The 266,711-nt window shown below is 38.1% G+C and overlaps 9 protein-coding genes and 1 long non-coding RNA gene across 18 annotated transcripts; 3 read left to right on the top strand and 7 right to left on the bottom strand.

The window, feature by feature from the left end:
* The first annotated feature begins 29,100 nt into the window (after positions 1 to 29,100).
* Positions 29,101 to 35,275, top strand: LOC127439639 (protein adenylyltransferase FICD-like). The gene is made up of 3 exons (XM_051695863.1): positions 29,101 to 29,204; positions 29,544 to 29,880; positions 32,355 to 35,275. The coding sequence occupies exons 2-3, from the start codon at positions 29,610 to 29,612 to the stop codon at positions 33,431 to 33,433; spliced, it is 1,350 nt and encodes a 449-aa protein (XP_051551823.1). The 5' UTR covers positions 29,101 to 29,204; positions 29,544 to 29,609; the 3' UTR covers positions 33,434 to 35,275.
* Positions 35,276 to 35,440: 165 nt separating this feature from the next.
* Positions 35,441 to 62,303, bottom strand: LOC127439630 (squamous cell carcinoma antigen recognized by T-cells 3-like). 2 transcript variants are annotated; one of them, XM_051695850.1, is made up of 19 exons: positions 62,091 to 62,303; positions 57,838 to 57,964; positions 55,955 to 56,059; positions 54,958 to 55,142; positions 54,631 to 54,736; positions 52,738 to 52,862; positions 50,782 to 50,937; positions 48,071 to 48,209; positions 47,782 to 47,889; positions 47,531 to 47,608; positions 47,220 to 47,278; positions 46,996 to 47,105; positions 44,903 to 45,015; positions 44,742 to 44,818; positions 44,318 to 44,486; positions 40,605 to 41,071; positions 40,223 to 40,375; positions 39,784 to 39,971; positions 35,441 to 37,398 (listed from the first exon to the last, which is right to left on the bottom strand). In XM_051695850.1, the coding sequence occupies exons 1-19, from the start codon at positions 62,286 to 62,288 to the stop codon at positions 37,194 to 37,196; spliced, it is 2,868 nt and encodes a 955-aa protein (XP_051551810.1). In that variant the 5' UTR covers positions 62,289 to 62,303; the 3' UTR covers positions 35,441 to 37,193. The 2 variants fall into 2 exon arrangements, with proteins under 2 accessions (XP_051551810.1, XP_051551811.1); XM_051695851.1 differs by lacking the exons at positions 55,955 to 56,059; positions 57,838 to 57,964; positions 62,091 to 62,303 and adding an exon at positions 55,281 to 55,925 and having other exon boundaries at positions 54,958 to 55,165.
* Positions 62,304 to 62,782: 479 nt separating this feature from the next.
* Positions 62,783 to 65,005, top strand: LOC127439648 (iron-sulfur cluster assembly scaffold protein IscU-like). The gene is made up of 5 exons (XM_051695874.1): positions 62,783 to 62,941; positions 63,648 to 63,761; positions 63,894 to 64,004; positions 64,123 to 64,201; positions 64,349 to 65,005. The coding sequence occupies exons 1-5, from the start codon at positions 62,840 to 62,842 to the stop codon at positions 64,438 to 64,440; spliced, it is 498 nt and encodes a 165-aa protein (XP_051551834.1). The 5' UTR covers positions 62,783 to 62,839; the 3' UTR covers positions 64,441 to 65,005.
* Positions 65,006 to 68,525: 3,520 nt separating this feature from the next.
* On the bottom strand, positions 68,526 to 69,983 carry LOC127439770 (SLIT and NTRK-like protein 6). The gene has a single exon (XM_051695993.1). The coding sequence runs from the start codon at positions 69,981 to 69,983 to the stop codon at positions 68,526 to 68,528; it is 1,458 nt and encodes a 485-aa protein (XP_051551953.1).
* Positions 69,984 to 71,548: 1,565 nt separating this feature from the next.
* LOC127439647 (transmembrane protein 119-like) lies at positions 71,549 to 75,863 on the bottom strand. Its single transcript, XM_051695873.1, has 2 exons — positions 75,488 to 75,863; positions 71,549 to 73,322 (listed from the first exon to the last, which is right to left on the bottom strand). Exon 2 carries the CDS (start codon positions 73,305 to 73,307, stop codon positions 72,615 to 72,617), a length of 693 nt encoding a protein of 230 aa, XP_051551833.1. The 5' UTR covers positions 73,308 to 73,322; positions 75,488 to 75,863; the 3' UTR covers positions 71,549 to 72,614.
* A 119-nt stretch (positions 75,864 to 75,982) lies between these two features.
* LOC127439644 (P-selectin glycoprotein ligand 1-like) lies at positions 75,983 to 79,744 on the bottom strand. Its single transcript, XM_051695871.1, has 2 exons — positions 79,580 to 79,744; positions 75,983 to 79,001 (listed from the first exon to the last, which is right to left on the bottom strand). The coding sequence occupies exons 1-2, from the start codon at positions 79,580 to 79,582 to the stop codon at positions 78,060 to 78,062; spliced, it is 945 nt and encodes a 314-aa protein (XP_051551831.1). The 5' UTR covers positions 79,583 to 79,744; the 3' UTR covers positions 75,983 to 78,059.
* A 144-nt stretch (positions 79,745 to 79,888) lies between these two features.
* LOC127439628 (coronin-1C-A) lies at positions 79,889 to 160,352 on the bottom strand. Of its 6 annotated transcripts, XM_051695846.1 has the most exons (14): positions 157,574 to 157,721; positions 132,918 to 133,188; positions 132,721 to 132,823; positions 122,210 to 122,409; positions 120,397 to 120,435; positions 94,629 to 94,751; positions 93,790 to 93,919; positions 92,771 to 92,952; positions 91,895 to 92,014; positions 90,960 to 91,064; positions 90,379 to 90,524; positions 89,816 to 89,873; positions 84,961 to 85,203; positions 79,889 to 83,733 (listed from the first exon to the last, which is right to left on the bottom strand). In XM_051695846.1, the coding sequence occupies exons 4-14, from the start codon at positions 122,405 to 122,407 to the stop codon at positions 83,611 to 83,613; spliced, it is 1,467 nt and encodes a 488-aa protein (XP_051551806.1). In that variant the 5' UTR covers positions 122,408 to 122,409; positions 132,721 to 132,823; positions 132,918 to 133,188; positions 157,574 to 157,721; the 3' UTR covers positions 79,889 to 83,610. The 6 variants fall into 6 exon arrangements, with proteins under 6 accessions (XP_051551806.1, XP_051551801.1, XP_051551805.1 ...); XM_051695841.1 differs by lacking the exons at positions 132,721 to 132,823; positions 132,918 to 133,188; positions 157,574 to 157,721 and adding an exon at positions 158,405 to 160,352 and having other exon boundaries at positions 79,889 to 83,730; XM_051695845.1 differs by lacking the exons at positions 132,721 to 132,823; positions 132,918 to 133,188 and having other exon boundaries at positions 157,574 to 157,697.
* LOC127439654 (uncharacterized) lies at positions 100,445 to 105,557 on the top strand. The gene is made up of 2 exons (XR_007897004.1): positions 100,445 to 103,779; positions 104,849 to 105,557. It is a non-coding gene; the product is annotated as an uncharacterized LOC127439654 (long non-coding RNA).
* Position 160,353: 1 nt separating the features above from the next.
* On the bottom strand, positions 160,354 to 164,788 carry LOC127439771 (HIV Tat-specific factor 1 homolog). Its single transcript, XM_051695994.1, has 3 exons — positions 164,736 to 164,788; positions 160,406 to 161,159; positions 160,354 to 160,358 (listed from the first exon to the last, which is right to left on the bottom strand). The coding sequence occupies exons 2-3, from the start codon at positions 161,151 to 161,153 to the stop codon at positions 160,354 to 160,356; spliced, it is 753 nt and encodes a 250-aa protein (XP_051551954.1). The 5' UTR covers positions 161,154 to 161,159; positions 164,736 to 164,788.
* A 6,638-nt stretch (positions 164,789 to 171,426) lies between these two features.
* Positions 171,427 to 238,231, bottom strand: LOC127439629 (protein phosphatase Slingshot homolog 1-like). 3 transcript variants are annotated; one of them, XM_051695847.1, is made up of 16 exons: positions 237,861 to 238,231; positions 237,538 to 237,730; positions 225,161 to 225,198; positions 200,630 to 200,730; positions 187,905 to 187,969; positions 187,171 to 187,292; positions 184,390 to 184,458; positions 184,083 to 184,148; positions 182,252 to 182,446; positions 181,953 to 182,046; positions 180,698 to 180,826; positions 180,440 to 180,486; positions 179,967 to 180,113; positions 179,566 to 179,766; positions 177,076 to 177,757; positions 171,427 to 176,188 (listed from the first exon to the last, which is right to left on the bottom strand). In XM_051695847.1, exons 2-16 carry the CDS (start codon positions 237,619 to 237,621, stop codon positions 175,112 to 175,114), a joined length of 3,117 nt encoding a protein of 1,038 aa, XP_051551807.1. In that variant the 5' UTR covers positions 237,622 to 237,730; positions 237,861 to 238,231; the 3' UTR covers positions 171,427 to 175,111. The 3 variants fall into 3 exon arrangements, with proteins under 3 accessions (XP_051551807.1, XP_051551808.1, XP_051551809.1); XM_051695848.1 differs by lacking the exons at positions 225,161 to 225,198; positions 237,538 to 237,730; positions 237,861 to 238,231 and adding an exon at positions 208,020 to 208,852; XM_051695849.1 differs by lacking the exons at positions 200,630 to 200,730; positions 225,161 to 225,198; positions 237,538 to 237,730; positions 237,861 to 238,231 and adding an exon at positions 193,644 to 193,830.
* Between the last annotated feature and the right edge of the window lie 28,480 nt (positions 238,232 to 266,711).

A 266,711-nucleotide genomic window follows, 5' to 3' on the forward strand; every position in this document is an offset into this window, starting at 1 on the left:
GAGTGTCAACATTGGGCATTGTAGCCATAAACTGGTTTTTAAGAGTGACCGTTTATGCATGTCTTTCTGAATATACTCAGGCATGCTTCTAGAGATTTTCAATCAAACTTTTTCAGAAAGAAGGCTTGCATCACTCCCTTTAGACATGTGAGCGTTAGTAGTGAATCTAAAACAAGTGGATCTTGTTTTTTTTTTTTTAAATGAAGTAGACCACACATTAATATTACTTCTAACTATTGTGTTACATCTAGGTGTGTAAATGGAAGATGATAGTAAGCGGAAAAGATGATGTGCTAATGATATCTAGTGATTAATATTTGTATTAATTTTCAAAACTAAGAAAAACAAAACATATACAGGTGCATCAATAAATTAGAATGTCATGGAAAAGTTCATTTATTTCAGTAATTCAACTCAAATTGTGAAACTTGTGTATTAAATAAATTCAATGCACACAGACTGAAATAGTTTAAGTCTTTGGTTCTTTTAATTGTGATGATTTTGGCTCACATTTAACAAAAACCCACCAATTCACTATCTCAAAAAATTAGAATACATCATAAGACCAATAAAAAAAACATTTTTAGTGAATTGTTGGCCTTCTGGAAAGTATGTTCATTTACTGTATATGTACTCAATACTTGGTAGGGGCTCCTTTTGCTTTAATTACTGCCTCAATTCGGCGTGGCATGGAGGTGATCAGTTTGTGGCACTGCTGAGGTGGTATAGAAGCCCAGATTTCTTTGACAGTGGCCTTCAGCTCATCTGCATTTTTTTGGTCTCTTGTTTCTCATTTTCCTCTTGACAATACCCCATAGATTCTCTATGGGGTTCAGGTCTGGTGAGTTTGCTGGCCAGTCAGGCACACCAACACCTTGGTCATTTAACCAACTTTTGGTGCTTTTGGCAGTGTGGGCAGGTGCCAAATCCTGCAGGAAAATGAAATCAGCATCTTTAAAAATCTGGTCAGCAGAAGGAAGCATGAAGTGCTCCAAAATTTCTTGGTAAACGGGTGCAGTGACTTTGGTTTTCAAAAAACACAATGGACCAACACCAGCAGATGACATTGCACCCCAAATCATCACAGACTGTGGAAACTTAACACTGGACTTCAAGCAACTTGGGCTATGAGCTTCTCCACCCTTCCTCCAGACTCTAGGACCTTGGTTTCCATATGAAATACAAAACTTCCTCTCATCTGAAAAGAGGACTTTGGACCACTGGGCAACAGTCCAGTTCTTCTCCTTAGCCCAGGTAAGACGCCTCTGACGTTGTCTGTGGTTCAGGAGTGGCTTAACAAGAGGAATACAACAACTGTAGTCAAATTCCTTGACACGTCTGTGTGTGGTGGCTCTTCATGCCTTGACCCCAGCCTCAGTCCATTCCTTGTGAAGTTCATCCAAATTCTTGAATCGATTTTGCTTGACAATCCTCATAAGGCTGCGGTTCTCTCGGTTGGTTGTGCATCTTTTTCTTCCACACTTTTTCCTTCCACTCAAATTTCTGTTAACATGCTTGGATACAGCACTCTGTGAACAGCCAGCTTCTTTGGCAATGAATGTTTGTGGCTTACCCTCCTTGTGAAGGGTGTCAATGATTGGCTTCTGGACATCTGTCAGAGCAGCAGTCTTCCCCATGATTGTGTAGCCTAGTGAACCAAACTGAGAGACCATTTTGAAGGCTCAGGAAACCTTTGCAGGTGTTTTGAGTTGATTAGCTGATTGGCATGTCACCATATTCTAATTATTTGAGATAGTGAATTGGTGGGTTTTTGTTAAATGTGAGCCAAAATCATTACAATTAAAAGAACCAAAGACTTAAACTACTTCAGTCTGTGTGCATTGAATTTATTTAATACATGAGTTTCACAATTTGAGTTGAATTACTGAAATAAATGAACTTTTCCACGACATTCTAATTTATTGAGATGCACCTGTATATAATGATTTAACATTAACTCCCACTACTTCCCCTCCCAATCAAGAACCCCACCCGACCCCAAACGAACATCCCAGTGGTCTTACATAAGTACACACATTTACAGAGAATAAAATAATAAATAAATAAATAAATAAATAAACATTATATATATATATATATATATATATATATATATATATATATATATATATATATATATATATATATATACACATACACCTATAATAAACATACAACTCTAAACTATACCTCTCTCTCCACAGACCCACTGCGAGAGCCCCCCAAAATCGTCAAATATCTACCCCATTTCCCAATAAAAGCATCCCATATCCCCAGCCTTCTACATGTTACCTCCTCGAAGGCTGCCACCCTTCCCATCTCCTCGCACCACGCCCGAATTGAGGGTGCTCCCACCGACTTCCAACCCTTTAAAACAGTCTGCCTGCCTATCATCGCACTGGTGAGGACCCAATTTTTTATGTATTTATCACCTACGTCGATGACCGCCCCATCACCCAAAACACAGAGTCTGGGGCAAAATGAAAACCGAATGCCCAACACGTCACACAGAACACTCTGTACCTTCAACCAAAATTCATGAATCTCAGCGCACCACCAAAAAACATGGGCCATGTCTCCTTCCTCTGATTGGCATCGCCAGCAGGTGGGTGTGTCTTTAAGACCAAGCCTATACAATTTAGAGGGGGTCCAATAGAACCGATGTAAAATCTTGAATTGTATAAGGTGCACCCTTGCATCTCTCGATGCAGTTTTTATGTTTTTTAAAATCTTAGCCCATTCTCTCTCCTCCAATTCCAGGTTTAAATCTTTCTCCCATAATCTCTTGAGAGTGGTTGAGACTCCATCCCCCAGACTCTGAATTAATAAGGAGTAATACACTGATGCCTCATGGCCCTTTCCAAAAGCAGAAATCACCTCTCCTAGAGTATCTGCTGCTTTAGGGGGTGTATGCTACTCCCAAAAATAGTACAGAGCAATTGGCGTAACTGAAGATACCTAAAAAACTGAGATCTGGGGATCCCAAAATATTGAACCAGACTTTCAAAGGATCTCATCACACCGCTCTCGTAAAGTTCACAGAGTGTATTAACCCCCCTCGCAGTCCACTCTGACCAACAAAAAGGGGACTTATTAATGCATAGTTTGGGGTTTAGCCATAGGCTCGAGGCAACATTTAGATAAATATCTGAATTAAACACTCTGGACACTTTTGTCCATACTGAGTGCAAATGTGAAATAATGGGGTGTGATTTAACTTCTCTATTCAGTTTGATGGGAAGGCTGTGCAATGGCAAAATAGGGGCAAGAAGTTCTTGTTCAATGCAGAACCAGGGAGGGGCTCTTTCAGGTGGAAGCGACCAATGAGCCAAATGTCTGAGACCGAATGCATAATAATAAAACAGAATCTTGGGTAGGCCTAGCCCACCTTTGTCAATCGGCCTATGTAATTTATTGAAATGTAGTCTGGGGCACTTACCACACCAAATGAAGGACTTCACTATGCTATCAAATTGCTTGAAATAAGAGAGGGGGACATCTACCGGGAGAGACTGTAGCAAGTAGTTAAATTGTGGAATACAGTTCATTTTAATAACATTAACCTTCCCAATCATCGATAAATGTAATGAAGCCCACCTGACTACATCGCTAGAAAACCGTTTTATTAAAGGGTCAAAATTAACTCTAACTAAATCAGACAAATTTGATGGGATAAAATGCCCGAATACTTAATGCCCTGTTTGGGCCACTGGAAGGCGCCTGGCTGGAAGGCCATTACTGGACAGTACGTTGTCAAAGCCAAAGCTTCGGATTTAGACCAGTTGACTTTGTATCCTGAGAACTTGGAAAAGGAATTAATAATTCTGTGGAGGCAAGGCATAGATCTAGTGGGGTCAGAGACAAATAATAAAATATAATCTGCATAAAGCAGAAGCTTATGCACCACACCTCCCGCAATCACCCCTGGAAAATCATCATCTTTTCTTATCGCGGCTGCTAATGGTTCCAGGGCAAGACAGAACAATAATGGGGAAAGAGGGCAACCCTGACGGGTGCCCCTATCCAGAGTAAAATAATCTGAAATTAATCCATTTGTTTGTACCACAGCTACAGGGTGTCTATAAAGTAACTTGATCCAACCAATAAACGTACTCCCAAACCCATACAGGTGCATCTCAATAAATTAGAATGTCGTGGAAAAGTTCATTTATTTCAGTAATTCAACTCAAATTGTGAAACTCATGTATTAAATAAATTCAATGCACACAGACTGAAGTAGTTTAAGTCTTTGGTTCTTTTAATTGTGATGATTTTGGCTCACATTTAACAAAAACCCACCAATTCACTGTCTCAAAAAATTAGAATACATCATAAGACCAATAAAAAAAACATTTTTAGTGAATTGTTGGCCTTCTGGAAAGTATGTTCAGTTACTGTATATGTACTCAACACTTGGTAGGGGCTCCTTTTGCTTTAATTACTGCCTCAATTCGGCGTGGCATGGAGGTGATCAGTTTGTGGCACTGCTGAGGTGGTATGGAAGCCCAGGTTTCTTTGACAGTGGCCTTTAGCTCATCTGCATTTTTTGGTCTCTTGTTTCTCATTTTCCTCTTGACAATACCCCATAGATTCTCAATGGGGTTCAGGTCTGGTGTGTTTACTGGCCAGTCAAGCACACCAACACCATGGTCATTTAACCAACTTTTGGTGCTTTTGGCAGTGTGGGCAGGTGCCAAATCCTGCTGGAAAATGAAATCAGCATCTTTAAAAAGCTGGTCAGCAGAAGGAAGCATGAAGTGCTCCAAAATTTCTTGGTAAACGGGTGCAGTGACTTTGGTTTTCAAAAAACACAATGGACCAACACCAGCAGATGACATTGCACCCCAAATCATCACAGACTGTGGAAACTTAACACTGGACTTCAAGCAACTTGGGCTATGAGCTTCTCCACCCTTCCTCCAGACTCTAGGACCCTGGTTTCCAAATGAAATACAAAACTTGCTCTCATCTGAAAAGAGGACTTTGGACCACTGGGCAACAGTCCAGTTCTTCTTCTCCTTAGCCCAGGTAAGACACCTCTGATGTTGTCTGTGGTTCAGGAGTGACTTAACAAGAGGAATACGACAACTGTAGCCAAATTCCTTGACATGTCTGTGTGTGGTGGCTCTTGATGCCTTGACCCCAGCCTCAGTCCATTCCTTGTGAAGTTCACCCAAATTCTTGAATCGATTTTGCTTGACAATCATAAGGCTGCGGTTCTCTCGGTTGGTTGTGCATCTTTTTCTTCCACACTTTTTCCTTCCACTCAACTTTCTGTTAACATGCTTGGATACAGCACTCTGTGAACAGCCAGCTTCTTTGGCAATGAATGTTTGTGGCTTACCCTCCTTGTGAAGGGTGTCAGTGATTGTCTTCTGGACAACTGTCAGATCAGCAGTCTTCCCCATGATTGTGTAGCCTAGTGAACCAAACTGAGAGACCATTTTGAAGGCTCAGGAAACCTTTGCAGGTGTTTTGAGTTGATTAGCTGATTGGCATGTCACCATATTCAAATTTTTTGAGATAGTGAATTGGTGGGTTTTTGTTAAATGTGAGCCAAAATCATCACAATTAAAAGAACCAAAGACTTAAACTACTTCAGTCTGTGTGCATTGAATTTATTTAATACACGAGTTTCACAATTTGAGTTGAATTACTGAAATAAATGAACTTTTCCATGACATTCTAATTTATTGAGATGCACCCGTACATTTCCAAAATCTTAAAAAGATAATCCCATTCTACCATATCAAACGCCTTTTCGGCATCAAGTGAGATGGCAGTGACTGGAGACTGATCATTCGCTACTGACCACATGATATTGATGAAATGCCTGATGTTATCAGAAGAGCTGCGGCCCCAAATAAACCCCACCTGATCTATATGTATAAGAGATGTCATAACCTTACTTAATCATTTAGCCAAAATTTTAGCCAGAATTTTTAACATCTAGTTGGATCAGGGAGATTGGATGGTAACTTTTACACTCGCTTGGATCTTTGGCCTTTTTAAGAATCAGACTGATCCGGGCTTGTGTCATGATTGGAGGAAACTTTCCGTTCTTTAATGATTCTGTATAAACTTCTAACAAAAGTGGAGCCAGTTCTGTAGCATAAGATCTAAAAAATTCAGCGGCAAAACCATCTGGCCCCGGAGCCTTGCCTGTAGATAAGGCCTTGATTACCTCATCAAGTTCCTCCAAGGTTATTTCAGAATCAAGAGAGTTTTTTTGTTCATTCGTCAGTTTAGGGAGTTCTAATGGTTCCACAAAGATTCTAATATCTTCATCAGTAGACGAAGACGTGGAACTATAAAGATCAAGATAGAACTCTTTAAAAGCATTATTAATATCAATGGCTGAGGTAAATATTTCACCACCAGCAGATTTCACTGAGGGAATGGTAGAAAAAGACTCTCTCTGCTTTATATATCCAGCCAAAAGCTTCCCTGCTTTGTCCCCTGACTCAAAGTATGACTGTCTTGCCCTGAACAACCAAAACTCCACTTTCTGCGACAAAATAGTATTATACCTGTATTTCAATCGGGTCAATTCTCTGAGACCATCAGATGACATATGGCGCTTCAGCTCTGCCTCGGCATTTTTAATATTTCCTTCCAACTCCACAAGTTCTCGTGCTTTGGATTTTTTGATAAATGAGGCATACTGTATGATCCGACCCCTAAGAACCACCTTAAGTGCCTCCCAAGCCACGCCCACAGAGGATACTGAGGACCTGTTGGTCTCCATATAAACATTGATTTCAGTCTTTAACATTTGTTGGAAATCAGGATTTTGCAAAATGGATACATTAAAGCGCCAACTATATGATTTCCTTTTCTCTGTATGTGACAATATCTCTAAGTTCACCAGGGCATGATCTGAGACTAAGATGTTTCCAATAGAGCAATCAACAACAGATGAAATGAGGGACTTAGATATAAAAAATAAAAAAAAATCTATTCTAGAGTAACTCTTATGAACTGATCCAAAAAATGTATAATCCCTACCAGATGGGTTCAAAAGTCACCAGATATCTACAAGACCAAGATTTTTACAGATCTTGTGGAGTGTCAATGTTGCTCTAGGGGGTTTACACACTTTTGCTTCATTTACATTTATGCATTTGGCAGACGCTTTTATCCAAAGCAACTTACAGTGCCCTTATTACAGGGACAATCCTCCTGGAGCAACCTGGAGTTAAGTGCCTTGCTCAAGGACACAATGGTGGTGGCAGTGGGGATTGAACCAACAACCTTCTACTTACCAGTTCAATGCTTTAGTCCACTATGCCACCACCACTTCACAATGCTCAAGGACTGAATCCATCAAAAGATTAAAGTCTCCTCCCAATATTATATCATGAGGGGTGCCAGCAGCTTGCAACATCCCTTCAAGATCTATAAAAAAGCCCTGGTCATCAGCGTTAGGTGCGAAAATATTAGCCAAAAACAACCTTTGCCCCTGAAATTCTCCTAAAACAACAATGACTCTTCCTAATTAATCTTTAATCTGTTTGAGACATTTGAATTGTAGATGTTTATTAATCAATATAATGACTCCCTTGCTCTTACTTGAGCCAGCACTACAGAAAACATGTCCACCCCATATCTTACCAAATTTTTCAGCTTCCTGCGGGGAAAGACTGAAGAAACACTATTTCATACTTCTTGTGTTTAAGAACAGAAATAACCTTCCTTCTTTTTATGGGGTGCCCCAACCCATTCACATTCCATGTGGAGAGAGATAACCCATTCACATTAACATTTGACATATTGATATAATAAAAAATAAAAAAATGAGTGTGTCAAAAACAAGACACAAATTACACAGACCACATTCCCCATTAATGAAACAATCAAACCCCGAACTTCCCCCTGAACAAAACAAACAGAAAAAAGAAAATCATGTGCATTAATCCCACGCACGACAGCGCCAACCGGCGTCCATCCCTTAAAACTCAAAGAGTCCATGTACACATACGAGAACCCCCGCGACAACTTTGCCATCGGATTATTCAAGTCCAGTGTGTCTGCTCAAATTTTGTGAGGCACAATTACATAACAGAAAATACTTTGTAAAACAGACCCAAGCCAACAGGCAGAATAACAGAAAAAACATGTAGATTCATTAACAGAACTGTCTCGAAGGTGTGTTCCTCCACAAAATAAACTCCAGCTGATATAAAGCCGTTGTAATCATTCTACTAGGAGGCATAAGCACAAAGAACAAACATATTTAACCACAACTGTCCCGAAGTAGTGTACTTCCACAAAACAAGCTCCAGCCGTTAGGCAGAGCCAGCGCGAAAAACAAAACCGGTATCCCGGTTCCTCCGATGATCAAGAGCCAAACTAACTCGGAGGCCGTGCAAAAAAACAACAAAAATAAAAAAAAAAAAAAAAAAATTTATTTTGTGGTCATCCAAAGTGTCCATTTTCAATCTGGCCGGGAAAAAAACTCCAGCCGCTAGGTGGAGTCAACGCAAAAAGAAACAAAAATGGCACTCAGCTTCCTCAGATAATAGAGTGGCTGAACCAAGTCAGTCCACTAATATAAGAAACATCAAATGGCTTACTCCAATGTATTTATAAATGAGAGTGCCTGTTTTGGACAAGTAAATACTTTGCGACCATTCTTCGTTTCTATTCTCAGTTTGGCCGGAAACATCAATGCAAAGGCGATCTTCTGTTGGTGTAAGAGTTTCTTACATTCCTTGAACCGATCGCGTTTCTCTCTTGTGGAATTCGCAAAGTCCGGGAACAAGAAAATATTATGGTTCTTCCAAGAAAGCTTCCCTGTACTCCTTGCCTGGCGCAACACGAGATCTTTATCGGATGATTTCAGAAATCTGGCCAGAATCGATCGGGGCCTTTCTCCCTCAGCAGATCTGTGAGCTGGGACTCTGTGAGCTCGCTCGATTTCCAGCTTGTGGCCTGTTACATCGAGCAGACTCAGGAAAAGCTCGTCCAGGAATTTCACCATATTGCTGCCCTCTTCATTCTCAGGAATTCCAACAATTCGTATGTTATTCCTTCGGCTCATGTTTTCGAAATATTCCAGTTTTTCGTAAATTAATTCCAAATCTGTTTTGGATGCGGGCGGATTAGCGGATAATTCCCTTTCCGATGACTCAAGATAATCGATTCATTTTTCAACTTCTGTCACTCTTGTAAACAACTCAGAGAATTTTGTTTCCATCGCTGTAATCGATCGACGTATTACAGCGAGATCCTCCAAGTCAGCAAGAACCTTCGTCAACATCACCGACATGTTGGACAACTGACGCTGAATATCTTCTCCCGACGTGCCATCCAAATCGAGTCCCCGGCTCGCAGTCCTGTCAGAGGCCTCAGCTTGAACACATAAGTGTCTTTTAATGTCTCCAGAGTCTGAGAATTTTGACTTCTTTGCCATATTTACCTCAAAGAACAAGTATGTAACTGGGTGTATCGAATTACACTGGATCACAAAATGAAAATAATTAAAAAACTAGCAAAGTTCGCAGAGCTCGTGTCTCACACGTCTGTCTCTCGCATGGCGTCACGTGAACCCGTGCTAATGATATCTAAACTTTATTTTCAATGAGTGTTGGTAATTTTAAAGACCCACCATTGGGATTGCAACAAGTTTTATGCAAATGAGCAGCAATGCAATGTGGTGACTACCAATGAGAATGCAGGCTGTGGTCAGCTGCCTGATACAATTGGAAACAGCAGTCAAGTAGGAATGCCTACTTACAACTAACAGAACAGACACCATGCAACTTCCAGAATTTTAAACATTGTCAGTGTAAACAGGGCTTAAAACACCATGAAACTGCTTGATGAACCCAATGTCTTCCATGTGTTGATTATTGTATTTTACTATGTAATATGAAGTTTGGGCAGGACATGTCAAAAGACTTCTCCTGTGTTTAAAAAATAAATAAAAGAAAAAATAGTAGGGTTTTGTTTTTTGTTTTGTTTTTTTTTTGTGAGTTGCTAGTTGACAGGAAAAATGTCTGAAGGCGCTTTGGATAAAAGCGTCTGCTCAGTGACAAAATGTAAATGTACAGGGTGGGACAGTCTCATTCTAGAGAGCATATGATTGGATGAAAATCTGCAGTCAGAGAAATTATAGGATGAGACGGGTAACTCGTATGGACATGAATGGTAGAAATCGTACTGCTGAATATGTTGGCTGTAGGAATAAGAGTCTGCCTTACAATTTAAAGGGCCAATCACCATTTTGAATAAAACATTGCCAGTCTGTTTACTCGAGAATGCATATGCCCATTAGCAGTACCAGCCTGAAAATAGTGATTTATGAATTAAAAATAGTGGTTCCATGATTTGAGATAAAGAAGCACGTTTTATCATACTATTGTTGTGAGATTGGCTGATTTGAAATATGTTATTTGATCGTAATCTTGACCAAAGGTTTTGGAGATTTTGATCTTTCTCCATTCATGTAGACAGGAGCTGTACCTATAAGACTAGAAAATACAGAGTGATCTGACTTGCCCTAAATGGACTTTGGTGCAGTTCAAGATGTGTAATTTTTAGTCTGCTTTCCCAGTAGAGAATTTCTGTAAATATGAAATAAATATTTACGTTATATATAAATGATACACCTTTGCCACAATTCACAAAATTCCTCACCACACTGGTTTAACTTGTTAGTTCATGAGTTCATGTGTTCTATAAGAATGATATAAGAAGAGATCATGTATATCAGTTGGAGTACTCAATGATAAAAACTACTCAAGCCTAACGTTCCTCCTCTTGACCCAATTATGGGGCAAAGTTGGATTAGGGGTGACTGAGAAAGTGTCTGATAAAACTGTAAACAGGGGCGGACTGGCAATCGGGAGCACCGGGCATTTTCTCGGTGGGCCTCTGGGTAATTTGGGCCGGCCCATTGCTGACCAAGTACCGGCCCGCCCTACATAGGCGGCTGCCTTGGTCTCCAACATGCCCGCGTGGACCCCATTACAGGGTGAATATTCAATAAACTTTGTAAGGTAAACCCAATACAATAGCTTTTATTTAAAAAAACTGAAATTACTTTTATTTTGAATTTACATACACATCGTAGTGCATATCCATCTGTGTGCGATAACTCTTCTTCTTTTGGTTTGATTGGCGGTTGGCAAACCAGCTTGCAGGCCCATTACCGCCACCTACTGGACTGGAGTGTGGAACAGTAGATTGGCAGGAAAAGAAAGAGAGAAAAAAAATGAAATTCTTTCTATTAGCCCTGTTTCCTTCAGATACTCAATTAGGTGACTGTATATTCCCAATGATGCCTCTCTAAGGAGGTTTCTTATAATGACATTTAGCTTAGCTTTTTTAATACTGATATTAGTTACTTCCTTTCCTCCTCATATCCCCTACATTCCAGCAGCACATGCTGAACAGATTCAGAGTGACCACAGTGTGCACATCTACCATTTGGGTGTTTACCTATTTTATGAAGTGTCTGATTAAGTCCAGTATGTCCTATCCTGAGATGGGTAATGATGGCCTCTTCCTTTCGGTTCCTGCTCAGCCTCCTTCCAAAACCAACATGATTCTGGATATTATAAAGATGTCTGCCTGTATAGTTTATGTCCCAGTATTATTGCCATATTTTCTCCACTTGACTATTTATGATTGTTTTGCCCTCAGCTTTACTCAGCGGAATTTTCATGTTTACTATTTGCAGTTTGAGTGATTGCTTGGCTAGTTTGTCAACAAACTCACTTTCTTCTACTCCTGCATGAGCAGGAACCCAAGCAAAGCAAACCGTCAGACCCTTATTGTGTAGTTTGTATATTAAATGATGAATTTCAAATAGAAGATCTTGTCTGCATGATTTCACGGGTCTAATGCTTGTGATTGCAGCCCAACAATCAGATGCATTTAGAGCATTATTAATGTTTTTTCTTCTAGCCAATGCAAAGCTATTAAAATAGCTACAAGCTCAACTGCATATACTGATAGGTGATCTGTAGTTCTTTCCTTAATTGCTACCTCGTACTGTTGGATGAAAGCTGCAGCTCCTGTACGTCCAGTCTCTGGGTCTTTTGAGCCATCTGTAAATAATATCAACTTATCTTCAAAGTGATGTTCAATATAATTTTGTGTTACCCTCCCAGCAGGTACCTGTTTGGATTTATTCCTCAGTTGTTGCTGTATATTTAAATCTACTGATGGCATTACAAATAACCATGGAGCAATAACTGAAGATGGAACTGTTGGACTGTATTGAATGTTACATTACCTTCATGTTCTGCTTTTATATTTCCTATCCATCCAAAGCTTCTTAAATTGGTTTTACTGTGCTCCCAACAGTACTGCAGAATGTTCTTTGTAGGGTGTGAGCTATTATGCCCCTTCAGATTAATCCAGTATGCCAGCATAAGTTTCATTCTTTTTATCCGTAATGGCATTTCCCCCATTTCAACTTGTATGGCAGCTACTAAAGATGTTTTAAATGCTCCACTGCATATTCTTAGTCCTTGTGCCTGCTCCACATCCAGCTTATTAAAGTGACTCTCTGCTGCTGACATATAAGCTATACACCCATAGTCTAATGTAGCTCTCATAAGGGCCTGGTATATATTCAACATTGATGCTCTGGTTGCTCCCCAGTCGCGTCCTGACAGGCATCTTAATAGATTGTTGACCTTTTTACACTTGTCCTTTACTTTATCAATGTGGTGCTTCCAGGTCAGCTTTTCATCTAACAATACAAAGAGAAATCTGATCATGTTGACCTGCTCAAGTGTTTGGCCATATAATTTCAAGGATACTGCCTTATAGCGTCTAGAAAAACATATCACTTGGCGTCTTTGCTATAGATAACTTAAAAACCCATTTATTTGCCCACTGTTCCACCATCTCAATTGCAGCCTGAATTTTCTTCTCTATATATTTTAGATTCTGCCCCCTTATCCTTAAAGCCCCATCATCTGCATACAGCGATTTCCCTATACTTTTATCGACTTGCTAAAAAATATAATTATCATAATATAATAATCATGATATTAAATAGCACTGGACTGCAAACACTGCCCTGTAGGGTTCCATTCTCTACTTGGTATACTTTTGAGTATTCTGTACCTGCCCTTACCTCTTTTGTCCTGCCAAATAGGAAGTCCAGAACCCAGTTATATAACCTGTCGCCCACACCTAACTTACTTATTTTGATAAGCAGACCTTCCTTCCTTCCTGCTACCACTATTTCCTTATTTGTTTGGGCTTTCCTAATTTCTGACTCTAGGCTTAGGATAGGGTCCATTGTTTTTCCCCCTTTGCGAAACCACTTTGAAAAGGAGAAAAAAGTCTCTACTCTCTAGAAAATATGTTACTCTCTCAGTTACCATTCGCTCCATAGTCTCCCTAATTGTGATGTAAGTGCTATATCTTTACCAGGTTTCAAAATTGGCACTATGATTGACTGTTTCCATGCCACTGGAATTGTGTCCCAAACTTTATTAAACAACTTTAATACTGCAAGGAGTGCACTGTCTTCCATATGCGCTAACATACTGTAACAAATGTAATCTTTTCCTGGTGATGGTTGTCGTGGATTTAAAATGGCCCTCTTTAACTCAAACAAACCAAAAGGTAAGTCTAAGCTTTCTCTTGATGTAGTTTTTCTTACATTTATGCCTGGATTCTGCACTAGAGTGTTGTCCCTACACTGCCTTGCTCCTACTGATACATTTTCTGAACTGTAAATTTTCACAAAAGTTTCTGCTTACAGCTGATTTGTTGCTGCTTAGCAACACCGGTATTGTATTGTTTCTCTTGCTTCCACTCATTCTTTTGATCATTCCCCATATGTCAGACAGCTGTGTCTCTCTCCCTATCCTATTACAAGATTGCCTCCAGAATGCATGTTTAGCTGTTCTTATAGTCTTCAGAACTACTGCCTGTGATATTTTGTACTGAATTAATGTTTATAAAGAATGGTGTTTAAATGCAAATGCATTTTATAATCTTGTAAATGCTCTGTTCCTTCTTTTTACAGCTTGCCTACAATTTTCATCCCACCATGGTACACTCTTTTTACCTCTGTTCCCTGAACCCTTCGGTATTGTTTCCTCTGCTGACTGTATAATGACTGCAACCAATTTTCTATTGAATTCATTCCCATCTGATGTATCTTCTCTAAGTAAATGTTCACATCTGTCCTTACTCAGTGCTTAAAATTTTCCCAGCTGGCTTTGTTGAATTTCCATCTTGATATCATTAGCTCCTCTTTTTGTTGTACTTCTACTCCCACTGGTGATTACTAAACACCTCCCATGTTGTGATACCCATAAGTCCATTTGATACCAATGTTAAATCGATTGCACTTTCCGTAGTTTGAATACTGTTATGCCTAGTACCTCTCCCATCATTTGCACATACTAATCCCTTGTCCTTTATAAATTCATCTATGATTAATCCATTTGCATCCGTTCTCTTACTCCCCCACAGTACACTATGCGCATTGAAGTCTCCACACCATATCACTTTAACCTGTATTTGCCCACTGTATTCAGTGTATCGAGGCATATTCTATTACATGGATTATAATAATTTCTTATAGTTATTTCATCCTTTTCTGTCCAGATTTTGATTACTGTTGATTCATGTTCTTTTCCTAGATTTATCAGATTATACCTAGTACTATTCCACACAAATGTTGCCACACCACCACCTTTCCCGGTCATCCTGTCATTCCTAATTGCTGTATAACCCTGTATTATAAAATCCCACTTAGCTATGTTTCCCGTATGCATATTATATTAGGTTTATCCTGTAAGTTTGAGACAATTTTTTTAAATTCCTGACCATTGGTGATAAGACTTCTTGCATTCCATGTAGAATAATTTATACCATAATGTACCATCACCCCGTGACTGTGAGCTAGATGTCCCTTCACATAACATTTCCTCAACTGCTTCCCATCCTAAACCTTTGACTCCTAGATATTTTTTCATTTTCCTTTATACTACATCCCTCACATGGTCTCTTTTTGCTGCTCTCTGTACTTATTTTCTCAGCGTGTGATTTGCCTGGCTGCACAAATACTTTCTTAGCTGCTTCGGCATACGTTATCGTTTGAGAAATTTTCAGTCACTGAACTTCTGCTGCTCTCTTACTGGCCTCGCAACCCCGGTAAGCAGGGCTGTGTTCCCCTCCACAGTTGCAGCATTTAAGCTTAGCTCCTCTTTCACACTTTCCATATTCATGTTCACCATCACACCTTCCACATCTTTGTTTGCCCTTGCACACTGCCGCTACGTGACCGTACTTCTGGCATTTAAAGCACCTTAATGGCGGGGGAATATAGGGCCTGACCTCGTAGCTCATATATCCAATATATATTTTGGACGGTAATTTTTCCTCATTGAATTTCAACAAAATGGACAGGCTGTCAATTCTCTCGCCATACGAGTGGTTTTCAGGCATCTTGCTTCTGCCACTTTCCCTCCCATTATATTTTCTTTAATCTGATCTAGCGGCACACTTGTATGTATTCCCGAAATTACTCCTCATACCATCTTTTTATCATTAATCAGTGTTCCTTGCACTCTCTTCCCTTTGATCTTGTTTAATTTGATAGCATTCCCTTGTTGATTACTGTCCTTTCAAAGAATCAATAGTGATCCATTACGCAAAATTCTTGCACTCTTAACCTTTAGTTAGCTGAATTGGGTTTCACTCACCAAATGAGGTACCTTCTTGAACCAGCTGAATGATTACTTTGTATTCATTATTTCGTTCTGCTGTTGGTACTATGTTTTGCTTATTGTCAGTTTCTTCCGAGTGTGAACTTTCATTTTGCTGTCTCTGTTTTTTTGCTTTTGCCTACCGTTAATCTTCTGTACATTATTCCACTCTTCATCATTCCCGCCACCTACTTCCATTCCTCCCAGTTCACTTCCTGATCCATCACTTCCCTTTGCCATCTCCTGCCCATTCATAGCCTGGCCATTTGACACTGCCTCTTCCCCGACTCCGCTGTACATTCAACATAACTCATGAAAAGCATTGACGTGACGCTCCCACGATGAACTGCGCGCAAAAAGGACACCGGGAAATGTCTGCGCAATAACTCTCCATCTTGCGTGGACCTCATTATTACATTATTACATACCAATCACAATAATGGTGCTAACCAAAGACAACATATTAACTGTAAGATGAGCTCTGAATAATCACTAAATGACAAATAACTGCAAGTTACAACAAATACAGTAACAGAAGTATATATAAAATCTGCAAACAGTAAAGCTATGAGCAGTACATAGTCATTTGCATAATGTATTCATACCGAAGGGAGCTGAAGTGTGGCTTGCTGAATAATGCTCACGCCTGATACAAATGCAGAAAATAAGTCATGAAAAATATTACTTTGTGGCTATTTGAGTCTCTGAGGCTTACTTTGTTTAAAGGAAAGCAGAAACAGCACTTGCCAAAGCATTGAGCTTTTCACTTTTCCTCAAGAATAATCTGGGGTAGGAATTCAAACACTGCAGATATAAAGACACAACAAACTCGCTTAGAATGAAAATATGAGCAATTAATCTGCAAAATATCTGCCAAGATCTACACTTTAAGAAGTATGTTTATTTTGTTTTACATTTGCTTAGGTTTCTATTTATATATGTACATATTCTGGCCAACTTTGTTTTCACTGATTTATTTTTTTAAAATAAACATTTACATTTAGTTATGTGAGTAATTGACATGAAATGTTAAGCATTGTCATTAGTGTCCTGCTGTGTGACACTTTTTTCATCTAACTATTTTAAAGAACATTTTATGATCTTGTAAATATCTTGTACATATACATATGTAATATATTATTATTATACTTGTTGTTTACACAACATTATATTAACTAAGACATTTGTTTATTTGCACTTCTAGAAAAAAGTTGAAAGGTGATTAAGATCTTTAAAAACTTTGAAGAAATGCTGACTTGTCACAGCACCTAAATACACACTTTCCCTTGTACTTTCATGTACATTTTAACCTAACATCTGTATGTTGGGAAAAAAGTTTTTGGACATGTTATTTGTCTGAGCTATAATGTGTTTATTTTAGTGCTTTCTCAAAAAAATTTTGGTTTTATATGTTTTTAAATTGACAATTTGTGCACTGTGGTGCCCGTTGTCATGACTAGCATGAAATTTCAACACAAAAAATTGAAATTGAGCTGGAAAATCTAATCAGTGAGTCATTGTAGTATTGTGTGTTGCGGGCCGGGTTTGGTGGGCTGCTCTGGGCCAGAAAGTCCAGGGCCACTTTTTAGTCCAAGTCCGCCCCTGACTGTAAATAAGAACTTTTGAAAAGCACCATTGTTTGTTCTTGGCAGCTTGCGAATTTGGGTTGGCAGCACAAAAACACAAAGCTGGAAAGACATTTATTTACATATGGTGATGACTAACCCAAGAACCACTAGTGAGACCCACAGGCCAGATGAATGATGACCTCTCTTCTAGTAGGATGAATCCGAGAAAGAGGTATCAGTGATTTTTTTTTTTACCCCAAAAATCAAAAGAAAGAGAAAAAAGAAAGAATATTTTGCATTAAAGGAATAACGCAACCATTACTTTACGTTTTATTGTCATTTGTTTAATTTGATATTTAGTCCTTTCAGATGGAAAACATATATACATATAAATGATGCAATCCAAAGTGCATTTGAACAGCGGTGAAACACTTTCTTATGATGTGTTACATTCATACGAGCAGACAGAGAAGTAAGTTTGAAGTAAGTCTGGAGCAGAAGAAATAGAAATAAACCTTGTGTAAATTGTCATCTTTACACTAAGCTAAAATGCTATTTCTATCCATTTTACATGCACATGTTACCAGGCACGATCATATTTTTTTATCAAGCAAATTCACGTTAGAACATAATTTCTTTTTTTCTAGTAAGACCTTTGATATTAGGGCAAAAATTGTATTCTTGATAATAATTTTTGTATTGTTTTCCTGTAAAAATATCTAAAATCCTTAAAACATAATCAATTTGATTTATCGTGTTTTAGAAACAACACTGCATAAGATATTTAGGTTTTTCAGAGAATGTATTTTTAACATGTGTATTTTGTCTTACTGTACTGGCAGAGTTTTTATAGTCAAAACAAGTGAAAAAATCTACCAGTGCTGAAGAAGTAATCCAAAGTATTTAGAATATGTTACTGACCTTGAGTAATCTAACAGAATACATTACAAATTTCATTTTACAGCATGTATTCTGTAATCTGTAGTGGAATACGTACATTTCAAAAGTAATCCTCCCAACCCTGATAATGTGTTATGTTCATCCAGTGTTAATCAATGGGGTCAAAAACTTTTAAGCTTCAAAAAGGTCATAAAGGCAGTAATCCACTCATTCACACTTCCTCATGCTTGATGCATGAGGGTTTAAGACAGCATAAGGGTGAGTAAATTATTAAAATGATCATTTTTGGGTGAATTATTCCTTTAAAAATAAACTATGCTATGAGGTCTCCTTCGATTTATTTATTTATTTATTTTTGCAACGTGACATTAGACAGTTAAGACAATTAAGCTCATTTTACCTAGTTCTTATTACTGAGATACAAAATACTGACTCCCATTCTCATTACTGAGGACAATAACATAAAAATGTAATGACTTTATGTCATTGTCAAAAAACACAAATTCCACCCCAAAGATGTTACTGTAACCCCATATTTAACAAAACCAACTAATATTAATAACTGAAACACATTCTCCATCTCTTTGCGTAACTCTGCTTCTCTTATTGCATCATAAAAGATTTTCTCATGGATAGTCAGACCTTAGGCATTTCCCTTTAACAATGTGTCAAATGTCTGTCAGGGAACAGGTTCACCTAAAGTGCTGGTTTCATGTCATCCTCAGCTCTCTGAACCTGTTTGACAGATCTGTGGATATAATAATTATAACCCGAAATGACTTGGCTAAAAAATGGCCTAACAGTTGAACGGCACATTCAAAGGCATATAGGTCTGGGTGGATGTTCTTCCAGTTTCTGATTTTCTGCCTTCCTCTTTCTCAAAAATTACAAAAAATTAGGAGACTTAGATCCAGGGGTTAAATTGGGCTGGTATCCTTCGATTCCAAAAAGAAGAAGAAAAAAAATATGCTTGTTTGTCAATCCATCCCATTTATTATATTCTCCGATGCGGTTTTTGTTTGATCCCCTTGACACATTCCGTCTCTATTTAGCTAGTGTATTTGTTTAAAACTATTTCAAGTTCATTATGCTACGCTCTCAATTGCAGACATTGGCAGAGGCGGTATATTCGAGACCGCGCGTTCCGCTTCTGTACTGCGCCGTGGTCCAATCTCTGATTCATAGAAAACGCGTAATATTGAACCAACTGCTCACCCGTTTCTTAGATCCACTGATATGCAGTAGTGATTTGCTTAGTTTTGTTAAAAAGCTGAATACCCGAAGGGCTTTTGAATCAGGAATCAATCACATCCAAAGCGACATCCGAACAAAATATCATAGGCCTACAACTTGAGAACAAATGACCACTCAGCCAACACATTGTGGTATATTGATGTGTACTCCATTTTTGTTGATTCAGCATTTATTTATTTATTTATTTATTTATTATTATTATTATTATTATTATTATTATTATTTTGGAAAATTTTTCTAGCAAATATAGGCTACAGTGGCATTCACTATAGTGAAAATGCTTCTTCACGAGGCCGTGAAGAATTTTAAACACTTATAATTTAATGCAAATGTTTTCATTACCAATAATATTGTCAGAATAACAGTTTGAGTAAAAGGTAATCGTGCAGAAGGTGTTTGTTTCCCCCGTTAAGAACAATGTGCATTTATTTTAGATATAAATTTAGCCGGTTTTATAAATTGACTCCCAACGGGCAAGAAGGTAACTTGTCCCAGCTGTCATATAATGTTTATAAAATGCATAAAATACATGAGATATAATTCTTTCTTTTTTTTTTCTTTTTTCTTTTTTTTTTTTTTTTTTTTTTTGTCATCTACTAAACCAAATTTTCCATGTAATTATGTAGGGATGTGCCCGAAGCCGAATACCTTATTCGGAAAGGCACGAATAATGACTTCAAAACGAATGACGGATTCATCCGAATAATATCTAAAATATTTGTTTGACTGATTATCCAAAAGGCATAAGAATAAAAGCCACATTTTAAATAAACATATCCAAAATTACAAAGAATTTATGAATCTGTGCAGTCAATATTTCTAACGTGTAAACCTTATGAATGAAAATGCGCACGTTGTGTTTTCAAATCGGATGGGCGTGGTCTCGACTCCGTTTGCGGTCTCTGCTAATTGTGCGCGTCTGGAGCTTATCAAGTGTAACATTAAGATACAACATCATATGCACGTTCATGTATGTTAATGTATCACACGATTCACACGTGATTCTCATGTATTTATGTATTGCCTAAACCTGCGCGCGATGTTAAATTCCTGACCTGAAGTGATGATTTCACGTCGGAGCTCGTCTATACGTCTCTTAAAGTTGACCACATTTAGGCTATATTCACATCAGCGATTAAGGTAATTAACTGGTTAAGACTTTATTCCGAAAAAAAGTTAATATGCTCCATAAAAGTTTAAATGCTCCACAGAGTATTCATCTATTAGGAATATTCCTCCTTAATGAAACTCCGTCTTTTTTCTTTTTTTTTTCTTCCTTCTTCTTAATCTGTGCTAAATTTGAAAATGTTGTGTTCTTGAACTCTGGTAAGGCGCTATATAAATTTAACATTATTATTATTATTATTATTATTATTATTATTATTTAACTAGCTTTAATAATTGCTTGACACCTCCTGCCTCCAGTATAATGTTGTTATACATGCACAGAAAAACGTAAATTCTGTTTCATGCAGATATTAATATCAGAAATACCAGGAGAAACCACAACATATTCCACAGTTAATGTAGCCTACAAATTCAGCTTCATCTGGTAAGAATAAATAAATAAATAATTTAAATATTAAAAATAATAGAATAATAATAATAATAATAATAATATTTTTTTCATCCAATCACATGCTCTCTAGAATGAGACTGCCCCTACCTGTACATTTACATTTTGTCATTGAGCAGATGCTTTTATACAAAGCACCTTCAGACAGATATTTCTCCCATCAAATAGCAACACACACACACACACACACACACACACACACACACACACACACAAAAACTAAACCCTAACTATTAAAAAAACAAAACACACACACACACACACACACACACACACACAGGAGTAGTCTTTTGACATGTTCTGCCCAATTTACTGACAATATTTAAAATTCTGGAGGTTGCAGGGTGTCTGTTCTGTCAGTTGTAAGTAGGTGTTCCTACTTGACTGCTGTTTCCAATGGTATCAGGCAGCTGCAGCCTGCACTCTCATTGGAAGTCACCACATTGCATTGCTGCTCATTTGCATAACACCTGTTGCAATCCCAATGGTGGGTCTTTAAAATCATCAACACTCATTGAAAATTAACAAATTGTAGTTGCTTTATTTCTGCAAATTAATGTCAGTGTGAAAGAGTATTTTTGACTTGTGAGTTTAGATATCATTAACACATCATCTTTTCCACTTACTATCATCTTCCATTTACACACCCAGATGTTACACAATAGTTAGAAGTAGTATTAATGTGTGGTCTATTTTGTTCTCAAAAAAACAAGATCCACTTGTTTCAGATCCACTACTGATGTTCAAATGTCTAAAGGGAGTGATGCAGTCCTCCAGAATGTTTTCAGAAAAACATGCATAAATGGCCACTCCTAAAAAACAGTTTATGGTTACAGTGCCCAGTGTCACATGGGGTAACCTCCTCATGATCGCCATAATGTGGTTCGCTCTCGGTGGGGCGCGTGGTGAGTTGAGCGTGGATGCCAACGGTGGGTGACGAGCCTATGTCTCGTCGGTAACGCGCTCAAGCCACATAATAAGATGCGCGGGTTGACGGTCTCAGACGCAGAGGCAACTGGGATTCGTCCTCTGCCACCCGGATTGAGGCAAGTCACTACGCCGCCACGAGAACTTAAAGCACATTGGGAATTGGGCATTCAAAATTGGGAGAAAAAGGGGAGAAAATACAAAAAAAATCAAATATAAAAAAATACATTCTCTGAAAAACCTAAATATCTTATGCGGTGTTGTTTCTAAAACAAGATAAATCAAATTGATCTTGTTTTAAGGATTTTAAGATATTTTTACAAGAAAACAATACAAAAATGATCAAGAATACGATTTTTGCCCAAATATCAAAGGTCTTACTACAAAAAAAAAGAAATTATGATCCAACGTGAATTTTCTTGATAAAAAATAAAAAAATATGATCGTGCCTGGTAACATGTGCATGTAAAATGGCTAGAAATAGCATTTTAGCTTAGTGTAAAGATGACAATTTACACAAGGTTTATTTCTATTTTTTCTGCTCCAAACTTACTTCAAACTTATTTCTCTGTCTGCTCGTATGAATGTAAAACATCATAAGAAAGTGTTTCACCGCTGTTCAAATGCACTTTGGATCGCATCATTTATATGTATAAATGTTTTCCATCTGAAAGGACTAAATATGAAATGAAAAATATGACAATAAAATGCAAAGTAATCTCTTCAGTAATAAAAATACTTTTTGAATGTAACTGTATTCTAATTACCAATGATTACAATTGTAACTGTAGTGGAATACAGTTACTTATATTTTGTATTTTAAATACGTAATCCCGTTACATGTATTCCGTTACTCCCCAGTCCTGGCTGTTGACACCAACAAGATTCAAATAATGACCGGCACAGGGCATGTAGTGAATTAAAGGGTTTTGCATTTTCAGGTGCGCTTGAAGTTCATTATATTTACCGAACATATTGCTCACATTATCATAGCTTTGTCCACAGCAGTTTGACAAGTCCAACCCCAGGTCTCGCACCATTTTTAGTACACATTCTGCTAGACTTACACCTGTGTGGCTATGGAGGGGCTCAGATCCAAGGAATCTCTCAACTACTTGGCCCTCAGCACTGATGAATCTAAAAATACATGTCAGCTGGTCTATGTGCAATAGATCTGTTGTTGAATCTACAGTTACAGAGAAATAATTGGCCTGTTGGATTTCAGCTGCTATGATATTCTTAGTTTTATCACCCATTAATGAGATAAACTCTTCAAAGATTCCAGAGGACAAGTAAGAGGGCTTACCTTTACCCTTCTGTCCATGCTTTTTATATGTTCTTGTAAAAAGGGGTCAAACTTGGCAGTCAGTTCAAGCAAACCCAGGTAATTCACATTGTGTGGTGATCCCAGTATTTTGTCATACCCTTGGAATGGAAGCAAGCATGTGGTGTCATTGATCAGCACTCTTTTCGTGGTTGGATATCCTCTCGAATGTTTCCAGTCACAGAAGCTGATAATGAATGCATCACTTTGTGATGACAAAAGTTTGCATGCATAGTAATAAACTAAACCAGTTGACAGGGAGTAAAGTAGCCATTGCTTAGGCACAATTTAGTTGTTTTGGAGACACGAATGTAATAATTGTTCATTAGAGAACGTGTTCTTTCCTCGATTCCACAGTCTCGTACAGATGCTGGATATTTGGCAGCCCGGTTCTGATAGGCTGCAGGCCCATGTTGTATAGCCTCTTCCCTCACTTGCTCTGTAATGGGCCCCCATAAAGCTGGATCAGCAGGAACAATGTACTGATGCTCGGTTCCATCATCCTCCACCTGGGTGGAGCTCAAGTCTAGCCACTGGTTGACTGTCTCCTCTGGTTGCTGTTGCTAAGGCTCATCAGGTGCATTGCTGCTTCTCTGCTCAGAGGTGTCATCACTGTTGCAGCTTGACTGTTTAGCAGAGCTAACATTTGTGCCATCGTTAGTGCTGCTATCTATCTTGACTTTAGTGGATCCCCCTGGCTGCTCATGCTTGGTGATAGCACGATTAAAGAATTTTTCTGTAAATTAGCTAAATGTATTCTTTATCTTTTTTTAATTTTAGTTTGGCACTGCCACTTAGTTGCTTCCTGTGAAAGATCCAAGTTCGTGGGCAATGGAGGAGTCAGGAGACAGCATTTCACACTTCAGATCCAGGTCTCTGTTTTGCTGCTGGTCCTTCAGATACCACTGCTCTGAACCACTCTCTCTCCCCCTCTCTGACGCTCTGGCGAGCCTTATCAGGTCTCCCTCTGCCATCACTATAATGATTGACAGGTGTTAGAGTAATTACAGCCCAGGAGATGAGCATTACCACTCACCCTCTCCCGTAGACAGACACATGACCACGACCCCCCCATGCCACATACCGCCACCGCTGACTCAGGCTGGGGCAACATCCAGCCTGCCGACTGTACGACAGGGGCACTCGACTACGGGAATTCGCAAAGGGAGATAAAGTGCTTGTATTGCTGCCCACTACGAGCTTCAAATTACTCACCAAGTTGCAAGGACCCTTTGAGGTCACACAATGAGTTGGAGATCTCGATTGCCCATATGGTTAATCCGCCTATGCACATTACCTCCCATGATGACCCAGGGCTACCCATTCCATACTGGCAGAGTTTTTATAGTCAAAACAAGTGAAAAACATCTACCAGTGATGAAGAATTAATCCAAAGTATTTAGAATATGTTACTGACCTTGAGTAATCTAACAGAATACATTACAAATTACATTTTACAGCATGTATTCTGTAATCTGTAGTGGAATACATTTCAAAAGTAATCCTCCCAACCCTGAACCTAATACACAAAGACTAAAAGCCAAACACTCCAATTTTGATTTGATGGGGTCTTTAATATGTAATAGGCAACAAAAAAAAAAAAAAAAAAGAAAGAAAAGAAAAAGGAAATCTGCAAAGGAAAGAGATAAGAATTCAGGCAGTATAACTCACTATCCATTTCTGTTCTGTGAATAGCTAACAAAGAACCAAATAATGCATCAAGTCATTATTGCCTCCCTGCATGTGTACAGAAACAAAAACATCATCCTTTCGGTCCCGTGCATAGAAGGTAAGAAAGGTGAATTATGAAACTAGAGAGAGAGAGAGAGCTCACTTACCACACTGTTCCATCTCTGGCTCTCTATCATGGCCTGTCTAGGCACATTTATCTTCTCTGTATTTCCATGGTAATCCTTCATCTCATCTATCACGAAAAGCTAAAATTACACACTATAATGAACTATATGAAACATGCTTCTACAAGCAAATCACATAAACAAGTATCAACCAATTTCTGCGTAATTATAATGGGGAAAATAGAGAGACAGTTGTGCTGAGGTGTGAGAAAAAGGTAAAACATGATTTAATTCTGTTGGATCCATAATTATAAAATTTTATTTTTGATTCTTGTAAAGCTCTGAAACAGGCTATTGATGAGAAGGAAGACCAAGGAGACAGGACCAAGGAGTAACCAGTTTTAGTGTAGAATAAACAAAGAATGAAAAAATAACATTATTACAGTATAAGCGTAAAAGCATGCCCATTACTGCCCTGGGGCTTGTTGGTATATAAAGGAATGAGGCACACAGCTCTCATGATCCTGAGATGTATATGTATTTTAGTTCGGCAGTTGGGCTGCCTGACCTCGGGTATTCCTGAACTACTGGTGTGAAATCATGAACTAGATTTTATTCCAAATGGGATTTCAGTGAACAGAACATTGTCATACCCTCTAGATGCCTCTCTAAGGGTCATTTGATGCAAATATGTATACTATATTGTATTCTATGTTTAATAGGTTTACTGACTCTGTGAAGGGTCTGTCCAGATTTGATTGATAGGAATGTAGTCTGCCTCATTCTGCCATCCATTAGTGTGTATGAAAACGAGTTTCTGAATGGGTAGGCTACTTGTGTGCATGTATGCAGTAAGTGTCAATGAAGTAACATCTGTTGTAGTAACTAAATATGAGTCATAAATCACTTTGCACAATCTTTTCTCTGTAAACATAGACATATACAAGCTGGGTGGACATTTTCCTCAGAAGCTAATTCCTAAACTAAACCTCCCTTTGTGGACGACCACATCCTCAATTGAGAAAACGATTCTTAAAGAAATATATATATATATATATCTCTGTAATTTCCTCAGAAGCTAATTCTGACAAGTGACTAAACCTCCCTTTGTGGACGACCACATCCTCAATTGAGAAAACGATTCTTAAAGAAATATATATATTATAAAGACCTTTTTTAATTTATTGAATTTGTGTGCCATCATCTTGTGAACAGATGTCTTAGTACCGTAGATGTGTGTACAAAGTGAAAAAAATTATAATAAGCACAACGCTGACGTTTCTTGTACTGTAATTCTAAGACAATTCTGCCCTCTACTGTTGACATCAGCAAGATACATGCTAGAATTCCCTGTCTGATGTCTCACGATAATTTCATTAATATATTAATATTACAGTTTTTTTCAATTGCTAACAAGCATTGTTCAGTACTGAACCAACATTTTCAAAACTCTTCACACATTCAGCGAAACAGAAGTCTATGCGGACTAAACTGTGAATCATTTTTCATTGCTTTCAGACAAAATGCATTCAATGACCACATTTTTCAAAATCCACAAACACTTCTGTCATTCATGCTCCACAGCCTGCAAAACACTTTATATTTTCAGCTCATTTTTCAAATGCTAACACACTGCTTTCAAAACTGATAAAAACACATTCAAAACAGAATGATGGCAAATTTCAAGCGTTTCTGCAGTAATTATTTTGAAATATAGAAAACCTTAGCAGAAAATGAAATAATAATCATTCCAAGCTAATTGCAATTTCAACTGAAAGCTTACCCAGGTGTCCTGCTTTAGTCTCATTACCATGTTTTAGTAAAAGGGGATAGCTTGGAACTGATTTTGTTTGGAAATATGGATCAAAGAAGACAGGTTGGTGGGGGAAGTGGAGTGGTACAGAGAGTGAGAGTGCATGGAGGACAAAGGAGAGGAAGACCAAGAGCGGTGATCTCTGATGCGATAAGGGCCACAATTATTGACCATGTTGTAAACCATGGTCTCTCTTTGAGAGAGGCTGGTCTAAGGGTGCAACCAAATCTGCACCGTTCAACAGCTGCATCAACAGCACAAATATTCCGGCAAAACAACAGGTGACATGAGCATCCTTTGATGATAACTGAACTACATATTACAGTACAATACAATGTCTAAATTTTTACATGTGCTGACATTTTGAAACCTATTACAATACAGTAATTGTTGTGTTTTAGGATCCAAAGGTTTCCTCTGAGAGGAGGGAGAGGCAGAATCTTTTCAGATGTGCAGGAAATTGCCATTGTTGACATGGTAATTGTCAACAATGCAATAAAACTGCGGGAAATTCAGGACAGAGTGCTGGTAGAAAATTTCACTTTTGGAAATGTAAATATGGTCAGCACAACGACAATTGCCAGAGTCCTAGAGAAACATAAAATAAGAATGAAGCAATTGTACACTATACCCTTTGAGAGAAACAGTAAACGTGTAAAATAACTCCGGTATCAGTATGTCCAGGTAAGATGTCTATTCAGTAACCAAACAGGGTACATACACAGTTATGCATAATGTAAATTACTGTAAAACTGTCTGTAATTTAGAGGGTAATGGAGATTGAAGCCAGCCGAACTCCACATACTTTTATCTTTGTGGATGAAGCTGGATTCAACCTGGCAAAAACACGCAGCAGGGGAAGAAATGTGATTGGATAGAGAGCAACCGTGGATGTCCCAGGCCAGAGAGGAGCTAACATCACGATGTGTGCAGCACTGTCCAATGATGGTTTGCTGTTACACAAACCACTCATTGGCCCCTACAATACAGAGAGGCTTATTTCTTTTGTGGATGACCTGCATAATTGACTGTGCCAGGGGCGAGGGGCATCAAACTTCCCTACCTTCGTTGTTGTGTGGGATAATGTGGCATTCCACCACTCTGCTGCAGTCAAAGACTGGTTTGCTGCACATCCCAGGATGTCAGTATTATTCCTGCCTCCATACTCCCCTTTCTTAAACCCCATAGAGGAGTTTTTCTCTGCATGGAGGTGGAAGGTTAATGACCACCATCCACATGACCAGATGACTTTACTGGAGGCAATGAATGCGGGGTGTAGAGACATTTCTCCTGAAGACTGCCAGGGTTGGATTAGACATTCCAGAAGGTACTTTCCAAGATGCATTGCCAGAGAAGACATCAGATGTGATGTTGATGAGAACTTGTGGCCAAATGCAAGAGAGAGGGAGGACTAGAACCCTCACAGTACTTTACAATCAGTGATTAGACTACACATGTTTTTGATGTTGACTTTTTTTTCTTAAATTATCATTGCAGCCCTGGAATTTCAGTTTTATTTTATTTTATTTTTTTAAATGTTTTCACCTTTTTATTTTCACAAATAAAGTACTATATTCAAAGAAAACAAATTGCAGCATTTCTGATTCATTCTTGTTACATATGCTTTAGTACATTCAATAAAGTGAAAAGGTGTTATTCTACAATGAAATGCTGATTTATGTGAAAAATCTTTCAAACTTTAAAAATAAAAGTTAATAATTTATGTAATGCTCCCTGTTGTTAGTGTTTTTTTAGGTCAGTGTGTTATGAATGAAATGTATGTTTTCTGAAGAATTGTTGCCAGTGTTATGGTGGAACGAGCTTATTTTGAGACCTATATGAAGTGTTTTGTTTGTTTGAGTGAGTTTTGGAGGTGAGATTAACTGTTTGGCCAAGATTCATGTTGGTAATGCAGACTGTATGAAGAAAATGTGGCTTCAGTATTGAACAATGCTTGTTAGCAATTGAAAAAAAACTGTAATATATTAAATAATACCTGTAGAAAATCTAAAATAACATTATAATCAGATTATATACATATATATAGCGTTTACACGTTGATATAAAGCATTTAAAAAAATAAATAAATACATTTGTTGTGTAAAGATTCAGTGGGCGGATCCAATAGCCTTGTCCAATCATGAAGTTGTGCGAGCAGGGGAAACTGTGTTGCTGCACGAAGGTGTGTGGCAAATATCTGACCAATCGCTGAGCACATACTTGGTGAAACTAACCAATCAGCTTTACCTTTACGAACAGGCAACATTCGCGGAAGTTGATGTTTCAAACGGCAGGGAAACATTCCCTTTGCTTTTCCGTTATTTCTAGTCCCAAAAAAACATAATTTTACCAGTAAGGTACGTCGAAACATATGTGCATTGTTTTTCGGATCGTAAAGCAAGCAATGAGCCGCCGGTTTGTGTTTAGGGAAACATTCAAGTTTATCTAGCTGAGTTTATGTGTAATGTCATGACAGAAGAGCTGCTGTTCTAAATGATGTTAATTCTGTTTATGTATTTTCAATTAGGTGTCCTTCTGCATAATTCACTGTTCTCGTTTAAAAGTCAATAAAATGGGTCTAGACTGTCCATAATTACTCTTGTCTCTACTCTTGTCTTATATAGACTGAATGGTCACGCATGACAAACTTGATTCAGCATTTTATGTCTTAACATTCTTTTTCTCATTTCACCCAGACTTTCAAAGCAGTCCAAAGGTAGAATGTCGGACATGTGGCCTGAGACATTTGGATTCCTGGATTGATGGCAGCTTTTGCCGTATTGCGCTGTGCCAGCAGCAGTCCTCTGCTTTGGAGCTGGGGACCCGTTCTGTTTGCTCTCCTGGGCTCAGTGTTTATTCTGCTGTTGCCTTTAGCAGGCATAGAGGAGCAATGCTGTGCCACGCTGAAGGGTCTTGCCCTTCTTCGCTGCCAGCTGTGGGGAGGTGTTCAGCAGCCTACAGGGCACACCACCAGCCTGACGGTCCCTTTCACAGCGCTGGACCTGCTGCCACAGAAAGTTAAGCCAAGTAAAGGTACAGTCAAGGGCGTAAATTTGTCTTGAACATGGGGTGGGGGGTGTACTTGCTTGTTTTGATTATTGGGGGGTTACCTCCCCCCATCCCCTCGGAATCTATGCCCCTGGGAGCAGTAGGTGCTTATCCATGTTGCTTTTACTTGTTTGGATTATGTGGTTGTTGAGTGTCTAAATGTCTTAAAGTGATTGTTCACCCAAAAATATTCTCTCATCATTAACTCACCCTAATGCCAGCCCAGATGTGAATGACTCACTTTCTTTACCAGAACACAAACAAAGATTTTTAGTTGAATATCTCAGCTCTGTTGGTCCATATAGTGCAAGTGGATGGTGATCAGCTGTTTAAAGCTCCAAAAAACACAGATAATCAAAGTAATACATACAACTCCGGTGGTTAAATGAATGTATTCTAAAGCAATGCGATCGCTTTTGGTGAGAAACAGATCAGTGTTTAAGTCCTTTTCACTATAATTGTTTACTTCCGGTCGCTCTCCAATGCTCGTCCATGAGGGGATCCAGTTCACGCTGCCTCTTGTGAGACGCAAGCGTGCCGGCATGTTCAAATAAAAGCAAAACCAATAAAGCTTGTGAACGGCGTTCTCTTCTAAGCATATCCAGCTGCACTTCAGGTTGTATCACGTCAGTTCTCGCGTGAACATGCCAACTTGCTTGATTCCTGTATTTTTGTATTAATTTGTGTATTTATTTATTTGTCTATCATTTTTGTAGGTTTCGTACTCCATATTATTGTGCACAATTCAACGATGAATGATATTCCAAATAAATAAAGTGGATGTCTTTGTAATCTTTTATCAAAATGTAATAACTTCCTCCATCTTTGAAATGAATTTTCCTTTTTACAAATACCTCTTTTTCAACCCTTCCCCTCTAACCACCTGGCTCTGTTCTAATGTAGCGCCTTCTTTTTACGATCCAGTCAGTTTTTTATTGATACAATAAGGTCTCATCCTAAATTTTTTCTCATTGAGTATCCTATCCCACCTATAAATACACTATATTGCCAAAAGCATTTGCTCACCCATCCGAATAATTGAATTCAGGTGTCCCAATCACTTCCATGGCCACAGGTGTATAAAATGAAGCACCTAGGCATGCAGACTGCTTCTACAAACATTTGTGAAAGAATGGGCCGCTCTCAGGAGCTCAGTGAATTCCAGCGTGGGACTGTGATAGGATGCCACCTGTGCAACAAGTCCAGTCGTGAAATTTCCTCGCTACTAAATATTCCACAGTCAACTGTCAGTGGTATTATAACAAAGTGGAAGCGATTGGGAATGACAGCAACTCAGCCACGAAGTGATAGGCCACGTAAAATGAGATTTTGGACAATTCCATGCTCCCAACTTTGTGGGAACAGTTTGGGGATGGCCCCTTCCTGTTCCAACATGACTGCGCACCAGTGCACAAAGCAAGGTCCATAAAGACATGGATGAGTGAATTTGGTGTGGAAGAACTTGACTGGCCTGCACAGAGTCCTGACCTCAACCCGATAGAGCACCTTTGGGATGAATTAGAGTGAAGACTGCGAGCCAGGCCTTCTCGTCCAACATCAGTGTCTGACCTCACAAATGCGCTTCTGGAAAAATGGTCAAAAATTCCCATAATCACACTCCTAAACCTTGTGGAAAGCCTTCCCAGAAGAGTTGAAGCTGTTATAGCTGCAAAGGGTGGGCCGACGTCATATTAAACCCTATGGATTAGGAATGGGATGTCACTTAAGTTCATATGTGTCTAAAGGCAGATGAGTGAATACTTTTGGCAATATAGTGTATGTCCAAATTCTAATTTACCTTGTGCTCCTACAACTCCTACAAATCTTATTTGTGGGCTTCTGGAAGCTTGGCAGAATGGTCAGAAATTAAGTGGGGTTCAGGGCAAAAATGCCACTCAGAGTCACAAAAATGCTCCAGAAATTAAAAATACTTGGGCAAAGATGCCCCTATAATGAATTACTCTGTTTAGGCCTAATTATACAGTATGTATTATTGTATAAATATGAATTGATGTTGTTGATTAAATTTCATGGGTAAGAGGTAAAACATTCTCAATCAAGTAATTCATATTGAGAATTTATGTTAATCTATTGATCCAATATACATATTTGATGTACATTTGACACTTCATATTTTTATAGTACTAGAAAAATATCCTGCAAAACATTTATAATGCCCCATAAAATCAAATCCAGGGGGCAAATTTTGCCCCTTAATGGGAAAGTTAATTTCTTACCTTGTCTGGTAGACACTAAAACTCATTAGTAGCTTAATGCAATCAGGTTTAAAGGCAATTTAATGTGTCAGCTATCCAGATTAACAGATGTAGAATGTTCACTATGAAAAATAAATAGGAAACTGAACATCCTTTGGAGTGTTAATGAACATTTATTATGAATCTCTCTGCCTGAATGTCATGCTGTTTAGTGTTTAACATTGGCAAACTGTTCCTTGACAGAGACTAAATTGGAGGCAAAGGCATCTCTACAACAGGCTCTGGAGATGAAGAAACAGGGGAAGAGGGAAAAAGCTCATAAGCTACTTGTCCACGCACTCAACATGAACCCAGAATTTGTGGAGGCACTCACTGAGTTGGGAACCATTCTAGAGGAGGAAAAGGACGTTGTTCAAGCAGACCACCTCTACACCAAGGCCCTTGCCATCTCGCCTTGTAACGAGAAGGCTTTGGTGAGTAGAGACCGCACATTGCCCTTAGTAGAAGAAATAGACCAGCGGCACTTCGGGATTATAGATGGAAAGGTACGGCGTCTCATGTCTATACCAAAGGGCAACTCTGCCTTGCGTCGTGTCATGGAGGAGACCTACTACCATCATATTTACCATACAGTAGCCATTGAAGGCAACACACTCACTCTGTCTGAGATTCGGCATATAATTGAGACTAGATATGCCGTACCAGGTAAGAGTCTTCAAGAACAGAATGAGGCTATTGGCGTCGATGTAGCCATGAAGTATATGAACACCACTCTGCTGTCCCGTGGTGGGGCGATCACTGTCAATGACATCTTAGAGATACATCGGCGTGTTCTAGGCTACGTTGATCCTGTCGAAGCTGGACGGTTCCGGACTAGCCAGGTTTTTGTGGGACATCATATCCCACCACACCCACAAGATTTGGACAGGCACATGCATGAGCTGGTGCAGTGGTTGAACTCAGAGGAGGCTCTGCATTTACACCCTGTAGAGTTTGCAGCTTTGGCGCATTATAAACTGGTTTATGTACATCCGTTTGTGGACGGGAACGGACGGACGTCCCGACTGCTGATGAATTTAATCCTAATGCAAGCTAGTTATCCGCCCATCACCATTCGGAAAGAACAGAGGGCAGAATATTATGCTGCACTGGATACAGCCAATGAGGGTGATGTTCGGCCCTTTATTAGATTTATTGCAAAATGCACAGAAATTACGCTTGATACTCTGCTGATAGCTACAATGGAGCATGCAGTTGGGCTTCCTGGCGCTAGTAATCATGCCTGTCCTGATTGCAAACAGACAATAACTGTGCATGGCTGAGAGATGGTTTGTTGGTGGAAGGGAACAAGCGCCCACACACAAATGTTTAATTTAGGTGCCATATGGATCACTCAGCAACTAAGATGAATCACTATAAGACCCTATACTGCTAGCATAGGCCCTATGCAGAAAATGGTGATGCATTTGAATGTGTTTTTTTGTGATGTGCATTTAATGTGTAGCCACATTCATTACAGATGTAGTGTTTGTATTTGACATTTTGAAATGGTGTTCCTGTTTTCCCCTCAAATGCATTGTTTAACATTTAAAATTAAAAGAAAGGTTGTCCAAAAATTCATGCTCTAAATGTACTTGTTGGTGTGGTCAAACTTGGAGCTGTGCAACAAATTTGATGTGGTTAAAACAATGAGTGAACAGTATGTAGGACAGATTCATGAGGCATCATGGGCTTTCTTCGTTAGTGCGCTAGGCGCAGTGCATCCAGTGTGCGCTACTATGTCTTATACAGTTTTAGTGAGAATTGTAAACGCAATTTTCATGCCAATGCAAAGCAGCAGTGGGTGGGAATGTTTGCGCTTTCTGTGGATGTATGCGTGCAAACTGCGTGTGTATTGTTTGTTAATACAAATTTGCTATTTTCCTGAGAAATGGGTCATTGTGCCAAGTCGTTTCAGTAGCATGTTTAATCTCGCCGCAAAGTCTAAAATAAGTTTCTGCAATTGCAGTTTGGGGATTCCACCAGCAGATGATATTAAAGAGTTCACAGCAAGGACGTAGCTATTGGACCAAAGAAAGTAAGATGCAAATGGTCCATATTTCTATCTTTCTAATGCATTACATACAGCCCATTTACACTTCCAAATTCTTTATCAATGTTGCTTGACAGGGAATGGACTATGTTATAGGATACAGATGGTGCAATAACTGGAGAAAAACCTCTGAATTCAATTGCACTTGACTCAGATCATTAGCCCTTTGCGCGCAATTTCACCAACCCACTTGTACCATGGCCATGCCCACTGACTTTGCAAATATGGCATATTGCAAAATCTTAAAATAGGGCCCAATGCCTCCTTTTACAGCAACCAAAACCTGCTTGCTTCTTTTTTGATATTTTGTTTCTTTATTTATTATAAAATAGCATGTATTAACTCTGTCTCTAATTTTTGGTGGAAAATTACCAAAAATGTGGTCATGCAAACCTTACATGTGTAGTGTCTACTATATTTTGTGTGCAAAAGTGCGTCTTTTAATTTCTTTAAAGACAAACTTTCCTAAAGGAAGATATCTCTAAAACACTCAAATCAGGCTTGGATTAACTGTGTATTAAAGTATGCTTGGGAAAAGAACATTTGTGAAGTACTGTAAGATTGTTGTCAAAAAAGAAACATGTTCCTAATTTAATGTCCATCGAATTCAGTTTGGGTCTATTTGAATAATAGTCTTTGCCATTACCTAGAATATTATCTCATTTGTGATCTAAAAGGCTTATGTAACTAAAGTAAATTATCTAGAATTTATTAAACATATCTCTTCTGGAATTTGGGATGACCCTTGTGACCTCGACCATTCCATACTACTTTGGAATTTTCCAATAGCAATGATTTGTGTCGCAAGAAATATTCTATGAATTTCTTACTGCTGTTTAAAATGTTATGTAGTAAGCTGTTTTATTGATTGTTTACTGGTAGTATTCACTGAAGTATTTAAAAATAACCTTAAGGGTTTATTTACCACTTTTGATATCTGATATTGTAAATTTCTGTGTGCCTCATCTTTGGGCACCAAGTACATCAAAAAGCACTTTATTTAAACTGCTTTATTTTACTACCATAGAAAGCTATTTTATTATTTATGTGTAATGTATGTAATAAATTACTGAGCATCTCAATTCTTTCTAGCATTTGGTTGATTTTTGTTGTAATGTCCTGTTGCCTCTTCATATATTGGATATGACCAATCCAAACCAAACTATAATAGGTCAAAATAATTTTTTTATGTTACACTGACCAGAGAAAAACTCAGATATTACACAAGACAAATATGTTTGACAACCACATACATTTAATTGCTTAATTTAACCATTTAGGCCTGGAAAGGAAAAGTAAAACAGTATGACTACATGTAATCTGAGCAACACAGGAAATACAATAGATACATTATTGAAAATTATTATAAGAGTGCCTAATAACACTGGTTTGGTAATTAAAATGAACAGGTCAAATTATAATCCAGTAAACCAAATCAATAAGACACAGTGCACACCATGTTTATATTTTCTATTTTGTTTTTTGAAATGTTGAACAAGACATTGCAACAGCACATTTTTATTTTCTTCACTACTTTAGGCCACTGTGGTGTTCAAACGCAAATATATAGTTACTATTTTCTTTTTTTTTGTTCAAAATATACAAACGCTATACAAAACTATAGCCAACCACCGAGGGGTATGAACAAGAAACAAACACACAAAATATCAATGCAGAATGGCAATGCAAACAAGAAACCAACAACTGACCAAAAGATCCAGAAGGGAAATTTCTAGTGCAAGACACTTAAGTTAAAAGACTAAATATTGTCACATTGTTTAATAGTGGATGAAATCCAGTCCTTTATATCCATCAAAGCCAGTAAATACTACTAATATCCAGGACATTTTGAATGATCTATGAAATATGGTGTATGTACAGTACATTATAGATGGGTTCACAGATTCAGGTGAACTTGTAGTGGAAGGTTCTAGCGATATACAGCTGCATAGATTCTTCAACTTCCGGGAACAGTTCCAACACTGTTCTAAGGCAACAACCGTGCTACTCAGCCAGTTCAACTCAGAATATTACATAAGCATGTGGTTTCAAACAGCGAAACTCAAAGCTCTTGATTCTCTACTGTCAGTATTATCTGTTTGATCAGTCTGGCTGTGGAGCACAATCTTCAGCCTTCAGCTCATTATTGAGCAAACAAGGTAAGGCAGGTTTACAAGCTGTCAGCAATTAATAAACATGATATTCCAAGGGGGGAGCTTGGAGAAAATACATAAAATGCATGAGAAAATTCAATAACCTCTGTAAATAGAACCAACAAATTTCCACAACAGGACAGTGAATGGTGTGTAGTTAAAGCACTGCAGTCTAATAAACAATAAACAAAAGGTTAATCTCGTGATCACACATGTATTATTGGCAAGATGCTGGATTGTAATTGCTGACAATATCTTCTATTACTCCATTTTGTCTTCATGTTCTATTACAGAAGTTTGTTGTAAATCTGCACATGCAAGACTGTTTCTGATGGCCGAGGAACTGCAAATAAATTATTTATACAACACGCAGTCCAGATAATTATTGAAAATAAAATTTTTGATCTTATTTTATATACCTTTGATAAGGCAGGTGAACATCTAAATATCAGCCACCCAAAAGGGCCAAGAGAGAAATTAAGCTGTTAAGTGAAACCTATTTATAATCCATCATAACTTAATATTAAATGCTCTTGCATATACCCTTTAAAACGGTTCACAGCATTTAACAGCTTGTTAAAAAAATACTCGCAGACAAAATCAGAAATATGTCCCCAACCCCATCCCTTTATCGCCACCAAAAAAAACAAAAAAAACAACTCGCATCACTATGGATGAGGTGTTAAAATATTTTTTATGTTTTGAGGGTGGTCACATTCTGTATGTATAGAAAGTAGGCTAAATTAAAATGCTGTTTGTTCACTGAACATCGTGAGGACACAGCATGGCTTTCTGTCAGAAGGCAGGTATTCTTCATATGTTATTCTGCATACGGTTTCACTTTTTGAGTAGCATTCTGGCAAAGTCCTCATTGGACAGGGACTTGGTTTGCAGGCCCGTGGTTCCAGGTCCTTCACACATTCCATCTGTCACTGTGCTGTTTGGTGCAGAAACAGTCCCATTCTCCGCTTTGGCATCTGGAGCACTCTGCCGGTACAGAGAGCGTGGCAGCAGAGAGATCTGTGTGCGTCCTTTTCCCCTTCTGAGAAATTAAATGAAAACATGTAAGGAAAATTATGTAAAATGAAATGTAAAAAAAAGGAAGTCAAAATAAGGAAAACTTACAACTAGGGATGTGTGAGACTAGTCGACTAAACGGTTCTGACGCTGCTAGTCGACGCTGTAATTACTAGTTGGTGATCATAATTTTTACACATTTACGTTTGGCTTTATATTTTAACAGAGGCTGCACATAAATTACTGTCATATTAATGTTACATATTTGAAATAGAATTAATAATACAAATATTATTTAAAAAGAGGATTTCTGGAGCAGATACAGAGTTTAATTTCACCTGGCTGCGCGTGTCTTCCCTCTCTCTCGCGGCGCGTGCAGGAAAATGTCCTCTCGCTAGACAAGCAAACTCAGCAAAATAGTAATGAAATCACTTCGGTGGTGCGGGAATCAGCTTTCCAAACGTTTGAAAGTCCCTAAGGATGTTTTCACATTTGAGTCTTCTGTGCATGCTTGTACGTTATTTTTCCACTGAGCGGGCTTTTTCAAGTGCAGGATAGACACCTCATGTGAGTCAAGTCCTGTCTTTCACCGGACCATGTCGACGGGTTAATTTTGCTCATCCAAAAAATTATGCTTTTGAGTAAGTAGCCTAGAAAATAACTGTTTTAGGCTTGGTATGCCAGTTTTTAATCTGCTGATTAAGAAGGCTATTTTCAACAAGGTGCCGATTGCTGAATGGGTTAAACTATCTTTTATTCTGTGTGCACGTCATGTTTAGAATACATTAGGTTTATTGCAGGCTACATCACAGGCCTATTTTCTTCTATCCTATAGCTACTTTTTTTTTTTTTTTTAACATCGTAACTGTTATTGGTTGACGTTCTTTACCAAACAGCTGTCATATTAGATCAATGGCTAATGAACGACTGCACATAGTGAAATATACGCAACTTTTCAGAGCATTTTTTTCTCTCTCATAGATTTGGCTTAGTCTACCTGTTAATTATTTTCAACAATGTCCTGTTTTAATATGTTAAGTAACTTTTACTTGATTTCTGCTTAGAACAGGCTTTTAATGGTTGTTCCATTGATCCTGCACTATTCATTCAGTTGTTTTCAATAAATATGCCTGTTACATATTCGCTAATGTTAATTCAGTGAATGCGTGTCATGTTCTATATTTAATGTACAATGATCATAATTCAAGGCGAGGACATCCCCCTTTTCAGTGGAATTTAGCATTGGATTTGGAATAGATTAAGTATTTTAAATGGGTCGCATAAACCCTTTTTTTTTTTTTTTTTTTTTTTACTGTTTTCTGAAGGTTGGTTTCTCTTTAGACTAGTCGGTTACAAAACTTTCACTTAAACGACAGTCAAATTAGTCGTAGCGCACATCCCTAGTTATAACTGCCATAGAAGCAATTTATAATATAGATCATTACAAGTAAAAACAAAAAGAACTATGGTTGGTTACTTTCCATGTCGATCAGACATTCTAAATTTAAGTGGGCAGTTCTTGGTCAAAATAAGCTGCCAATTGGGTCAGACTTCACGCCGAGTCAAAAGTCTGGCTATGCGAAACTACGCGATGATACGTAAAACTAGGCGTTAAAGGTGAAGTGTGTTAACTTTTTTTTATGTCAAAATACGTTTTAATATCCCAGTTTCTTGTTCAGTGACAACTATAAGCCATTTGTGGGTTTACCTCCCCCAAAAGTATAAACATTGAGCCTCCCAGGTACTTTCAAAACAATGATGTTTATATTTTGAGCGGCCTGCTCAGCTCCACCCATACCTTTCTATCTAAACCTATGGCTTGTGTTTGGGGCGTGGCAACTTGTAGTAAACTGTTCAACTGGGAGAACATGAACGTCCATGGCAGGCATGTTACACACGAAAAAAACTTCAAAGTTAAAGACTTGCTAAAAGACAAAGAGACGGAGTAAAACCAGAGTGAACATTTACAGGGTGGAGGAATTTGAGGGAATTTTTGGGGTTCAGTTCTTGCAGTGTTGCTTCTCAACCTGTAAGCTACACTTCACTAAGTTACAAGGAACTATCCTACCTCTTGTGCTAGATCCACCGCACACCAGCCATGTTATCGGACAAGAGTTATCCTCTGCAACGCTTTCTGTCCGGTGTGTTTGTTATAGAGGTCTTGTTTATTACGAATTTTAACGTTTATCACCTTTTATTTAGTATGCCCATTTTGTTCATATGGAATCAGAGAGTGCGAAAGGGCGTGATGAGTCTGAGTGGTGTTGTCAAAGGTTGTTTGAAAACATTATATTTTTGTAATTCAGTTTGGTGCCACTAGTAGCACAGAAATTATACACTTCAACTTTTAAGGATTATAGTAAATTAACCTTCCCAAAAGGAATATCTGAGCAGCTGCAAAAGTACTTACGCTCCCTGAGGTTGCCTTGGCATCGCTCCCCCCAGGACTCGACTGGGCACTGCTTTATCTTCCATCTTCCTGCTCGGGGGGTTGCTAATGGCAACAGAGAGTGTGAAGTTCTCCAGCATGGTGCCGTCCATCTTCAGCACAGCCTGCGATGCCTGGGTCTCATTCTCATATTCCACGTATGCCAAACCCTACAGCACACAAACATTAGTCAGAAGAGTCAACATTCGCTTTATGAAAATAAAAAGGCAATTTTACTAAAGAAGTTGTAACTAAACATTTAGTTGTAGTGTACCAAAAGTGACTTGACCTGAAAATGTTAAAATAAATCTGCAATATATCTAAAGAGTATGAATCCTTAAGCTTGCCAGAGCTGACCACATTCTCGAGGATATTGTGCAATCTTCTTGAGTATGTTTGTTAAAGAGAGAAGCCTGCACACCTTGGGTTTGCCTGAACGGTTGGTGACTAGTCGGATGGCTTTGATCGTGCCATATTCCTTGCAGAGCTCCTCTAACGTTTCTTTAGTGCAGGTGTATGGCAGGCCCGAGATAAAGATCTTGTGCTTCTCGATTGACGTTTTGTATTTAAAAACCTACAGGGAAGACACATTGTTATTTTAAAATACACAACAGATAAACTTTTCAAAAAGCATAATCTTTTCAATGCTCAAAGTTACAAACATTTTAATGTTAATGGAAACAAAGACTGTTAAGACATTCTTCAACATAGAGGCTTTGTATTTTGAACCAGGCAGCGTGAAAAATATAACAATTATTTGGTAACATACCAAGTTCAGTGGCAGGCCTATACAATCTAGATACCTTGAAGTCCGGATTTTTATTCTTGTCCACACAAGGTGACACAAACATAGGCCGCCCGTCCACCTCCTGTCTGTCCAGCTTCAATGCTTCAGGTACAGCCAGCCGGCCCTCAAACTGCACGTAGCAATAACCTCTAAACACACCTTTTGCTGCGAACACTGGCCGTACCTGTTGGATAGTCCCACAACTTTTAAACAAATTTCGCAGCTTGCCCTCAGGATCCTCCAGGTTAAAGGCCAAGTTACTGACAAAGACACAATTTTCATCTTTACGCTGCTCCTGTGACATTTCCTGGGGTTGACGTGCTGCATCATTTGCTCCCTGCTTGTGCTTGCGGAAACCAGGTGGCTCATTTTTATGTGGCGGTGGTGCTCGACGTCCAAAAAGCCCACTCTCTGTCTCCATGAGCTCCTCCGTAGCCATACTGCCAAAGTCACCCTCGCCTTTGAGCCTCTTAGATGGGAGCTCTGCAAAAATGTTATATGTTAGTGGTGTCTGAACTACACCATTAGATTTACAAACTCAGGGCCATATATAAAAACGGTCCAACTACCCCCTCACTGAACATATAAATACACTATATTTTTTTAATATTACATTATATATCATATTAGAACATACACAATACAAAAATTATAAATTGAAATTCTGTAATTATGTACTCTCATTTGTTGAAAGAAACCCATCTGACTTTCTTCAGTGGAACACACAGCGTTTATTTTTGAAGAACATCCTGGCCATTATTTTCTATATAATGAAAGCAAATGGGGATTGGGCCTCAAAATGATGGAAGAAACTCAAGCAGTACAATGCCAATCGACATTCAGCCAGGAATACAAGTGCATGGCTGCCTAGATTGGCTGCCTAGCTAAGTGCTAAAACATGCTAGCAACATGCTAAAACTTGTTAGCAATGCCTAGCTAAGTGCTAACACATGCTAGCAATATGCTAAAATGTGCTAGCAATGAAAGGCTTCATGCTAAAAGATGCTAGGCATGCCTATCTACATGCTAAAACATGCTAGCAACACCTAGCTACATGTTAAAACATGTTAGCAATTCCTAGCAACATTTTGTAAAATGTAATATCTGCAGGGCTGCAACTAACGATTATTTTGATAATCGATTAATCTTCGATTATTTCTACAATTAATCGATTAATCAGATAAAAACTGAAATTTTATTTCCTGTATTTTATTAAAATATGATTTTTTTAAAAACTGATATGATAAAGGGCTTAAGGATTTGGTTTGATGTACATTACTGAATTCACAATTCTATACTCTCACAAAACTTTGAAGAAAGTCTGAATCATGAAAAGTTACATTTTGATTATTATTAGAAACAGTTCCTTGTAAAACTTAACAAAAAGTGCTCATCATTAAAGAGTAAAATGATCCATAGGGTATGGAGTGGGACTAAAAAAATATCAGCCCAGCAGAGGGCAATAGTGACACGAGAATAGAAATATTAATAATTCTGCCCAGCTGAAAAATACATAATTATGTTAAATACATATCCTTGTACACGGTCACTGATTACATACTTAAGTATTTTAATATGACATTTTTTCAAATAGTATTTTCACTGATTACATGTTTCTAAACTATTCTTTTAAAAAAACAAATTATGTTTATCCAGTAAAATAATGTTTGCCATTGTATAAATTTACTAGTGAAATCAGACATTACATGTGGCATTATCAGGAGGACTTTCAACCTTAGCATTATTATACATTATATTCAGCATTACATAGTTTAATATAGTACAATCATCTGTAAACCTTGTGCAAATTCACTCTTGCGCTGAAAAGACTCATCCCGGTGCTCACTGTATTACATGCGCTTACATGAGCAGGAGAAAACACTTTAAAAACCGCCACACCTTGACTGCTGAGACTTCAGTCTGATATCCATGAAAGCTGCACAAGTGATTACATTGAAATCGTGGTATGATGTTGCACGAGTTTAATCAAAATGATTGCGCTCCCTTTCTCCATTTCGATCGGTTTGATTGATTTGATTTAATCGATAATGAAATATGTTGTCGATGATTTCCATTATCGATAATTATCGATTTTTATCGATTAGTTGTTGCAGCCATAAATATCTGTATAAACTTAAAACTTTTAAAACTACTTTAAACTTTCAGACTAGGCTTTTTCAATCCAAACTCAAAGGTTGTGTCTACGAACTTTACTTTTCTACTCTTATACTATTTAAACTTATTATTATTATTCTGAGCTTAATCTAAGAACTCTAACTCGTCCTAGATCTTTCAAACTACATACTCTAAAATTTGCACACACTTTCCGACTGATCCGGAGGTGTATGCTGTATCTGTCTACAATTGAGAATGTGTGGCTTATAAAGTGCAAAATACGGCAACGAAGGCCCTGTACATTTGCGCAGCTGAAGACCTTCATAACGGATGAATAAGTGAAAATTCCACTTGCTAAGCATAACAAACTTGTGTAGGGCTGCAGCTAACAATTATTTTGACAATAAACTAATCTAACGATTATTCGGCGATTACTGCAATGATTAATCATTAGCTCTTAACCAACTATTCAGCTTGTGCCCCAACTTAAAAGGTTGTATAAAACGTGCTTGCTAACAATACAGAGGGCAAAACCACATTTGAAAAATACCTCTAAATGACATTCATTAAGTTTATTAACTTTCATTCAGTAAAACATTCACTGCAAAAAATCCTATTTAAGTGTTTTTTGCCTGGTTTTTCATTTAAAATAGTCTAAAAATCCTTAAACAAGATACATTTACTTGAGAAGCAACATATAAGATATTCAGACTTGCTTTAAGAGAATGTATCTTAAATAAGTGTATTTTGTATACATGTATTTTTTCACTTTGTTATATTTCTGCAAGGGCAGTAAAGACAAAATATACTTATTCAAGATCTATTCTCTAAAAGCAAGTCTAAATATCTTATGCTGCTTCTCAGGTGAATGCATCTTTTTTAAAGGATTTTTAGCTATTTTAAAATATTTGTATTTTTAATATTATATTCAACATTCTCAGATAAAACAATTTTATTCTGCAGTACAGCTGCTTAAGTAAATGCAAGTTGTTTTAAATGAGTTTTAGACATTATTTTGGAAAACAAGCCAAAACAAAAACAAATAAAAAACATATTTTGTTGCGGTCTATAATGGGGCGAAGACTACCTTCTCTCACTTTTTTGTTCACTTCAATCCATCTTTAACTCACAAAAAAACAAACTCTCTCTTATTAATAAAGCTGTGTATTGCCAATTTTCTTCACGATAAGAAATGCACAGTGACATATTATGATTCAATAGTCACGAGCCATCATGTTATAATCTAGCTGCAGCAAGCACGCATGCTCGAGGGATGAGCATCCCCGCGAAAGAGTGTGCATCAGCCGGGTGCAGTTTCAATCTCTCCCCTTTAGAGTTTAATGTGATCTTATGTTACGTTAAATGAGATCAAACAACAATAAAAATTGTTGTCGACAATTGTTTTATTGTCAACGTTGTCGATAACGTCGACTAATCGTTTCAGCCCTAAACTTGTGTCTTCAGTGCCCAAATGCTTAATTGTTATTAGAAGAAATGCTGACTTGACTGTCCCAAATTTTTCTGAATTTGGGTTGTAAAAAAACAATAGGTGATATTTATATAAAATGTATTACTGAACCAGCTGAAAGCATGTTTCTTACTCTCCATCCTCACCTGCATCCTCTCCCCATTCCCCTTCATACTCGTCTTCAGCTTTCCGTTTCTCCCCTGTTCTGTTTGCTTTCTGGCTCTTCTTTTGGGCTTTTTTATCTGACTTGGATTTTCTCCTCTGCTCAGCTTTCTCCTCCTCTTGTCTGGCTACGAGAGCCTCTTTTTCAGCCAACTATGGAGAAATAGCGTTCAGATGGTTCAAAAACCACAGCAATACAAAATAACCTCTAATTTTTACATGGTGTGCTTCCTCCTTCCTGCCAGAGGCTTTTCACTGATAAACATATGCTCGACTGCGGACACTGTCCACCAGGTTTAGCATTTCATTATTCGTTAATTCATTCGTAAACAGGATTTCTGAGCTCATAACAAAAATGAACACTTAAGTATGCAAATAATATAAGGTTAATTAGGACTCTGTTCTTACTCTTGCTCTCTGTTCATTCACTCTGTTCAATTTGGTCTCTGTTTTCTGAACTGCAGCGTCCCAGTCTGCCAGACAGCCTGTGTGGGACGACACTAGTTAGACACCCAAATGTAAACAGCAGAGTAAAGATAGTGGCTTTGTTTTTTATGAATTTATCTCACCCTCTACTCTTTCAAAGTTGAGCAAGACATCACAAACATGCTCAGGGTAGTCTGATGTACACTGTACAGCTCTGTGGAGGGCCTTCCTACAGTGAGCAGCATCTCCATATGATCTGATGGACATAAACACCAGTAAGAACACCAGCAGCAACCTACATTCACCTGTTAGGTTCAGCCTTTAAGTCAAAATAAAATAAAAAACTGCCCCTATTTACTTAATGTCTTATTAACAGTGCACTAAAGAACACAAATGTTTGTTTTCATAATCTTTCAATCAAACTTCCTTAGCCTCTGAAATGACCTTTCTACTGATATCACAAGGCCATGTGGGCAGGACAAAATATTAACCAATAATATCATAAGCTAAAAAAGATTCACCCTCTCCTAATTCAATCAAATCAAATGGAGTAAGTCATGTCTTGCCCTACATAATTTCGCACTTAATATTTTGGCTCACCCAAAAATACACCACATTATAAAAATTAAATGCCATTTCATGTTGTGAAACTCCCAACAGCTGACAGAACTACTTTTATTCTTGTTCTAAAGACAACTAAAATAAGGAATATTCTGGGTTCAATACAAGTTAACCTCAACTAACAGCATTTGTGCCATAATGCTGATTACCACAAAAATTTATTTAGACTCATCTGTCCTTTTCTTAAAAAAATAAAAAAAACGTTGAAAAAAATCTTACAATGAGGCACTTATGGGGCTTTTCCACTGCACAGTACGGCTCGATTCGACTCTGCTTGCTTTTTGGGGGTTTTCCACTGTGGATAGTACCTGGTACTTTTTAGTACCACCTCCGTCAAGGTTCCAAGTGAGCCGAGCCGATACTAAATGTGAAGTCAAAACCCTGCAGATCACTGAGAATAGTCACTACCAGCGTCACTGGATTTGCGACACGGGACATCAACCCGCTAGTTTTTAAGTTAGCAACAGCTATAGCGGTATCATTTGTTCGTGCAACTTTCGAATTGTAAAAAGAAATGGCTGTGCGCAAAACCACGCCGTGGTCAATAAACGAGGTGCAGACATTCCTCTCGTTAGTAGCCGAGGAGAGGATCCAACGAGAGCTGGATGGGGCGACGCGAAACGAAAAACTCTTTCAGGAAGTGTCTCAGCAGCTGTTTGCCGCACACGGCTACCACCGGACCTACCAACAGTGTAGGGAAAAGTTTAAAAAAACTTAAGTGACTACAGAACCATCAAGGACCACAACAGCCGGAGTGGTTCAAACAGAAGAAAGTGGAAGTGGTTCGACCAAATGGACGCTATCTATTGCAACAGAGCGAGTGCGCCCTGGACTCGGCGTTGTTGGAGTCCACGATGGAGGATGGTACGTTTTGTTACATTAACTCTATATTCTGCTTGAAAGCTTCACTTTATTTAGTTGACCAACTACTGCTTTGTTGTGTGTTTTTTGTGTCGTGTTTAATACGGCGGCGCAACTATGATGATCAGCCTATAATCCCACCCACATTGAGGCTGCACTAAACTGCAGTGGAAAAGCAAGCTCAGAAAAGTAAAGCGTGCAGAGTCGAGTCGAACCGTAATGTGCAGTGGAAAAGTGCCATTACAATGAAAGTGAATGGGGCCAATCTTTGGAGGGTTTAAAAGGCAAAATGTGCAGCTTATAATTTTATAAAAGAATTTACATTTATTCTCCTGTTAAAACTCATGTAAGCTGTAAAGTTGTTTAATTTGTCATTTTTACAGTCATTTTCATGTTTTAGGATTTGTTGACATTACATCGTCATGGCAACGAAGTTGTTACATAGAAAAGGTTAGTAAGCGATTTTATCACACTAAAATCATATTAACACGCATATTGTTTGTGTCTTGTGGCTATACTTTTAAAATAGTGAGCTTTTTAATGTTCAAAAATTGGCCCCCATTCACTTCCATTGTAAGTGCCCCACTGTAACCCAGATTCATTTATTCTTTTTTAAGAAAAGGAGAGGCAAGTCAAAATGACTTTTTGGGGTATGCCACAAATGCTGTCGACTGAGCTTAACTTGTATTGAACCCGGAATATTCCTTTAAGAGTCAGGACCGCTTAATATCAGTTGCAGATGAGAATTACTCACCTTTCCAAGTTGTAATATTCCAGCCACATGTTGGCATATTTAGCATTCCCTTTTGTCATGATGCTGTCCCAAAGTTCACGGGCCTTCTGCATGTTCTTACAGTGTAAGGCCTGTTCAGAGCAATCAGACACAAGCAGCACTCTAACAACTGCACACAGACTGTAATCAGCAGTGACATTAGTTAATGGAGGATGGACAGATGCAATGGTGTAGTGTTTCCTCACCTCTATCCTTGCCCAGATCTGCATTATTGTGCAGGACAGATCTCCACTTTCACTGAACCCTGTGTGAGGGAGCAAGACAATAATTAAGTCTCTCTCTACTGCATATCCTGTGCTCTGTACCTCCTATTAGGGTTGTGCAGTATTCCAGTACAAAAAAATTAAACACGATCCCCTGCTTAATTTAAAGATAGGCCTTATCTGCCTTTACATGACAGATCACAGATGCAAAGGTACCAGAGCTGGCATCGTAACAAAGACAAAATGTTGGTATCGAGCCAACCCTGCTTACAATAAACAGATGTGACACTTACTCTCTTCCACATCCTGTTTTAGATAATCAAGGGAGCGCGTGAAAGCTGCCCGCAGCTCGTCCAACTCCCTGCTCCACTCTGAAATGATCAACAAATCCATCAATAATAATTCAGCAGATGCACTGATCTGTTATCAGCTGTGACTTAGGTAGACCAAACATTTAGAACAATGATGGTAAGGAAAGAAATTGAACAGCTCAGCAATAGGACAGAAAAGAAGGGCATCAAAGCATTTGAGGGAATGGTCTTGCCTTTGCTGAAATCAACACGTCTCCTCAGGTAGTCCAGATAAGATTGCCAGATTTCTACATAATCAGTTGCCTGCATGAATCCTGCATTCAGGGCCTTTTCAAACACATCTAGGAAAATAAAAAGTGCATCTGAAGTCATAATCAATAATCAAGTTCATGTCAATTACTGTATGCCTAAAATCATCTGTTCCATTCTTGCAAGATGGTTTTGCAGTTCATAATGTGACTCAATATTTTGTATAAAAAATTTGAACTGTGCTCTAATGACATAAATCATGGAAATCTGTGCCTGCTACTGTTTGATGATCAGCCCCATGCCTCTCCAGAGCCAAAAGATAGCTCTTCCACAGGTCCATGGTCCATGGGCAGTTCCTGACGGCTCTCTCATGAGCAGATAACACTAGCTCTTTAATCTTCAATTGACGGTCCTGGAGAAAAGCAGAAAAAAACAAAAACTATTCTGAGCAAAGCCGTGGACCAGAAAAATTTCTGAAGCTGAGCTAACCTGAGCAGGTGACAGACTGAACCAACATCTACCAAGAGCAGCTGTTTGGTGCCATTAAGCCGTTGTTCAAAAAATGTGTCTCTACCCTCAGGTTGTTTGACGGCTATATTTCAACTTTTAAGCATAGTATTATTATTTTGGGGATTAAGTGGAGATTTTTTCTAAATGTGGTTTGGCTTCCTGAATAAACCAAACTGCTTTTTGAAAATAGATGCCTGGTTGTTTGCCTACAAGAAATTACAGAAACTAAAGATAAAGGGCCATCCAACTGGTCTCTTCTAAAATGCACAGAAAACATCCCTAGCCTTTTTCCTTCAAAACTGAAGGCATTAAACATGCTTCAGGAACAGCATGTGTTTGTGTGATGAGCACTCAGTAATGACTCAATCCCCACGTCCAATTCAACACTGCCAATCTCCTACCAACCCATTTACAAGCAGCTCTGCTGTTCGAAGATTACGTCTAGCCTTGTGCTAAAGAGACATTCAGCAGGGAAACACTCCTCCATTGTAAGGGAGATTTAATCTACAACTCGGCTAAAACAGTCTTAGAAATTGCCTAACATCAATAATCATTCTTTGAAATGCAAGAATGCCTTTAAAACATGTTTTGCACACCCTTTTTTGGCTCTGACAACTCAGCTCACTGCACTACAAAACAGCTTCATTCCATCAGAAAGACTGAATGAGGATATCTTAAAGGGATAGTTCACCCAAAAATTCTCCATACCATACTTGTATGACTTTATTTTCTGCTGAACACAAACAAAGATTTTTAGATGAATATCTCAGCTCTGTAGGTCCATTCAATGCAAGTGAATGGTGACCAGAACTCTGAAGCTACAAAAACCACAAAGGCAGCATAAAGGTAATCCATATGACTCCAGTGGGGAAAGCTTTGTCTTCAGAAGCAATATGTCAGATGTGGGTGAGAAACAGATGAATATTTAAGTCCTTTTTTACTATAAATCAACACTTTCAACCGCAAGAAAAACAGGGAGGAATAAAGCAATGAAAAAGAATAAATAAATCATATTTGCACAACAGCCAAGTACTTGGCAATATGCATGAATAAAGCGAATCGGCAAAAAACAGAAGAACTCTCGTGAACGTGCACAGGAGAGCTGTGTGAAAGTAGATTTATAGAAAAAATAAGGACTTAAATATTGATCCGCTTCTGAAGATATGGATTTAGTCACACGAGTCATATGGATTACTTTTCTGCTGCCTTTATGTGCTTTTTTCGGAGCTTTAAAGTGTTCACTTGCATTGAATGGACCAACAGAGCTGAGATATTTTTCTAAAAATCTTTGTGTTCAGCAGAAGAAAGACAGTCATACACATCTGAGATGACTGAAGGGTGAGTAAATGATGAGAGAATTTTCATTCATTTTGAAGCATACCAGGGAGTGAGTTAGTAAGTAGGGGTGTGCATTTTGGTTATTTTTACTGCTTGAGTACTCAACAGATAAACCAGCTGAGTACTCAGGGTGGGACAGGGGGCAATAGAGTGACTTCCATCTGCGCTATTTTTAATTTGTTGGTTGATGTACACATGCTTCAGATGAACATCTTTGGCCATCTAGCTAGTTTGAACAGAAGAAGGTGTCCTATGTGTACGCCCCCCAACTCCTCTCCAAAACAGAATACTGAACGGTATCGCTACCCCAGACTGAGAGTCTGTGAACAATTGCTGTTGCAACTAAGTTATCAGATTGCACGTACCACCCCAAATGCCAATCACAATAATAATAATGACGTTTTCAAATCCTGCCCATCCTTATTAGTTAGAAAAGAATGCAGATTTAATTCCACCATGGAAACTTTATACTCGCTTCTGAAGTGGTGCAGGTCAGTTATGTAGAAGGCTTTAGGTACAATACAGCACTTGGCAAAAACCAAGTAATAACCCCTTTATCCATTAGGCAAAGCAGCTCTGTGACTCACAGTGTGAGGAGCATATAATTAAGTTGTATAGAATCTCAATTTAAGAGAAGTATACTCTCGCCTAAGAGAGTATAAGCATGGAGGCTTGATTTAATTATTTCACACATCCATAGTTGCCAGGAATTTAAAAGCCTGAATGGGCTCCACCAACACACCCAGCCTGTATCCCTGAACACAGAAGTTCATTAAGTTCAGTCATTGAATCAGAAAGCCCAAATGGATTGCAGCTTTGGCTGCTAATATGGGAAGGTGTCATTCTCTCCTTCTCACTCTCATTTTTCTCTCCCTATGCACCTCCCACCATCTCTCTTTCTGTCTCGTTAACTCGCCGTTTTCCCACTCTCCATCTGGTGAGGTGCTGGCTCTCTAATGTGTTCTCTGCTGCGCTGAGGCTGTTACCCGCTTGCAGCTTGTGCATCTCATTACCGTCCTATTAAAGCAATTAATGTGTTCCTGAAAAAACGGGAGGGAGTTGTGGAGCTTGCACACATGCACAGATGAGTGTGTGAGCTGATGTGCTGAGCTGCTTAATGAAAGGGAGTTGCTCACCAGATATGTGGTGTATTTGATCCACAGGTCTGGGACAAGACAGTTTTCTGCCAGCGCTCGCTCGAATATGATCTGGACTCGAGCCGGATCTCCTTCCTTTATCTCAAAATCTATGTAGGTTTGATACTCGGCCAGTTTTGGAGGTTCAGAGACCATCTAGAACATCAAGATCAACAGCATTAGAAAGCACAAGAACATCTTGTAAACAAATTACATTTAAAAGGAAAAGCAGAGCTACCACACAGAGCATTTTGCAAAAACATTACTTTTAAGCTTTGAAATTTAACAGAAAAATGTGAGCAGCATTGACAAATTACACCTGTTATAATGAAACAAGCACAAGAGCACTTAACTGATTATTGCGCAGCTTAATTATAATTTACTGACTGGTAATTTAATTGCCACATGGGCACAGCAGCTGAATGTTAACAGTAGTTCTAGCCTCCTGCAGTTTAAACAATTTGTGAAGTACCATATCATTTAGTTTACTAAATTCACCCCCACCTTCTATGGCAACAGTTCAAGTTGCATTTGTCCTTTGAATTCAGTTCTTCTTCTGGCTTAACCAAATTAAATGTGAAAGGTGCTGTAAGTTATTTATTTTAGAATACTTTACCTTATATATATATATATTGCCTTATAGAATTCCTTACAGCCCTAGGCTCTGTAAATAGCCCAAAAGCAACAAGAGGAGCAGTTATTGTTTTATGGTGTCAATCATTGCGTCTGTGTTTGGAGGCCATGTGATTGAAGTGATTGGGGTGGTCTAATTCAGTGACTAAGTATGGTGGAAGAAAAAAGAATCATGGATGCGAAATACAGCTGACTGACTGCCATAAAATGGGTATGATGGTTACTTATTGGTTAATGTATTTGTCAGGCTGAGAACTTCAAAGATTTAAAAAGACCTGGTCCTGAGAGGGTGAATATAAAGTGCAGATAAACTGCTGAGGACACAAACACAGCACAGTTGTTTAACTCATTCTGATACTCTAAATAACACTTATGAGGTTTGCTTTTGGCAGTAAGTAGGCTACTGTCAGACAAGTGCTATAAATTTAAAATTTAAATCTGCATAAATAACACTGAAAAATTCAAATCAGTGTGACGAGGAGGGCCTTAAGGTTGGTCGCCTGGCGCTGATTTACCCCAATCAGCCGGAAGAGGGAAAAAGAGGAGCCAGAGACGCCAGTGAGAGAGAGATGCACGTGGAGCTGTGTGCATGCGTCAATGTTTGTGTGTGTTTGAGTTAAATAGTTTGTTATTAAAAGTCTTTGTGATGGTTCCTGCCTCCTCCTTTAAAGAGAGTTAAGAACCTTGTCACACTGGTGCCAAAACCCGGGACTTTGGAGGAGGACCATGTCGAACTGGAGACCTCGCAGCTGGCTCAAGAACGCAGCGTCGAGGATATATGATCTGGTGGTACTGGAGCGGTTTGCCATGAGGTGGAGGAGCCTGGCCAAGGGACAGCTGAGCGAATCCAGTGCCATCGCCCGGCGTCGCTGACAGAGGTATTCCAGCTGGCTGTGGACCGGGTGGGCAGTGTGGTCGGGAACCGGAGTTTTTTTCCCCTTTCCCTTCTCTTTTTTTTTTCTCTCTTGGGTTTTACCGCTCTCTCCCTCCCCTCATCCTGCTCATCCCCAGCCGGCGGCAGAACGGCAACACTTCCCCTCCAGGATGGTTCCCCGGCCTGAATTGAGGGTATGTGACGAAGAGGAGGGCATGGCCGTCCTCTTCGTGGTCACCTGGCACTGATTAACCCCAATCAGCCGGAAGAGGGATAAAGAGGAGCCGGTGACGCCAGTGAGAGAGAGTGAGAGAGATGCATGTGGAGCTGTGTGCATGCGTCAATATTTGTGTGTTTGAGTTAAATAATTTTCCTTTAAAGAGAGTTAAGAACCTTGTCACAATGAGATCTCAGAGAAATCTACAGAAGTAAGAGAAGTGTGCAGTTACCAAAGCCTCCTCATAAGGTTTGCATTTCTCCATCTGTTGCAGGGCACGTCTGTACTGATGTGTGACCGTCTCAGGAACACCATCATCTGCCCAATCAGAGTACTCTGCATATGTTCCCTCCATATCTACAGAACATAATATTAATATGATGAGATGAGCAGCTAAGCATTAAAACATTCCATTCTATTATTTAAAGGAATTAATCTGTATATATCTAATTAAGCAATATCACACGAGCAAGAGTGTGATATGGCCCCACATCTGCACTGCTGTGATTCGGCCACAGGCAATCATAGCAGTGCTGATTTAGGGCCATATTGTATGTTCGCGAGTGTGTTATTGCTTATATACAACAGTTCAATGAACAAGTACATTTTAAAAAATTTGGAAAAACTGATTACGGTCATAAAAAAACGCATTTTACGCCATGGATCAGAATCTGCCGTTGCTGGTTCAAAACAAGTGATGTGTCCAAGCCTCTCAAAAACATCACTTTAGAACTACTAGTATCATGGTTGGGCTGTTTCTAACTTGTTATTGGAGATTATCCTATTTGCTCAGTGGAAAAATAGCTGTCCAAGCGGTGGTATTCCTCCCTATTTCAGGGTAGCTGATGCTTTCACTACAGAAACCGCAATCTCCTCCGCCATTTTGAACAGTACGTCCTCTCCAATGTGGAAACTCCAGTAAGAGGTAAGCGTCTTGGGTTTGTGTAATTAATCAGTCTGTCGTGTCTATCAGCCTTAATGCTTAAGTTGTTAGTTTAAAGCTATTTCCTAGCTTTAGTAGTGTAGTAGTAATAGAGCAATCACGGAATGCTGTTGAATGTAAACACTGAGTGATGCTGACTCACTTCACGTCACCAACTGGCTCATATTACACACAAAAATGATAATTTGCCTCCACCTGCTGGCTAAAATATGTAATGTCACAATATTAAATGTAAAGAGAAAGATAGCTCTTAACACATCTGCACTAATCTTACTCTTTAGTTTAGAATGGCACGAACACAAGCGGAGTGATACACACAGTGAAGCGTCCGAGTGCTGATGGTGTGAGACCATCAGTACTCATGGAACGTCTCTCGTCCAGTCAGATTTGAGGACCGGAATATAAAAATTGCACACATCTTTGTTTGAATGGCTTTGGTTACTATGCCATTTGTTTAATTTCTCTGCAAAAATCTTTCAAAATCTTTTCTTTTTTGTAAGTACAGGATGTCTGTTCCTTTTCAAAAGATGCTTGGCATAATACTCTCTTTCTGTTACTATTGAGTTTATCGCCTGTCATCACCACGGGGCAATTTAAGACGACAAAAAAAACAAAAACAAAAAGCGCTATAGAAACATGAGCCATGCTGCACAAAAGACTAATCTGTAATCTGGCGCTTTTAGCAGAGTAGGATGTGATCATGTGCCAAAAGCAGCCAGCAAGGGGAAAAGCATCAGCCAAAAATAAAATACCCTGCTTACAAAACCAGACCATCTGGCTATCTGCAGGCAGCTCCTGGCTGTCCTGTCCTTGGCCTGTGTTACAGTGTCTGGCAGTGCTGGTGTCTAGATGACAGAACCTATAATTTGGTTTCTTTTGATCCACATTTCGGAAAGCCGTACACTGATCAACATTATTTGCAATTCAAGTCTTAATCAATCCTGTCTGACCACACCTCAGTTCTGTCTAGACATGTTTTTGTCAGCTGTTTTTATTTCTGCCAGATTGTGCAATCTCATATTCAATATCTAAATTCTTTCGGCACCTGTTCTCCCAAACCATTCTGTCAGTAGACAAAATGTTTCCTATTATTCACTCCAACACTGAAAAAAGTTATGGTGAAGGAGAATAAAAGAGAGAGAGAGAGAGAGAGAGAGAGAGAGAGAGAGAGTGAGAGATCACCCATCAGTGGTACAGCTAGCTGCCGTCTGAAGAGTGTGTGTATGCGCTCGAGCTGGGCGTTCAACAGCTCCTGTTGCCCCTGTGACGGAACACTGCCTGGAGGAGGCTGAGAGAAAGAAACAGTGTTACACTTGTTACAACTACACAAGACAAAACATAGCACTGCATTTATTTGCCCAATAAGAGTAACACATTTTTTTTTTTTAAACCTCTGAGGGTTGTCATTACTTTTCATGTGATATTCAATGAAGAGCCTTTCACAGTTTAGCTATTTTTGGAAACATAACTATTCTGCAATAAATCAGGAGGAATCCAGAGTAAAAGTACCTGCACTGTGGAGACAATAGCAATCTCAAACTCCCGGTAGGCCTCCCAGATTGAAGACCCTTTAGTCACGTGTAAGCCCACTTCCGTCAGAGCCCTCTCAAAAATGGACCGGACCCGGTCAATGCCTCCCTGTGCTCCCATCCCCCCGATGGAGTACTGCACATATTCCAGCCATATCTCTGGGCCTGCACATGGGTTTAAAGAGCACCTATTATGGTTTTTAAATCTGCCTAATTTTGTTTTAAAGGTCTTATACAATACATTTACATGAATCCAAGGTCAAAAACACTTTAATTTGCTCATAATTTAAATTGCAGCATTACCTTTTTTTCCCAGTGTCAAAAACAACTCGTTCAATGATCCGTTCTAAAGGATTCATTCTAAACTCCTCCTTTCAGAGAGCCTACTCTGCTTTGATTGGTCAGATGTCCCAGTCTGTTGTGATTGGTCTTCTGCTGTGTAGTGTAGTGTAGTGTTTGAGGGCGGGTCAAAGCGGTTCATGAGCAGCCAATGAAGACCAGAGGCAGGATTTTTTGTTACCAAATTATGTAGGTTAGTACAGGAAGTAAGTCTGGAATTACTAACGACTCGTTTCAGGTGTTCAGAATCAGTTCTTTCTTTTGGAAGTCAATAACTCCATTTGTCGTGCACTTTGATTTTTGAAACTATGCAGACTTTTTTACATTCACAAACAGCTATATAACACACTACATGAAAGGTAATATTTGAAAAACCATAATAGGTGCTCATTAAGTGTAGACTTTTCAACTCATGATTCAGGTTTATAAACAAATATTTCATCTCACAATAAAACAGCAATTACAGGACATTTCTTAGTTAGTTGGTACAAACAGACTAACCACTTTACAGTTAACTGATACACTTAAAGGAGCAAACCACTGCATATTCATTATTCATGCCTCCATTTTAATGTAGAAAAACAGATAAAGTCAGTATTCTCTCTTAATCTATGGAATACAAATAAAGCCACACTTACAGCCATAATCCTTCACAGCCCTCTCAAACAGCTCGTAGACTTTCTCCCGATCTGACTCGTCTTCTGTCAGGCGAATTTCATCCTTCAGCCAGTCCAGCCAAATCTCTGCTCCATCAAACAAATAAATCAAACATAAGACACAATGCCCAAATCATACTCGAGCTTAAACCTTAACACTCCTTTAGACATTAAATACTTAACTGTCCAAAGGCTACATATTTTGCTTTTTAGATCCATCTTTATATACACTGACTAAGAGGAATGGGACGATATATTGAAATTCGACATATATCGCGAACCAAAAAAAAAACGACAAACCATATCTAGGCAAAACTCGATATTTCGAAATTTGCAAATTGTTTTCTGTCCATGTGATCATAAATGAAATGACATGTCAAACATCACAATTGCTCTATTGCTTGATTTTACTCCTACTGCGCTTTTTTCTACACCATTTACAGGGTTCACTCTAGGAGCTTATAGTGCTTGAATTTAGCTTTTAGAAATTAAGTACTGGAATACCTGGAAGATCGACTTGTTTTGCTGAAAAGCGCATTAGATTAAAGCGGACCATTTCTTCCATGTAATATGTGTACATCAAAGATGAGATCCCTCACTCCACTTTCATTGAATAATGTGTCTTTTAAAATAATTTCTGTTCTTAACAGTGGGATAAAAAAGGAATATTGATCATAATCACAAATAGCTCAGATGCGCATTGCTCTAAAAAAATAAAAATAAAAATAAAAATGATGAAGTTCAAAATTGCATACTACTCCTAATGCTTCTGCCATGTCTCTTTTTGGCAGAAATAGTAAGTATGGTCATATGCCATTCCAAACTCAGCTGAGATTTCTCTCTCGTTAATAAATAAACCAGAAGTGACAGTACCATTTTAGCGCTTGTTATACAAATGAATGTAAACGCAATGTTATTACTTGTAAATTGTACCAATTATTTCAAACATTGACAGCTCATATCATTAATATATAAACAATCTCATGATTATATTAATTGATAGAATGTCAATTAATTTAAAAAGTTAAAATGTGATTATACTAATGATGAAAAATAAATTTCACATACTTTTTTCAGGACAGGTTCTGTTCAGTTCTATTGCTTGTTCTGCACCTGATCAGCCTGACTGTAGCCCAATATTTTTGAAGGCATATTTGTTTGTGACCTTTTCTTATAAAGGTATATGAGAAACTCTTATTATTTAAACTTTGAGCAATTATATTGTGTATTAAAGAACTTTATTTTGATGAGAAATTATAATATGCATTTTGGGCAAACATTTGTCAAAAAACAAACACAATTTTCCATCATACTTTGTTATTTAAGTGTAATTATATAGAATCAAGATTATATAGAATTGTGAACCTCACTGTATATCAAACCGAATCTTGAGATAACCATATCGTCCCACCCCTGACTCATATCATAATTTCTCTCTTAAAGCAAGTTTTTAATGTAATGTGTCATTCATATGTGTATTGCTGGATCACTGCTGCGGTAGCCCAGCAGCACTAGTCTTAACATCACTCAGCAAAAAATAACTCCACACTAGTAACTCCAATAATCATTCACTCAAATTAATTATTTCCGCAGGGGTACTCAATTGTGTTTCTGGAGACTGACATTCCAGTAGAGTTCAGTTAATGATTCAGCACAGAGAGTGTGAATTCCATGTGCTGTTCAAACCTCAGGAATGAATCAACAGGAAATAACAAAGATGGTCTGGACTCCAAAAAGCACTTCTTGTCCTCTCTCTTCAAAACTTTACATAATGCTCACCATTCTCTGTTACACAATCAGAGAAACGTCTGGCTACTGCACAAAGCACACCGAGAGACCAAAGAACAGAGAACCAGACTTCAGACCTTCAGTGAGAGGGAAGAGCTCGCTCATCTTCTGCCTGGCCTTGCGCAGTCTGTGCAGCTTTCCTTCCTGCTGCAGGAGTTTGATCAGGTCCACATGGCAGTTATAGTCATATACATTGATTGATAGCTGCAAAGAAATTGAAAATGGGATATGAGTTATTAAATTTGCTTGTATGATATATTTACTCGAAATCACAAAATACTGCACGATTAAATTTGCGATTCAGTAAGTATTCTGCAAGTTGATCCTCCAAAACACCAGAAAAGAGCAACTCAAGTTGACCTAAAATAAGAAAATGCTTTTTATGAGCTCATATAAAAAGTGGCACGTTAAAAACCATAAATAAATAAATGTAAGAGATCTGTAAGGCTGCTGGAAGAAAAAAAAAATGCTAAAGAGGGAAGCATACTGTATATGCTCCTCTTGGCATCGAGACCATGGCTGAGTTAACCAGCGTAAACAGTTAAAAATGAACAAGTTTGGGCAAGTGAATGGCTAAAGCTTCATCTGGACAAGGCTGGCATTCTCTGTGGTCTAGCACGCTAGAGTGGGAGATGCTGGAACAGCGTCACCTCCCACGAATAAAGACTTTCTTTGGTACTTCGGAACACTGGAATAAATTAGACGATGGCTATCAATACAGCTTGTTATTGTTTGATCAACTGTATATACTCTGCAAACAAGTTCAACTTTGATCATGGTCTTCTGTGTTCCTTAAAGGGATAGTTTGCCCAAAAATGAAAATTCTCTTATAATTTACTCACCCTCATGCCATACCAGATGTGTATGATTTTTTTTTTGCCCCCACTGATCACAAACGAAGATATGTAGAATACCACCTCAGCTCTGTTGGTCCATATAATGCAAGTAAATGGTGGCCAGAACTTTGAAGCTCCAAAAAGCAAATAAAGGCAGCATAAAAGTAATACATATTACTCCAGTGGTTAAATCCATGTCTTCAGAAGAGATTTGATAGGTGTGGGTGTCAATAGGGTCCAAAAATGTGAAGCTCAAAAAAGCACAAAGGAAGCGTAAAAGTACTCCATTCTACTCCAGTGGTTAAATCCATATCTTTTGAAACAATATGATAGATGTGGGTGGAAACAGACCAATATTTAAGTCCTTTTTTTTTTTTTTTTTTTTTTTACTATAAATCTCCATCTTTGACTAGCCCCAACCAGTCAGTGGTGATATGCACAAAGAATGTGAATCGCCAAAACAAAAACAAAAACAAAAGAAAAAACAAAAACAAAAAAAAGTAATTCTTGATCCGTTTCTCATCCACACCTATCATATTGCTTCTGAAGATATGATTTAACCACTGGAGTGTAATGGATTACTTTTATGCTGACTTTGTGATTTTTGGAAAAAAGTTTTGGCCACCATTCACATGCATTTTTATGGACATATATGGACCTATAGAGCTGAGATATTCTTCTAAAAATCATCTTTGTGTTCTGCAGAAAAAAGAAAGTCATACACATCTGGGATGGCATGAGGGTGAGTAAATGATGACAGAATTGTCATTTTTGGGTGAACTAACCCTTCAAAAGCTGGCTGATGGCATGGTGAGATGAGGCACACTTAGCAAGGTGGAATGACCCTGGAACCTTCATTAGACAGCTGTTACTATTGCACGATAAGTCATTTTCCTTCCAAGAGCCTACAGAGAAATCTTGACTTTATGACTTGTCTGCTATTCTATGCAAATCACTGGCTTGAATTTATTTGTAATGACGGGTAATGACTTGCTGAAATGGAAGCAAATTAACAGAACAAAACAATGCAAGGCCACAAAGAGAATGAATGCAGCCAATGTATTCATCATGAAGAAACTTTGGAATCCGGCCTACAAAATGCCTATCCTTTTGCGTTGTTGTAATCACTTTCTCATGCAATATCCAGTTGAAGTCAGAAGTTTACATACACTTAGGTTGAAGTCATTAAAACTCATTTTTAACCACTCCACAGATTTCATATTAGAAAACTACAGTTATGGCAAATCGTTTAAGACATCTACTTTGTGGATGACAAAAGTAATTTTTCCAACAATTGTTTACAGAGATTGCTTCACATTTAATTGACAATTTCACAATTTCAGTGGGTCAGAAGTTTACATACGATAAGTTACCTTTAAGCAACTTGGAAAATTTCAGAAAATGTCAAGCCTTTAGACAATTAGCTTCTGATAGGCTAACTGGAGTCAATTGGAAGTGTACCAGTGGATGTATTTTAAGGCCTACCTTCAAACTCAGTGCCTCTTTGCTTGGCATCATGGGAAAATCAAAAGAAATCAGCCAAGACCTCAGAAAAAAAATTGTAGACCTCTGCAAGTCTGGTTCATCCTTGGGAGCAATTTCGAACTGCCTACAGGTACCACGTTCATTTGTACAAACAACAGTATGCAAGTATAAACACCACGCAGCTATCATACCGCTCAGGAAGGAGACATATTCTGTTTTCTAGAGATGAATGTAGTTTGGTGCGAAAAGTGCAAATCAATCCCAGAACAACAGCAAAGGACCTTGTGAAGATGCTGGAGGAAAAAGGTAGACAAGTATCTATATCCACAGTAAAATGAGTCCTATATCGACATAAAATGAAAGGCTGCTCAGCAAGGAAGAAGCCACTGCTCCAAAACCGCCATAAAAAAGCCAGACAGATGCAGTTTGCAAGTGCACATGGGGACATGTCCTCTGGTCTGATGGAACAAAAATTTTACTGTTTGGCCATAATGACCATCGTTATGTTTGGAGGAAAAAGGGTGAGGCTTGCAAGCCGCAGAACACCATCCCAACCATTAAGCATGGGGGTGGCAGCATCATGTTGTGGGGGCGCTTTGCTGCAGGAGGGACTGGTGCACTTCACAAAATAGATGGCATCATGAGGAAGGAAAATGATGTGGATATATTGAAGCAACATCTCAAGACATCAGCCAGGAAGTTAAAACTCAGTTGCAAATGGGTCTTCCAAATGGACAATGACCCCAAGCATTCTTCCAAAGTTGTGGCAAAATGGCTTAAGGACGTCAAAGTATTGGAGTGGCCATCACAAAGCCCTGACCTCAATCCGATAGAAAATTTGTGGGCAGAACTGAAAAAGCATGTGCGAGCAAGGAGGACTATAAACCTGACTCAGTTACACCATTTTTGTCTGGAGGAATGGTCCAAAATTCCAGAAAATTATTATGAGAAGCTTGTGAAATGCTTCCCACAGCAATGCCAATAAAGCGTGTGTAAACTTCTAACCCACTGGGAATGTGATGAAATAATTCTCTCTACTATTATTCTGACATTTCACATTCTTAAAATAAAAGTAGTGATCCTAACTGACCTACGACAGGGAATGTTTTCTACGATTAAATGTCAGGAATTGTGAAAAACTGAGTTTAAATGTATTTGGCTAAGGTGTATAATAAGGCTAACTTCTGACTACAACTGTATACTTTATTACAAGCTCTTCCACAGAAATCTGACCTAAGACTATATAATGTCTGTCTATAGCCTACAGAAAAATCACACTGGAGTTTGCCTCTGTTTTCATCTATTGCTGACAGGTCTGGTAAAAACAGAATCAGAAACCACTACAAACCAGGAGGCAGTAGTTCACCAGATCACAGCATTATAAGGAGTCCCAAAATAAACACAATACAATTAGGCTACTACGCAACAGTGCTGAGAGAGCCTCCAACAGCACTGTATGTGCTTTATATACTAAACTAAACGTGTTGTAAACATGTTCCAAGTATAAATCAACCATAGGGTCTAACAGGTGACTTAATAAAGTCTCATGCAAAGGAGAATATATAGTTCTCTCTCCATCTGCGCTCATGGCGCGTATTTTGACTCCAAGCGCAAAGCACGTTCCAACAAAACACATTCAAACACCCCAAACTTTATTCCTGCATATTTCATAGTTAGTAGTTTTTTTAAACGTATAGGGTCATAAATCTCACCAAAATACATCTGAGGTCTTATGGTGGTAAGAAACAACAACGAAACAGCAGAACAATGAGATTTTGTGTAATTTTAAACACCCAGCCAAAATGCTTGCTAGCTCGCTAAAGGCTTTGCACGTTTCTGCATTTTTGCCATACATCACCGTATATTATGGACGTGTTAAGTATGCAGGGCTTGTTGGAAAAACGGGTTTACCATATATATGGACATAAATTTCCCAGGACAGTCATTTGTGGGGTGTTTTGGGAGCTGCGTATTTAAGTAAAGCTGTTAGCCTCATTCATTCCTCTCACCTGCTCCTCCAACCGCTGGATCTCCGCTTCATTCTCCCGCTCGTCCTCAGACGTGTCCTCTTCATCCTCCTCCTCAGAATGTTCAACTCCCATTCCTTCTTCTTCCTCCTCCTCAGACTCCATCTCTCTCTCCATGCCCTCAGCCTCCTCCTCGATGTCAGGCAACAACGTCTGTTCTTCGTTACCCGCCGCCGCCATGTTGCGAACTATTTGCCTGGAAACAGGGGCATAGGGGCAGTCGCGAGCACAACACAGGAGCTCGCGCGAAAAAACAACCAAAAGGCGGGGCTCGAGTAAAAAGGTTAGCAAAGCAATGCATAACGCGGAGAGGAGGAAAGAGCTTCTCACTTAGGCTGAATTTAATTCAATGAATTGTCCGCTTGCTCTCTAATCTTAAACATGTTTTAGACTAAAAAATGTTTGGAGTTTACTACGAAACAATTGCTGTATGTACAAGAAGACACAGATAATTTTGCGACAAGTAGGTGTCAGTTTACGGCTCTCCCCATTCATGTGTATGATATCCGCAAATGGTGACTTACTGTCGTAACACGCTAGTTGACCGTACGCGCTTTCCCTGGTAAAAATACCAGGTTGTTATCTCAGTAAAGCGCTCCCCCTGCTGGTTGAAACGCGTATGTGCAATGAAAGCGCTCTCCTTGCTGGTTGAAACGCGTGTATGCAATGAAAGCGCTCCCCCTGCTGGTTGAGGTCTGTACGTCCATGGCAATTTGTTATTCACGGTCATCATGGCGTTAGCAGCGGCAGCCAAGCGTTGTGTATCCACTGTGCTTTTCAACAGATCAGTATCATTACCAGAGCTCAGATCAGCCTGCTCGTATCACAAAAAGGTACGTTTCATATCTTATACTACTGATCATTGTCATTTGAAACATAATCTATGATTATTTAAATTGTTGCCCCCAGTTTATGTGTTGCACAACTTATTTTCAGAGTGGGTGCTAGCTAAGCTAACGTTAGATAACCGCACATGTAAACAAACAAACCAGCCTAACATTGGGTTGGTCATACATTATTTATAGCATTTCTTATAATCAGGTTTATGTGTTGTCGCTTAGATAATAAGACATCAGTCCTATTTACAATTAGATGGTTTCATAATCCACTTGTGTCCCTGTCCGACAAACTCATCAATGATGTTCTGACTTTCAGTTCCACTGAAAGAGTGTCACTCAAGTGTTTCACGTAAAATAAACCTTGTAAATGCTGCAGTCAGTAACTTCACATACATTTGAAATGGGATATTTTCCCATAATGATTATTGGTTGTGCAACTTCAATGTTGGTGTGGTTGCTCTGCTGGTCCTAAGGGAAGATTTATTTATCAAGGCCATGGTAAAAAAAAAAATTATCAAGGGCAAATTTCTGTTTTGGGGATATTGTCATTGTCACCAGTCCTATAATGAATCCCTGTGAAGTGTGAATGTTAAATATGATCAGGGTCTAGTGACAGGTCTTGTAATTTGCTTCACAAAGTCTGTATATGTAAGATTTGTTTTGGTCTTCATGACAATGTGTTATTTACTTATCTCTGAAGGTCGTGGACCACTACGAGAACCCCCGAAATGTTGGTTCCTTGGACAAGAATGCCAAGAATGTGGGCACTGGTCTGGTAGGTGCACCTGCATGTGGGGATGTAATGAAACTACAGGTAAGATTTTTTTATTTTAATTTTTATTATTTTATTTTGATTTTATTAATTTTTTGCTGTTGAATTTCAGTAGATTTACCTACAAGACTCATTGTTTATCTCGTTGACCTTTGCTTTAAATCTGTTTGACAGATTCAGGTGGATGAGAATGGAAAGATAGTTGATGCCCGATTCAAAACATTTGGGTGTGGATCAGCCATTGCCTCCAGCTCTTTGGCCACAGAGTGGGTGAAGGGGAAATCGGTGCGTCATCTTTACTCATCATCCTACATATTCACAGTGTGATCAAATTGTCTGTATGTGCTGTATATGTATCTTTCACCAAAACTTTCCTGCCCATATTTTGTTTTTCTTTGTACAGATTGATGAAGCCCTTAAAATCAAAAACACAGATATTGCCAAAGAACTTTGTCTTCCACCAGTCAAACTGCATTGCTCTAGTAAGTGTGAAATAAATAGCCCTTTAACGTTGCAAATACATTCACACCATCATAAAATTCATATGTAGTATTTAATGGACAAAGTAACGGTGCAACTCAAAGGTTCTGATTTTATGATCTGATTTTTGTTTTGTTTTTTTTGGGCAGTGCTCGCAGAGGATGCCATCAAGGCTGCATTAGCAGACTACAGAGTTAAACAGAAGGACGACAAGGAGATGTTGGCAGAAGCTAGAAATTAATGTCCTCATTTACAGACGCGTCACTGTCACCCTCTCTCATCATGACTCTGAAACCTTGTGTAGTTTATTTCCTTACTGAGGCTGTAATAAACATAATAGCCATTAAGAATAAATGTCTATCATTCCTACTATATGCACACTGCCTTAGGGTTGCCTGTTTGAAGTTGTTTTGAAGTGGTTGGCATTGACAGACTGTGAAGATAATTTGGATAAAGGTTTTTCCTCCGCTGTAACTTTGAATCACGCACATAAACTCTTATGTTCCTGAAGATCCCTTACTCTGAAGGGGAATGTTCTCTGATGTTAAATGCATTTTACCACAATGATTGTAAAGTTGTTGTATTAAATGCAGTGTCAGAAAGATGTATGATATAAAACGTATATTTGTTAAGAGTTTTTTCCCCCTAGGGGGCTCATTGTTGTTTTGGCAGCAGTTTGTGACTGAAAAGTCACACCAAAAAAGCCTATGCTGAAATTATAAAGAGCAGAGTGATACCATGACACAAATGCCTGGATTTTGATGCTGTATTATTTTCTTTGCAAAGACAATAAAGCCATAAATATTCATGTTGAATTTTTCATTTGTTTATACAACGGCTATTCTAAAATGTTGGGACAGTATGGAAAATGCTAATAAAAACAAACAAGTGATTTGTAAATTCTATTCACCCTGTGCTTTATTGAAAGCACTACAACAACACATTTTTTTGGTGTTTTACCTTGTAGATGTAATTGTTTTTAGTTTTTTTACACTTACAGGTGCATCTCAATAAATTAGAATGTCGTGGAAAAGTTCATTTATTTCAGTAATTCAACTCAAATTGTGAAACTCGTGTATTAAATAAATTCAATGCACACAGACTGAAGTAGTTTAAGTCTTTGGTTCTTTTAATTGTGATGATTTTGGCTCACATTTAACAAAAACCCACCAATTCACTATCTCAAAAAATTAGAATACATCATAAGACCAATAAAAAAAACATTTTTAGTGAATTGTTGGCCTTCTGGAAAGTATGTTCATTTACTGTATATGTACTCAATACTTGGTAGGGGCTCCTTTTGCTTTTATTACTGCCTCAATTCGGCGTGGCATGGAGGTGATCAGTTTGTGGCACTGCTGAGGTGGTATGGAAACCCAGGTTTCTTTGACAGTGGCCTTCAGCTCATCTGCATTTTTTGGTCTCTTGTTTCTCATTTTCCTCTTGACAATACCCCATAGATTCTCTATGGGGTTCAGGTCTGGTGAGTTTGCTGGCCAGTCAAGCACACCAACACCATGGTCATTTAATCAACTTTTGGTGCTTTTGGCAGTGTGGGCAGGTGCCAAATCCTGCTGGAAAATGAAATCAGCATCTTTAAAAAGCTGGTCAGCAGAAGGAAGCATGAAGTGCTCCAAAACTTCTTGATAAACGGGTGCAGTGACTTTGGTTTTCAAAAAACACAATGGACCAACACCAGCAGATGACATTGCACCCCAAATCATCACAGACTGTGGAAACTTAACACTGGACTTCAAGCAACTTGGGCTATGAGCTTCTCCACCCTTCCTCCAGACTCTAGGACCTTGGTTTCCAAATGAAATACAAAACTTGCTCTCATCTGAAAAGAGGACTTTGGAACACTGGGCAACAGTCCAGTTCTTCTTCTCCTTAGCCCAGGTAAGACGCCTCTGACGTTGTCTGTGGTTCAGGAGTGGCTTAACAAGAGGAATACGACAACTGTAGCCAAATTCCTTGACATGTCTGTGTGTGGTGGCTCTTGATGCCTTGACCCCAGCCTCAGTCCATTCCTTGTGAAGTTCACCCAAATTCTTGAATCGATTTTGCTGGACAATCATAAGGCTGCGGTTCTCTCGGTTGGTTGTGCATCTTTTTCTTCCACACTTTTTCCTTCCATTCAACTTTCTGTTAACATGCTTGGATATAGCACTCTGTGAACAGCCAGCTTCTTTGGCAATGAATGTTTGTGGCTTACCCTCCTTGTGAAGGGTGTCAATGATTGTCTTCTGGACAACTGTCAGATCAGCAGTCTTCCCCATGATTGTGTAGCCTAGTGAACCAAACTGAGAGACCATTTTGAAGGCTCAGGAAATCTTTGCAGGTGTTTTGAGTTGATTAGCTGATTGGCATGTCACCATATTCTAATTTTTTGAGATAGTGAATTGGTGGGTTTTTGTTAAATGTGAGCCAAAATCATCACAATTAAAAGAACCAAAGACTTAAACTACTTCAGTCTGTGTGCACTGAATTTATTTAATACACGAGTTTCACAATTTGAGTTGAATTACTGAAATAAATGAACTTTTCCACGACATTCTAATTTATTGAGATGCACCTGTATGTAAAATCAGATGATTAGAACTCGCTCCAAAAAAGTTGGGACCAAAAAAATGCAGTGTGTACCACTGTGTAACATCTCTATTTCTTCTAATAACATTTATTAAGCAGTTGGGCACTAAAAACAAACTTGTTAAGTATAGCAAGCTGAATTTTCCCCTATTCATCCATTCTGCAGGTCTTCCGCTGAGCAATTGGAGACACACATTCTCAGTTGGAGACAGGTCAGGACCGCAGGCAGGCCAATTTAGAACCCGCACCCTTCTTATGCAGCCATGCAATTCGGGCAGTGCGTGGTTTGGCGTTGTCCTGCTGGAAAATGCAGGGATGTCTCTGGAAAAGATGACGTCTGGATGGCAGTATATTGTATGTTGCTTCTAAATTTGTACGTATTGTTCCGCATCAGTGGCACTTTCACAGATGTGCAAGTTACCAATGAGAAAGGTCAGCAGCCATATCACCCTGCAGCTCTTGCTTGGTTGCCCACTGAAGCTAAGCAGGGTTGAGCCTGGCCAGTACCTGGATGGGAGATCTCCTAAGGAAAACCAAGGTTGCTGCTGGAAGAGGTATAAGGGAGGCTAGCAGGAGGTGCTCACCCTGTGGTCTGTGTGGGTCCTAATGCCCCAGTACAGTGACAGACACTATACTGTAAAAAAGCACCATCTTTTGGATGAGATGTTAAACTGAGGTCCTAACTTTCTGTAGTCATTAAAAATCACAGGGCACTTCTTGTAAAGAGCAGGGGTATAACCCTGTTGTCCTGGCCAAATTGGCCCCTATCTATCATGGCCTCCTAATAATCTCCATCCCTGAATTGGCTACATCACTCTCCTCTCCACCAATAGCTAGTGTGTGGTTGCAAGATCCAGGTGGATGCTGCACACTGGTGGTGGTTGAGGAGATTCCCCCTATACTATCTAAAGTGCTTTGAGTGCCTAGAAAAGTGCTATATAAATGTAAGGAATTAAGTAATGACAGACACTGGTTTTTGAACCTGATGCTGATAACAGTTTGGATGGTTCTTTTCCAAGAAAGCTGTTTTTTCCAAAAAACAAAAAAAAAAAAAAAAAAAAAAACAGGGGCGGAGCTAGGGGTGGCCATGGCCGCCATGGAATGAAGACTGGCCACCCCATTGGCCAAAAGAAATGGTGTAAAACACAGTGGTAATATATTTACACAGTGGTACATTCACAATGTAAAACATCAAATAATGTGTTGTTGTATTAATTTCAATATAGCACAGGGTGGATAGAATTTACAAATCACTCCTTTTTATTAGCATTTTCCATACTGTCTCAATTTTTTTGGAATTGGGGTTGTACATTTCACTTAATTGCCACATTTTGTGCCCATAATAGTTTTCATTAATACAAATTTAATGAGTGTTTACATGCACCATCTTACACGGATTAAACTTAATAAGCCAACGCTGTATCAGGTCATGTAAACACCTCATATGGAGTATGGTCATAAATGGTTTAAGCATAAACCGATCAACACAGATAGATTTTTGCCCAATAACCTGTTTTTGTGTTGCAAGTAAACACTTTTACCGGCATTCTTAACAGATTATACAATGTGCGCAAATGTTGTACACATGGGGGTTTACCCTTTAATGCCAAAAGCAGAGAATAACCTGATGATTTCAAATCTCATGCACAGTAAAAACGTTTTTCTGGTGAAGTTGTTTTTTTTTGAAGAAGCTGTTTTTTGGTAGTTGTCAGCATATTAGTGTACATGTAAACTAACTCAATGTGTGCTATTGTCACCCTGAACCTGTGGGAGTGGTGCTATTCTCAGGTTTCGCAGAACAACGTTCCTCAGTACCAACAGCACTGTTAGCATTAAGAATCCTGTTAGCACACAGAGCACAGCCAGCACTGCAATGAGCGCTGGGTCATTGGACTGCAGTATTGTACGAGGAGTAAGCTCAAGCTGAAGTCCAACCTCTCTGGTTGGCGCTACAGAATTGATGGACACCACAGTGGTTGATGCTCCTGATTGCTGACCAGTTGAATTCCCTACACAACCAGGTTCTTCATCTGTGGCTGGACTGTAGGGTTCCTGGGTGGACTGGGTCACAAAAGGCATGAAATTGACAGAGAGGCAGTCCTCATAGCTCAGTCTCCCTAAAGTGGGCCAGTCTGATCCAAAGAAGGACCTTGATAGGTTTCCACGAAATGATGAGGGTTCTGAGAGGGTGTCGGCAGATGATATTGCACTCTTTGAAGATTCTCGACATTCTCGACTGATGTTGCATGCAGTGTCAGATATATCCAGCATAGAAGCACTTGTAGTGGGTGCAACATGGCTTTCAGCCACTTTCCCAGATGCTGTGGTTGTATTTACTGATGACATTCTTTCAATAGGCTTAAATAGTTTTGGACAGATAGCAATAACAGACAGAGTTAAAAGCAACTTCTGTGCCAAGTGCAAAGGAGCCGTACACACTAAATCTGTTGCCATCTGTAACCGGTCCATCAGTAGCCACCTATACAGGTACAATATGTTACATTCACAAACCCATAGGTTATTGGCTAGTTCTACTGACTGGAGACGAGACAGTCCATCAAAAGCCCGCTCAGGTATAGAACGCAAACAGTTACTATTAATCTTTAACACCTGCAGGTTCACCAAAGCACCCAGTGAAGGTAGATCTAGTGTAGATATGCAGTTTGCTGACACATCAAGGTGTGTTAGTGAAGAAGGTAAGTTTGCTGGTAGACGAGACAATCTGTTCCCCTTTAAAGTCAACATCCTCAGCCTGGTCAGTCTTAATAGTGCCCCTGGCTGAATCACCTGTATGCGGTTATCTTTCAGGTCCAGGCGTGTGAGGTTCCCCAGTTGTCTCAGAGACCCAACGGTGATGTAAGTGATCTGGTTCTCTTGAAGCTGAAGGGTCTCCAGACTTGAAGGCAGCCCACGTGGGAAATGAGCCAGTTGGTTGTGGCTGAGGCTCAGCTCTTGTAGGCCTGAGTAAGGCTTGAACACATTATCCACATTGCAGAGCCGATTCCGGGCTACGGAAAGAACGGAGGTGCTTAGGGGGACGGAATGAGGTAGAGTATGAAGACCCAGGGACTCGCACAGAACCAGAGCACCAGGACGGGGACAGCAGCAGCCTTTTGGGCAGGGGGACAAGATGAGGCCAGCCAGGAGAGATGAACAAAGAAACAACAAGAGACAGTGTAGAAGACAAGGACGCATGGCTCACTTGAGGGAGATGTGTCCAGTAGAAGAAGATTGAGAAGGGACAGAGGAAGGAGAGTTTTGTGAACAAATCAGTTGACCAAATTTAATTATCTTTATAGAGTCCTCCATCAGGCTCCTCCAGGACATATTTTCTTTTTTGTGCATCTGGACACTAAACATGTTACTTAGACAAAAGGATGTGGTACTCACCATTCTCGCCCTTTTCCAGCTGACCCCTCTCTTTTGCTCATCTGCTTCACATCCGTAACCTCTTTCCTCTTTCTTCACGTCCTCTCCAGAGAATGGTCCGTGCTCACCCTGAAAATTCTGGGTAGCGGCCCATCAAACTTTAATGGCAGCCTTCAGGTTTTGTGTTACCTGTTTTGTATCTTCTTCGCAATGTGAATTAATTGGACACTCCAGTTGCTTTTCCCATGACACCACTGCCTTAGGTCAGTATAGTAGTTTTGGCTAGGACAAACTTCTAATTATTATTCCATTAACAGAAAATATTATGTATATGGTTCGATTAGGACTTTTGCCCTTCTTTCTGGTTCGCAAAATAATTTTAAGGATGTGAATCACAGGTAAGCCATAAGATTATGTTGACCACAGCCAAAATCATGTTCAAGTTCATGTCTAATCCTCAAGAAGGGATGAGAATCCATGTGACTCTCTCCCAAAAAAGTGAGAGGAGTGTGTATTTCCAAAATTATTTAGCACCTCGTGGACAAAAGAGAGGGGGAATTCAACCCTGTTCTAAGGTTCTTTTTTCAGGTCTCAGATTTCAGCCAAAGCCTTTACTGCATACCTTTGATGTATGCTCTTTGGTGACTATGCTACCAACACTTGGCCTTGTGCCAGTGGGGTTTTAATTTCAGTTATGAAGCTATTTTGCATTCAAGTGGATATTAATTAATGAGAGGCTGATATCATCGCTGGAATAGAAGCTGCGTATATTTTGATAGGTGAGAGTGCTTAGCATTGTTTTTATGAGAAAATAACTGTGGCATTGAGGAATAATATATCTGCAGTGACTAAATCTTGGTTATGGGCAGTGTTGAATCTTGAAAACTTAAAATTAAAAAATTAAAAGTTTAGTACTGGCATAGTGTCAGAAGTTGTCTGATTCAATTAAAACCAGTATATTTCAGTCAAGACCAGATCAATAGGCTTGGCATCACAACCCTGAGTTTGATGATGATCTGTCTGTGGAGCCTCCTTGGAATGAACTTTTAAAATATTAATTGGACGTTGTATGGATGTGACAAAAGCCCTGTAGCTGCCGCCGTTAAGCTCTGCTGGACTCTGTTGTTGGGGTTCTTGAGTTTCATATACTACAGCCAAATCAAATCTAGATGATAAAGCTAGTCTTTGTTAAGCTCTTGATATTCTTTTGACAAAAGGACATCATACGAACAGACAGGATCTAAAAAAACCAGTTTGTTTCATATATCTAATAATACATTTGCATAATTGATAGTCTAGATAGCACTACTACAACTACCACTACTAATACTAAGAACAACAACAGTTACAATCTATTAACATTGTCCAGCTTAATTGTTGATTTCAGGCCTTTATTTTATTGTATTTATTTATTTTTCTACAATTGACACACAAACAAACCACAGTTCATTATATAGTGTATATGTAATAACTCTGGACTCTTTATCTACCTTATGTTATATCTGTGTTTTTATTGATTTGGAAGAGATAAGGTGATACTGGACAGATTATTTTTACTATGACAAAATCTTTGAATGTGATAACTGACAATAAATAACAACATGAATTAAATATTGAGGAAAGTCTTGACTCGGTTTAGATAAAACAATATCATAATGTACAACACCTGACAACAACTTTAGAAAATATTGTATAAATTATTACCATGCATAAAACATTGCGTTTATAATATAACTCATGGAAAATGGTAAAAACAGAGACAAAAGTTTCAAAAGGCAAAAGTTTCTAAAAGCTAGAAAGAGATTTGCAAAATAATTTCAAGTTTGCTATTTATGTATACAATCTTCTTTTCCAAAAGCACATCAAAATTTTTGTCATACTGTAGAAATAAGCTTTTTTTTCCCCTTATGAAAAATAATATTTAAAGAAATGGAAAATTAGTTGAACAAATGGTAACGTTTTACAATAAGGTTCTATTTGTTAACATTAATAAATTCATTTGTGTATCATGAACTAACAATTAAAAATACTTTTACAACATTTATTAATCTTGGTTAATGTTAATTTATAAAAATACAATTGTTCATTGTTAGGTCATGTTAGTTCATTATACTTTGTTAACTATTGTTAACATTTGCTAAATGTATTAGTGCTATATACTGTATGTTTAACATTAACATTACATGCTGTAAAATAACTATTAATTGTTAGTTCATGTTAACTAATGTAGTTAAATAATATTAACAAATACAGCCTTATTGTAAAGTGTTCCCAAAAACACACGCATGCACGCACGCACACCATTTTCCCTTTCTCTGTCTGTTAGTACTCATAAAGTTGGAAAGCAAGGAAAGCACATGGGGGCTTACCAAAAGATTCATATCTAACAGTGGAAAAGTTTTCAGACAGACAGGTATGGAATCAAAGTTATTCCTAACCATTTTTGAAAAAGCTCTCTCACGCTGTAGAGGGATTGGCCTTTCTGAGATGGCAGGTACAGACCAGCGGCTGACATGAGGTGGCATTTGAGGTGCCTGGCTGAGGTTCCTCTCTCTTGGTGTCATCTTTCTGTATCTCCACCTCTTCAATGTCCTCCACCTTCTGGATCTCCTTTGGCCTTGGTCGGGGGTCTTTCCCTTCCTTCTCTCCTACCAGTGCTTTAGAAGGTTCTCTGTGAATCTTTGCAGCTGTCGTCTTGCCATCATGGATCTGGTTTTGAGGTTTGGTCTGTTGCAGCTTCTCCATAGCCCTGTTGGGTTGGCTCATGTATTTCCTGGGCGCATAGGTCTTCGGTGGATAGTAGGCCTCAAGTTTGCGTTTGTGGCTCATCGCTGAGGCACAGCAGACGATGAAGATGATGACTACTAAGAGAGAGGTCACGACAATAATGAGCAGCAAGTTCTCCTTCAGGAAGTCCACCACCTGGTTGAAGATGAAGTCTTTGATGCGGATGAAGGTGGCGGTGATGTTTGGAGAAGGAGAGGGTGAAGGGGGGACTTGGGTGGTCTGAGCAATGGGGAAGATGAGTTCGGGTTCATCCCCGCTACTCTCCATGGACACGTTGAATGGGACGGCTTCGGTGAAGCAACTGCTGCCCCAGAGAGCAACCAGGATCACACAGAGAAAGCGCAGAGAGACAGAGAGTGGCATGCTTCCTTTACAGACCTGTGAGGACATGGACACAGATATGGGCTTTATAAGTCATTTGCCACAGCAACAAAATTGTTAGCATGTTTCAAGGCAGTTATAGCCCAGTTTTTAAGTATTTTGTAGATACAGTATATTACCTATGGACAAACAACAACTCACATTTGTTACAAACAGAAGGGTACAGAGAGGAACATTTTTAAGAGGGCTACCACTGTTACCAAAAAGTACCATTATATTACCATGTTTTTGGACATGGTAATATATTTAAGTACCTTTAAATACCATGCAATACTATTGTACATGAATGTGGTAAACATTCAGTAGCATGATATATTTAGTACCATGGTATTACCATATAATGCCACCACTTTACTATGGTACAGTGTTTTTGTAAGGGGTCTGAACTTTCAGAAGTCTTTACTTTTTCTGTACAATCTACAAAGAGAGATGGTACTTTGCATCACAGGAAGGAAGTTGCTCATCTTTTTATAAAATCTTTTTTAGGTTGTGAGAGTCAGTCTTTGTAAATTTGCTTTTTTTATTGTGCAGCAATTAATTGTAAAAGATTGATATCTACATTCAGCTTGTTCAACAAAATGAGAATACTGTGTAAAAATATTTATTTAAAAATCCAATGTCAGGTAACCTAAAAATGTGCAGTTCATCTAAATGAACTGATTTTATTCAAGTCAAAACATTTTAGTTAATCTGACAAATATCAACCTGACAAATTAGGTTACACCAAACAAAGGATTATTTTTGGGTTAGATCAAGTACAAATAGATCCTTGAGGTAACAGTTGCAGGTTACCATTTTTTTCAGTGTACCTTGCTATTTTAGTTTACCTTGTTCCAACTGTTAGCTTGATACATTTGTTTGCCCAACTGTAATAACAATATAATATTTACACTATTGCATGGACAAGAATACTCCAGCAAGCAAATGAGCGTATGAGTGATAGAATATCACACACAAAACTGAGCTCAGAGCACATTTTTTATGTTTCCGATGTCTTGCTGGAGTGCTATTCCTGTTACATCTAGTCATTACTTATTTGGGTGGAGGCAGAGGGAGTTCAGGCCTGGTTTGTAATTTCCCTGCCTGGCTGTTGCCACCCGCTCACCACAGAAAAGCAAAAGAAGGCCCAGTTATATATTTCTGAGGGTGTAGCAAGGCGTCGGAGAGCCATAGCTTATAGGCCTGTACTTACAGGCCAGCTGCAATGAGATGGGCCAAAGAGACCAACAAGACTATTTCTGCACTGCACAAGAACACACAGAATGCTCATTCTCTTGGGTCATACGGATGCATCATTGTGCAAAAAACACACTTCATTATGGTTTAACTAGGTTTTCAATCTTTTGTGCCAGATATAAAACATTTTTTTAGGCTAACACAACTGTAGGTAGTTTAGACATCTCACCTTCTGATGGCTGGAGTATATAGGCTATATGCTACTTGCTGAGGTAATAAACTCAAAAGTACACGCAAGTTCCTTGAAGAGAGTCAACTTGGAAAGTATCTTTAAAAAATAAATCTGTGTAGTTTTCAAAAGAAAAGCTTTAAAGGTGCAGTATGTAAGATTCAGAAACCCTTGTTATTAAAGGTGCAATATGTAAACATTTTAATGTAATATTCGCCTTTTTTTGCCAATGTGTGAACGGCTTGTAACACAACTTAAAAAATGAGCCCTTACTCCGAGTTTGTGTAAGAGTCAGTGTTGTGTTTGGAACATTACAATAGATCATTTACACAATCTCATCAGATTGATTAATTATCAGAAATAATTAAATAATTTGTTTTAGTTATTTCCAAATAAGATGTTTTTATTATCAGATTGTTTTGAAAGGCTAGCATTACTAAAAATCTCAGAGCATACTTTAAGTAAATGATTAAGGTCCTAGGGTTTCTGCTGACCAAAATGGTTGGAAACATTTGCACTAATGAAAAAAGTCAAAGTAACAAATGGAAGGCCAATAAAGAAGCAAATTAAAAAGAGAAAATCTGTATATAAAACACCTCACATAAAGATAGAAAAAACATGTAAAATTAAGGCTTAAATATAAGCGGTATATCTGTTCTATACAGTGGGCACATTTTTTTTAATGATGCAGATAATGCAAGGAAAGCATGTGTCACATGCCCCATATTTGAAGGAAATATAGCCTAAAAATACTCACTGCTGTATTGTTGCTTCCGTTCTCTGATGTTTAGTAATAGCAACACTTGAAGTTATAGGTGAAAACAAAATAAATAAAAGACAAATAATAAAAAAAAGTTAGGGCAGGAAAAATAGCTGCCTGTGTTGTCCTGGAAGGCTTATGGTAGACTCTGAGTGGGTGTTCCTAAAAAAATCTGTTGAAGATAATTGTCAAAGGAAAATTCTCTCCCCTGTTTCTCCAACTCCTCCCGGTTTTCTTTCCGTCTCTCTCTCTCTCTTCCAAAACACAGTCATGTAGAGCAGGACAAAGTCAATCAAACTGCATTTACCAAACTGAAAAGCAGTAAGATGTTGCTGATCAGAACATTTTAAAGAGATTTTTATAGCCTAAAATGATTACTGCACCACTTCTCTGCTCATTCCATCAAAGAGATGGCCATTGATTGGTCAAAAGGTCATCATACAGTACTGTACCACTTAAAATGTAGTAGTTAGTTACACAAGCTTAAAAAACTGAATTGTATTCAATGGTTTATTTAACAATTACAAAACAAATTCAGGTAACAGTAACAACAGAGTAAACTATGTAAACTGGTCTCAGGTCTTTCACTCCATTTTGTTATTTCTAATTAACTTACAGAATAATCACTGCTGAATACTGGATGGCATGATGCCCTTGAAGAAGGTTTTCTGAACATTGGGCATAAAATTTTTCTGACAAGCACTTGAACACACATAGTACAGTACATATATATACATACACAGGGTCTATTATCGACATCCAAAATCATACATCATAAAGCAACAAAGGTTTCTTGTTCTATTAAACACATTTTATCAACAAAGAAAAATACATTAAAGGTATTAATATTGCATTTCATAAATTATAATATGAAAGGTGTGAATGACTGAAAAATTTGTTATGTTGACTGAGGATTGCATTGCTTTTCTCATTCTGTTTTTGCCCAAATGTAAGTTAAACCTGCTGATGCAAGGAAATTTTATTTTCTTTGATTCAAACAAGGACACAATGAAAAGCCTCCTGTAAAAAAGCGAAATCCTTTCTGGGTACATTTGAATGCTTGCATTTTATGTACATTCTCATCATTTACTCACCCTCATCCCATCCCAGATGTGAATGACTTTCTTTCTTCAGCAGAACACAAACAAAGATTTTTAGAAGAATATCTCAGCTCTGTAGGTCCATCCAATGGAAGCGAATGGTGATCAGACCTTTGTAGCTCCAAAAACACATAAAGGAAACATAAAAGTAACCCATATGACTCCAGTGTTTAAATCCATATCTTCAGAAGCAATATAATAGGTGTGGGTGAGAAACAGATCTAAATTTCCACTTTAACTTTCACTTTCAGATGTAAGAGTGAAACTAAACAGCTAAATGTGAAAATTAAAGTGGAGATTTAGTGAGAAAAAGGACTTATATTTTGATGTTTCTCATCCACTTATATTGCTTCTGAAGATATGGATTACTTCTAAATTTCCTTTATGTGATTTTTGGAGCTATAAATTACCATTTGCTTGCATTGTATGGACCTACAGAGCTGAGATATTCTTCTAAAAATCTTTGTTTGTGTTCTGCTGAAGAAAGAAAGTCATTCACATGGGATGAGGGTGAGTAAATGATGAGAGAATTTTCACTTTAGGGTGAACTATCCCTTTAAGACTGAAAATGTTCAATATCACTCTCTTCGAGTAAATTATATGGCACTACTTTAACCACAGACAGGAACAGAACATATTCTTACTCGTTCAGTAATAGGCCTATATTCTGCCAAGGTTAATATCTGAGCTTTTCAGAGAGTAGTACAGTATTTCAGCACTGACATGATTAAAGAAAGTCTTTAAACAAAGACAGAAAATATTACATTAAAATATAAGTGTGTCAAGTTTATTATTGTTCAATATGGTTCCAAAAATAAGGTGCCGTTCAGACTAAATGCGCTTTTACGCAAAAAAACCTAGATTCAGAGCAACAAATAGAGCAGAACGCAAGAGACTAAGCGTGTTTAAAAGATGTGGCGCTCCTGTGTGAGACGCTGAAAAACAACGAGATGCAGAGAAACAATCAAGGCAAAAACACGTTCGGGTGAACGGCCCCTAAGTGGTTTTTGGAGGTGCTTCATTGCCTTTTGATAAGTCAGGAATCTACATAATGGCTGAGAAAGTTAGACTTATACATATCTCAGTCCTGTTAGCAGAGTGAGAACTCCGCTAACAGGAAACAGCAAATTCCTGCAGCCATGTTCCTACTTACACTTTAGTGGAAGCTGTCATTGCAGCAAAGGGGGAATTGATGCCTATGGTTTTTAAATTAAATGTTCAAGCACATATGATGTCCACAAACATTTGGCCACATAGTGTAACTGAACTATACCTCTCATTTTTTGATACATTGTAAAAGTAGGCCGAAGGTTCTAGAACTGGGTTTGTAATGTGGATGCTTTAGTTCTAACCACCAAGCAATGACTTAATGTAATCTCAGGGCAACAGAGTCAACCTTTCTGTGTTCTATCAGTAGAGCACTAGTCCTTCAGCAAAAGCTCAGTGCAGGCAGAAGAAACTTCTAATTTCTAAAGTGGGCCATCAGTATCAGGAAGAAAGCTGTTCAGAGTCAGATTATCTCCATCAGGATCTCCATCCTCAGTATTAGGGATCAATGCTCCATTACTTTTGGGGTGTCTTGGCTTTGGAACAGGGTGATCGGTATCATTCATTAGGGCAGAAATGCAGACCATCTCGGTCTCTTGGAGGTGTGCCTTGTATCTGTATCTATATCCGGAGAGTTTAGTCACCAGGCAGATGGTGCTTATGATAAATATGGTTGTCAGGGCAGCCATTGAGGCAATGGCGATGAGGCAGCGACTCACAAGTCCATCCCTCTGAGGAGAAGCTGTGAAACACGAGGGAGCCTTTTCTGTGGTTGACGTTTGGTTTTTAGTGGTACGTGAAGCCGTTGAGGGAAGTGCAGCAGATGTTGTTGATTTATCCAAAGGCATTATTGTTGAAGCTGCTGTTGTGTGCTTTTCAGTTACCAACGATGCAGGAAATGTGGGGGCAGAACTTCCTGCTTGTGAAACATGTCCACTACTATCATTTCTCATGGGAAGTTGGGTATATGAAGCACTCTCAATACCTGTTGGCTGGCGGACTGTCACACTCTCAGTTCCTATGGAGTGGTTTTCAGAAGTCTCATTCCCTTCATTTTGTTGGGTGTGGCTGGTGTCTGAGATATTCTGGTGGTCCGTACTCATCACCGGGACATTTAAATCAGGTCTATCAGTTTTAACTTCAATGGTTTGTGCACTTAAAGCCTCCAAATGTTCCACAGTGGTGGTCCTTACAGTCTCAGGTACAGTGTTTATACTGTGTTTGTCACTGGTGTTTGTGGATGATGTGTTGTAACTAATTTCCCTCTCCATCCTGGAGAGATATCTTGACATGACCAGATTGTTAAGAGTGAACAGCAAAACAAGAATCGGTACCCACCCAAGTCTGTTAGTCACCATTGCAGTCTGCATAAAAACAGTAGAATGTTGCAATAATGGTTTAAACAAGCACAAATAGTCACACTTCCTGAATGTCAACTGATTTTACCATCAAAACAACCATCCGCATGCATTTGGTAAGCATATATATATATTTGTCTGCTCTTGTTTTTATCAAAGTTGATTTATATTCAGCACAGAAGAGTGTCCAAACAATGAGAATTCAGAGCAAACTAAAGTCCAACAACAATAATGGAAGGATGTAAATGGTTTTCGTTACATTTAAATAGTTGTTTGTACTTTGACATACTCATGTGCTAGTTGAGTTAGTGAACAGAGCATGTGGTATCACATTCTGGTTCAACAATTACTCCCATCTGACAAAGTGTCCTTGTTCTACTCTCATCAACACTATTAAATAATATCAAATATTTTATGATTAACATCATGGTACACTTATGAAATTTTCAATTCACAATTACCTGTCAGACGGTCAAATGCATACATCCAGTGTTAGAATTTCAAAAATCAACACATTTAAACATGTCTTATGATTTTGGACATAAAATATGTTACAAATACAATATTCAAAAAACAACACCCACCATCTGTCTGTATTGTTGACCTATGAACTTGATTGAAATGTGAGGCGCCCTTGCACAGCTCACAACTGAACGTCTCAAAAGCTGCTCGATGTGAAATTACAGGAAGTCAAGCCTGTCGAAGTGTCAGGCTAAAACTGAGGTTTTCAAACTCTGACGCAAACCCGAATGAGCAAGCAAGAGACTATTATAAATATCAGATCTTAGTTCCCCAAACCCGTGAATTAGAATGAGGACAGGAACCATACATGTAACCGACCATTCGCCAACAAAGAGCGGTTTAATACTTTGGAAAAACAAGAGACAAATAGCAAAAGTTCAGTATATTTTTTATTTCTCTGGTAATCGTTGAGACTCTTTATACTTGAAGCAGATGAAAGAACAAAAATGGAACAGTTATACACAGTTGAATCTCTAGATTTCCATCCTTTCAATTTTTAATTCATTTGTATAATTGGAAACAGTAAAGGCTCACAGTGTGCATAATGGAGGGGAGATGCGATAAAGCATTTTTTTTTTTAAATCACCAAATTCCAAATGATGGACAATACCATCCTTTAGACAAAGAAAAAAGCAAAAGAAAGGAAAATGATTTTTTTTGTTTTTTTTTACAAAGCATCAATTTAAATCACTTACAGCCTTCTACTTGTACTCTCTTTTCAACCTACAGTAATCCCTTTATTCGTGTCAGTCATTCACATCATCAAAATCACATGCTCAAGGCCACATCACAAGGGCATCTTGACCTTAAGGCCTCTTGAAACACCCAAAAACATGACTACTGGATCCATCACTTCCTGAAGTTGGTTTTTGATCATTTATTCCTTAATTAGGCCCAAACAAGTCAAACCTGAAGCCAAGACCTTACCAATACTACTCGTGTTAACCCATCGTTTTGTCCTGTTTTGTAACATCTACTGAAACATCTCATGGAACACAACACTGTTTTGTAGATGTTTCAAAACAGGAAGTGGCATTCATCTCTCAGCCCCATTTTCCTTTTTAAATATCATTCTGTCTTGGCACATTTGTCCCTCAAACATGGACCCTACCTTATCAAACCCTTTAAAACTTAAAAACTTCACCAAAAAGAAACAGAACGAAAGAGAGAGTATGACATCAGCGGTATCCAGTTGCTGCTGCTTGTGACAAAAAAAAAAACAAACAAACAAAAAAAAAATAATAATTTTATATATATATATCTGTGGGCTTGTTTCAAATAAATTTCATGTTGGATGGCTGGTGGTAAGAGGTGGTTGATATTTTACCATCTAATACTGAGAGCTTGTGGAGGAGGGGGAGGCACTTTTCAGAACCAATGAAAGAGGCACTAGACAGTGATACAAACAGAACTGAGATATAAGTGTAAAACACCCACAGCAAAACCTTCTGATGAAGGATGCAACCAAAGCCATTTGTTTGAATCAGTTTTCTCTTCTTGATATGGAAAATTACAAAACCAAAAGGCCAGTTGTCATCACCATGTAAATGTGGTCCACGTAATATGACCAATACAGCTATGATATGATCATCTAGACCTTGGCTGCCCCTTGAGAGGTTTGGTTCTGCTTGGTTAGGAGAGCAAAAAGACCCCTTTAGGAAAAGGAAGTCAATTATGACTCACTGGTTTCGCTGGAAGTCATAGCCTACAATGCACTGCAAAAGCATGTTTAAACAAACCAATTCACTTGGAAGTTTCTGCAGGTCTGGTTTTTGAGATCAAGAGGGTGTGGATGCCACAAACTTGAGATGAGATGTGCTGTAGCAAGGATTGAGAAACCAAACCAAACCGCTGCATGGCAACGGCACAGCACTAACGGTATTTTCTTAGACCTGAAAAATGTCTGACCTGCCATTCTTGGTCCATAGTCAGAGTAAAAGCGTTTTTTTTTTTTTTTTTTTTAAAAAGGGTTACTTAAAGACTTCACAACCTACACAGCTAAAGCTAATGGACATCTATAGCCGTGTTCTTGTTCTGGCCTTATTTCTTTATCTTTCAGTATGAGAAATTAGAAGCTAACAGCTTTAGACTGTTGGTTTCTGGCCTCATCCAGGAAACAGTATAAGAAAAAGTGCAGATATGTAAAATGGGGAATGTGGAGAAACAGATTATAAAATAGAATTAAAAAAATAAAAACTCTATGTTTGCATGCATTTACGGTCATAAGCAATTGTTGTCATTAAGAAAGGAAATATTTGTATTAAGAAAGGAAGTATTTTCCTTGTGAAAGGAAGAGTAATTATTGGGTGTTTTCATGGCAGCAACCAGAACCAATGGTTTGATTCCTTTGTCTACTAATATCTTAAAGGAATAGTTCACCTAAAAATGAACATTTTGTCATCATTTACTGACCAATGATTGTGTTTCAAACCCATGATACTTTTTCTTCTATGGAATCCAAAAAAAGATGTTAGGCAGAATATTCACTTCAGTCACCATTCCCTTTAAAGGTGCTATAAGCTTTCACGTGACGGAGCCATTGAATTAACCATACCCCTCATTCCTCCAAAGATAATTTTGAGACCAAAACAGAGCAAAAGAGCATCATTGTTTGTTTCTGTGGCTGTCAAATTCAACAGTGGCACAATAGCACCCTCAACTGACAAACATTATGAATCATAGCCTCAATGATCCACTTCAAAGGAGGACGAGTAAAATTATTGACAGGTAAAAAGCATCAACGTCAGCAAACACATTTTTGTTCACAGAGACTGGTGACCTATCTCAGGACACTTATTTCATTAATATCTTTAAGGGGGTATGAACATTTTTTGCACAATTTTCTATGGAGAAAAAAAAAAAAATAGCTTGCAGCACCTTTATTTGTATGGAAAAAAGATGCAATGGAAGTGAATGGTGAATAAGACTAACATTCTGCTCAACATAACCTTTTGTGTTTCATGGAGTCCAAGGGCGCAGCAAGGAAATTAGTTTTGGGTGGGCCTCAATAAAAATGGATGGGCCACATTTTCGGCCCAATTTTATTTTTACCAAATTTTCCTAACAACAGAGACATTGAAACAGTTCTTTCACACTTTCAGAAATAAGAATGTATGCATTTTTTCCACTATTTTATAAATATATATTTGAAATCATAGAATAATCTCTAATATTCTAGGTGGGCTGGATTAGACCCAGGCCCACCTAGAATATTAGAGATTATTCTATGACTTCAAATATATATTTATAAAATAGGCTGCGCGGTTTAGAAGTCATATGAGTTTGGGGCAACCTTAGGGCGAGTAAATGACAGAATTTATAATTTTGGGTGAACTATCTCTTTAATACTTCATCATGGGTACCTGAATCATGACCAAAAAAATTCAGTGGGACTTTTTTAGTGCACCTGTAATGTTTTCCAGTACTGGTTTGTAAACCTTGTCAACTCTACATGTTTACCAGGTTGGTTAAAGTCGTTATTTTTTTTATTTCGTATTCTCTAGAAGTTACCTATAACAGAGAAGAATGGTTCCAATGATTTCCCCCTCCTTGCATTACGAGCATATTGTTTTGTCCCTTATACGTACAACGTTTAGAGAAGACAAAAATGAAAAGCTAGTCAAATACTGTCAGGGAGGTGCATACACAGAACTCCTCTACAAATTTGGCAACTCAAAAGGGCGAGAGTGAGAACTGCAATACTGATGGCTACTTTAAACTTTGAGCTCATCAAATTCATGTTACTGCTTCATAACGCAATCTTCTTGGTCACAATTTTTAATAAGAAAAGCAAAACAAAAACTTAAGACCATTCAAGAATACCAGATAAAACACAACTGTTACAGAAAGATTCAGAGTGAGACTGAGTAAAAGCTAAAACTGAGGCATTTCTCATTTTCCAAATGGCTATTAGGTGTAAACAGATTCGGGGGATTGCAAAGGGAATAACTATTTATCTTGGAATGTCGGTTGGAGACACTGCAAAAGGCAGGCAATCAGACGGAACTCTGTCATGATAATTGGCAGTGACGGGTCCCGCCCACCTGGCCAATGGGATATCCTGAATAGAAGGGGGAGGTGATTGCAGGGTCCTTTAGATGTCCATTTTAGACAACTGCTCCTCAAGTTTGGCAATTCTTTTTTCCTGACTGCTGACCAGCTCTCTGAGAGATTTGATTTCTTTCAACACCTCGTCCATCTTAGCTTCACTTTTCTGCTGAGGAAAAAAGTAAAAAGACAAATGTTAAGGACTAAGTTGCAACAAATGCATGGTGTATATTCCAAATAAGGTGTTTATATGACACAGAATACCGACTGAAACATGCATATGCTAACTGTCTTATTCGGATTTCTAGAAACCAAAATATTGGCTTAATCATGTTGTCAGTCAAACTAATGCATGTCTATGAAGCATGCATACGTATACAGTAATACGGCCAAACTTTGAATGGAAACGAGGTCAGTGTAGCGGAGTATGATTAGGGTTTCTCCAGTCTATTTACTACAGTCTCTTTAATAATGAGTGACTCAGTATTGTCCCAAAAAACACATAAAAAGTGTTCTATTCTGATATTAGCAGGAAATTTAATATATGGGCATGTAACTAGGCCATCATATTTAGACATTGATTACATAACCAATTCTCTTTGAAAAACAAACTCAAAGTTGCTTGAGTATTTGCGAACCCGCTTTACATTGAAACAGATCAACAATCAAGGTGGGTGTATTTGTGGGGCAGCTCGCGGGCTCCTGTAATTACAGCCCTGAGTGGGGAGAGCTGGGTTTAGAAAGCAGGGCACACATGTGGTGTTAATGTCATGTGGTTGGGGGTTAAGCTTGCTGTAGAACATCTCTCTCAGGCGACTATAAAAACACTATACAGTATGTGAGTCAAAAGATGTTGACCCTGAACAATGCATACATTTTGCTGTGTAAAATTCTGAATTGAAAGACTCCATGTTAATTATACAGATCATGCAGTGTTTGGGGTGGCTGCAACAGTGTCAATATGAAATACACAGGAAGTACATAGAAACGTAAAATGTAAAACTGGAAGCAGAATTCCACAGAATCAGTGCCCACGGAACTCCTCAGAAATTTAAAAGGCGGTAATTTAGATAGTAAGAGATGTACACATCCCCCACTCATTGCAAGTTTCTTCAAAGAGAGAATTCACTCTGCCACCGTTTCCATACCCTCCTGTTTTTCCCAACCTGTCTGACGACTTTCTTCTGTGGAACACATAAGATGTTAGGCAGAATATTGGCCTCGGTCACCATTCACTTTCTATGTATAAAAACCAGATGCAATGAAAGTGAATGGTGACTGAGGCTAACATTCACTTAACATCTCTTTTGTGTTCGAGAGAGAGAGAGAGAGAGAGAGAATTTTCTGGCTGGAAATTAATGAACAGTTGAGGGATGAGCAAACTAGCCCCACTTACGATAGATGGTGTAGAGGTGGCAGTCTTGTTGGCATGGGTGGTATGCTCTGTTTTCTTGGTCATCTTGTTGTCTAGAATGTTCTTCTTGACCACTTTGAGGTCACGGTTCTTGCCTGGAATGTATCCATGTTTCAGGGATATCAGGATGGGGTCTCCATTCTTCCCTTCAATCCACTCCTCAGCCTCTAGTGGAGCCTCTGGCCCCGCCGTGTCAGGGTACAGGTCATCCTGGAACAGGTCCGACTGAGGGAAGGAAGAGTATGGAAGTTGTTACAAAACCCAGGATATGAATCAGGTGTTGAATCTATAAAAAAAAAAGATGTCTTGGGGGAGGAAATATCTTTTCTGATGCAATTACTCCAGGGTAACATTTTCTGACTACAAAAAATAAGCACAATGATCAGGTCTTCCAGGAGTCTGTGAAAATATACAAATCTGCTTTTGACAATCATTTAAAGGGGTCATGACATAAGGAATCAAATTTTCATTGCTCTTTTAACATATAAGAGATCACTGTACTATAAAAACATACTGTAAGTTTCAGAACTCAAAACTACCACCTCACTGCTAAAAGATTAATTGTTGAAACCAAACTGCCAAAACGACTATTTCTCTACTTCCTCCACATTGTGATGTCACACTGTGGTAGACATTTGCAATGCCTACTTTACCTTATCACCTTCATAGCTCCGCCCACTAGCAGTGGGAAGGCAAGGAGAGAGCAGGTCAGTCAAGAGCACAGAGCCAATCATAAAAGTGGCCGTTTACTGTCAAGTCTTAAAGGAGAAGCAGCACCAAAGTGTTTCTGACAGAGGATCAGAATGAGGGTGGAAAATTATCATGTTTTACAAATATGTTTTTGTACAAAAAAAACAAAACAAAAAAACGTTATTATTATAAGTGAACCTCAAGGAACATTTAAAAAAAAAAAAAATGTTTTATTTATTTATTTATATAATATATATATATATTTCTCTCCAATTTGGAATGCCCAATTCCTCATGTTGGCATAGTAACCTGCCTCAATCCGGGTGGCGGAGGATGAATCTCAGTTGCCTCCGCGTCTGAGACGCCAATCCACGCATCTTATCACTTGGCTTGTTGAGCGCGTTACCACAGAGACCTAGTGCGTGTGGAGGCTCGCGCTATTCTCCGCAGCATCCACGCACAACTCTCCACCCACCCCACCGAGAGCAAGAACCACATTATAGAGACCACGAGGAGGTTAACCCAACATGACTCTACCCACCCTAGCAACCGAGCCAATTGGTTGCTTAGGAAGCGTGACTGGAGTCACTCAGCATGCCCTGGATTCAAACTTGCGACTCCATGGGTGGTAGTCAGCGTCTTTACTTGCTGAGCTACCCAGGCCCCCCATTTTAAAATAATAACAATAAAATAAAAAAAAGCATGTCGTGACCCCTTTACGACTAATTTATACTTACTGGCCGAACAGGCTTCTTTTAATTCGCCTAAAACCTGATTTATACTATGGAAGAAACCAACATTTTTTTCTCCTGGATGAATTGAACCACCCAAGGCGACCAAAGCAAGCGGTTATCCTATACATGGTGATGTTTTAAACTTATGATGCAGTGTTATTATAGTTTGGGATTTTTAATTGAGTTTTTATTTCTATTTTATATTCAATTTGTCATAACAATTTAGTTTAGTTTTCATTGCTTTTCAAAATTTATCTGTTAGTTTTAGTTTAGTTTTGTAGTTTCAGTTTAAGTAGTTTTTATTTTAGTTGTATTTTTTATGGCTGCCAAAGCGGAGCGTTTACTGGTGTAATTTAAAAAGTCGAATATAATTTAATTTCTTAGGGCAGTCTTGTGTTACCGCTATCTAGTGGTATTTTCATGTTTAATGTGATTGTAAATGTAGCAAATGTTATAATATAGGGTGAATATGGGTAAAAAGACAAAGGACATTTAAGCTTGATCCACATTGTATCCATATATATTTCCTTAAAAGACTATAAATTATTACTAAAATAATCTTTGGGGGTAAAAAAAAAAAAAAAAAAAAAAAAAAATCAAAGGAATAGTTCACCAAAAAATGAAAATTCTCTCATCATTAACTCACCCTCATGCCATCCCAGATGTGTGACTTTCTTTTGCTGAAAGCTAATAAAGATTTTTAGAAGAATATCTCAGCTCTGTAGGTCCATACAGTGCAAGTCAATAGGGGCCAAAACATTACTCGTAAGTGTAATCGAGCTTGAAATAATGATCGGTCTTTGTAGACTGCAACTGCAAGACGTGCAGTGAAAAAGGAGTTATTTTGGCCCGTTCTCACCCAAAACATTGATTAAACCATGAATGGATAACTTTTATGCTGCCTTTGTGCTTTTTGGAGTGTCAGAGTTTTGGACCCTGTTCACTTGCATTGTATGGACCTGCAGAGTTGAAATATTCTTCTAAAAATCTGCGTTCAGTGGAAGAAAGAAAGTCATACATATTTGGAATGGCATGAGTGTGAGTAAATAATGAGAGAATTTTCATTTTTGGGTGAACTATCTCTTTATCTTTTTGAGGTTTTAAATGGATGATTTTACTTTGGGATGTGTGGCAAAGCTCATTTCATGACCACTGGTGTGAAAAGCAATGGTAAAAATATGACAAATTTAAGGTAAATCTGGTTAAGGTTATAAAAAAGTAAACTTAAATGTTATGATGTGAAAGTGTATATGAAAATATAAAAATGAATTCCAAATAGATGTAAATATTTTCTAGAGAATCATTTTTTCTCTGTACCAATTTACCAGTACTGCTTAAAAAAAAAAAAAATCTGGGATTTGGTCAAAAGAGGGTCTTCAAAAAGTTCTACATTCCAGTATTGAATATTTCTTCTTTGTTGCTTTTGACAAAGCTAGAAGACATCCTAAGCTTTCTTTAAAGGTATAATCTTAGGTTGTGTCATTTAGAAAAGTAAAATTTCCAAAAGTGTCACCCTTTACCATATTCACCCTAGTACAACAAAAACTAAAATGAATTTGAGATCATTTTTACTTTATTTTTGTTCATTTTGGAGTTTGGAAAAAGTATTTTAGTTTCATTTTTTTCCCAGTAATTTCACTTTTTATTTTATTAACGGAAATTATTTTAGTACTGTTTAGTACGGTTTCAACCATGGAAGTAATGCCAATAATGCAGGTTTTTCTCTCCGTGGATCACCGCTTTTAACACTATATCACTTCTTTACTTCATTAAACTTGTCACGGAGCCCCTTCCACTTTTAAAACCTCTGATCGCTCTCCACTCATTTGTCATGGCGATGCTGTCTTTGTGGAGTTTGTGCTACGAATCATGTAAAAAAAAAATGAGCACAATCTCTGAAAGACAGGCTTCAAAGTTATCCATTTTAATGAAAGTAACCTAGGTAACAACTCCTCAGCTGGCACGCACGATTGTAAATAAAAAAATGTCATGTCCAAACCACACCCACGATTAGTTTTAACCAATCATCAACGCTCTTCGACCAGCCGAGTTCTCCTAGGTCAAGAATTTCAGAGATGTGCGCGAACAGGAGAAATAACATCAAATGAACACATTAGCAGAACATAAACGTCACTGCATTTCATCATCATTTGTAGGCGAACGCAGCAATGTCTGTTTGGCGAGTATGTATAAATGCAAAATGCAGTGACATTTTTGTTCTGCCAAGGTGTTTGGTGATATTTCTCCTGTTCGCGCACATCTCTGAAATTCTTGACCTTGGGGAACTTGGCTGGTCGAAGAGCATAGATGATTGGTTAAAACTAATAGTGAGTGCGGTTTGGACGTCGTGTTTTTTTTATATTTATGTTTTTTATATACAATCGCACGTGCCAGCTGAGTAGTAGTTACCTAGGTTACTATTGTTAAAAATGTATAACTTTGAAGCCCGTCTTGCAGAGACGTACAAAAGTACACTTTTTAAAATGATTTACAACTCAGACTCCACAAAGACAGCGTGGCCACAACAAATGCGTGGTGAGAGATTGCAGTTTTTATGCAGTTAGATCAACTTGTCGACAAAAGTGGAAGGCTCCGTGACAAGTTTAATAAGGCAAAGAAGCGATGCAGCGCTAAAAGCAGTAATCCACAGAAAGACCTGCATAATTGGGATTACTTCCGTGGCTGAAACAGTATGTTAAACATTGTGACATCACCTTCAAAAAACCCATTTTAAAACGCCACCGAGTGGTTCATTCACCCAGGGTGCTTTAGTTCATCAAGGAGAAAGAAAGTTTGTTTCTTGCCTAGTATAAATTAGTAGGATAATGCATAATTTAATCATTTAGCAGACAATATTTTCCAGTGCTTCTTGACTTGCAAATGAGGAAAATTACAAGCAATTTGTCATATCCACAGTATCACACTGCCAATCACTCTGTGCATTGGAAGGACCTTTCACACTACAGTGTTTAGTGTGAAACCGAGTCCATTTGATGTTAAGTCTGGTTTGATTGGTTGTTGTGAAGGCGTTCTTACAAACATTTTAAACACTAAGGAAATGCACCTGGGTCAGCTTGAAAACGGCAGTTCATGTGTACTCAAGTACAATTAGAATTATTTGCGAAAACAGTACATCCTCTGGTTCAGAACTGAATAATAAAATGTGACAAGAGACTTTCAGGGACAAGAAAAGTGGGTTGGAACTAAAACTTGGAGCAAACAATCAAACTAAGTGTTATAACAGGCGAATTGTCTTTTTAAAACAGGGTCTGGTTAACTGATAAAACACTTCTTTGACAACGGCAGAAAACAGAAGCCAAAGTAGGAGGAAGTTGTGGCTCAGGATGTGCAGCCCTGCCTGAAGCATTGGTAAACTCTTAAAACAAGGGAGCAATACATATCAAAAGGCTCACTTTTCTTGGCACGGTCATGATGATAGGCTCACACTTTCTCTCATGCAATTTGTAAAACCTGAGAACACACAAATACACAGCTCTATTAGAACATGTCCACAAAGGTAGCAGAAGTTAGCGTATGGCTCGATTAGCAAACCATGTCATGTTTACAAATAGAAACGGGTGTGAGACGGAGTTATAACACATTAAATAACACACCAAGCAGTTTTATGCAAACGTGTACCCCCAGGTAATGAATCAATATTTATGCTTTTGAACTCATCTTAAAGGGCTACTGTACTTTTCCCTAACTTATGATTTAGTTCTGCCCTCTTCTGGCGGGATATGAACTCTTATACAGTCTTTTCCCTTTATAGATTTATGCTGACAAAACACACTATAATGTATAAATGCAAAATCTTAGCAGCATAAAACTGCATGAAAGACTTCCAAGTACAGCAATAACTAAAAGTTAATACAGAAAAGCACAAATCAAAAAGGAGGAGGTACAATGATATAAACTAACATGCTTTCAGTAGCTTGTGACATGTTATACTAATTATATTGCTATAATTTCACACCTTGCAATCTCACACTTGTTGACATCCAGCCCTCTCTTGGGCATGTATCCCATGCCCCTCTGGGGTTCCTTGGTGATGAAGGTGTTGAGGTAATGGACGAACGGAGCCTCGTCCGTGATCTCAAAATAACGGATACTGCTGTCACCCTATCAGAGACAAAACCTCAGTCAGAGACACTAAGCAACTGTGAACGTCTTTTCCCATAAATTAATATTTAAGCAACTTAAAAAGTACCGGGTAAACAGGCCACTTAATAATTGTAAACTTTTTGTTGAAAAAGAGATCAACTACCCTTAGAAAAGAAAAAAAAAAAAAAACACTCTGACAGCACCATAATACAGTGATGGTATCACATGGAACTTTTACATATTTCATGGAACTGTATGAATAACATATTAACATACTATTAATACTCTATAATATACAATAATCATAAAAACTATAGTATGACAAAAAAAGGCACATGGCCATAAGGAATTCCAAGTTTCTTTTCGGTATTTTGTTGTTAGTGTATTCTAAGCAGAACAGAAGACAAGGATGCACTCAGACATCAAATATCCATATGTACGTGCTGCATTTACCTTTCCACATAGGTAGACCACATTGGTATCTGGGTCATAGAAGGGAAGGAGGACTCCATTACTGGTGTCCATCTCATGGACAGAGATTGCTTCCTCCATATTTTCCTGCGAGACAGAAAAAGCATGTATTATGGTGTGATAATAGCAAAAATTAAAGGGATAGTTCACCCAAAAATTTAATTCTCTCATCATTTACTCATCCTCATGCCATCCCAGATGCGTATGACTTTTTTCTTCAGCAGAAAACAAGTGAAGATTAAAAAAAAAAATAATAATATCTCAGCTCTGTAGGTCAATACAATACAAGTGAATGGTGATCAGATCTTTGTTGCTCCAAAAATCACATAGATGAAACACAAAAGTAATCAATAAGGCTCCAGTGGTTAAATCCATATCTTTAGAAGCAATATAATAGGTATTATATCTCTTCACTTTAACTTTCACATGTGAAATTTAAACTAAACAGGCACCACACGTGACTTTCAGATGTAAAAGTGAAAGTGAAAGTGGAGATTTAGAGAAAAAAGGAATTACATTTTGATCTGTTTCTCACCCACACCTATTATATCGCTTCTGAAGATATGGATTTAACCACTGGAGTCTTATAGATTACTTCTGTTTCTTTTATATGATTTTTGGAGCTACAAAGATCTGATCACCATTCACTTGCATTGTAAGGACCTACAGAGCTGAGATATTCTTCTAAAAATCTTCGTTTGTGTTCTGCTGAAGAAAGTCAGTCATACACATCTTGCATGAGGGTGAGAAAATGAGAATTTTGAGAGAGAAAAGTGAGAGAAAGTCACTTTTGTAAGGAAGAACAAAAAACCTATTTTCTTTATAATTGGAACAAGAATATATGAGGTGAATTTGCTTGTATAGTTCTGACTGAGCAGTATTGGAATGACACGTGTGTGGTTTCCATGGAAACTGACCGGATCCCAGAGCGCAAGTTGTCTTTCACTCATGCGGCTAAAACCAGTGGTGAACACTTTGCCGTCAGATAGGAAAATGGCTCTCATGGGCCTGGCACCCTCATGGGCTTTGTCCTTCTCCTGTCAGCAAGACACAATAAGTCACAGCACTGCTCACATGCATTCAAAACTGAGCAGCCAAAAATTTCTTGATCGAGTACCCTGCTCCCTAAGCTGTTTGCTGGTCTTAGCTGGTATGTTTGCAGGCTTTAGAGGGGTCCTGGGCACTTGTCAGTTAGTTAGGCTGGGAGTCTAGCTGGCCAACTAGCTAAACCAGCTTGCCTAGGATGGGAGACAAGTTAGACCAGCTTAAACCAGCTAAGACCGGCAAACTATCTTAGGCTCGTCAAAAGGGACAGTTCACCAAAAAAGTTCTACAATTTACTATTGTTCACTCAGCCTCATGTTGTTTCCAAACCCATATGACTATCTTTCCATCCTTTTGTGTGGAACAGAATGTTAGCCTCAGACACCATTCACTAAAATTGCAATATTTTTTTTTTCTTCCATACAATGAAAGCAAATGGTGACTGAGGACATTCTGCCTCTTTTGTGTTCCATAGAAGAATTGAAGTCATATAGGTTTGGAACAACATGAGTGTGAGTAAATGATCAGTTTTGGGTGAACTACCCCTTTTTAAGCTTTTTCCTTTTCAGCAGGGTAATTTAACCAAAATAAAACAATTATAACTTAAACTGATAGCAACTAAAATAAAGCTGGTATAAACATGTTGGTGCGTGTCATACAGAGATCTTTTTTAGCTTTAGAAACATGCACTTTTAATAAAAGCTGTAAACAATAGCTCCCCAGTTTTATTCAGAAAAGCAAGTACTCACTCCAATGATTTCCTCCTTGCGCGGGTCAATGACTCGGACTTTCTTGTCCTTGCAGGCGGTGCAGATGAGGCTGCCATTGCGATTCCAGCATGCGCTGAAGATGACGTCAGGGTGCATATCCTCCAGAGTAATAATGGCCTCTCCCGTCCCCACATTCCAGATTATAACAACATTATCACAACCTGCAGACAAAGCCAGAAGAAAACTCATGAGATAGTGGAATAATCATATTTAATTGTTAAGGAAATGTTATGATTTTGATGCAGAAACAATATCATACATTTAAGCAAACAGAAAGAAAATGGTGTATAAACCACCTGCTCTGCAGGTCCACAATGCAAGTGAATGGTGCCCAGAACTTTGAAGCTCAAAAAAGCACAAAGGCAGCATAAAAGTAATCCATAAGACTCCAGTGGTTTAATCCATGTCTTCTTAAGCAATCTAATAGATTTTGGGCGAGAACAGACGAAAATGTAACTCCTTTTTCACCCTGCATCTTGCCATTGTAGTCTCAAGGCATGATCATGATTTCAAGCTCGATTACACTTTCTAGTTCTTGATGCAGAGCGCAAGATGACGCCAGGATGTGTAACTGAGTTTGAAATCATGATCGCCAAGGAGACTGCTTATGTCAACATTTATAGTGAAAAAGGAGTTATATTTTGGTCTGTTCTCACCCAAAACATACTGAATCACTTCAGAAGACCTAAGATTAAACCACTGGAGTCTTATGAATTACTTTTATGCTTCAAAGTTCGGTCGCCATTTACTTGTATGGACCAGCAGAACTAAGATATTCTTCAAAAATCTTTATGTTTTGCGAAAGAAAGTCATACACATCTGGGATGGCATGAGGATGAGTAACTGAAAGAATTTTTTATTTTTGGGTGTATTATTCCTGTGTGTCCAAATACTAGTTTGGGGCCACTGTATGTGTGAATCTGGAACCCTGCTACTGTTTCATGTGTGTTATACAGCAGGTTAAGGTGAAGGAGTCTGGACCAGTGGACACTTCTCACCTGCACTTAGGAGGACATTGCGGGCAGTGGGATGCCAGGTAACGATGCCTACTCTTTTAGAATGACCCTCCAGCACCACCACTGGCTCTGACATGGAGGTCACCAAACCATTCTCTGGGATCTGCCACACCTGAGAAGAAAAAGTAGACGAGATAAACACAATCGTCAAAACACTTAAGCTTACATTTTTACATTTCTTTTAATTTTATGTGATTGTCATGCCATGCCTTTAATAGATAAGTCAGTAAAGACAGACAGGAAAGTAGTGAGAGACAGTGGTCACTGGAGAGAATTAGCAATAATATATTTAATTTGTAGATAAAAATATTGCAATCATTTACTCTATTCATCCTCCAGTGGCAGGTGTGGCAAAAATGATCACTGAGACCCTGGTTACATTGAAGCGTAATTAAATCAAATGTAGTAGTTCAGAGCATTAGCCAATTTTCAATCCCAAAAATTTGAAATGCAATTGCTTACAAACAAATACATTAGTATGCCTGAAGGGGGCAGCAGAAGCCAGATTTAAGAGCAGTAGTGCTTCCTCAAAAGTATGAATGTGTTGCCTATGAAATGCAAGTTACTGATACACCTTATATGCACATAAACAGCCATTTCATCAGGTGTTAGATTTGCCATCAAATACACATTATTAAACAGCTTAATCTCATGCCATAAACTCTCCCTGCTTTTGATGATGATGTGGACTATTCAGGAAAGATACATAAAGTCAACATGAAACGGCATTCACAATTCATTTTACTTCCATAACGTGTAAAGTGTAGCGCAGTCCTTTAACTAGTTAACCAATGGAAGAGAGGAAAGGAAGGGTGACGTACCATCACGGTGCAGTCTTCTGATCCACTAGCGATGACCTGGTCATTGTGAGGGCACCAATCAATGTCCAAAACAGGACCAGTGTGGCCACATACTGTAGGGTACGCCTTATCTATACGGCCCGACTGCAGACAGAAAACACAAAGAGAAAATGTTAGATTGAGACATACTACTACTCATTGGTGATATGAAAATAGCTCTGACTGTGTCAGCCAAGCTCTATGTAATACCAAAACAAACTCTTTTGGCCTGACCTATGTTCACAGAAATGGAAAAAAGAAAAAAACGCTTTCTACTCTTTGTTTTCCAACAAGAGTTCTTCCAGTCATTCAGACTAACAGCAGAAACATTTACACACGACAGCCGATTTAAATTGAAAACAGATTGCGGGCTTTTGTTCTCGCAAATCTGTTTTTAAATGGAGACACACAAATGCGTGTGCGACAGGTCCTTGACCCTTTAACTTAGAGTGGAAGGTCACACAAAGGTTTGGGAAGAGTGTGAGAAAGCTGAAACTACATGATCTTTCAATCGGTGTAAAAAAATGCATTGAGCATTTTCTCATCATTCCTGTGCCTAAAAAGCCTTGTGTAGTTGAGAATAATGACTTTAGACCAGTGGCTTTGACAACTATAATGAAATGCTTTGACACTTTATGGTATCTGTCCTCAAAAAAGATGTTTATTTATCACTTGATCCCCTTCAGTTTGCATATAGGCAGGGTCAGAGTACAGATGATGCTATCAATAGCATCACCCACTTCATTACTAAACAACTAGAAGACTCACAAGCCCATACATGGTTCCTTTTTGTGGATTTTAGCTCTGCTTATGCAGAAAGTGAAAGAAATGAATTTTAATCCTTTTATTTTTTTTAAGTGGTTTATTTTTAACAAATCATACTTAACTGTTCAAGGTTAAATGGTTTGTTCACCCACAAATGAAAATACTCTCATGATTTACTTACCTTTAAGCCATCCCAGATGTGTATGACTTTTCTTCAGCAGAAATGAAGAATTTTATAAGACCATTTCAGCTCTGTTTGTCCATACAATGCAAGTAAATGTGTGCCATCAGGCTGCTGGCTGCTTGACATTCCAAAAGGCATATTTAGGCAGCATAAAAATAATCCACACAAATCCAGTCAATTAATTACTGTTTTCTGAGGCAAATCGATAGATTGTGTAAGAAACAAATTGATAGGTCGTTATTATTTTTGTGATCCTGCGCTATCAAATGAAGCTTACTAGAGCAGCGAAGCATCATCCTCGTAAGCTGTGACAGCGAGCTGCTAAACCTTTTAGATCCGGATTGGATTATTCTGTTTTTCATTGGATATACTTTCACAATCTGTCTGTAACACTTCGTGCTTCTCGGTGCTATCAGGTGGCTAGTGTTTACCGCGCTGATAAGTTCACGATTCCCCGCTAACTTTTTATCCTTTATCTAAATCTCTGTTCGGATTTTTGTGATACGCTGTGCTCCTCGGTGCATCCCAGCGGCCAATTATCAGTGTGGATATATTCTTTAAGTTTTTTCCATGAGCATTCCTTGCTGAACTGCCTTCTGGTTCTACCTGGAGGAATTGTATTCTTTTTTTGTCTCCCCCGGGCCATTTACCGCTCTGCTCGCCTTAGACTTTTGGTTCTATCAAAGCGTGTTTTTAATGAAGTGATCATGGCTCACAGTTCTATTGCCACCGGCCTCCGACTGACGTGTAAGCAGTGTCCTAATACTCTTCTCCTTGATGATGGCCATGATGTCTGTCAGCCTTGTTTGGGAATTCAGCATTTGAGAAAGGCTATCACGGACCTGTGCTTGCACTGTAGACTTCTGCCTATGTCAGAGAGGCGGTTCCGTCTAGCTGGGTTAGGCAAATTCACAGAGTGATCGTATGGAGGTGAAATCACTTTCTAAGACAGCTGCTGTCATTTCTTCTGAGATGTCAGAGCTAAAACGTCTCCTTCAATCGCTTCAGCCTGTGGTGCCTGCCACTCCTGTAACTATAACACAGGAGGATGAGGATAGTTCAAATAAAGGAATTGGGGAAGAGCCTCTTGACTCCCCTTTTCTTTCACGTCATTCTGACTTGGACGTGCTCTCTACCAGTGTTTCTGACTTTTTTTTTCTTTTTTTTTTTTCACGATCATATGGATGCTGTGGATGTTACTGTGCAACCTGCATGTTCATTCTGGTCTTTCAGCTGCGGGGGGTTCTGGTGGGGATTTAGTTCAGTCATCAGGAGAGGCTCCGTAATAACGGATGACACTTTGGCTGTGCTTCAGATGGCGGTTGCTCGTCTAGGGCTGGACAAGTCACCTGCCCAACCAGCCCAGCCCAATGTCTTTTTAAAAAAAAAAAAAAAAAAAAAAAAGTTCTTAGCTGTGACTTCCTTTGCTATGCCACCATGCAAAGATTTTGTCAGAATTTTCCAATGCCCTCACGGGGTCGAGCGCGCATAAACAGCGATCAAAAACCGCTCATTCGCTAGCGTCCATGTCTGAAGCAGATTTCATTGGGGTGTGCCGCGCTCCAGAAATAGAGCAGCCTGTCACAGCGCTGGTGGTGTCACCTGACGAGGCCCTACGTGGCAACGTGTGATGCCCCAGTGCCCAATGTGGTCTCACAGACTCACTGCTGAAAAAGGCATACAAATCTGCTGCCTATATAACCCACGCTGAGAATACAATCTGTCAGTTACTCCTCTCTTCCACCAGTATATTGGAGTTGGCAAACGCTGACCCCTCTGTTTCTCAGTTCCTGCAGACAGCTCTCTCTGACTTTAGGCCATGTGACCCATAAACTAGGTATTCTTACAGCCACACTTCTGGCAGCCCGCCACCAAGTGTGGCTTGCTCAGGAGAATCTGCCTGAGGATTGTAAGAAGACTCTGCGGGACCTCACAATTGTTCCTGGGCACCTCTTTGGGCCTAACGTTCCAGAACTGCTGGAAAAGAGAGGCCACTCGCCAGCTGACAGAGGTGCAGCGCAATCCTGCCTTTAAGGTGCCGACAAGTACAACCGGTACTTTTAACTGGTGGCTATTAAAATATTAAACCAAGCAGAAATTTTTCAGCATCCACCCCTAGTCCTGATGGCACCCAGTTTGGGAACCACTGCACTATACGAGCAGACAGCACTGAGGAAAGCCCATAAAATCATTGATGATTAGTCCCAAATTTTGAACAGAGAATTAATTATTTTGCCCTCTGGGAGACGATACAGAGTTCCTTTTAGTAGGTTGAACCGTTGAAGAAATTAATTAGTGCCTACCTCAGTTTTAAATAAGATTACCAGAGACTTATTTTTTAGGATGTGTTCTTTATTATTTTCTCTCATTATTTATTATAGTTTTTACTATGTATTTTTTTTAAATGTGGCTGTATTTTACATTGTATATTTTTATTTGCCAGTTTAATTTTCTTTTTGCTTTTATAATTTTTTTTGTGCTACTGTGCAAGTCTGTGTTTTGTGTTTGTTAATGGCTGCCGTGCATGGAGTCCAAAACAATTTTCCCTTAGCGGGACAATAAAGTATATTCAATTAAATTCATTCAAACTTTTTCAAACCACTACAGGTAAAAAGCGATATCAATTTTTTTTAATATATTAAGTATTACTTTGTTGACTATTAAAATTAACTAATATTGTGAATATCACAAATTATTTTAATCACTTTTTATTTGGACTGGTTTTGTGCCTTCTTATGACTTGAGCATAAGAGTATTAGTACAGAGATATTTTAATAGCAACTCTAATTTAAAGCTTCTTAAAGTAGCAAAAAATGCAGATTAAATTGGGAAGCTGATTCAAGCTCTTTCAGACAGATTGTTTCAAAGAACTGGTTCACCAATTTGTTTGCATCAGATCTCAGAAGTGTTCACGGAAGTCCCAAAGAGGCATTTTACTTGCTTCAACATGTTTTCATTAGGGCTGTCAATCAAAAAAAATTTTTATTATTATTTTTTCTTTTATTAAATTAATTATATGACATGCCTGTTAATCAATCTAGTTAATCATATATCAACATTTGCTGTAAAAATGCCCCCAAATGAATCTAAATAAATTTAAATGATACATATAAATCAAATAACTATAAATACGTAGGGCCTATAATAAATATTATAACTCAGATTGAAATATTTCACATTATTATGTCAGGCGAGTAAAGCATTGATTATACGATACAAAAAGTGGCTTTAAAAGACAATATATTGTTTGTTTTAATCCTACATCGAGCATAAACCTACTATCAACAGCAAATCTATTTTGCATCAAGTTTAAGATTATTTTTTTTAATTAAGTGCATACTATTTCACTATTCCATCTAATGTTATTTTGTTTGAATGAACAATTTTGCACAGTATTTGAGAGTATTATGTTTCATTTTGAACACCTTATATAACCCTTATACAACCCACAGGCCTGAAGACTAGAAAAAATAACACATTTCCCTCCTCTCTCTATACCACAGCAAACAAAGAAGCCAAATAAAGGCCCAGCTGTTGTCCCATGACCAGTCAGCTGATTTCTGATGACATCAGTGCCCTCTGCACAGCAGGCCATGACCTTTGACTTCTTACAAAACGCAATCACTGCACAGGGTTGTGTGATTAGGTGTCATCTGATCACATTGTTCAATCTGTGAAAAGAGACAACACCACCGATGCTTTTGTTCACCCTGCTTCTTTTCATTGACTTCCTGCTTCGCCTGTGGTTTGATGACATCACATTGAAAAGCCCCGCCCAGTAAAGTACAACAGCACCCATAGCCACAAAAAGACTCTACCCACCTGCGCATAAAACCACTCCATGTACACATTCCTTCTCAAGTCTGGGCATGGTTATATCACAGTCTTGTGAAAGAAAAACTATACTTTTCGCAGTTATTTGCCAGTTAACAGCCACTCATGTTTGTTTTTGAAAAGTATGTGTGGATTATTTCACATGATAATAGTGAGGAATGATGTCAAAGCAACAAAGCAGCTTTTCACAAGGATTAAAGGTAATAGAAAAAAAAATGCAACAGATAGACGAGAATATAAGATGTTCTCTGAAAAGAAAGTAATCTAGGACTCACACACAGACCACAAGGAAGTGCTGCCCTATTATCAAGAACACTGACAACCAATCACTCCACGACCAGCTACACAAACATGGAGACAGACTGGCTCTTCTGATATGGCACTGCTGCTTGCCAATAACAACAGAATATACACTTAAAGGGATAGTTCACCCAAAAATTAAAATTCTTTCATCATTTGCTCACCCTCATGCCATCCTAGATGTGTGACTTTCTTTCTTCTGCTGAACACAAATGAAGAATAGCTCTGTAGGCCCTTTCAATGCAAGTGAATGGTGGTTTTAAATTTGAAGCTCTAAAAAGCAAACAAAGGCATCATAAAGGTAATCCATAAGAATCAAGTGGTTTAATCCATGTCTTCAGAAGCAATATGACGGGGGTGGGTAAGAAACAGATCAATTTGAGTCCTTTTTTTACTATGAATTCTCCCCCCTGTCCAGTAGGTGGCAATATGCACGAAGAATGCGATTCACAAAAAAAAAAAAGTGAAAGAGGAGATTTAGAGTAAAAAAGAACTTAAATATTGATCTGTTTCTCACCCACACCTATCATATCGTTTCTAAAGGTATGAATTAAACAACTGGATTCTTATGGATTACTTTTATGCTGCCTTCATGTGCCTTTTGGAGCTTAAAAGTTCTCACCAACATTCACTTGCATTGTATGGACCGACAGAGCTGAAATATTCTAATAGTCTTCATTTGTGTTCAGCAGAAGAAAGTCATACACATCTGGGATGGCATAAAGATAAGTAAATGATGAGAGAATTATCATTTTTAGGTGAATTATCCCTTTAAAGAGCTCATGAAATCAAACTGAAGTTGCTTTTAGTTTGTTAGCTTTGACAGACATCATATGCTAGTGTACTCCTGAAAGTGGACAAAAGTAACAAAAATTTAGCAGTTTGTTTTTTAAAAAGTCCAAAGTGACTAAAGTAAAGCTGTGGTCAGCAGTCCTTCAACCATCACGTACCAAAAGACAACAAACCAAGAACATTAGTTATCCAAAAGGTCCTTTGCTCCCCTTGCCAAGTCATAGAAATGTGGGAATAAATGGAGGGAAAGTGACAATGGGCACTGGTTTTCTCCAGAGAACATTTCAGTAAAAAAACAGTCACTTAAATCATCTTTAACAGGGAGGATCAGGATGAAGCACAATAATTAACCTCTATATTGATTTCCTGACATATAAGGTTCAGAAGGTCAGCACAGTGATGATCTGTCTATGGCATCTTGAATGGCTTTCCTTTTTTACTGCCTTAAAGCATTCAGAGATATCAAGCATCAACCGGTAGTGTTATATTATGAAGGTCTAACACTGTAGTTGTCCACTGCGGGTGGGTGCTTTTATATGCAAGCCTGTGATAAGACCTTTTAAATACCATTGAAAGCATGCAAATGATGCAGAAGAGAAAGAAAACAACAGCTTAAAGAAACAGATCAGATTAACAGCCTTTCAAATGATACAGGATCATATCAAGATCCTCCATGGCATGTGTCACCAAGATGTCTATTTGATGTCTGCATTTTCAACTGAAAAAATATAAGAAACATTTTTAGTGTTTGCACATCTACAATATTTGGCTAAAATGTTTCCTTGTCACGTTACAATGACCAGATGTTTATGATTTAAAATGCATGAGAATTAACTCTTTAGATGTTTATCAGATGGTCAAAAAAAAAAAAAAAAAAAAACCCCAGAAAACATCAAAGGCAGAGACAAAGAAAACAGTGCTATATAATGCCTATTAAACTAGACTGATATTTTCGGAGGAAAATGTGAGTAATGCTTGCCCGTGCAAAACTTGAAACAAACCACAATGCTAGGGCATTGTTATGTGGTTGCTAAGGTGTTCTGAGTGGTTTGCATGGTGTTGCTATGTTTTTTGGGTGGATGCTACGGCTTTGCTACATCTAATGGTACTTTTCCACTGCACGTTATGGTTCGACTCGACCCGACTCTGCTCTGCTCTGCTCGCTTTACTTTTCTGAGCTTGCTTTTCCACTGCAGTTTAGTGCCGACTCAATGTGGGTGGGATTATATGCTGATCATCATAGTTGCGCCGCCTCTACTGCCGTGACATCATCTTAAACGTGACACAAACATTACTGACCATAAACAATAACACGACCGCTAGCTGTTAGCTACTAGCTCATTGTGCTGCATAAAGCAGTTGTTGCATGGTGATTTTACACAAGTGTAACAGTTAAATTGGCCTGGTTGTTTTGGAAGCAAGCTTTCCAACAGCTGGTCAGCTAAATAAAATGAAGCTTTCAAGCAGAATATAGAGTTAATGTAACAAAACGTACCATCCTCCATCGTGGACTCCAACAACGGCGAGTCCAGGGCACTCTCCCTCCCATTGCTAGGAGGGAGATAATATTGCCATAGATAGCATCCATTTGGTTGAACCACTTCCACATTCTTCTGTTTGAACCACTCCGGCTGTTGTGGTCCCTGATGGTTCTGTAGTCACTTAAATAACTTTTCCCTACACTGTTGGTAGGTTTGGTGGTAGCCGTGTGCGGCCAACAGCTGAAACACTTCCTGAAAGACATTTTCGTTTCGTTCATCACTAACGAGAGGAACGTCTGCACCTCGTTTATTAACCACGCCGGCTCACTTGGAACCTCGACCAAGGTGGTACTAAAAAAAATTCAGGTACCAGGTACTATCCACAGTGGAAAACCCCCAAAAAGCGAGCAGAGTCGAGTCGAGCTGTACCGTGCAGTGTAAAAGCCCCATTACTGACCCATGTCAATAGTCTGATCGATTAGAAAAATACTAAAACACCTCTCCTCAACATGCCACATGATTTGAGGTATCATGTCCGTAACACAAACATGCAAGATGAGTTATGCACCAGAATTAAGGGTTTGTTCAAAGCCATAACCCTAAGTATGAGCAACAGTAATAGTGATGCTTGCCCCAGGAAACACTAATAATAATAATACAAGTGACCAGACTAAAGCCCTGGTACTCAACAGGCTGCCCACACACAGGAAGTTGGCATGTTTGCTTCCGAGAGTTCCAGTACCCTAGGATCGGCCACATTATGCAGACACACTGACAAGTGCCATCTCCTATCAGATATTCTTGCATCGTCTCCAGCGTGTTTACCTTCCCCTGTGGTGCAATCGGAAGCGCACTGAGTCAGCAGTGTGGGAGAGCTGGGTTAGGATCCCATTTTGAAACTAGGAAGTAATCGCATTCGCATAATCATTGACAAGCGCAATTCGGAGGTTGCATTTTCCCCTCTAACATTACATTTCTACTCCACAGATGATATGGTTTAGATGTTTATCAGATGGTAAAACAGAAAACATCAAAGGCAGAGACAAAGAAAACAGTGCTATATAATGCCTATTAAACTAGACTGATATTTTCGGAGGAAAATGTGAGTAATGCTTGCCCGTTTCAAGCAAAACTTGAAACAAACCACAATGCTAGGGCATTGTTATGTGGTTGCTAAGGTGTTCTGAGTGGTTTGCATGGTGTTGCTATGGTTTTTTTGGATGGATGCTAGGGCTTTGCTCCATGGTTTCTAATGGCACTTTTCCACTGCACGTTACGGTTCGACTCGACTCTGCTCGACTCGACTTTTCTGAGCTTGCTTTTCCACTGCGGTTTAGTGCTGCCTCAACGTGGGTGGGATTATAGGCTGATTGTCATAGTTGCACCGCCTCTACTGCCGTGACATCATCTTAAACACGACACAAACATTACTGACCATAAACAATAACACGACCGCTAGCTGTTAGCTACTAGCTCATTGTGCTGCATAAAGCAGTTGTTGCATGGTGATTTTACACAAGTGTAACAGTTAAATTGGCCTGGCTGTTTTGGAAGCAAGCTTTCCAGTAGCTGATCAACTAAATATATATTTCTAAATAATATATTATTAAAGATATGGTTTAGGTTTAGAGTTTGGGTTGGGGGCTACAGTTTATAAAATATGTATTCCTCTTCACTGTACAGCGGAAAACATCTCACTTCACAATTTGTTTTGGCGCCCCTCCGTGGACATCACACCTGGAAAATGAGGGCAGTGGACAAAGTTTTTTGCATTTCGGTAAGCACAGACCAATTTCAGCTAAAGATAAGTCAACTACTGCTTCCAATTTCACTGTGAGATCAGACCACAGCGGGAGTCAACGCGTGTCAATTGCCAAACCCGTTTAAAGAGCTCAACAGAAGCAGTCTCTCGTTTCAAAGGCAGCATGTTAGGAAGGACGAGTCCTTTGAAAGTAGCGGTATACCGAGCGTCCTCATTTAAACAAGCTTCGTTTAAATGAGATGCCCTTCATAGGACAAACGGAATCTGGTTGCTATGACAGCACGCCTCGCACTTAACCTGCGAGTGCGCTCTGAGTGAGAAGGGAATCCCTGAGATAAACTTAAGAGTTATGTTGATGTAGTAGAGAGAAAAGAAAATGGATTCTGCGGCTGTACTTTTACATTTAATTTACAATACCTTATTTTACATTATTTATTATAATTATACTTGCGCATCTTCTGAGGTGCTTCAACTTGGGAAATAACATTACTTGCTTTTGAACATCATATTTTCTGTTAATCAGCGTCATTTTTTCAGAGAAATGATGTACGTTTCTGTTGAAGCAAAGAATTGTGGGTTGTGAGTCCCAACGAAGTTTACACCTTGTGCATCCTCCGAATTCCTGTGAAAGAATGTTGCATTCAAAGGCTGCATTCGGAGTGTCTTGCTTTTCTTAAACAAGACAGCCTTGATGACATGTGGCCGACAAATGCAACCTCTGGAGCATGCATCCTTTGAAACAAGACACTGCCAGAGGTTTATCGTCGCAAAGAGATTATTTTGAAAAATGATTGAGATGTTTTTGCTAAATGCTTTATTAGGACAATTAGTGATTTGCATTACTTACCTAAACAAAACCCTAAATGAGGGTAATTATAGATAGTGATGATTGCTCACTGAAGCACTATTGGAGCTATTTGTCTTGTTTTTAGGGTACCTCTGTTGTATGTGTTTGTGTTTTGTTTTTACTATGTAGCCAGTGTGTCATAATTATATTTGACAGTGACAACAAAACTGATCATATCTGCTTGATATGGCAATAAATGTTGACATTTTACAAAATGTACATTTTTGTAATTTCTAGTGTGGGGTCATTTTGCTGCAGTTTGCTGTTCAATGGGGCTGGGGAGCTCTGTGGGACCATGCCATCTTTTGCAGGGCTCCCTGTTCTTCTATTCTATTTGCAAAAGGAATGTTCTTGGAGTCGAAAATTTATATTTCCTACTGACACACTAAAGCTGAAGACCTAAATAACCATCTTAAGACAAATATTTTTGTGAAACATCTCATGTGCTTAAGACTTTTGCACAGCACTGTATATACTGTACAGGACTTCAGACTGCAACCCAAAAATAATTGATTGCGACAATAAAATCTAGTCCCCATTGGTGACATTTGGGTTGTGTGCGTGCATATGCGGTTTCATCAGATATCATCTTGTGAGTTATTCAATACATCTTTAAATCATGCATGACGAGCTCACTTTGCTGCACTGCATGCAACAACAAACCCAGCACGAGAGAGTTGTGAACAAATGACTCTTTTGAACTGGGTCTTTTAATTAATTACCCGAAAAGATCTGAGGGTTTGAACTCAGGAGCTCAGGTTAGCAGTCAGAATCAGATTCACTTTCTGAGCTCACAACTGGGAGTGCAGACATTTCAAAATAAGAGTCCCATGTGTATTTCGGTCTTCTTTATAATTAAAAGTCCTGAATTGTGTAACACTTTTTTTCCTTCTAGTAATTATTGATTGGGATTGGAGTAGCACAATAAACTGCATCTGGGATTTCATTCAATTTGCACTCTTGTCTCTGTGTCTGGGCCATCTGGTAAGAGTAAAGAAAGATTTTACAATTTAAATTATATATATATATATATATATATATATATATACAGTATATAAGATTAAGCTTTTGACACTTAGAACAAGTGAGGAACTTGTACACAATTATAACAAGGCGCAAACATTCATTGATGCTCAAGAAGTCAACACACTATATGCATACTATACTTTATGTAACTATCTGTAATGTAGATTCTGAAAAGCAGTACTAAATAAAAAAATCTTTTATCTCTTATATTTGTATAAATTATGAAAAGGGTGTGAACATTTATGAGACAAAAGAAATGCAAACTTATCTGCTCAACTATATATACTGTTTATTAAACCTCCGATTAATGGGTTATCAACCATCTTCCTTTTCTTGGCTTTCTATCTTGTTTCTGAATAGCAATAGAAATCGAGCAATTCTGTGATTTAGCGACTACAAACAGCCATTGTGCTCCTTAACGTTTCAGTTTCCTAAGTCATTTTTTTTTTTAGTCTGGAGCCCTGCTCTGTGTGTGTGTGTGTGTGTGTGTGTGTGTGTGTGTGTGTGTGTGTGTGTGTGTGTGTGTATGTGTGTATATATATATATATATATATACAGTTGAAGTCAGAAGTTTACATACACTTAGGTTGAAGTCATAAAAACAATTTTTTTAACCACTCCACAGATTTAATATTAGCAAACTACAGTTTTGGCAAGTCGTTTAGGACATCTACTTTGTGTATGACACGAGTAATTTTGGAGCAAGGAGGCCTACTAACCTGAATCAGTTACACCAGTTCTGTCTGGAGGAATGGGCCAAAATTCCAGCAACTTATTGTGAGAAGCTTGTGGAAGGCTAACCAAAACGTTTGACCCAAGTTAATCAATATAAAGGCAATGCTACCAAATACTAACAATGTGTATTTGGCTAAGGTGTATGTAAACTTCAGGCTTCAATTTTGTGCGCGCACACACACACACACACACACACACACACACACACACACACACACACACACACACACACACACACCTTTCTCTCCCAATATGCCATGTTTTTAATAGATGCTTACTTAGTGGGACTTGTCCAAGGCTTTGGAAAGAATCAAAAATTATACCTTTACTCAAAGGTGGGGAAAGCAGATTTTACTGGTTCTAACTGTAGGCCAATTAGTATTCTTCCTATTTTGAGAACGATTCTGGAGAAGGTTGTTTTTAATCAAATTTTACATTATTTTTGTGTAAACGAGCTACTTACTAATACACAACATGCCTATAGGCCAGGACACTCCACCAGCACTGCTCTGATACATATGACTGATGAGTGGTTGACAAGTGTGGATGACAGGAAATTAGTTGGAGCGTTTGATGTCATTGACCATTGTATTCTTGTTGCTAAGCTTAAATATTTTGGTTTCTCACCTTTAGCCCTCGCCTGGATAGAAAGTTCTCTCTCTCTCACAGAACACAGCGTGTGTTTTTTTAATGGATCCTTTTCTGATGGCAAACATACCATGTGTTGTTGAAAATGCTCATTTAGTTATGTATGCAGATGATTCCACAATGCTCTCTGCAGCATCAACATAGCAGAGTTTCAAAGTAATCTAAGTGTTGAGTTGCAAACAATTACAAACTGAGTTAGAACTAATAAAGTAATACTGAATATAGCAAAAACAAAATGTATTGTCTTTGGTAACAAAAATCATCAAGGCTACTGATTTGAATTTATCTATTGATGGGATTCCAGTGGAACAGGTTGCAAAAGTTAAATTACTAGGGGTGAAACTTGATAATTTGTTGTCTTGGTCTGATCATATAGATCACATTGTAAGCATGATGGGAAAAGGCACTGCTGTCTCTAGGAAGTGCTTTCCGTTTGTTTCATCTTCTGTTTTAAAGGCAGTTGTGCAGTCACTAGTTATCACACCTTGAGTACTGCCCAATACTGTGGGCGAGTGTATTTTAGAAATATCTTAAACTTCAGATTGTACAGAATGGAGCAGCAAGACTAGCGCTTCATTGCCCTTTTAATAGCAATATTTGTGAAATGCACAGAAAATTAACATGGCTCTCTGTGCAGGCTATGGATCTAAGAATCATGCAGGTCTCAACTCTTTTTACCATGTCCACAAACAAACTTGATGAAGAGAACTGTTTTGTATCAAGGTTCAGCTGCCTGGAATACTCTTCACATCAATATAAGACAAAGTACATATTTGTTAAAAAAAAAAGTTAAAAACTGCATAGGTTCATTTATGTGCTTTTCAGATTTCTTTTAGTTTTCATTTCATTATTATTGTTAAGTTTGGTGATTTCTTTAATTCTGTTTCATATTTCATGTGCAGCCTAATATAATGTTCACTATATGACCATAATATGGTGATTTGACTACAGAGATTTATTTTTATGTTTATGTATGTATGTTATTTTTACAGTGCAATTTTTGTCTGCACCCCAGGAAGACTATCAATCACTTCTGGAAGCTAATGGGGATCCGAATAAAGAATATTAACAAGGCAACAGCAGTAAATTGTTGACAATTTATTGATCACCCTAATCATTCTCTTTTTTTCAATCTTTTACATTTTTCATTCTAAATCAGCTTTAGTGATTTACTGAAAGTGAATGTGGCCAATTTTTGGATGGTTTAAAAGCAGAAATGTGACTCTGTTAAAACTTGTGTATTATTTGAGCTGTAATTGTTAGTCATTTTAGGGTTTGTTGACATTACATCGTCATGGTAACCAAGTTGTAAAATTGGCTAGAACTTTACACAGAAAAGGTTAGTAAATTGTTTTATCAAACTAAAATCGTGTTCACACACATATCCTTTGTTTTGTGGTTATCCTTTTGAAACAGTGAGTATTTATATTTTTATGGATTGGCCACATTCACTTCCATTGTAAGTGCCTCACTGTAACAGATTTTTGCTTTTTTTAAAGGAGGGACGAGTTACATTTTTTTTTGTGGTATTCAACATTATGCCACAAACGCTGTCAACTGAGCTTAATTTATAGTGAACCCAGAATATTCCTTTAAAGTTGCTATTGTTTTATGCACTTAAAATTAACTTAATGTCTCAGTGTTTTGAATTAAACTTTGGCCATGCACTGTCATTGCTGTTAGATTTAATGTTAATTTAATTAATGTAATGTTTAATGCACATTTTAAAAATGTCATAAGGAGCTCTTTTTGTGAGGCTCTTTTTATTAGTAATAAAACATAGAATACATTTTCATCCTCTTTGTACTTTTATGTTGAAATGATTATCCTACTCAAATGCATGTGACAAAACAAAATAGAATTAGGTTGAAATTAATCCAAAAGTAATCAGATTAGATTGTAGATGTAATCTGCGAGATTACATTACTGATTGCATTTTTGTCATGTAATTTGTAATCAGTGCTGGATTACAATTCACAAGTAATCCACTCAGCACTGCTTATCACTAATATTGCTTCTGAAGACATGGATTAAACTACTGGAGTTGAATGGATTACTTTTATGGTGCCTGTATATGCTTTTTGGAGTGTCAAAGTTTTGGACCCTGTTGACTTGCATAGTATGGACCTACAGAGCTGAGATATTCTTCTAAAAATCTTTGTTTGTGTTCTGTTGAAGAAAGTCATACACATATGGAATGGCATGAGGATAAGTAAATAAGAGAATTTTTATTTTTGGGTGAACTATACCTTTAACAGCATATTCAAGACTTTTAAATGCATGTCTGTAGGACAGAAAGAGTAAAAGAATGAATTAATCCACACTTAAGAATATTCTTAAAGCAGTGAAGTATGAGTGTGTGTTTGGCTATAGAACTGTGATGTGTTACTTGTCTTTCAGTAAAGAAGAAAGCAGAAGAAAGGGAAATGTAGCACTTAAAGATGAGCAAGCAGTTTTGCGTTATTAAATCAGGCGCGCACACGGTAAATTATAAATTTACAGGGAAGCTTAGCTAAACTTACCTCATGAATATTTATCAGAGTTAATTATAGCTTACTAAAACTGGAGCTGTTCTATAACATTGCAGCAGAGTAGTGAGCCAAACTTGTTGCGTAGCAACAGTAGCAGCATTATTGCAGATTCCTCCTCAAGTAGCGCAGGTCTACCTAACCGCATACAATCAATAAACTGCATAAAACGTAGGATTAATAAAAATCTTACAATATCTATTACTGTTTACTCCTGCAACACACACAAAAGTGAGCCGTAACAGATAAAAACCTAAGAGCAAGTCAGAGAGCAGAATTTTATATATATATATATATATATATATATATATATATTATATATTTTACACACAGTTGTGCTCAAATGTTTGCATACCCTGACAGAAATTGTGAAATTTTGGCATTGATTTTGAAAATATGACTGATCATGCAAAACAATTGTCTTTTATTTAAGAATGGTGATCATATGAAGCCATTTATCATCACATAGTTGTTTGGCTCCTTTTTAAATCATAATGATAACAGAAATCACCCAAATGGCCCTGATCAAAAGTTTACATACCCTTGAATGTTTGGCCTTGTTACAGACACACAAGGTGACACACACAGGTTTAAATGGCAATTAAAGGGTAATTTCCCACACCTGTGGCTTTTTAAATTGCAATTAGTGTCTGCGTATAAATAGTCAATGAGTTTGTTAGCTCTCATGTGGATGCACTGAGCAGGCTAGATACTGAGCCAATCACTTATTAAGAAGTGGAAAATTTGGAAAAAGACGGTGTGGTTGTTTCAAGGAGCACAATACGACGATACTTGAACAAAAATTAGCTGCATAGTTGAGTTGCCAGAAAGAAGCTAATGCCACAAAAAAGCCCGGTTACAATATGCCCGACAACACCTTGACACGCCTCACAGCTTCTGGCACACTGTAATTTGGAGTGATGAGACCAAAATAGAGCTTTATGGTCACAACCATAAGCGCTATGTTTGTGCTCCTTGAAACAACCACACCGTCTTTTTCCAGAGCAGCCTGTATTTCTCCTGAGGTTACCTGTGGGTTTTTCTTTGTATCCCGAACAATTCTTCTGGCAGTTGTGGCTGAAATCTTTCTTGGTCTACCTGACCTTGGCTTGGTATCAAGAGATCCCCGAATTTTCCACTTCTTAATAAGTGATTGAACAGTACTGACTGGCATTTTTAAGGCTTTGGATATCTTTTTATATCCTTTTCCATCTTTATAAATTTCCATTACCTTGTTACACAGGTCTTTTGACAGTTCTTTTCTGCTCCCCATGGCTCAGTATCTAGCCTGCTCTGTGCATCCACGTGAGAGCTGACAAACTCATTGACTATTTATACACAGACACTAACTGCAATTTAAAAAGCCACATGTGTGGGAAATTAACCTTTAATTGCCATTTAAACCTGTGTGTGTCACCTTGTGTGTCTGTAACAAGGCCAAACATTCAAGGATATGTAAACTTTTGATCAGGGCCATTTGGGTAATTTCTGTTATCATTATGATTTAAAAAAGGAGCCAAACAACTATGTGATAATAAATGGCTTCATATGATCACTATCCTTAAATAAAAGACTTCACAATTTCTGCCAGGGTATGCAAACTTTTGAGCACAACTGTGTATGTGTATATATATATATATATATATGCACACACACACACACACACACACACACACACACACACATTTATACACACACAGTACACACACAGGAAGAGAGACAGAAAAACATGGAAAAGAAGAACCAAAAAGAGACATAAAGAGCCACAGGCACTTTCTACAGTAGCGTGTCTGTCTTATCTAGTCAGCATGGAAATTTCCACTTCCTCCATGAGGACCCAGAGGCAGAGAGACTACAGCTGTGACCTGACTGAAGCACCCCAGCAGCTGACCAACCAGGCCTCATGTCATTATACATGATTCATGAAAAAAAGCCAATCAGGATGAAGGGGGCAGAGTCAGCCGTGTGTCAGAATGAAAGAGTTGCTCAGGGTGAGCAGGTGTATGAGGCTGGTGAATGCATATTCCCAGAAAGAGGGAGGAGGGTAGAAGTGTATAGAAGTTAAATAAGGGAGAAAGATCACGAGATAAGAGAGACCCCTGAGGTCTGACAATCAAAAAATAAGGCAAGTTTTTAAAAATTTTTTTTTTTTTTTTTTTTTTTAAATAAATCAAATTTATCAATTGGCAAAAATTCCTCTTAACACTTTCACCAAAAAATTCACTTCACACTGCCCCCCATTCTTCCAAGCCACTTTCAAAGAATCTATTGGGCGTGAGCACTGTGCTTTAGCCAATGGAGAAGAAAGAGGAAATGGGTCTGGAAGGCTGACAGGCGGGGAGCTGAGGATGACCATATATGGTCAAATCTGCAGTCGGCGCCAGAGCACAGTCAGTGCACCAGGAACAGTAGGGGGCCACTGGAATACAGATTGAGAGTAACAATGCCACATCCATGGCCACACATACACATGTAATATATGTCCATGGGGCAGCACAGGATATTTGGGTTGGACTTTATGGTAAAGACACAGAAGTCTCACTTCCTTTCTGTACCCTCTTTTTTCCTGTTTCCATCTGTGATTACATCTTCCTCTTTTTCCTCATTCTTGGTGCTCTCATTCTCCTGCTATTCCTCTTTTCAGTGAAGTGACAGCAGGAACCAAAAGGGCTTGCACAGGGCCCAGTTCAGATGCAGGAAATCCATCGAACTTAGACCAGACAAAAGCCCAGCATGTTGTAATGTAGTATTAGACTTGTTTACACTTGGTATTTAGATGCGTCTCAAGCGATCTGATCACGCGTTCAGGCGAGACACAACGCTGTTTACACCTGGTCGCATAAATGCGTCTCCGATGACCACTTGTTCACTGCTGTCTGGGACATATTCAGGACAGATAAGCGTTTACACCTCAAATGCGATGTGGTCAAGTGCATTTTTGACTACCTCCATTTGTTTTTTGTGATCCAATCATGAAGCATTTTGCACCGTTTACACCTGTATTTAACGCTGACCACATGTGATCGGATCACCCGAAACATATTTTAATACCAGGTGTAAACTGGGTCTTAGAGTCATCATTTACTCACCCTCAATGGGTTTCAAACTCTTTCTGACATGGAACTTGAAAGGAGAAATGTTTAAGAATGTTCACACCTATCTTACACATACACTGAAAGCATACAGGGACCAGTACAGTTCCAAAAAGTATGGGGGAAAAAGCGCAATTGACTTATGCACAATATTTCAAGTCTTCTAAAGCCATTCAAGAGCATTGTGCAAGGAAAAATTGAAATTAATGTCGTTATTCACTGAAAATTTGTTCATTGTTCAATGTTCATTTTTAATGATAACTTGACATCAAACGGCATTGGTTCTTGGGTGAAACTGGTTATTCTTGTAACCGAACATGATGCGGCAACTTTGAATATGTGTGATATGAGAAATGAGAGCTATGGTGGAGGGGAAGATTTTCAGTAAATAATGACTGTTCTAAACACAAAGCTATCATATAGTTTCAGATGACATATAATATGGCACAAAAGTTGTATGGACTACTTTTAAGGTACTTTTTGCTTGTTGTTTGATTAGCTTGAGTCCTGCGCACCCTGTGATTTCACTGTAGAGCTGCATGATTCTGGATGAACTGAAATTGTTTTTTTGCTTAGAAAAGATTTAAGAAAAATTTTTTTCAGTGATTTACAAAACCAGAGCATTAGGCTATTAAACAAAGTAACATGTAATTTAATAAAGGTTCGGACAAAATGTTCTTTGCTGCAGTCTATCAAAAATATGTCTCAAAGAGTCCTAAATCCACAAGTGGGAAAAATTAAATACTGTTATTTAAAAACAAAAAAAACAACAAAAAAAAAAGGTGATAAAAGTGTAACTGAGTAGTGCTTTAAGTTTTCAGTAACAGTAGCAATTAAACATTTAACAAATCATATATTTATATAAAAATAATATAAAAACATTAAAAAAGTAAATCTAATGCAAAGTAAAACTAAAATTATTGACAGTGTTTACGGTGTCATTATTAGATATACATTAATACTACTTTGATGCAGTCAGAATATCTGAATGCCTGTAAAAGAGTGCATTTAAACATCTGGGATGGCATGAGGGTAAGTAAATCATGAGAGAATTTTTATTTTTTGGGTGAACTATCCCTTTAAGGGCATGAGCTCTAAAGGAAAATAGTTACAAATAGAGGTTGGTGGCAAAGTGTAAACTGGCAGTTTCCTGTGGTATGGGTCATATTTGTGCTATAACCCAAATATGATGAGGTGGTCAGGCAGGAGGAAGGAAAATTAGTCACTCTGGTGGTCAGTGTGAATGGAAAGCAGGAATGCAAGGTCTACTGAAGTCTACAGCCACCCGATCCCCACTGCTTGCTTTCTTTGATAAAGAACACATCTGGGTGAAGGGGGTAAAAACACGTGATTAGTCAGACACCTGACGGACTGTCTCGAGGGGGAAAGACAATAAGAAACTGAGTCATGTTGCTCTGCCTCCCACTCAGAGAATCCAGCCACAGCCATGCTGAAACTCCCCCCCCCCAGATTGGAAGGACATACTACAGCACGTCATGGGCTCTTTATGGCAGTTAGCTTCAGTTAAAGAAGCCTCAGAAGTCAGGAAGTTAAAGAAACTGAAGTCTTGTGATGCCTTATGACACAATTGACCAATCGCAGCAGTGTATATCACTCCGCTTCAGCACATTAAAGGAATAGTTCACACAAAAATGAAATTATCATTCCCTCACCTGTATGTTGTTGGAACACCATTTTAAATTTAAAAAGGTAAAAAAAAAAAAAAAAAAAAAGACCATGAAGTAATCCATAGGACAGGTGAACTGTACTTAAAGTCTTCTGAAGCTTTGCGTCAGGAACAGACCAAAATTTTAGGGATGCACAATATATCGGCGGCCATATCAGTATCGGCCATTAAATGTGAATTTTAAAGTTATTGGCTATCGATCTGGTAAGAAATTTTGGCCGATATATTAAAGCTGATAAATTATGGCTTTTTCCAGACACATGTTACTCTCCATGTGGGTTTTGATTGGTGCCTTCAGGCTTTGCTTTAGAGGATCATACTGGATCTGACTAAACACTCCATTATACAGTATTTATGTCACATGCATTTAGTTTCTTTTTTCTTTTTGTATGTTAAAGCATATTGTTGTGTTTACAGTGTGTAGAGTAAACCTCAGGAGAAATACAGGCAGCTCTGGAAAAAGACGGTGTGGTTGTTTCAAGGAGCACAATATGACGATACTTGAACAAAAATGAGCTGCATGGTCGAGTTGCCAGAAAGAAGCCTTTACTGCGCCAATGCCACAAAAAAGCCTGGTTACAATATGCCCGACAACACCTTGACACGCCTCAGCCTCTGGCACACTGTAATTTGGAGTGACGAGACCAAAATAGAGCTTTATGGTCACAACCATAAGCGCTATGTTTGGAGAGGGGTCAACAAGTATTGTGCTCCTTGAAACAACCACACCGTCTTTTTCCAGAGCAGCCTGTATTTCTCCTGAGGTTACCTGTGGGTTTTTCTTTGTATCCTGAACAATTCTTCTGACAGTTGTGGCTGAAATCTTTCTTGGTCTACCTGACCTTGGCTTGGTATCAAGAGATCACCGAATTTTCCACTTCTTAATAAGTGACTGAATAGTACTGACTGGCATTTTCAAGGCTTTGGATATATTTTTATATCCTTTTCCATCTTTATAAAGATCCATTACCTTGTTACGCAGGTCTTTTGACAGTTCTTTTCTGCTCCCCATGGCTCAGTATCTAGCCTGCTCTGTGCATCCACGTGAGAGCTGACAAACTCATTGACTATTTATACACAGACACTAATTGCAATTTAAAAAGCCACAGGTGTGGGAAATTAACCTTTAATTGCCATTTAAACCTGTGTGTGTCACCTTGTGGGTCTGTAACAAGGCCAAACATTCAAGGGTATGTAAACTTTTGATCCGGGCCATTTGGGTGATTTCTGTTATCATTATGATTTAAAAAGGAGCCAAATAACTATGTGATAATAAATGGCTTCATATGATCACTATCCTTAAATAAAAGACAATTTTTTTGCATGATTAGTCATTTTCAAAATCAATGCCAAAATTTCACAATTTCTGCCAGGGTATGCAAACTTTTGAGCACAACTGTAACTGGTTCAAAGTACGCTACATTTGGTTCATGCATGTTCCTTGTTTTCTGCAATTAAAGTTGTTTTAAAATAAAAACAATAATCCACTTTACATGATTGATTTAATTAGAAGTGCTCCGGATGTGTCTTTATAAGGTGAGCCTTTTATTTTTATAATCAAACACACAAAATGTAGATTTACAATCATATATAGATTTATTAGCAAATATATCGGTTATCGGTATCCAAATACACTGAATTATCGTGTCGGACAATTTCCATATCAGTGCATCCCTACAAAATTTAAAGGGATAGTTCACCCAAAAAGGAAAATTCTGTCATTTACTCACCACCTTGTTGTTCCAAACCCGTATTACTTTCTTCCATAGAACGCAAAAAGAGATGTTAGACAGTATGATAGTCTCAGTCACCATTCACTTTCATTGTATGGAAGAAAGACGCAATGAAAGTGAATAGTGTCTGAGACTAACATACTGTCTAAAATATCCTTTTAAGTTCCACAGAAGAAAGAAAATCATATGGGTTTGGAACAACATGACGACAGAAGTTTAATTTTAGCGTGAACTATCCTTTTCAGCTGTTATTCACTGAAAATCTTCCACTCTGCCAGTTAAATACAAAAAAAGCATCTTTGGATGCATTGCGTACTTGTATGGTGCTTTTCAGTTATTTTTGGAGCTTGGCAGTATGCATCGCCATCCACCTTGCGATACTGAAACAGAAGCTTAAACGTTTTCGGCTTCACAGAAGAAATTAATATAGGGCCGGAACGACATGAGGGTGAGAAATGACAGAATTTTTATTTTGGGGGGAACTATTCCTTTAAGGAAACACTGGCCTTTAAGGAAACACCTTGCTACAACACTGGCCCCTCAAACTTCAAGAGCTACAAACAGTCCCAAACTGCCAACCTTTCCCTTTGGTTAACAACAGACAGACACTTGGGTCTGAGGGTTTTAGAGAATCTAGTGAGATTGAGGAGTTCCCACGTCTGAACTTGTCTGAAAAATACTTTGCTGACATTCCAGAAAAAATTGAAACACAACTGCATAAACCTGTAGGCCAGGGGTTGTCAATATTTTCCTTAATATATAAATGCTTGATTTTATCGTTAACACTGTAGCGTTTATTAACATTAACAAACCATAGGCCATATATTAACATTAATTTACCTTTAGATTTAATAACAGTCCACAGACACTCCAGACCCTGACTGTAGTATACAAAATTCGACATCAACTACAGCAAGACTGATTCATTCAGGGAAAAGCTTGAAATTTGGCAGCAATATATTTTTAATCCCAGCTCATTCAAGACAAACGTCAGAAGAACAGACAGATGGATCTAGCAATCTGGTCGGAAAAAAAAAAAACACACAACTGTGACAATCTGAGGACAAACATGATTTATATTCACAGCTTAATAATTTATCCTCACACTTGATTTGTGAGTCTGAATATAAGAGTTAAATTACTTTTGGGATTTATTCCGGCTTAATTCGTCACATTTAAAGCCGACCTGAAACCCAAGCTTTAAATAAAAGCTTCTAAACAGCAGTCTGCAGGAACTAAAAATGAAACTAATAATGTAAACACCACAATACATGAGATAAGACCAATGTAAGACATACTGTGTTTTATCTGGCCTCAGTAGCCTGAGCAATTCTGGCAAGGCAGCGGAGCGTTTGAGTGTGACGCTGATGACAGGCCTTGGGATACTAACCGAGAGCCCGAAGAGGTTTGGATGTCACAGTCGTGTCTGAGCGCTCTCTAATTACAGGCCGCAGTTCCACTTGTCAGCACCACTGCTTTGGGTTGTGTTGCTGATCTCGCCAGTATTACCACTGTAGAGATGGGCCAAATGACACCATCAGATATTTCTACAGATGGCTACCTGCTAAAATCGTAACTTACACTGAAGGATGGTTCATTGTCCACTTTTCATTTCTAAATGGTAAGGTTTTAAAAAGAGAAATATAATAGTAGTACAAAAGTATTTTTTAAAAAAAACAAATAAAAAATTCAAAATGACGTACACTCATTAAGGGTACATCTGTGCCGAATTTATGCCACCGAAACAAAACTCTGAAGAAACCAGTAATTCCTCTGTGAAATGGACAACCACTTATTTCTTTCAAAGAAATAATGCAAAGTACAGTCCCATGGCTATTGAAAAATACTCATGAAGACCCAAGTTCTCTCCATTTATCAACCATTTTCAGGTGTATCAAAAAGTAAATTTTAGACACGCTTCCACAGAAAGGGAAATTGAAGGCTTGAAGTGTAACACCTGCTAAGTGACAACAATGATGTAAATGTGCACCATAGAATTGCAAAACAGCCCAAAAAGACCTGAGATGAGGGAAATACAAGGCTAGAATTTATTTCAACTACACAGAGAGAAAAAAAATATTTTTTTTTTTTTTTTTTTTGGTGGTAAAGTAAAAATAGAAGAAAAGATTAAGTACTTTCTGCACTGAATAACTTCAAGTGTGAACTTGAAATATAAAGTAAATTCTACATTTGTACTCAATTCAAACGCATAAAATGTAATGGTCTATCTTATAAGTAAATATTATTTATGATTGCTTGATATCTTTACAATGCATCTTCATGTATCAATCCTAAACCTAAAAATAAGTAAACCTTGTATACTTATTTGCTAATTTGAGAAATTTCACAGGTAAGTAAGTAGCTCCCAGCAAGCACCGGGCTTGGATAATTAATGAGCTTGCATGGTTTCTCTGTTTGCATGTTGATTTACACGGTTTTATTGTTGATTTTGTTTAACTTAGGTAACTTCTTGTTTTGAGAAGTCTCAAATGAATTATATACTTAAAATTACCTGTTCATGATAAAATAAAATAAAAATCTGTTGATTGTTACCATCATCGTGTTTTGTGCACCACGTGTTCAGTTCTACGAGCACAACTCTGGATCTTGTTTCTATCACCATTAAAGCAAGGTGATGTTGTCTAATAGACTACATAGCATGCATTAAATTTCATTGTGGAAGGCTTCTGTGTGTCATGTGATACAAGACTAAGTATGTTAAAAAAAGCATCGAAATGCTAATACACCTTTAAAAGCATGGCTTAATTCAGTGCCACATTGCATGAGTAAAATGTTCAAACAGAGTCAGTACAATTTACTTGAAACAGAGTATTGCAAAGTAAACTTCACTTGAGAATTTCTTATTAAATCCTCCAAAAATTGTGTGTAGCCTTTACTTGAAAATATGGTCTGCTAAATTTACCAGCAGTTCTTACATGGAAATTGTTTCCTAGGTTATTTTATTTTATTTTTTACAAAATCCCCACTCAAAAAAAAGAAATTCAGTGAGCACATAATCTGAGAATGAACCACACACTTCAACATGCACAAACATACAGACTCACTAAATCCACAAGACACTTAGACTAGTGACACTCTTCATCCAGATGAAATAAATCTGTGCCTTTGTAACACAAGCGGACAGCGTTAATGACAGAAGGTTAAAGAGGGAAGAGCATTAAGCTCCGAGGTAACAAATCCCCGCTGACCTGAGATATTCATCACACATATAGAATCACAGACCTCTGCAGTATCAGCTCTGCCAATCTGACTTTTTGTCATTAAATCTGAGCTCAGAAAACCATTAAGAAATAAGATCGCCTTACATCATTGGGTAACAAATACCCTTGAGCTAGCCAGTAAAGTCAAAGAGTTAGAGGTGTAGAAAATGTCATCGGTCACATTAATGTTTTTGATGTAAAGCATGAGTTGTATTCCTACTACAAATACCAAGGCCTGCAAAATATAGCTGAAAGGCATTTACAATAAGGAGGCACAGCAGTCTAGCCAGACAGAAATCCTCAAAAACCAGCATTTCTACACTTGCATCACTAAGCTAATATGCCTTAGACCTAGTCAACCTCTGGCTGACCAGCAAACAACGTAATGTCCGTATCTACACAACAAAGCGGGTAGAGAATTAAGTTAGCAGAGAAAAAAAAAGTGCAATATGGCTTCGATGTACTAACCATTTTCTGTGTGGGTACAGTGGTGTGTGTGTGGCTAGTAAGGCTGTGCCGATACCATCACATATTTACATATTGCGATTAATTTTCTCATACGATTATTTTCTCATTTCCCTTCCAACAGAACAATTAAGGAAAAAGCATGCTGTCAAAATAAGCGCAAACTCTGAAACCGCCATTTTTCAGTGCGGTCAGTCACTTCTACGAGGTGCCTTACAGGAAAAAGTGAAGTGAATAACGCAAGAATTATGCTTTTCGCTCTCTCTCTCATGCCTTTTTTTTTTTTTTACAACTGCGTAGATATAGTTGGACATAGGAGGGGCTGAAGTGTGAACTAACTATTTGAGTTAACTATCATTCCCAAAACATTGGGAAATAATGTAAGTGCAATTTATTCTTATGCTGTAAAAATGACAGCACTGCATCATTATCATCTATAGGCCTGTCAGCCATCAGCCCAACCTTATACTGTATTAAGTGTCCCCAAGCATTTATGATCAAAATATTGTTACTTTACAACACATTACACAGTGCATAATAACAGATCAAATTAGATAAATATAAATTCTTATTCATAGCATACTTTTCACTATTTGTATATTGTGTATCATATCAAACATTCTTCCCTATCACAAAATTTAAATTCTTACCTTCTCATCTGAAATGCCTGCCTGGGTGCTGTCCTCACCCTGTCTCTCGCAAAAAAAAACAACTAATCATTTCTATGAACACTTTCAACATCTCCATTGAACACGACTTATAGCATTACACATACTATATAGCTAAATTAGATTGGCATACAGTATGTACATGGGGGCTTAAACATTTTAAGACATTAAGGCAAAACGTTCTGTAAAGTTGCTTTTGAAATTTGAATGTGAAAGGTACTAAAAATAAAAAATGACTTGATCACTGGTCTTTTCAATAGTGTTTGTTTGCCTCAGTGTTTTATTTCTTGAATGGCATCTTTACCTGGTCAACTGTTCCTCCTCTCTAACTTCTGACTGGTCTACCCTGCGGTCTACCCCATTAACTTGATGTTCTTATTGAAAGCTTCACGTCACCTCAGAACATTCAAATAAATCAGCAGTACAGTCGGTATCTAAAATAGAATCGGGGTGCCCGTCAACTAAAGCACGACACGGTGTAACATGATGCAAAGGACGTTACAACCTTGTTCATTATAATTAGAGCCATATAGGTATTTAAAGTGACAAAGGTTGTTACATTGATAGATGTGGAACTAAACTGCAATGAAGTAGCTAGCTAATTAAAGTATAGCTGGACTGTCAATAGCTTGACTACAATACTATCCTACCTCCTTTTGAGTACAGGTTTTGTTTAATTTTTTTTTTACAGTCCCTCTCAGCCCCGCAATGCAAAATGGTCTGCTTGGCAGCGCCTCTATTTATCTTGTCGTCACTGTGTTTCCCCAGTAAAACAGCACTAGTTGGGCATTACCAACTTCAGGTGGAACTTCAGTTTGTTTGTTTTTTGATAATGACAGACTCGCAGTCGATTCAAAAAAACAATAATTTTACCAAATGAATAAAAATGTATTCTACATATCCTTCCATTGTTTGTGGTATACATATTTTTTAGGGGGTGGTTGTACTTGCAAGTCTTGATTATTGGTGTGTTAAGTCCCCCCCGTAATCTACGCCCCTGGACATAAGTAGGCTATTACAATGTGTATCATCTTGTAAGGTAGTTGGAAATAACCAGCCATAGTGGCTAGTGATTTTATTTAATATCTATGGGGTTGTTACAGTGGGGTAGAGTTGGTAAATTTCAGCACAATGTGGAAAGAACATGCTCACAAACATCTCAAAGACATCCTGTGAAGCAGCTTCCACTCTTAACAGCTCTGACACAAATATATCAATGCAGAAGCCTGATGAATCACATCTAAATCACTGCAAAGCCACTATTTGTAGACAGCGTGAGGTTGTAATTATGTGCAAGTGTGTGTGTGTATATATTCAAACACGGACAAAGACAAAAATGTGACTGTGTCATGCGAGGAGGGTAAAATGAAGACTTGGCTGAGAGAAACTCTACACCCACACATTTTATTAAGACAGACCAAAAATAAATTTTACCTTTTGTGTACACTATAAAGATTTGGTCATGAAGTATTTATATTTAAAGAACATAACTGGATGCTTTCAAATCACCAGTTTTTCCAAATACTCACTTCAGCAAACAGTACACATAACGAAAGTTTTGAGTGTCAAGTAATTTTTTTTGTCCTCACTGAAAGCTGCACATAGCGACAGCCACCCAGAATGCTGTTTAAAATACAGCTACATGGAGCAGAAATGAATTAAGACCAAAGAGATTGCACTGTGTGTGAAACCATTAACTGTAGTCATAACTATTATTAAAAAAAAATAAAAAATAAAAAAAAAATTTTTCCTAGAGGTTTGGTGCAAAAGCAGTGCAGCTTTATAGATCTCTAACCTTATTAAGAGGCAAAACCATGAATGCGCCGCCTCCACTGGCTTCCACGATTATGGCAACAAATTTGGGGTTGACCGCACAGAAGGCGCTGTCCCACGTGACCCGAGAAACCCTGATGTCATCGTAGCACTGGTCGTTCTTCACTGCCTGGCCGAACACATGCCGGAACTTACTCTGTCGCACAACCCGTCTGAACATATCTGCAGAGAAGAACAGGATAAGACCGAAGCAATCACATGATAAACACTTCAGGGTTCTACTTGAACAGATATGAACATGCTCAGGTTATCAGTCACTCTAGTGAGTCAGCCATGTACTGGAAACAACATTTGAACTGGTTGATATGCCATACATGCACACTAACTGTGACATGGTTATAGACAGGAATGTCCATCAGAAACTTTTTTGCAAATACCATATAAAAAAAAAAAAAAAAAAAAAAAAACATTAAGTCTGATCGGTTGGTGTAGCCGACGCAGATTCACATTTTTCCAATAGGATTCACATGACCATATTGCTAGAGTTTGCATTAACTGACAATTCTTATATATATATATATATATATATATATATATATATATATATATATATATAATTTTTATCCCCTTTTCTCCCAATTCGGAATGCCCAATTCCCACTACTTTGTAGGTCCTCGTGGTGGCGTGGTTACTCACCTCAATCTGGCTGGCAGAGGACAAGTTTCAGTTGCCTCCGCTTCTGAGACCATCAATCCGCGCATCTTATCACGTGGTTCGTTGTGCATGACACCGCGGAGACTCTGCATGTGGAGACTCATTCTACTCACCGCTATCCATGCACAACTTATCACGTGCCCCATTGAGAGCGAGAACCACTAATCAAGACCACGAGGAGGTTACCCCTTGTGACTCTACCCTCCCTAGCAACCGGGCAAATTTGGTTGCTTAGGAGACCTGGCTGGAGTCACTTAACACACCCTGGATTTGAACTCACGACTCCAGGGGTGGTAGTCAGTGCCAATACTTGCTGAGCTACCCAGGCCCCTAACTGACAATTCTTTAATTTACTAAATTAAAAAAAAAAAAAAAAAAAAAAAAAAAAAATGACTGACTGATAATTCAAAATCATACATGTTAGGTAAAGATATCTACTCTTTTTGTGTGTGTGTGTCTCTGCTTAAAAAACATTCCCATAGTAAAGAACACAACTAGGGATTAAAAGTGAAGAAAATTTGAGAAAATAACATTTTTAAAGCACTTGAGAAAACGTAATCTGTGTTTTGTTTAGTTCAGGTCATTTTAGACTTAAACTCTGTAGAATTTTCAGTAAAATTAAAACAACCACAGATAAATAAATACATAAATTATATATATATATATAAAAAACAAAGCAGCCCATCCAACATGATCACACAGAAAGTCGACATGTTTCCCATTACCCTAGGATTAGCCACATCAGGCTGCCTCACTGACAAGTGCCATCACCTATTAGACATTTAAGCATTGGCTCCAGTGTATTTACCTTCCCTTGAGCGAGCGAGGGGACCCAGTTTCGAATCCCGCGTTGAAATCAGGAAGTAATTGCATAAGCATAATCAGTGACGAGCACGATTCAGAGGTTGTGTTTTTCCTTTTAATATTACATTTTTACTCATTATTAGGTTTAGGTTTGGGTAGTACAGTTTATAAAATAAGCATTCCTCTTCACTGCATTACATCCTGTACAGCTCAACAGCTTGCTTTTAAAACTTGCTTTTGGCGCCCCTCTGTGGACAAAATGGAGCTCACGTGCTCAAACGCCCAAACAACACTAACATACTTTGGCCACTGGGGTAGTATTTCAAATTTCAGTAAGTAGAGGGGCCCTGCGTAGCTCAGCAAGTAAAGACGCTGACTACCACACCTGGGAGTAGCAAGTTCGAATCCAGGGCTTGCCAAGTGACTCCAGTCAGGCTTCCTAAGCAACCAATTTGCCCGTTTGCTAGGGTGGGTAGTGTCACATTGGGTTAACCTCCTCGTAGTTACTCATAATGTGGTTCTCGCTCTCGGTGGGGCATGTGGCAAGTTTTGCGTGGATGCCGCGGAGAATAGCGTGAAGCCTCCACACGTGCTAGGTCCCCGCAGTAATGCACTCAATGAGCCACGCGACAAGATGCGCGGATTGACGGTCTCAAGCGCGGAGGCAACTGAGATTCGTCCTCCGCCACCCAGATTGAGGCGAGCCACTATGCCACCATGAGGACTTATTAGTGCACTGGGAACTGGGCATTCCAAAATGGGAAAAAGTCAACCTACTGTTTCTGATTACACTGTAAGATCAGTCTGGTCTGTCAAAGTATGCCACCTCAGCATATTGCATTCAATGCAAATATTCATTTCCAAACCCCATGAAAGTGCTGTAATCTGTAACATAATTCTATGTTATCACACATTTGACCGCATAAAGAGCACCCTTTCATAATGTAAAGAGTGCCTTAATCAAGTGACAGCTAGTTTAAATCTAATCCTAAAAGAATGAAAATTGCTGCAGCGTTTTCAAGTCAATAACTACCTTAACATAACAGTTTCACTTAAATATGCTACAGTTCAATGAAAAAACTGTCATACATTCATGTTGCATGATTTTAAAGCCTTTGGCACACGGAACAATGATAAAACCCATCTCAAAGGGCTCTGCAGAAAAACAAGTTAGTTCAAAGTGGAACAAGCTCAATTTGACAGCATTTGCACCAGATGGGTTCACAATCAAAAACGTGGAACAACAGAATAAATCCTCACTTGGGGCAAATTACTCACTCTAATTCACAAAGCAAATGCCATTTACTGTAAGCGTCAACACATCACTTTGGTCTCTAGGCTCTGTTTCATCTTGTCTTGTTTCGGTTCTAAAACAAACCTGAATTGCGAGAACATTTTGTCTTAGTGCCATTTCCCAATTAAAACAATTAAGGCCCAACTAAAATAGTAGAAACACTGGGGCTGGATCAGCTCAAACTGTCAATGAAAAAGACAAGGGAGAAAAAAAACAATGCACACTATAGAGCTAAAAGACAAGTGCTGCCACAAGGAAAGCAGGGGATTAACCAAAAAAGCTTCTCAGCACTCCATGGATTGTGATAACATTTACACACAGATCACCTACATTTAGACCTTACCTACTTTAAAAGGTGCACAAAATCATCTTTTGTTTGTTTTGTTGACTGATGGTCATGGAATTTACACTGCCACCTTATTGCAGGCATACAATATATGTCACCCATGATTACTCAAATTCATTTCATGCCACCAAAATGTATATCATAACCACAAAAAAAGGGTTTATCAAGACAGTGAATTGCATCTGGCTGGTCAGTTGATCTCAACATGGCAGCCCTCATCCCATGTAGAATAAAAACATCACTGTACATCATTGTAAACTTTTTCAAAGTACTATTCATTTCTTTAGGGGAAGAATTGCTCCCGTGAAATACTATCAGCTTCAGAACACACTGGAGTGGTGCAGAAATGTTTGGCAAAAGTTGAGACACTATGTTTCTTGCAGCATCTTAAAGAAATGTACATTGATTAGTAGGGAAATATATACTTTATTGCATACAGTACACAGTATACATTAGTGTACATTAGTGATCGACCGATATGGATTTTTCCAATGCCGATATCCAGAGAGCAAGGTGGCCGATAGGACGATACAATGCCGATATATCAAACAATTTAATATAGTAAATAACATTAACCTAAAAAATTAATAAACTTATTTAATACTACATTTCCTCAATTTCACACCAACTTTGTAAAAAAAAGCCTGGTTGGACTGTCATGGAATTAAAAAAAAATTCTGAATATTGTCTGATTTATCGGCCTCTGCGATATATCGGTCAACTACTAGTGTAGATCTAATAGCAGTGAGTTGAGAACCAGAGAGGACAGGGGTCCCCTGAGGCCAGTGGAACAGCAGGACGGGTGGGGGGATGGATTGAGGTCAGGAAGCAGTTCCTGTTGGTGGGTGTGGCAGTTTGACTAAGAGAAATGTGAACTTTGTCCTGTGATAAAGCATACAGAGTAGCATAATTTTTTTTACACCAATCACATACTATTGCAACTGTCTCTCTACAGCTTTTTTCTGTTTATCTAAACTTCAAACATTCATCTACCAAGCACCACTGAGGCCCTGTTCAGACCTGGTACTACTATCCATCTCGGGTGATACAATCACAAGTGGACAAAGCTAAATACAGGTGGAAATTTTGTGATCAGATCATTCAAACTATTTTAATTGATTTTTTGTTTGTTTTTTTTAAACAAGCTCCTCTTCATTTTCTTGACTTGTTTAAGAGTCATCCCATTCTCAGGGTTTTTCCAGGGTCAAAAATGATTAAGTAGCGCACGTGATCCCACTCTGCGCTCTCCTGTAAATATCAGGAAGCATGCTGGACTCGCCCGCACTTGCGTGCTCCAGAGATGCTCACATGAAACACAGATGCACTCATCAGATGAGAAGCATATTAAGCGCTTATGAAAAGCAGAATGCAAGATGAATGTAATTGAATTTGCTTGGCCGACCGGCAAAACTTTTTAAACCCTGTTCATGTTTCTTAAATTCTCTCAGTCTCACGTGAAGCCCTACCCAGTGATAGATAAGTCTATGCAGCGCACATGGATATTTACATATCACGATATACAAGATTTAGCAAAATCTCTATTGACTGACACTTTAAATCGTCAACACGATATATATATATATATATGTGTGTGTGTGTGTGTGTGTGTGTGTATATATATATATATATATATATGTCATATCGCCCAGCCCTATTCATAGCTATTTAGGTTGGCTGGGCACCAAAAACAACAGTAAAATGGCCAAGACTAAAACTGACCAAAAAGAGACATTTTAAGTATTCAGAATTTTCTTGTTATATATTTAATCATTCTACCCTAGCGCAATATATTTTTAAAAGCTTTAAGGAAATCAAATATTTCTATTTTATCATGTGATTCCAAGTTGAATGAATGTATGACATTTTTAGGTGCCACAAATACACCTTAAAGGGATAGTTCATCCAATAATGAATATTCTCTCATCATTTACCCACCCTCAAGCAATCCCAGATGTGTATCACTTTCTGTCTTCGGCTAAACATAAAAAGTTTTTAGAAGAATATTTAAACTCTGAAGGTCCATACAATGCATGCAAGTACCAAAATGTTAAGGTCCAAAAGCACATAAAGGAAGCATACAAGTAATCCATACGACTCCAGTGGTTAAATCCATATCTTCAGAAGTGATATAAGTGTGGGTGAGAAACAGATCAAAGTCCTTTTTTTACAATCAATCTCCACAAATTTTCACATTCTTCTTTTGTTTTTGGTGATTCGCACACTGTAAAAAAAAATCCCGTCAGGATAACGTGTGAAATTAAAATAATGCAATAAACATTAATTAAACTACATCAAACATAACACAGAACACCGCAAAGTATATAACTAATATTAAAAATAAGAAGAAACATGACTATTCCCATAAAATATAAAGAAAAGTGGTGGATCACGCAGGGAATTCTGGGAACGCCCGTTTATTGTTTTTTTTAACCGTAATTTTAACAATTTACCGTAAAAAGTACATGTACTCTCTTGTTAAACATAATATACATTTTTACTGTTAATTATATGGGAAAATCATAGTTTTTACATATAAATTTTTTTATTTTTTTACAACATTACTGTAAAACTACATGTATTGTCTTTTTAAATATATTTAAATGTTATCGTATATTTTAAGGTAACTACCCATTAACCAACTGAAGTTTTTTTTACTGTAGCAATTTTATTATCTTTACCGTTATAATTACTCTTTTTTTTTTTTTTTTTTTTTACAGTGCATTCTTCCTGCATATCGCCACCTACTAGTAGGAGAATTTACAGTAAAAAAAAGGACTTAAATATTGATCTGTTCCTCACACACTTATAATATCACTTCTGATATAGATTTAACCACTGGAGTCTTATGGATTACATTTATGCTGCCTTTGTGGTCTTTGGAGCTTCAGAATTTTGATTCACTTCCATTGTATGGACCTGCGGAGCTGAAATATTCTTCTAAAAATCTTTAAGCAGAAGAAAGAAAGCCATACACATCTGGGATGGCATGAGGGTGAGTAAATGAAAAAAGAAATTTAAATTTTTTGGGTGAACCCTCTCTTTCAGAAATGTGACAATTTGTATGATAATAAATCATCATAATTGTGATAGCCCTAAAAGAAACTAATTAATCGTCATATTCACAATTATTTCATTGACAATTAATCATCAGCCGAATTTCATATTCGTCAAAGCCCTAATATGACACCTTTAAAACTTCAATTTTATGATTATTTTGAAACATAGGGAGGGACTAAAGAGGGATCAAATGAAACCCATACCAAAACAGTCTGAAACTTTTAAACTGAACACACAAACCATTAATGCATTTAGTCATACACACTCAGCCCCTCAACACCTTTTACAAATACATCAAAAGTTTGTGACTTATTACACATTTAAACATTTTCCTAAGGCAGTCAGAGTACCGCGTGGGTACCTTATGAGGTACACACAAGGTCAGAATCAGGATGCAACCCACCACACTTCCTTCAGCACCACAGAAGGCTCTTGAACAGGGCTCTACTGTAACGGCTTCCTTAAGCTGTAGGGCTCTAAATATCACACACTCCAACAAACTGAACTGCTGTGATTTCCTCATTCTCACCCCTTTCACTGCCTCATTTCCCATAAGCTGCTGAGGTGATGGGCTGACTGCCTGAAGGTAATGTATCAAACTGAGAAAGGACAGCAATGTCTCAGGAACAAACTCAAGAGGAACCGAAAGGATTGTTTGGACTAAGGATTGAGTGACCGCTCTTCACAACATAAGTTCTCCAGCGACTTTGGGTTCAAACTTTTCTTTGTGCAAATAAGGGTGTACACAAAAACACCCTTAGAATACACAATTTCATGGCAGTTATACTGCTTCTCTTCTTGATTACGGTTTGGCTGAGACAAGCAACTAGTGAACTGAAGATGCATGCAAGCTACAAGACAAGAAACTGCAAATCCAGTTTGAAAACCATAATTCTAATTTGTGTAGGGTGTGCTAGCTTAGCAGGTTGATAGACAGGGCTCAACGCTAAGGATTTTTGCTTCTGGCCCAGACAGGCCGTGGTTCAGATCTGTACAACACAACAAAAAAATGAAAAATACCTTGTTTCTACAATCATGGCTTTAAAAAAATGTGTCCCAAGCTAAATAGTTTTTAAATTTTACGGTTTTAAGACAATTTCCCCCAAAATTGTAAAACAATTATAATTTGCAGGATGTAGCTGTAAATTACAGCTTTATGTCTTATGTAACCCCATATAAATGCTTTAAAGATATTAATTCATAAATACATGATATAACCTCAGCTGTCCTGCCATTTTGCAACACAAATTTTTTCACGAAGAGTTCAGTGGAGCAGATGATCAACTGTCAGCGTTTGTGCCATGTGAAGAGTTTTCACGAGCAGCATCAAAAATTGTCACTTAGTTAAAGATTTAATTGTTGGCTGAATGTAATAACACAAATCCCTGGGAGAGGAGACCTTGCTACTAAATTGGTTGTGACATGTTATAAACAGTTGGTTTATATTAGGCCTAATGTATGACTTAAGAATGTGGCTAAACTGACTGATAGACAAAACTAGTGTTGTCAAAAGTACCGGTACTTTGGTACCAAGTTGATACTAAAATAAAAAAGATGTAACGATACCAGTGTTTCTGCAGTACCTGTAATACCGAGCACCGACTCAATCTGGTACCAGCGTGCAGTCTGACTGACACACGACTGCTTTAAAATGCTCATTTTTAACACGTGCTCTGTTACTCCTTACACTGAAATGGACAATTAATCAAATTAAAATCATGTCCTAGTGTGAATTATTAAACCGCTAAAGGCTGCAATCTTAGTGTGGAAGAGCTGCGTACTTTGAATGAATGTTTGAATCAGACCACACAAACATATTGAGAATCATTCATGACACGTTGTATAAGATGACAGAGCAGAGCACTAATCTACTGTGAACCATGCAGCACATGTAAACTATATTTATATAATTTGCACTTTAATCTCAACTCAACTTTATTTATTAAGCATTTAAAACAACAGAGTTGACCAAAGTACTTCACAATAATACAGTTTAAAGCATAACATTTCAAAATGACCACATACACAAACACCAGTAATCTAAAACACAAAATACAAACACTCCAAAACTGTGTCCTACATTTCATTTGTCAGACTCAAAGGCCAGTGGAAAAGATGAGATTTCAGACGTGACAAACGTGTTGCAAACTGTTTATCCGGAAAGTGAAGATTCATGCAAAAAATACATCATAATAAAAGCACGTTTCAAAATATAAGCTAGAGCCCTGAAATTGAAGAAACTGTGACAGAAATATATTACAAATGTATAGTAAAATGTAATATTCACTATAATGATAATAATAATAATAATAATGAAGCAATATAATCACAAGCAAGACTGCGGTTGAATAAAAGTTTGGCAAAAAAATGCAATGACATGTTAAAAAGTTCTATTTTCACTTGTTAAAAGATTTAAAAATGAACTGATTAGACACCATTTTGATGATGAAATTAAATTAAACTAAAACAGGGAGTTCTGGAAAATAATAATAACAAAAAGGAAAACATGATTTGGTAAAGAATAAAACAGATTTCAGTAGGGCACTACTTAAAATCACTTAAGCAGTGCATCCTTGATTGAGAAACACGAAGGAAACATGGATTACTTTTAATTTATTATTTACATTGAAAAGTAACTTTTTAAATAGGCTAAACAGATGTGCTCAATAGCACATTGTCATATTAGCATATTTATGCTGTGGTACCGAAATTGGTATCGAGAACCATGTAATTTCACTGGTATCGGTACTGACTACTGACATTTTGGTACCGTGACAACACTAGACAAAACACAAAGAAAAGTACTTTTACAGTCCAGAAATGAGACATGTAACAGGTGTTTTATGAGGATGACATGAAGTAGACTGTTTAAAATGTCATCTTCACCCTTCAGCTAAACAGTTCTCATTATAATAATAATAGCCAGTATTTTTCTTCTTTTTATATCAAATGCAATTATCATGTTGAATTAATGTTTACGTTTTAAAACACTACATAGCCTAGTTGTTAATACTTACATTTTGGATACTGAGCAGCTCATAAATTCCAGCCACGTGTATAACCGGGGTTTAACAAAGCTTATTACATTTCATCCAGCGCTTCATCTCTAAAAGCGATCACATAATCACATAAGCTCTTCTGTGCTCAGACCATCCAGTTTATTGGGCATGCTCAATATAATTGCGCTCGCTCATCTCATAGTGCTCCGTTAAAAGGCTGTGTTCGCTCTGTGTAATTTTTGTACTCTTTCGCTTGTTGTCTGCTTGCAGTAACATTATAAGTGCAGCACTGGCCTGACCGGGCAAGTGACATTTCTAGCAACTGGCCTGAATTTGTATTTCACACTGGCCCCAGGCCATCAGGCAGCCATTATTGTCAAGCCATTATATTTAAGCAGTATCTCATGCAAGTGTTGTTGTACTAAATAAATGTTCATCAATGCTTTCATTAAAGCTGTGATGCTTTGCTGTGCAGCACTGTAGCCTACTTGAAAAAAACAAACAAACAAAAAACTCCAATGTTGTCTTGGAATGCGCTGTGAGGATTAGCAGGCACTTCATTTGATAAAAATAATGCAATGGCATAGGGGTGGGTAAAAATATCGATTTTCCGATGCATTGCAATCTTCATTTGAATGATCTTGATATCCATTCTTAAATCCAAAGATAAATCTTATACTCTATGCACAACCCTCTACAATGAGAGGAAATCACTCCCATTTGCAACCAAATTTCTTGCTATGCGACTAAAGTGAATATATTTGGCAACTGGCTAATAAATGTTCAGATTTCACTTACCAGTAATTGTGTATAGTGGTGGAGTATTCAACAGCGAGATCCTTTCACTGCGTATTGAGAGTAAAAGATCTTCCATGTAATGCATTTCCAAAGTAGTGGTCGACCGATATATCGGCGAGGCCGGTAAATCGTCTGATATTCTGACTTTTTTTAAAAAGTCCGTTTGGCTGATTCTTTTCTTGAGGGTGCCGAAAATCGCCTGCTTGCATGTGAAGTGACTGAGACATGTAAATGACCAGTCACAGTTCATTTTGTTGTTACGTGCCATCGTGTTACTACAATAATAGACTGGTGTGCAACACAGTCTAATTCAAACGGTCCACATATCAGAGCCGCAGCAGGTGCTTTTGAGCTCAAAATGTTAAAGTGCTCGCCTGTTTCATTCTCCCTCTCTCCTCAACAATTCTCTGTAACTTTTAACTGTCTTGTCTAATGAGAAAAAGGCAAATATCAACAAAACTAACACATATACCATCTGCAAATATGCGCATATCTCATTTAAACAGATGTAATAAACCAACCTCACACAACTTCAGCAGATCCAGTGTCCTGTGGAGCGTTCATAAATCTTCCTCTGAAGCACGTATTCTAACAGTCTCTCCTCAACAGTTCCTTGTCACTTTTCTAATGATAAAAGGCAAATAGCAATAAAACTTCTATTATATACACCATCTGCAAATATGCAGATATTTCGTTTAAAAAGATGTCATTCACAAACCTTACAAAAATCCAGCATTTTCTTCTCGTCGAGTGCTCATCTAATATCTTCCTCTGAAGCGCGCATTCTATCAGCCAGAATCAAAAACTTCAGGATCAGGATCAAAAGTTCCTCTGATTCACAAATCATGACGGTCAGTCAATGTCAATCCAAGCAGAAGATCCAGGCCATTTAAACTGTCTGGGAATTGTTGCTCGCGCTGGATCCGCACGAGCGCATGAGTGCAACTTCAAGGCCGTGTCCGAAACCAGGAAAATGCTGCCGCTGGAGGCTGTATACGGAGGTATGATGAAAATAAGGTGCTTTTCAACTGTTTGGAGACCAGTTTCCTTAAGAGTTCTATTCATTCAAAACAGCTGTCAGTTAAGCCATTAACTGATTAGGCAACAAGGTAGCAAGTCAGCTGCCTATGTCTTCAGATGCAGCCCAAGGTAAAAGCTCTTCACATGTGCTATAAATAAATGTCTTATTTACTATGCACTGTATATACAATTGGTCTGATTTGATATTTTTTGAGAAAATGTGATTGCTAACGTGGACAAGCCATCCATGGTTGCTGGACTACTGTGCACTGTTATTTCCTTCTTTCTTATATTATTAAAAATTTCTTCATGTGCAAATAAATTACTAAGATTTGATGACTAAACAGAAATCTGAAGAAACTGCTATCTACCATTTAAAATACAATATTACTTTTTAGTTTTGTGTGAAATTGAGTAAATAAAGTGCTAAATAATTATTTTTTTTTTTAGCAATTTTATGTTTGTTATTTACTATATTAAATTGTGTGATATATCGGCATTGTATCAGCCTATTGGCCACACTGCCCTCTGGATATCGCATCGGCCATTATAAAATCCATATCGGTCGACCACTAGTCCAAAGACGAGATCCCATTTGTCATTGAATAATGTCTTATAATACCCTTTCTGTGCTCTACAGTCAATGGTTGATCAAAAACAATAAAAAATTAAAGCTGCAAGCAGCAATGAACGGGCCCTCGCACTGTGGTGCTGTGCCAGGGGAACAGCATTCAATTTTTGTAGCACTTTTTATGTTATAATGTACTTCATTTTTCAGGTCATATATTTGTATGTAATTCTGAGAGGACAGGAGAGTTAAGGAGGTAAAGGCTTTTTATTTCACAAAAATTAAGACATATGTCTTTTTAACAATAAACTTTAAAAACCAAGCTTGCCAAATACCTCAAAACATGTGAATATGCACAAAAAGGAATGATGACATTTAATGCATTGCCATGGCAACAGTATTTAAGATATCAAGAATCCCTTCGGAATTTTAAATCTGCAATGTCTTGACATTTTTCTACATTTTTTTGAAGCAATTCAGGCTAACATAATAGGGATTTTTCAAAGTCTGTTAAAAGTGACACTTTCTTCTGTCAGTTGGTGGAGCTACAACCGTGACCCACAAGCCACATCAATGTGATCAGCCTGCAAGGACAAACATTTGACTCAATTTTGATGTTTTTAATTTTCTGCATGCAGAAGATATGAGACATTTCCTTATTCCATGTGCGCATTTTTTTAATTTTTTTTATTTAATACATGGATTTGTTAATAGAAAATTTAAAAAAAAGTGACCAAAATGATGAAAAACTAACAAAAATAATAATAATAATAATAATAATAATAATAATATATTATATATAATTAATAAAATGTATATTTTCATAATGAACCTAGTTAGAAGGTCCCCTGTATAATTAATAGCATTAGCTGGGTGGGACTTCTTTCATATATAAGCAAAAGGGACATTTGATCTGAAATATACCCATATGAATTGATTTCGAAACAAAATCTCAAATCGAATCGAATTGAGAGCTTGTGAATCGGAATCGAATTGGCAAATCTGTAACAATACCCAGCCCTAAAATGCTATGTTAAAAAGTAATTGTTCTGTTTTAATTTGATTTAAGTTCTATTAATTTATTTGTTTAGACAGTTTATGCTAAAATTTAATTAAACACGGAATTCAGAAAAAATACAAACAGATTTTGAGAAAAAAATCTAATGGAATTTGGGATTTCATAAGGCCCTTTACAACCAATTTCAACTAGGGGATGGGATTTTGCACAAATCCAAACAGAGCTGTGTAGTCAGATAAACGAATTACAGAACAAATTAAAAATGGACTGTCATGCACCCGGCTCACTCCATCCAACACTGAGTAGAATGATTCTCGTTTTCAAGCCTGTGCAAAGATTCTGTCAATCATTCACTCTTGGCTGTAGCAACATTATGCTTGTGGAAGAAAATGGAGGCATTGCTTGCATACTTTTGCCAGTTTTAAAGAATCACAATGAATCATCATCATCTCTATATTATAAAATAACTAGCATTTACATTCCAAAAAGAAGGGTATAATTCAAAGCATATGTTATGCAACACCTCATCATTGTGAAATTCATCACTCAATGCACCTAAAAATGAAGAGGAGCTTAAAGTCATTTCCACACTAATTCACTGGAGATAAGGACACAAAAGTGATCCTACAGTTCCATAGGAACAAATAGAGGACAAACAGCTCTGGAAAAGATCTTGTCAAGATCTCTAGAATAGTGTTCTCAAACAACAAAAGACTGTTTATTGAACTCCAAGTGAACCTATTAAAGTGCATTCTAATTCCAACTATGCCCATGGGCTATATACTGTGACCCAAACTCAGTGTTTCCAATATATGCATTCAGGAGTGGTGCTGCACTCATTTTTTTTTTTTTAAGGTGATAGGTTAACACGAAATATGTACATATGAACAAAAAGTATAGCAGAATCAGAATGAAGGCAATTAATAGGCTTATATAATGCCTAGCATTATACATTCCAAACATAAAAATATATCGTTAAATATTACAGGGGATTTGAGAATATAATATCATAATATCTTATACAATCTTTGGATTTTTTGTTATTTAACATTCTTAAAGATTGCAGAAAATATTAAAATTCTACAATAAACAGCCGGAGAGCGGGGGATGATTGTGCATATTTTTGCTTATGAATGTAAAATTTAGCCAACAGAATAAAAAAGGTTAACAATAAATTTTAGACATTTGTCATCTTTATTTTCATAAAATACAATTATGTCTTTTAAAGTAAAGCAGCAATTAACATTTACCAGTTCAGTCCAAAAAACATTAACAAGCTTGCATTCAAAAACAAATGCGTCAAAGATTCGTTATCGTTCTTACAGAATGTACGCAAGTCAATGTCAGTGTATCCTGCAATCAAAGATTTGACTGGGTAGATGGCATGTAGAATTTTAAAATGCACTTCCTTTATTTTTAATACAATACTTAAAAGGGTTTAACCAAGCACTCTTCATATTAATATTGTCAAATAAAGAATTCCAAAAAAATAAAAAATTCCTCTGTGAGATAATTTTGTTTTTGAAAAATGGTTTGAATGTTTGTTGTTAAATTTTTTACCAGTAAATTCAATGCCGTCTAGTATTAATTTCGGAGTAATAACTATTGGTGGATTAGAGCAAAGATGACTTTAATTTGAACAAGGGCTAAAGGAATTGCCTTAATGACCAAATTAAATTCCTTAAAATGTACAGAGAAATTGTGAGTAAACATATGTTGCTCATATGTTAGTAGATCCCCATTTTTATCAAACATGTTCAATAGGTGAATTATGTCTCTGTTATACCAATTAAGTAAAAATAAAGATTTATTTGCAATAGTTATATTAGAATTATTAAGCAAAGAGGTGTGAGGAGTGTAATGGGTGTAGCAAATCTTCCAAGGTAATTTGAGATTAACACAACATTTTCAAGAATTTTAAAAGATGCTATATGGGATATGGTTCCAATTGGAATGAGGAGCAAGTAGAAATCTTAAGCCAATTTATTTTGAAAGTGTTATTTACAAAGTACCCTTTTTTTTTTAGTCTCTGAGATTTATTATTCCAAATAAAAGAATAAATATTATAATATATTTACAAACAGAGTCTTTAACGTATTAAGATAAAGAAGGATAAACAAATCAGGATAAGCCCTCCACTTTTGATAAAAGGACACAAGTTCTACCTTCTCAGCGTAGTCCAAAAGGTCAAGCACCAGCCTAATATTGTTAGTTATATAACAACCTTCTAAAAAAAACCCCTGATTGATATTCATTAAATCGCATTATTTAAACCTTTCCTTAATCTGATACTGACGCAATTAGTTTATAGTCAATAGTTAGAAGAGAGATCGGCCTCCAATATTTTTTTTTATTTTTTATCAAAAGCGGGTCTTTATCTGGTTTGGCAATTAATGAAATAACACCTTTTTTCATAGTAACTGTCATTTCCCCACAATTAATACATTCATTATACATGTGATACAGGGGCTTTTCAATCTCTTCCTTAAAATATAAATACAATTCTATGGTCAACCTGTCTATACCTGGTGCTTTTCCTTTTTTCATTAAAAAAAAAGGGCTTATTAAATTTCTCAAAAATCCGATATTGGTCGGGCTCTAGATTTAATTATATAAATATATAGTCTGCATGTGCTGTGCTTCAAAATGTATATAGTGATCTGCTCTTTATTATTCTCTCTCACACACACACACACACACACACACACACACACACACACACACACACACGTTAGCAGCTGTTACACACATTCACTTACTGTTGAAGCACGCAGCTCATCCAAACCATATAACTAAATCTTTTGTCTTTTAAGTCTCATGTGGTTTAAGCATCACAACTAAGACATTTCAACAATTTTAATTTGATTAACTGTACATTTAAATATTCACTTATTCACTTAATATTCCGGCCATGTTCTCCGCATCATGGAAATCATAGGGCCATAGGATTAGTTTCAATGAATGTGCTTACATGCACAACAATATGGTGATATTAAGAATCAGCTCACTCTAAAAACCACACAAAGCAAGAAAACCTCATTTATGTGAGATTTGAAATAATTATGTTTTTCACCAATTTTGAAGCCGAAGCATAAGCAGAGGTGTACATTAAATAAGCCACCAGAATGCCAGCGAAGCTCGGGGTTATGTGCAAAAATCAACATGTGCTGATGCTTTTTTTTGATTAAGACCTTTACCTCATTTAAGAACTCTTTTAACTGATCAGTTTAACTGATCAGTTTATTAGGCATAATTGGTATAAGATTGTGCATAAGCACTCAATGGCTTAAGCACATGAGTTGAAATATTTGTAAATATCAAGTGGAATGATGATTGTTACTATGATTTATTTTCTTGAATGATGATCTCGTCTGTCTTGCACTTCAGTACGTCCATTTTTGTCATATAATCATGTGGAGATTGGATTAGTTTAATAAATGAACAGAGCTCTACTTAACCTGTTGTGGCGTGTTGCTGTGAATCCGGACACAACGTGTTGACCTTGTTCTCACTCTACTCACAAATATCCTGCTGTTGGTATTTAGTCTATATGCCACACTGGCACACCAGAATGTCACAAGACAACTCTTCAAGGTAGGCATAGAGGGATACACCGTTTCACTTCTGCATTTGCTGTAAAAGAGGTTAGCATGGGGTCACAACTGCAGCAAGTTTGGCAGTCCTGCTGCAGGCCAGTTGGTGCATGAGAGAATGCGAGACGTAGAGAGAGAGAGAGGCGTGGCTCATTAGACTTGCACAGATTTGAATCAGCAGCTTAACATAATCAAATCATTCAGCTGTGTTTTCTGTCTGAAGGTGGAGCCTCGCTCTAGTCTGATTTTGAGATGGAGAGCAGAGATTTACTGCCAAGTAACACATGGTGAAATCCAGCCTGTATTTACCAACACTCATGAATTGCCTAGCAACACCAGCAAAAATACCACAGTAGGAAAGAATGGAAAAAAAAAAGGTAGAACTGAGAAGAAGTAAATTTGGCCTTTTAAGTACAAAACATACCGGGTCGACGCTGAGGCAAAGTATAGCTCTCTGATGTCTGTTACTGAATCACCAAAAGCTTAATTGCAGCCAAAAAAAAGGAGTTAAGAGAAAATGTAGACACTAGTTCTATTTTAAATGGACAGGGCTATTACAAATCTCTAAATCAGGGGGTTTCTCCCTTTACGGACCCAGGGACCCCTATTACGAAAAGCTAGATCTTCTTCACCAACCTTTATAACAAAATTCATTAAGAACATTGCTGTAACTAACATACATTATCACATTGTACAGGGCATAAACAGTTAATTTTCATTCAAATATATGGAGACGTCAAAGAATTTTCTTGAAAAAAATGTGTTTTATATTCTATTTGGACCCCTGGTAGAAAAGCCCATCTAAAACAACTTAAATGTCACTGCTGTAGGTGTGTGCAAAAACAACCTTCCAGTGAATCATTTGTGAGTGTTTCGGTTTGCTTATACTGTAACCAAAACCTTAAAGCTCAAAGATTAGTGCAAAGATTATGCAAAAGCATAGTCTGCATACAGTCGAAGGACAGCTGACCTCATCGCTCAAAGATCCACGTTCTGACTAGCACAAATCACGACAAGCTGCATCATCCGAGAAGACAACAGCTGTCTTGACACTTTCATGAGTCATAAGAACGCAGCCTAGACCACCCAACAGCCATTAAGACAGTTACATAACTCCATAAAAGCAGCCATTTACACAAATCATGTTCATGTTGTAATTCACCACATAATCTCACCATAATTACTGGCTGAAAGGCTCAACATTGTTGCCAGTGCATATGTTGAGGAATCATATTTAGCAAGACCCTGACTGGAATGAAAATGCCCCATAAAATTACAACAATGGAAGAGACAGTGCTAGAGAATGAGAAAGCATAACTGTGCAAATTTAGTGCCAAGCAACACAACATCAATTCACAGCAGGATCATGACAGAACAGCATTCTGAATTGAGTCATGAAAAAAAAAAAAAAAAAAAAAAAAAAGATATGTGTGAGAAACGTCCCACAGTATAAAGACAGGGATAAAAGAATTAGTACAAAAACAGATCCACGATTATCTGACCTTTAGCCCGCAAACTTTCAAACATACAGTTGGAGTGAAAAGTGTCTTTCTGGAAAGCTTCTCCACATTTTCAACCACATACTGTATATTCTAAATTTATTATAGCTGACAACAAACTCCGAAAACTGCAGGTCAAGTAGAGTTCAGCAAAGTGTCAAAACTGTCACTAATCTGCAAATATGAGTGGAATTTATAAATCTGATTGTTTGACCTCCATCAATCAGCCTTGTTAAACTCTGCAGCTTCCCGATTTCTCCCCAGCTTCCTTTTTGTTTAGCAATTACTTTTCACAGTCTTGCTCTGACCTGATAGAACAGCTCTAGTCAAACTATCATTTCTTGTGCCAGTTAGGCCCCGTTTCCACTAGGGATGGGCATTTTGGTAATTTTGTCTACTCGAGTACTCGGACTAATTACTCGAGTACTCGTCGAGTACTTGAGGGGCAATGACATGTACAAAACTGTATATATAACATGACTGACAAACGTCTTTGGCTGCTGAATTGCGTCTTGTTGTTCCAGTGTATCGTCTATTCATTTTTATAGGATGTTATAAAATAATCTGTTACAAAATGTACAAACGATTGCATAATCAAAATAAAATGCATCATATTTTGTCATTATGCGAAGATTCGCAGCCCAAATGAAAGAATGGGTACAATGTGCGTCTGTCTGTTCTTCCTTCAGGTTACCATAGTAATCTTAATAAGTGCGCACCAGTTTTTCTTGACTGTCTGAATGGTCTATTTTCAAATTTTCAGTTTTGAAGACGGTGCATTCTGTTCCATTTAGCTGCACTCTGTCTAGCTGTTTGAAACACTCGCCTGCTGTATATGCGTTGAGTCCACTGCCACACGCGCCTGGTGTGTGTGTGTGTGTGTGTCCAAGTGTTCACTCCTGTGGGAAAGCCGCGATGCTCCGTATTGTTGCTGTTATAATTCATGAAGCATTCCATTCAACTCGGAGAGTCTGAATTCCCACCTTTCAACTGGGTAAAGTGCAATGGAACCACACTTTATGTTGGACTTCTAACTTGGAAACTGGTGCAGAAATCTTCAACTCCTATTTCGTCGAGATGCAGGTGTGTGTTACGTCACTTAGGGCAGGGAGGTTTACAGTCAGTAACAAACATTTACTTAGGTTTTAAGAGATTGAATGCCCATTGCAATGAATCTGCAACCTATGTGGGCACTAGTTCTTTCAATTAGTCAACCTCTCACTTAGACTTGGGAAACATTTAATGTTACTTGAATTGGTGCTTTTGTAGTGCATTTCTATCTTTATACTATGGAAGGCTTTGTTTTGAAAATGTTAATAAAGCATTATATTGTAAACAAATGCATTTTGACAAGAATATATAGTCAAATTTCAGCACTTTCAAAATCTGCGAATTTTCGCGATTCAATTAAAAGTTTGAATCGACTGAAAGCACTAATTACTATTATTAATTATTGTTAGTTTTCTTATTTATTAATAATAATGTATTATTATTACAGTGAATATTATATTTTACTATGTGCTTTTATTTTGACGCAAGCTTTTATTTTGACGTGTTTTTGAAAGACATTTTACTTCTCTGGATAATCAGTTCGCTACGTGGTCCAGTGTGATTATTAAAGCACAAATGCTGTGATTTAATTATATAAATATACAGTCTACATGTTCTGTGCGCTTCACAGTGGATTAGTGCTCTGCTCTGCCATCTCTCATATGACGCAAATGACTCTCAATGTCTTTGGAGTTTTCAGTGTATGAGTGGTCAGCTCCACTAATTCATTTAAAGGACACTGCTCATACAGGCTAAGACTGCAGCTTTTTGTGGAATCACGCTAGGACATATTATGATTTTTTTTTTTTTTTTTGATTGTGCATTTCAGTGTAAGAGGAGTAACAGAGCACATGCTCAAATAAGCATGTGAGCATTTGAAAGCAGTCATGTGTCAGACAGCGTGCCGGTACCGAATTGAGTCGGACCTCTGTACTACCGGTACTGCAGGAACACTGGTAGTGACATCTTTTTTATTTTAGTATCGACTTGGTACCGGAGTACTGGTACTTTTGACATCACTAACCAATCTAGTTTGTAAGTGCTGTTTAAAGTGAAAGAGACTGGCCATTTAATGGAAATTATGATGGCACTCTGATGGGAAGGAAGACACAGATAGATTCATGGTTTCAGTGCTAATACAATGAAGTTCCAGAAAAAGAAAATACATTTGTGCCAAGTCAACCATTCTTGCCTAGCCTTAATCAGGTTAATAAGCATTACAAGCCAACTTACTACCAAGAAAATCTGGACCATACACTGACCATTGTGTCCCCACTTACATTCCAAGCAACTGTACTGTAATGCCATGCAACCAGTAATGTTTCTAGCATCCTTGGTTTGTAACTGTATCCTTGTACATAATGGGAATGCAAAAAGTCTTATAACTAAATCTTTTGTCTTTTAGCATTCTTTAAGAGAAATCTTTAAGCATTTATTGATGCATGAAAACAAAACACAAATGATGGGTAATAAATGTACTAGTGAAGAGTAAATGTTCCTGAGCGCATCTACTTTGCCCAAAAATAATGTGGCCATTTTCCAAAGATGAGCCAGGCTTGTGCTCTGGGTTAGATAGATTTGGGTTGGGAATGCTACCCTAGGCACCAATGACTGACATTCCAGACAATGTCCAGAAAGCAGCTGGACAGTTTTCCCAAGGAATGTTGCAATGAGAACAATGAGACAGGGAGGCTGGTTTTACATTTTTCACCCAATAAAACTGCACAAATAATACCACACAAAAAAACAGAGCATGGAATTTAGTCGCACCAGCCAAGTTAGTAGACTGCCTACATGAACAAAAGTGGTTACAGATGGCAAAATATATTGTCCTCTAAAACAAGCTGAGGTAAAAAAAAAAATAAATAAAAAAAATAAAAACGTTTGTTGGTCTTGGATTACCAGTCACACAGTGTCAAGAAAACAAGGGACGGGGGCTTGGGTAGCTCAGCGAGTAAAGACGCTGACTACCACCCCTGGAGTCGTGAGTTCGAATCCAGGGCATGCTGAGTGACTCCAGCCAGGTCTCCTAAGCAACCAAATTGGCCCGGTTGGTAGGGAGGGTAGAGTCACATGGGTTAACCTCCTCGTGGTTGCTATAACGTGTGGTTCTCGCTCTCGGTGGAATTGGGCATTCCAAATTGGGGTGAAAAAAAAAAGGGGACAACAAAATTTTTGTTCTTAACCTGCTTTAAGCTGGATACATGTTTGCAAGGTGGGTTATCAGTATTTCCTCCAGGGTATCTGCAGGTTCGAAGGAATGAAATTTAAGACTTTAAGACTTTTTAAGGCCAAATAAAAGTAAAATTTAAGACCACTTTCGCAATTAAAAAAAAACAAAAAACACATGAATTCATTAGCTGGTAAATGCAAAACCACTGAGGCTACTTGAATGCCTCTGGACATGTTTTTCTTTATATTTTATTGTGCATTTATGTGTTAAGTTAATACAACATTAAAACTCAAAATGAAATCATTAAGAACGCATGTAGCCTAAAGTATGTAGCCTATATTGTGACCCTTCTCTTTAGTCACTTGCTTTCTAGCAAGACATAACACATTAGACCAATGCTTTGGCAACATCACCACTTATGTTAAACACGGAAGTAGTGGCAAAAACCACGCACAAAAAATAAACTTTTATTGGATTACGTTGTTGAAAAATTATTCTGAGGGCTCTCGTTGACTACTGTGGCTTCAAGATCAACAACAGAAATGATGTCCTGTCAGCTCAGCTCACAACTCAGTAGCATAAATTTATAGCGAACATGTTTAAATGTTTATTAACTCATCATTATAGTAATTGTATCGCTAAGAATATGTTTGTTTTTATGATGGTTTTGTGTCATACTTTTTTTTTAATCCTCTAATCTGTCAAATCTAACGCAACAGTCAGATGGCTTTCTGCCACCACACTGCACATGCACTGACATTTTTGTAAATAAGAGGACTGGTCTATAGACCTTATTCACAGTAGCGCCATGTTTGATTTTTAGTGGGAATGGAAACGAGGCTGTGAGGGATAGATTTACCATTTCTTCAATGGCATGCACGGTGTAAATCTGTAAAAAGCTCCAATATCCCATCTGATTTTCCACAACTCATGTTGTCTGGAGTTTTTTTTTTGTCTACTGAGTATCCTTGAAAAGATACTTTTCCAATGTTTTGTCTGTGGAACGATCCAAAAACACTTTAAACTGCAGTACAGCCCATTGAAGAGACTGTACATCTATCCTGCACAGCCTCGTTGTCATTCTCGTCATAAATTAAATACGGTGCTGCTGTGAATAAGGTCTAGCATGTGCTGAATAACATTTATATTTTTTTTCTTGGCAGATACCTTTACCAAATACTTTAACAGGTAGCTAAAAGGGCAGTTCATTTAAAAATGAAATTTCTGTCATCACTGCTCACCCTTAAATCTGAATAACTTTTTCTCTGCCATGGAACAAAAAAGGAGATGTTAAGCAGAACGTTTAGTCTCAGTCTCAATTCACTGTCACTGCATCTTTTTTCATTCAATGAAAGTGAATGGTGACTCCCTAAAATCTCCTTTTGATATCCACTGAAATAATAAAGTCATACAGGTTTGCAACAGCATGAAGGTAAGTGATGACAATTTAAATTTTTGAGTGAAATATCTAAAATAAAAACTCAGTTACCTTAAAAATGGCCGTTTAAAGTTGACAAGATGTATTGAAAATGTTAACAGATTAAATTATAAATTAACAGATTAAATTATGCTGCTGCTTTCCCCCTGATTGGTCTGAATAACTCGCAGCATCATGCAGGCTGCTCTGTCTTGTCTGTCCGTGCGCTGTCAGTGTCCTCTTTGCTCCGTGACGTTATCACTTCGTGAGAAAAGGGATGTGTGGCGTGAGAGCATGAGAACAGTGTCAATTGCGTTGGCAGCCCTAGATCTAGAGAGATGGAGATGAGAGATATAACAGGTGTAACTCTGCAGCCGAGTAGTTCTGTTAGCTTTACAATTATGGTCAAAGGTAATGTGAAATAAGGAAGTGCAACGATTTGAAAGGCGTCAAAAGACCGCTCCAATCTTGCGTGCTTGCAAACTGTAACGTTGACCGCTTTGTCGATTATAAGCAGGAGCGACGTGTTAGAGATGCAAAATAATGGCATTTGCATTTCGGATTAACGGGTTTATTAAGGTTTATACATGTGTAACATCTTAAGTTCAGTAAAAATGCACTTCCCTGCACACGGTCACACTAAAATCAAGCGTCAGCTGCTAACTGACGGATCCACGAGAGAGAGAGAGATGATTTTGACTCGCGCAGATTCTGCTGTTTTAAGCGTCTCCTCTATTCACGCCCCAAAATTTAAGACCTCAGCAAACTAAATTTAAGACTTCTTGTAATTTATTTAAGATATTTAAGACTTTTTATGGCCTTAAATTTTAAAAAGTAAAAGTATTTAAGACTTTAAGCACCCGCGGATACCCTGTTCCTCTCCACTAGTGTTGTCACGGTATCAAACTTTTGGTGGTCGGTACCGATACCAGTGAAATTTCACGGTTCTCAGTACCAATTTCAATACCACAGCAAAAATGTGATAATATGATAATGTGCTATTGAACACACCAGTTTAGTTATTTTTAATAATTATTTTTAGAATTAGAGTTTAATCATTATTATTATTATTTTCCAGAACTCCATGTTTTAAAGTCTAATTTAATTTCATCATCAAAATGATGTCTAATTCATTCTTAACTTCTAACAAGTAATATAGAACTTTTCAACATGTGATTGCATTTTTTTTTTCCAAACTTTTGTTCAACAGCAGTCTTGTGGTATATTTCTTAATTATTATTATTATTATTACAGTGAATATTACATTTTACTATACCGTTGTAATATTTGTCACAATTTCTTCCATTTCAGGCATCTAGTTTTATTCCGAATCGTGCTTTTATTATGTTGTGTGTTTTTTGCCAGAAGCTTCACTTTTTCATATAAACAATTTGCAACAGGGCCCCGTGTAAACACTGAAGACTTAAGTCACGTCTGAAATCTCATCTCTTTACAATGGCCTTTGAGTCTGACAAATGAAATGTAGGACTCAGTTTGTATCGTAATCGAATCAAATCGTGAGGCCAGTGAAGATTCACACCTCTACTACAAAACAGGGTAAGGCTCATTTAAGTTTGTGTAAATAAAAGGCAATTATATAGGCCTAACAATATTATTTTTTCATTTGGTCATTTTTTTTTATTTAAATGTTTTTTCGTTTGGTAATTTATAATAGGGAATTTTGCCAGCATTTTTTCATAAGTAAGCTAAACTTTTATAGAATTGGGCTATGTTAGTGTTCCAGAAAAGCACTGAAGTTTTTCTCCTAGTATTGTGTATTTATTTTTAATTTAAAACATCTTTGTGCATAGAAATGATATGTTTTTTTGTATTGTGGGCTAATTCCATGACTGCAGTATATTATTTTGAAAGCAACTTTAATAAATAAGCACATGGCTACTGCGATTAATTGCAAAGAGTGGCCATTCATTTGTTCTCCGTGCACGGTGCATGATACGAGATATTTGTGTTGGCACTCCTGGAAGTGTCATGAATCAGATGTCTTTGCAGCATCGGATCTATGCATGTATGCCGTTAATATCAATCCATAACAGTGCGAGTAAAGCTTCACGTACAATAAATTGGCTTTTAAGGATGTATACCTTGTAGTCATGATTAACACAGGCTAACAATTGGGGTAAATTCTGTCTTGTGACACTATAGTTTTGCGTTAATGCCAATTTTCTCAACAAAAAGCGTTTCCAAACCAGTTTTTCACGACATCTCAAGAATCGACATTGAGTTTATGCGCTAGAGTTAAACAGAAAAATATTATGTCGACACTTGTTAAATTTTAGCGATAATTTGCATTTCCATCAGCTATATTGGTAAACTTTTTGATACACTACACCTTTGTTGCAAAAAAAAAAAAACAAAACAAAAAAAAAAACCTTGAATGGAAACATAGTTAATGTCTGTGGAGTTTCCAGTGTTTGAGCGGTTGGATTTTAATATTCATTTAAAGTATGCAGCTCATCTACACTAAGATTGCAGCCTTTAGCAGTTTAATAAATCACACTAGGACATGCCAGGATTTTAATTTGATTAATTGTGCATTTCAGTGTAAAAGGAGTAACAGAGCATGCATTCAAAATAAGCCTGTAAGCATTTTAAAGCAATCATGTGTCAGTCGTAGTGTGCGCAAGTAACAGATTGAGTTGGTGCTCAGTACTGCCGAAACACTGGTATCGTTACATCTTTTTTATTTTAGTATCGACTTGGTACCGAAGTACCGGTACTTTTGACAACACTACTCTCCATATATTCAAGAGAGTGTTTGGCTACTGGCCTACATCGACGCACAAGGTCGTTAAGTGAGTAAGAGGGGAAAGCTGCCAGTCAGAATGTCGAGTCTGCCATGCAGACATGCCGGCAGCCAAGCAAGCATGCCTGACCCAGAAAAATCACATGGTCTTCTAGGCATGTCATGTTTTCAATGTGTGCACTAGCCTGTCATCAAGCCGTTTCCAGGAGTCTGGGTGTGCTGTTTTCGCTAGTCCACAAGCAAAGAGTCATGTTTTTTAGGTACCAGACTGTTAAAATGAGCACTTCAGAGGAAGATCACGTCTTTGAATTTGCCGAAGTTACAAGGTTTGTGGCATAGGCTATTGTGTATCAAAGATATTCAGGAGTTTTGATTTAGACACGGAGTGGCAAGTCAATTATTATTGATTCTTGGGCAAAATAAACTACAAAGAGGCCCTGATAGTCAATAGGCAGGCTCCAAGAGACCACGATCTTCATGGTATAAGTTAAGAAATATCAAGAGCTGAATTAATAGCCCAAGGATTAAGAAACAACCCAATAATCAAAACATTGGTGGCCTGACTCCTTGCTTATCAGGGCTGAGACAAAAGAGTTACTTAATCAAAATCATGCACTAGTGATAGGCCTGTTGCAGTTTTTAAATAACTGCCTGATCGCAGTTATTTGATCTAACTGCGGATATGAGACAAACGCGATTGAGACATTCTAATTCCAATCACATTTTAATGCCCAAATAAGCGAATATACTGAATAAATGCCATGAACGACGCGTTTGTGTGTCATTTAGTTGAACTTCGAGTCTAAGCGTCACTGAGCCGAACTGCGGACGTCAACCATTTTATGTAAAATATATGAATTTAAAAAAAAACAAGTGTAAATGTAAGATTTACCAAAACTAATGTTGACCAAAAAGAGACATATTTCAAGTATTTAGAAATATTTTGATATATAAAAATTTTCATGTCATTCATACGTTTTTAAAGTCTTAAGGAAATCATAGTTTATTCCTATTTTATTTATATATTTCAAGTTAAATGTGTAAAAATTACTTCTTAACATGTATGAAGCATACATGCAGGGAAAAAACCCACACATTAAGAAATATGACAATTTATATGACAATCATGAAAGCCCTTAGAGACAATTAATCATCAAAGCACTAAAACAGACAATTAATCGTCATAATCACAATTATTTTTTTTTTTTTTACAATTAATCGTCTGCCAAATTTCATAATCATGACAGCTCTAACTGGTGACCAACTAATAAGTGCCACAAACAAGACACTGAATGATGCATAGAACCCTGAACACAAGCTCTGAATCCAGCCACTGTCTCCTTGTGAATGGATATTACAATAGCCCAAAAAGGCTGAGATGCTTAAACAAATCAGCGTTATGCTTGCACAACTGAAGGGTGGAGGAGTTTCCCTAAATAAAAAAGAAACAAATATTTGAGAGAGATGAAAAAGGACATGATCAAACCATCAAGACGACCAAGATCTTTGGGTTTCTTTTTAACTTTTTTTTTTATTGCAGTCAAGTCTCACTTCACATCGAGTTCTGGGCAATAGGGCTGGGCGAAATGTCTTAAAAAGTGATCTCTATATTTTTCAGCCAATTGACGATATTCAATATATATCTCGATAATTATGTATGTGTTCTAAAATGGCTCGTGTGTTTTGTTTTTTTTTTTAATCAGAGGAACCATCATTTCATCCAAACAGCCATTGTAGCCGATTAAATATTTTAAAGACATTAAATAAAAATCGAATAATTCATTTTTCATTAATCACAAGGGAGAATTAAATTAAATCATTTTCATTGATATGCACTTTATAATTATATTTCATACACAATGATACATAGTAGCTTTATAAAAAGCATTATTTACCTTCAAATGTTTTTACTGTGCAAAGCTACTTCACTGACTTATTTTTGAAACCCCAGTTGAACATTGCATAATACTAAATTATTACTGTGGGACACATCAGGTTGATTATTATAATATAATGCTGAATTATCATTATTATTCTGATTATTAGATTTGTGTTACACAAAAGTAATACATTTCTGTCCTGTTTACGTCATCTTCACCTGGGGACTTTTATTTTGACACCGAAAGTGCTGCATTATTTACTTCAACTTCACAAGCTTTTATTTAGACACAGAAAGGCAACAGACCTTCTTCTCACTCTGGGTTTTGGAACACGGAAGTAAACAATTACAGGGTAAACTTAGACAGCGGTAAACGGGATTGAATGGGAGATCACAGCAAATATTATTTCAAGACTAGGGATGTGCACGGTTACCATTTTTATCATTCGGTTTACTGCAAGGTTTCATGAACGGTTAATCGTTTTTTTTTTTGTCTGGAGTCAGGAATAAAGAAAGTTTATTGTAGTGGAATTTCCTCAAACAATACTCAAACAGCAGCAAATAAAGTGCACAGTGAGCTATGAGTCTAAATACAATACTTACATCTTCAAATGATAAAATCTCACATTAAAGTCAAACAAAAATAATCAAACCGTAACTACCTGTACAGTATAGTATGTGCTCTGCCCGAGCAGGTTCACACATGCGTGGAGTCACACTGCTGTGGTTAAGTAACCTCTTCGGGGTGCTTTGATTTTTAAATGGTTTAAAATCAAATTATATTGAACTTGTCTAATTATTGTTCTAAATATGCACACCAGAGCAAATGGGGAAAAACACTCTTACCATTTATCAAGCGCTTAAACGTTGCTCGGTGAAAATCAAACTGGAATCATGTTTAATGGCGTAACAGTCACTTAAAGTAGGCTACTTTTCTTCAGAACACAGCACAACGAATGAAACAATGCAAGTGTTTCGAAATACGTTTATAAAAATTAAAGTCTTTTTAACTTGGTGTCTAAAAAAATGTGGCGATCCTGCGAGAGGCACTGAAAAAGTGAGATTCAGCCAGTGCAACAGTCAAAGACGCCCATCCAGCATGTGTCAGTTTCACTGATCTTTAACAGAAAAACAGCGCAGATGCACACAAAAGCATGTTTGAACAGCCCCTAACTCGCCTTGTACTTGAAACAATGACCTAAACCCGGCTGGAAAACCTGACGGTTTGTCAGAACTCGTCGAGCTCGTCAGGTTGCAGACCTGTATTGCATGTATAGAATAACCTAATAGTGATTTTGATATTCCAAGAAGAAAAAATAGAGAGTGGTGGATTAAGACAGTCAGATGGGAGAAGATGCTAAATTTAATGTCTCAGCAGATGTAATCAAAACCCCCTCGCAGCTGTGGTAATTCATTTTTTTAAAACTGATTCCAGGGTAATATAAAACAAAGAATAATGTTATAAACATATGCTCAATACTTAAAAGAAATTATCGTATATATATAAAAAAAAAAAAAGTTTGCTAGATTTACACTGCTAAATAAGGTGGAAATGAGTCACAGTCTGTGAAAAAGGTCTGTGTGTATTTGACAGTTTACAATGTTCTGCATTTCATGAAATGCTGTGATCTCCTTTTCTGTTATTTTGTGCCACGTTTGTAGATTTGTATAATAACTTGTAACTGTTGCTAATGTTGGAATTGCACGAATGCTTGAACCTGCATATCTTTGATTTCACAATACACGTGAACTGACCTGAGAGCGCCGCCATGCACGTGCACACAGATCAGTGCGTCACTGGTTTTTTCTGAATCACATACAAACCATGTTTATCTGCCTTTAAATCACACTCTTAAGTGGATTAATCACATATGACCAACTTGCCATTTTGATGTTGTTATTTTAATTGTGCAGCCCTAAAGGATCGTGAAATTAGTCTACTGATGCGCTCTTTATGAAACTTAAATGTCCAAATGAAAGCACAATAAAACCATAGCAATATTGACGATAATGGTCAATTTTACATCGTCAGCAAAATTATCTCGATTATATTGTTAATATTCAATATATCGCCCAGCCCTACCGGGCAATAAATCAGAGAGAGTAATACTGCCTACACAACCATCTAAGACGATTCCTTCACTTCCTGAATTCAGCAGTGCACAAAGGAATCCTTGTAACCAAGCACTGTGGCATTACTGCACATCATTCATGGGGAACAGAGAGTGAAGGCTTGGTAGGTCTTATCTGAGAACACACGTTCTTCCTCTTTCAAAGTGGTATGACTTTGTTACTGATTGGTTTGAAAGCGTAACTTCTGTCTGGAGTGACAAGGGAGTATAAAAGTGTGATGTGGCCAGGACCCTGCCAAACAGGTGGGCCCATTTGACTCCAGAACTGAATCCTGTATAGGTGTCTTCATTGCTATAAAACCCAGGCACATTTAATCTCTGACTTTTGAAGAAATGTATATTCTCAACCACTAGGCCACAAGAAAAATCAGTTAATTTCCTCTTTGTAAAATGCTGCAAGTAATGATCTTATCAGACTCCTCACTTTAGTGCTGGAGTCTGATGTGTTCGTTTCACAAAACACCGTCGCCATCAAATATGGTCATCATGGGTTCAAAGCAGTTTGAGGTATATTGACTTGCGCCGAACCACCTTTTGTTGACAGACACTGCTTCCTTTCTCATCAGAACGGGTGTGGTCCATCCCACTGTGTAAACCAGTGACAGCAAGTTTCTGTTCCCTTAGGCTTTCTAATTGGTTTCATTTAGTCATGGCATGCAATGGAAGGCCATGTGTGTAATATAAATCTCACATTTTTCCACTCTTATTTTCAATTGTAGATTTTCCATATTGTATTAGTCAATCAGTGGTTTGGATATTCAAATATAAGCCAATGCATCAGTCATGCAAATGTGTATGGAGCATTATCAAAAGGTAAATTTTTTTTTTTTTAAAAAAGTCTTTACAAAGCCTAAAAACCATAATGTGACTATCTTAACTGATAAGAAACATTCCTTATGATGTATTTAAAAAAACAAAAAAACAAACACACACACACACACATAATGAGTATGACTTCCAATCACAGGCCATACTCTGGATGATTCTGCTTTTGTCATTGGAAAAACAGGAGGGGGATTATAGCACCTTAATCCTCTGCCTGCTCCAGGGCCAAAGAGGGCCATTGTGATGGAATTCCAGCAAAAATTCTGCTGCCTGTCGTAACAATGAGATAAGGGTGCAAGATGTGGTGGGGTGCACTCAAACCTTTGTCACTGCTATCATACTGTTCAAAAACAAAGGTCTGAACTAAATAGCATAAGTAATTTGGTCTATTCCTAGAAAGGTAACTGATTTTTTGAAAATGTTAAAGTATAAAATTATAGAGTTCTTAATAACTAAATCAGGTTACAACATCATTATTTGCTAGATCAAAGCATTTGGTTTAGCAAATATATATCTAATTCACATGAAGGTTAAACTTCACATTAGGGCTGCAGGATTATGACAGAAATCATAATTTTCAATCATTTCCCCTTGACATTGCAACTGATTAATTTTGATTAGCCTAATAAAATATACAATAAAATATTTATTTTGGGTGGATAAACTGCATGCCGTATTTTTTTTTTGTCAGATACACATCTAAAACAAGCTGAGAACTGTATTTCTGGACGACTTTATTGCCAATTTTTTACATCAGAAAATCAAGACTAGTTGCCTAAATGAATAAAAAACAAAGTTGTTATTTACATTTTGAATAAATTATACAAATAAGCGAGCAATGGACATGTCTTTGTTCGGTTAAAATGATGAGCCGCTGCAAAACAATATTTTAAATAAAAAATTCAATGGACCATTTTGACACAACATGAGTAGACCTACATGGAATGCTATAATTCTATACGCTATATGCTTAAATTTATATAAAGAGTCGGTTATGTGGTAATCTAAACCTACATGACAAGAAACATGCAACTCTGATTATCAACAACTCACATTTAAAAATATAAATCATCATGAAACTTTAGCACTCAAACTGAGCTTAAAAGCTGGAGAGTTTTAGACATTGAAGGTGATCCATAGTCTTGTAATCAACAGACAAAGCCTTTGTCTACATGATCACCTTTGAAAGTGCTTTCCCGGCTTGGAAATGTGACTGCACAGCTAAATGCCATTCAGGTAAACAATGAACCACATCAAACAATCATGCCTCTAAACTGCTACTGTAAAATGGGTCTCTTAAGGCTCAATACTTTCATGGAAGAAGATAGATTGGAATTGTTATGTCACAAAGGGCTTATTTATCTTTATCAAGGCAAGTTAAATTAATGCCAAAAAGTCTTAACAAGCACTTAACACCTTGGTTTTAAAACAAACAAGACATAGTTTTACCAAAGCTTGTAGAGGAAATGATGTATAACAATGGATGCAGTTCTTAACAGAGGGCTGCATTTACTACAACATACCTGCTTTTGGTGATACATCCATCGCAAAGCTCAATACTCTGAAGAATGCAGCCTAAAGGATGTGTGCTGTCTCTAAATGTTATCTGGTCATTGAGAAATTCATACTGAAACTGTCAGATGTTTAGAGGAAATCAGACTTCCTTAAAAACTCTCAACAGTCTCCCTGCCTATACAGTATATGTCCACTGTTTCACTCATTCACTCACTAGCATTGCAGCCACTTTCTGACTAATTTTACCCAGCATCCCGACCTATTTCCCAAGGAGCCTAAGGAAACAGGCTCAGAGACGACAACACAAGAGACAACACAATGACATCCACACGCACATACAGACACAGGTTGATGCTTTTTGACATCCAGCCCAAACATTACCATTTAGAGATTTCAGCGTGGCCTCCAGCAATATCATGCACCAGTAACAACTAAACAACATGAACAAAGACTGGTCTCTTGAAACAAAACAATAAATAGGCTAGAATTGAACAATAATAGACTTTGATTACTGTACTGACTTTGAGTTCTTTTGTCCTTCTTGTCCTTAAAGGTGCACTAAGTAAGAGTTTATCTGGTTCTTACTCATCCCCTCGGTCCCAGCAGTACTTGTAGTTTTGGACTACACTGGTACCCATCACACTGGATACTGGAAGTTTGCTTACTAAGTGCTGCCGCTTTACACCAAATATGTTTGTTTATCTTCTGTTTTGTTACTTTTAGTCTGTTTTTCTCCATTTCATATAACACACATCACTATGATGGGTATTCTTGATTCAATCCACACAAATTTTTCACACATTGTTGTGCACTAGACTGTGACCGTACAGCCGTGGCTCACATGTGCCGTGTACTCGCACTTAGCGTTTGATGTTGCGCTGTTTATCCGTGATCAGCGCGGTCAGAGGTGCAGGGCGTAGCAGTTTGTTTCATGACTCCCTCTTGTTTGAACATTTTGTCTTTCCACTTGTACCCATTCTGGTGGATCACACTCTTGCTGATACCATTACTCTGGACTATACCGTTGACTTGGGCTCTGTTGTTGTTTGTAGTAAGTATATTGTGTTTGTTGTCATATTGTTTGGCTTGCTTGCTTTGTTTACATGTACCTTTATGTTTGAGCCTTGGCTGAAAGCACTATGTAAATTAAAAATGTTATTATTATTGTCATTATAAGTGGTAGTAACTCAGTCAATTGCATGACACTGTGTCATGTGTTGTCAACATGGTAGCGCCCATGAGGGGGTGACCCGCTCCATTTAAAATTAAACCACTTTTATTGGGTTTCTGTTATAAATGGAGTCTTCATCTCATGTGAGTGTACATCATTTTCAACACACACACACACACACACACACACACATTCTTTATTATAAAACTTTTTCACATTTTAGAATAATAGTAAAGTCATTAAAACTATGGAATAACATAAATGGAACTATGGGAATTATGTTGTGACTAAAAAAAAATTCCAAAATAAATCAAAACTGTGTTATATTTTAACATCTTCAACGTAATCACCCTTTGCCTAGAATTTGCAGAAATGTACTCTCGACATTTTCTCAACCAACTTCTTGAGGTATCACCCTGGGATGCTTTTTAAACAGTATTGAAGGAGTTCCCATCTATATGTTGGGCACTTATTGGCTGCTTTTCTTTATTATTTGGTCCAAGTCATCAATTTCAAAAACTTTTTTTTTTAAATAAAATTTTAAATTTATAATGAAATAAACTAATATGTTGGCACAATTATATTTTTGTCTACAAATCTAATTTCAAACATTTAAGCATATGCCTTCAGATCAAAAGATTTTTAAGATCATGAGAAACATTTCAGTCAAGTGTTTCAAAACTTTTGACCGGTAGTGTATGTGTGTATGTGTAATATATATATATATATAAGCTATTCATGTCTGTGTAAATATTTTAATAAGCAAAAACTTAGTGCACCTTTAAAATTAAACAAATCTGATAATTAAATCTATAAATACTGCAAAGTGATGTATCAGACTTTTTTTTTTTGTAGATTTAAAAAAAAAAAAAAAAAAAAAAAACAACATATTTTTCACACCTTCAGTAAGTCACAGCTTTTGAGGTTTCATTATTTTTTATTATTTCCTGCCACCTAGCAAGGAAATGAGTCAAACCAACACAAGCCAGACAATATTAGTGTGGTCAACATGTGGGTAACCACAAAAAAAAAAAAAAAAAACCTGCACGATAAATAACATTCACTAAAACACTAACCAGGTGTTTAACAGCAGCATCGCAAACACGTTCTCTTTTTCAACATGACTGAAGGTTAGCCTAATGTAAGAAACCTACCCTCAAGAGAGTACACTACCCCTCACAGGGTGGATCTGAAAGAGTCCAAGGCAAGAACTCAAACAAAGTGTTCACAAAACTAATAATGTCATGTTTTACATGACTTTATTTTGTGAATATTAAAGGAGATGAGAGGCAGTATGTTGGTCTCAATCACCATTTACTTTCATTGCATTTTTTTTTTCATACAATGACAGTAAATGGTGAAGGGCTATCTGTTTGTCTAACAAATGAGACCATAATTCTGCCCAACATCTCCCTTTGTGTTCCACAGAAGAAAGTAAAACAGGTTCAGAACATAAGGGTGAGAAAATGATGACAAAATTGTCATTTTGGGGTGAACAATCCCTAAGAGTCTCGGTATCTATGAAGCTGACCAGGTTTACATTTCACTGCAAGTTATACATTGTATATAACTGAGTATGTGACAAATAAATGAATAAATAAAGAATACAAATTTAAACTTACAACCTATTAGTTACCAGGCCAGACCTTCAACCACTAGGCTACACCATAGGCTACAGAGCTGATGAGTGAGGCCATCCTGATCTACTAGCTGACATGACCCAATGATCTAATGATAAAAATGGGTTATATATAACATTCCAAGTGCATTTTAGGAAAAGGGAAGGCTCCAAAATTCCTTAAAGCCTCTAAACAGAAACCACATTGTATTAACTTTCAAAGACAGTTTTTAATGCATCCACCCTCTCGGATATGGCAGTCCAATCCACACCTACAGGAAGTTCGTGCAGCTTAACTAAAACATGCGTTACGCACTGATAGAAAGTATCTCGCTGTTTTTGAAACATGGCTGCGTTTTTATTGATTGGTTAGAATTCTGCATTTCTACATGAGATCACTGGTTCCAAGGCCCGTTTCTTTATCAGATACTGATATAAACGTTTATATTTGCTCTGAGCAGTGAACACAGCAGGACTAATCAGACCAGCAGTTTCTGAACTGACAGCTCAAGCAACTCACGTAGGCCAACCAAGCGAGTTGCCATGAACTCAGAGAGGAAGCTTGGCTGGTGATCACCATGGCTTGGGTGGCAAATTAGAGTGGTTAACCTTTAGCTTTATTTGTTTAGTGCTCACCCAGTCTTTCTCCCGCTAACACGATATGCATTTTAAGTTTTAAAAGATTCTAAAACTCTCGACTAAACACTTGTTTTTCTAACACTATCTATTTAAATGTACAAGTTCAAAGATTCAAACATTCTATGCGAAGAATTTAAAATTAAAAGATTCTAACGCAACCAGACACAGCAACTTTTGAGGGGAATTGAATCTCATCCATTAAAAAATAAATAAATAAATAAATAAATAAATAAATAAATAAATAAATAAATAAATAATATTTCACATCCAAAAAGCATGACATGTAAGATATAAGATCCAGAGGCTGATTTTGTTAAAGCAATCCCGGATTTTGAGCAGTGCAGATCAGCCCATCTGGCCTGATCCATGCTGCCATATCTCTTCGCATGGAAAGATTTTCAAACCCAGCAAAGTTGCACTTACGCTCGCAAATCCTATCCTAGCCTCCAGTTACAAACATTACGTGAGAGATGGAGTTTGATCCAATGCTTACCTTCTCAGCTGTCGAAGGAAAAATATATCCCAGTACGACTGTAATTTTTGTGATATAGACCGCTTTAATTTTCCAGCTGGATCCCCTGAATCGCGCGAATGTTTCCTCTGTCTCTGCCTCTCTCAACTTGTCTGAGACAGGCCGGAAGCCACGCCTTATTTTAGCTTTCTCCGCCTCACGGAAAGCGCGATTGGACGAATTAGGAGTGAGTGGCGTCAAAGATTACCAATCACAGAACAACTTTAGCCCCGCCCACTTGGTGCGTAAACAGGTATGAAGTTCAATGTGGACGACGTGACTGTGTTTACCTGTAGAACCAGTTTTACGGACGTCATAAATATAGTGGGGTGAGTAAAATAAAAATGATTCTGATTAGTTTGATTAGTAAATTGATAGTATCACTCAAAAGTGAGTATTAAACACAATGAAATATACGTACATTTATGTGAGATGTTTTCAGAAACATGAAGTGATAAAAAAAAAAAAAAACAATCATGAATTTTCGATGGATTTGTACTCGGATATAAAAAAAAATAATTAGGCTGAGGATATTGCTTTTAAGATGGTGCCACAAGATGGCACCATTAGGCTGAAATAAACAATCCATTTCATGACATGTATGCAAATTGTTTCAGATGATCTCTATAATTCTTCCATAATCACTCCCAGTCAGTTCAGAAGGTTGTTAATGCAGTAAAACAAACCTTTTACCTTTTATACCTTGTGAGTTGTTTTTTTTTTTTTTTTTTTTTTTTGTTTTTTAATGTATTTTTTTACCATTTCATAAGTAATGTATGGCAGAAATAGCATTCTTCTCAGAAATGCTCTTACCTTTTCTCACTGAAGTTTTTCTCTCTAGTGCTTTGTCAGGTGATTTCTTTGGTGGATCAAACGCTGCTTTCATCTGTGATACTTTAACAGACTGTGTTGGAACTAAGGTCAGGTCACCTCGGGCCTCTGTTGGCTTGGTCCACTCCTTCATCTTTTTCTGCAACTCAATAGTTTCCTTGATCATATCTGAAACATGTCGTTTCTGTGCACCATGTTGAGCATCCATGCTTGTTTCAGCACTATCTGTGGTCAAGATGTTAGACCCGCTCTCTGTTGTGTGTTTTTGGTTAAGCTGGTTTGAATGTTTCTCCTCAGTGTTAGAGGTGACCAGATGTAAATGTGCTTGCGTTGACAGCTTGTTCTGCTCTTTATCGTGTTTCTCGTTAGCTTGCATACTTATTAGGTTGCACATGGAGGCGGAATGATACACATCTTGTGAAGCAGATGTGTTTGTTTCATTGCGTGGCACTGCAACTCCTGCAGCACATCCATCCTGGACTTGATCAGATATGTCTGTCAGGCTTACTATGGAATCAGTCGACTCATTTGTTAAAAGTTGAGGGGAACCAGACAGACCAACTTCAATCTTGTCCACACTTGAAAGAGGTGGCGTGACACTTGGCCTGTCCTCTTTAACAATTGAAGCTGTCTCAGGACCAGCCATGAGTTCAGAGATGGAACAGGTTGCAGATGTTTCCTTATGCATATCTGTGTTTGAGCTGATGATATTCTGATTAAACTGGCTGGGATTGAGACTGTCTGATGACATCATGTTGACCGAGACCTTGTTGGTGTCTAATCTCTGCTGATCAGCAGCACCATCTACATCAATCACTGCACTAAGAGAAGAGATCAATTCTGGATCCATCTTTTGTATAGCATTCTTCACTGTCTCTGGAAAGGTTTGTGTCTCTGGCTGTGGATTTATTACAGCCAGAAAACATTCTAGACTTTTCTCTGTGTGGACTTTGGCTTTCACTAAAAGAGGGGAATCCTCTATTTCTTTTTTTTGAGAAGCTTGAATATTAGATTTAGAAGGGGGGTGAGAATCCATAATGTCTTCATGGCTTTGTTGCAGGGGTTTGTTTTTACCCAGTATAATTACACCAGCAATATTAGATGTCACACAATAGCCCTCTTCTGTTTCCGTTCCATGCAGAGAAAGGTCTTTAATCTCAGTTTTCATTGCTTGGAAACAATGCAGACCCTTTGAAGCAGACTCCATATTTTCTAGTTCTTCAGTCTCTCTTATGCCATCTTTATTTTTTTTACCTCCAGCAGGTGATCTCTCCAGTGAAGGTTCCTCTGTCGAAATGCTCTCCAAGTCTGACAAATTAAATTGCATTTCTTTCTGATGCTCATCCTGTGTGAATTCGGCTGCAGATATTTGCTGATGGCTCTCAATGTGACCCTGAGGTGACTTGGATGCCACTTCTAAGTGGCTCAGGTCCTCTGAGGTGTGTACTCGTTCCAGACTCAGGGCTTTGTTTAGTAATTCAGCGCCTGCCAGTAATGAACTAGTAAGTCTGGTCTTTATGACATCATCTGTTGGCTGAAGCACATTTTCTCTCACTTTGCAGACATTCATCATTGTATGCCCCTGGGTTTCAGTGTTCTTTGGGGAAGAATGTTCAGTGTTTGTGGTTTCTGTTACATCCATATCTGGATTCTCTGGCAGGTTCTCCTGTGTTACCTCTTTAACTTGGTGAATTATTTTAGTAATGTCCCTCGATGTGTCCGTTGGTGAGTTCATCGCAGGGTTTGACAAGCTGGGTTCAATCATCAGCCTCTCATCTTGTGATTTAATTGAGCTGGTCTTCAACTTAACATTATCACTAGTTGTTATGGAAACTAATACTTTGTCTTTAGCCAGTAAGTGGACCTTTGAGTTGGCTTGTCTGTCTGTAGCAGGTGAGGAATCTTCAGGATCCATTGTTGTTGAAAAGTTCTTACTCTTCAGCATTTCAGAGGTCACCACAGCAGGCCATGTTTTTGTTATACCATTTTCAGAGGCAGCTTCTACATTCCTGCTGGTATTCATGTTTGGAACATCTGCAATATCTGCGGGTAGTCCTCTGTCCTCTTCTTGTCTTCTTAACATGTTTTCATCTTCATAGACAAATTCCATTTTGTCCTTTACATCTGATGTTTGTGTGTCCTGCTTACCTCTGATTTCTGTTTCATGTGCACATTCAATCTTGTCTGTTCCAGGAAGGTCAAACCTAAAGTTCTCCTGATCCTCTCTGACTCGATTGTGTTCTAGATGGTCTTCTAGTTCACTCTCCAAGTCAGTTGTTTCACCCGCTTCTGATTTTTCCATGTCCTCTCTCTCAAGAGCAGGTTCACTGTTTCTGGCCTCCCATGTGCCTTGCGTGCAGCTCTCAGACCGTCTGTTTCCATTCAGCTGTTGTGGAGCCAGTGGTTCAGCCCTGCCTTCCTCACTACTCTGTCTTCCTCCCTTTCTCTCTCCATCGCCTCCCTCCACTAACCCCCTATCTGTGGGAGCGCACACCTTATCATGAGAATCCAAATCCTGCTCTGGTGTAGGTGATGTTGACTCCCTGCCTGGGCCTTCATCCAACCTTCCATCGGCTGCTTTCTCGTCATCTGCCCTGACAACACAAGTCTCAGTACTTGGATTTCCTTCCTCTGTTGCCCCCCCAGGGTCTGGGCTTGGTCCCTTTTCCTCTGGCCCTGCAGAACTGTTGTCCTGCCCTGGCTCCCCCTCCTTGCCCTGGTTTTGTCCCATTACATTCTGGGAAAAAAAGAGATGTTATTGGCAGTGTATTGTGGCAGAGCACAAGATGGTGATGATGCCATTGCTCTGGCATGCAGTTTGTGCCAGTGTTTATCTGAAATTCTCCCAGACCTTTACTGTTTAGATTTCACAGACATCTTTTTAACTTTTCTGTCTTGACTTGTCATGTGGGATGAGTTCATTCCTGTAATCGTAGTCAAACATGAATTGTGACGTTGTTTATTTCTCTATTTTCTTTTGTTGCCTTTTTTCCCCTCTGTTATAACTTGCTAAAAAGTTAAGGGTGATGTGTGTAATTTCTATGTTGAAATACTTCCTCCTATCTCATCTTAAAGGAATAGTTTACCCAAAAATTAAAATTCTGTCATCATTTACTCACCTTTATGTTATTCCAAACCTGTATAACTTTCTTTCTTACAAGAAACACAAAAGGACATGTTTGGCTGAAGGACAGCTTCAGTCACCATTCACTTTCATTGCACCTTTTTTCATAAAATGACTGTAAATGGTCATTTTGCCAAACATCTCTGCAAAACATTTCTCTGTTTGTTTGAGCACCCCGCCTGAAGTAGCAACACTGGCTGAACTATTGGTGTCAATTTGGCGCAGGGCTATCTATTTGTCCGACCAATGGTCGGGGGTGGTATTTGGGAAACTGGTTTGAAAAAGTAATTGTTTTGCAGGTCTGTTTTGTGCTGCAGAAATCACACACTTCACCTTTGGTGCAAAATGAATATCTGAGAACAAATGAAATAGCAGCAATGTGTTTTACTTGAACCTTGACTTTGCTAGAAACAGTGTTTCTTTCCTGTGTCTTGTGACCGCAACATATCTGAGCAGCCATTGATTGTTCATGCTTGTTCATAACCTGTACCATCAGCAAGAAAACCAGGAATTAGAGTCAAGCCATTTTGCAGGAGATCTCTCTAGTAAAGCAGAATCTCATACAGAAGCTATAGGTTCACACTATATAATCAATACATGAGACATTACATAAGAATTTGAGATACATTTCTGTATTCTCCAATTGTCCTAATTTAATTAATTTACTGTTTTTACACACAGTGTTGGTGTCATTCTACCCACTGATACAGTATATTCAATTCTCAGTTAAAGAAAATATATATTAAAAAAAGACTTATGTGATTTCATTTGAAGTGCTGGTTGTTGCTGAAAGCACTTTTAAGTATACATTGAAAATATGGTATTCAAAAAATCTAATTTAAAATGGGAAATAAACAGAATGTTTTATAATCTTGAAAAAAAGAAAACAAAGAAAGGTTTTGATAACATATTTAAGATTCTGTAAAAAAAAATAAAAACATTTGGTCACTAATCAAATGTTAACTCATTTGTACAAAAGGTGAGATTACCTTGCTTTCATTAAAGCCCACAAGATGCTCTTTAGAACATTCTCAAATGATTCTGGGAGAACATAGATTATCAGGTTCTGCACAACTTGTGGAGCCCATGCTAGCTTGAGTGCATGCTATTGTTAAAGCCAAAAATGCCATACCAAACAGACATTCTGAAATTCATATACATTTTACCAATTCAACTTTTCGCTCATATTAATATGCTGATAATATAATTGGTAAAAAAAAAAAAATAATTATACTAGTGGTCTCAGATGTTTGGACCTCACTGTATATTGCAATGCATCTTCTTGACTATATGAGGCTTTGTCCAGTATAAACATTTAGACTCTTAAATCACTAGATCTTAGAGTTGAAAGGGATCTGAAAGTTTTCAGAAAAAATAGTTGCATTTGGTTTCCTGCTGCTGACAGCAGTGATGACAAAGATGGGATACAAACGAGTGCATAAGGCGATTCAATCCCCAGACACACAAACATTGGTTCAAAATCCTGCCCTCTGTAACACATCATTTGAAAGGCTTATGGGCTCATGAAAGCTGCTGATGAAATCTTTGCTTTGGGTCACACTTCCTCAATGTTTTCTCTCTGCATAGTTCCAAAAAAATCAGATTCTTCTCCTCATCTGTCTTTAATCCCTTATCTCTCCCTTGCCAGAGAATACCGTGAACATAAAAATAATATTTTTATAATCTTTCTGCATTATAGGTTATTCATTACTATCTTGTGTCCCAAATAGGTTATCTAGTAATACTGCTTCTGTTGTGGGCAAATTTTGTTATAAAAAAAAAGTGCTATTTTTGTCTCAGAATTTGTACACATTGTGGAAGTGATTTTACAGCCATTTTTGCATGAAAATATGTGCACTGATTTTGAAGAGGTTACTCCTGAACTTGAATACGACTAAGAAATTATTTTACCCCACCTCAGGCCTTAAGTACCATGGTTGTACAACCAGAAACATTTGAAGACCACCAAGGAAGCAACCCCCCCCCCCCCCCCCCAATATTTACATTTGTTATCAATAAAAATAGTTTTTTATGCGTAATTCTACTACTCCCAATCCTAAATAGGTGGTTACAGCCTTTTCAGTAATTTTTTTATGTACTAACCCTAATTCCTTTTCAATTCAAATCCATCACATTAAGTCTGAAGTTGATATTCAGTATTTGGAAGGTGACAGAGTATCACTTTTTCATGAATATGTCAAAAAGATTTAACTCATTAAATTGTACTGATACTGAATAAACAATATAAATGATTTCTTCGTTATTTTAAATAAAATAACTGTTTAATGTTGCTAAGTTCCATCATTTATTTTAAGTCGTGGGGACACTGGCCACACATGGCACACAAATGGCACTGTTTCCTGAGAATAACCTACATAAATGTTTTGATAACATTTCTAATCTTGAAATGTATAGTTTATCATGATACAGTAGTCTCTTCCTTAAGTAAGTGCTGAAATGCACAATGAATGACAATGTTTTTCCTGTTTCACTGTTCCCTAGCACACTAAAACTCATTTACAGGAACACGCATGCAGAACCAGTGGCTTCCTTGTCATATGGCCGAGTTCAGCAGAGTTACATGGATACACAGTGATGTTTTTCAATTCTGTCCTGGGACAGCTGAAAATAGACAAGCTTGCAATTCAGCTAAAGCAAAACTAAGGACATTCATTTGCCCTTTACTTGTTGAGGCTACATTTCATTGTCACCTTGCCACTCAACCATGACTACCTCTAGTTTTCTCTTTGTTAGATCCCTGATGTGCATGTCAGAGATTCTTTGTCTGTGGTGATCATCGGATTAGTCATTTATCAAACTTTTAATAGTTCCTGTTTCTCATTCACTTCCATATACAGCTCTTGCGGACACCAGCAGTCTTCCCTGTGCAAGGCCATCCCATCCTAACCCTCCACAACTGCCCTATTGTGCTGCATCTGTCACCCAGGCACACTTAAGGCGAGTCACTTGATTTTCTTGTGGCCCTCTGCCTCACCCTTGCATGCAGAATCGGAAAGCATGAAGAAAGAACTGTGTAAAACATCACTCACTCCAAACTGTCTCTGAATGCATATGTTTTCAATTCATTTCTCAAAACTGGAACATCTATAAGCCAAACTTAATGAACGGTTCCCCAGAAAAACAACTTCAAAGTAACGATCCATGTGAAGTGAAGATGTGGATACTCACCGATACTCCTGTGACTGCACTGTAATTCCAGGACAAGACCACTCTTTGTTGGCTAGATGGATGTTCTGGCCGACTTCTGCTGGCAAATGGGCTTTTATTACTCTCTTGTGATGTCACACGCACATTTGCCTAATGCAGCAAGTTAGTCCTCTCCCTATGTAGCAAAACTACAACAATTGGATTCAGCAGCTAGAAATTAATAAGGCATAATATTTTTACAGTATTAGTCAAAGATCTGACACAATCCTAATGCTTCGATATGGTTTCTCAAACCAAAGGCCTTTTCCCCCAGTACAAAGACATTAAATACAAATTAAGTTCCTCTTTCTCATTATAGTGACAACTGAGCTAATACAATACAGTTATTATGTCAACATAGTACTTCATAGTAATTGTCAGTTGCAATTGTCAGGCCACTCTGTATTTAAAGATGAAATTGTTTTGGAACTGAAGACTAATTTTTCTGTGCTAAACTGCTTTAATCAAAAGCAACACACATTCCACCAAGGGTGTAGTGAGATTGTCCTGGGGCACTGTGCTTCTATCGAAATAGAATCAACAGTTAAAACCACTAAAACTTTGTACCTCTTGTGCAAAGTAAGATGTTGGTGGTCACGGTAACATAGATACAGGGCAGGGACAAAGAGAGTCTCTTACAGTGTCAGAAATGAACTTTTTTTTTTAGTATTGGCCTCCATGAACTGATTTTCAGGGCCATGAAATATATAGTAAACATATGGTAAATATAATATATAGTATATAAAATATATAATGTATACATACAAACATATACATACAGTATGTACTGTGTATATATATATATATATATATATATATATACTGTATATGAGTACTCCAGTCTACTAAGAATACTGTGACGAGGAGGAGGGCGGGGCCGGGCCGTGACTACGCACGCCTGGCCTCCAATTTGGCTAATCAGCCGTGGAGAGGGATAAAAGCAGCGGAATGCTGCAGTTCAGGAGAGAGAATCAGAATCAGATTTATTGTCAAGTATGCTTACACATACAAGTAATTTGTCATGGTGACAGGAGGTTCCAGTGTACAACAATACAAAAACAGCAGCAAGACATAGATAATTATACAAAATAAAAAATAATTATACACATACGTACATACACACACACACAGACACACACATACATACATACACACATACACATAAGTAGTGCAAATCTAATACAAATCTGTTATCTGTTATGTACAGTGCTAATGTTTTTCTTTCTTTTTTTTTTTTTTTTAGAGGAATGAAATGGCAAAAGAGGTTGGATGTGTTGGATAAATATAAAAAAGACTAAACTGTGTATTGCACATAGTTATTGCTCAATGGGGCAATTTAACTGTTCATGAGATGGATAGCCTAAGGGAAAAAACTGTTCCTGTGCCTGACGGTTCTGGTGCTCAGAGCTCCGAAGCGTCGGCCAGAAGGCAACAGTTCAAAAAGGTAATGGGCAGGGTGAGCGGGGTCCAGAGTGATTTTTCCAGCCTTTTTCCTCACTCTGGAAGTGTATAGTTCTTGAAGGGGGAGCAGGGGGCAACCAATAATCCTCTCAGCAGTCCGAACTGTCCTTTGTAGTCTTCTGATGTCTGATTTCGTAGCTGAACCAAACCAGACAGTTATTGAAGTGCAGAGGAAAGACTCATGTCTGCTGAGTAGAACTGTATCAGCAGCTCCTGTGGCAGGTTGAACTTCCTCAACTGGCGAAGGAAGTACAACCTCTGCTGGGCCTTTTTCAAAATGGAGTCAATGTGGGTCTCCCACTTCAGGTCCTGTAAGATGGTAGTGCCCAGGAACCTGAATGACTCCACTGCTGCCACAGTGCTGTTTAGAATAGTGAGGGGGGTCAGTGTTGGGGTGTTCCTCCTAAAGTCCACAATCATCTCCACCGTTTTGAGCGTGTTCAGCTCAAGGTTGTTTTGACTGCGCCAGACAGCCAGCTGTTCAACCTCCCTTCTGTATGCAGACTCATCATCATCTCGGATGAGGCCGATGACAGTGGTGTTGTCTGTAAACTTCAGGAGCTTGACAGAGTGGTCCTTGGTGATGCAGTCATTGGTGTAGAGGGAGAAGAGTAGTGGGGAGAGCACACATTCCTGGGGGGCACCAGTGCTGATTGTACAGGTGCTGGAAGTGAGTTTCCCCTGTCTCACAAGCTGCTGCCTGTCCGTCAGAAAGCTGGTAATCCACTGACAGATAGACATGGGAACAGAGAGTTGGTGTAATTTATTCTGGAGTATAGCTGGGATGATGGTGTTGAAAGCCGAACTGAAGTCCACAAAAAGGATCCTTGCATATGTCCCTGGTCTGTCATGGGATTGCATCATATCCAGCTAAAATATGATGCAATCCCATGTTGACTGCATCATCCACAGACTTGTTTGCTCGATAAGCAAATTGAAGGGGATCTTGAAATGGTCCAGTGATGTTCTTCAGGTGGACCAACACCAGTCTCTCAAATGATTTCATGACTACAGACGTCAGGGCGACAGGTCTGTAGTCATTAAGTCCTGTGATTTTTGGTTTCTTTGGGATAATGATTGAGTGTTTGAAGCAGCATGGGACTTCACACTGCTCCAGTGATCTATTGAAGATCTGTGTGAAGATGGGGGCCAGCTGGTTAGCACAGGATCGAAGACATGCAGGTGAAACGCCATCTGGGCCCTGTGCTTTCCTCGTCTTTTGTTCCCGAAAGACCCGGCTCACATCATCTTCACAGATCTTAAGTACAGGTTGAGTAGCAAGAGGGGGGAGGGGTGGGTTGCAGGAGGTGTTGGTGTTTGTGTGAAGTGAAGGTCAGAGTGGGTGTGGGATGTGAGATTGGGCCTCTCAAATCTGCAGTAGAACACATTCAGGTCGTCAGCCAGTTGTTGGTCCACCACAGGGTTTGGGGTAGGAGTCCTGTAATTTGTGAGTTGTTTCATGCCACTCCACACCGATGTAGGGTCGTTAGCTGAAAACTTGTTTTTCAGCTTCTCAGAGTATCTTCCTTTATCCAGTCTGATTTCCTTGTTCAGTGTGTTCCTGGCCTGATTGTACAAGACTTTATTCCCACCCCTGTAAGCATCCTCTTTGGTCTGACGAAGCTGCCCGAGCTCTGCTGTAAACCATAGTTTGTTGTTATTGAACTTTAAATAAGTCCTAGTAGGAATGCACATATCCTCACAGAAACTGATATATGATGTAACAGTATCTGTGAGCTCGCCCAGGTCTGTGGCTGCAGCCTCAAAAACACTCCAATCCGTGCAATCGAAGCAGGATTGTAGTTCCCGCTCTGCTTCATTGGTCCATCTCTTTACAGTCCTTACTACTGGCTTGGTTGATTTTAATTTCTGCCTGTAGGTTGGAAGAAGATGAACCAGAGAGTGATCAGAGAGTCCCAAAGCTGCTCTAGGGACAGAGCAATGTGCATCCTTTATTGTTGTGTAACAGTGATCCAGTATGTTCCTGTCTCTGGTGGGGCATGTAATGTGCTGTTTGTATTTGGGCAGTTCACGTGTGAGATTTGCTTTGTTAAAATCCCCAAGAATAATAATAACTGAGTCCAGGTATTGTTGTTCTGTGTCTGTGATTTGATCAGTCAGCTGTTGCAGCGCTGTGTTCACACACGCGTTTGGCGCGATATACACACTCACCAGAATAAACGAGGGAAAACTCCTGCGGTGAGTAGAATGGCTTACAGTTAATAAAGAGTGTTTCCAAATTAGGACAGCACATCCTCTTTAACGTTGTTACATCTGTACACCAACTTTCACTGATGTAAAAGCATGTTCCACCGCCTCTCGTTTTCCCCATTAACTCCGTGATGCGATCCACTCTGAACAGCTGAAAGCCCGGCACATGTGAGAGAGCCACATGCAGCTGTCATGTGTGCATTTGTGTTCTGTGTGTCTTTTTAAGTTCTTATTAAATATTATTTGGATTGTTCTGCCAGTTCCCGCCTCCTCATAATCGTTGCTCGGCCCGTCCCGCTCTCCACAAATACTATATACTGTGTCATCTAACACTTGCATTTCTTACAAGTGTTTTTTTTTTTGCTTGTTTTTTGAGAGATGAAGGCTATTCCATACACTGCTATTTTGAAAGACGAAAGTACACTGGATCTAACCAGGACAGAGAGGGAAGTGGACGGCCCACATGCACAACAACAACAAGACAAGTAGGGTACAGCGGGGCTAAAAGCACCCCTTGAGGAAATGTTGCTTTTTTTCTGGTAAAAATTTGTATCAAGGTAAAAAAAAAAAAAAAGATCAAGTTTTATTTAATATTGATGGAGCAACAACAAAAGGTTTCTTCGATTAAAATTCAGTAAAAAATAAAAATAAAAAAGTGGTGAGGGTAAAAGGCCCCTACGAGTTTGAAAGTGATATTGTGTAGATACCGGGGCAATGTTATAGGGCAAAATTTGTCAACTAATGCAAATAATTTTGAGACAGCAAGATGCTTTTTTGAGTAACAAATTAAGATGATGCTTACTCAGAATAACCACTTCAGAAAAAGTCAACCATTTCCTGTTAATTTCAAACACATTTGGCATTTTATTACATCTCAAGTATTCTATAAACAAACTAATCTCTATTATGATTGATCAGTCAATGTGAGCCCACTTTGAACATTTTTCATAATAAATCTATTCCCCCCACTTAAGAAAAACAATGTGTTTAATAGGGGCCGTTAATCTGTTCATTTATTGGACAGTTATTGAATTTTTTTATTTATTTTATGACCTTAAAAAAACTGAAAATTATTAGTATTTTGTCTCAAAAGAAATGTGTTAATTTCAGGGATTTTAATTAGCTACATACATTTGCAACATTTAAAAAAATAAGAAATATTAGATAAAATTGCCTCAAAATCAACCTTAAGACACCACACGCAAAGATCTCATGGATCAGGAACATTTTTCCAGTGTATAGTGACAAACCGGTGTTTAGGAAAGTGCTGTGGTAGTTTTTGTTGCTATTTAGTGTTTTGGGAGAAGATAAAATCAATGGAGCCTTTTGCCTCATGGAGCCTTTAGCCCCACTGTACCTTACGTCAGAATCTTCAGTTTGAGAAACAGACCCCTCACAGTTCCTAAACTAACAGCTGTAATGAACAGTACATGGCAAACACTTGCATTACTAAAAGTAGAGGATTTTTGGATGAGCAGAATGTCTGAAGAATGCAGCATTAATATGAATAGAAATAGTTATTTGTAACATGTTCTAAAACTTCCAAACAGGAGTATTTAATATACTGTACTATATACTCGTGTGTGTGTGTGTGTGTGTATATATATATATATATATATATATATATATATATATATAAACTGCATAACAAAAACAAAAGAAATCACTATGGGCACATTTAAATGGCTGGGACATTTCTGTGGGATTATTGCTTCAAGCCCTGCTTAATTTCTGATGCTGGTCTGGTATCAGTATGGTACCAACCTATCAGTAGGCTATACCTCAGTCCTGCACTAGTATTTAATGGCCAAAGCTTGATGAAACGTTCATGAAAGCTAAGAATGTGACTGACTGCAGTTCACCAAAAAAAAAAAAAAAAAAAAAAAAAGCAGCCACAAAAACAAGGGAACAAAGACTTTTAAATCTCCCTGTTTTGTAATTGGACGTCATGGTAACGATCATAACAGGATACTCTCGTTTTCTCTCAGATAATAATAAGTAGAAATGACTCCAGCACACAGTTCATCAGCCACTGAGGTTACTGAGAAGAAAAAAAAAAACCTGGCCAGACAAAAGTGCATGCTGCAGTGGAGAAACCTGGTAAATATGAAGGTTAGCCCTACTGTTAACTTCCAAGAGTGAATGAGACTGTGTACATCAGAATGAAACAAATAACACAATGTTACAGATCTTATCACTAGAACTGATTATTTTGAATATTTTAAAATGGTAACATTATAGAATAAATTTGTATTAACAATTAACACAATAGTTAACATGAACTAACAATGAACAATACTTTTACAGCATTTATTAATCTTGGCTTATGTTCATTTTTACACATACAAATACATAATAGTAAAAGTTGTTTATGCTAACATCAGTTAATGCATCATGACATGAACACTTAATGAACAATTGTATATGTATAAATTAATATTAACAAAGATTAATAAATGCTGTTTTCACTGATTAGTTCACTGTCATCACTGAACAGCATTATTTTGGTAGGTTTTCTTCAAATGAGAGTACTTATTAAGGGGCAGCTGCTCCAGCCCGTATATTAATGAGAAGGTTAAAGGCAATGACTGATCCTTCGCACACCTTCTGCAAAGGTTTGGTGCTCATTAATCACCCCTGTCTTCCCTACAGCCTCAAAGGCTGCAGTAAAATCTCTGATGTCTTGAACGCAGGGAGGTGTAGTTTGTAGTTGCATAATCTGGTTGCTCTAACTATGCAGGCATGCCAGCATACTGACAGAGCACAGATGCTGAACTATGATGTCATAATACTAGAGCAGTTAACCAATCAAAGCAGAGGAACAGACTCTTTGCAGAGACCAAATGGCAAGTAGTTCAAGTAAACTGTTCAATCACATTTGCACTTAATTATTGCTTAAGACTTGTTTAGAAATGATTAGTCCAGACCAGCCTAAAAAATAAAAAGAAACTTTCTAGAATGAAATATTTTGCCTCTAAAGTAATTGTGACAAACAGAGGAAAAAATGTAATGAAAAAGTTTATTCCCATAAGAAACACATACAGTACATCATTTCAACAAAATGTACAAAGTGCAATATGCATTGAAACTACAGCAAATCTGCAGTACAAATGACAATATTACTGCATTTTTAAAGTGATAACAAGGGTGACATAGCATGAAGGGGACAGAGCATTCCTAATTTGTGATCACTGCAGTTAAACAGCATTGCTAATTCACAAAAAGAGGCTCGACATCCATCAAGAGGAAAGTCTATAAATGGATGAATTAGGACCAACCTCTGTAACATTATGAAAATCTATCCTAGCTATTGTCACCATCTCTCCCAAACGAGAATCTATGGCGGTTCCTAAAGCAACAGCATCAATACTGTGGCATTTAATATTGATTAATAATGCAGAACTTTGGTCATCTCTTCACACCTGAATAACATAAAATCCTTCCTCACTCCTTTGGAAAGGAAAACCCCCTGAAACTTGGCAACTATCTTTAATAAGTTTCCATTCTTTTGCTCTTGTTGCACAAAGCCAAGGGAAATTTCCCAAATATTAATGGCTTATTTCTATTTCCTCAAAGACACCAATAAAATTTACAAGCAAGTGCCACGAAAATGTCAGCCAGTTTTAAAATGTGCCCATATATCCCAACATTCTCTCATGCTGCCGAACTGGCAACATTGTTAGATGGGAGTTAGCACATGATGTCTCTAGTGCTTTTACATCATACATTGATGTTGATGATACAAGACAATGCAGGCAACCAGTCAAATTTAATCTGTAATCTCAGACTCAAATTTGACCACAATATGGCATCAGACACAAAATGGCAAAGACTTTGCACAGTTTACAACCTCGAACTGTGCATGTCGCCTTCCAAAATGGATGCAAGTAACCGTTTGTGACAGAACTGAGTTCTGTTTAATAGCTTAGTTTTCTCCTGTCAGTTTAATATTCAGGCCCTAGAAGGAAGATTAAATGAAATGAATGGTGTTGAATGATACCCATTCAATCCAAAATCATCCATGCAAACTTGCAGGCAACCATGTACATGACAGAGGAACTGATTCAAGTTGACTATTAGATACAAGTACCATGAACTCCCAGAAATATATTATGACCAACATATGAGTAGTATTTACATACAGTGTATTGCAGAGTGTGTGTAGAGGTGGAGACTGCGTATATTACAGTATGAGCCTGCTCATGACTTTAGCATTAAAGCGCACACCCACGCTAAAAAGGTTTTAATATTCATAAATAGTTCACAGTAACGGTGTAGCGATGTGCAAGGCACCACTCACTCACTCACACACACACTCAACTTGACATTTCATTTGCCTAAACTTAACATGACAGCATAGATAAATGTTTAAAAATCAGTTTTAAAGATATTAGAAAAGTATGCTGCATAATAATAAACCAAGTATTTCAATGCAAGTTGTAATTGGCCAGTTGATTGGTAAATAAAGGCCCATTGACACAGAACATGAAAATAAATGTGACACATTAACATGTTTTTGTTATTTGAGCTCTTGTGATTATATCAAATGGTATGGCAAGCATCCTCAAACACAGATGGACATAGGGGTGAATCTCAAGTAACCTGTCAAGATTATGCCCGGGTCAAGTTTGCTTTGCATTGTGACATGATTTTCATGACAATTAAGCACATTTCCCCCAAAATTCTCATTACCGTAATACAAAGAAATGTATTCACATTACTGTAATGCAAAAAAAATAAAATAAAAAAATAAAATTAACTGCAAAGTATTTACAATTATAGAATTATTTGATGTACTGCCTTTAAATGTATGGTGATTTAAATAAAAATAATTTGACCGTGTTTTATTGACCATAATACAGTGAAAATACTGTATTCTAATAATTAGAAACTAATGAGAATGTCAATTGAGAATAATGGGAATTACAAAAAAAAAAATAAAAAAAAATAATGTCAATTGTCCTAAAACAGGCTTTGTTTCTACATGCAATATATGTTTTCTATTCTTGTGATATGGGGTTTAAATGTGTTCTGGAGATTTACCCATAGAGACACCCTCACAGCTAAACAATTTCAATTGCTATAAAGGTCATGTCACACTGTGTTTGCCTTATAAGTCCCATTATGTCTGATCTTGGTTTAGAATTAGTGTGATCTTCAATTCTCCATCTGTAAAGATTTGGTTCAACTTTACCTCATTTTCATTATGGAAAATAGACTGAGTACACACATCATTTCGCTCAGATCATTTCACAGAATTTGTCACTACTGTCTCAGGGAAAAGATTTCAAATATATAAAAGTCTCTCTTTACCTGGAAAAATGATTTGTATCACCTTTAGAAACATGGAGCTGCTCTTCTGCTAAAGAAACTTAAATGGAGATCCCATTTTTATAAAATCATTACAAGCACACGTATGTGCTATTAGAGACAAACCCCTACTGCTCTTTTTTCTAACTGTAATCCAACAGGCCTAAATGACAGCAACACATACAGTCACATTATTTAGAACAACAGCATCTATAAGTGTTGGAAAAGAGAACAGCCACTTCAAGTTGATCACAGATTGAGTGCGTGAGGTGCTCGTCTTTCCTTATTTTGAATGATTGTCTTTCATATTACCCTTATCAAGTATAAGAAGTATGGAAGAATCTAAAACAAACCTTCTCTTGGTGGTCCAGTCCCCAGTTTTCCCAATACCAGAGTTTGAATGACCCTCAGCACACACTGCACTAAAATGTTGCCAGTCATCATGTTTTGTTATCTGCCTGGCTTAGGGCTGTCACCATGGGGGGTACAATGTTGTTCCAGACCATGTGACAAGGGGGGCTCACTAAACTCCTCTATGGCCCAGGGGCCCACCCATAAAAATGCTGTCTTTAGGCAACAACCCTTGCCTGGACTACAAACATTACTGTACTGGTATGAGGTATTGGTTTGAAATCTGTGTGAAAATCATCAGTGTAATTTAAATGATACAAGAGAACAGTATGGATGAACAGAGGGTCCTTGTCCACATTCATAATGTCTATCAGCACACAGAGAACTTTCCTAATCATGGTTGAGAGTCCATTTCCTTTCACCATACAGTCAGGAAGTGAGAGCCTGGCAGGGAGTAGGATTTTAAACGCTTTTCAAATTTGTGAGCATGTCCGAAGGAATCTGTGACTCATACTGGTCCACAAATAAGGGATTTATAGTGCAATAAATGGGTGGACTGATGGAAACATTACACAATGGTCTATTTGGACTCTTTCAGTAATGGTCTCTGGGATGGTGAGTGCTTATTTTGATTTCAAAACAGAGCTGAAAACCTCATGAACAGTTTGTCAGTCAGTGCAGTTGTCCAACATGAACATGGGATCGACATGTGCAAAACACATCCATTTGGATTTCATGCAATAAAAGCCTGTCCTGAAAATTTTGGATAACTATTCATTAAATATATATTTAAAAAACAGAAGCAACTCAAAGCTATTCTCTCCAATCATTCTTTTGTGGGGCACACTCTTTACCCAACTTGTACGTTCGGTTTGATCTGTCCCTCTGCAAGAACATTGCTTGGTAAATGTTCCCAAGGTACTGAAATGTTTTTAAAAATATATAAATATAAATATTTATCTGCACAAATCCAGCTGAGACTTAAGCCAAAGGTCTCGTTGTACTAAAATCTTCCACTCTTGCTGTCAGCTCCTGGATTCTCCAGGTCCTGCTTCCATTTGGGTGAAGACCTCCATGTTGGTGGAGGTTGAGGAGGAGGGCGAGGCCCAAGGTCTGGCCCATTTTGGACTGACTGAGCACTCAGGTTCAGGGGACAATGAGAGCATGAGAAGGGTTCCTGCAGCTGAAGAGCACGGCGAACACAAATCCTCAGAGGAGAAAGTAAGGCTGCCCAGTTTGGCAAGAGAGTTGGAACGCTTGAGTCGAGAAGGTACGGTAAGTCCTGCTAGTCGCATACGGGCTTCGATTTCCTGTGCACGTTGATGCACAAGGCCTGGTTTACCACGGACGCTGCGAAGGCTGTCACTACTGGAGCTGCGGGTGAGCGTGGAACCATGTGGGGAAGAGACGGGCGTCAAACCACCTGATGCTAGAGCTGCCAGCAAGGCCTCGTTCGTCAATAGCACTGCAGCTTCAGTAGAGGAATCTGTCCATGTTCCAAAAGGCTTTTGGAATGGGTCAGTTGGAACACTGGAATTGTTTGTTGCATCATCACCTTTGCTTGAACTAGCTTCCCCTTGCTCGTTTGCACGTGCATGCTCATGAAAAAACCCAGAAAGTTTTTCCAAGTGCTCTGTTCGTCGCCGAACAAGGCCGGACCTTTGCAACTGGATTAGAGTCTCTTGTTGTTGTGGGGAGTAAGAGGCCTCTACCTTCTCCAGACCCTTGATCTCACTCTCATTTCTGGGTAGAGTAGAGGAACCTTGTGCATCAATATCTCCATCCCCCTTGACCTCCTGGAATGGTATTCCATTGTCTTGGTGGGGATCGTCAAGGGATTTGCATTCTGGCTTTTTCTTATGCCCCAAGGGCATTGCATTGGCACCAAGGCACAGATCAGAGGCAGGCTTGACACACTTGGGTGTCATGGACAATTTGGCACAGGGTGGCATTTGAATGGAGACACTGGGCACACTGTGAAGGGGTAAGGGAGCAAGGCCTCGTCTGTTTGCCTCTAACAGAGCACTCTGGGTGGGCTTGGAATTGAATGGTGAGCCAGGAGCATTCCTAGGCTTAGTATACTGCTTCAGATGGGCACTTTCCTGAACAAAAAGATAGAAAAAAAAGAATAAAAATATCTTCCAATAAAATGTATGCATATACGTTAAAATTCATTGCAAGAGATGTAATGCCTCTGTGATGCTTTTCGCTGGCACATTTCTATTCAAGCTTCCATTTGTAATCAAACTACAACTACTAAATTATACTGCAAACAGTGTGTTTACATGCACACCAATACGCTTATAACTTCCAAAAATAATCTTATTCAAAAACGCAAGTAATCCGTGTTTACTTGACATTTGAAATAATCATATTATTATCTGCTTTTGATGTCAAAACGTAAACAGGCAGGTGTACAACACTTGCCCATATTAGATAAGCCGGTAAGAAAGCAGGGAAATGCTTTTTCATGCAACTCAAAATCAGGATAATGAAAAAAAAAAAAAAAAAAAAAAAAAAAAAAAAATCTACATTTGCCAATCGGTTTATACTCAAACCATTTGTGACCTTACCCACATAAAGGAATGCCATTTAAGGCATTTACATGACCTTACATGCTATCAGATTATTAAGCATAAACGGTGTAAGAATGTGCATGTAAACACATTCAGTGAGGAGTGATATGGTAGGGTTACATCTAGGCCCAAATGGAATCTGTGCACGCAGAAATTTGCAGAAAGCTCTGCAGAATTTATACACCCGTCAAGTTCTTTAATTAAATGTTTTGGTTATTTGATAATGCTTTCAGCTACAAATACACATTTTACCATGTTTAAACCCATTCAAACCCTTCTAAATTATACAGATTTCTTCCAAAATAAGCGCAGAAAATGCAAAAAAATCCAGATTCCATCTGGGCTTAGTTATGTCCCAAATTAAGCAGCAGTTTTGTTAAGCGAGAATACTTTGTAAGGCCGTGTGTGCTCACAGTGAGAATTTGCTGTGTTCTGAGGTGGTTGTTGTTGTTGGAATTTTCGTTGCACAGATGGTTCATGCTCGCTAGGTCAATCCCCTTTTTATTTGCCTCCTTTTCTTTTCTTCCTCCCCCATCCCCTCTCTTTGCTTCCTCTGCTAATGCCTCCATCTCCTCTTGCTCTTTCTGAGCCTCCTCTTCATCCTCCTCCTCAACCGTGCTGAACTCCAACCGCAGACGTAGTTCCTCCAGAGGCTCTGCCCCTCGAGAACAGGTCTGAGCAGCTGTGCCCTCTACGGGAACACCAAAGTGAGGTCGAGGAAATCCTTCGCGCCCCTCGAAAGTTTCATCATCAAGAAGTGCATCTTTCTCCACATCTGCAACCTCTATGTAAACACGATCTACATCAACCAAAGGCGGAGCATGAATTGGAGTGGATGGCTCGCTGTCGAGGGCGGAGTCAGACAGGCGGCGGAAGTAGTAGTGGAAGTTTTGCGGGTGGGCGGGATCCAGGTCTAGGCTGATACGAGAGGAGTGTGCAGCAGGCTCACAGCATACTGTGACCGTAGGGTTTGTGGGGTTGGGTGTGATGTGACCAACAACCTCTGCATTTACACAACAAGGGGCAGCAGATTGCTGGCAGTCAGGGGGATCACACTCTGAATCAGGATGCCATAGGCGGTTATGGCGCTGTTTACTGAAGGGTAAACAGAGAGACAAGAAGGGTCATAAACAACTTGTGGTAGACAGATATGGGTGTTTAAATGGCCAATATTAACCCTTGCGTTGTGTTCGTTTTGTGCTAACACATTGTGTGTTCCCGGTCAAAAATGACCGGCCCACTAAGATTGTTTATATTAACATATTGCACATATTATCACAAGATACCGCATTAAATCAACTTCTTTTTTAGTAATTATGACAGGTTTTGTACTCCTTTTTTGAACTTATTTTTAGAAATATATATTTTTATTGATAAAAGGATTAATTGATCTGAGCGTTCTGCCTGTGGGTGGCACTCCCTACAGAAAACAAATTATAATAATTACATAATTAATAACCACTTAATTATAATAATTAAGAACAAAATAGGTGTCATTTTAAAGCTTAGAATCTAGACTTTACAATGTATCTAGTTGATCCTACCAATTCTTAAATAATGCTTTTTAATTTGCCGACCAATAAGAACTGTTTTGTTCTCAACATTTCCAAATTTGTTATCACAAATGGGTTTATTTATTACATTTGTTATCATTATATTCAGAGTTGGTAAAACCATAAAAAAGATATGTGTTATATTACATTAGAAAAGAAGGTTTTTGACACAGAGGGAACTACCATTTCTGTTAATATGGCAGATAGATAGAAATTATGGTATATAAATATGGCAAAAATACTAATAGTATAGTAGTATGCTAATTCAATAACAAAGAACTACCAAAAAATAAAACGGTACTACCATAGTTTTTTGGACACGGTATTATGGCAACACCATGTTCTTTGGGCATGTACCAAAGTAGTGAAGTACATTAGAGTACCACGTAACCAGAGACAAAAGAACGAAAACAAAGAACGAAAATGAACACTTTTTTTTGTGTGCAAAATGTAACCGAAAACAGGAACGAAATCCCTATCAACTGTTTCAGGGTGAAAACGTTAATTTTAAATGCTGGTAACCGGTCAATAACGGTTTAATTTTGTTTCAATCGTTTTTTCATGAAACAAAAGACCAAAGGGTTTATCACAGTAATTTCAGAATTAGAACACTTCCTGTTGCCCCAAAAAAATTGGCTTCTCTCTTTATTGTAGAACATTGATTCTGAAGGACACCGCTAATTTAAAAACCAATGTTAAAAAACTAAAAATAATTTGGCCCAAAAAGGTGACTTTTAGTTCAAATGCCCCCACGCAGTTTGTGCGTGGATGCAGGAGAGAGAGATTTAGGCTATTAATTGATTTTAGGTGGCCAAATTAATGTTTGAAATATTTTGGGCATATATTTAATTTTTTGAATACATTTATAGAAAATACATTATTTTATATAGGCTACCGTATCCTATGCTTGTTATGATATCCAGAAAATTCCCCAAAATGGGAAAAGATTTATCACTTATTTTAGTTGAGACAAGTTCCTAATTTGAGCTTGTTTTTCCAAAACAGATGCCTTGCTTCTCTTGTGAGAAGGGCACAACTGTTGGTTGATAATTTCTACTATAATCTCAAAATAACAAAATATTGTCTGAGGTCAAAACTGCACACTATAGGGATATGGCAGATAGATAGAAATGATGGTATATAAATATGGCAAAAATACTAATAGTATAGTAGTATGCCAATCCAAACTAAGCCTATCCCCAAGAAAAAAACAAAAAAACAAACAAACAAACAAAGAAAACAGCTGTGCAATGAAATACACATATACCAAAACATAATTATGTTTGATAATTATCTTGTGTACTATAAATTATAATACACAAGATATAGTCATGGTGAAATCTCTCATACCTGGCATCCAGTATACCCTCGTACTCTGCCAGCTGCCTCATGAAGCTGGCATTGGGACGCGTGATACTGCGCTTCTGTTTGACAAAGTTATAGGCTTTCTCCAGAGACCAACCATACTCTTTCATAGCATAGGCTATTACTGTAGAGGCAGAGCGGCTTACACCCATTTTGCAGTGAACCAAGCATTTGGACTGATTCTTCCTACAGAGTACAGAGTAAAAAAACATAGGATATGGAATATCTGACCATTCATCCCTGAACACATAAACAAAATGGAAATTCTGATGCAACATGCTTACAAATAATGAAGAGCAACAGTGTGCCAAGTTATAACTCTTCCATCTAAAAGCAAAGTATAATGCTTATTTCTTTTAAGATAAAAGTTTAAAATGGTGACGTACTTTGCCTTAATGATAAAGTTGTAGGTATCGTTCCAGTGGGCCAGTAAGTCTGTGGCCTCGTCGTCATATACTCGGACATTGTGGTAGCAGAATGTTCCTGGAAAGAAGTTGTCTATTTCCCTTGTAACATTTAAGATGTAGCCCACCCTAAAACAGCAAAACATTAATTGAAGAGATCTCATAAATTACACCTGGAGAACAATGGAAAACCGTATACATGCAAGTTTATTCGTATTCCTCCCATCGGAGGCTAAAAATAGGCCCACTAGCACAGCTTCTTTCTGTAAAACAAACTCTGAATTTTGCAGTAACAGGAGAATATGGTGCCCTTTAAAATGAGATATGATACAGACTAACCTTAAACTTTCACATTTAACTAACATTAACTCATTTAAAGAAGCCCATTTATTCATTTTGAGAAAAATAATGCCATGAGAGGAAAACAATGTGTGGACCTAAAAGGTAAAACTCACCCAGTTTCCTGAAGTTCTTCTAGATTGGAAGCATTCCATTCAGAACCCTGAAAAACGAACAATGCAAATCACTGGCTGATTCAGGGAAATCTGTGTCAAGTGGGCCATATTTGAAAAATACCTTCTGCCCTGCCACAGGACTAAAAAGCTTTACATTAAACAAATCAAAACAAATTCACTGAAATGACTGCATAATGGCTGACAATTTTTACAGTACTGAGCTCTGAATGGCCACATCCAGGTAAAAGCAGCACTCACCAAATAAAGATGATCAAAGATGAGAGAGGCTTTGTCCATCTGCCCAAGAATAAGCAGCATCTCGTTGTCTATGAACTCTTTGTACTCTTTCAGGTTGCAGTTCATCTGTTGCTCCAGCTCATTTCGGATCTAAAGAGAAATTTTGTGTAGGATTATGAAATGCAGTAAATTTAAAGGAACAGTTCACCCCAAAATTTAAATTCTCTCATCATTTACTCACCCTCATGCCATCCCAGATGTGTATGAGTCACTTTCTTCTGCAGAACACAAATGAAGATTTTTAGAAGAATATCTCAGCTCTGTAGGTTCATACAATACGAGTGAATGGTGACTAGAACTCAGAAGGTCCAAAAAGGAGATAAAAATCAGCGTAAAAGTAATCCATATGATTCCAGTTGTTAAATCCATGTCTTCTAGACCGATATGACAGGTGTGGGTGAGAAACAGATCAATATTTAAGCCTTTTTTATTGTAAATCTACATTTTCACTTCCACATTCTGGTGTGGAAGTGACTTTCACTTTCACATTTAGCCACCTACTGGTTGGGGCTGGTCAAAGGTGGAGATTTATAGTAAAAAAGGACTTAAATAATGATCTGTTTCTCACCCTCACCTATCATATCACTTCTGAAGACATGTATTTAACCACTTGAGTAATATGGATTACTTTTATGTTGCCTTTATGTTCTTTATGGACCTTCTGAATTCACCAATCACTTGCATTGTATGGACCTACAGAGCTGAGATATTCTTCTAAAAATCTTCATTTGTGTTCTGCAGAAGAAAGAAAGTCATGCACATCTGGGATGGCATGAGGGTGAGAAAACGATGAGAATTTTCATTTTTTGGTGAACTATCCCCTGAAGTGTCAGACTCAGTATTGTCTATATCAGTGGTTTGTCAACCAGTAGGTCGTGACCCAAATGGGAGGAGAAAACACTTCCCATATTTTGTGCATCCAATTAGACTCCATGGTATTTTGCCGCAAATTCACCTGTCACTCAATAGAAGCTATCCATATTAGGCACTTGCCTACATGGACAGCTTGTGTGATATGTCCCCGTTCTCAAAAACAGTAATATTATATAATATTTCAATGTTTGACCAATAACATTCTTGTTTACTTTTGGTACTACTGTAAAATTCTTGTTTACTTTTTGCCACTACTGTAGATGTCCAATGAAAAATCTGGGTCCTGAAGCAAAACCAGTTGAAAACAGCTTGTCTATATGTACTCTATGCAGTTCCTGCTGACCTCTTTGGACGTGATGTTTTCCAGGTCCTGGTACATCATGATACTCCGGAGTTTGGCTTTAATTAGGCATTCTGTTCTCTCCCTCTCTGTTGGCCTGGAGATCAGAAACAGAACTAGTGTATTTATTAAATTGTGAAAACACTCATCAAATATGTTAGTATTTTGCTTATGGTCTTGCAAAGTAAGAATGCAAAAAAAGGCACTTCTAAACAACAAATCAAAATGTTAATTAAATCTGCTGGTAGATTTTGCGAGTGCCAATGACTTGCTGTTTTTTTTTTTTTTTTTAAAGCACTCACTTGTCTACAAAGACGACTGGAGAATCCGGCCGCAGTGTCTCCAGGTCTTGCATGGCATTCCATTCATTGATGCAGCTCTGTTCTGAGCTGATACAGCTCTCGTAGTATCCCATCCACATGAGTGCCATGCCACCGGGAAAATAGTTATACCTATGTGACACCTCACATGCCTTGTGCAGGATCTGTAAAGCTGACCTAAAGAAAGTACAGGTTAAATATGAGAAGTCAAGTTTTTTATAGGTCCTTATTGACATGGTAGAGGTACAACAAGATTATTTACAAGTACACCAAGATTAAAGACAGAGGACCTTGTGCAGTAAAACACTTGTTTTTTTCTCTTATTCTTTTTACATTTTAAATGAACCTTCTACATTTAATTTCACACCTGCAGTTCCCTAATGAACTACTAAGGGTTTATGAATCATTGGCTGGGAGTCTTGGGAAGCATTAAGTGATATTTTGGCAAAGTGGCATTGGTGAAATTAAATTTGTGTCTTCAAAGTAGTCACAAATGTTTGTTCAATAACAATGAACTACCAATAAGTAAAATGGTACTACCATAGTTTTTTGGACATGGTATTATGGCAACACTATGTTTTTTGGGCATGTACCAAAGTACATTAGAGTACCATGTAACCAGAGACAAAAAAAAAAATGGTTTAATGAACGAAAAAAAAAAAATATATATTTTTTTTTTTTGCAAAATGTTACCAAAAACAGGAACAAAATCCCTTTCAATTGTTTCAGGGTGAAAACATTCATTTTAAATGCTGGTAACCAGTTAATAACGTTTAATTTTGTTTCAATCGTTTTTTCATGAAACAAAAGACCAAAGGGTTTATCACAGTAATTTCAGAATTAGACCATTTCCTGTGCCCGAAAAAAAATTGGCTTCTCTCTTTATTGTAGAACATTGATTCTGAAGGACACCGCTAGTTTAAAAACCAATGTTAAAAAACTAAAAATCATTTGGCCCAAAAAGGTGAGGTTTAGTTCAAATGCCCCCACACAGTTTGTGCGTGGATGCAGGAGAGAGAGATTTAGGCTATTAATTGATTTTAGGTGGCCAAATTAATATTTGAAATATTTTGGGCATATATAAAATTTTTAGAATACATTTATAGAAAAGACATTATTTTATATAGGCTACCATATCCTATGCTTGTTATGATATCCAAATGGGAAATTTTTTTTTATCTTATTTTAGTTGAGGCAAGTCCCTAATTTGAGCTTGTTTTTCTAAAAGAGGTGCCTTGCTTCTCTTGTGAGATCTTGAAACTCTGTGACTGGTATAACACCCACCCTTAGCACGGAGTACTATCATTTTAAAAAGAATGTTATTCACAGTTCTTTTATTTCGTTCCAACCGGTTACTATTTGAAAAGGTGGCTGCAGAATGCTGGAACAGGAACAAAAAAACACTGTTTCTGCTCTGAACGAACCACAATGAAAAACATAACATTTTTAGTCACTGCATGTAACTACCATAAAACATGATTGTGGCACCACTTTACTATGCCACAGTACTTTTTGGTAAAGGTTACCAGATGGCATTGTGGAGCTCTGCTTTTTTTACAGATGTCAAACTCCCAAAGCGTCTGCAAGCGTGTGAAAAACAGTCCACTTATATCTTCACAAAGCCCCTGAGTACTCTTTTCTTTTACCTCATTAACAATCAAGAGCACAATGTAAAAAAAATATATAAAGTCTTAGATCAGCATGCAAACCAGTAAAAATAGGTAATTTTATTTATTTATTTTTACAATAAATCTAAGCTAGATCATACAATATTTAATAGGTAAATATTGGTATTGTTTTTTTATTTTCTCACCACATAGCCTGGACCGACACAGGCTTGAAGATGTGCGTGCGCCCTGCGGTGGTCATACTGAAGCCCCTGGAGACATGAGAATAGAGGTTAAGGACATTACACATCATTACAATAGAACTACAACCTCTCTAACTATAGGAAATAAGCAATACTTCTCATTCTTTTTACTACTAGCGTTTCAGTGTACATTTGTTTCAATTAATTAAATCTGGTTCATAAACAGTCTAGATCTGTGCACCAAATGCTCAAGCAACAACAGACTAACAGCCTGTACTTCCTATCCATGCCCAGAGGGGGCAGTACTTACCCATCTCCATCTAAATGAATTTTGGTGTCACTCCACAGAGGCAGCACCATCCCAATAGAACAGTTCTTACTGTGAATGAAAGAGAAAAAAAACACCAACCTTTAGACACTTTTACAAAGGTAAAGATGAAACATTTCATTGCTATATGTTAGACACACCCACATACATTTTATTTTTGAGGTTTAAATACTTTCTCTTATTCCAGTGTAGTATGCACAATGTAAGCCATTCATAGGTTGATTTCCCCTCTCAAATTTCTCAATTTCAAACTTCCCTGAAAAGTGTTAACACTGTGGAGCTATCAAAACTTTCTTTTTGAGAATCCTGACCAGTGGACACAGCAACACTGGCTCAACCAATGCCATGAGTTTGAGGCGGGGCTACCCATTTGTCCAACCAAAGGGAGATGGGGGTAGTGTTCAAGAAACCTGTTTGAAAACAGAAGCTGAAATCGCGTACTCAGAATATGTACTGTACGGTATTGGATGAAGTACACACTTCTCGTCCGGTAAAACAGTACGTTCAAATATTTGAATGGTATGAATAGGTTCCGGACATACTTCATCCAGGAACGTGTCTACTCCATTAGTGTACTATTTTTGGCTTAATGTATAGTGGGGAAGAATGGATATTCAGGCACAGGGTGTCATTATTTTTGTCATTCCAATTTTCCTTATTAAAATCTCTACTTTAAGCTTAAACACTTAAAGGGATAGTTCACCCAAAAATGAAAATTCTCTCATCATTTACTCACCCTCATGCCATCCCAGATGTGTATGACTTGCAGTGTATGGACCTAGAGAGCTGAAGAAAGTAGTAGTACACACCTTGGATGGCATGAGGGTAAGTAAATGGTGAGAGAAATTTCATTTTTAGATTAGATTAACTAACCTTTTAAAAAAGCTTTAAATACAACAAACAAATAAACAAAAAAAAAAAAAAAAAAAAAAATATATATATATATATATATATATATATATATATATATATATATATATATACAGGTGCATCTCAATAAATTAGAATGTCGTGGAAAAGTTCATTTATTTCAGTAATTCAACTCAAATTGTGAAACTCGTGTAATAAATAAATTCAATGCACACAGACTGAAGTAGTTTAAGTCTTTGGTTCTTTTAATTGTGATGATTTTGGCTCACATTTAACAAAAACCCACCAATTCACTATCTCAGAAAATTAGAATATGGTGACATGCCAATCAGCTAATCAACTCAAAACACCTGCAAAGGTTTCCTGAGCCTTCAAAATGGTCTCTCAGTTTGGTTCACTAGGCTACACAATCATGGGGAAGACTGCTGATCTGACAGTTGTCCAGAAGACAATCATTGACACCCTTCACAAGGAGGGTAAGCCACAAACATTCATTGCCAAAGAAGCTGGCTGTTCACAGAGTGCTGTATCCAAGCATGTTAACAGAAAGTTGAGTGGAAGAAAAAAGTGTGGAAGAAAAAGATGCACAACCAACCGAGAGAACCGCAGCCTTATGAGGATTGTCAAGCAAAATCGATTCAAGAATTTGGGTGAACTTCACAAGGAATGGACTGAGGCAGGGGTCAAGGCATTAAGAGCCACCACACACAGACGTGTCAAGGAATTTGGCTACAGTTGTTGTATTCCTCTTGTTAAGCCACTCCTGAACCACAGACAACGTCAGAGGCGTCTTACCTGGGCTAAGGAGAAGAAGAACTGGACTGTTGCCCAGTGGTCCAAAGTCCTCTTTTCAGATGAGAGCAAGTTTTGTATTTCATTTGGAAACCAAGGTCCTAGAGTCTGGAGGAAGGGTGGAGAAGCTCATAGCCCAAGTTGCTTGAAGTCCAGTGTTAAGTTTCCACAGTCTGTGATGATTTGGGGTGCAATGTCATCTGCTGGTGTTGATCCATTGTGTTTTTTGAAAACCAAAGTCACTGCACCCGTTTACCAAGAAATTTTGGAGCACTTCATGCTTCCTTCTGCTGACCAGCTTTTTAAAGATGCTGATTTCATTTTCCAGCAGGATTTGGCACCTGCCCACACTGCCAAAAGCACCAAAAGTTGGTTAAATGACCATGGTGTTGGTGTGCTTGACTGGCCAGCAAACTCGCCAGACCTGAACCCCATAGAGAATCTATGGGGTATTGTCAAGAGGAAAATGAGAAACAAGAGACCAAAAAATGCAGATGAGCTAAAGGCCACTGTCAAAGAAACCTTGGCTTCCATATCACCTCAGCAGTGCCACAAACTGATCACCTCCATGCCACACCGAATTGAGGCAGTAATTAAAGCAAAAGGAGCCCCTACCAAGTATTGAGTACATATACAGTAAATGAACATACTTTCCAGAAGGTCAACAATTCACTAAAAATGTTTTTTTTTATTGGTCTTATGATGTATTCTAATTTTATGAGATAGTGAATTGGTGGGTTTTTGTTAAATGTGAGCCAAAATCATCACAATTAAAAGAACCAAAGACTTAAACTACTTCAGTCTGTGTGCATTGAATTTATTTAATACACGAGTTTCACAATTTGGGTTGAATTACTGAAATAAATGAACTTTTCCAAGACATTCTAATTTATTGAGATGCACCTGTATATATATATATATGGAACACCTGCTATAACTTTCTCACCTTTTTCACCTCTCATGAGTTTGCATCCCTGAATATGCCTCCATCTCCCAGTGTGCAAACAAAATCAACCAGACCAAGTTGTCTCTTTGAGACCCAAATAATCATCTTGCTGCCTAGCTAATCTGTTCTGTGATGAATATCAAATGCTATGTCACCTGTCTTTGTTGCTGAAGTCCATGCCCAGCAGGATGTTCTCCTCTGTGTCTTGTCGGCCATTGGTGTAGACCACCACCATGTACCGCACACGGTCCGACCATGCACTCTCTAACCGCACTGCCTATAGATTACAGGTGAAGTACACAAGTTTCATTAGATGTAGCACAAAGAACTACACAAATATAAATGTATACAAAAACACAACATACTGTATTATAATACATATATTCTCTTAAAGGAATAGTTAACCTAAAACTGAAAAGATCAGTAATTTACTGAAAATCTTAACCTCTGCCACAGCTCTCAAATCTCATTCAAGGTTGTAAATTGTAAAACTTAAAATGCACGGCAAGAACCAGTGGCGTTTGGCATAACTGATATCAAAATCTGGTGCAACGCATCTTACCGCATTTGATTATGCGCATGCATGACTGAGATTTGAGATCTCCAGCGGAGGGGAAGATTATCAGTGAGTAACTCCTTAAGAACTATGACACTATTTTTATGGTGCTTTTTTGGAGCTTGAAAGCCGCTGGAAAGACACTGGGATTAGTTTACATTTTACCATGGAAACCCTCAGAGACCGCTAGTAACGAATTTAAATGCATTTCATGGGTTAATAAACACAGTAAAAGAAAACAGTCTTCTGGCAACAAATAGACAATAAAACCCATTCAGCCTGCCTATGTCATTGCCAAAAGTTTAGTCACTGATTGTGTGTGGGTGTTCTTACCAGTTTGATGCGATCCTCGGAGCGAAGAATGTTGATCATCACCTGTAGATGCTGAGGTAAGTCACCTGTTGAGTAAAACGATCATTACAAACCAAACAAATCCATGACAAGGATATAATTTACACTGACACCACTGTCATGTCAAGCCAATGTATATAATCAATAGAATAAAAACATAACCATACAAGTACACAAGGTGATGTCATACAGCTACACTAAGGAATGTATGATTCACACTTAGACGGTTGAGTATGAAAGTGGGGAGTCAACTGAGGTTTATTAAGAGCAAGCAGGCCAACAAAATGCCTGCTGAGTGATCCAAATCAATCTTTAAGTGTTGAGTGGAAGACAACAGTATGCCTTTGATTAACGTTCTTATGGTGCTGTTGATTTTGAGCCTACAGGGTACAAACTGTGCAAATACATGCAGATGTAATGTGAAGAGAATGTGCTTTCAGATATAAATAATTTTACTGTGTGTACATGACTAGGATAATCCTACATGAGAGCAGAGGTTGCCCAAAAGTTTAATTTAAAATTTTCTGTCATTTACAACATTTTGAATACATTGAAGGTTAATTAGAAATAGTCTTCATCATATTGACAGATAAAAAAATAAAACACCAGGTCTATTGTGTTTACCTACTTAAGAAACATTCCCACAGTTAAAGGAATAGCTCGCCCAAAAATGAAAATTCTCTCATCATTTACTCACCATTATGCCAACCCACATGTGTACGACGTTCTTTCTTCTAACACAAAGATTTTTACTCTGTAGGTCCATACAATGCAAGTCAACAGGGTTCAAAACTCTGAAGCTCCAAAAAGCACATAATGGCAGCATAAAAGTAATCCACAAGACTCCAGTGGTTAAATCCATGTCTTCAGAAGCAATATGATGTGGGTGTGGGTGAGAAACAGATCAATGTTTAAATCCCTTTTTACTATAAATTCTCCTCCCTGCCCAGTAGGTGACGATATACACAAAGAAAACAAATCACCAAAAACAAAAGAAAAACTCTTAGGAGAGAAGATAGCACTTAGGAGGTCTGTTTGAAAGTGGAGATTTATAGTAAAAAAGGACTTAAATATTGATCTGTTTCTCAGCCACACCTATCATATCGCTTCTGAAGACATTGATTTAAACCACTGGAGTTATATGGATTACTTTTATGCTGCCTTTATATGCTTTTTGAGTTTTGGACCCTGTTGACTGGCATTGTATGGACCTACAGACCTGAGATATTCTTCTAAAAATATTTTTTTATGTTCAGCAGAAGAAAGAAAGTCATACACATCTGGGATGGCTTTAGGTTGATTAAATTATGAGAATTTTTTTTTTTTTGGAGTGAACTATCCCTTTAAAGTGCACCTATTATGGTTTTTAAACATGCCTAATTTTGTTTTAAAGGTCTCATACAATAGATTTACATGCATCCAAGGTCAAAGAACACTTTAATTTGCTCATAATTTAAATTGCAGCATTACCTTTTTTTCCCAGTGTCAAAAACGACTCGTTCAATGATCCGTTCTAAAGGATTCATTCTAAACTCCTCCTTTCAGAGAGCCTACTCTGCTCTGATTGGTCAGATGTCCCAGTCTGTTGTGATTGGTTTACCGCTTACAGCGCGTGTCGGAAAGGAAATGCCCACTACCATATCCGAGATTCAGCTCCGTCTGAAAAACGTCTGTTTTACCTTACCAATTTGAGCCCGAGTCCGATAGTGATACATCGGAATATTAACCCGAACCACCATCGCAAGCACGACGAGAACAGGACATTTCTCAGTGGCAAGTTTATATGTAGTTTGACAATAACGCGAGTTAGCTGGTTAGCAGAGGCTAACAGCGTGCACTGGCTGTACATGTAAACAGACCAGAGGCGGATTTTTTGTTACCAAATTACGTAGGTTAGTACAGGAAGTAAGTCTGGAATTACTAACGACTCGTTTCAGGTGTTCAGAATCGGTTCTTTCTTTTGGTTGTCAATAACTCCATATTTCGTGCACTTTGATTTTTGAAACTTTGCAGACTTTTTTATATTCACAAACAGCTATAACACACACTACATGAAAGGTAATATTTGAAAAACCATAATAGGTGCTCTTTAAGGATGCTAATAGGGATTCCAAGTGCCATACAATTCATAGGATTTTGTTCTTTAAATCGGGTGACCAGATTGCAAGACCACAGTGTCTTGTATTTTACACACTGTGAGAGCAAAATAGAAAGAAAAAGCCAAGAACCCACAACACAGCACTTGGTAAGACCAAAAGATCTCTTGTTGCAGAAGTTCTTGAGATATCAATGTCACATAAAAAATACAAAGCACCACAATAGTTTACTGAACAATGACATGGTAACAAAGTTTGTTATAGATACAATGATACAATCAAATTATTGTGACTGAATTAGTAAACAGAATTAAAGTTTCTCTGAACTTGTCAGTCATCCATACTTATTGAAATATTGTAATGTAAATATTGTGTAGACAATGTCAAGACGAAATCTACAAATGAAAATGGAACAACTTTTGGAAAAATTAAAACAATTATGGATAAAAATAGAGCATGATGGAAAATTTAAACAACCCAGTCCATCAAAATGATGGATAATTATTATTTGTGGTGCAACCTCTGAATGAGAGTTATGTTCTACTCGTTACCAAGTAATTCAACTCTTACAAAGTTTGATAAGGACAAGTTACTATTGACCCTTTGTAAGGTAAAATTGTAGGTGTTGATAATTATAACTCTGACAGCTTGTCAATCATTTACTTTGAGACCCACCCCCTTTAATGTAATAGTCAATAAGACACACAAAGCCATGGATGGTCCGTGTACGTTGCGTTCATTCATTTTTAGTTTTGAAATAAAAAAAACAAACAAAAAAAATCAGTTATGCTTCGATTTTTCATTTCAAAAGAAATAGGCAAAAAACGTTTTTTGATGATTCATTTTGTTAAAAAAAATAAATAGCTAATTTCTCATGTTTGTTGCTCATGGGTATAAAATTAATATAGAGCTTGAATAATTGATTTGCACATGTGGGTGGGTCTGAAACACGATTGGTCAGCCTGCAGGCTAACCATCAGGCTTCCATCAGCCTGTCATCTGTCCTACCTCAATCAAACCCATCAGAATAAGAGTTCAACACTACGCAGCTCTACAGATGGATTAATCTCATTTTTAATTCAGAACATTAACATTCTTCCAAACATTAGACAGCTGCATTTTTATTACAACTCTGCTGTCGCTTGTTAAGCAACCAGACAATGGCTAAGATGCCGTAGCTCCGGTTTTAAAAAGCAGGGTATAGATTATTATTAAAATGTTGCGATGCAAATGACCAAATATAACCACAAATTTGCACATTACATGATAAATAAACAGACTTCCATTAAGGAGTTAATAGCCTACTGGTTAATGCTGTTTTTAAAACTTGTGCATTCGCTCAGTTGTTTTCTGCTCACTGAAGCAGCTGAAATTGTCAAATATGATGGCTAATGGATTTGCTCCTTCCACAATACAGCTATGGCCTTTGAGAATGCGTGACCCAAAAAAAAAAAAAAGCGTTGCATCACCTGGCATTAGACGGCAAAGACCAAACATGATCAGTAGGGGGCAGCCATGTTTAATTTTTTGAACACCGATTGCTAATGGTTAGTGAGTCATTTACCATCTAAGGGTACGTTAACATGACAACAGTGTACTAAAAATGGAAAAGTTTTTCCTTTGTGTTTTTGAAAAGTTTCACGTACAGACTACAACTTCGTTCCCCGTTCACACGGATCCATGAAAACAACTAAAAACGCTGTATTATGCATGCTAGGCCAGTAGTTGGCAATGTCACTTTGTAAAGAAACACTACGCACCTGCGCACACAAGCGTTCTTCCACAGAGCGGTGAATACAAACAATGATGATGGCGAAAGCAGAGCAATTTTGTCTGGACGGACGGCTTTATTACTACAATTACTTTGCTGGAGAAGCGTCAATAAACTCAAAATCTTGAGCAGCACAAACACAGTCCTGTAGTCCACCATTGTAGTTTTGAATGTCTCGCACGTTGTTTTGAATTACTTTTTTTTTTTTTATCCTTTTTTTTTTATTCCATCTGTTTTTTTTTTTTTTTTTAAGCTTTATTTAGTAACAAATCACACAATAATAAAATACAAAATAACAATGACAATAATTGCAAGAAAATCAGTAAAAAATAACAATACAAATAAATAAACAACAAAATAATACAAAAATTAAGAACTATATACATAGGGGTATTCAAATCAAATCCATATCTCTAATTGCAAAATAAATACAAAAAAACCTTAAAAAGGATAATATTTCAAGGCTTTACAACAATCTATAGTCTTTTTTGCTTTGGTGTTCCTTACACCCTCCAATGCTTTAAGATACTAACAAAGCTCAAACTTAAATTGTACAAAACTAGGTGTACTTTTTGACCATCAACATTTATGAATGTGATATTTCCCTAAAATAATAAACAAATTAAGAATGTTTTGAAGTACTCGTGCGCATGCCTATAGACTGAACAAGTAGTACACATGCGCATGACATCATTGTTTTCAAAAACTTGCACTTTGAAACCCGTTTTCAAAAGTTTGTGTTTTCAGGCCCTAAAACGCCGTTGTCGTGTAAACGAACAACCAAAACGCTTAAAAAGTTTTCCATTTTTAGTTGAAAATGTTGTCATGTAAACGGCCCCTAAAATAATCGTTGTCAGCAGAAAACTGTAGTGAGAACAAAAATCACAAAAAGCTATAGCAAGCGATATTGAGCCAAATCAGCAATGGCTACACAATTGTTAGCTGTAAGTAAACTTTCTCATAACCGTAATATAGCGGCAGTATATATGTTGCTGCATTCAGTTGGTGGGCTGTCGGATAAATCCACTGTTTGGCTGCTTCATGCGCGAGAGCGGAGTCGTAATAAATATGCAGCTGTCAAACGTTTGGAAGAATGTTAATGTTCTGAATTAAAAATGAGATTAATCCATCTGTAAAGTTTGTATCATGTTGAACTCTTATTCTGATGGGTTTGATTGAGGCAGGACAGATGATAGCGCAGGCTGACCAATCCTGTTTCAGACCCACCCACATGTGCAAATCAAATATTCAAGCTTTACATTAATTTTATATCCATGAGCAACAAACATGAGAAATGAGCTAATTTCTTTCTTTTATATTTTTTTAAACAAAACAAAACAAAAAACAAGCCCTTTTTCCATTTTTGCCTATTGCTTTTGAAATTAAAAACCAAAATTCAAAGCCTAATTAATTTTTTTTGTTTGTTAATTTCGAAATGAAAAACGAATGAATGCAAAGTACCCAGACCTTGGATACACAAATCTGTTTTCATTCCATTCTTCTCCTTTACACATACAAACTAACCTTTTTGACCTTTGACTACAGTGCATTCCTACCCAAACAAACCCCTTCTTAGGTTTGTAGGCTTTGGCAGAATCCATATAGCTATGATGTAACTCTTGCGGGACGTGTGGGAGGCCGAGGAGGTTAAGAACAAAGCCGAAATGTGAAAATCAAATAAACTCAAAGATAAAGAATTAACACCTGTAATTTACATGCAACATAGCAGATCATGTTTTCTACAGATTATTAACTGTTTTGCATTTGAGACGTATATGAAAAGAAGGGATATGTTTGGAGCAAAACAAGTCCCTTGGTCTTTTGATAGTTCTCAATGAGATTCATTTGCTTAACTTTACATGCTTATCTGATAAAGCTGATATCGCCAGGGCAGCGCAGGAACGCAGTGCAGGGCTTTGATCACAGGCATATCAAAGGAATGTTTGAAAGGAAGACTACAGACAGAAAAAAGCAGCTATTAGTTTTGCAATCATTGTTAATTATCATGGTACTTAACTGAATGAGCAAAGTTTGACACACAGCTTTCTCCATTAGTTTTGTTTTTTGGCAGTTATCCATGATTTATTGTAAGGTAAAGATTTTGTCATTGAGTAATTCCCTATGACTCAAACAGCAATAAGATATGTAAAGCCAAGCCAAGGCCTTATTCTAATACAAATCTGATCTCAAACATAATTTATAATGGTCATGTCATCATAAACCAAATTTTCTATGAGTTCATTTTACTATTAAAACTAACTGTAACAGTCACAACTCAAAATGTCCTTCCTAGTCCAAATAGACCATTTATTGAAACTAAGCTGCAAAAGTATCCATGAGGATGCAAATAGAGGTCACTAGTGACATCAAAATCATAAAAAAAAATAAAAAATAAAAAATACAAATAGGACCAAAATAAGATGGAAATCTATGCCGCTAACATCCAAAACAAGGACATTTAAAGATGTCAGTACTGAAAGAAGATATTTTGGAAGTTGATTTACATTCAAAAGAGGACTTGCCTCATGAAGTTAAACTGTAAGAAGGTATTATAAGAAAACAAAACAGAGCCTTTCACCCTCTCAGAGAACATTCCATACCTAGACTTACTACTACACAGAGGAAGAGAAACCCTGCAATGTCTAGTCTCAGTTTCTCAACAGAGATGGCTGACTTCTCTAATTTAATTTCAGATCCTCTAGGCCGATGTTCACTCAAGTAGTCTGCATGCAAAAGATTGAAATTGCATGACTAAAATTTACCCAGTCTCAAGGAGGTAAGGTGAAAATGTTCCTAAAGACCAGAAGAACTAACAACTAGGTATACGACGATATGGTTATCTCACGATTCGGTTCAATATGAGGTTCATGATTTGATATAATCTTGATTCGATATAATGACACTTCACAAAACAAATACTGTAAGCCTTCAAAAATAGTGGGCTCCATTCAGGCTGATTAGGTGCAGAACAAACAATAGAACTGAACAGAACCTGTCCTAAAAAAGAATGTGAAAGAAATTTTATTTTGTAATAATTTGTCATCATTATTCTAATCACATTTTAACATTTTAAAAATATAACAAAAATATCCATTCTATCAATTAATACTATATCATGAAATTAATGATTTGAGCTGTCAATGTTTGAAATAATGTGTACAATTTACAAGTAATAGCACTGAGTTTACATTCATTTGTATACAAGCACTAAAATGGTACTGTCACTTTAAGAGTTCAACATGCCTCTCACAGACTCACACAGGTGTTTCGCTTTATTAACAAGTGAGAAGTCTCTAATTTTTTTTTATAAAATTGTTTTTGGTTCAGGATATATTGAAATTCGATATATCATCCCATCCCTACTAACTACTCACATGGTCCGTCCACACTGAGGCCGTTGTGAAGAAGGCTCACCAGCGCCTTCTTCCTGAGACGGCTGAGGAAGTTTGGAATGAACGACCACATCCTCACACGGTTTTACACCAGCACTGTAGAATGCATCCTGACTGGCTGCATCACCGCCTGGTACAGCAACAGCACCGCCCTCAACCGCAAAGCCCTGCAAAGGGTGGTGTGAACTGCCAGACACATCATCGGAGGTGAGCTTCCCTCCCTCCAAGACATCTATACCAGGCGGTGTGTGAAAAAAGCTCGGAGGATCAGAGACTCAAGCCACCCGAGCCACGGGCTGCTCTCACTGCAGGCAGTATCACAGCACCAGGACCCACACCAGCCGACTTCATGACAGCTTCTTCCCCCAAGCAATCAGACTTTTGAACTCTTGATCGCTCACAATGATACCTATATCAGCACTGCACTTTATTAGCCTCAGACTGGACTCACATTTTATACTTGTCTTAATAACCCACTGGCAACTGACTATCAACCGACAGCTGAATGTTAACAAAACACTTCAAATATATTTCCACTGATTACATGGGGGAGGGGGAGGTACAGTGTATTTTTATTGTATACAGTCTTCTTATTTTGTGTATACTGTATATTGTATATTATAAGGTGTATATTGTATATTGTGTTGTGTAACAAGATGTGTAAACTGTGTTATGTGTAAATCAGATGTTTATTGTAATTGTCATGTCTGCTATGCTGCTTAGAACTGCACCCAAGACTTTCACCCACTGTTGCACTTGTGTATTTGGTTGAGTGACAGTAAAGGGATTTGATTTGATTTGAACAAGAAGAATAAAATGCAGGAAAATCTGTAAATACAGTATTTGTGCTTTTCCGGGCTGTGTAGCACCTGCAACTCTGCACAAAATCTCTGATTGTTTCAGTCTTCTCAACAGTCTGAATGGCACATTTCAGTGCGAATTGTTTTGTGAAGCTGTCACAATGTAATGCAGGTTTTGCAAATAAGCTGTTATTGAAGGATGGAGCAGTGCCAACTACAGTATACTGGACCCAAATGCAAACCTGCAACCCATGTGAAAGCACAGCAAATTTCTGTTACTCATTTCACATCCGAAGAGGCCATTTGCATACAAGTCTTAAAGGCACATTAGCAAAAAATGGTCCGCTTAATTCTAATGGTATGAGAAAGATCAGGAAAACTAACTTATGACCATTTTTGGCACAAAAAACCTTGACTAACATTATAAGTGAACCTCGCGGGGGAAGAATGTTTGATATGACCCATTTAAGTATATAAAGGGACAAATTAAATCTATGTTTATCTCATTTCAAATTCATTCTATCCTGGAGAAACACTCTGACATCTGAATGATTTATCTTAGGTTTCACTATATACATGCAAATGTATTTATGGTGTATCTGACTTTAGGAGGACAGAGTGTAATATATCACCACTGATACCATGTGCTATTTGCATCCATGAAGATTCAAATAGAGGTCACTAGTGACATCAAAATCATAAAATAAAAAAAAAACGCAAATAGGACCAAAATAAGATGGAAATCTATGCCACTAACATCCAAAACAAGGACATTTAAAGATGTCAGTACTGAAAGAAGATATTTTGGAGGTTGATTTACATTCAAAAGAGGATTTGCCTCATGAAGTTAAACAGTAAGAAGGTCTAAAAAGAAAAAGAAAAAACAGAGCCATTCACCCTCTCAGAGAACATTCTATACCTAGACTGACTGCTACACAGAGGAAAAGAAACCCTGCAACGTCTAGTCTCAGTTAGTCATCCGATGTTTCTCAACAGAGACGGCTGACTTCTCTACCTTCTCATTCTTCTAATTTAATTTCAGATCCTCTATGCCGACATTCACAAGTAGTCTGACATGCAGAACTGTTTGCAGAAGTCACTTTCTAGGAGGCATTTTTCTTTTTCCTCTTGTGATTGACGGGTAGAGGAGCGCTCATTCTTACAGTTGACTTGACTTAAAGAAGCTCATGACACCGTTTTAAACTCCATCTGCCCTACAGCAAGACTCAACTTAAAAACAAAGGCACTCGTCAAACCTGTGTTAACTCGCCCACGTGTAACTTGACACATCAAATTGAAACCCTATATCCCATCATGAAATGAGGTGACAGCATAATATTAGACAACTGACAAAACAGACGCTCGATAACATTGGATAATGTGAGATGTTTATAACAGGAAAAACAAAAATCAGTCTAAACCTGCTGTCATATGAAAAGCTGTCTGAAAATGTGGCGAGAGTCCAGAAACCCTGAGGGCTTGTTGCGTCTGCGTGGAGTTTAGTTTCTCTCATAACAGACAAATACCACCCAGAGCAACATACACCCTTCTGTTTTGCAGTAAACATGTCTTTCAAAATTAGCATGTTTAACAAATTCAGTGTGTCACACGTGTTAGAAGGTGCTGGATGAATGGCGGCAAGGACATCTGTTGTTGTGAATTTGTGAGTTTTGGTGTTGTGACTGCAGACAGACATTCCTAGATTGCCTAAACGTACCAGATAAAAGGAAGAAAATCAATTATGGTCTTTAGATGTTAGAAACAGACTAAATATTGTTTTTAGTTTTTTTCTGGGCAGAGGCTTCAAATACAGAACTGTTGTGTTTACAGAAACAAATGTTTGAATCCAGCCTTGTCTTGATCCCAACCCCCCTCTCTCTTTTCCTCTACTTTACTTTCCTGTCTGATCTCAACTGTGCTTTAATTTAAAGGCAAAAGGTCAATGAACAAAATAATAATAATGCTTTTTTTTATGGTTTTCATACTCAACAAATAAGGGCTATGTAGACTATAATAAAATGCATTGTTCTGGTCCTGGATGCTGATTGGTCAAAACTGCATTCCAGCCATGTTAAAATACACAATACAGTAACAGTCTGTTTACCTAGTCAGGGCAATATGTTCTAGTGGAAGAATGGAGATTAATTAATTAACTTAGTAAAATAATGTTTTACTGAAAATTTGTGTCTTTCATACTTTCAATATGTAAGTAACCATTTTATGAAAGCAAATGGTTTAATGTGTCATACTGAACAACGCCCTTTAGCCGTGACTATATTCAAAATATAGCACAGCCTCTTGTACCATATTGCTTCCTTATTAACTCATTGCCTATAGTGTCAGGAACTGAGGGATTTACTATCACCCCTCTGTGTGCCATCCGCATAAGCTAAACAGAAGTGCTGTTCTCACAGTACCAATATGCTGAGCTAAACTGCTAATCTGGCTAATCCACACACACACTTGTCTGGGACACGCTTAGCCAGCACTGGGGTCTATCCATCAGCCCCACAGCATCTGTTGCAGAATTTCGGCATTTCTCTCATAAGACAGAAACACTATGGAGAAACAAAGTCAACCTGACATTTAAGGAATAGTTTACCCCAACTTAAACATTTTCATTATTAACTTACTCTTATGCTGTTCTAAACTCACATGATTTTCCTTCTTCTTCTGAACACAACCGAAGAAATTTTAAAGAATGTATGAGTTGTTTTTTTTATGCAATGCAAGTCAATGGGCATCAAAACTTTCAAGCTTCAAAAAGCACATAAAGGTAGCATAAAAGTAATCCACGCGATTGGGGTGGTATACTCCACCTGAAATGATACGATCGGGTTTGAGTGAGAAACACACCAAAATTCAAGTCCTTATTTACAATAAATGTTGGCATCCGGTCTGACTGGAAAACAGTAAAGACGTCAAGAGGGCGATTCTTCAATGCTGCACGCGGTTGCCAGGTACTCAATCCCAGTATCATTACACATCAATAAGTGTTGCATTTTCTTTTTCTAGTGTTTACCATCCACCTTTTGACAACCATGGTAAACTTCAAAAGTGTATTAAAAAGCTGGCCCACAAGCTATCATTTAACTCGTGTCTGCATTTTCAAAATAGCCCAATTAGGCATAAAAAAAAATAAAAAAAAACACAAACTTGGCAACACTGTGTCAGGTTTGCGTACAGTGCTTTGCACATGCATCAAGCGGGTGAAGGTGTGTGAAAGTGCTTTTTGAACACACCAAGGACAGTGGGGATTAGGAATGTCATAAACATGTATACATCGATTATTGATTGACATTTTTGTGCTTTCATATTCATAGTCAGTTGGCCTTCCGTTTATTGTAGTCTGGCATAACAACTTTAAGAGACCACAAGGGGTTGATGTAACATTTACTGTACTTAATACTGAAGGATGCATTAATGCAGTGCCGGTGCAGGTGGCAGTCCAAAGTTATGAATCTAGTCACCATACACACAAAAGTTACAAAGGTTTTTGTTCTTCTTGAAAAATGAACAAAGTGACTTTGATGAGATTGCAAAGTTAGGGTGTGTTCACACTTGTAGTTCGGTTCTCTTGGTCCGGACCAAAAAATAAAATGATATATTTAGTCCTGGTTCGCTTAGCGTTCACACTGGCATTTTTAACACTGATCCTAAAGATACAAAACAAAAGGCAAAAGGATAAGGTCACAACCTGACTGGACAGCTTTTATGACGTATATTTTGCGGCGGAACACACTGAACATCCAAAACAATGCTGGCTGCTGGGCTAAATGTGCTCGTTGGACCCACTTTCCCTTAACCCATCACTGAACATTTTGAACATGAGCATTTTTGTGCGTTTTTTCCAGTATACTGGAAATATGCTCGTCAGACCAAATGTTAATAAGGAACTTTACCTCCTCATTGCTCCATGTTTGCCCTCTGCTCATTTTGTTTTGCATACACCGCTCTCATATACACAATATATTATCCAGAGATGTAAATAATCTATGTCCTTTGATAATGATTTGTGTCAAATATTTAGTGGAAAACTATGTAACTATGCCAGACATGTCCGGTGTGCGACCCCCCTTTAAGATACCCAGTATGGACAAAGAAATATGTACAAAGAGACAAAAACTATTGTGCAAGGAGTAGCCTTGCCAATATAGATCGATAATCATCTGGAAAATGTTCTGATTATCGATGTATGAAAAAGGCACCGATCCCAAGCTTAGTGCAATGTCAAGATTTTTGAGAATAATTACTTAAATTCAAATTTCGGTCTGTTCTCACCAAAAGCTATTGTGTAGCTTCAGAAGACGTGGAATATACAAATTGATTACCTTTACGCTACCTTTATATGCTTTTTGGAGCTTGAATGTTTTGATCCCCACTGACTTGCATTGTATCGAAAAAATGTAAAACATCTCATACATTTTTCAAAATATCTTTGTGTTCAACAGAAGGAAGAAAGTCATACCAGTTTGGAACAGCATGAGTGTGAGTAATTGATGAGAGAATTTTCATTTTCGGGTGAACTACTCTATTTTACTTTAAGGCATGACAAACGCCATAATGTCATTTGCTGAGATTTAATGTAATCTGTGATGAGATTCTATAGAATGCTTTCCATCCTTTAAAAGAGCAAGCATGGACTCACCTGCATGTTTGTGGTGTAGATGACCTCTCTGACCCTGTGGACAACTGCCCTGCTGCAAAAAGAGAGCTGCCCCTTTCACCATGAAGAAACTCTCACTTAAACTGCAAAAGAAAGAAAAAAAAGAAGGTAAAGTGGACAAAATTAAACAACAAATGCAACTATCAAAACATGGTAACATAATTCAGTCAATGCACTTCACCAAAAGAAATTAGAGTAAAGTTCTGTCACTTTGCTGGATTCATTTTCAATGGATTTGCTTAGAGAAAGAGCAATGTGGGGCTTTACCTCCTCCAATCATAGTTTGTTTCTACGTATGTCCAAACACTGTGTTCTGTTAACTGATTTAACCTGTTCCAAACCCTCTTGAAAGGAATCCCACATATCAGCCCATTTCAGCATTAAAAAAAAGTCAGTGTACCACAATTTAAAACATTTTTTTACAGCCACTCTCTGTAGAAGAACAAAGCATCTAATGAATGGCCTATGATTGCAGACAACTTTAATCCAATGGGGTTGAAATTTGCATGTTATACAACACATCTCACCAGCATTCACCCATATGCTCACGACAGCTGCTGTAGGTTTGTGATCGAAATTTGGGCAGCAATTAACCTGACATGGTATTTAACACGTTTAGAGAAATGTGAACCACCTGAGGCTCACTATTATTCTAATGCACTGTGGCACAATTAAGTCTTAATGGAAACTCAGTGCTGGGAAAGACAGCTAGCTGGTCAGGTGAGAAATGTGCTCAGTATTGTGAAGAAATTGAGCTGTCATGAAAACACTCTTGACTATCATCATACTGTTGGAGTTTGGCAGTTTAATCAATCTTAAGTATTCTTGCGTGTGCATGTAATTATGGCCCCTACCTGCCCTTGGTTTTTGTATGTATGTATACTTAAAAACAATGAGAAAGTGAAAAACTGCCAGTTATTTGTACCGTATTAGTACCTTTGTACTGGCCACTATTAACTCCCCATAACCTGCAGACTAAATATATATAAGGCACAAGCTGCAATGAGACTAGCAGATGTAGAGCTGACAGTTTTTCATAAGTTTATCCAGCCTGATAAAAAGTTATAATGTTTGCCTTTTTAATCTATTGGCCCTGTGGTTCATTTGAAAAGCAAAAATCTTTTTCTAATACACATGCAACAAAACAATTTTAAATCAATCGATTTACCTGAAAAGGTAAACAACAGAACTGTAAATTGTTCCTGGTGCTAGCAACAAAAAAGATCATGGGTTCGATTCCCCTAGAGCACACATGCTGATAAAAAAGTATATTGTGAATGAACTCTAAAGCCTAATTTTTACAATGGAAAAAAGCAAACTTTTCTCCTAAACAAACTAAGTCACCATAGTTTATACTATGTGCTGCATCATTTTAAAAAGGCTATAACTTTACACAGAAAAGGTTAGCAAGCGATTTTATCGCACTAAAATCATGTTAACACACATATTGTTTATGTCTTGTGGATATATTTTTAAACAATGAGTATTTTAATGTTCAAAAATTGGCTCCCATTCACTTCCATTGTAAGTGCCTCACTGTAACCTCGATTTTTTTTTCTCGATTAACACTTTTTATTGATTCAAACAAATGAAAGAAAAGCAAACAAATATACATCGAATCAACTTTTAACCCCCATTATTCCCTTTCCCCCTCCCAATCCCCAACCCCATCCTGACCCCCAACAAATATCCCTGTGGTCCAACTTGAGAATACACAAAAAAAAAAAAAAATTTTTTTTTAAAAAAAATAATTAAATAAAAATAATAAAATAAAAATAATAATAATTTTATATTTTATATATATATATATATATATATATATATATATATATATATATATATATATATATATATATATATATATAATAAAATAAAAAAAAACACACATTTAAAACTACACATCTCTCTCCACTTCCCCTCCCCGAGAGCCTTCCAAAAATGGCAAAGAGCTGCCCCATTTTTTAATTAAATAAATCCAAATTTCCCTGCCTTCTATATAACATTTCTTCAAATGCCGCCACCCTGCCCATCTCTATGCACCACTCCTGAAACGAGGGCACTCCAGCTGACTTCCATCCCCTAAGGATGACCTGCCTGCCGATCATAACACTAGCTAGGACCCAATTTTTTTAAATGTATTTATCCCCTATATTAATGACCACCCTATCACCTAAAATACAGAGTCTGTGGCAAAATGATTTTTGCTTTTTTTAAAGAAAAGGAGGGGCAAGTCTAAATTAAATTTTGTGGTAATCAACATTATGCCACAAATGCTGTAGATTGAGCTTAACTTGCACTGAACCCACTGAATATCTGCCAAATGCAGAATTATATGCAGTATACTGTATATAAACATATGTATATATCCTCGTGTGTGTGTGTGTGTGTCTATATATATACAGGTGCATCTCAATAAATTAGAATGTCGTGGAAAAGTTCATTTATTTCAGTAATTCAACTCAAATTGTGAAACTTGTGTATTACATAAATTCAATGCACACAGACTGAAGTAGTTTAAGTCTTTGGTTCTTTTAATTGTGATGATTTTGGCTCACATTTAACAAAAACCCACCAATTCACTCTCAAAAAATTAGAATATGGTGACATGCCAATCAGCTAATCAACTCAAAACACCTGCAAAGGTTTCCTGAGCCTTCAAAATGGTCTCTCAGTTTGGTTCACTAGGCTACACAATCATGGGGAAGACTGCTGATCTGACAGTTGTCCAGAAGACAATCATTGACACCCTTCACAAGGAGGGTAAGCCACAAACATTCATTGCCAAAGAAGCTGGCTGTTCACAGAGTGCTGTATCCAAGCATGTTAACAGAAAGTTGAGTGGAAGGAAAAAGTGTTGAAGAAAAAGATGCACAACCAACCGAGAGAACTGCAGCCTTATGACTGTCAAGCAAAATCGATTCAAGAATTTGGGTGAACTTCACAAGGAATGGACTGAGGCTGGGGTCAAGGCATCAAGAGCCACCACACACAGACATGTCAAGGAATTTGGCTACAGTTGTCGTATTCCTCTTGTTAAGCCGCTCCTGAACCACAGACAACGTCAGAGGCATCTTACCTGGGCTAAGGAGAAGAAGAACTGGACTGTTGCCCAGTGTTCAAAAGTCCTCTTTTCAGATGAGAGCAAGTTTTGTATTTCATTTGGAAACCAAGGTCCTAGAGTCTGGAGGAAGGGTGGAGAAGCTCATAGCCCAAGTTGCTTGAAGTCCAGTGTTAAGTTTCCACAGTCTGTGATGATTTGGGGTGCAATGTCATCTGCTGGTGTTGGTCCATTGTGTTTTTTGAAAACCAAAGTCACTGCACCCGTTTACCAAGAACTTTTGGAGCACTTCATGCTTCCTTCTGCTGACCAGCTTTTTAAAGATGCTGATTTCATTTTCCAGCAGGTTTGGCACCTGCCCACACTGCCAAAAGCACCAAAAGTTGGTTAAATGACCATGGTGTTGGTGTGCTTGACTGGCCAGCAAACTCACCAGACCTGAACCCCATAGAGAATCTATGGGGTATTGTCAAGAGGAAAATGAGAAACAAGAGACCAAAAAATGCAGATGAGCTGAAGGCCACTGTCAAAGAAACCTGGGCTTCCATACCACCTCAGCAGTGCCACAAACTGATCACCTCCATGCGACGCCGAATTGAGGCAGTAATTAAAGCAAAAGGAGCCCCTACCAAGTATTGAGTACATATACAGTAAATGAACATACTTTCCAGAAGGCCAACAATTCACTAAAAATGTTTTTTTTATTGGTCGTATGATGTATTCTAATTTTTTGAGATAGTGAATTGGTGGGTTTTTGTTAAATGTGAGCCAAAATCATCACAATTAAAAGAACCAAAGACTTAAACTACTTCAGTCTGTGTGCATTGAATTTATGTAATACACAAGTTTCACAATTTGAGTTGAATTACTGAAATAAATGAACTTTTCCACGACATTCTAATTTATTGAGATGCACCTGTATATATATATAGAGAGAGAGAGAGAGAGAGAGAGAGAGACACACACACACGTTTTTTCAGAAAGATCGGGGTGGATTTTAAGGAGTGGCTACTCAAAACCATCAGGGGTTAGGCAGCCAAAATATTTCGAGGGTCACATTTCTCTCTCACCCTCTACCATCACATGATAAGCAACTGGCAACAAAACTTGCTTTGTGGCCCTGACCACCCCTCTCTTTCTTTCTCTCCTACGTTGTCCTCTTTTTCTCTTATTCCCCTCTTCAACTTTCTCACCCTCCCTCCAAAAACCTTGAGGGTGTTAGCGGATCACAGAGCCTTTTGTTTCCATCCTCCTCTCCTTTGTTTCTCCTCTCCCTGCTATTTTTTCTCACTGAGCAATTTATATGAAAGTTGGTAGCAGCTCAGCACCGATGGGCTGATGGATTGAGTCACAAAAGTGAGACACACAGCTGAAAATGACAAAGCACAAGCCCTGAGCAGAACATACTCATCCCAATTCATCTCCAAGGGTGTAATTATGATGTGAGCATGAGATTTGAGAAACCGCTATCAGATGTTTTTGTCCAAGTTTCACTTGTGTACTTTAGAGTTGGCTGCAGGTGGTTATGTGGTACCTGGTGTGTGTTGAATGGCCTTTCAGTAGAACATCTGAAATCAAAACTTAGGCCAAGTAAGGAATATTTTCAGAGATAAAATACTATCCTAGCTCAATATGCAAATACAAATACTGTACAAGTAGGGCCTAAGCCATTCGTAGGATGATTTCCCCAAAAATGAACACTGTAAACACTGTGGTGCCAAAAATTTCCCTTTTTATTTGAGAGACCTGATCATCTTAACACAGCGCAGGGGCGTATCAGTCATTTTAAAAGTTGGGGGGACAGCTGTCAGTAAGTGGCTCACACAGAGCCACTTACAGTGCAGTATTAATATATTACAGTATATATTAATATACAAGAATGATATAAGTATTATATTAATATATACACATTATTTACTTTTAATATTTGTAGTATTTTAAAGATTCAAGTATTGCAAAATAATTGCAAAATTTTGCAAAATTAGCTGCAAAAATAAAGGGCATCTTCTGGAGCACTTGCTTCTGTTTCACACATGACAATAAAAGACTGAGCACAAGCTGGTCCTGAATAAATAATTTAATCAATTACAATAATGACAATTGTACATGTACACAATTTTATTTTTACTTTTTGCTTGTGCTTTGTGGGATTTAAATGTATCCAAGTGGCTTGAGTGTTTTGACTACGTTCACCAAAATTAATTCAGATCCATTTAATGATTCAGTGAACATTCCTGGTGATGCCAGAAGGTGGTGACAAATGAGTGTCTTGTGTGAAATTAGTTAGTCACTGAATCAACGATCAAAAGAAAATTTTAATCCTTTCAAATTTGTATGTCTACAGACCTACAAAGAGACTTAAGTAGAGGTTTTAAGCATTATAAGAACAAAGCAAATATATAATTTCCCTACAGTTTGTGAGCTGCTGAGCATGACTTCTATCAAAAGACAACAATAATAGTCTTATAATAATTATGAGTTTCAATAACGTCCATATTTCATGTGTAAAAAAGCATGTCTACATAGAAATTTTACTGAAGTCAATAGGTAAGTGTTCTAAGAACACAGCAGATCTATCATTTTTCCTACAGTTTGTCAACTGTACACCAACATAGAGGTAAAAAACAGGAGATGATACGTTTACGTACTCCACTTACGATGTGTGCTTAAAAGGATTGTCATTTGTTGTTTTTTTTGCTAACGATATTATCCTATTACATACAGTACAATGGGGTCCACAAGTCTATGAGACTTTTAGTGAAAATTATTTAATTTTGCATTTGTCCAATTACATTTTTTAAATTGCAAAGTAGATGATCAGCTGAACAATTGGAGTAAACAAGTTTAATTAAAAATTAACATTGATCTCAGAATTTGAGTATTTGTTATGTCCCTCTTTTGGTTTAATGACAGCATGCACTTGACCTGGAATGGATGTGCATCTTGTGCTTCAGTGGAAGCAAGAAAATCTGAAAATCGTTGGGAGGAGACAGCGGCAGACAAGAGAGAGAGTGTCGCGCTTCCCGCCAGGTTGGTGAATCAGGGGCCGCAGGTGTAGGGGTAAGGTCTGGGCCGGTGTGATGGCGCTGCAGTGAACCAGGACACATCCAGGATCAATGCCCGGTGATGGATGTGGAGGCATGGATCCGGGTCCGCGATGTGTCACAAGCCACCCCCGATTGAGCAGGGACGAACCATATACCAGTGCGTATCCAAGGAGGTAAATACCAAGCCTTGGTGGATTTGGGTTGTAATCAAACTTCGATTCACCAAAGCTTGGTTCAAGGTGAGGCTTTGGGTACAGCATGCTGGGTGAAGTGTGTGCATAAGGGATATACACGAATACCCTTTAGCGCCTGTTACTGTAGCAAATAACCTTCGTTCAAGGGAATGAGGAAGCGGTAGACGGCGTACTCCTTGACAATGAATAAGTCTTTATTTACAAAATGCTTGTTGCTTTTCAGCACACACACACACACACACACACACACACACACACACACACACACACACACAGGCATTTGAAGCACGACTCTCTCATCTGGCACCGTCTCCTCCCCTTTTAACCACAACAGCTCACTGAAAATACAAACAGCTGTTAGCACAGGTGTAAATCCTTAACCACTCAGCTTTCCCGGCCTCACTCTCCACACATCGGCGCTCGACCACACACCCGCCACCACACTGCCTTCATGTGCTTTTTGGAGCGTCAAAATTTTGGCACCCATTCACTTGCATTATGAGGACCTACAGAGCTTAGATATTCTTCTAAAAATCATAATTTGTGTTCAGCAGAAAAAAGTCATACACATCTGGGATGGCATGAGGGGGAGTAAATGAGAGAATTTTCATTTTTGGGTGAACTATCCCTTTAACATGGTCAATGTCACAAATTTGCAAATTGGCATATGATTAGTGACCTACAATTAGTGCAGAATATTAAGTGACTGTTTAATTCCAGGTTTAAATTAGATCTTTAACTAGATGTTCTGACATTTGGACCCCAGCTCAGAACAATACTCATCTAAGAAGCACTAGTTTTCATACTAAAGACAAGTATATGGCATGCTTTAGCGTCTCTGCCTAATTATTCCCTATACTAAATGGCCAGCTCCCATTACAGGGTCGCACATAGACTAAGTTGATGTCTACAACATCACTCAAGATATTGTACTACTTGATACTATATACACGCCATGCACCACAGTCAATCAAAAGAAGTTAACTGCACTGTAAGCACATTGCAAGTACAGTAAATTGATTTTACTTAAGGCTTGTACCAATTCATCCCGATTCATTCATTGATTCACTCACATGTGGTAGATCTGTCTCTGTGTGACAAATGCATTCTCCACAAAGTACGGCAGCATCTTCATCACAACATCCTGACAGGAGTCCACAACCAGATGCATCCTGCTGGCTGCAGGGAGCTCTCCCTCGCCCCAGTCTGCAGCAGCATGCTTCGGTCAGTTATGAAAGAGGGAACACAGCACACAGAGGAGAGGAGTAGTGAGTCTCCAGCCTGTAACTCGGTCTGATGTTGTCTCAGAGTGTGCAAGCAAGTTCCTGCTGTGCTTTACTGCGGCTTGAGTCGCCACAAGTAATGACGCACACTCTCTCTTGCTCAGTGTCAATAAACAGAGGAGGAAAAACCTGTTCCCTTCTCTTTGCAGTTATCCAGGAAGGGATGAAGCACACTGTGTGTGTATGAAGCGATCTGTCCTCTAAAATTAAAGCACACCAAACAGCTCTGACAGTGCAAGAAATGCAGCAAGCCACCAGTTTTATTATCATAAAATAAATAAAATAAAAAACAATTCCAAACTATATTAACCCTGCAGGCCACAGATATTCTAGTGTCCCTTTTGCAGAATGAAACAGCTTTATTTCAGCAAAGCTGACAGAGATAGAGGCGGAGAGACTGAGAAAAAAAAAAGTTAAAAAAACAAGGGGAAACAAGATCCAGAAAGACAGATGACAGAAAGAAGCGTGTTAACAGCTGGAACAAACACATTGATCTTCTTAGCAGGAGCTTCTCAACGCTTGCCACGCCCTAAAATTATCTATGCCAAAATCCTCAGTGCCAGCCTCACATGGGCTAAGCATGGACAGCAGTGGCTCTGTGCCTGCTGCTCCTGGACGTACCGATGGAGGCTCCTCAAAATCTCATTAGGAACTCTCTCCCTGTATGACTGTCCTAATTAGACTGCAGTAAGTGCACACTGTCTCGCTGGTCAGGCTGACCGTCTGTACTCCAGTATCTGCCTGTCAACACTGCAGCTTGACTTAAGTACAGAGTGCTTTGGCTCTACTCCAATGTAGTGAGCTGCCTTGCTGTCTACTGCCTACACAGACAGCTGCGTTCTAAGGCAACATTCACATTAATCTGATTTCATTTGAAAACACATTGATTTTGCTTTGACCTCACATCTACACTTGAACACTGTTTTTCTCCACCAAAAACAACATTTCGAAAGCACTCTCCACAACCGTATATTTTGGAAAAGGATGACATTAGGAAACTGAAAATAACTTAAACAGATTAGTGTGGTTTTAAGTTGAAAACATTTTCAGTTTCGTAACGTCATTGTTTTACAAAAGGCCCGGACCTAGAAAAAGTTTTTAGTGGAGGAAAATTCCGCTCCAGTGCATTTCCAACCTCAGAAAAGTAGAAGAGATTTGGAACGTTCTACAAATCGCACTTCTCAAAGCGAGAGACATGACAAATGAGTTCAACAGAATTTAGTGTTAGCATGTTGCTATGCAATCAACCAGAAACGAATGATGAGGCAGTACTTAGATTAAGAGGGGTGACTCTTTCTATCTTAAAGCCACTAAAACAGGACAAAGTGTAATCTGAGATAGCAAGGAACAGAAATAGCTAGGGTAAATCTCAAAAGAAAGGGGGAGATATTTAAGGAAGGAAGGATGAAAAGAAAGAGACGAAGAGGGCTAAAATAACCAAGAAAACTAAATGAATGAGACTCACTATAAAGCACTGGATTTGTTACTTTCTAAATGTTCAAGATCACTGATACTAGGGATGTCCCGATACCGATACTGGTATCGGGTCCGATACTGTGCTCATGTACTGGTACTCATTCTCATAAAAATGCTCCGATACAAAAAACCGATACCATCTGATGTACAAATGTCATTACGTAAACATTCAGCGCACAAATTAAAATCACGTTATATCCAAGTGAGATTATTTAACCACAAAAGCTGCGATTTAATGAGATAAATATATAGACTGCATGTTATTCAAATGTGAGTTCTTGTGAATGTGTGGAGACAGTGTTGTGCTGACACTGGCTGCTCATACCTTTTAAAGCTCATGAGCATTGCGTGCTCTGTTTGTAGCAGATGACAGTAAACAGAGTGCAAATTCATGTTGTAGCACGAGGCACATACAGAGTACATACTTATTTAATTAAATAGCAACCTTTTTCAATTTACTAATCACTGTGAGTCGCGTAGCGACCGGCTTTTCCAGAGTGGGAAGCTGCCGTCATAAGTCAGAGCTCCTTGTTCAAAACAACACAGAAACACTTCAAAATAAAAGCTACATTTATAGGAAAAGGTATGACAGAAATATATCACCACAGTAAAGTTATGTAATATTTACTGTAATACTACTGCTAATAATAATAAATCAGTAGTAATTGTATTATACTTAAAAGTAACCAACTGTGATGCTCTTTTATTCAGCACTTTATTTGACAAAATATAACTCCACTGATGTATTTTGGATTGTGCTCTAAGGTTCTGTATATAAGCACTTAACTTGATTAAAAAAATAAATAAATACAATATTATGTTGAAAATTAATTGTTATATTTTCATTTGATTAATTCATTTATTTAAACACCATTTTGATGATAAAATTTAAATAAACTGTTGATATGTAAAAAAAGAAAAAAAAAAAGAAAACAGGTATCGGACTCTGTATCGGCGTGTACCAAAAATGAAGTATCTGTACTGGAACTCATTCTCAAAAAATAAAAAATGGTATCAGGACATCCCTAATCGAAACACGGTTGATTCCTTTATAGACAAGCATATGAAATGCTGTAAATTTTACATGTTTTAAAGGAATGTTCTGGGTTCAATACAAGTTAAACTCTGTGGACAGCATCTGTGAATTTTCTGTGTTTTTTGTTACATCACTCGTGTATGCAGTCATGCAGAGATATTTTCTGTTTTGGATTCTTTCTTTTATTTTCTGTCAGGCTCTTTAAATAGCCATTCTGTTGAGCCAAAATATTGTTAGTAATATTGCAAAATATTGAGACATATGATGCCCTTGCAGATTTAAAAAGGTGCCTGACACACATATGTGCTCCAGTAGTATGGTAATATTGGACCAGATGACTATATTTGTTTTTTCATAATCTTTAAGAACCCTTTGATCTAAAGGCTTATACTTGAAAAGTTTGACAATAAATTTAAAAATTGTGCATATGAATTTCTTTAACATATGAATTTCTTTGACAATAAATTTAAAAATTGTGCATATGAATTTCTTTTATCTGTTATTTACTGATAGTTAAGTAACAGAAGTCAACAAGTGTTCAACATGTAACTCCAATACTATTTAACAAGTATCTCAGAAGGATCATGAAAAGTGAGAGTGTGCAGAGATACAATCTAGGCAAAGGGTGTTTACTTTAAAGAAGCTTAAATATAAGATAGTTTTCATTTGATGTACATTTTTTGCTCAATGCATTTTTGCCATTGTTCCATTCTGCAATATTCCATTGTTTTAATGACTTTACTAGTGCTGTAAAATGTGGAAAATAGTCATAATAAAGAATAAGTAGGTGCGATCAACCTTCTGACATACAGTACTGTATAGTGTGTTGACTGATGTGTTTCCTATACAGATTAGGCTCACTTGCTCAAGATTTGAAATGCTAAGTCATGGAGCACACATCCTCGGCTCGTGCCCATGTGACGCAGCATTACTAAAGCAATGCTACCAGGCAGACTACAGACCAGCTGACAGGTGTCCCAGTTCAGGATGCCTGCATGTGGAGCTTTAAGCAGATCAGGTGTGTGTGTGTGTGTGTGCATTGTAAGGTGTGCTGTCTGGATTATTCCGCTGCGCTGAGACTGTGCTGGTACACAAAGATGCCACAGTTGCTTTACTCAGATGTCATACAGAGAATGATGGATTGCATATGACATCAGTGTTCTCAAATCAATTGGCTGCATGCCTATATTTGCTGTGTCTTTATATTAATCAAATGAATTACCCCTCACAATGGCCTTATGCAGAGTGATTCTAAACTACACTGTAGAAAACAAAAGACACATTTTCACTTACTGCATTCATTTTGTGCACATGCTTGCTAAGGCAAGTATTTCAGAGTTTAGAACAAACCTTAAGTATTAAACTTTGGCATGTAACTCGTTCTAAATGGTTTGTGCTACGGACATTAATGATACCTCAAGTCACACAGTTGGTTGAGAACAGGTGTGTCTTTACTTTCATATAGCAGTCTGACTTACGATTTTCACCTACCGAGTGATAAAAATAGATGACAAAATCCCTGGAACTTACAATGAAGGAGCGATCCAAGCTATATCTAGAGACCTGAATATCAAAGAGACTTTGGCCAGCAAGCAATCACCCTGAACACACTTGCACACTTAACACCCTAGAAAACCACCCAGAACACCGTAGAAACCACACAGCAACCCACTAAAATCCACGCAGAACACCTTAGCAACTGCATAACAATTCCCTGGCCACCTTGCACAACACTCTCACCCTGGCATTGTAGAGGCAAGTACTCCTCTAATGCATGTAAGTGCACTTTGCTCTAGTTTGGCAAAGTGATTGATGTTATTAAATTAGAGTAAACATACAAGTGGGAGTAAGCTCTTTAGAAAACCAATGAATATCATAAATAAATGGATATACAGTTTTATAAAGTTAAAATTAAATGGATGACATCCCAAACAAGACAAAAAAAAAACAAAAAAAAAAAAAAAACACCCATTTTACTCATATTGTATCTTTAAATGTTCCTTTTAATAAAGTCATTTCAGTGTTAAATTTGTACTGTGAATTATTGATATTGTGAACAAGGGCACTTTGTGCAGCATGAATGTTTTGTGGTTGGTAGTTTAAAATGAAATTTAAATGTCATGTTATTGAGTTTAATTTGCCATGTACAATAGGCCAGTTGCTTGCTCATGCAGGCAGGTCACTTTCCACCCTCAGCAGTTTCTGGCTGACAGCCCACATATATATACTGCAACCACAGTCCTTTTTTCTCCTAGTTTAATTTATTGAGCAATACATCTCCTATCCAGCATTATTTAATTTTTGTGAATATGATCAGGTGGGTCTGGCTCAGAGGTGGCACAAAGGAGGGGCTAGCGTGTGCTTCAGCCTCCCCAAGAAAGTCCATAGCACCCCCGTAGCTCCCCCAGCAAATGTTTGTAACAGTCAGCAGATTATCCTCTGTATGAAGATTTTATGAAGAAACATTTTCCCTGACAATATTTTAGCAATCATGTTGTGTGTCCCCTACTTCTGTCGCCTGTTTAGAATCAGAAATAGTGATGCCCGATTTACAAATGAATTACTCATTTGAGTCGATTCCGTCAAAGAATAAGTCAAACGGTTTAGCAAAATGGTCCATATCACTCAGACAGCTCATGCACTGTATCGTTTGGAGCGTTTCTCACTCTGTAAAAACAGACATGAAATAAATAGAACAGAAAACAATCAAGTGGAATATTTACTGTCATGATACACAGAGCTGATGAGGAGGTAAACGAAACTGTTGAAAATTTATTAAGCGCACTCACTCCAACTGCATGTCTCACAACAACTTTCAGTAATGATGGAGCAGCCCACATAACCTAACAACCCCAGACCCTGCTTTGTAAAAACCAGAGCCCTTCTACCAACTTGGACTATAATGGTCTACTACGGCAGAATCGCTACTTTGCCGTAGTCGAGAGTATGTGACAAATTAGGTAGGAAAATGTTATGTTTTAAAAGAGATGCTATGAAGTCAGCACAGTACGTAACCTACACATTCTCCTCAAACATACAGTATGTTAAATATGTACTACCTACGTCTGGTTAGCTTTTGAACAAATGTACATTGGAGTATTATTTAAACGCAATGGTGTACATCAATGCACCGCAGTATTGCCATCTGATACCATCACAATACCATGGTCCTGCCACAGCAGGCTATTTGTTTTTTTGTTATTTGTTTTTGAAAGGTTGCTGATTTTGAGAAACTTTAACTAGTGCTGGATGTGCTGTGTAGTCTTTTAGCAATGCCTGGTAGCCCGTTGTTACATTAATTGCTACGCAAGATATATATTTGTGAAAAGGTACAAATGCTACTCCTAAAGTCACCAGAATTAAATGCTTTGGTGTCGTTTTTGAAAAAAGTTCCTAACGGATGTCCCCACACCCCCAATAAGGGTACACTGTTTTGCTGTACCTGTGCTTCAGACAGTACTGTAAAAAGCTGAAAACACCCCTGAAAGTGTGTTGCCTGTTTTATTGAGGGTGCAGCATAGTGATTTCACTTCTGTTGTCACCACGTGCAAACTGATATTAATAAAATCGCTTGACCATGCCAGGTTTTGCACGTATTTAGTGACCAAAGCTCAGCTCCCTCTGTCAATGATTTAGCACCAAATCAATATTCGCTGGTGCCGCCCCTGGTCTGGCTCCTTGATTCACTTATGCTGATGCAATTGGAAATACTATGTTGGAGTACAAAGTACTGGTAGAAACTAGAGGTGTGAATCTTCACTGGCCTCACGATTCAATTAAATTATGATTCAAAGGGTAACGATTCGATTATAAAACGTTTCTCGATGCATCACGATGCATCTTGTCCTCCAATTTCTTCTTTCTAAATTTATTTTTTACTCTCAATTTTTCCCTTTCAGCTTTTTATTTAACAGCTGTTTTTAAAAATCAGAACGAGTCATTACATAAACTGGCCTTTACATTCAATATGAGCTGTGAACAAAACATGGACTATCAATAAGATTAAATAAATGGTTTAGAAGATATACAGGTGCATCTCAATAAATTAGAATGTCGTGGAAAAGTTCATTTATTTCAGTAATTCAACTCAAATTGTGAAACTCGTGTATTAAATAAATTCAGTGCACACAGACTGAAGTAGTTTAAGTCTTTGGTTCTTTTAATTTTGATGATTTTGGCTCACATTTAACAAAAACCCACCAATTCACTATCTCAAAAAATTAGAATACATCATAAGACCAATAAAAAAAACATTTTTAGTGAATTGTTGGCCTTCTGGAAAGTATGTTCATTTACTGTATATGTACTCAATACTTGGTAGGGGTTCCTTTTGCTTTAATTACTGCCTCAATTCGGCGTGGCATGGAGGTGATCAGTTTGTGGCACCCAGGTTTCTTTGACAGTGGCCTTCAGCTCATCTGCATTTTTTGGTCTCTTGTTTCTCATTTTCCTCTTGACAATACCCCATAGATTCTCTATGGGGTTCAGGTCTGGTGAGTTTGCAGGCCAGTCAAGCACACCAACACCATGGTCATTTAACCAACTTTTGATGCTTTTGGCAGTGTGGGCAGGTGCCAAATCCTGCTGGAAAATGAAATCAGCATCTTTAAAAAGCTGGTCAGCAGAAGGAAGCATGAAGTGCTCCAAAATTTCTTGGTAAACGGGTGCAGTGGCTTTGGTTTTCAAAAAACACAATGGACCAACACCAGCAGATGACATTGCACCCCAAATCATCACAGACTGTGGAAACTTAACACTGGACTTCAAGCAACTTGGGCTATGAGCTTCTCCACCCTTCCTCCAGACTCTAGGACCTCGGTTTCCAAATGAAATACAAAACTTGCTCTCATCTGAAAAGAGGACTTTGGACCACTGGGCAACAGTCCAGTTCTTCTTCTCCTTAGCCCAGATAAGACGCCTCTGACGTTGTCTGTGGTTCAGGAGTGGCTTAACAAGAGGAATACGACAACTGTAGCCAAATTCCTTGACACGTCTGTGTGTGGTGGCTCTTGATGCCTTGACCCCAGCCTCAGTCCATTCCTTGTGAAGTTCACCCAAATTCTTGAATCGATTTTGCTTGACAATCATAAGGCTGCGGTTCTCTTGGTTGGTTGTGCATCTTTTTCTTCCACACTTTTTCCTTCCACTCAACTTTCTGTTAACATGCTTGGATACAGCACTCTGTGAACAGCCAGCTTCTTTGGCAATGAATGTTTGTGGCTTACCCTCCTTGTGAAGGGTGTCAATGATTGTCTTCTGGACAACTGTCAGATCAGCAGTCTTCCCCATGATTGTGTAGCCTAGTGAACCAAACTGAGAGACCATTTTGAAGGCTCAGGAAACCTTTGCAGGTGTTTTGAGTTGATTAGCTGATTGGCATGTCACCATATTCTAATTTCTTGAGATAGTGAATTGGTGGGTTTTTGTTAAATGTGAGCCAAAATCATTACAATTAAAAGAACCAAAGACTTAAACTACTTCAGTCTGTGTGCATTGAATTTATTTAATACACTAGTTTCACAATTTGAGTTGAATTACTGAAATAAATGAACTTTTCCACGACATTCTAATTTATTGAGATGCACCTGTAGTTTAGAAGAGTATCACAATTTCAGTTTCTTTCTTTAGAACCTTATAAAAAAAATCTCTTAAAAGCACAAGAAAAAAAAAAAAATGGTTCTCTATCAAAACACACTGAATACTATAGTTCAACTGATTTTATTATTATTATTTTGTTTAAAGCATTGCATTCTAATCTATGCCATGCCTATTCATTTTAATTTTTAACTATATGCCACAACTGGAAGTTGCTGGTCCAGAATGAAAGATATGTCTTTATATATTCCAACTATTTTCTCTGCGAGTAGAAGATCTCACGACTCCGTCGCAAACGCAACGATGGATTTCAAACCCTTATCATCAGGTGTGCAAACTGTCTGGACAAGCGAGCGACTGACATATGGAAAAGCCAATTAAATGGAGAGCGCGCAAGAGTAAAGAAAGGCATAGGAAAAAAAAATAATAATAAATGAAAACATCACCCACGTCTCATGAACCGCTGCCTCATCATTATTTTCTGCTGTGTTTTCCCCGTTCTGTGCAAATCAGTGCAATAATGGGTGCGAGCTTGTCTTTCCTGTTGTTTAATGGCATGTTATAACGAATAAACTCTCCCATTGCTGTGTGTGTGGGTTTGTGAATTTCGGGATCGTAGTTTCATTAGTTCACAAATGGTCATGTGTTTAATACACCTAGTCTGCAAACAGGTGTGTTTGTGCGCTTGACTTTAGTTAATGCGCTCAACGCGCATCTTTGTTTCTATATCTGTCTCTGGCGCACCCTACTGTGCTGTCGTGGTTTAAACAGATCTTAGAATCGATTCTGATTCTTTTGAGAATCGATACAGAATTGTTTGAGAAAGAATCGTGATACATCACTGAAATTTAGGATAAAATGTTGCAATACAGCTTTTTGTAATCAAATAAACATCAACATTAAAATGTTACAAATATATTAATAATATTATAATTATATTATTATTATTAAGGGGGGAGGGGTGGCTGAATTCTGTGCAAAATACTGAAAACCAATTTTCATAACAAAAATGCAACAGTTTAACTAAAATGTTCTTCTACGGATCAGAGACGTCTACACACGTCAAGTACACCCAAACATAAACACAACTCACTAGCTGGCTCATTGCTGTGCCACCTGGTTGATTTCACGGGAAAAGATTTTGGCCGGTACGGCAAACATTCCTGTGTGCATCTCGCAATGGTTAAGTTTAGGGTTACAGTTATAAAAGGGCTTGTAAATATGATAAGGGTGAAGTTTGGGGGTTTCAATTTCCCTGTTCGGGTCTGTTTATATATCCAGACCACACCAAAAGTGTCCTTATCAAACTTTGCCTGTTTTAAAAGGCTCAAGGCTGTTACTGCAATGGAGTGCAGTGAAAAAGAGCAGAGCAAAAAAAAAAAACATCTTTTTTCCATACTGTCCAATGAAAGTGAATGGTGATTAATTCTGCCTAACATCCTCTTTTGTGTTCCATGGAAAAAAATAAAGTTATAGAGGGTTGGAACAACATGAGGGTGAGTAAACAGGTGAACCCAATGTGATCAAGATTGTGGGCAACAGCTTCTAGAACTGCCTATGTACTGTAGAACGTTTCATTTGTATTTACTCTATTTTCATTTACAATGTCTTAAACGAAGACTTTCGTCCACCTTTTCCACAGAATCCATATGTGAATCTACGCATGTAACAGTACAGCCGATTCTGCCATGACACATCTTGTATTTCCATGTCATTTCAGGAGAATATAAGACAGGTCAGCCTTATGTAAGTGAAAAGGAATTTGTGATGTTTAAACCATTTTCTTCATTACGTAATGTATGGTGTTACTTTAGAAATCAGTGAGCTCAGGCAAGAGGACAGGTCTTAACCATGTCTCTACAAGTGTGCATAAACGATTTACATCAAACACTAGAAATTGGCCCATCATTGATATGTCAGGTTCCACTAATTCCACAATGACATACAGACAAGGAAGAGTGAAAGCTGGAATGCTCAGTCCAGGAGCTCTTCTTGACAGTACTACTTGTTATTGAATACTAGTAGCTTGTTTCTTCAGAACAGTAGCTAGTCTTCTGAGCAAAAAAAAAAAAAAGAAAAACCTTAACCAGCCAAGGTTAGTTTGCTGATCTTAGCTGGTCTAGCTGGTCACCCAATCTGACCAAGCTTACAGGTGCCCCACATACATATTTGCTGGTTTTAAAGGGGTTTGGGGAACCGGCTGGGCCAGACTGTGAGACCAGCAGTACCAGCTGAGGACTGTGCTACTCCAAAACTTGTGTTAGTGCATTTTTAATTCCTTCTCTAACATGGCTTTTTATGAGTAGTAAAAGTGTTCTGCTGAAACTGCTATTTTTATATTATTATTATTATTTAGCTTCATGCATCTACTGCACTATAACTTTATCCCAACCTTGTTTTTCCTCATTAAAAAAGGATTTGTCTTACACGAGCCTCTAGGACATCCTGTTCCCCCCTCACACATAACTCTTCTGTTAGATTGCTTCACTCTGTATACATTTATTAATGTGTCGATTTTAGAAAAAGGGTCAAATGCAAGTCAAATTGGAATTGCTATTTTGACTTGTAGCATGTACAATGGCCCCAAAAATCATTTGGACACTTAAATGTATGATTATCATTACATTAATTCGCAAAACTAAGTGTCATCTGCAAATAAACAATGCTATAACTTTTCTAAGCCATTTTAATAATATGTAATAAATTATAATATCTTTATTATTCGTCTCCGTCCCCACTAGATCTATGCCTTGCCTCCACAGAATTCCTTTTCGAAGTTCTCAGGACACGGAATCAATTGGTCTAAATGCGAAGCTTTGGCTCTGACAGCGTACTGCCCAGTAATGGCTTTTCAGCCGGGCACCTTCTAGTGGCCTAAACAGGGCATTAAGTATTTGGACATTTTATTCCCAACAAAATTGTGTGATTTAGTTAGAGTTAATTTTGACCCTTTAATAAAAAGTTTTGAGCTATGTGGGCAGGTGGGCTTCATTACATTTATCTATGATTGGGAAGGTTAATTTAATTAAAATGAACTGTATTCCAAAAGTCAACTACCTGCTACAATCTCTCCCTGTAGATGTCCCCCTCTCTTATTTCAAGCAATTTGATAGCATAGCGAAGTCCTTCATTTGGAATGGTAAGCGTCCCAGATTATATTTCAGTAAGTTACATAAGTGGGCTAGGCCTACCCAAGATTTTGTTTTATTATTATGCATTCGGTCTCAGACATTTGGTTCATTGGTCGCTTCCACCTGAGAGAGCCCCTCCCTGGTTTTGTATTGAACAAGAAATTCTTGCCCCTATATCGCCACTGCAAAGCCTATCAAACTAATTGGAGAAGTTACACCCCGTTATCTTGCATTTGCACTCGGTATGGACAAAAGTGTCCAGAGTGTTTAATTCTGACATTTATTTAAATGTTGCCTCGAGCATATGGCAGAATCCAAAATTATGTATTAATAAGTCCCCTTTCTGCTGGTCAGAGTGGATTGTGAGGGGGGTTACTACACTCTGAGACCTATATGAGAGTGGAGTGTTGAGATCTTTTGAAAATATGGTTCAACATTTTAGGATTCCCAGATCTCAGTTCTTTAGGTATTTACAGCTGCGCCACCTGCTCTGTACTATTTTTGGAGGTACCATACACCCCCCTAAAGCTGCAGATACTCTGGAAGTGGTGATTACTGCTTTTGGAAAAGGCCATGAGGCATCAGTGTAATACTCCCTGCTAATTCAGAGTCTGGGGGATGGAACTTCAACTTTGCTCAAGAGATTATGGGAGAAAGATCTAAACTTGGTATTGGAGGAGGGAGTGTGGGCTAGGATTCTAAATATCAAGTCTACATCTAGAGATGCAAAGGTGCGCCTTATGCAATTTAAGATTTTACATCGATTCTATTGGACCCCTTCTAGATTGTATAAACTGGGTCTTAAAGACACACCCACCTGCTGGTGATGCCAATCAGAAGATGGGGACACAACCCATGTTTTATGGTGGTGTGTTAAGATACAAGAATTTTGGTTGAGGGTTCAGAGTTTTGTGTGTGACGTATTAGGTACTCAAATCTCATTTTGCCCCAGACTCTGTATTTTAGGTGATGGGGCGGTCATTGATGTAGGGGATAAGTACATGGAGAATTGGATCCTGGCCAGTGTTATAATAGGCAGACAGGTCATGCTTAGAGGATGGAAGTCAGCTGGAGCGCCCTCATTTCGTGAGTGGTATGCGGAGATGGGCAGGGTAGCAACATTTGAAGAGTTGTCACATAGAAGGCTAGGCAACATGGATTTATTCAGTAAGAAATGGGGCAGATATTTTTGAATGTATATATGTTTTTTATATATATTTCTAAATATTTTCAACTGTTTAATTGTCTGTTTGTGTGTCTTTGTCAATTGGCATTTGACCACTGGGGTATCTGTTTGTGTTGGGTGAGAGGGGTTAATGTTCGGGGGGAAGGGTTGTAAATTTATATAATGTGATTCCAAATATTCAGTTTTTTTTTTTTTTTTTATATATATGTTATATGGAATCAATAAATTGTTAATAACAAAAAAGCTACACTGTGAGATTTTTTGTTGTTGTTAGAAATGAACAAAATTTCATTAATGAGCAAGTACACCTACAATCTGTATTCCAAACAATGTATTTGCCTTACCCCGATTCACTATGGTAAGCCTATAATAATGATTTATATTTTATAGCTGTCGGGACGGATTTGGCGGGGAACCACAAACTTCCGTCATTTGTTTGTGCGTGTTAACGTCATGTCCGTAAATGAAGAAAAGTAGGTCCAGCTATACAGCGTGTGTGTGTGTGCAGTGATAGGTGGTAGTAGTTTGAAGCTGAAAGCTTGTAGCCACAAAAAATTAGTGACTAACCATGGATCTTTTTTTTTTTATCCCCCTTTTCTCCCAATTTGGAATGCCCAATTCCCACTACTTAGTAGGTCCTCGTGGTGGCGCGGTTCCTCACCTCAATCCGGGTGGCGGAGGACAAGTCTCGGTTGCCTCCGCTTCAGAGACAGCAAATCCGCGCATCTTATCACGTGGCTTGCTGTGCATGACACCGCAGAGACTCACAGCATTTGGAGGCTCATGCTACTCGGATCATAAAAAAAGGCAACCCTCTGGGGAATCGCTCATTTTCAAAATGAAGAAACCTTGAACCGAGAAGAGTTTGCAAGCAAAATGGGAAAGTGACGGAGCCCGTATTTAAACATGACACAACATCTGTTTGGCTTTTCAAAGGTGGCAACAACTCAGAGATCTTAAAGGATTTAAAACCGACCCAGATATGATATTTTATTGAACCCACAGTTAGCCAGGTAGCTCTCTTAGCACTCTTCGCTCTCTTAGCGGTAGTTCGTTAGATAGCATTGGCCACTCTAATGGGGCATTTTTTTATGGATTATGGTACTGCAGTGCCTTCAATTTCATTTTCGAGGAAGGACAATGGAAAAAAATAACTTTATGCTGGTAAAAATGCCAATCTCTAAACCAGTTACTACCTTAGTCTATTTGCCTGCTGGCTAAGTTGTAATAGTTTCCATCATCTAATTTATCTGATATGACAAGCAAACACTGTGTCATCTTTGCCTAACTTTTGTAATGCTATTTATTTTAAAACAATTGTTTCAATAAGTCAAAACAACAGCGGAAGATATGCTATTTACCTGCTCATAAGACATATTTTTCGTATATCCGTCTTTTTCTTCCCTTCGTTATTTTTTGTTTTATTTTTTTTGAGGGGAGGGGCGGGGTTTTGTCGTTAGTGACATTTGCTCTGATGATACAATCAACTGTATCCACGGTTACACTGGTACTCCTCAAACCATCAGATTCTCCATGCAGAAGAGCAAAGAAGACTCACGTAATTACCAAAACAATATTCCTCCGCAAGTAACTTGCAGTTTTATGCTTCAACTGATAAAGGGCCAAAAGTTACATAGTGTAGCTTTAAATATGTACATGTTCCACTAAGTTTTACAACCAAAGAAGTTTTGAGCAGTATATATATATATATATATATATATATATATATATATATATATATATATATATATATATACACAGGTGCATCTCAATAAATTAGAATGTCGTGGAAAAGTTCATTTATTTCAGTAATTCAACTCAAATTGTGAAACACGTGTATTAAATAAATTCAGTGCACACAGACTGAAGTAGTTTAAGTCTTTGGTTCTTTTAATTGTAATGATTTTGGCTCACATTTAACAAAAACCCACCAATTCACTATCTCAACAAATTAGAATATTTTGACATGCCAATCAGCTAATCAACTCAAAACACCTGCAAAGGTTTCCTGAGCCTTCAAAATGGTCTCTCAGTTTGGTTCACTAGGCTACACAATCATAATATATTATTATTATTATTATTTAAAACCCTAACAAACTTCTTTTTTCTTTTTTTTTTTCAAATGGGCTTGTGCCATCTTTCTTTACAATAAATGCCACATGGTTTGACATTTTGTTGTCCAAATATTTTTGGGGCCACTGTGTTGTTTTTTAATAGGCATTTTGAGGAAGCTCTGTTCAGCAAAGATGTACTCATGGAGTCGAGTCTTATCTGTGAGTCACAGGAAGATACGAAAATCAGACACAGCCTCCATTGTGTTGCCAATCACTAATGTTGTAATCTTAGACTCCTTTTCTCATATCCTGTTTTTTACAGAAACAGTAAAGCACTGCCTTTTGAACCCATCAGAGGGCAGGCAGAGAGTGTGTGTGAGAGAGAGAAAGAGAGACAAAGCGAACTAAATGCACTTAAGTGCTGGGAAAACGACTGCTCTTTCACTTATCAGATGACCTTATTTTGGTCACACACACACGCACGCACGCACACACGCATGCACGCAAGTTCTCTTTATCCCACAACTGTGTATTTCAACACATCCTAGGGAGCAATTAGATTGAATATGGTCTTTGTAAGCAATTACTTTGAAGAAGGTTTTTCTTAAGGCCAAAAAAAATAAAAAAAATAAATAGGATTATAGTGGTGTTTCTTTAGAGCAGATGAAAAATCGAAAATAAGGAAAGAAATTAGCATTCACAGTTTAAAGTAAAAAAAGCAGCCATATCTCGAGCAATGTGACCTTTGAGGATGTCATGTGACTTTTGTAATAACAAATCTTCCTCTGTACACCCCCTTCCTTTAGCGCTTCATTATGTACAGTACATAAACAATACTTACTGTAAGTGTCTTACTTTCTCTTCTTTACACTGAATTTTTTTGTTTTTTTTTTAATCACATTTGACAATTAGTAGATTGGCAACATTTAGGGCCCTATGAATTTAGTTAAATTTTTTTCCACATTGTTTTATTTTTTCCAAAATTTCAACAATTTACAACAGTACAACAGCCCTCTTGCTAAAATGTCTAAAATGTAATGTAATTATTATGTATATATTATTATTAATATTTTTGTTATTACTGCTGTTATTATTACATTGAATATTACATTTGACTACACATCATTTTCTGTCGCATTTTTTCAATTTCATGTATCTAGTTAAATTAAGCTTTTATTTTGGTGGAGAACCGAATAAACCTTTAGTTTGTGTGTTTGATGACAGCTTATCACCTCCGGATAAATAGTTTGCTTTATGGCCAACTGTGCTTATTAAACCCCAAATGGCTGTGATTTAATACTATAAATATATAGTCTGCATATGATGGGCGCTTCACAGTGAATAAGCGAAGTCGAAGTAATGTTCCCTCTGCGCTGTGCGCAGGTCATGCGGCCACGCTCAAGATCCACTAACCACAACTTTATGCGCTGCATGCTAAAAGAAGAGCAGCAAAAACTGAGAGGCGATCAATTAAAACAAGCGATATTATTCATCCACAAGTCTGTCTGACTCATTGAGAATGGGCTTAAAAATGAACTTATGACTCACAAACACTGAATTCAGCATGTTTCTTAGAGAAACACCATGCGATGGGTTCCCCTATTAGGCTATACATAGGTTTCTGTATGCTGTCCCTGTATGGACAAGAGCAGCATTAACACTTTTCAAAATGAGACCGCTCAGAAGAAAGAACGTTAGAACAGGTTTGGAACAACATAATGATGATGAAATGATGGCAAACTTTTCAAGTTTGCGTGAACTAACCCTTTATGAGCTACATCAGCAAACTTTAAAGATAGTCAACTTGTCTCTTAAGAACTTTTCTTCTACCCTCACTGGTGACCTAGATTCTAAGTTTGAAAAGACTAGGACATTAGTCCAAGCCCAAAGGACACAAGCCCTAGTTAAGAACGCCCTCTTAAGAGAAACATTGATTAAAAAAAAAAGTGCTAAATCGCAAAACAGCCTGAACAAACATCCCCTCCACTTCATAAGCCTTTTCTTCAGTCTAGCCTCTACTGTCTCTGAATTACAAGGAACCAGATAACTCTGAAAGACTAATACTGTATTCTTCTGAACAATCCAGTGTCTGATAGGGATTAGACAGTGAGGTGTTTCCTTCAAATTAAACCCACTTGACCTCACACCAGTCATAGAGGAACTGAAACGGTAATAAACCAATCTGGAGTTAAAACTTCTGTGAAAGCAGCGATCAAATGCCTGGGCTCGGATAGCCTTGATTATATGTGTTGGAAGAGTACAGTAGAACCATCTCTTAAATGCCTCTGAACTGCGGGGTACAATGAAGACTCATGCTATCATGCAACTGAACTGACAGTCTCTTCATCACTTAGTTCTGACAGATTGATGCTTGTGAAGAGACAGAAATGTCCAGTCTTTTTTTCTGTCTCTTACACATACAAACAAACACAAATATAAAATTCAGACATTACCTCTGATTTAGCCGGCGCCCATCATCACTTCCGAAATCCTGGGGGAAAAAAGCAAAGAATGAGAGAAACAGAGGTTAGACATTCGAAACAACGAATGCTGTTCTATATTAATTTCATTGCTTTGAGCCATCAAGTCAGAGTCGAGCACAAAATGCATCTTTTCCGATGTAATAAATCTAATTATATCATGACATATCTTCCACCTAGACCAAATTATTGTTTGCCTTACAAATTCAGCATCTGTTGCAAAAATGTCAGCAGAATCCAGAATTACCGGTAATAATGGAAAGGCCAAAACTCCTTAGGCACCGGAACTTTTCCAAATTCCACAAACTCACCCAACTCAAACCCGCTGCAATGCACAACAGTCCGGCCTAAACATGTTTTTTTCCACCACTATCAGCTAAACAGCCCTGCCACAGTCTCTCTCTACTAGAGCAATGCAGAATGGTCAAAATCTGTACCTTAACACAGTACAAGACCTCAATGTCCTAGAAAACAACAAAGATTTTAAGAATCACTGTTCTAAGTAGTGTAATATGACTTCTCTTTTAACCCCCAGACCTCTCAAACGTAAAGAACGGGGGCCTCACCTTAAGATAAAGTTTTATCATAACAAAGAGTATTTTTAAAATAATTACTCGCTGTATATGAATGTGACCGCCCTGGTTATTGAGTTACAGATAGTGGTATGTAACACTGAATACTGGCAGGTGAGTGTGCAATGGTCAGATGTGAAAGACACCTGAAGGGTAGGAAACATGTCTACATCAATAATCGGTTGTGCAAGGGTTTCTATCATGTACTAAAACAAAATCTGTCCCTATGCAGAAGCAGGCCTTATAAAACTTTATAAGCAGGGCAGCCCTTTCTGGGGAATGAGGAGTGGAAACAATGAGATTTGTGAGGAGAGAGAGAGACATTTTGGGGGTGTGAGGCTCTTTCGTGAGTTATTATGCTCTAAGTGGAGAACCAGAGACAATAAGACAATAAGGTGTGTAGAAAATAAGGGACAACTCTTATGTGGATGTGTAGCAATCAATGCGGTACTGACTTTGAAGGGAAATTTCACCCAAAACTGAAAACTCTTTCATCATTTACTCACCCTCATGTCATCCCAGATGTGTATGACTTTCTTCTGCAGAACACATGAAAGAATATTTTAAGAAGAATATCTCAGCCCATCCCTGGAATCACGATATCGAATCCAGGGAGTGTTGTGTGACTCCAGCCATGTCTCCTAAGCACCCAAATTGGCCAATCAGATGTTGTGTCATGTTTAAATACGGGCTCCGTCACTTTCCATTTTTGCTTGCAAACTCTTCTCGGTTCAAGGTTTCTTCATTTTGAAAATGAGCGATTCCCCAGAGGGTTGCCTTTTTTTAATGATCCATGGTTAGGGGGGCCTGGGTAGCTCAGTGAGTAGTGACGCTGACTACCACCCCTGGAGTCACGAGTTAGAATCCAGGGCGTGCTGAGTGACTCCAGTCAGGTCTCCTAAGCAACCAAATTGTCCCGGTTGCTAGGGAGGGTAGAGTCACATGGGGTAACCTCCTCGTGGTCGCGATTAAGTGGTTCTCGCTCTCAATGGGGTGCATGGTACGTTGTGCGTGGATTGCGGAGAGTAGCATGAGCCTCCACATGCTATGAGTCTCTGCGGTGTCATGCACAGCAAGCCACATGATAAGATGCACGGATTGACGGTCTCTGAAGCAGAGGCAACTGAGACTTGTCCTCTGCCACCCGGATTGAGGTGAGTAACTGCGCCACTACGAGGACCTAGTAAGTAGTGGGAATTGGGCATTCCAAAATTGGGGAGAAGCACGCAATTGTTTACATTGTTTTTTTATTATTATTATTATTTGGAAATTATTTTTTATTTATTTTATATTGTTTTGAAATTGTTTTAGACTGTTTTGGTTTGTGAACAGCACAAGTTTCCTTGTAAACAATGACACACTTCCTGACTCCTCCACGTGACGCGTGACCTTACCAACGAGCTTACGTCATCCCTCTCATGAGCACACGTCACAGAGATGTACGGAAGTGAAGATTTGTAGTTAAAAAGTATATAAGTATTGTTTTGTTTCTAAAAAATTTCATTTTTGGGTGAACTATTCCTTTAAGCTTGCAATGCTTTTGGGAAACACAGTACATTTTCTCACCCTCACCTATCATATCGCTTCTGAAAACATGGATTTAGCCACTAGAGTATGGATTACTTTTATGCTGCCTTTATGTACTTTTTGGACATTCTGAGTTCTGGTCACAATTCACTTGCATTGAGTGGACATACTGAGCTGAGAGATTCTTCTAAAAATCTTTGTGTTCTGCAGAAGAAAGAAATACATCTGGCCTGGCATGAGGGTGAGTAAATGATGAGAGAATTTTTATTTTTGGGTGAGCTATCCTTATAACATCCTTCATAAGTAAATGAACTAATTCCATGAAGCATTGCAAATGACACCACTGAATTAAAAACGATGGAAAAATAAATAGAACTGTTGATTTTAAGTTGTTGATTATTAGTATAGAATAAATACTGCAAAATAGTCCGATTATATATACATTAGTAGTTTGAGATTATAGGGAGACCGAAACGGTTGTGTCATTCGTATTTCAAGGAAGTGGGCGGTCGCTGCTTAGCGGTTTGTTTGCCATGATTCTCTGATCGGAATAAGACCAGGAATGTAAATTAAAGAAGTAAACAGTGTTCATTCTGATTTCATGTTGACTAAACTAAATACCACAAAAAGCTCCTGTGGATGTGCTATCTTTCCCTTGCAACCTTACAAACAACCCTTCATGGCCTTAATTACCCCCTCCTTTCTTTTTGCATCACTTTCTCTTGTTATCTCTGTCCCCCTCTTTTTGCTGCTTTATCTATCAGTCAATCCACACATCTGCCCTCTATCCATCTTTTCCTCTACTTCAGAGGTGATGGCATCACTGCAGCTGCATGTTTCTCAGTCTCCATACATGTTTGAAGGCATGATATGAATTATAAATGAAGTGTGTGTGCGCATGTCCTCACTCGCTTTACAGAATCATTCATACAGTGGGTTCCAAAAGTCTGAGACGTGAGACCTATAGTGAAAATACTTGTATTTTGCATTCCTTTCTTGTATATAATTCATTTCAAAGAAATTAGAGTATCAGCAAAACAATGAACAGTTATTCGTATTTAGTATGTCCCAATGTTTTATGTAAGCATGCACTCAAGCTGACATGATGCCACATCACATAATTTCTCAGCACTTTAAGAGGACTCCCATTCAAAAGTGTAAAACTAGTGTCCTCTACTGGCTGCAACCTGCACAATATATTTCTATGACAGCTATGATGTCAGAGGAACTATTATGAAGGTGAAGTGCTTTTATTGAGCAAAGGCAATGTAAAACCTAAAAGGACATTTTTGAAAAAACAGGTTTTCAGAAGAACCACCTGAGAATCACCAATGAAAAGCAATACAACTCTCCTAGTGAGACGGGCTAAAAGGGCTTGCTTCAAATGAAAAGATACAAACAAGAGGACTTTCATCGCATGAGAGAAGCTTAGCTGTGCCGAGGCACAATGACTTAGATTTAAATTTCTGTCGAGCAGAAATGCAGGCCTCAGGGGGCCAGACATTCAACTCTCACACAAAGAACCGCAGCTCATGAAGGGCTACAAAAAAACTTGGCGACCTACAGATCTGCACCCCATAGTTACATTAGCAATGAAAAAATAAACTGTAATTGGAGTTAAGCAAGCAAACTGCAATGGCTTTGGTGCATTTGTGTTTGCACAAACCGAACTAGGAACTAAATGGGTATCGCAGTGTTCAGTATTTCTGATGTTGGATGTGTTCATTGTGTACAAAAGAGCTCATGTCCACCCTTTTGATGGTTCCCCATTCAGAATGTCATGGCTAGAGGTGACATGACCAATGAGTATAACAAATGAATGGAAGATTGCAGTACAGCATAACACAATGAGATACAGGTGCATCTCAATAAATTAGAATGTCGTGGAAAAGTTCATTTATTTCAGTAATTCAACTCAAATTGTGAAACTCGTGTATTAAATAAATTCAATGCACACAGACTGAAGTAGTTTAAGTCTTTGGTTCTTTTAATTGTGATGATTTTGGCTCACATTTAACAAAAACCCTCCAATTCACTATCTCAAAAAATTAGAATATGGTGACATGCCAATCAGCTAATCAACTCAAAACACCTGCAAAGGTTTCCTGAGCCTTCAAAATGGTCTCTCAGTTTGGTTCACTAGGCTACACAATCATGGGGAAGACTGCTGATCTGACAGTTGTCCAGAAGACAATCATTGACACCCTTCACAAGGAGGGTAAGCCACAAACATTCATTGCCAAAGAAGCTGGCTGTTCACAGAGTGCTGTATCCAAGCATGTTAACAGAAAGTTGAGTGGAAGGAAAAAGTGTGGAAGAAAAAGATGCACAACCAACCGAGAGAACCGCAGCCTTATGATTGTCAAGCAAAATCAATTCAAGAATTTGGGTGAACATTAAGGAATGGACTGAGGCTGGGGTCAAGGCATCAAGAGCCACCACACACAGACGTGTCAAGGAATTTGGCTACAGTTGTCGTATTCCTCTTGTTAAGTCACTCCTGAACCACAGACAATGTCAGAGGCGTCTTACCTGGGCTAAGGAGAAGAAGAACTGGACTGTTGCCCAGTGGTCCAAAGTCCTCTTTTCAGATGAGAGCAAGTTTTGTATTTCATTTGGAAACCAAGGTCCTAGAGTCTGGAGGAAGGGTGGAGAAGCTCATAGCCTAAGTTGCTTGAAGTCCAGTGTTAAGTTTCCACAGTCTGTGATGATTTGGGGTGCAATGTCATCTGCTGGTGTTGGTCCATTGTGTTTTTTGAAAACCAAAGTCACTGCGCCCGTTTACCAAGAAATTTTGGAGCATTTCATGCTTCCTTCTACTGACCAGCTTTTTAAAGACGCTGATTTCATTTTCCAGCAGGATTTGGCACCTGCCCACACTGCCAAAAGCACCAAAAGTTGGTTAAATGACCATGGTGTTGGTGTGCTTGACTGGCCAGCAAACTCACCAGACCTGAACCCCATAGAGAATCTATGGGGTACTGTCAAGAGGAAAATGAGAAACGAGAGACCAAAAAATGCAGATGAGCTGAAGGCCACTGTCAAAGAAACCTGGGCTTCCATACCACCTCAGCAGTGCCACAAACTGATCACCTCCATGCCACGCCGAATTGAAGCAGTAATTAAAGCAAAAGGAGCCCCTACCAAGTATTGAGTACATATACAGTAAATGAACATACTTTCCAGAAGGCCAACAATTCACTAAAAATGTTTTTTTTTATTGGTCGTATGATGTATTCTAATTTTTTGAGATAGTGAATTGGTGGGTTTTTGTTAAATGTGAGCCAAAATCATCACAATTAAAAGAACCAAAGACTTAAACTACTTCAGTCTGTGTGCATTGAATTTATTTAATACACGAGTTTCACAATTTGAGTTGAATTACTGAAATAAATGAACTTTTCCACAACATTCTAATTTATTGAGATGCACCTGTATATGTAAACAAACCCCTCTAACTACTACTATCTGTATGTAGAATCAATGAGCAATCCCTGAGAGCACATGTACATCACACAGACATCTATTTGATGTGTGTTTACATCTGGAAGATGTATTTTTTTACATTGTTTGCTCATCTGCAATATGTCTAGAAGACTTGACTAATGTCAATAAGTATGTCTCGGATGTCAATAAGATATTCAGCAGATGTCTTTGAGACGTTTATGATTTACAATATTTGTAAATCTGATTTTTTTAAAGATGTCTATCAGATGTTAATTAGATTGTGATGCTTTCCAGATGAAAATATCTAAAATAGACATCTCGGAGATGTACGTGTGCAATGTGTCAAAGATACTTACAAATAAAAAAAATCTGTTTTATTCATAGAAAGTAGTAGCATACTATGTGTGTATGTTGCGTATAAACATTTTTGGACTAAATAGTTGGCAAGCCACCCATGAACAATCCAGATTTAAACAAGCCATGGAGCCTGTGCGAATGGAAATAGTGTATTTGGTTTGTTCACCAAGATCAGACATTTATTTTGCAGTCATTGAACCACAGATTGTTGGCAAATAAACAAGACAGTGTGTGATATACCAAACATTCTGAGCCTGTTTAGCTCCAAGATTTTCAACTAGGGGTAAGTGGAGAAGAGTATATAAAATATATAGCATTGTCTTACATTTTCATAGCATTTCTAACCATTAATTAATTTGTAATTAAGTTGTTTTTGTTTTTAGATAGGGATGTACCGATCTGAATTTTTTTAACCCATATCCATACCGATTTTAACAAACAAACAAAAAAATAAATACAAATAAAAATAAATACGCTGATACTTATAATGATACAGATATTTTGCCATGTACTGGATTTGTTGAACACATGACAGGCCAAAATTTAAAGAGAGCCAGCCACAATGAAAAATAGGATAAAAAAAAAAAAAAAAAAAGCAAAATATCATAGCATGATGAAGATGTGAAAAAAAAAGAGGTTATTTTGCACTTATAAAACATTTTTGGACTTTTGTGTTTGCAGTTCAAACAACAGAACTCACATTTTACATGTACAGTTGAAGTCAGAACAAGTTTACATACACTTAGGTTGAAGTCATTAAAACTTATTTTTTAACCACTCCACAGATGTAGTATTAGCAAACTATAGTTTTGGCAAGTCATTTAGGACATCTACTTTGTGCATGGCACGAGCAATTTTTCCAAAAATTGTTTACAGACAGATTGTTTCACTTTTAATTGACTATATCACAATTCCAGTGGGTCAGAAGTTTACATACACTAAGTTAACTGTGCCTTTAAGCAGCTTGGAAAATTCCAGAAAATGATGTCAAGCCTTTAAACAATTAGCCAATTAGTTTCTGATAGGAAGTGTACTGAATTGGAGGTGTACCTGTGGATGTATTTTAAGGCCTACCTTCAAACTAAGTGCCTCTTTGCTTGACGTCATGGGAAATCAAAAGAAATCAGCCAAGACCTCAGAAAAAAATTGTGGACCTCCACAAGTCTGGTTCATTCTTGTGAGCAATTTCCAAACGCCTGAAGGTACCACGTTCATCTGTACAAACAATATTACACAAGTATAAACACCATGGGACCACGCAGCCATCATACCACTCAGGAAGGAGATGCATTCTGTCTCCCAGAAATGAACGTAGTTTGGTGCAAAAAGTGCAATGTAATCCCAGAACAACAGCAAAGGACCTTGTGAAGATGCTGGAGGAAACAGGTAGACAAGTATCTATATTCACAGTAAAACATGTCCTATATCTACATAACCATAAATGGCTTAAGGACAACAAAGTCAAGGTACTGGAGTGGCCATCACAAAGCCCTGACCTCAATCCGATAGACAATTTGTGGGCAGAACTGAAAAAGTGTGTGCGAGCAAGGAGGCCTACAAACCTGACTCAGTTACACCAATTCTGTCAAAATGAAATATTACATGTTCTTAGGAGTGCCAGCCCTTCTACATTTTTTGGCTATCATTATTTCTGGATTGTGCGTTTGAATTCACAAATTTATAACAAAGTGTATTAATAATTAATTATAAATAAACCATCCATTTTTTCATATCTGCATTTTCATGCCTATAACCGATATGCCAATGGTTATATGCACCTATTATGGTTTTTAAACATGCCTAATTTTGTTTTAAAGGTCTCATACAATAGATTTACACACATCCAAGGTCAAAGAACACTTTAATTTGCTCATAATTTCAATTTCAGCATTACCTTTTATTTCCCAGTGTCAAAAATGACTCCTTCAATGATCCGTTCTAAAGGATTCATTCTAAACTCCTCCTTTCAGAGAGCCTACTCTGCTCTGATTGGTCAGATATCCCAGTCTGTTGTGATTGGTCTACCGCTTACAGCACGTGTCGGAAAGGAAATGCCCACTACCATATCCGATTTTCAGCTCCGTCTGAAAAATGTCTGTTTTACCTTACCAATTTGAGCATGAGTCCGATAGTGATACACTGGATGATCAACCCGAACCACCAACGCAAGTACGACGAGAACAGGATGTTTCTCAGTGGTAAGTTTATATGTAGTTTGACAATAACGTGATTTAGTTGGTTAGCAGAGGCTAACAGCTAACAGGCTAACAGCGTGTACTGGCTGTACATGTAAACAGACCAGAGGCGGGTTTTTTGTTACCAAATTACTTAGGTTAGTACAGGAAGAAAGTCTGGAATTACTAACGACTCATTTCAGGTGTTCAGAATCGGTTCTATCTTTTGGGTGTCAATAACTCCATATTTCGTGCACTTTGATTTTTGAAACTTTGCTAACTTTTTTTACATTCGCAAAAAGCTATATAACACACTACATGAAAGGTAATATTTGAGAAACCATAATAGGTGCTCTTTAAAGTTTCACTTAGTAATTTTTCACCCCCTTAAAATTTTACTCTTAAAGAAATTAACTATAATTTTGAAACATGTATAAAATCATGACCACTCACATGAGATGAGGACTCTAGTCATATCAGTAACCTTATAAAAGCTGTTTAATTCTACATGGGGCAGATGTGCAGTCATGGGGGCTGCCATTTTAGAATCACATGACCAGCTGAATACTCCTTGCTTAATCTCAGTTACCATCTTGTTATTGGACACTTTCACTCTTGGATTAAATCAATCATGGCTGATTGTGAATAGTGAATTTCTACAATGGCATTTGGAACTGAAAACTTTGATTTTGAATGATGCTGCATCCACACCACTAGGTGTCACTGTAAGTCCAAGATGACATGAGCAAAAAGTTACCGAGTGCACGTTTAATTTGGTCAATAATTGGCCGATAAATATCAGCGGCAGATACATCGGTGCATGCCTAGTTCTTAATTATAGTTATTATAAAGTGTTACAGAGAAAATCTTGCTTTTTGTACTGGGGTCACAGACACTTTGGATGGGGTTTCACTGGATCTATAAAAGCTGAAAAACTCTGGTATAGTTCATTCAAGTTATACCTGCACTGATAAACACACATCATAGGCTGAACACTCACTCCAAGTGACAGAATTGATCTGGATACATCTCAAGTGCATCACACATGATCTAAGATACCACACGTTCATCTCCGAGATGTCTGTTTAAGAGCATTTCATCTCAAAAGCATCTGCTAACATTTAGCATCTGCTAAACATCTTTAAAAAATAAGATTTACAAACATGCTAAATCAAAATAATCTCCAAAATCAAATTGACATCCAAGAGCAAAAGTCTTATAGGCGAACTGCAGTTGAGCAAACAACCTAAAAAATACTTGTTCCAGATGTAAACAACATACACATCAAATAGACGTCTGGGTGATGTACGACTACTATCAAGCAGTGGCGAATTCTCAGGGCCAGCAAAGCCTTCTCTGATGGCCTAACATGCCAAATAAATAAATATTTTTCATCCTTTCATTCTCAATCACTTTTTTGCCTATGTATTTTTAATCGCTTTCCACTCTTAATTAATCTATAAACAAATAGAGAAAAACAAAAAGTTTATCAAGTCAGAATTTATTCCTTGATGCTTACAAGCGAAGTGTGACAACTGTTTCACAAATCGCATGCCCAAAGCAGCACGTGAGTTTGAGCTCCATCCACTCAGGCCTTCAGAATTTCCACATAATCTCTCAACAGTGCAAATGAATGGGCAATTAAAGTAAAATTGTCAGATTCATCAGCCAATCAGATTGATTTATTTGTTCTTGGTGGGTGTGGACATATCTTTAGGATATATCCCGGTTGAGGCCTTCTAGCTGGCCTTGAGTGAGCATGCTTTAAGTGACGTAATTTGAAAGCATAGAGCGCCAGATCTTGCTGAGGAGTCGACTGTCATTACTGCCGCTATCGCCATTGAGAAAGAGATCCTAATGGATTTAAAAACACGAGATGTTCTGCATGACCGTGTGATTGCTTAATTTATTAATCAGGAAAGGAGGACTGATTTTCACTTCAAGCAAATTGGTAAGTGCTTTTTGCATTGTTATAGCAACATCAGGAGTTTTCTAAGTGTAAATTAGGCTGCTTGAGCATTTAGTGTCAGTTTTGAAAAGTAGTACTGCATTCCATTCAACTCGGAAAGTCAGATTTTACAACTTCCTAATAGGAAAAGTGCAATGGAATGCATCTTGAAGTCAGAATTACAACTTGTAGGCTTGTGCAGAAATTCTCAACTCCTATTTTGCCGAGATGCAGGGGCATGATGTCACACAAACATGTGGACACTCAGGGAGATATACAAAGTAAGTGATAAACATTCACTTTATTAAATAATATCGATAAATGAGTTTGTTTCCACATTACATGATATTAAAGCTTGTTTAACAAACGCCTACAGAAACAGGTGTATAAAACATGGTAAATTATATTCTTTTTTGATAATCGTACACCTGGGTAGGGTTGCACCATCTGTGCGCAAGTTCTCACGTAAGTTAGGACGTAAAGTTCACACTAAGGGCTTAGTAACTACTAGTTAGTTTGTAACTAAGTCAGTGCTTAATTCGGTTGCACCACCTGTTCTTAAGGCAAGACTTAACCAGTAGGTCGTAAGCTCTCCATAAAGTAAGGTGTAGTAGCATATTATGACGTTTACCTGTATTTATCCAATAAGCAGCCTTCATATTTATACACAGAAGTATCAAAAAGCCATGAACTTCAATCTGATCTTGTTACGGGCGATGTTCAAACCTTGTTTGTTTGTGTAACTGTCAGCTGTAATAAATTATATCCCCATTAAAATATGATACGTGATAAAAGTAGATTTGATAAATAGTATATTTGCCCTGTGTAAATAACAATATATAGGAACTGTATCTAAAATAAATGAGGGGTGTTAAATAAATACTAATACAACAGGCTGGAAAAATAGACATTTATTCATTTTAATATCCTATATATTTGGAATGTGTTGAAACCTGACACCGGATGACGCACCCTGAAAACTACATGTCGAAATAATTTCCTGTCACGCAAAATATGAGCTCATTGATGTCATGAAATATCAGTCTGCTTTTTTATTCCATCCGTTACGCCTGGTCGGAGGCTTCCATAAATATTTAGTTTATACATAGGGTTACATCTTACCTAAGTTTAATGGTGCAACGCTCAAATATTTAGTAGTGCGTAAATTTTGACTTAGTGCCCATTTACGCCACAACTAGGCTAAGTCTGAACTGGTGCAACCGGCCCCTGAAGAACAAATGCTAGCGCTGCAGCACTGTTTATCGGTTGAGTTGCTGGGAGACCTCTCTAATGAGAGTCAAACTCCTGCTAAACGAACGGGAGCGTTGCAGTTTTGTTTCCTTAAACGTCATCTTCCGAAAATCGGGGCATGGAATGCATTTATGGTCGGAGATATCAAGTAGGAATATCACACATCCAACTTGAATGGAACGCAGCATAACCGTGTACCCTGACAAAAGAAAATTTATTGCGAGCAACATTTAAATCGCAAATATTATTAGATAGTTTTTTCCAGGTATTATAGATCTCCTTGGTAAATTAATATGAAAAATTAAGAATTTTTAAATGTCTGTTCGGGAAATGTTCATTTCACAAAACTGCTGCAGTTAAAATTAGGCTTGCTTGAGCATTAAGTGTCATTTCAAGTTCTGGCTTTCATGCGTGGACGTGTTTTTAAAATGTCAATTGGTATTATTAGTTAGCTGCGACATAATGTATGATTCCCAAAGGCATAGGGTGTCTTATTCATTGTGAGACTTTGTTTTCTTAATGGCATGAATCACACTGAAGGCCTAGACTTTTAATGCACCGCCTGCCACTGCTATCAAGGAAACTACCACACTATATAATTTCTGAAACAAAACATTCACGATGTCTTCGATAACTGCAGACAAATGCAGACCTACAGTGCATAAAGAAGATCTATACAAAAGTGTTGATTTTTCAAGATGTTTACAAAGCACCGGTTCAACCGCAGTGTGTATTGTGTCATTTCACACTATCAGACAGACACAGTGACAGCGTTGCAATCTTACATCCACCTTGTTTGCATCCCGCTAGTCTACTTAAAGCGACGCGACGCTACAAAGCAGACCTTTCCATTATTATAAACAAAACTGTTTACACTGCAGGAAGCGTTGCAGTTTGTCAGGTTGCGTCTTTAGCAGTATACATCGTTTGCCATCCAGCCTAATGGTATCTCGCTACTTAGCAATACAGCCTGAGCTGTATTACCATCGGACCTGCATGACTCACATATTATATGTTTGCTTTTATATATGTATATATACCAAACATCATCTTTCCGTGTTTATTTCCGCTTACCTCCCCCGCATTCGTGTTGGCGGCGGTGCTGGAAGTGGACGCCGCGCTGGGAGTGGGAGAGCGCTGCAGGGTAACCAGAGCCATGGATGATGAAAATCTCCCAGCAGCTCAACAGCCAGTGCATACAGGCTAGCGAAAAGCGGATTTTCCCACAGCAGCAACAACGCCAGATATGCGGGGACCAGGGCCGTAGCTAGTGGGGTGAAAGGTGGAAATTATTCTAGGGGCCCACAGGTCCAGAAGGGCCCCACAACAAATACTATACTGTATTTTTTAATAGCATTGGGCCCAAAGCAATATACAGTCAGGGGTGCCCAGAATACCTTGCGACGGCCCTGGCGGGGACTGTGACTTCCAGTAAGCTGCGATTCCATGCGCTCTATGGGACAGCTGTTAAAAGGCCATGGTTTTGAGCCGCTGATTGGCGTTGTTTGTGGCGCTGGTTCCGCTTTGACACGTGCTGGATGATGATGGTGACGGTTGGTGACCGCGGTAAAGTTAGTTTGATGTTAGATATTCGGTTTCTCTTACCCGCGCTCTCTTCAGTCGACAATCTTACAAAGATGTCATTAGCACACTTGGTTTAAAGGGAGTACAACTATACTATATGGGCATAAAAATTGGATTCAGAACAGTCAACGCTTGGTGTGGATGCAAAATTATGCCTGAAATGCTCCGATGCGCTTTGACTGCCTTGCAGATGTAAGGGACCGTCTGAAAACTCCATCCATTACGCTAAGATATAGGAGACGTCCACTCGTTCATTCAATTGACTGCAAGTTATACATGCAAAAAAAAAAAAAAAAAAAAGAAAAGTAAAATACATTTTCACATTCAGAATGTTGTAGTAACTTCCCAGATGATAGACTGACTTACTACAGGTGAGACTATTACAATATAATCAATTTTATAAGTACAGTAATCAATTATTTTAGAATAAATATTCACTAAAATTCACCAAAATGATTTTTTCTCATTCTAAAGGCTGTAGTAACTTCCTAGAGGATAGATGGACTTACTACAGGTTACTTTTTTTTTTTTTTTGGTACGCTCACTCATTCACTGCCGCATGTGGCAGAATCTCAGACTACTACTGCAAAAGGAGGGGTGCCAGGTCTAGCAAAAATTCTAGCCCAAAGGCTGCGTACATCCCGCCCAAAAGAAGCAAAATAAAATAGCCCAAATTACAGAAATGTTAATGAGTGCACTTTTGCGTTTATGATATCACTTTTGAGAATATATCGGGTGAATTTTCAAAACCCTCCCCACAGGGGCGTAGCAGTCAATTTAAAAGTGTGTGTGGTGGGACACAGCTGTCAGTAGGTGGCTCACACAGACCCAGCACTTACAGTGCAGTATTTATATATTACAGTATATATATGTGTTATATTAATATCTAAGTATTATATACTTGTAGTATTTGTAGTATTTTAAAGATTTAAGTATTGCTAATTAAGTGCAAAATGTAGCAAAATTTGCTGCAAAAATAAAGGGCATCTTGTGGAGCCTTGCTTCTGTTTCACACATGACAATTAAAGACTGAGCACAAGCTGGTCCTGCATAAATTATTTAATCAATTACAATAATGCCAATTGTGCATGTGCACAGTTTAATTTTTTACTCTGAAACTAACTGAAATAAAATAAAAATAATCTTGAATAAGATTTAGTTTTAGTTTTTGTTGTGGTGTTTTTTTAACCTTTAAGCCCGCCATTACCGTAACATGAAGATGCCACTAGACGGCGATGATAGACGGCCTAATACCTCATTGCATCAGCAACAGAGCGAGAATCACTACCATCGTGAAGAGAGGCAAATATTTAATTTGGAACCGGTAAAGAGTTTGGTTAGAAGATCAGCAGGGCTCAACATTAACTCTTGTCCGGGCAGGGGTGTAGATTCCAGAGGAGGTGGAGGTGGAGGTACCACCCCGCCCCCCCCAATAATCAAAGCAAGCAAGTACAGCCCCCCCCCCCCCCCCATATTGCCCAATTGACCCAAAAAAAATTGCCGTTTGGATTTAAATAAGCAGATACTTAAGAGACTATGATTGGATCATTATTGCAGTGATTAATGTTTCAGCTGGCAACAATTCTTTTAACCCTAACTGATGCAGTGTGTAGCTTCTCATTTCTTTTTCTGATTAATACTTTTTATTGATTCACAAAATTGACAAAGAAAAGCAAAACATATATTCACAGAATCAACAATCAACCCCCATTATTCCCTTTCCCCCTCCCAATACCCAACCCCACCCTGACCCTCAACAAATATCCCTGTGGTCGCACTTGAGTATACACACACACACACACACACACACAAATAAAGAAAAAAATAAAGAAATTTATATATATATGTATATATATATATATATATATATATATATCACACACATTTAAAACTACACTTCTCTCTCCATTGCCCCTCCCCGAGAGCCCTCCAAGAAGGCCAAATAGCTACCCCATTTTTTATTAAATGAATCTAAGTTGCCTAGCCTTCTACATTTCCTCGAATGCCGCCACCCTCCCCATCTCTGTGCACCACTCTTGAAATGAGGTGCTTCAGCCAACTTCCGTCCCCTAAGAACAATCTGTCTGCCAATCATAACACTGGCTAGGACCCAATTTTTTATGTATTAATCCCCTATATTAATGATCACCCCATCGCCTAAAATACCACCCTTGCATCCCTAGATGTAGACTTTATATTTTTTAGAATCCTAGCCCACACTCCCTCCTCGAATACCAAGTTTAGATCTTTCTCCCATAATCTCTTGAGAGAAGTTGAAGCTCCATCCCCCAGACTCTGAATTAGCAGGGAGTAATACACTGATGCCTCATGACCTTTTCCAAAAGCAGTAATCACCACTCCTAGACCCCCAACCCCCAACCCTGTGGTGGACCAACAACTGGCTTACGACCTGAATGTGTTCTACTGTAGATTTGAAAGGCCCAATCTCACACCCCACACCCACTCTGACCTTCACTTCACACAAACACCAACACCTCCTGCAACCCCCCTCCTCCCCCCTCCTGCTACTCAACCTGCACTTAAGACCTTTGAAGATGATGTGAGCCGCGTCTTTCAAAAACAAAGGATAAGGGAATCACAGGGCCCAGATGGCATTTCACCTGCATGTCTTAGATCCTGTGCTAACCAGCTGGCCCCCATCTTCACACAGATCTTCAATAGATCACTGGAGCAGTGTGAAGTCCCCTGACGTTTGTGGTCATGAAGTCATTTGAGAGACTGGTGTTGGCCCACCTGAAGGACATCACTGGACCCTTTCTAGCTCCCCTTCAATTTGCTTATTGCGCAAACAGGTCTGTGGAAATTCACTTCCAGCACCTGTACAATAAGCACTGATGCCCCCCAGGGATGTGTGCTCTCCCCACTACTCTTCTCCCTCTACACCAATGACTGGATCATCAAGGATCCCTCTGTCAATCTCCTGAAGTTTGCAGATGACACCACTGTCATTGGCCTCATCTGAGATGATGACGAGTCTGCATACAGAAGGGAGGTTAAACAGCTGGCTGTCTGGTGCAGTCAAAACAACCTTGAGCTGAACACGCTCAAAATGATGGAAATGATTGTGGACTTTAGGAGGAACACCCCAACACTGTCCCCCCTCACCATTCTAAACAGCACTGTGGCAGCAGTGGAGTCATTCAGGTTCCTGGGCACTACCATCTCACAGGACCTGAAGTGGGAGACCCACATTGACTCCATTGCGAAAAAGGCCCAGCAGATGTTGTACTTCCTTCGCCAGTTGAGGAAATTCAACCTGCCAGTGGCGCTGCTGATACAGTTTTACTCAGCAGTCATTGAGTCTGTCCTCTGAACTTCAATAACTGTCTGGTTTGGTTCAGCTAAGAAATCAGACATCAGAAAACTACAAAGGACAGTTCGGACTGCTGAAAGGATTATTGGTTACCCCCTGCCCCCCCTTCAAGAACTACACTTTTAGAGTGAGGAAAAAGGCTGGAAAAATCACTCTGGACCCCACTCACCCTGCCCACTACCTTTTTGAACTGTTGCCTTCTGGCCGACGCTTCAGAGCTCTGAGCACCAGAACCGTCAGGCACAGGAACAGTTTTTTTTTCCCTCAGGCTATCCATCTCATGAACAATTAAATTGCCCCATTGAGCAATAACTATGTGCAATACACAGTTTAGTCTTTCTTATATTTATCCAACACATCCAACCTCTTCTGTCATTTCATTCCTCTGAAAAAAAAATAAATAAATAAAAATAAAAAAAACATTTGCACTGTACATAACAGATTTGTATTTGCACTGTACATAACAGACTGTATTAGATTTGCACTACCCATGTGTATGTGTGTGTGTTTGTGTGTATGTATGTGTGTGTCTGTACATATGTGTATAATTAGTTGTATTTTTTATTATTATCTATGTCTTGCTGCTGTTTTTGTATTGTTTTTGTATGGTTGTACACTGGAAGCTCCTGTCACCAGTTTTTTCCTGTTTTTTACATAAGTAATGTCCTGACTATACTTTGTGGTCAGTTGAATGCCACTTTGGTTTGGAATAATATACAGATTTTGCTCTTATGGAAAGAAATTGGTATTCACCAAAGTGACATTCGACTGATCACAATGTATAGTCAGGACATTAATAACGTGAAAAATTACTATTACAATTTGAAAAAAATATTCAGAACTTCTTAAACTACTTCAAAGAGTTCTCATCAAAAATCCTCCAGGTGCAGCAATGACAGCTTTGCAGATCCTTGGCATTCTAGCTGTCAGTTTTTCCAGATACTCAGGTGAGCACTTGCCATATGTGGCTTGCTTTTCGGGCACTTCTCATGCACCACACAGTCAATTCTTCCCATAAGGCCTGCCCTCCTGAGTCTTTTCTTTAATGTTGTACATGAAACTGGTGTTGAGTGGGTACAATTCAATGAAGCTGTCAGCTGAGGACATGTGAGGCATCTATTTCTCAAACTAGAGACTCTGATGTACTTATCCTCTTGTTTAGTTGTACATCTGGGCCTTCCACATCTCTTTCTGTCCTTGTTAGAGCCAGTTGTCCTTTGTCTTTGAAGACTGTAGTGTAAAACTTTGTATGAAATCTTTAGTTTTTTTTTTTTGGCAATTTCAAGTATTGTATAGCCTTCATTCCTCTAAATAATGATTGACTGACAAGTTTCTAAAGAGCTGTTTCTTTTTTGCCATTTTTGACCTAATATTGACCTTAAGACTTTCAGCTTTGTTTGATATAATGGCAAGTGATTTTCTAGTACCAAATTAGCAATTTAGCATGATTACTGAAGGATAAGGTGTTGGAGTGATGGCTGCTGAAAATGGGGCCTGTCTAGATTTGATCAAAAATGACTTTTTTCATATAGTGATGGTGCTGTTTTTACATCAGTAATGTCCTGACTATACTTTGTGATCAGTTAAATGCCACTTTGGTGAATTAAATGATCAATTTCCTTCCGAAACAGCAAAATCTGTACATTATTCCAAACTTTTGGCCCCCAGTGTGTGTGTGTGTGTGTGTGTGTGTGTGTGTGTGTGTGTGTGTATATATATATATATATATATATATATATCAGTGGTAGGTCGTACATTTAAATCTAGGCCTTCAGTGTGATTCATGCCATTAAGAAAACACAGTTTCACAATGAATAAGACACTCTATGCCCATCATGCATTATATCGCAGCTAACTAATAATACCAATCGGCATTTTAAAAACACATCCATGCACGAAAGCCAGAACTTGAAACGACACTTAATGATCAAGCAAGCCTAATTTTAACTGCAGCTGTTTTGTGAAATGAACGTCTCCCGAACAGACAATCAAAAATCATAATTTTTCATATGAATCTACCAAGGAGGTCTATAATACCTGGAAAAATCAATCTAATAATATTTGCGATTTAAATGTTGCTTGCAATAAATTTCGTTTCGTCAGGGTACACAGTTATGCTGCGTTCCATTCAAGTTGGATGTGGGATATTCCTATTTGATATCTGTGACCATAAATGCATTCCATTCCCCGATATTCAGAACTGCAATGCTCCTGTTAGCTTAGCAGGGGTTTGACTCTCATTAGAGATGTCTCCTAGCAACCCAACTGATAAACAATGCTGCAGCACTAGCATTTGTGCTTCAGGTGTACGATTATCAAAAGAGATTATAATGTTTTATACACCTGTTTCTGCAGGCGTTTGTTAAACAAGCTTTAATATCATGTAATGTGGAAACAAACTCATTTATCGATATTACTTAATAAAGTGAATGTTTATCACTTACTTTGTATATCTCCCTGAGTGTCGACATGTTTGTGACATCATGCCTCTGCATCTCGGCGAAATCGGAGTTGAGAATTTCTGCACGAGCCTACAAGTTGTAATTCTGACTTCAAGATGCATTCCATTGCACTTTTCCTATTAGGAAGTTGTAAAATCCGACTTTCCGAGTTGAATGGAATGCAGTACTACTTTTCAAAACTGACACTAAATGCTCAAGCAGCCTAATTTACACTTAGAAAACTCCTGATGTTGCTATAACAATGCAAAAAGCACTTACCAATTTGCTTGAAGTGAAAAATCAGTCCTCCTTTACTGATTAATAAATTAAGCAATCACATGGTCATGCAGAACATCTCGTGTTTTTAAATCCATAAGGATCTCTTTCTCGATGGTGATGTGGCAGTGACAGCTTGATCTTCCGCTCTATGCTTTCAAGTTCCGTACATCACTTAAAGCGTGATTGCGTCACTCAAGGCCAGCTAGAAGACCTCGACCGGGACATATCCTAAAGATCACACCCACCAAGAACAAATAAATCAATCTGATTGGCTGATAAATCTGACAATCTGACATTAGATGCGCATTCATTTGCACTGTTGAGGGATTCTGTGGAAATTCTGAAGGCCTGTGGGGGTGGAGCTCAGAGTCATGTGCTCAGACTCATGCATGCGATTTGTGAAACAGCTGTCACGCTTCACTTGTAAGCATCAAGGAATAAATTCTGACTGGATAAACTTTACGTTTTTCTCTATTTGTTTGTAGATTAATTAAGAGTGGAAAGCGATTAAAAATACATAGGCAAAAAGGTGATTGAGAATGAAAGGATGAAAAATATGTATTTATTGGCATGTTAAGCCAGCAGAGGAGGCTTTGCTGGCCCTGAGAATTTGCCACTGCTAAAACTAAAATAAAAACTAAATATACTGAAAAACTAAACTAACAAATAACTAACGAACAAAACTAAAACGAATCTAAAACTAACAAAGAACTAACAAAATTAAATTGGAGTAAGAAATTGAAAATGAAATATAAAGTAAATTAAAAATTCAAAACTATTATAACCTTGGTTGCTTCGGGAGTGAGCGGAACTAACTCAAAAGCGGCAATCCCACTGGCTAGCGCTCACAGTCACAGTGTTTTGATTCAGCAAATTAGTTCGAGTGAATGCAGACAACGTGAATAATATTAATGACCCCAAAAGACACTGAGCTACAATCTACACGATATAAGACGTGAGCAAACAGAAAAGTCATCTTTGACCATTGTAAGTTAGTGTTGTTAAACAGATCAAAACATTTTACATTTGTGTAAATGTTACATTTTAAATCTCTGACCTCTTTATTGTTAGTCTTTTTCAACGAAACACTGAATGACCAATAATGTCTCATGTTCAACCATCAGCCAAAAAACTGAAGGGGACAGAAATTCAGGATTTGTTTCATAGAGTCATGTGTGTGACAATAATCTAATGTCATAGTATACTTCTAAACAATATATTGTTCTTTGAATTTTCAATGTTTTTTGTCTGGCCATTATATTGAATTTGGAATAATGGTAGTGGGGATGTTTTTGGCAAAGCCTATCTATTTTAGAAAAAAAGAAAAAAGATCAGTAAACCAATTCACCAACAGTGCAGACAGAGTGGTTTCACAAGGTTCTGAAATTGTTCAGGTAAGATCATATTTGACACGGACAATAAGGATTTTTATTTTATTTTTTATTTTTTTGGCTTTTATTCTTTGATTTTGGCAGACTGGACCAATGTTTCAAATGTTGAAGTCATTAAAGGTGCATTCAGTAATTTTTTCCTCATAAAAAAGTTTAACTCCTAAAGACATGAATTGTAATTTTGCAGTATATGTGGGAAATCATGACCACTCAGATTTAAATAAAGACTCCAGTCATACCAGTAACCTTATAACAGTTGTTTTATTCTTCATGGAGAGGGTCCACACATGGGGGCTGTCATGTTAGAATCACATGACCAGCCAAATGCTACTTGCTTAATCCAGCAACCGTCCTGTTATTTGACACTTTCACTCATTGATTAAAATAATCATGGCTAAATTTCTACAATGACATCTGAAACGGAAAATTATTGATTGTAAATGATGCTGCATCCAAGTCGTTAGGTGTCACTGTAAGTCCAAGATACAAAGACAAAAGTTACTGAGTGCACCTTTAAATTATATGATAATTATTTTGTTTAATATGAAAATTTCCATTCATACATGGTTTCTACATTTTAGTTCAAATTATTGAAGTACTATAATAAAAAATGCTGATGTTTCTTAAAAGTTTAGTTGATATGCTTTCTTTCAAATTATATCACATATTCTTAAAAACATAAAAAACATTTTCTAAAAAAAATCTAAAATTCTTTAAAATTGTCATATTGTGAAGAGAGGCTGATGAGAACACCTTGTCTACACCGGGTGCGTCCATTGACGCAACGTAACGCCTGAGGCTGTCTACACTGAACGAGTCGACATGAAAGTTCTAAAACGTTTTTATGTTGTTGGCAGTAGTAACGCCAGCGCGTGCAGTGCAAAATGGAATGGGACACCCGTTTTGTCAGAACGACTCGAAGTGCCACAATGGGCGCTTCCAGTATAGACAGCATCATTGATTATAATTTTTTTTTTTTTATCATTTAAAGAACACTTTTCCAATACAAAGGACATTTTGTGCAATGGGAAGGTTACATGGATGTTAAAGGTTCTTTGTCATTAACAATTTTTATTGATTCCACACTCAAATTAACACAAACAGCACATGAAAACACGGAATCAACTTTCAATAATATTTCCCCCTCCCCATCACCCAAAATACAAAGTCTGGGGCAGAATGTAATCCGAGTGCTCAGGATCTCACAGACATAAATCTGAACCCTCGACCAAAACTCTTGAATCTTAATACAATACCAAAAAACGTGGGCTATGTACCCATCCTCTGATTGGCATTGCCAGCAGGTGGGTGTATCTTTAAGACCAAGCCTATGCAATCTAGAGAGAGTCCAATAAAAACGATGCAGAATCTTAAATTGAATGAGGCGCATCCTTGCATCCCTAGATATTGACTTGGCATTTTGTATTTTATTTATTTATTTTTTTTTTGTTATTAAAAGTTTTTATTGATTCCATATAACATATACGTACATATATATATATATATATATATATATATATATATATATATATATATATATATATATATATATATATATATATATATATATACACAGGTGCATCTCAATAAATTAGAATGTCGTGGAAAAGTTCATTTATTTCAGTAATTCAACTCAAATTGTGAAACTCGTGTATTAAATAAATTCAATGCACACAGACTGAAGTAGTTTAAGTCTTTGGTTCTTTTAATTGTGATGATTTTGGCTCACATTTAACAAAAACCCACCAATTCACTATCTCAACAAATTAGAATACATCATAAGACCAATTAAAAAAAACATTTTTAGTGAATTGTTGGCCTTCTGGAAAGTATGTTCATTTACAGTATTTACCTCCAGGGCAAGACAGAACAATAATGGGGAAAGAGGGCAACCCTGCCGAGTGCCCCTATTCAGAGTGAAATAATCTGAAATTAATCCGTTTGTTTGTACCGCTGCTACAGGGCGTCTATAAAGTAACTTAATCCAACCAATAAATGTACTCCCGAACCCATACATTTCCAAAATCTCAAAAAGATAATCCCATTCTACCATATCAAACGCCTTTTCTGCGTCAAGTGAGATGGCAGTGACCGGAGACTGATCACTCGCTACTGACCACATGATATTGATGAGACGCCTGATGTTATCAGAAGAGCTGTGGCCCCGAATAAACCCCACCTGATCTATATGTATAAGAGATGTCATAGCCTTACTTAATCGGTCAGCCAAAATTTTTGACAAAATTTTTACATCTAGTTGGATCAGGGAGATTGGATGGTAACTTTTACACTCGCTTGGATCTTTGTCCTTTTTAAGAATCGGACTGATCCGGGCTTGTGTCATGGTTAGAGGAAGCTTTCCATTCTTTAATGATTCAGTATAAACCTCTAACAAATGTGGAGCCAGTTCTGTAGCATAGGATATAAAAAATTCTGCGGCAAAACCATCTGGCCCCGGAGCCTTGCCAGTAGGTAGGGACTTAATTACCTCATCAAGCTCCTCCAAGGTTATCTCAGAATCAAGAGAGTTTTTTTTTTTTTTGTAGAACTCTTTAAAGGCATTATTAATATCAATGGCTGAGGTAAAAATTTCACCACCAGCAAATTTCACTGAGGGAATGGCAGAAAGAGACTCTCTCTGCTTTATATATCTAGCCAAAAGCGTCCCTGCTTTGTCCCCCGACTCAAAGTATGACTGTCTTGCCCTGAATAACCAAAACCACTTTCTGCGAAAAAATAGTATTATATCTATATTTCAATCGGGTCAATTCTCTGAGGCCATCAGATGACATACGGCACTTCAGCTCTGCCTCTGTACTTTTAATATTTCCTTCCAACTCCATGAGTTCTCATGCCTTGGATTTTTTGATGAATGAGGCATACTGTATGATCCGGCCCCTAAGAACCTTAAGTGCCTCCCAAGCCATGCCCACAGAGGATACTGAGGACCAGTTGGTCTCCATATAAACATTGATTTCAGTCTTTAACATTTGTTGGAAATCAGGATTTTGCAAAAGGGATACATTAAGGCGCCAACTACATGATTTCTTTTTCTCTATATGTGGCAACACCTCTAAACTCACCAGGGCATGATCTGAGACTAAAATGTTTCCAATTGAGCAATCAACAACAGATGAAATGAGGGATTTGGATATAAAAAAAAAAAATCTATTCTAGAATAAATCTTATGGACTGATGAAAAAAATTTATAGTCCCTACCAGATGGGTTCAAAAGTCTCCAAATATCTGTAAGACCAAGATTTTTACACATCCTGTGAAGCGTCAGTGTTGCTCTAGGGGGCTTACACACTTTTGCTTCACTATGATCAAGATCTGAGTCCATCAAGTCTCCTCCCAATATTCTATCATAAGGGGTGCCAGAGGTTTGCAACATCCATTCAAGATCTATAAAAAAGCCCCGATCATCAGCGTTAGGTGCATAAATATTAGCCAAAATCAGACTTTGCCCCTGAATTTATGCTAAAACAATAATGACTCTCCCTAATTTATCTGTAATCTGTTTGAGACATTTGAATTGTAAATGTTTATTTACCAATATAATGGCTCTTACTTGTGCCTGCACTAAAGAATACATGTCCACCCCATATCTTCCCAAATTTTTCAGCTTCTTGCAGGGAAAGATGCGTTTATTGAAGAAACACTATATCATATTTCTTACGTTTAAGAAAAGAAATAACCTTCCTTCTTTTTATGGGGTGCCCCAACCCATTCACATTCCACGTGGAGAGAGATAGTACACTCATTTTAACATTTGGCATTTTGACATAATAGAAAAAATAAATTGTGTGCCAAAAACAAAATTATGAAGACCACATTTCAACATTAATGCAACAATAAAACCCCGAACAAAACAAACAGAAAAAAGAAAAACATGCGCATTAACCCCACGCACAAAAGCGCCAACCGGCGTCCATCCCTCTAAACTCAAAGAGTCCATGTACGCCTACGAGAGCCCCCGCGACAACTTTGCCATCGGATTGCTCAATTTTGCCTCACAAATTTGTAAGGCAAAATTACATAACATCAAATATTTTATAAAACAAACCCCAGCCAATAGGCAGAATAAACACAGAGAACGTGTAGACTTATTCACAGAACTGTCTCGAAGGTGTGTTCCTTCACAAAACAAATTCCAGCCGATATAAAGCCGTTCAGTTTCCTCGGACAAAAAAATTCATCTTCAGTGAGCCAGTTGATGAGTGCAGCAGATGACGTAATCATTACAGTGTCTCACGAAAATACTCCACAGATCATACTCCAGCCAGCAGGAGGCATAATCACAAGGAACTGACAGATTCATCCATAACTGTCCCGAAGTAATGTTTTTAAAGACATCCTTTGTGTGGGTATGTATCATCCGTTGTGTCTATTCTCAATCTGGCCGGGAACTTCATTGTAAAAGTGATCTTCCGTCAATGCAAAAGTTTCTTTAAGGAAAAGTGTTAATCCACAAAACAAACTCCAGCCGCTCGGCGGAGCCAATGCAAAAAGAAACAAAAATGGCACCCAGCTTCCTCCGAAAGCCAGAGTATGTACAGTGAGTCAATTCACTCACAAAACTCACAATTCACAAAAACACCTAATGGTTACTCACCCATTGTTTCAATAAAAGACATTGCCTGATTGGGACATGTAAATACTTTGCAGCCGTCCTTGGTGTTATTCTCAGTTTGGCAGGGAACATCAGTGCAAAAGTGATCTTCCGCTGATGTAAGAGTTTCTTGCATTCCTTGAACCGATCGCGTTTCACTCTTGTCGAGTACGCAAAGTCCAGAAACAAGAAAATATTTTGATTCTTCCAAAAAAGCTTTCCTTTGCTCCTCGCCTGGCGCAACATGAGATCTTTATTGGATGATCTCAAAAATTTGGCCAGGATTGATTGGGGCCTGTCTCCCTCAGCAGATCTGCGAGCCAGGACTCTGTGAGTTCGCTCGATTTCCAGTTTATGGTTTCCTGTTATGTCGAGCAGACTCGGGAAAAGCTCGTCTAGGAATTTCACCATATCTCTGCCCTCTTCGTGCTCAGGAATTCCAACAATCCGTATGTTATTCCTTCGGCTCATATTTTCAAAATATTCTGTTTTGGACGCGGGCGGATTAGTGGATAATTCCCTTTCCGATGATTCCAAATAATCGATCCGTTTCTCAACATACGACACTCTTGTGACCAACTCAGAGAATTTTGTTTCCATCGCCATAATCGATCGATGTATTACAGCGAGATCTTCCAAGTCAGCAACAACCTTTGTCAGCATCACCGAGATGTTGGACAGTTGATGCTGGATTTCATCTCCCGACGTGCCATCCAAATCGAGTCCCCGGCTCGCAGTCCCGTCAGAGGCCACAGCTTGAACACGTGTGTCTTTTAATGTCTCCAAAGTCTGAGGATTTTGACTTCTTTGCCATGTTTACCTCAAAGAGCAAATATGTAACTGGGTGTATTGAATCTCACCGGATTATGACATGAAAATAATTAAAAAACTAGCAAAGTGCACAGAGCTAGTCGCTCATACGTCTGCTCCTCGCATGGCGTCACGTGACTCTGATGTTAAAGGTTCTTTATGAAACCATACATGCTGATAAAGAACCATTATTTCCCAAGGGTGGAATAAAGAACCCCTTTCTTCTAATTTGCCAGTTTCAGATTTGTTTTTTTTCTTTATAAGTCTGCCCAAAATGCCATCCCAGAGTCTTCTCTTCACTGTTGCAGAAGAAACTGGTGTTTGCCATGTAGCTACTAACAGTGCTGGGATTACATGAGAAGGGATTACATCAAATCTGGATTGCATAATCTGATTACAAGAGTAATTACAGTTACTTTTTTATGGATTATCAGATTACATATTAATCAGGCAACTGCAGAAAATGTATTGATATTGATTTCCATAATTTCTTTCATTCTTAATCATCCTACCGCAAATGTTTTTGGAAGAAAGGGAGAAGGTATGGGGAGGCAAGGGCCTAGAAACCACGTCCCCCATACTCTTTAAAAAAGTGATTTGGTCCCCCACACTTTTCCAAGCTAAACCCATACCAAGTCCAAATGGTGGATTTGTATACAATATTCTTTGTGTTTTGTTACTATGGGCTGATTAAGCAACCATCCAGCCGATCAAATGTGAGTTTCCTGAGCTGAAACAACCCTTACGTTATAGACTGTCAGTCAGACAGTCTAATCAACACGGCTCCATTCATTTCTACGAAGTTGCTTTCAACAATGCTCATTTATCCATGTTTTTATCTGCACTGATGTTGATCTAAGTTAATAATGTAGAGATGAGGAACACACAAACGAGAGTTATTTATCGGCACATCGTTCTTGATTGGCAGCATTACGTGAAATGTACTGCAGAAAACAAAAACAAAGGACAATCCTTCAAGCACACATTGTAAGAGGAGTTTATATCTGCGCCTGAGTCTTCATTAAGTTATGCTTTTTATATTATGTTTTTGGGGTAATATTTTGATTGGTTCTTTTTGCAAATTTAAGCAGATTACTAGATCTGTGTGAAATATATAAAGCTATTTTTAATATCAGCTCTAAAAAAGATAGATCTGCTGTGTTCTAAGAACACTTAGGCATTTTACTGAAGTCAATAGGTATATAGACACGCTTTTTTATAAATGAAAACGTACGGACGTTATTGAAACTCATAATAATATAAGACTATTCTTGTTGTCTTTTGATTAAGTCATGCTCAGCAGCTCACAAACTGTAGGGAAATGATAATTTTCTTTGTTCTTATAATACATAAAACCTCTATTAAAGTCTCTTTGTAGGTCTGTAGATACAAATTGTAAAGGATTACATTTTTCTTTTGATCGTTGATTCAGTGACTAACTCATTTCACACAAGACATCACCAGGTGGCATCACCAGAAATGGTCACTGAATGAATCATTAAATGGATCTGAATGAATTTTGGAGAATGTAATTAAAACATTCAAGCCACTTGGATAAATTGAAATCCCACAATGCACAAACACAGAGCAAACTTACCATAAACTAAAACAAAAACAAAGACTAAAACTAAATGTAATTTTTTTTTCGTAAACTGAAATAAAAATAAAACAATAACATAATTGGTTGGGCGCTTACAGAGCAGCCTGTATTTCTTCTGAGGTTACCTGTGGGTTTTTCTTTGTATCCCGAACAATTCTTCTGGCAGTTTTGGCTGAAATCTTTCTTGGTCTACCTGACCTTGGCTTGGTATCAAGAGATCCCAGAATTTTACACTTTTTAATAAGTGATTGAACAGTACTGACTGGCATTTTCAAGGCTTTGGTTATCTTTTTATATCCTTTTCCATCTTTATAAAGTTCCATTACCTTGTATGCAGGTTACCTTGACAGTTCTTTTCTGCTCCTCATGGCTCAGTATCTAGCCTGCTCATTGCATCTACGTGAGAGCTAACAAACTCATTGACTATTTATTCACAGACACTAATTGCAATTTAAAAAGCCAAAGGTGTGGAAAATTAACCTTTAATTGCCATTTAAACCTGTGTGTGTCACCTTGTGTGTCTGTAACAAGGCCAAACATTCAAGGGTATGTAAACTTTTGATCAGGGCCATTTGGTTGATTTCTGTTATCATTATGATTTATAAAGGAGATAAACAACTATGTGATAATAAATGGTTTCATATGATCACTACCCTTAAATTAAGACAGTTTTTTTGCATGATCAGTCATATTTGCAAAACCAATGCCAAAATTTCACAATTTCTGCCAGGGTGTGCAAACTTTTTAGCACAACTGTATATATAATGGCACATTTTCTATTCTCTTATTTATTAATCGTTGTATTCTTAATTTATTTGAGTCTAGTGATTGCTGTTATTATGTTTATTGCAATTATGTTGCACTGTATATACTTATGCTTTGCATTATGTTTTCTGTCTTTTAGAAAACCACACACATACCTGCATATATGTATATGCATAATCAAGCAAACTAAGCTCTATTACATTATTGTATTGAGTGTGGTGACAATAAATGGGTTATTCCCGAACTCCGTCATTTCTACATTGCAGTCTCTTACCGGACACCCCATAGCGGGTCTGTTATCCACCAGCCTATAAAATATAAGTGGGACAAACCATTTTTACATAAAGATTTGGCATGCAGCTGCGATGGACTTCAACATGTGGATAGATGTATATATGTAGATAAAATATTGTACAACCAGGCCAGGAACACACTTACTAAGGAAATCAGAGTGGCTAAAAGAAGCTACTCAAAAGCTGAAAAAACTGTTTTCAGACAACGATCCTGAATCTGTGTGGAAAGGCCTGAAAATCTTCAAGTACAAGACACCTCCCCTCACTATGTAGAGTCAACTATTGGCTGATGAACTGAATATGTTTTACTGCAGGTTTGAAAAGCTCAGTCTCACACCCATCCCCTGCTCTGATCTTCACTTCACACACACACACACACACACACACACACCAACACCTCCTGGAACCCTCCTCCTCCCCCCTCCTGCTGCTCAATCTGCACTTATTGTCTGTGAGGAGGATGTGTGCAGGTCTTTTGGAAACAAAAGACTAGGAAAGCTTCAGGACCAGATGGTGTTTTACCTGCATGTCTGAAAGTCTGCGCTGACCAACTGGCCCCCATCTTCACACAGATCTTCAATAGATCACTGGAGCAGTGTGAAGTTCCCTGCTGCTTCAAAGGCTCCACCATCATTCCAGTCCCCAAAAAACCCAAAATCACAGGACTTAATTACTACAGACCTGTCGCTCTCACATCTGTGGTCATGATGTCGTTTGTTAGACTGGTTTTGGCCTACCCGAAGGACATCACTAGACCCCTGCTGGACCCCTTCAGTTTGCTTACCGAGCAAACAGGTCCGTGGACGATGCTGTTAATATGGGACTGCATTATATCCTGCAACACCTCGACAGACCTGGGACTTATGCAAGGATCCTATTTGTGGACTTCAGTTCAGCCTTCAGTACCATCATGCCTGATCTTCTCTCAACCAAACTGACCCAGCTCTCTGTGCCCACCCCAATCTGTCAATGGATCACCAGCTTTCTGACAGATAGGCAGCAGCTAGTAAGACTGGGGATATTTTCTTGTATGTGCAGAATCTTACGAGGCTATATAGTGTTAAAGAGATGATAAGACTTGCCTCTTAGTTTAAAATACAGATCACAATGCAGTATTTAAATGTTTGCATGTAAACCTCCATTTATATTTACAGTCTATTTGCACCCCGGTGTAAATAGCATCTGCCACATAGGGCAACTATTTTCACCCTAATAGTCTGGTGAAACTACAGAAATATATGACAAACTAAGCAATAGTTGTCTCTGCAGTGGTGTGGGGTATAAAGACGGTGTGTGAATGTGTAGTGTTGTCTTATTGACCGCGGTTCGAATCCGCATTTTGTCACACTTTTTTTCCCATCCGATTTCCTGTTTCTACTCTTAATTTTTTCCTTTAATGCTAAAAATAATAGATAAAAAAAGAATACAAATGTTGATTTCATCACAGTGATTTGGTCACGGTGAATGTCAAGGAGTGCAGAGAAAGGTTTGATCCAGAGGCGAGTTCTGTTGATCGCACTCGTTCCCATGTGAAACCATGGTTACTGTAATAAAACCAAGGTTATTTTTTCTAAGGGAAGGTTGAGGTTAGGTTTAGGGGTAGGGGTTAATGAAGTGTGGCTGTGGGACTCTAAATAAACACAACACACACACTGCAGTGATGCCCATACTGTATGTTAGTATTTAAATATGGGTGCAATTACTATCTACTATTATTTGCACCAGGGTTGGGGTGCAAATAATATCTGCCACTATTTGCACTGGGGTGTAAATAGCATATACCATTATTTGCACCAGAATGCAAAGAGCATCTGCCTTAAATATTTATTTTTTTACAATTTGTGCATTAGTTAAAAGCAATTTGAAGGCAGGCTCTGTGTTGCAAACTTTGAGGGTGGGTTGTACACCACCCTAACCAGTCACAAAATAGCACCAGAAATTTGTTGTGTTTTTTATTTTTGTCATTGGACAAAATCAAAGATATATTCTACACTTTAAGAGGTCGCTTCACTCTGGAAACCAGAGCATCAGCATGTGATGTGAGAATGGTTACAAGAGCTATTTTTGTGCAGTGCATAGGTTTTTGCACCCATAAAGAATCCTGGTGATGTTTGATGTGGCTGCTGTTGATGTACCACAGGCTCCCTCTTCCCTAGCTTCCGGTCATCAAAAATCTCCCTCCACCTCAAAGTTGTCCAAAATCATGCTGCGGGTGCTAGCGAAATACTGGGCCTGATTAATACACCATCCCAGCCATTATTAGCTGGCTAACCCAAACGTGCATATGGGGGCATGTCCCGATCATTCAGTGGCAGATGATTCCGTTCTTGACCATGGAAGTGTTTTGCAGGATGCATTCTTCTGTTTCCCCTGTTGCAAATTTGGGAATTATTGTGGGTAGTCCCAGGGCATCGTACCAGGGGAAAATCTTAAATGCACCCTGTAATTCACACCCTGTTCTATATCCACATAAGCCAAAAAAAAATTCCTATAGACGCCTTTAACATCACCACTGACTCCACATATGACTCATGTGTACATCCCTGCTGCAGATAATTTAATGATTTGATTTGTAAATAACACCATAACGTATGTAAATTCATTAATGTAGTATCATACATATTAGTATGGCCATAAAACGCAACACTCAATTTTATAAAATGTGTAACAGGGGGTCCATGCTCCATCTCTCTAACCACCATGGGGTCTTTGGCTGAAGAAGCTTTGAAGACCCCTGATCTGTGGTTGTTTGGTGTCCACTAGATGGAATCCACGATCCAGAGGTTCTAAAGCCGAATGAAAGACAAATAGCGCCACCTCTTGTAATTGATTCCACAGTTAATTTGTAAGCTGAATTGTGTTTCGGCTTCTTAAACCGATCTGTCATTGCGTTTCTGAAAGCAGTGCATGCGAGAGTGAGGACTTGTTTGACTTATTTCAGCCTACGTCAGTCTACAGTTGTTCTTAGAAGTCGCAGTAAGAAATAATTGGTGAGTACAGCTGTTATTCTATGAAGTATGGGAAGAATGGAAGCCTCAAACTAAAGCTTTCCTTCAAAGCAGTTATCAAAATGTAGCTATGGTCCATTTCTGCATATGGTATTGTGTGGGCACTTATAAAACTACATGTATGTCCTACATGTATGTCAGTGTAGCTTAAATACATGGAAGCATCTGGTGAACCATTGGTATAAAACACCAAGTGCAAAACTGTAACCTAATAATTGTCCAATTCTGCACTGAAGATTATTAAGTGAAATAAGTAATGTAATACTTTTACAAAAGATGTATTCACATTGGTATGCCCTCTCTTCAGACATGAAAGTGTGCATCATTGGAGCAGGGGTCATCGGCCTGTCCACTGCTCAGAGCATCTACCAGCAATTTCATGACCTCTTACCATAGAGGTGTATGCTGATGTTTTCACTCCTCTCACCACCAGCAACGGGGCAGCTGGACTCTGGCAACCGTATCTCTACGACAAGGGGAACGTCCAAGAAACGTGAGTAAAACTGTTTAAATATGTCTGAATCTGTCTGTAGCAGTGCAGAGTTGTAAACTGTCATTATTTACCGACACTCACGTTGTTCCAAACCCATGTACTGTTATTCCATTAAGCACAAAATGATACATTTAAAGAATCTTAATATGTACCATTTTTATGCTGCTTTTTATTTAAAAAAAAAATGTGTCCTCTTTGGAGGTTGACAGCCCGTGTTCATTAAAAAGTGCTGTTGTATGGAAAATATCTATTTGAAGGATCTTTCAAATGTTCCTATTGTGTTCCACGCAAACAAAATAACAGCTGGTTTGGAACAACATGAGAGTAAAGTAAACAATGGCAGCTTCAGAACTTAGAGCGAGCCAATCAACATTCTTTCTCTGACAGTACGCTCAGCAAAATCATGGCTATTAGGATGGAACTTAACTCATTACTGAGATCTAGGGCTGAATTTCTGATTCAAAGATCCAGGCAGAACTACTATTTTCAGGTGAGTAGACCGAGTCACCTTTTAGCTCTGAGATTACGTAACAGTGAAAAGTTTGCTAACATATCTGCTGTGAAATCCCAATCTGGGGACATTATGACAGATCCCAAAGATACTAATACCACTTTTTGTTCTTTTTATTCTGATCTTTATACTTCTACTTCTGGTGGTGAGCCTGACTCTTTTACACCCTTTCTGTCCAACCTTGATTTACCTCGGCTGTTAGATTCGGATTCTGAACAGCTGGCCGAACCGATCTTTCTCCAGGAGCTGGAGTCAGCAATCAGGTCTATGAACAAGGGTAAATCCCCTGGTCTAGATGGTATACCAGTTGAACTGTATACAACTTTCTGGTCTGACTTATGCCCTCTAATGTTGGATATGATACATTTTTCAGTTGCTCAAGGTTCATTTCACCTATCTATTAATATAGCTATTATTTCTCTCCTTTTAAAGAAAGACAAAGATCCGATTTCCTGCCCCAGCTACCGGCCACTTTCTCTGATTGGTACGGATGTTAAGATGTATGCCAAAATGCTGGCCCGGTGTTTGGAGGGATTTATGACTAGGTTAGTTCATCATGACCAGACAGGATTTATTAAATGTCGTTCCGCCTCGGATAACTTGCGCAGGTTATGTCATATTGTTAATTCAGCAGATATGTTGACCTCCCCTTCTGCAGTATTATCTCTGGACGTGATGAAAGCTTTTGATCATTTGGAATGGAACTATTTATGGGCGGTCCTAAGCCATCAAGGTTTAGGATTGAGCTTTATAAACATGATTAAAGTGCTGTACGCCAATCCGGCAGCTGCTGTTCTCACGGGCCCGGTCTGTTCTAATCCTTTCTCTATTCTTCGAGGCACTCGTCAGGATTGCCCTCTTTCTCCTTTGTTGTTTGCTCTATACTTGGAGACCTTAGCTCAAGCGGTCCGGCAATCTGAAACTATTTTCCCCTTAGTTATAAGAAATGCATACCATCACATTTCATTGATTTCCGATGACATCTTATTGTTTTTGAATAATCCGTCTCACTCTATCCCACAGGTGTTGAAATTATTTGACCATTTTGGATCCCTCTCTGGGTATAAAATTAATTGGAGCAAGTCATGTTTATGACTCCACACACCTGTCCACAGCTATCCCGGTGGTTCACTCCTTTAAGTACTTAGGGATAGATATTTTTCTGTCTCTGTATGAAATTGTCTTAAAAATCTTGAATAAGATTTTAGCTCAAATATCCTTAGATTTGGAAAATTGGTCTCGTCTCCATACTTATTTTCATGCTCATATATCGGTGATTAAAATGAATGTCCTTCCTCGTATTAATTTATTTTCATCTATGATTCCTCTATCTCCACCTCCTGGTTATTGGAACAAACTCGATGCGTGTGTTTCTCATTATATATGGGATGGGAAACGTCCTCGAATCAAGTTGCTTACCATACAGCACTGCAGATCACAGGGAGGTCTGTCTTTCCCCAACTTTAGACTATACGCTCAAGCCTTTACCCTCCGCCCTTTATCAATCTGGTTTGATCCTTATGCTTCGGTGTTATGAAGAGTGATTGAGGAATATATCGTCTCTCCATATGAACTGAAGCATCTTGTTTTTTCGGGAGTCCCGCTTAGGCAGTGTAAATTACGGTTTGGTCCTATTGTAACTCATCTCCTCTCCTTTTGGAGGGATGTCGAAGGGCAATCACAACGAGTCACAATCTGTTTTTCACAATAATCATCTTTTGTCAGGCAGTGTTCCCTTTCACTGTCCGCAATGGGCACACAACAAAGTAATTACTTTGGGTGATATCTATAATGATAATGGCCTTAAATCCTTCCAGAACATTAAAGCCCAATATAATTTAACAGGTACCTCTTTTTTTATGTTTTTGCGTATTAGATCGGCCCTGCTGGCATATGGGGTGCCTTGGGACTCCCAATTACATACTCATCCTTTGCAAACTAATTCTTTCTTCTGAGGGATCTCCCTCTTCTGCTTCAGTTATATATCTATACCTTCTTGAACATTCCTACAAACCCTTGTCTATTGTAACTGTTTGGGCTAAGGATCTTAATGTTGATGTGGAAGATTTATTTTCTGATCAGGTATGGGAGATGTTTAAGTTGGCCTCAAAGAACCCTAATCACCAAATGATTATGGATATTACTACATAGGGTTTACTTGACTCCATTGAAACGTTTCTATATGAATCTGTCTCCCTCTCCTAAGTGTAATTTATGTTCTCAAGGATCTCAGGGCACGTATTTGCACTTTTTTTGGGATTGTCCCTCTCTCTCACCTTTTTGGACCCAGCCCTCACAGGACTTATCATATCTGCTGGACACTGATTTATGTTTGACTCCACGCCTTTCTTCTTGAATGACTTTTGTGATCTTACCTTATCCATTCAACAAAGAAGTTTACTGTTGGCTGCCCTCACAACAGCAAAAAAACAAACAAAAAAAAAAAATGCTAGTCAACCGCTGGAATCCTCACACAATGGACAGACTAACGTGGAATGTGTCTTTACTAGATATTATATCAATGAAACTCTCAACCTCTCGTATACATGGGTCCCACGCTAAGACTGTGAATATGTGGTATGCTGCTTTTGATACTGTCAACTTTTTTATCATCTTTGTAAACCCTTATCTTCTTTTTATTAGTTTTATTTATACATTCATTTATTTTTGTTTATTTATTTTGTATCTAGATTCTGTGTATGTATCTTATTTCTATATCCTTGGAGTCTACCAGGAGTGGGATAGGTTTGGGGTGGGTTCTAGATTGTAGGGTTGCTCTTTGTTTTGTATACTTGTTTTTCTGTATGTCGAAATGAAAACTCAATAAAACAGTTGTTAAAAAAAATAAAATAAATAAATATCTAGCCATAATGTTCCACAGAAATGGTTAAGCATTATGGTAGCTGTTGGTGTGACTGATCTATTCTTGCTCTTATGCCAAAATGCTTTACTTTTTAGATGAGTACAAACCTAATTTTGCCAAATACAAGTTACTAAATACCTCCTCTTTGCTGTTGTAAAGTGATTGTGGAGGTAGAATGTGTGTATTTGTAATTACCTCAAAAATGGGCTCCAGTTGGCAGATAGTGGTGCTGATGTATCATCAACTGCTCCAGTGTCCGATCAAGAGATCTGAAGCCTGACTCTGATCTCAAGCCATCCAGAGGGCAGATAATTAAGGTAAAGTTTAAGGAATAAATGTCAATCAGGGTCAGAGTTTTTAGACAGAACCATTTGATCTCATGTTTTGTTTATATTAACAGGTAGACACTCCCTGGTTAAAGCACTGGATCCTCACACATGATTCCTCATCAGGCATCTATAATTTACCATACATCATACATATATATATATATATATATATATATATATATATATATATAGTGCATCCGGAAAGTATTCACAGCGCTTCACTTTTTCCACATTTTGTTATGTTACAGCCTTATTCCAAAATGGATTAAATTCATTATTTTCCTCAAAATTCTACAAACAATACCCCATAATGACAATGTGAAAGAAGTTTGTTTGAAATCTTTGCAAATGTATAAAAAAATTAATAAAAAAATCACATGTACATAAGTATTCACAGCCTTTGCCATGACACTCAAAATTGAGCTCAGGTGCATCCTGTTTCCACTGATCATCCTTGAGATGTTTCTACAACTTGATTGGAGTCCACCTGTGGTAAATTCAGTTGATTGGACATGATTTGGAAAGGCATACACCTTTCTATATAAGGTCTCACAGTTAACAGTGAATGTCAGAGCACAAACCAAGCCATGAAGTCCAAGGAATTGTCTGTAGACCTCCGAGACAGGATTGGATCGAGGCACAGATCTAGGGAAGGGTACAGAAAATTTTTTGCTGCATTGAAGGTCCCAATGAGCACAGTGGCCTCCATCATCCGTAAACGGAAGAAGTTTGGAACCACCAGGACTCTTCCTAGAGCTGGCTGCCCGGCCAAACTGAGTGATTGGGGGAGAAGGACCTTAGTCAGGGAGGTGGCCAAGAACCCGATGGTCACTCTGACAGAGCTCCAGCGTTTCTCTGTGGAGAGAGGAGAACCTTCCAGAAGAATAACCATCTCTGCAGCACTCCACCAATCAGGCCTGTATGGTAGAGTGGCCAAATGGAAGCCACTCCTCAGTAAAAGGCACATGACAGCCAGCCTGGAGTATGCCAAAAGGCACCTGAAGGACTCTCAGACCATGAGAAACAAAATTCTCTGGTCTGATGAAACAAAGATTGAATTCTTTGGCCTAAATGACAAGCGTCATGTCTGGAGGAAACCAGGCACCGCTCATCACCTGGCCAATACCATCCCTACAGTGAAGCATGGTGGTGGCAGCATCATGCTGTGGGGATGTTTTTCAGCAGCAGGAACTGGGAGACTAGTCAGGATCGAGGGAAAGATGAATGCAACAATGTACAGAGACATCCTTGATGAAAACCTGCTCCAGAGCGCTCTGGACCTCAGACTGGGGCAAAGGTTCATCTTCCAACAGGACAACGACCCTAAGCACACAGCCAAGATAACAAAGGAGTGGCTACGGGACAACTCTGTGAATGTCCTTGAGTGGCCCAGCCAGAACCCAGACTTGAACCCAATTGAACATCTCTGGAGAGATCTGAAAATGGCTGTGCACCGACGCTCCCCATCCAACCTGATGGAGCTTGAGAGGTCCTGCAAAGAAGAATGGGAGAAACTGCCCAAAAATAGGTGTGCCATGCTTGTAGCATCATACTCAAAAAGACTTGAGGCTGTAATTGGTGCCAAAGGTGCTTCAACAAAGTATTGAGCAAAGGCTGTGAATACTTATGTACATGTGATTTTTTTTTTTAAATAATTTTTTTAATAAATTTGCAAAGATTTCAAACAAACTTCTTTCACGTTGTCATTATGGGGTATTGTTTGTAGAATTTTGAGGAAAATAATGAATTTAATCCATTTTGGAATAAGGCTGTATCATAACAAAATGTGGAAAAAGTGAAGCGCTGTGAATACTTTCCGGATGCACTGTGTATATATATATATATATATAGGGTGGCCAGATTCCTGCTTGTGAAAAACGGGACAGTCCCCTCCCAGCAAAAATGAAATTGACGTATCCTTACCTAGGCGCAGATCAATGCGAAGTAGAGGGTGCATCCGCATCTGTAACTGTTGTCACCTTGTACTTTTCGCTGGCAGCAATTTTTCTCAGTGTGTGCTTGTCTTTCAAGAGTTTATCATAAAATGCAGAGCAGTCCAGTCCAAAATTAATACATTGCATTGCCTTCATGACTGTTACACTGAGTCTAGATTTATCTGGTGTCCATGCTGCATTCATTAATGAGAACGCATGCTCCACAGATGCAGATGACCCAGGCAGGCATAAAACAAACTCCACGACCTTGGATAAGACTCTGAAGTTGATGGTCTTGCTCTCCAGCTCACGAAAAACGTCTGTCCATCTCTCAGAAACTGCCATCTTGTTCATGTTCCACTCAGTGATGCGACGAGTGACAGTGTTTTTCGCACAAGCCCACTCATCAAAGAGCGTGGTTTCGTCAATCAAACTGAGAGCGGGGATTCTGGAGTAGAAGTGTTTGAGGCTGCTCTGAATGTCTTTCCACTCTGGGATGTCTCTCAGTAGGGCGCACTCAAGTTTTCCCTGTGTTCTCCAATGAGCAGCTCCAATTTTGGAGGTAATCCACCAATGCTGAATAAAAGTTTCTCACTGCACAAAAGAAATCATCCGCTGGCATGTCACTGGTTTCAACCAGGACATCCAACTGCTTTTTAATATCAGAGGGTACGAATGATTACTCCAACCTGGCCTGCAAGACTTTTCTCAGGTCATGAATGTGCAAAGCCACTTCTGTGGCTGATATGTGGTCTTGCTCTATTATCTCCAGTGCACGGTAAAAAGTGGCTGTTTGCTTGAGTGTCACTAAAAATGTCTCTTAGACACTTTGGCCATTTTTCTTGAGAAAGAAAGTATGCACACAGACCATTGAAAATGTGTAGTATTCTTTCAAGAGCTGGACCAAGAGAGAGGAAACGTGTGTTGCCATGCTGCAGTAATTTCTGAGTCCAGCTGCACAAAAGCGAGAACATTGCATATAACAGCTTCAGATTTGGTGCGGGCAGGAGAAAATTTTGGATCATACAATTTCTTGATCAATTTCACAGTGCAGTCTGCCGACCGAAAAATATGGCCATGTACAAAAGAATGATAAACAAAACGTCCTTCACTTGCGTGCACCTTCTCAGATTTGGAACTTTGCTAACACTTGGTGTGGTACACTTTTAGCAGCATCCACATGCTTTTTTGTATGAACATGCTGCACGATGTCGGTGCGGCTTCCATGCGCAATGGAAAAGCAAGCTCCACAAATCTCACACCTCACTCTACTAGGCTCTGTCCATGACTCCATTTTCCACTTTTTGAAGATCCTCATTAAATGTATATGCATGCTTCCTTAACATTTTTCCAGATGCAATTTCATCTGTGTGCTCTTTTAAACTGACTCTTGAATCAGTTCACTAACTGGAGGTCTGCTGATAAGGGGTTGTGATTGGATCGTTTTATCCAATCATGTACTTCTTTTTGATTTATTTATTTTTTATCCCCTTTTTTCCCAATTTGAAATGTCCAATTCCCACTACTTATTAGGTCCTTGTGGTGGCGCGATTACTCACCTCAATCCGGGTGGCGGAGGACAAGTCTCAGTTGCCTCCGCTTCTGAGACAGTCAATCCACGCATCTTATCACATGGCTCGTCGTGCATGACACCGCAGAGACTCCGCATGTGGAGGCTCATGCTAATCTCCGCATTCCACGCACAACTTACCACATGCCCCATTGAGAGCGAAAACCACTAATCGCGACCACGAGGAGGTTACCCCATGTGACTCTACCCTCCCTAGCAACCGGGCCAATTTGGTTGCTTAGGAGACCTGGCTGGATTCACTCAGCACGCCCTGGATTCGAACTCGCATCTCCAGGGGTGGTAGTCGGCGTCAATACTCGCTGAGCTACCCAGGCCCCCCCCCCCAATCATGTACTTCAAATAACACAGTGTGATTTTATTGGTTTTACAAGCCGTATCCTTGGCTACCTTTGATTAGAATACTCACGTGACTGAGAAAGCTGCATAGGCAATAGAGAAATTGTAGGAGAGGGGAAATACGGGACAAAACACGATTTTTTCAGAATAAGTCGGGACACTAGAGAAAGTGCTTAAATACAGGACTGTCCTTGGAAAAACGGGATGTCTGGCCACCCTATATATATTTATATATATATATAAACTCAGCAAAAAAATAAATGTTCACTCACTTTCAACTGCTTCTATTTTCAGCAAACTTAACATGTGTAAATATTTGTATGAATCTGGGGGGGTTACCACATGAGGGAGGAGGATGTCTTCCCTGTAATGCGTCCAAATCAAAAGTAACAGTCAGTATCTGGTGTGGCCACCAGCTTCATTAAGTACTGCAATGCATCTCCTCCTCATGGACTGCACCTGATTTGCCAGTTCTTGCTGTGAGATGTTTCCCTACTCTTCCACTAAGGCACTTGCAAGTTCCCGGACATTTCTGGGGGGAATGGCCCTAGCCCTCACCCTCCAATCCAACAGGTCCCAGACGTGCTCAATGGGATTGAGATCCGGGCTCTTTGCTGGCCATGGCATAACACTGACATTCCTGTCTTGCAGGAAATCACGCACAGAACCAGCAGTATGGCTGGTGGCATTGTCATGCTGGAGGGTCATGTCAGGATGAGCCTGCAGGAAGGGTACCACATGAGGGAGGAGGACGTCTTCCCTGTAATGCACAGCGTTGAGATTGCCTGAAATTACAACAAGCTCAGTTCGATGATGCTGTGACACACCACCCCAGACCATGGCGGACCCTCCACCTCCAAATCGATCCCACTCCAGAGTACAGGCTTCTGTGTAACACTTATTCCTTCGATAATCGCGAGTCCGACTATCACCCCTGGTGAGACAAAACCGCAACTCATCAGTGAAGAGCACTTTTTGCCAGTCCTGTCTGGTCCAGCGAAGGTGGGTTTGCCCATAGGCGACGTTGTTACCGGTGATGTCTGGTAAGGACCTGCCTTAAAACAGGCCTACCAGCCCTCAGTCCAGCCTCTCTCAGCCTATTGCGGACAGTCTGATCACTGATGGAGGGATTGTGCATTCCTGGTGTAACTCGGGCAGTTGTTGTTGCCATCCTGTACCTGTCCCACAGGTGTGATATTTGGATGTACTGATACTGTGCAGGTTTTGTTACACATGGTCTGCCACTGCGAGGATGATCAGCTGTCCTTCCTGTCTCCCTGTAGCCCTGTCTTAGGTGTCTCACAGTACGGACATTGCAATTTATTGCCCTGGCCACATCTGCAGTCCTTATGCCTCCATGCAGCATGCCTAAAGCATGTTCACACAGATGAGCAGGGACCCTGGGCATCTTTCTTTTGGTGTTTTTCAGAGTCAGTTGAAAGGTCTCTTTAGTGTCCTAAGTTTTTATAACTGTGACCATAATTGCCTACCGTCTGTAAGCTGTTAGTGTCTTAACGACCGTTCCACAGGTGCATGTTCATTAATTGATTATGGTTCATTGAACAAGCATGGCAAACATTGTTTAAACCCTTTACAATAAAGATCTGTAAAAGTTATTTGGATTTTTACAAAATTATCCTTAAAATACAGTATCCTGAAAAAGGGACGCTTCTTTTTTTGCTGAGTTTATATATATACATACAGTTGAAGTCAAAAGTTTACAAACACTTAGGTTGAAGTCATTAAAACTCATTTTTTAACCACTCCACAGATTTAATATTAGCAAACTATAGTTTTGGCAAGTCATTTAGGACATCTACTTTGTGCTTGACACAAGTAATTTTTCCAACAATTGTTTACAGACAGATTGTTTCACTTTTAATTGACTATATCACAATTCCAGTGGGTCAGACACTTACATACACTAAAATCTAAAGAAATCAGCTAAGAAAAAAAAATTGATCTTGGAGCAGAGAGGCTTGCAAACACATTCTAAATCATGTCTGTAGGGTGTCTAGACATCTGTTCAGTGTTATCCATGATCTGATCAGACATTAGCAGTATTATCCTTTAT

Source organism: Myxocyprinus asiaticus, chromosome 4 (assembly GCF_019703515.2).
Source record: "Myxocyprinus asiaticus isolate MX2 ecotype Aquarium Trade chromosome 4, UBuf_Myxa_2, whole genome shotgun sequence".
Lineage (NCBI taxonomy): Eukaryota > Metazoa > Chordata > Actinopteri > Cypriniformes > Catostomidae > Myxocyprinus > Myxocyprinus asiaticus.

Coding starts and splice junctions, on each gene's coding strand:
- LOC127439639 (XM_051695863.1), top strand. CDS start 29,610: ATGGCAGCTTTTGCCGTATTGCGCTGTGCCAGCAGCAGTCCTCTGCTT. Junction 29,881..32,354: donor GAAAGTTAAGCCAAGTAAAG/GTACAGTCAAGG, acceptor GTTCCTTGACAG/AGACTAAATTGGAGGCAAAG.
- LOC127439630 (XM_051695850.1), bottom strand. CDS start 62,288: ATGGCGGCGGCGGGTAACGAAGAACAGACGTTGTTGCCTGACATCGAG. Junction 47,890..48,070: donor TGATCATCAAACAGTAGCAG/GCACAGATTTCC, acceptor TTATTTTCCTAG/ATGTGTTTGAAAAGGCCCTG. Junction 47,609..47,781: donor ACGTGTTGATTTCAGCAAAG/GCAAGACCATTC, acceptor TGATCATTTCAG/AGTGGAGCAGGGAGTTGGAC.
- LOC127439648 (XM_051695874.1), top strand. CDS start 62,840: ATGGCGTTAGCAGCGGCAGCCAAGCGTTGTGTATCCACTGTGCTTTTC. Junction 62,942..63,647: donor CCTGCTCGTATCACAAAAAG/GTACGTTTCATA, acceptor TTATCTCTGAAG/GTCGTGGACCACTACGAGAA. Junction 63,762..63,893: donor GGGATGTAATGAAACTACAG/GTAAGATTTTTT, acceptor TCTGTTTGACAG/ATTCAGGTGGATGAGAATGG.
- LOC127439770 (XM_051695993.1), bottom strand. CDS start 69,983: ATGCGTCCTTGTCTTCTACACTGTCTCTTGTTGTTTCTTTGTTCATCT.
- LOC127439647 (XM_051695873.1), bottom strand. CDS start 73,307: ATGCCACTCTCTGTCTCTCTGCGCTTTCTCTGTGTGATCCTGGTTGCT.
- LOC127439628 (XM_051695841.1), bottom strand. CDS start 160,337: ATGGATCCTGAAGATTCCTCACCTGCTACAGACAGACAAGCCAACTCA. Junction 120,436..122,209: donor TGGTTTTGCCTCTTAATAAG/GTTAGAGATCTA, acceptor TGCGAGAGACAG/GGTGAGGACAGCACCCAGGC. Junction 93,920..94,628: donor CAGAAGACTGCACCGTGATG/GTACGTCACCCT, acceptor TTTTCTTCTCAG/GTGTGGCAGATCCCAGAGAA.
- LOC127439771 (XM_051695994.1), bottom strand. CDS start 161,153: ATGGGACAAAACCAGGGCAAGGAGGGGGAGCCAGGGCAGGACAACAGT.
- LOC127439629 (XM_051695847.1), bottom strand. CDS start 237,621: ATGGCTCTGGTTACCCTGCAGCGCTCTCCCACTCCCAGCGCGGCGTCC. Junction 187,970..200,629: donor TCTACACCACAAACATGCAG/GTGAGTCCATGC, acceptor TTTACTCAACAG/GTGACTTACCTCAGCATCTA. Junction 179,767..179,966: donor AACTTTATCATTAAGGCAAA/GTACGTCACCAT, acceptor TGTACTCTGTAG/GAAGAATCAGTCCAAATGCT.